The 211,354-nt window shown below is 36.5% G+C and overlaps 9 protein-coding genes, 2 long non-coding RNA genes and 1 pseudogene across 13 annotated transcripts; 9 read left to right on the forward strand and 3 right to left on the reverse strand.

The window, feature by feature from the left end:
• Window positions 1–8,453: 8,453 nt before the first annotated feature.
• On the reverse strand, window positions 8,454–35,873 carry LOC128009514 (substance-P receptor-like). The gene is made up of 5 exons (XM_052592955.1): window positions 35,146–35,873; window positions 27,539–27,733; window positions 15,667–15,817; window positions 9,116–9,312; window positions 8,454–8,796 (listed from the first exon to the last, which is right to left on the reverse strand). Exons 1-5 carry the CDS (start codon window positions 35,547–35,549, stop codon window positions 8,481–8,483), a joined length of 1,263 nt encoding a protein of 420 aa, XP_052448915.1. The 5' UTR covers window positions 35,550–35,873; the 3' UTR covers window positions 8,454–8,480.
• On the forward strand, window positions 11,550–12,795 carry LOC128009530 (uncharacterized). Its single transcript, XR_008181243.1, has 3 exons — window positions 11,550–11,788; window positions 12,279–12,533; window positions 12,696–12,795. It is a non-coding gene; the product is annotated as an uncharacterized LOC128009530 (long non-coding RNA).
• Window positions 12,867–14,731, forward strand: LOC128009541 (uncharacterized). Its single transcript, XR_008181254.1, has 3 exons — window positions 12,867–12,921; window positions 13,050–13,114; window positions 13,821–14,731. It is a non-coding gene; the product is annotated as an uncharacterized LOC128009541 (long non-coding RNA).
• Window positions 35,874–40,977: 5,104 nt separating the features above from the next.
• On the forward strand, window positions 40,978–48,725 carry LOC128009552 (tetraspanin-15). The gene is made up of 8 exons (XM_052592956.1): window positions 40,978–41,340; window positions 42,935–43,120; window positions 43,214–43,288; window positions 43,375–43,470; window positions 43,877–43,993; window positions 45,150–45,200; window positions 45,629–45,745; window positions 47,238–48,725. The coding sequence occupies exons 1-8, from the start codon at window positions 41,254–41,256 to the stop codon at window positions 47,550–47,552; spliced, it is 1,044 nt and encodes a 347-aa protein (XP_052448916.1). The 5' UTR covers window positions 40,978–41,253; the 3' UTR covers window positions 47,553–48,725.
• Window positions 48,726–58,626: 9,901 nt separating this feature from the next.
• Window positions 58,627–83,434, forward strand: LOC128009568 (electrogenic sodium bicarbonate cotransporter 4-like). Its single transcript, XM_052592957.1, has 23 exons — window positions 58,627–58,759; window positions 60,660–60,820; window positions 61,033–61,185; window positions 61,638–61,733; window positions 61,944–61,999; window positions 66,024–66,181; window positions 66,789–66,876; window positions 67,005–67,159; window positions 67,237–67,365; window positions 68,172–68,346; window positions 68,521–68,654; window positions 68,877–69,148; window positions 70,989–71,023; window positions 71,405–71,596; window positions 72,336–72,449; window positions 72,575–72,736; window positions 72,823–73,001; window positions 73,591–73,663; window positions 74,915–74,983; window positions 80,068–80,241; window positions 80,505–80,675; window positions 80,932–80,987; window positions 82,815–83,434. Exons 1-23 carry the CDS (start codon window positions 58,680–58,682, stop codon window positions 82,993–82,995), a joined length of 3,063 nt encoding a protein of 1,020 aa, XP_052448917.1. The 5' UTR covers window positions 58,627–58,679; the 3' UTR covers window positions 82,996–83,434.
• A 476-nt stretch (window positions 83,435–83,910) lies between these two features.
• ogfod2 (2-oxoglutarate and iron-dependent oxygenase domain containing 2) lies at window positions 83,911–86,682 on the reverse strand. 2 transcript variants are annotated; one of them, XM_052592960.1, is made up of 7 exons: window positions 86,202–86,682; window positions 86,059–86,107; window positions 85,867–85,977; window positions 85,686–85,785; window positions 85,478–85,602; window positions 85,102–85,359; window positions 83,911–84,474 (listed from the first exon to the last, which is right to left on the reverse strand). In XM_052592960.1, exons 1-7 carry the CDS (start codon window positions 86,246–86,248, stop codon window positions 84,205–84,207), a joined length of 960 nt encoding a protein of 319 aa, XP_052448920.1. In that variant the 5' UTR covers window positions 86,249–86,682; the 3' UTR covers window positions 83,911–84,204. The 2 variants fall into 2 exon arrangements, with proteins under 2 accessions (XP_052448920.1, XP_052448919.1); XM_052592959.1 differs by having other exon boundaries at window positions 86,059–86,115.
• zgc:113436 (uncharacterized protein LOC503528 homolog) lies at window positions 86,672–90,098 on the forward strand. Its single transcript, XM_052592958.1, has 8 exons — window positions 86,672–87,027; window positions 87,299–87,492; window positions 87,590–87,701; window positions 87,785–87,926; window positions 87,998–88,052; window positions 88,139–88,396; window positions 89,250–89,360; window positions 89,661–90,098. The coding sequence occupies exons 1-8, from the start codon at window positions 86,859–86,861 to the stop codon at window positions 89,910–89,912; spliced, it is 1,293 nt and encodes a 430-aa protein (XP_052448918.1). The 5' UTR covers window positions 86,672–86,858; the 3' UTR covers window positions 89,913–90,098.
• Window positions 90,099–91,023: 925 nt separating this feature from the next.
• LOC128014987 (ABC-type oligopeptide transporter ABCB9-like) lies at window positions 91,024–94,482 on the forward strand (annotated as a pseudogene).
• Window positions 94,483–95,478: 996 nt separating this feature from the next.
• LOC128009627 (vacuolar protein sorting-associated protein 37B-like) lies at window positions 95,479–111,497 on the forward strand. The gene is made up of 4 exons (XM_052592961.1): window positions 95,479–95,723; window positions 99,374–99,545; window positions 108,944–109,026; window positions 109,150–111,497. The coding sequence occupies exons 1-4, from the start codon at window positions 95,493–95,495 to the stop codon at window positions 109,657–109,659; spliced, it is 996 nt and encodes a 331-aa protein (XP_052448921.1). The 5' UTR covers window positions 95,479–95,492; the 3' UTR covers window positions 109,660–111,497.
• A 908-nt stretch (window positions 111,498–112,405) lies between these two features.
• On the forward strand, window positions 112,406–146,552 carry ppp3cca (protein phosphatase 3, catalytic subunit, gamma isozyme, a). 2 transcript variants are annotated; one of them, XM_052592962.1, is made up of 14 exons: window positions 112,406–113,205; window positions 119,133–119,330; window positions 121,624–121,748; window positions 129,230–129,341; window positions 134,650–134,795; window positions 134,902–135,041; window positions 135,926–136,003; window positions 136,260–136,354; window positions 136,898–137,023; window positions 137,896–137,973; window positions 139,550–139,634; window positions 140,085–140,182; window positions 142,362–142,388; window positions 144,062–146,552. In XM_052592962.1, exons 1-14 carry the CDS (start codon window positions 113,151–113,153, stop codon window positions 144,223–144,225), a joined length of 1,527 nt encoding a protein of 508 aa, XP_052448922.1. In that variant the 5' UTR covers window positions 112,406–113,150; the 3' UTR covers window positions 144,226–146,552. The 2 variants fall into 2 exon arrangements, with proteins under 2 accessions (XP_052448922.1, XP_052448923.1); XM_052592963.1 differs by lacking the exon at window positions 142,362–142,388 and having other exon boundaries at window positions 112,408–113,205.
• A 434-nt stretch (window positions 146,553–146,986) lies between these two features.
• LOC128009669 (zinc metalloproteinase-disintegrin-like batroxstatin-3) lies at window positions 146,987–170,335 on the reverse strand. The gene is made up of 22 exons (XM_052592964.1): window positions 170,169–170,335; window positions 164,261–164,349; window positions 164,109–164,182; window positions 163,818–163,896; window positions 163,622–163,698; window positions 163,062–163,257; window positions 162,684–162,746; window positions 162,193–162,264; window positions 161,066–161,235; window positions 159,193–159,274; window positions 152,146–152,276; window positions 151,824–152,001; window positions 151,566–151,655; window positions 150,956–151,151; window positions 150,749–150,851; window positions 150,480–150,636; window positions 150,228–150,308; window positions 150,033–150,123; window positions 149,826–149,934; window positions 149,662–149,743; window positions 149,474–149,563; window positions 146,987–148,516 (listed from the first exon to the last, which is right to left on the reverse strand). Exons 1-22 carry the CDS (start codon window positions 170,227–170,229, stop codon window positions 148,487–148,489), a joined length of 2,301 nt encoding a protein of 766 aa, XP_052448924.1. The 5' UTR covers window positions 170,230–170,335; the 3' UTR covers window positions 146,987–148,486.
• Window positions 170,336–179,949: 9,614 nt separating this feature from the next.
• Window positions 179,950–180,903, forward strand: tcima (transcriptional and immune response regulator a). The gene has a single exon (XM_052592965.1). The coding sequence runs from the start codon at window positions 180,050–180,052 to the stop codon at window positions 180,350–180,352; it is 303 nt and encodes a 100-aa protein (XP_052448925.1). The 5' UTR covers window positions 179,950–180,049; the 3' UTR covers window positions 180,353–180,903.
• The last annotated feature ends 30,451 nt before the right edge of the window (window positions 180,904–211,354 follow it).

Consider the following 211,354-nt stretch of genomic DNA (forward strand, 5'->3'; position numbering starts at 1 on the left):
GCTGTTTTCTGTATGCAGCGTCCAGCTGGCTGGGATCTAGCAATAGTCTTTTAATTCCATTAGTGAAGGAAGGGTGAAATGCACACAAAGATACAGGCCCTCCGTCAATGTGTCATACTGTTATATTAACAATCACTGGCTCGCTACATCCAATAGGACTCCAGCTGTCTTCAAGACCATAGATTAAGTCAGAGGAAACCACTCACTCAAGACAACAGTTTAACCTCGCCTTCACATTTGCTGTTAGATCACGTCTTCTATTATGACACTTACTGTATTATATTCTCGATATATACTCTAATAGTGGCAGAGATGCAACTAGTAATTCATCAGGCGTGTAGTAAAACTGATGTGCTAATGATAGAGTTTATGCAGTATTTGCAGCTTTTAGTTTCCATTATAACAGAGCATTTCAATGCGTAAAAGGTACTTGGTGCAGTTAATATGGTGTTTATATCTACAGCTGTGGAACAGGACATAATGCACCTGCACCCATCAGTGTGGTAGTTAAAACCATTACAGGCTCTCACCGTGTTTCAAGTAATGTATTGAAACAGAGGCTGGTGTATAATGCATAAGTTTTGGTGTCAAAATGTTTCTAAAAAAAAGTTGTTGTTTTTTTTTTGTATGGTACCCACCAAACTGCCTCGCTGGGAGATTTTGGCATGGTGGTTTCACCATGTTGAGAAATTATAATTGGCAGAGGAAGCAGGATGAGGCTAATGCGGGCGTTTCTCATCCTGTGCCCCTCTACTAAGGGTCATGGTCTCGGTGGGGGTTATCCCACCCTCCTCCATACTGGAATGTCAACATCCCCTCCTGCAGAGCAAATGAGAGATAGATAGAAGGGGACAGAAGGAGGATGAATGCGAGGAGAGAATGTCAATCCCTTACTGCTTCCCATTAGACTGAACAGAGAGGAAGGAGAGACCTTTAGTCTTTGTCATGAGCAGGTGAAATCTGTCTACACTGGCTAAGGCCGCCGCATTCACTCAAGTCTCAAATGAGATTGGACACGATAAGTGGTTCTTTTCCCAAAACACAGTGAGCACAAGATTTTACTCTTACATTTCATATGCTCACCCAGGCTGCATTCATTTATTCATTAAAATACAGTAGAATAGCAATACTGTGAAATGTTATTACAATTTAAAATAACCGTCTTCTAATTGAACACATTTCAATATGCAATTTATTCCAGTGATGACAAAGCTGAATTTTTAAGTAGCCTTTACTCAAGTCTTCAGTGTCACATGATCTGTCAGAAATCATTCTAATATACTGATTTGGTGCTCAAATAAATTTCTTATCAGAGTTATTAGAAAAGTTTATTATTATTTATTTTTGACTTATTATATATGAACAATAAAAAAAGTAAAAACCTAATTACGTGTATGTATGTTTAGATATATGTATGTATGTATGTATATTATAAATATATAAATGTATATACATACATACAGACAAACATAATGTTTTATTAAATATATTTGTATTTCTTATATTTCATAAATCCATATATTTGTAATTAGCATTATTTTCTGTTTTCAACAGACATTAATGCATTGCATTTTGGGATTGCCTTATTTTCTGAAGAATACACTCCCTGCTGCCTTAGATTTTGGCCAAACAAGCAGTCTGAGGGTAGATTACCATTCGGAGCATTCTTTTTGTCATTGCAGTGTACAGTATACGATGCCTATGGATGCAGCTCATTAGCTGTTCTAGAACATAAGTATGTGTGAAACTAGCTTTGAGCTTCAGCAGCTTCATGCTTTGGGATTGTCACATAATTTTAATGAAGTTCCCTTAAAATGGCAATACAGTCTTGGAACAACCCTTCAAAGTCTAAATATAAAATGATGCTGAATCTGAATCTATTTTGGATGATGTATTATATCTATTCATAAAATGCACTGAGGATGAAAAATAATTATTTCTTTTCTTTTCTAATGATGAGATTGATTACCAAGCTGCTGTTTGTTGCAGAATTTCAGATTGACCTTTAAGTTTCCCCACAACAGGATGTTAGCATTAGATTATATGTAGAAATGCTGTCTGAATCCAGATGAGTGAGAGATTAACGGTGCAATACCAAGGGCAGTGCAATGTGGGACATGAAATCTACTACAGATATGAAAGGAGGATGAAGAGGGATAGAGAAACAAATCCATAATATAAAACAGAGAAACGGCTATTCTTACGTCTACAACAGACAAATCACCAGCACACTCCTCCTTATTCCACATGCTCTGTCAACAAGAAGCAATTTAATTTGTCAAATCCAATGTGTTTGCTGCAGGCCAAGCACATCATTGTTGTTATTATTTAATCACGTGTGGAGAGCTTGATGGGAAACCGAAGAAAAAGGATGTCAGGAAGGAGAAACCAGAGGGGCAGCTCGAGTCTTTTGTGTTTTTTCTCCCTCCTGCCATTTCACTTCTGACAAACCCGGTGTCCGGAGGGTTTGAACCACGACTTAGAAGGTTGCTCTATAGCTCTGCTCTCTATTTTGGATTTATTTAGATAATAGTAGGCCTACCCTATATGAGATATAATAACTTAAATGCATGTTAAATATTTTGGAGTTATTATGAGTTAGTGGTTCAATATACGTTATATATGTTTAAAATGCAATTGCTCAATGTTTGGACGGTCTAATACGTGTTTTTAAACCTGATGCATGTTCACTCCTGAAATTGACACGGTCACTGGAGCCTCTGGCCTCAGCACTGATTTAGCCTGCTTTGATTTGTGAGGAGGAGAAGAGACAGAAGAGAAACATTTCAGTATACAAACAAAACACAGCACACATACATTCGTCTGATATTCGTTTCTAGGCATAACATACAAAAAAGAGGATGGTTTTATGATGACCAGTTTGGATCTCACTGCTCAGCACACTCTTAAATTGATTTAAAAACAAAACAAAACAAAACAATTAATAGTGAGTTTTGTTTATTCTTTAAATGCAGGTTACATATTTACACTTAGACTTACAATACAATTTCTATATGACTTGACTAAACAACTTAAAGGGACATAAGCGACTGGTTTTCCAATACAAACATTCTACTGAGGAAAATAATAACAGTATGAATTTAGTGATGAATTGTAACATCTTTTAAATTGAACAACTGCACATTTCACAATTTAACAACTAAGAAGACAGGCTCTAGAAAGACAGTTTGTATTCAGGCACTGATTTGAAAGTGTGAGTTCACAAACATTTCAAGAGCTCTTCTGTTTTAAGGGTCATTGTACACATTTTATCTTTATAAAAGAGACATTCACTCAAAATGAGACTCACTTTTTTTTTTTTTTTTTTTTTTGTGCGTGTGTGTGTGTCATCTTGAAAGATGTTGACATGCCAGAACTGTTCTGCGTAGATTTAGCATCTACAAGGCTGTGAGGGTTGGATAGAGGCACTGACAACCAAAAACTCAATTGGAAGACCACCGTCCTTGCTATTCCACAAATGGATCAGGTAAAAGAATGTAAACCATCCTTGAAGTGGAAACCTCAATGAATTGCAAGAAAAATCCTCATAGGAAGTCCCTGACTTGCTTCAAGATCCTCTGAAGTCTTTGAGTTCATTATTATTAGCAGAACATCACATGCATCATCTTGTAGTCTGGCTGTCAATCATACCCCTTGTACCTGTACTGCTTCCATAAGAAGTAAAGACCAGGCTTAATATTTAGACTTTCCTTCATCTTTGTAAAGTCTCAAGAGATCTATATTTCTATTTTATCTTTCTCCCTCACTCACTCAATGATTTGGTCCATTGATTGTTTCATTTAGTCTGTTTTTACCGTCTATCAAGTCTGAGCTATTTATTTGGTTTTGGTTTTCTCAGTCTCATTGCTTTTCCTCACATGCTAAAACTTTTTTACTCAACTAAGTAATAACATTTCTGTCGTCTCTAATAATTTCCAAGAAGTTCTTAGTTTAATGCATAAAATTAGTATGGATGCAGTGATATTAAAATACTAATAAAGAAAAGCCAATGATTACTTTATGTTATATGGCTAAAAACTGATAAATGACAGAACCTAGAAGTAGCCTACATATAAATTCCACAACATTATAATATATTCTTTGAAAAATCAATATTCATTTTGAAGTTTTCTAAAGATTACATTCAATTTCTTTTTATAAAATTATTAGTTTAAATGTAAATGTACTGTGCATCCCTAAAAACTGAATTAGAAATGTGATTTATTCAATAAACATGTAGAAACCATTTATTTTAAAATAATACAAATATAGTACTAAATAAAACCTTAAAACGTATATTTAAAATGAATAATTTTAGCATAACACAAAGTCAACTACAGCACTGAATACATAATGAATTCTCCAGACTCCAAAAACTTCTTAAGAAAGAGGGCGGCAAAACAGATTGTTTTAGACGAACTCTTTTTGACAGCTTTCATAGGAGCAACAAAGATCCACCCTGTTCTGAAGACGGGGCACAACTCAACATTTGACCAGACAAACTGAGTGGAATTTCAACAAGGCACTGATAGCTCTAACCTTTTACTCTGAGACACAGACTTTTGTCTTTCTCTCTGCTTATTAACTTCAATGGCTCATTTTGTGTCACAAATGATTAATGCAATCTCTCTTAACTAGCTGTACCTGCTTGATTTGCTCCATGACTTCTAATGCCATATAGAGATGTTCAAACTCAAAGCACACACAGGCCTGAATACAGATATTTTAGACAAAGTATACAGAAGCATATGCATACAAAATCATTCACAAAAACACACATAAGAGCAAACCCAGCTCAACACTGAAAGCAAAGGTGCATGGCTATTATTTTAGTTACAACTTGGCCTATACTGGCACTGAATGTTTGGTTTAGCCAATATCTGGTTTATTTTTTTGATGCATGTTCAGTCATACAACATAATAAAGTAACTCCTTTAGAATATAATAATAATAAAAAAAACACATATTTGAGAAACCACCGCCAAAAGCATATAGGAGATATTTACATATACTATTTAGCCTGGTAAACTCACTAATAGCCAACATAAGGTTAAAATTTCATGAATAAGTCATTAACAACTATATTCTTAAAAGATCCATTGATGTACTTTCAAACAGGAATAAGAATATATGAGTTAAAGTTTAATTACATTTTTAACTCTTTACATAACATAAAATAATGAGCTGTACCCCCTTTTGTTATATAATAATGTCTGATATAGGGGTCAAATTGTTCTTGATCTATTTAATTAAAACATTTGATGTTGAAAGTAACTAAAAGCATACAAAAATGAATGATAAAAGGCATAAACTGTATGATACAAGATGTGAGGTGGCATCTGAGATTCTGCATGGCCTTCTAAAGGAACTGAAGTTATATTTTACCAAGGTCCCAATCATTTCAGTATGACCTTACTTATAAGAGCGCAGATGTTGTTTTGCGAACCTGTCACATTGTAATGCAGGCTTTGCTAACAGAGTTTTACTGAAAAATGGAGACAACAAATCCCCAAGACACAAGTAAGCGCTGGTACTCTTTACACCAATAAAAAGAAGAAGAGGAATACACAGAAGCCCTTATACAGAAAACCTAAAGATACAGCTGCAAAATTGCTTGATAAATTCAAAACGTCATAGAGAAGGTAGAAGATGGTCTTAAGTAAATTATGACTGCGCTTGATGCAAGACACAAACAAACTATATATAAATATATATAAAATGATGTTATGACCCCATTAATGTAACTAGTGAAAGTGTTGCCAAGAGTTCTTGAGATCAGAGTCTTTTGGGACATTTCAAGTCAGTGAAACCAACAGCCCAGGCCTCCTGTGCTGGATGGAAATCAAAGCACTTTTTTTTCTGAATAACTGATGAACTATACCAGCTGGACTCATGTAGAGGTATGTTAAAACATGCACACACTTACTCACACTCACTATGTTTACATACGAACATGAATAATAACTTTGAGTGAAATTAAGTGGCCATGCAGAATGGCCTTGGGAGGGATGTAAGGAATGCTGGAGGGTGGATGAGTCTGTGTGTGAATGCATTCATACACAGCTGTTGTCCTCCCCTCTGTGTTCTCTTCTCTAGAGTAATTACTCTGATTATAGAGAGATAGAGCTGAAGAAAGCAAATCCTCTTGTGCTCACACTCACATAGATAAATATGGTCCATAGAAGTGTTACAAAACCCAGTCTGACAGATGAACAAAAATCTCTTTTTTTTTTGTATGCGATCATCAGACATTCTTCATGTTCATCTTACAGGGATCACTTACCAAAAATTACAAATCAATCTTCGTTTACTTGCCCTAATGCTGTTCCAAACCTTTATGACTTTTTATCTGGGGATCACAAACTAAAATATTCTAAAAAATGGGGTTCTAGTGTTGAGACATTTATTTGTATGGGCAAAAACAGCTGAAACATTCTTCAAAGTATCTTATTTTCCATTCAACAGAAGAAACCATAAAGGTTTCAATTTCATAAAGGTTTGGAATGACATAGACATCAACACTGACAAAATGTTCCCTTTTGGGTCCAGAAATGTATAGGCTATTACTGGTCACAATTAAAGAAAGATAGTGGAATAAAATATGTTCATGTTTTTGAAAGAAGTCTCTTATCCTCACCAAGGCTGCATGTGTTTTGATAAAACATATAATAAAACTATTATTACAATTTAAACAAACTGTTTAATATTTTTATATGCGATGGCAAAGCTGAATTTTCCTCCAGTCTTCAGTGTCAACTGATCCTTCAGAAATCTAAAATACTGATTTGGTGCAACTTTGGTGATCATAAGATAATTCTTAAAAAAAAAAAAAACATTAACTTGATAGTATATGAATATAGTGTGGCAAATGCAAGGAAGATCCAATTCAGCAGAAGCATCACAGGGTGTTCAGAATTTCTAAAAAGATCAGGAACAGAGCAGTGTGGTTCATTTATTCCCGGAATGAGCTGTCTGCACCTGCCAAACAGTGAGACACTTTCAGTTCACAGTCATTTACCGTCCAACATATTCTGAACATACTGCATCTTAACAAGCCTGCTGCTTGAAAAAATGAAAGCTCAGCTCACAAACATGCCAGTCGCATGGGCATTTGTTTTGGAAAATGGACACAACTGTCACAACCTCAGTCAAGAACAGCAGCAGGTGGTCACTTCAGCCCAACATCTCTCATCCTCCCCTTTTGTCCCATAATCCACTGTACCTCAGTATCATATTGCTGTGACTGTATCAAGGGAGGTGCCTGAAGAGCTAATTTTACTCTGGCCTTGTCCAGTACAAGGGGTGTGCACGAGTGAATGATTGTACAACAGAATAACTACAGAATTGGCACTTGACTAAGCCCCGCCTACTGACCATTCTCAGAAACGGTTGTGTCCATCTTAGAGACATAGGCTCGAAATGGGCCACCAAAACTACTACTGGTACCTGTAGGGCAGGGCTTAGTGAAGGGTCAATTATGAAAAAAAAACCTAATACAAAGAAAATGAAGGTAAGCAGACAGGGAGAAAAAAAAAAGAAGTCGAAGGAAACCTACAAAAATTCTCCGCACATCACATTTCCCCCCACAGCTATTCTTCAGAGCACACAAAATCAGGACAGGCATTCAAAGCTTTCACCACCATGCATTTGTATTTCCAGGTACACCTTGAAAAGTCATTTAATAACGTTCTTTATGTTTGCCTGTGTAGCTACAAGGTGTTGATATTGGCAACTGAATTTCACCGCCCGGATCGTGGCTCTAACTGACCGTGAAGATGCCGTAATCTCTGTTTTTGTTCAGTCTCAGCCAATTTAGAGATTTTAAAGGCAGTTTATGCTTACAGAAAAAAATCTGCTGCGAAGTCTGCAGTAATCTCCCACCTGCAGATGAAGCACTGAGGGAATCCCATGTGCTCAGGTATCATTTGACCCAAGTGAGCCATTGTTAGAGACTCCACGGATTAAGAGGGGCACTTTTATTGATATTTCTTAACTTATTCCTATTCCTATTATAGTCGGGTTGTTGCTAGCCAAATGAGAGACCAGTATAAGCGGTCATATTCAGTATTTACAGTATACTGACAGACTTTTCCACTGCATCACGTCCATTAATATAAACATTTAAAATGTCAATTTTTGATTGCAGGATCAATCAATCAGGCTCTCATTTAAGTCAGCACAATGCAATATGTCATTTACATCACTACGGTAAGGAAACCGTTCCCGAAGAATCAATGTAAATGTTCCTCTAATCATAATTATAAACCTCATGAATAGAACGAGGCATGCGTGAAAGATGAAGGATCGTTTGAAATTAAAAACACTTAGCGTGTGTGTACTCAACCAACTAAAAACACATCTGCACACACTCAAGGTATTCCTCAGGTTTTACACACTTGGGAGGGGGAGATGAGGATTCTTCAAACGATTACATCTCCGCAGAGGTAGTCTCCTTGAATCGAGCTTCTGCACTCTCATTCTTATAGGTTATTACTGGAGTAAAAGCTGGTGGTCTCTGACATGGTTTTGGAGATGCTGCGAGAGGACGAGCCATTGGAGGGGAACTCCCTGGAGGGGCTGTGAACTGCCGGTCTCCCTGCGGACCCCCTGATGCTCCCAAACATGACCTTTTGGCCATCCTGCATCACGCAGGACACGGCGGTCTCCATTCGACTGGCCCTGTACAAACTAGTTTGGGTTCGATGGTACCGGGTGGACTTGAGCTCTAGCCCCTCGTAGGATCCCTCAGGGATGCACGGACACCAGTGGAATGCTTGCTTAAATCCGGCACGGAACCTGAGGAAATGTTTCGAAATGTAAGAGATGAATAGACAGATAATGATTTGGGTTTAAAGTTGAAAACTGACTAGAGGATATTAAAGCTTTGTTGTCTTTCAAAGGCTTTTGTGATGGATTTTCAGTATCTGAGTGAGGCAGTAAAACCAGGATACATTAGAGGATAATACATCACAGCATTGGACTGTATTTATGGCACAAAAAGATGGATCATTTTGAACAATAATGATATTATAGCGAATATTACAGGGACTCTGGAAAGAGCTGGATGTTCCTGTGTGTGCATCAATTACTGTGTTTTCTCTCCAGGTGAAATTACCTGTCATTGAGGCAGCAGTAGATAATGGGGTTGTACATAGTGGAGCTCATTGCCAGCCACATGATAGTCAGATAGACCTGCTGAATGAAGGGATGCTCGAACAGGTGCGGGTAGAACTGGTAAATCAGGAAATAGACGTGATAGGGGAGCCAGCAAACAGCGAATGTACATACCACCACAATCATCATCTTCACCACCTGGAGGTCGAACAAAGAACAGAAAATTTAGGGATTGGTTATATGTTATTCTTATAAATTCAATATCTGTCCTTCAAACTGATTTCCTTGGCTTTGCATGCTGCCCACATTGTATGAAAACTTGCAGAATGCTGACAGACATAACGTTCCCTAATAGTTTTCTTGAAAGCTTTTAGGTGGTTCAATGGGCTTAATTTACCACCAGCAAATAGAAAGCAAGCGTGACATTGAAAATCACATTAAAACGTAATAAATATCCAAATCTATATTTCAAAAATAGCTTAAATTACATTAATTATATTTGAAGGTTTCTATGATACAATGTTCTTATATCCCAGCTTACTGTAATTTAGAGACAATTTAATTCCCCTTTAAAAAGTGTAATGATTTGTGTCAGCCCAACATAGACACGTTGGTTTAACCAATGCCTTTAGTAAGGAATACTCTGGAGTATAAGATTAACATGAGATTGGAAACTGTGTATGGTATGTGCCCTCTAACTGATTTCTTTCCCAAATTGCATTGACTACTCTAAAAACTTTCAGGTTTTTTTCCCCAAGGCATTGTTACCATATGATGCTGTCATCATAGCTTTTAAACTATTTATTGTTATGATTTTTAACTGTATTTAACCTCAGAATGATCTCAAAGTAAAAAGAGGTGCTAATGTCTGTGACTCTGTTCCTTGTTTTGTGTGTGTTTTGCTTCCCATGTGCTTCCATACCCTTATTTGGTCCTTCCTGTTTTGTCCTAATAGTTTACAATTTGTTACAGGTGTGTTTAGTTATTATTCTCATTTCGCTGTGTATTTAAAGGGGTCCTATTATGCACTTTTATAATGTTTTGATTTTGTTTTAGGGGTGTACTAGAACAGGCTCTCATACTAGGTTGTTCAAAAAACAAATTATTTGTCACATATTTTACATTATTAAAACAACTTGAGTAGTTCCTGTATCAAATGAAGCCCCGGCTTCTGAAATATGAAGTGTGCTTTGATTGGTTAGCTGGCCTAGTGTGTGTTGTGATTGGCAGCACTTGGCATGGTTGGGAAATGGCATGCCCTTACCATTGCCACCTGCGAGCTTTAGTGTAAATACTGCATCAAAGCAAATAAATTTGAGCATGATTTAAATCCAGATGATTTTAACCACTCTAAGTTCACCTGCCTTGGGAAAGCTAGCATGCTAGCTGCATAGTGATAACACTCATTGTCTTCTCTAGTGCAGCTCAACCAGGTCTCAGTATTTGTCAGTATTTCAGATATCACAAATACCAGAAAATATGAGTTGTAGTCCAAACAAGTCGTTCGTTGTAGTTTTTGAAAAGTGATTTTTGTTAATTAAAATATCTCCTTTTGAAGTGGACCATGAGCTTTGCAACTTTACAGATCTCTATTATGCTCAAACAGCAACATTACAGACTAACTAAAGTTGAAAAAGGGAAAAAGCATAATAGGACCCCTTTAAGTTCGAGTCTGTGTAGTCTTTGTTTGTCTGGAATTGATGGTCAACCCCTCGTCCTACGCACGTCCTGATTTTGCCAAGTCCGATGTGTTCCTAGGTCAACATATTTTGTTGACCCTGGAACAACATTTTGCTCCAAAAATATATTCTTAACCATATCCCTACACCTAAACCTAACCTTAACCATGAGTAATCCCTAAAATCAGAGGAAATGATAGATGAATGACACTGATGAACAAGCACCAAACACTGATTTTAAGCATAAACTTCACAAAATCTATAAACTGGTTGACTTTAAATCTGATTGGTTAATCACAATGTTGTTCCAGGGTCAACAACGATGTTGTCCCAGGAACATGTCTCACTTGGTAAAATCAGGTTAGGCTCGTCCTACAGTACATGTGAGTTCCTGTCTGTGTGTTCTTTATTGGAATAAATAAAGACTGTTTTCATGTTAATCTTCTTTGTCTCCACACTCCTTCATCTCCTCGTCTCCGCCACAGTAGGTGAACCCTGACAGTCTGATTTTGTGGCATCTGTGCTTTAAAATTAAATTATTAAAATCGTATTATAATTATTATAATCTTAATAAGTCAGGTCAACCCTGCATGTTTGAAACATTTGAAAAAATATATATATTAGAAATTTAGAAAGGTAATCAAAAGTAATCAAATGCAATTAGTAATCATTATGTAATTGCATTATTTATATATATATATATATATATATATATATATATATATATATATATATATATATATATATACACTCTAAAAAACGCTGGGTTGTTTTTTCAACCCAACTGCTGGGTTGAGGCCGTTGGATAGGACTTTGGGATGTTTTAACCCAAGTTTGGGTTGAAAATAACTATCTTTTTTAACCCAGCGGGGGTGGGTTGAGGACGCGGACGTGAAGGAGAGCACGCACGTCACGTCAAAATCGTACGTCTCTCCAGTGCGAGCAGCCGCCATTTTCTCAGCGTGATAGAAGCGAGAAGCGAGTGAAAGACTATGGTAAGTAACGTTAAATATTCAAAATGTAAAGTTATCTTTTATTGTTTACCCGGTTGTATGAAAGGCGGAAGGTTTTATGAAAGGCGGAAACAAAGGAGCTTAACGTTATATCTAACGTTATATAAAAAAAACGGACGCGGTTTTCGCCTCGGACACGGAGGTCTTAACTGCCTCATGTAACGTTACTGAACGGAGGATGTACTTTTAATATATCGTCTGTGAATGTATTTTGTCATATTTACATAAGATTTTACATTATCTGTTCTCTTTGAGGCGTTAACAGACGGTTATGGTCACGGTTACGCTCATGTGAATTTGTCTTTTTTTTTCGCGGTTAAACTGAATGTATGTTTGTCTCCTAAAGGAAACGGCATTGTGTAGTAAAGACTACAGAAGTACAGAAGTACTACTACGTAGTAAAGAAGCATAATTATTTAGAGGCTGTTGAAGTGGTAACTGTTAAAAGTATGTTTTACATGTAATGTTTCAGACTTGTCCAGCTCCTGTCTTCATTGTCCTCGCGCTGAGAGTTAAAGACACAGAAGCTGTTTGTGTGAGGAGTCACAGACCTGTGTGAGGATGAGGAGGAGGTGTTCTTCTGAAGAGAGGGACAGACGGTTTAAGGAGAGTAAACTTCAGAATAACATCAAGTTATCTTTATTTTTACTAAGACTAAAATAATGTGTGTGTTTTTTTTAGATGTTGAAATCCAGAGACAAGATAACTTCATTCTTTTGAGACTGATGTAAGTTAAATTATTATTACTTTTTTTTTTTTTTGAAAATTTATGTTTCTGTTGTGTCCTGCCTGTTAATTTCACATTTTGATGCAAAAACAGTGTGATTTTATATATGTATGTATGTATATGTTAATATTTTATTGAAGCCATTGATGTCCCTCTTTGCAGAACTCAAACTAACTGGAGTTAAGGACACACAAGTCTGCTTGTGTGAGGAGGTGGTTTTCTCAGCTTCTTCTGAAGAGAGGGAAAGATCGTTTAAGGCAAGTAAACTTCATAATTTCATGTTATCAGTTGTTGTTTTTTTACTAAGAGTAAAATAATGTTTGTTTTTTGTTTTTGTAGATGTTAAAAGCAAGAGACATGGGAGATCATCATTCCCTTGAGATTTTATGTAAGTTATTTTTAGAAAATAAATTTTTCTGTTGTCTCCTGCCAGTTTACTTCACATTTTGATGCAACAACAGTGTGATTACGTGCTCATTTCATTAAGACCATTGATGTCTGTGTTTTTCATTGCAGAACTCAAACCAACTTTGGAGTTGTCTGATTTGGAGAGTCATTATTCTTGGTCTGCGCTCTTAGAGGTAAAGTTCACACAAAAAATCATTTACTTGTCCTCAAGTCATTCCAAATCTATAAGACTTTTGTCTGTCTTTACAACATAAATTAATATATTTTTAGTTTTCTCATAATATTTGTTAATCCATTTATAGTTTAGATAATCAGTATTTTCAAGCTTCATAAATATAGAGTTATTGTAGAAGTAAATTCTGATATTTATATATGAATACATCTTAAATTATATGATAGCAAACATGTATGTTCAAAATAAAATATTGGTCTCCCAGACCAGCAATGGAGGACACAAAAAGAGAATATTAAATATATTCATATGTTTTCCAAAAAATGAACAGAGTTTGTATGAGTCTGGAAAAACATGGGGAGAGTAAATTATGAACATTTTAATTATTTGTTGAACTAACGGTTTGAAGAGCAGCCCTCCATGTACATGAATATTGTGAGGTATGTGAATGTCATGTCTGTTTTAATGTTTCAGTAAAGAAGCTTTCTGAAAGCAATATTTATTCAAACAATATCGCATGTCCTCACACTAGTGCTGCCATTATAGACTTCATGAGAGCTGTGGTGGACTGAGACATTAAACAACCACACAAAGTGTTGAAACTTTAAAACCAATTATTTACCTATCCTTACGGATGTGAATACACCTCTACCTGAAAATGGATAGTTGAATTAAATGTTTAATTTTTTCAAATTTGTTTCTCTTAGGCCACTGATGAAGAACAGGCGGTGACTGGAATGAATGCTGGTCAGAGAGGAGAATCTTCTTTCCCCTAAACTGCAGTGGTTTTAAAGGAGGACGCTGCCCTGGATGATGTAGAAGATGTCAGATGCTGTGCTGATGGGGTTTCTTCATGATTACATCAGTTATGCTAAAGAGATCATGAAAATTTACCGTGATGCATGATCTGTATTCATGGACTATGAAACAAACTGTAAGTGTATAATTTGTTAAAAAAAAAAAGTTAAATGCTTTTTCTGTGTTTAGTAGAAAAGTTTACACTCTGTCATTCATACACTTGCTCACATTCTTTCACACACAAACACACACACACATGCGTCTGTTAAATGTTATAATATCAAAGTTAATGTTGTGATTTATTTGTGTACTGTCATGCCAGAATAGTTGGAAAAAAAACTAACTAATTGTAAATTTATTGTATGTGTTTTCGTATATTTTTATACAATATATACAATTGAACAAAGTCCCATTTGATCTTAAGTTATATTCATCAAATGTTCAATGCTTTGTTTATGAACTCTGTAGCTGTTAATGCCATCCTTTTCTGCATTTCTTCTAACATGTTACTTTTTGACTTTTCTCTTGTTTTTAATAAATATTTTCCTTTTGGTAATTATTATTTGTGTGTAAAAGTGATATTTAAAATGAACAACATTTGTAGGTTTAATGCCTAGCTCAATTTGGGTTAATTTTAACGTAGAAATGCATTGTTTCCCCACATGGCTGCACTCTGCGAGTTTATTTTCTGCCAGCAGGAGGCGCTAAGAGCGGGAGAGGTAGGTTTCTCCGGTAACGGCTGCAGAGCGGTGCTGAGCTCACAAACGCTGCCTTATCAAGCACATTCGAAATGATATCGAACATTTTCTAAATACAGTAGTTTTCCTTCTGAAATACAGTGATAAAAAAAAAAAACCCGCTCTGTTTTTTTAAACCCTGCAATATAGTCATTTTAAACCATAAAAAAGGCAACCCAGCAGGCTGGGTTAAATATGATAACCCAACTGGTTGGGTTAAAACAACCCAGCGCTGGGTTCGTCCCTTTTTGACCCAGCGCTGGGTTGTCAAAATAACCCAAATTGGGTTGTTTTCAACCCAGCAGTTTTTAGAGTATATATATATATATATATATATATATATATATAAATACTTATTACATAAAAAAAAATACTGAGTGTATACTGGAGTATTTTTTATTTGTATGTGAAAGGTAGGTCAGTTGCCTTAACCTACTCTCATTCTACAACACTGGAGATTCCTGATCTACATTCAGCTTGAAGTGGGCATGAAATCAGCATGAAACCACAATGACACACTGCCAGAAGCCAGAGCATGTATTAGCAAATCCCTCAGTAACCAGCAGACTGTCAGAGGCTTATTGATGCTTATGAAGCTTAAACAGAAGACAGGGACATAAAGGCACTCAGAGGTAATAAGTCACATTGTGTCAACATAAGTACTAACGATGTGTGCTCAAAAAATAGATACAAATATTTTGTGTGAGGAAGAAGAGGAAGATGGTAAGATTATATTATAGCAGTGGTATGTCAAATAAATATGGGAGACTTCATATCCTTTAAGTGTGGTGAATTAGGCAGACTCACACACACAAGAAGCAGATGGACCTTCTCACTGCGGGTGAGTTTCATAGTGATTATTTCATGTGGCCTTGTCTGACCCTCCTCCCCTTGTGTGTGAACCCTGTCTGCTTGTTAACTCTGAGTTTGGTGTCTGACCCGGACTGTGTGTAGTCAAATGTCATGGGCTTAAATGATGATGAAAAAAAGAGGAGCAAGAGGATGGTGTGATGAAGACCTTGCGTTTGGCGGTCAGCTGCTCTTGGTAACGGTCTGATGAATCTCCTGGGATCTCACTGGCCCACAGAGTCAGTCCCACCACCAGGTAAGCACAGCCCATCACCAGCAGAGGGAGGAAGTAAATCAGCACTGCTACACACACAAAATACCTTCAAAAGGATAGATAGATAGATAAAGAAAGAATTTAGATTTTAACATTTTTGCAACTCAATAATTTTTTAAGAAGTATTAATAACTAAATGTGCATGTAAATTCAGCATTCTTAGTCACATCATTTGCTGTTTTAATTTCCTGGTTTTCATGCAAATATATAATATTTTATCCATCTATTTTATTATTTCATTTATTTATTGGTTTAATTTTTTAACTCTCATTCCCGATCTTTTGTTTATCTCATATTATAAGACTAAAGGTTATGACATAACATAAGCAGTAAAAAACAATATATTGTGGCCATGAATTAAGAATTTGTTACACAATTTTATTAAATTAAAATGAGTACAATCTCATTTTGAGTTCACTCAAAAATTCTGTCATTAATTAATGCGCACAAAAAGTATTCTTGTGGCTTCTTAAAATTAAGGCTGATCCGATGATGTCACGTGGACTTTTTTATCGATGTCCTTACTATGTTTCTGGGCCTTGAATGTGGTAGTTATGTTGCTGACTATACAAGGTCAGAAAGCTTTCAGATCTCATCAAAAATATCATAGTTTGTGTTCCGAAGATTGCAATGGTTGTACTGTTTGGAACGACACAAGGGTATGTAATTAATGAAAGGATTTTCATTTTTGAGGTTAAGTATCCTAACGAGGAAACTCTTTAATAAAACATGACTACAAGTCAGTATGTCCATTTGTTCCTGCCGAGGATCTCCATGAAATGGTTTATTTCAATTATTTAATCTCATAAATGCATTCATAGGAAGGGAGCAAAGAAACAATAGGTGAACTCCCCCACACTCTTCAGACTGTAATTTACAATTGCACCGATTTTTTATCTGTTCTTATAACATTTTAGCCTTGCCAAATCTCTGTCAGACTGTCAGTCTCAGAGTCAAATTGCCTGTCAATCTAGGCACAGCTCATTTCTTAAGCCTAATGCGCTGGATCTAGCAAAGAGCATGAATCAAACACAGTATTCCAGACATGCGAAGTCACATATCAAAGATGATACCAAAGATGATTATATAATCTCAAATTTATCTCTCAAAAGCAATTACAAAGTGAACTAGACCCTGTAATGTGTGAATTATTAAATAAACCTGTAACACAGGGAAACAAAGCAAACCAAATTGCATCACGGTCTCCTTTAGTTCACAGTCTTACTCTTTTAAAATGCACAGTGCTGACTGGAAATAGTGTGACAATAGTGTATGTTTTCTTAAAAGTAGCTCAATAATGTTGAGGTTTCCACATCCACAGATGAAAAATTACAAATATGAATGAACATTTGTGAATATTATGTGAATAATCTTATCATAAATATTGTAACACACATGAATATTAATTAGCTCTGTTTTAAAGTGATATTAAACCATCCATTCATGTTGTAATCGATATTCATCAGACAAACCAATTTCAGCTTGGGTTATGTGACTGCGCTTATTTAACTGCTTTTTCCATAAAATGAGGCCAGACTGAGAGATACTGATATCAGGAATGCAACCTGGCAATCTGAAGACAACACAGGGTTCTCTTTAATGTTGTTGATTCCAGTGATTCCCTCCGTGAAGGAGTTTTAAACAAAGCCATGATTAATTATACTTCCATTGTTTGGTATTCCTTAGTGACACAGATGGAATGCTGTCATCAGGAGTCTTGGACTTGGCTCCATTCACCTGACCCCTTCCTACGCTAACAGCTTCTCCATGGCTGATGTGAAAGAATGTGACCAGGAAAGATGATTGAACCAGGTACGGCACAAAGGAACTCTGATGAGGCAGTTAGTCGCCTCTCGCTGACCGCAGCTTATACCTCGCTCACCATTTGACTTGCAACTAACTGCAATCAGGAAAACAGATGTTGAGAGAAGCAAAAGAGAAGCCGAGAGATTGAGAAAGAAAGCTTAACATTTATTTTTCCAGTTTTTGATTCTGATGTTACTTTAAAGAGTTCAAATAAAAAATCTAATCACTCATTTCAGGAAACCAAATTCACATTTATAGCAATCAGTGCACTATTGACAGTTATTTTTACTTATTGCATCTTGATGTTAAATTGTTGACATTTTAGTTTTTAAAATGTAAAGAGATCAAATGTTCACGCAAAAAAATGTCATCAATTACTGCTATTCTCATCTTGTTCCAACCTCATATGAATTTCTTCTGTGGATCACAACAGTAGATATTTTGAAAAATTGTCTCTGTATTTTTTCTATAAACAATGACAGTGGGGTCTAATGTTATTTTGTACACCTTACACTTTCATTGTATGGACAAAAATAGTTTCAATACTCATCAGAATACTGTATAATCTTTATGAGAGAAGGTCAGCTAAATAAAATGTAATGTAAAATATCTGAGCAAACATAAAACTTGCTTCACATTACATCTCTGCATAGAACATTTACACACAAGGCCATACGACTGCAGCACATCTGCACAGAACATCGATTTCTGAAGAGAACAAAGGTTTGCTCATTAAGATCCATTACGTAATGTAGCTGGATGGTTTCAGATTACCAAACAACACAAAGCGTGAGCTAATTAATATCATTAAGCTCAGGTTGTGCCAAATAGCTTTACCACAACCCATCCATCTTGTCCCGACCCACTCTAAAACTCATTTGACGCCACGTACGCACTTGCATGCATTCCAGTACATTTAGACTAGCAAGGTAAAAATCCAGAAAGAAAGTGATTTTTCATCTGTGGATGTGGAAATTTCATCAACATTACTGAGAATTTCCCGTATGAAATATAATCGTAGTTAAGTGGCGAATCGCGGTCTTAATTCATTGAGTATATTAGAATGCCATATGTCAGAACAATCGGTCAATTCACAGTCACAGGTAATGAAGAGATGCAGCAAGATGCCAGCTAGACTTTCAGTGTCAAAGCCAAGACTTTCTACTTCCACTATGACAAAGTGCCTGACAGAACGGTGTTAAAAAATAAAGAAAGAAAGAAAAACCGGCTGCCAGTTAAAAGCGATGGCTCCGTATCACACTTCCAATTTGGTTTACACCTTTCAGATTTGTCTGTTTTTACCATGAGGAACTGTCATGCAGCAGTAACTCACTAATGATATCTAAAATGCTACTGTCACTGTTTTGTTCCAGCAGCAAATATAGGTAAAAGGAGCATAAAGAGCATCACAATACATGTTAGCAACTTAATTCTCACGCAAGAGTGATTAGAGTAATTAATGATACATACTAACAAAGTTTGCTTTTTCAACACCTTGCAGATAGGACTAATTCATTAATACTCAAGTTGGAACACATTAGGTACAACGTTTTATGGCTTTTGTCATACAAAAATTAAATAAAGTAAAATAAAATAAAAAACAGCCTCAGCTAATAGTGGAGGACATTTGCAATGGAGGGAGAAACTGGCAATTATTTAATTTGAATCCCAAGAATTTGCAAAAGTATGCATTGAATCTAGATTTAACGCTAATTATAAAATAAAGGTTGCTTTTCCTCATTCTCACCTCTGTATGTCCTCTAGCTTCTCCACTAAAACTTCCCTGGATCTCTGAGTTTGAGTCAAACATTTGCAAAAACAATCTGTGAATTTGTCCTTTCAGGATTTGGACACATCAGTCAAATATCGGAATAACAGGAAGTGAGAGAGACTGGAACATCTGATATGGTTTACAAGTTTTGGAGAGGGCAATTATCCCTTATTTAGCTTTACTTTACATCATATCGCTACCACCAAATGTTTGACCTATTATGGAAATGCTCAAATGACTTTGTAACAAAATGATGTGGCCAGTGGCATAGCTAACGGTGGAGAAATTATATGAGTACAAGAGTAAGGAAAAACTTAATTTAGATAAGTTGAAATTACTTTATTTTCTTTATATGGAAATTGTTGAATTGTTGAATACATTATTGCTGTACGTTCACTCCCCCCACCCACAATCCCTGCTGATACTGAGACTCAAACCCATGGCCTTTGATTATTAGTCAGGCCATGACTGCCTAACAAACAACTATTCATCCATGCATTGTGTTTTAAATTGATCATACGTGACAAAAACATTAATAATTTTACAAACGTTTTTCTATCATGTAAAAATTGGTATTTCTTATTTCAGAAGCACATATTTACATGTTATTGAAATGTTTGCTATTTGACTTTTTGCACACTTGGCACCTCAGCAGATCTCTTCTTTATACATTTCTATAACAGCTACCTGATGTGTCTTTTATTGTCTGCATGCATTGTTCAGTCTTTAGTCACCTCATTAGAATGAATAATTCATAATAGCTCATATTTGTGGAGTATTTTGTGTCTGTAATCTCTGGACAAAATCAAACTAGCTGCACTGCCAGTTCTTCTGGTTGAGTTTCATAGCAATTTGCAGAAATCAATGCCGCATGGAGTGCACCCTGTCAGATCCAAATTGAGGAAAGCTCAATTTCCCCCCTTTTCTCGCAAGAGCTGAGAAGGAAAGAGAGACGGAGGTAGAGAGAGATGAAGTCTGCAGCAAGCCTGTGGGTCGCCCAAAAAAGACATCTAAGTTCAAGGCTAGGCAAACTGAAACAGACTGACCACATGCTGTTAGTGAGCTGTCAGTTTTTAGGTAGGGATGGTAGAGTAATGTGTTATCTGTGAACCACTATCAAACAGAGCCAGAGAACATGATGAAAGGGTCAGATCAGTGGTGGGACGCTGAGATAACATCATACATTTCTGCACTTTTTGTAGTCACACAGAACTCAATTGTTAGAACTTTTTTTTTCTTGAGCAAATTAATATGCTATCTAGCTACTTTGTTGCTAGGTGGTGTTGGCGCAGTGGATAAGACACATGCCTTTGGTGTGAGAAACCTGGGTTTGAATCCACTGTGAGACACCAATGTGTCTGAGCAAGACACTTAACCCCTAGTTGCTCCAGAGGTGTGCAGCCTCTGACATATATAGCAATTGTAAGTTGCTTTGGATAAAAGCGTCAGCTTAATGTAATGTACTTTAGCTGGACTGCCTGTTGTACATTCATAATGTACACTGTGTTTACAAATGCTTCGTCAGGTTTGACTGTTTATTTAAATGATGAATAAAATAAAGGAGGCCTTCCACTCCCACATTTCTTCCCCTAATATTGGGCTTGCAATAGCCAGACAATGTTATATTGGAGGAATAATTTGAATTCTGAACTCCTTTGTTATGGGCCTACCTGGAAAAATCCTCAGCGAGCCTCTCTCTGCACTCTGTTATCTGCTCTCAGCTACCATTACCTGCCAACATTAGCTCAAATTTAGTAGTCTTGTCATCCTTTAATAATCTTTTAAAGAGATTTTTGACCTGCCTAATTTCCACTTATTTTGTTTCTATCAATAAGGCAATTTGTTCAAAAAATTATTCCCTAATTTCCTGAATCGCCCCCCTGAATCCCCATAGCATGAGTTCTTAAAGCTTGAACCACACTCAAAACATTGTACTTCTGTCATTTATAACTTGATTGATAATATTAATCCAGGCCCTACAAGTTGATGGGACTGGGAGAGGAACTTGGGATTTGAGTTATATGATGAACAAATCTGGGAACGTAATCTTGCTTTCATTCATACATCATATACCATCCATTTGTGCAAGACATATCTTGATACAGTGCAAGAGTTTACATAGGGTTTACTATACTGATGCTAAATTTGCTCAAATATATCCTTCTGTCAGTGATGCATGTAACCGGTGTAGGAATACGCCAGTGGATCTTATTCATATGCTGTGTATTTGATTAATGGACCGAAGTATTCTGAAGGAAGCCATAGATCTTGATCCAAGTCCACTCTTGGCCATTTTCAGCATGACCTTTCAGTGAGGGTTCAAAAGGCTATAACTTTTACTACTTTGTAAGCAATATATCTCATTCTTTTAAAATGGAAAAATGCCTCACCCCTACTTTGATACATGGCTGAAAGAGGTGTTTGCTTGCATTAAATTGGAAAAAATTAGACTGTCACTCATTGGTTCTTTTTGGACCTTTGATAAACTGTGATGCCCCTTTTTAGATTATGTGTTGAACTCTCTTTAAAGAAAGAAAGCCAAATAATATACTATAAAATACTACAATATTTTAAAACGGTCTTAATTTATTCATTTTCAAACATTAAGCCATCAAGATCTTGTTTTGTCAGAAAACTGCAGGGTGCCTTAGGGGCCGTTCACATATCGCGTCTTTTGTGCGCTCAAATTCGTTATTTCCAATGTAGGCGCGCGGTATGCGCGCTCTTAATGAAAGCGACATGGTTGCGACGCGCACGCGGTATGCGCGCTCATAATGGAAGCGACGTGGTCGCCATGCGCACGCGGTGCGACGCGCCCATTTTTTCCATGCGCGTCCTACGCATCGAGTTAAAGGGGGGGGGGTGAAGTGCTATTTCATGCATACTGAGTTTTTTACACTGTTAAAGAGTTGGATTCCCATGCTAAACATGGACAAAGTTTCAAAAATTAAGTTTTACGTTTGAAGGAGTATTTTTGTTCCCAAAATACTCCTTCCAGTTTGTCACAAGTTTCGGAAAGTTTTTTTCGAGTATGGCTCTGTGTGACGTTAGATGGAGCGGAATTTCCTTATATGGGTCCTTAGGGCACTTCTCCCGGAAGAGCGCGTGCTCTATCGTTTATTTCTTAAGGATGATGCAATCCCAAGGAAAAAGGGTCACGATCGTGTGTTGGAACCGCAGGCGGTGAGTAAAACTGCTTCAAATATCTCTGCCTCCTTGTTAGTGCGTCCCCTCCCATGCCAGAGACCCGGGTTCGAGCACCGCTCGGAGCGAGTCGTTGCTGCTGCTGCTTTCGTTCAGTTTCAGCCTCTGAAATCAGCATCTTATTCTGGATCATAAATAAACGGCTGAATCTGACTGTAAGCCATGGTTTGTTTTGGATGATGGGTTTTCCCTCATGGTAATGTCACAGCTTCCACATCCTCTCAACGCAAAAGCCTATTCGCGCTCGTGATTCTTTAGCTCCGCCCACACGTCACGCCTCCAGCCGGTCTTGTTTTTCCGGGAAAAATCGGTACAGACTATCTTTCTCTTATGAATATAATAAAACTAAAGACTTTTTGGATTTATGAAGGATGCAGTACTACTCTAGGTATTGAGTGAAAACGAGCATTTCAACCCCCCTTTAAATACATTTCAACTTTTCATAGAGCCGCAAGGGTCATGTGACAAGAACTAACCAATCAGCTTCATCCTTTCCAGTAACAACGTTGAAAGCTCAGCTAAGATGAAGGAACAGCTGATCATAGTTGTATATGGATTGCCATTTTGAAATAAATTTAGTAGCAGAGCTACTGCATTTATCCTTTGCTGAAATTTTCGCGTCTTCATGGAGAGAGCACGTCATGGTTGCTTAGCAAAGGCAGACGCCTCAGGAGCGCTTCTGCCCAAGCACTTTGGAAAGCAGGAGAAAGCGGTGCGCCTAGCGTTTTCCACGCGTTTTTAGGCGCGATATGTGAACGGCTCCTTAAGCATCTCTTTTGTTTATAAGTATGGGAAGATGGTTAGTGCATGTTGCATTTTCAATTGCACATTATAAACAACCCAGATTCAGAGCAAATTCAGAGATTAAATTGTGTGGAGCAGCATTTACTGTAAATCGAGATCCTGAAAACACTGAATCATGAGCTTCATGCATCTAAATGAGCATAGTGCCGAACTTCATTCTGAAACAAGCAACACATATTTAATTAAATCACAGCTTTTGTGATTTGATAATCACAACAACCCAAATCGCAATATTAAAATGAATCTTACAGGCTTTCTTCTTTTGTATTCTGAGAAGAAAGAAAATCAGGCTATTTGGGACCTGGGACATGAGGATGAGTAAATGAAAACAGATCTGTAATTTTTAGGTGAACTATTTCTTTAAATGAAACACAACCAAAAACTCTTTCTCTGAATAAAAAAAAAGAGGAAGAAGTAATCTGGGTGGTCTGAGTGTGTATGTGAGAGAAGTATTATATACGTAAACCTGTGTGAATGTTATCTGAGTAGCATACAGATAATTTGTCAGCACTCAAACATAAGCATGAGCTCATGTCAGGTATGTTGCATGTGAGCTTTCATAACACGGACTATTTATACTCTGGCATGTGTCTACAGTCTATTATAACACCCAGCATGGCAAAGCCATGAATAAGAGCCAGACAGTGTGCCGTGCAACACTTCTAACCCAGTTCATGTGGTATAAAACAGACCTAGTGTCATTTCTAATCAGAATCATCTATTATGTTAATGTGAGACCGGTCTCATCTCATTTTGGCTCTCTTAACCCATCTGTACAAGTCAGTACAGCTTCATTAGAAAAAAAAGTGCTACATACATTCAGATGTGGACGGTGCGATTGTTAAGGATGCTATCCGTTGCTGACTAGATGATAATAACACTCAAAAAGTGGATTTACAAAAGAGAATTTGAGGGGATTTCATTGAGTGAATTTGTTGTTTACAATATGTGCTAAGAGATTCACACAGGCTATTCACAGACTGTTATTGTTTCATGTTTGTGAAATTAGTTCAAAGCTCAGAACATGTTGAGATGTGATAAACTAAAATATCTCATTTAAGACAAACAAGATGACTGCCACAGTATGAATCTAATCTTTAAGCTGGTGTTGATGAACAGCTCACTGCTTACTGAAGACAGTTTGGTCTCCTGCTGAGCGCATCCAATCTCATGTGAAGCTGAAGATGTTTGAGCTCAGCTTTTACTTCCTGTGCATGCATGCTTGTCAGAATCAAGATGCTGTTAGACGTTACTGGAGTACAGTGCACAGCAAATCATTCTTACTCAGTATTTTTGGACTTCAAAATATCTGTCTTGCTTAAAGCAACATAAAAGTACTTGAGAAGCAAATTTGTGTATGGATAATAAACTTTAAAACCCTTTTTCTTCATTTCTAATTATATTTAGGATCCCTTACAATATGACATTTACTAAATAAGGCAGACCAGTTAGATCCTGGTACTAAGGTTTTTTTTTTTCTTATTTGCCTTTATTAATGATAAGTATATAAAATGATATATTAAATTAAAATAAAAAGATTAATAATAATTAAAACATTTCAGTTTGTCAGCCCGAGGAGTTAGGCTAGATTATATTTCCACAGAAAAATTATTTTTCCACATTTACTTTTTACATTTACTTCTATATTTTTTCTTCTTCTGCAAACTGTGATGAATATAAGCTATTAAGTTTTATTTATTTATCTATTTATTAAGTTATATTTGTTTCTTGCAGTGAACTTGAATTCTAAAGAAATAAACTGTGCAGTAGAAAAAAATTATGTGTTAGCTGGTAGAAACACCAGCAAAAAAGTTTTACATCACAGCTCAACCGTGGTGTGAAAGACACGGTAATGGAAGAGGGAGTTCGGGAAAAAATGTGAAATGAGTTAGTGAGTAAGAGAGAGACAGTGGGGTGCTTAAAAGGGAACACCTTGTGTGCCTTAGACAGCTGACTCCTTCACTAACATAAAAATAAAGACCAGCCCTTCTCACTCACAGCAGTAAAGACTGACAGAAAGAGGAATAGAACAAGTACACCAAAGTTGTACGAAACTGAATGAGAGGGAGAGGCAGAAACAGGGGATCGAAATATACAGAGGTCATCCAACAAAGAAAATAATACAGACAGAAGGGGTGTAGAGAGGCTTTTAAGGCACAGGGTGATAATTCATAGTAACACCACTTTTCTCTGGTGTCTTTCTCTACAAAGATAATAGCAGTGATACATCAAATCAAGAAGAAGAATCTTGTTAAGAAGAAGTTTTGTTTTAGGTTTAGTATGTTCAAGTGTGTTCATAAGTAATAAGTGTTTTCCAAAGTGCTTACTGTAATTGTTTATTAATTAGCAGTGGCAGCAATGTTCCCTTCAGCACACATTTCTCATGCTCACCAAAAATGCTACCATGTGTCTATTGCAATAATATATCAGAAGAGCTTTTGAACATTTCTAATCTTAATGTTAAGGTTTACATTTCTTTTTGCAACTTGGATATGAGCAAATACTCCACAATAGATACCTTATATCCGGATCAGTACGTCACATACACTTTTTGTCGAAACAGTTCACTGTTTAGCAGAGTTATTTGTGCAAAATCAGTTTTCAGGAGTTAAGCGGTTTTGTGACATCACAGCTGGAACATCTGTTCACCCCCTCCCCTGCAACTGGCCTCATCGTGTTTAAAAAAAAAGTGACGCCCATGAAAACTCTTTGCAGAATGATCTCGGCTTCTAATGGGCTCAATGTACTGAACCCTACTGGACGATGGCTTTGTACACCATTTTCACAGCACTTGACATTAGACCTCAGCCAACTTTTTGAGAGTTAATAACCACAGTACGGAGGAGTAGCCTAATAATTATTGGCGTCTGCTCTTGTAAAGCCATTGTATTTACCCTTGGGCAATATTTCCAATTATTGTTTGCTTTAATAGTCTTGCACTCTTGTCTTTTCTCTCTCTTAGGACCATGGCTTTCCTGTGTTTACTGTTTTCTTTGTAATGAAGCTCCTCTCTGTTATTACATAAGCCAGCATTTAAAGGGAAAAGGTAGCAATGGTTTTTGACTACAAGCAAGGGCATAAATTTCGTCTTACAGTAGTGGGGAACAATAAACATAACATTTCTGAAAAGCAATTTTTGAAGGAGACAATAAATGATACAACTAAAATTGTACTTGAAAGGAAAAGTTTACACAGAAGAAAGACTTACTACTATTAGTGTAACAGGGAGACTGTCAAATTAGACAACTTAAAGCTGTTTTGGTCGCGCCGTGAATGCCCTTGTGTCCGTTGGAAATGTTACTATCCATCAAGCAGGTAACATTATTATTTCTAACTTAGCAGACTCAACGAAAAAACACTACCATCATCTGTATTATAGAGAAAATAATCATTTAATCCGATATTTAAGTGAATAAAATAGTTTTGACAGCTTTGGAGTTCCATAGCTATTGACATTGTTCTCTCTCACCACACTGTGTGTGTGTGTAGGTGATGGAGTGTTGCCAGGTGTTTGCAACAAAACCTGCCCAGTTGCTATTCAAAACTATCCTAAAACTAGCCCAATCGCATTTTGAGGGGGGTTCCCTGGTAAAAAACAAAATCACGCTGTTGGGGTAAAAAAAAAAATTTTCAGCTGGGTTCCTCTGGTAAAATTCACATGTCTTATTGGGGTCGCGTCAACCTGCGGACAATAGGAAAACTTTGGAGTTGGCAACACTGAGGAGATGTAAAAATGGAAAACAAGCAAAATTGGACTAAAGCACTGTGGGGCAAGGGAGGGGAACCTCAAAATGTTTTCAAACTTAAAACGCATTTTTTTCCCCATTTGCGTTTGTGTTGTTTTACTACTTACAAAGTTAGTTAAAGTCTAACAACTTTATTCACAATACACAGTGTGGTTCTTAATCATATAATCATATTTTAGGGACACAACCCTCAGATGGGGTTACCCCCCACCACCACCACCACAGGATTTCTGCCTATGTTCAAGACTAATAAAGGTAATATTTTCAGTAATATCTGGAAACATTGGTGAAATTTAATCTGGAAAAGGAGTTCTCTGCACCTACAGCCATAAATCTACATTTATGAAGCAAATATTCAACCTAAACATTTTCCAATATCAGCAAATAGCGTCATGAGGTAGTATGCATGCTAATTAGTTAAAAGTGAGATGTTTACATGGTTTTGAAGTCCAGGACAGTGTACTCAGGCCAGTCGATGTAGCAGACCACCCTGCCAGGCAACTGGTCTGTGTCGGAATAATAGTATTGGGGGAAGGCCAGCAGGAGAGCCAGAACCCAGATGACCCCGATGACCAGCTTCGTCTGAGTTGCAGACATCCTCTGCTGCAGGGGATGAATGATGGCCATATATCTGTGGAAGAAAAAAGACTGATGTGCTGAAAGCTCCCCATCTGTTGTATACAGAGATATTTAAATAATTATTATTTTATTTATTTTTTTACTTTAACTTATTTCTGGTTGAACAAAAAATGAATAAAAATAAAATATAATTATTCAAAATTGAACAAAAAAATGTATTATTAAAACAATTAAAGCAATTGTCAAATAAAACTACCGTCAGGGCATCAAAGATGTAGATGAGTTTGTTTCTTCATACTCACAAACATGCAGCTTTTATTAATTGATGTACTGGATCGTGTGAATTACTTGTGCATTACTATGTTGTTTTTATCAGCTGTTTGAACTCTCATTCTGACGGCACCCATTCACTACAAAGGATCCATTGGTAAGCAAGTGATATAATGCTACATTTCTCCAAATCTGTTCGGATGAAGAAACAATGTCATCTACACTTGTGGCAGCAAATTTTCGTGTTTGGGTAAACTATTCTTTTAATGCACTTTTTTGGTTCAGTAAATATTGTCTGTACTAAATGTTTTCGTTCTGCATTATGTATTTTATGCCATCAAATATATTAAAGTCTGAAATGCATGCGTTAATTTGATGTTAATTGAATTCTTTCGAGTCTTAATTATTAAATAATTAATTATTAATTAAATAGCATTTGTTACATAAAATATGTCTGCTTGTGGATTTGACTCTCATTTCACACTCTTATTTCCCTGCTGTGATCTTCATTGATACTTTGCAGCTTAGGTTGTGCTTGAAAGCCTGAGATTGTACTGCTCTGCACTCTCAACTAGGTAAACTGTCACACCAAGTGACTTCATCACATCCACACACACACACACACACACACACTGTACAGCTCACAAAAATCTATCTCAGTGTTATCTAAAATAAATCCTCTTAAATCATTTGCTCCAATATGGAGCTTTATCATTATGAAACAGAATGAAAATTTCCAGAGAGTAAATCTCCTGAACACAGCTTACAAATCTACTGAGCGTATACAATAGTTGATTTGTGGAGTTTTTAGTTATGGGTTTCATGCTCTAATACAACAGGCTAGTGTATCATTGTGATAATATGAGCTCTGCAATAATAAAGAAGATCTGTTCCAGTTATCAGTTATATGGACAGTGAATACACTTGTGGCAGGATTTATTTAACTTATACTTTTTCAGTTGGAAGAAACCTCACAGAACTTCATGTACCACTTTCAGACTGTGAGATGGAATGAAAGGCCAGAATGTGTCAGCATTATATCTGAAGAGTATAAAATTGCTGTGTTTTCCTCAGAAGTTGTGTACAATGTGTGGTCTCTACTAGAGTTGAGAACCAAGATTTTCATGGTGTTCGGTTCTGTTACTGGTTCTCAACGTGAAACATACAGTGTGACCAGTGAAGTCTGATTCTTGTGCAAATGACTCTAACGAGATGTTTAATTTTAGTGAATCACAAACATTTATACATTCTGAACAGTTTCTCAATAAATCTGATTGATATACTAAACTGCAATTCAGTGGCGAGGCCAGAAATTTTAAGCAATAGGACCTTTGTGAAATTAGCTCGAGTACCTACTCTCAAAATAAAGTAAATTATTTTACATAAGATAAAAACAGGGATACAAATTTCGACAGTTGAAAGAGAAAAATATATGCCTAATCTGAAAATAAAAATGTGACTTTACTTGAAAATGTGATCTGTTATACACAACAGATGTATTGTGTCATAAATCTTTGAAAAGGTTAATTGTTTCTCATAGGCCAAACAACATCAATTACATGTAAACAGTATACACATGCGGCTTTTGGGCCACGTTTTGGTTTGTAGCTTCAGCAAACATTAGTAAACCCTAATACAGTAGGTCACATACATTTATGTAAAGTAGGTGTTCTCAATTCAAACAAGCCCAAACACAGCATAGCACACTGTTTAGATATTGAGATAATCATCATAGAGTGGCATTATATTCCACTTCACTAAAACCAAATGGCTTCCAAGATCCAAATGTGTGTCATTAATCATGATGCGTTTTTTTCTACACCATTTGAAAACGTTGGAAAGTTCAACCAATCCACCTGCATTTGAGATTATGGGAGGTACCTCTGGTCTGGGGAAATTTCACTAAAAAACACTGAAACAAATAATTTCAAATCATGAGGTTGTGCTACAAATAATCCTTATCTGTCAGTTTGATTGAATGAGCTGTACATTTTCCTTCATGTTCTATGTTCAGACGTCAGGAGAATAACGTAACACTTGGTATTTTGGTGACATGGTATAAGAATAGCTATGGCAAGAGCTCTTTTCAATCCACTGAATGCTTTTCCTTTTTTTTTCTTTGTATGAAATAAGACAACACTGTGCATTTAATGTCTGATCTCCCAATTTAATCACAACGAATCATTCATTGGAATGCTCTAAGAATCTCCAGAAGGTTCAAATCTCTAGGTGTATATATATTTTGTACTAGAGTGTTTCTAAATCAGGCAAATACAATATTTGTTATCAATCAAAGAGATGAAAATCACTCAATATTACCACTAAGTGTTCAGGTAATGAAAATTTCTATAGGTCTCCTCTGACTATAATCTGGTCTACTATATTAACTCCAGGCATGGCAGTTATGGTGGCTTCTGTGGCACCCTCCCTACAAGCAGAGCTCTTGAGTAGGTTCCCTTTTATTTCTTTTTTAGAATATTGACTCTGTGTCTCATTTAAAGTGACTACCGGCCTCTCTCAGTAACTTTATTAATAAGTCTCCTTATCCAGATTGTGCAGATAGGAACAAACTTTTCGTACAATTATACCCACAGGAAATTCCAACGTTTGGCTATTGTTTTGTACTTTTCTTTCCTTCTCCTGATTAAACTTGTTTTTAATTAGTCTCTAACTTCCTGCAATGTTCTAGTCTTAATATTCACAACTGTCCTTCAGATTCAAAACCTGAATAATGATCAATTTATTTTAATAAATAGGTTCAGGCCAATTGTTAGGCAGTTGTGTCCTTGTTAAGACAAATGTTTTTCTTCTGGGTAAATTTAGGGCCCCTGCATGGACTGAATACTTATGCATTATGAATCATTTCTGCCTTTTATCTTTTTTTTTTTTCTTTTTTTTTAAGAAAACCAATGTGACATTGAAATGAAAAGTCTGTCACCATTTACTACCTTTATTTTTGTTCTAAACCAATATGACAGACTTTCTTCTGTGGAACACATATGAATACAAATCTTTCCCCTTTCACCTTTAGTATGTGGGAAAGCGCAACAGAAAAGTGAAAGCAGAAAGATTGGCTTCAAATTACAAAAAAAAAACAAAAAAAAAAAACACGGTTTTATCATCATTAAAAATAACTTCTGAAGCAATATGACAGCTCTGTGTGAAGAACAGACTTTATAGTTCCACTGTAGCACTTGTCGCAAATATTGCACCACATGAAAAAACTAATGGCATCTGATAATTAATAGTTTTAAAACACCATTTTTGCAGTCCATAGCCCATGACTTCTGAAATACATTCTGTACAAAATACAAGTTTTGAAAGAAGGTATTAATAAATCATCTTTTATGGGTGTTTTATAGTGCATTCGCCATTTTGGAGTTTGACAGATCAATTCCCATTTTACATTATTTCTCCTCATATGGGTTTAGAAAAATAAGGTCCAGTAAATTATCATTTTGGTGTGAACTATTGCTTTGAATTTCTTTGAAATTCAGAGCCAGTATAAAAATAAAATATCAAAGAGAACAAAAAGTAATCTTAACATTTAATTTAGTAATATGAGAGAACTTCCACTCTGCTGATAATGGGGAAAACTTACAGTTAAACCACCAGCAGGCACCAACACACACACACACACACACACACATTTACTTAACTATCTAAATGCCATAGGCGTAAAAAAATTTTTACTGTTCAAACTGTATATTATATTGCCCTACACCAACCCTACACCTAAACCCCTCAGAGGAAACTTTCTGCATTTAAAAAAAAAAAAAACGTTGTTTATTTTTATACGAGTTTTACAAGTTAGAACATCCACAAATGGAGATTTTGGGAGATTTTGTCAGGTTTAGCTCACTTTCGGGTACACATTTTTACCCAATATATGTTTAAGTAGGTATACACCCACCCACACACACACACAAGCTTATAAGTGACGGACAGACAGATTTTTTTCCATGAATTTGTTTTCAGCCTCTCCAGTCATACTCAGTTAAAGTGATGTCCTGAAGGACAATATGATTACATACAGTGCCAGAAAAGATGAGTGAGCAATGAGGAACTGACAATAGACTCATGGAAGAGTCTCCTGTGGTTGAAGAGGTCAGACGCAGCACCAACATGCATTCAAGCACATCTGTTTGACATAAGTAGAGCTCAGGGCAACAGATCATCAGTCTGAACAGCGACAGGGCTAAATCAATAACGACAACATGCTATAGGGAGCAGAGATGGACAGTGCAGATACACAATTTGATGCTTGCACTGCTTTTCTTTCAAATTTAGCTTCTGTCTGATAATTTGATTAGGAATCTTATTCCTGCCACAAGAACCCCCGAGCTGTGTGTCGTTTCACCAGCACACACACTGCTCTTTAGCATGCCGTCACAACTCGGCTTTGAGGAGTGTGTGCTTGTCAGCATCTTTATATGTTTTTAAATGCAAGAAATTATACAAGGAAGTAAAAACAGCTGATAAGGGAGACAAGTGAGAATGTGAAATATTATATTTAGAAGCAATAATTTATTTCTACTAAAGCACTCAAGACAATTATGTCACACACAACAGCTCAACCTAAATGATCTGTCTGCACAGAGGTGACCGCCTTGCAGCTGTTTGTGATTGTACACCTGTCTGCATGTGTTAACAAAGCAACAATGACTCAAGCAGAACAACAGAGCTGAAATCTGGACAGGAAAAACACCTCAGCCAAAGTGCTTAGGAGAGTTTGTATTGGAATAATTAATTATCTTAATTATGCAATTATTAAACTGTACACAACAGCAAGTCAAAATAAAGATCAATATCCATCTAAATAAATGTTGAAATATAAATATTATAGTATACATGATTTAAATCATATATATAAAAAAAGTAATATCTAAAATATATAATAAATAATTTTATGATAATTAATTTGTTTTTGTGCTGGACCTTCTTAAAATATAAAGGGTATGGAGAGACAGATATATAGTGACATTAAATAGATTACAGAAAAAAAAAGTAGGGTGGATTTTTGCTTCTATCCAGCTATTGATTGGATGGAGGCGAATCTGAATGTGAGCTTACAGTCAATTGCAAGATAGGGGCAGGTTTAGACTAAACGACTGGAGAAGTATGTTTTTCACTAAAAGATAAAGCTACAATGTTTTAATTTTTCAGAAATTAAGGGCCAGAATTAAATGTATGGATGATTTGTACATTTACATCATACATTTATAAAATAGATATAGGGTGCATTTTCATTTCATACAGACTTTATTTAGAAAACAGGTATAGGGTTCATTTTCATACGGACTTTAACAGTTCCTTCTAAAACTATTTAAGGTTTGTCAGAAACCAAGTATTCTGATAATGCTAATTAAATGTTACTTCTACATTACATCTTTGAGCATAATTCAATTATCAATCCTCCTATTGCCCATTAGTTGATAGTAATCAAATCACTGCCTGACAGAAATCACTTAAAACTGACAGAAGATAAAACAGGCTAAAATTCTACTGAAACATTCTATTCACAGAAGTACCCAGAGTGCTTATTGAAAAGCTCTAGGCTCTGTAAATTTCTTCTTTACAAGAAAAATCAAGGCATTTGCTTTGTTTGTAAACTCATGATTAATTTGCTATGTATGATTACAAATATGTTTAGAGAGAATTTAATCATGGCTTGCTTTCTTCTTCTTCTTCTTCTTTTTTTCCAAAGAGTCTTCCTAGGATAAATAACCAATTACTTCTCCAACAAGTATTTCCTCTATAAGGACCTGAAAGCACAGCATGGTATTTCCCTGAAGCCCGCCCTCCATCTCCCCTATGGGTCTCTCAGGTAATAGAATTTTAAAGAAGTTCATGTTTCTGCATGTAGATAGATGAAAGCAGGCACTGTTTTTTTGAGCATTAGATGTGCTGTGTCAAAAGGTTGGAACAAATGACATCTTAGAATTAGAACAGGGTGATGAAAGGTCAGCTATTACCTGAAATCTGGACCCTCTTGTAAATAATCCCTCATATGCTACACATGGTAATTGAATGAAGAAACAAGGCAGACATAACACTCTTACAATTACCTCATCACCACTCAACCACACACACACACACTAAAGAAATTAAGGTTTCTAAACAATGACTATGGAAGGTTATGAGTGGGATGATAAATAACCATCATCTATCATATGACGTCACAGACAAATGACAGATAATTCCTAATATGGACTTGAAAAGAGCTACAACATTATGCTTGTGTTTGTATTGTGATGGCAGTACTAATCATTGCTAAACATTACACAATTATTACTAGCACATTACTAGACTTTTACACATCCATAATAACCATAGTTCTGTCAAGAGTAGAGTAAGATGCCCCCCCCCCCCCATCTTATTTTTTTTTCAAAATCACAATTAATTAATTTTGTAATTTTATGGGAATGCCAACTGATAAAACAGTGATCAGTGACATTGTATTATGTTGAATACCAAAGTTTTGTGTGGTGCGTGTGTCTTCTTAATGAGAGATCTTGGACACATTAATGTTTTTAAATTTGTAGAATGATATATATATATATATATATATATATATATATATATATATATATATATATATATATATATATATATATATATATATATATATATAATTGAAACAATACAATTAAACCCTTGGGGCAAGATGGCTTCTTTGAATAATTTTACATTTTGTGCTATGACAACTAATCAGCCTTTTTTTGTTATTTGTATTTTCTTTTAATAACACATTGGCTGATGCATCATCCTACTGGACATATGTCTAAATATGTTAAAATTTAAAAGTAAATATTCCTCCATTTTATCCTATCATACTGCTGTTACTGGTGTTAAACCATAATAAATTAGTATGGAAATTACTGATCAGTGAAAGAAGCATCAGAAAAGCACAATCTTTTCTATTTTTGACCAGGGATGGCTAATATCAAATTACAATTTATTTTCTACAGTCGTTAGGAAACCATGGCTATTTTTATAGGGGGCTGAGAACGAAACTAACTAATTATTTAAATGTTTTGCACTTTTATATTTTATATACAATAATGAAGTTTATATTTTGTTCATATTTAATAGCAAAACATGCAAAGAAACATAATGTCTCCCCACGCGCACTGCTGAGATCCGCGCGTATGGCGCGTGCCACGGTGCCACAATAGAAACGAACGAACTTACCTGTCGAGCGCAATCGCGGTCATTGAGTATATAGAAGCGAAGACGGCGGCTATGGGGAAGAAGTTGTGGAACCGGCAGTAATAGAGTCCGAAATACCACTCATTGTGCACCGAGTAGACAAAGTTTATAACGGTGTTGAATGCGGACATTGACGCTTCAGCGAAAGCCAAGTTGACGAGGAAATAATTCGTCACGGTCCTCATGCGTTTGTGCGCCAAAATGATCCATATCACCGTGATATTGCCCACAACGGAGACGATGACAATTGTGCTGTAAGCCACTGCCCAGAGCACTATTCTCCAAACCGGTTGCACAAACTGGTTCCAGTATATCTCGGTTTCATTCTGCGCCGTGGTGTTTGTCCAGTTACTTTGGAAGTCAATGGAAGTGATGGACGAATCCATACCTATTGGAGAAAAATGTGCAATGTTGTTAAAATGTTACGTTTTTTTTTCTTCTTGTTTGTTTGTTTTGTTTTTGGCTGGATGTTGTATTAATGTTCAATCGACCATGTCTCCTTGAGAAAAAGTCAAATTATTGAGTTTCATGACGCAAAAAGTGTTCCGATTCGTATCCCTCAAGTCAGTTGTATTCAGTGATATAAGGAATGATGATCCCTGTGTTTTTTTTTTTTTTCAAAGAAGACAATACAGATCGTAACGCCCTGTTCCTTCACTTTTCCTCACCACGAAACCAATTTTAGCTCTCGGTTCCACGCACCTCACTCCTCTGAGCGTCGCTGCCAAGTGCGCAGCGCGCGCGCACACCAGCAGATGCTGTGAACACGCTTCTGAGAGAGACTGAAGGGACGCGTCCTCTCACATACAGTTCTCTCCTTTTAATACGAGATTTGAGTAATCTGCATATGTGATTCACAGCTCGCCAGGTGTGCCACGCAGGTTGGAAAATTATGTTTGGTCGGGCTCAGATGCTGTGCGAGCACGAGATAATGAAACAAAGAAGAATAAACCAGTCATTGGATGTCGATTCAGAGCTCACCTTTTATTTAAATTGGAAGATGCTGTATGGTTCTTTCGGGGTGTACAGAAAAAGGCTAATATAGGTCTTCAAATTTTTGGAGAACGATGTAAATTATTTGGTATGATGCTTTTTGTCAGTTCCTTTCCACATTAAATCACTTATTTACTTATTAAATTCTAACTCATTTCAATTTGACACAAGTAATTCAGTAAAAGCTCACGGTCTCCACCTGGTGGATTCATCTCAGTTCGCGTTCAATTTAAACTCAATCTGGCAGGTGGTTAAGACAATGCATGATAGACAATGCTATAAAGTAAATACAGTTTGTATTATTTTTCTGATAAGTTGTATTTGGGCAGCCTCAGAATCACTTTGGAACACTGACTGCAAGCCAGCATTTTCCCGACGTTAGTGCCATGCCTCACTGATGCGTTGAATGGGCACAAATCCCAATCATGTTCCAACATTTAGTTGCAAGCCTTCCCAGAAGAGTGTAAGCTGTTATGGCTGCAAAGGAAGGGATTAATTTTTTTTATTTATTCATTTATTTATTTATTGGCATGTTTTATGTGTTCAAAATGAGAATCAGTAAGGCCAGGCACTGATGTTGTGTCATGCGATCTGAAAAGTTTCCTGGGGTTTTGGGGAAATGCTCTGTGCAGACTTTTCAAATTCTTCAGCATCAGACAAAGCAAATTATGGACATGCTTTGTCGAGGGTTTTCTCATTCTTTTGGCCATCATTTTACTGTCACCATTCACAATAGAGAATACACACATTATGTATGTTTCCATGTACTGCAACAAAGGATGTTTTTATGCTAGATGATTCAGAGTATCCAGGGAACTGCCCTTTACAAAGCAATTTTTTTTAGCATTTTAGTGAATCACTCTATCAACACAACACTACAAAGCTATGGGCAAAATTTTTATTGAATTATTTTTGGTACATTTTTATAAAATAGCATTATTATTATTATTATTATTATTATTATTATTAGATTTGTGATCATTTGTGATCATTTTCACTATGAGAGTTTGTTTGTTTTCTTTTTGAGTAAAATAAAAAAAAACTTCCATAATTCAACAAAGGGACTCCGCAAGCATGCAGATTATGTTGTTGTGGAGAAAGCACATCACATGCATTACCTGAATTGCAAATTCCTCGAAAGAACCTCTGTGGGAAGCATGTAATTGTGATGAGCTGTGGCAATTCTTCAGTGTTAATTAACCATGTATCATGAAAGCATCTGATTTGCAGACATCTAATTTCATATGGGCATATTTTCATTTCCTTAGTTTTTTATTATTATTTATTTATTTATTTATTTATGGTTGAATAAGATATTTTGTTTTATGAACCCATCAAGATTATCTTGATAAACTGGATCACTCAAAAGATTGTATGCAATGCAAAAAATGTAGCTTGACAATCCTTTTAATGCTCTTGTCTTTTTTTAAGTCTTGTATTTACTCTAACTTTTAAATATAATATCTTCTAGAAAGGAGCTCTGCTCAACAAATCAAGATTTACCATGGCTACTGGTTTTTGACAAGAACAAAATCAGAAATGTAATTTCACACATCAACTGTCATTCTCATGGGTCACATTTAATGTACCTTGAGAGACAAGATTTGGGTCACAATCTGGCCAACTCTGGAAGACCTTCATTCATCTAAAAAATATCCCAACCCTTATAAGCTCAGTGCCTCTCAATGCATCAGGACATGTGTGGAAGTGAATTCAGTACTTCAGATAAAAATGAAAAGTGGTTTATAATTGTCTATACAGTTTTGCAACAGTGAAATGAAGCTAAAAGAATGTGGAATAACAGCTTTGTTGAGCAGTAATTGGATAATAAAAAAACTGCTAACAGAGAGAGAAATAGACACTTTTCAGAGTTTTGAGTGTTAATGTTTTGCTTATTTTCTCAAACTATGAAACATTATTTTGTCAGTAGATCTCGCACAGGGTAGTGCCTTATTTTAGACAGTAATCAAAATGAGGCTGTGAGGGTTAGAGGTGAATGCATTCATTGGACTATACTGTTTAATATACCGATGGTTCAGTAGGCAAAAAGTCTTAAAAAACAAAAACAAAAAACCTTTTAGACAAAAATGTTCAATTCAGTATGTCATCTAACCTGACTGAGGTGTAAAGTTAAATTAAACCACTGTAAAAAAAAATATTGTCAAATTAACAGTAACTTACTGGCAACAATTATCCAGTAGATGGAGTATTTCATTCAACAGTAAAATTACTGTAAGACTAACTACAGTAGTGTTTACCTTACTGTAATATAGAATACATATCTACTGTATTTTGTACCATGTCAAAGTACAGTATCATACTGTTGATTTTCAATAATACTGTATAGTATTAAACAGTTTTTTATAATGCTACTGTATAATTTTAAGAATTTCGTTTTATTTCAACTGCTGATGGGAAATAGGAAAAATAACAATCGAAGCTTTAATTGCACTAAAACAGTTTATTTAAAAATAATGACATAATAAAAATCTAACTAACTAATTAAAAGACTAACAATTTATAATTAATCATTAAAATCACAGAACAATACAAAAGTAATAATAATAGCATATAATACAACAATAAAACATGTATTAAAAACTAGCAATTTATAATTAATAATTGAAATAATTATGACAATGCAAAAATAAGAATCTGTTTTTAAACACGACAAATTCATTTATAATTAATAATAAAAAATCATGCAAAAATGTATAGGTGAAATACAAACTTACACAACACAGTAGAACAAAGAAAGAAGTTGAACAAAGAAAGAAGGTGAGGATGAAGCCCAGATGAGGAGCGCTGGTGTCATGTGGGAAAAGTTGCACTTCTGATAAACCTGCAAAAAATGATAAGCACAAATCAATCATTGAGGCCAAACATACAACTAATCATCAAAAACCTCACATTATCAACACCATTAAATCAAGGAGAGAGGACTCTCACAGAATGCAGACCAAGTATTAACAGGTTAATTCACAAGCAACTGACAAAGCAGGAGGAGAGTGAACACAGCCCAAAAATAGTCTGGTAAGGCTCATTGACAGGCAGACTGAGAAAGTGGTTGCTTAGTCCAGACCAAGATGATAGCATTCAGGTCAGCAGTAAAGGCAAGGCAGAGCAAGACCAGTAGGTAGCAGCGAAGTTCTGAAAGAAACTCTAGCACAAGGGATAAGGGCCTGGACACATGCGGTAACTCAAGCACAGGACAGGTCTTGCTGCAAGGCAAGAACAGAGATCAGCCAGAGATGCTCAGCCTCCAGGACAGGGACAGAACAGAACCGACGCTGCAGACGAAACAGAAAGCAAAGACAAATGCACAACCAGCAATAGAGCTAAACTAAACTACAGAACTAGTAAGGGAAAAAAAGAAGCATAAAGCCAACTACAGTGGCAAAATAAAGAAAAAACTAAAAGAGAATAAAACCAAACAATGGAATGGATACTCTGGAACAAAAGACTGAACAAAACTAGATAAACTGGTAGAACAACAAGAAGCTGACTCTACAAACCAAAGCAACAGAGGGTGCACAGTAGCTCAAAGATAGTTAGTATGATGAACTATAACACATGACATGAGGAACAGGTGACAACACTCTGACAAACGAGGACCCAACAAGGACTAAACAAGGGGGGCTGGCAATGGGTAACAACGAGGCGGGACATGAGGAGCACATGGCACAACACAAACAAAGACAGAGCCATGTGCTCAAACACAACACAAACAGAGAAAGATTAAACAACAACAGAGCACTGACAATATATATTGATATATATTATGCTGCACAACGTGCTCCACAAACCTTTTAAAGGGCCAGCACAGATGACAGACAGACAGACAGACAGATAGAGAGATATATAGATAGATGGACAGATAGATAGATAGATAGATAGATAGATAGATAGATAGATAGATAGATAGATAGATAGATAGATAGATAGATAGATAGATAGATAGATAGATAGATAGATAGATAGCTTGAGTGCAATTAAGTTTACATACTTTCCATCTTGAGATTTTGACTACATTTAATAAGAGTGCAGATATATTCATTTAGGCATGAGTTAAGAAATATGCCAATATATGGTAGAGACTATTATTTTAAATGTATTGTAAAAAGACCATCTGATAGTTTGCCCTGAAGTGAAAAGCTGTAGTGCTGAAGCAGGACTGGGAAGAAAAAGACTTTTGAAAAATGTAATTACAACCACAAGCTACTTGGGAGATAATCAATGTTTGTGAGCATGAATGGAAGAAAATAGGATTTTCTGTGAACCACTGATATGATGCCAAAAGAAGTGAACAACAAGTAGCCTACTTCTGAAGATTAAAACTATTGTGACACATCTTAAAGAGATGTTTTCTTTCCTTGGCATATTTAAGAGGCTTTAGTTCTTCAAGACAAACACATCTTTTATAAATCAGATTATCAACTGGCTGGCATGGGCTTATAAAGTCAAAGGATATGACAAGAGGTTGCATGTTTGAGGGGATTCTCATTTATGTCAAAAATACTCCAGATGGAAAAAAATGTTAACAGAATTGCACTCAAGCATATTTAAATGTCTCTTTGTTAGTTTAGAGCATATCTATCTATCTATCTATCTATCTATCTATCTATCTATCTATCTATCTATCTATCTATCTATCTATCTATCTATCTATCTATCTATCTATCTATCTATCTATCTATCTATCTATCTATCTATCTATCTATCTACGCCTGTCTGTCTGTCTATATGTGTCTGTCTATGTATCTACTATCTCTCTATCTATGGTTGAATGTCACCTGTGCTGGCCCTTTAAGGTTTGTGCAGCAAGTTGTGTGGCGGGGCGGAAGTTGTTATTGGGATGAAAGTTACACCTTGCAGCTGCTGATGTGTGCTTATCCTTTCAAACTAATTCAGAGGAGTCTACAGCTAAGCGGAACACTTGATGGAAGTTCTCGTTATTCATTTAGACGGGTGTTAGGGTCTTTTAAACAGACTGCCGTCTCTATAAAGAACAAAGGCTCATTGAGTTTTAGCGGCATCGGCTAACATCTGAATTCATGGAAATCTCAGGCTAACTGACACTATTTAAAGGCTGTCACCATGCCGTCTTACGAAGAATGGAGAAAAACCAATCACTTCTATTATTTCGTTAAATTCTCTTTAAATGTCTATTCAATGCTGTTCTCGGTAAGTATACTTTTAAAACGAATGCTGTCCTATTGATTTGTTTCACCCTCACATGAACAGTAACGTTACACACACTCGCCCTGAATGAATAAGCTAAAGTGTCTGTGTTTTGAACGTATATAGGCAGTATAAATATCATGGTAACTTTAACCGTTTCTGCCAAGTCACTTTGAGATACTTGACAGTTTCACTTTAACATTTCACAGATGACCTCCGTGGCTCAGTAAAGACAATTGACAAGCGTCGCTGACAGATTTAAAGGCGCAGGACGTTGTTATCGTTTCTGTAAATGCGCCACTTTCTTACATACTTATTTGGTTCCTGTAAGTTGTTGGTAACTAATAATATTTAAATTATACGAAGACTTGGACATGATGTTTATTTTATTACTTCTTTATCGTCTCTATCTATATATAATATAGATCTAAATATTATATATATATATATATATATATATATATATATATATATATATATATATATATATATATATACTTTCATTCAAAAATTTAATATTTGTGCATTGTTACATGGGCACATAACATTCAAATACAGATATTGCTTTTACCTAATTAAACTATTTTAGTTTTATTTACTCTATTTTTTTTACTGTATTTATTGTATGATCGAATGTATGATTACAATTTGTAAGTTGCTAGACTCACGAGTCATTAGTGTTCAGTTTTTTCTTTGTTTTTTCACAGGAAATGCTATTTGTCAGTGCCTTATGGGAATATCTTGATTTGGGGTTTTTGGAACTTGATGATACAAGCATAAAAGCCTTTCAGAATACTCTTCAAATCTCTTTCCATCTTTTCTCTCCCCCTTTCAGTCTCTACTCTTAAAAGGAACAGTCTACTCAAAAATGACAATTTGCTCATCTCTTACTCGCCATCATGTCATTCCAAACCTGTATGTCTTTTTTTCTGTGGAATTCAGAAGAAGATAGTTTGAATAATGTTGGCGAACCGAAACTGTTTGGTCACCAACATTCTTCAAAATATATTATTTTGTGACAGTATTTTCATTTTGGGTTGCCTTATCCTTTAAGGTAGGCTCATAGCCATGACACTTATTTTATCAGGCATCACTAAAACAAAATAACTGAAGTAAATATCTGAAGATGTCATAATCTGAAATTGACAGATGACAAAATGAGTCATCCATCAAGATTTATTAAATTAACTTTCCAGGAAGAAGAGTCTGGGAAGAAAATTGAGAATGAAGTGGTTTTCAATTAGAACGCTAATAAATTCTTTTGTTAGGATACAAATTGATATTAGGATGGCTACATCAATCTTCTTTATGATTTGCGTCATTTCATTTACATTGCTTGTGCGTTTTAGCTCAGCACTCTTAAGAATTACATCGGTCTTCTTTTAGGGATTAATGTGAGGAACACAAATGATTCATTGTTTGGTTTTCCATCACATGACTAATGTGCATGACTTGGTTGTACATTAAAACATTGATTTCATCTTCATATCTGCTGTATGTCTGATTTAGTTATGTAAAGTGATGTTATGAAATGATGTAATCTGATGTGACTTGTAGAGATGTTTTACCAGACCTACCACTGCCCCTGTCCCCTCAGCTGCTCGGTCTGTGTGTGCTCTGTATCGGCGTGTATGCAGAAGTGGAGAGGCAGAAGAATCGCACCCTGGAGGGGATGTTTTTGGCTCCTGCTGTTGTTCTTATACTGCTGGGTCTCGTCATGTTCACTGTGTCTGTGATGGGTATGGTGGGATCCCTCAGGGACAACAAGACTCTGCTGCACATGGTGAGTGTTGCTTGTCTGGGCGCATGCGTGTATGTTCTACCATGTTACAGATGGATTTTTTGTTCTGTGACTTAAAATTGACTTTTTGTGCAGTTCCTGTGCGTGCTGTGTGTTCTGCTGGCTCTCCAGGCTCTTGCCCTCATCATTGCCCTGATTTTTGAAAAGACGGTAAGACTTGAAGAAACGTTAAGAGCAGAGGCAATGCTATGCTGAATGCTTTGTTGTCAATGAGGTTAATTTTCCTTTGTTTTTAGACAATCAAATTGTTTCAGAATAGTATACGAGAAGGAATTAAGCACTACTATGATGACCTGGACTTCAAGAACATATTGGACTACGTGCAAAAAAAGGTTGTTTAACTAGTTTATTAAAGCAAGCTTAGTGAATTATACACCGCTTAATACAAGTTCAGCCATAAATAATGTACACCTTTCAAGTGTAAATATAGAGTTTGTCAATTACAGTCCCATTCATACACCTAAAAATGACAATGGATACATTAAATTGACCCAAAGTAACAGTAAAGACAATAATGTCACATTTGCTGTCTGTTCTATCTATTCATCACAGAATGATGAAAAATGTAAATCACAGATGATTCAGACAATTGAGCAGTACAGCAGTTTTCGAAAAGAAATGTTTTTTCAGCATATTAGAATAATTTTTGGAGGATCATGTGACACTGAAGACTGAAGACTAATTAAGATTCCTCTTTTAGGCTGCTCTTTAATCTCAATCTCGTCTTTGTCTTTTCAGTTTTCTTGTTGTGGAGGCGATGAATACAAGGATTGGGAAGTAAACCAGTATCACTTCTGCAATGGCACGAGTGCGTTGGCCTGCGGTGTTCCCTACACCTGCTGCATCCGTCAAAGTGTTAGTCATTCCGTGCACTTCTCCCAGTCGTGATGCATTAATCAGTGCATATGTCATCCGGTGTTTTTCACGAATTCACCAGTAATCTTTTCTCGCTGAAGAGAATGTGTTTTTTTTTGCAATGGAAGCAGTCTGACACACAGGTCTGCGAGTACAGGGAGCTGATTTCTGATCTTTTTTTTCTGGTGGGTTTAGAGAGCTTTCTAGTAAATGCCGTTCTCCATGAGTCAGTGGAGAGTGCATCATGACGGAGAGAATTTAATTTGCCTGCCCTGTGCTGCATAGAATCTCCTCTACTGTTTATGAGTGCTTCTCTCTCTCTTTCTCTCTGAGTTAATAAATGTTGATTGGGCACTAATGCACTGCTCTTCTTTTGGTATGACAGCTCACTATGCAGTGAGCGAGCACAGGCTACACAAGCATGAGCAAGGCTTCAGATCCTTAATCTGAATTTCAGATACTTGTCTCCACATGTTCCCTTATCAAGTACAATCCTAATAGCAAAAATGTAAATATTAGTAAATAAAGGGAATTTAGTAAATGAACTAAGTGCAGACACTCAGTAATCTGCTGATTTTTGTAGCATTTTTTGCCCATGGTATGAGAGATAATCTTCATACAAGTAAAATGTGTTATAAGGGTGTACTGTACTCTTATTGGCTGCAGAAAGCATAATCAAGTTATCCAAATTATGCATGACGTAACCACGTCATCTCAAACATGGTATCTTATAGCTGATGCCTACTTGTTTTTTTTTTGTTTTGTTTTTTTAAGATGGGGTGAAGGGTCACATTAGTATGAATAGATTGTATAAGAGGAATTGGACCGGGCTTTTGGGAGCAGGCAGATTTATGATCTACTTGTAATCTGATTAGATGGGCTCCTTGCTCATTAGTCCTATTACAGATTCCATCACTGCACTGACCCTTTGCTTTAAAGATCACATCAGCATGGTTATAAATGCATGGTGGAATTCAGTATGGAATTCTGTAATATGAAATTCATTTCAAGGGTCAAAGGTCATCAAAACACAACATTTACAGTTAGCCAACATTCTTCTGCACCAACGGCATCACATTGACCAAAAGTCACTTGACATGGTTTACAAAAACTACAATTTTACTAATGAGTTGTCTTGTGTGTTTATTTCTATCAGGTTGGAGAAGTTGTGAACACACTCTGTGGCTACAAAACTCTCAACCAGCAGGTGAAATTGAGCTCTCTCTGAGGTTTTCAAGTCCACGTTCTTACAATGACCTGCCATCACTGACTGATATTAAATGACTTGCATCATTTTACGGAATACTCACTGTCATATCCAGTGATGCATTCGGAAAGAATTATTTACCAGACTTTGACACGTGAGATTATATTTAAAGGAGAAGCTGTGGCAGGAAAACAAAAACCTCCAATAACCATTTCAAATGCAATCATCTGTAATGGTGGCTTCATTCAGTTGTTTGTTCCATAGATGAAAACCCCACAAATCACATCAGAGCCATTACAAGCACCACCTCTATTATCCCATTACCATGGACACTCTTTGTGATATTTTAAGCTTGTTTCCGTCACAGAATCAGAGCTTTACCTACCACCTGTACCGAATTTGATTTCTTTCTCTCTTCTGTATTAAAGCGTGAAACTTTAGATGGAATAATTCATGTGCGTGGCTGTATCCATGCTGTGAACCTGTGGATGGGGGACAATATTGGAGCTACTATTGGAATTTGCTGTGCAGTTGGACTACCACAGGTTTTGTGATCATCCTTCCCTTCTTGTGCTTACTGTTTATTACTTATATATCATCCTATCCTGCAATGTTTGTATCTCTTCATCATGTAATTTTCTCTCTGCACGTTTTATATCCCCTGGCATTCCACATTTCAATTTTGATAGCCTACTACCTTTTCAGTTTGACTCTTCCCTCATTAGAGAATCTTCTGGCAAACAATACATTTTAGAAAACGAGGGGTGAATGACTCTCGGAGAAACTGCTGCCCAGTCTTGCTAAAGCACAAACTTGAAAACTTTTTTTCTAAAACAACTAGCCTGCTCATCTGTCTCTCTATTTTTCGGTCTCATCTGGCCCCTTGCCGAGGTGAGGGAAGAGGTCACATTAAATGCAGCCACACGGCCGTGCTGTCACATTCCTCCATTAATGAAATAATCCTCTAATTAGAACAGAGAGGAATAGTCCACTTGCACAGATATGATGGAGAGTGTGACAAGGCAGCTGTCTAGTAAATCACAGTATGTTTGGATTAATGATCTGCTCCTGTCTATGCACAGTATTACTGTATATTTTATCATATGCTGTGCATAAAAAAAAAAAGAAAAAAAGATTTGTCTAGATTGGATCTGCAACTCTTACTTTGAAAATAGTTCAGTTTAGAATTAGATTGAATATGTACTCTCAGTCCATATGTGAAGGTCTCTGAAAATACTAATTGCAGTAGTGTAATAGCTAATCTGTCCTGATGCACCTAGGACAGCGATATTAAGATTTAAAATTTAAGAAAAAGAAATTAAAATAGAAGATATTAACTTTCCAATATATAAAAAATGGATAATAATAATAATATGGTGCTCACTTATTGTGCTTCAGTTTAAACAAAATTAAAAGTATCTCTGGTAGAAGTTCTGTACAGATTTTATGTAAACTTTATGGACACTATTATTAGGGTCAGCATTTGAATTTTTTTTTTTTTTTTAAGAGAGTTTATTCCAAGGCTGCATTTATTTCATCAAAAAAATGTAAAACAATAATAGACAGAAATATTTTGACAATTGAAAACAAGTTACTGCTTTAATATATTTCCAAATGTAATTTATTCATGTGAAATCCAGCAGTATTTTGAGCAGCCATTGGTCCAGTCTTCAGCGTCACATGATCCTTCAGAAATTTGAAGTTTGAAGTTTGTTCTCCATAAAATGTGTTACTATTATCAGTGTTTATAACAGTTGCACTGCTTAATATTTTTTGGAAATCACAACTTGATATAAAGCAAAAATAAATACATGTTTAAAATATAAATATTTTTCAACATTATTTTAAATGTATGCTTGCTGAATAAGTATAAGAATTGCCAAGTTCTTAATTTAAGAGTATTTTTTATTTTTTTATTTAGGTGACTTTTTTTTGCACTTTCAGCATACAATTATAGCTCTAGGTGTAAAGAGTTCTTTATGATCCATATCCAAAAAACTATCTCTTGACACTTCACAACTTTAATGTTTCTTTTAGCTTCTTGGTATTCTCCTGAGCTGTGTCTTCTGGAATCTTTTGGTGGAGATGAGTGAGTCTCAAGACGTGGTGGACTTTAAGATCAGTTTTAAGTACAGTGAACTGGACCTCGTGGGAGCTGGATGGTGTATGTGTCTACCTCGTGACGGAGGCTACCTGCCGATTCCTGTAGAAGAGCCTGACACCTGGGCTCCAGACCCCATCCCTTTTGACCTGGAACAAGAACAGCCCAAATTAGCCCTTCCATTTTCCCAGCTGGAGAGCCAAGGAGCACTATCAGGTATGGGAATGGATGAAGTGGACAATCGAGCTTAAGAACCACAAAGAAAAAGAAGCAGCATCTTAAATATTTATTAATTTAACTGTGATTTTTGTATATAAAAAGTTTACCCTTTCACAATGTTTTAAGATAAAGCCTGTTGCACTACCTGTTGATACAAATGTTTTTACGCATGAAAAAAGGAGATGTTTTTATCAAATGTTTGGTTATATCAAGGGACAGTAGTAGATCTCCACATGCTTGTATTTATCAAACTTTTAATAACATATAACTTTAAATGCTGTTTACACAGTCCATCGTTTTTCACCATTTCATTCATTTTGTGTCTTATGGGATGAAGGGAGCTTGTTTTATCAGTCATTTTGTCATATGTAATAGTTCATGAGGTGCATAGAAATGATTTTATGAACTAATTGTTGGCAATCAGGTTTTTAAATGTTTTTTTATGATTTTAATATTTAATTAAGTTTATGTATTACAATGAGTTCAGGGAAATTCATAGCTTTGCAATTCGTCAAAGATTATCAATATTGTGACTGGCAAATTAAGCTGGGTATTCATATCTAGTATAGATTGTTTCTCAAAACTTTTTATGCACATTTTTAATTGTTTTATATTAAACTAATGTCATGAATGCAACTTTCAGAAGAAAAAAAATGAACACGTAGGATTATTTTTGGATCTGCTTTCTATTTTAAAAGGGCATGTGGATTTTGTAATGCTGATGTTCTTTCTTAACAGTAATACTGTAAGTACCAATGAAATGCCTTAAGTACAACAGAAGCTTTTTTTCCCCGGAGTACCTCAGGCTATTCTGGAATAGCCACACTCATTTGTAGGTAGGATTCTTTTAAAACGAAGGGATACATGGCCTTGTGTTTAACAGTACTTCAAGTTTCATTTGTCTTTAACATTTAGCTGTCATAAACTGCTGTTTTAAATGTGTAGTTCATGTTTCACCTTTATTACTGTTTGGAAAGATTGAAAAAAAAAAAGTTTAGCTTGAGAGTTGTCATAATTACCCTTTTCATAAACCCTTTTAGTTGTCAGCAGTCATTTTGAAATGCCTCACAATCACACCTCTTTGCTAATAGACCTTTTCAGGGTGTTGCTAAAGATGGACTGCTGCGCTCCATCAAATGTAGCTCTGGTTTTGTAGAAACATTAATGTGACTTGCAATAAAATTAGCTTGAATTAACCTTTTAAACATGTCTCTCAGGTTTATTCTGCATTGTTGAATAAAGCCCCAAATTCTCTCAAGCTTTTCCGTGGAGTGATGCATGGAGGTGTGAAAACTTCAAAGGAGCTGGGCTTGTGGATTCATGGAAGCTGGCCGTCTGAATTCTTGAATGCATAAGACGTTTTCTAGTGCATAATCACACCTTTTTAGTGGTTCTGGGTAGTAGATGTTGCATGATTTCCCCTTCATGATGATGGCTATCAAGAGGCTGCATGTGGAATAATTATAGCTGTTGTCTCAATAGGATTAAATGACCTTCAGCACTGAAAATAACACTTTGTGCACTTAGAGCAGGGAACAAAGTGCACTCACACTAGCGTAATTATGATAATAATAACAGCATTAATAACAGTAATTAACAATTGCTGACTTGATTGAGGCTGAAGGAGGGGTTCTCGGTTTTGTCAGATGAATGAGTGCATGAAAAGAGGATGAGGCAAGGAGACTGAGTGATGCACTGCAGATTAAAAGTCAATACTCGGGTAGATGTTTTTTTTTTGTTTGTTTGTTTTTTTTTTTGCCCCGTCTGGGATTCTGGAAAAGCTGATGGGGGATGGAATGAGGCAACTGAAATATATATATATTTTTTTGTGCTTTTGTTGCTTGCCACTGTTCTTGAGGTTTGTGTGTCAAGTATTGAGGCCTAGAGTATGTTGAACTTAAATCTAAATCCTGACTATCTTAGTCTTGTAAGATACTATACAAACAAAAACAAAGTTGTCCATTATGGTTTTTATAACATTTCAGTATGTTCTTGATACCATCATTATAATTTTACTGGAAAAGATGATAAAGGAGCAAGTCCATGTTTATCATTCGTAAATAGACATTTAAAGTGGTAATGGTTTTTTACACATTCTATTTTTTTCATCCAGGAAACAGAAAATAATACATTTGCTCAACAACAGTAATTGTTATTTCAGTTGCTGGGCAAGAATATGAAAAACAAAATAAGACAATTATCATTGCATGAACAAACAACTTTAGGTTGGCTAAAAGCATTATTGTTGAGACAATTTAAAAATCTTACTGCATTTTTGTAGTAATTTTGTTTTCAGTTTATTGTTTAGTGTAAAATCCAAAAATTTAAGTTCTTCAGGAGAATGTAAGAAAACCTCACTGGAATACTTTACCCCAAAATTCATATTAAATTCAAAGGCCATAAATTTGTTTCTTCATTTGGAGACATTTACATCAAATGGCTCTCATTCTGATGGCACCCATTCAAGGAGCTCATTGGTGAGCAATTGATGTAATGCTAAATTGTTTAAAATTGGTTCCAAACAAGAAACAAAGTCATCTACATTTTGGATGGCCAAAATTAAACTTTTAGTTTATTAGTTAAATAGAGGCACTGCAGTTTTATTCGCAATATGGAGGAAAAATATAGTTTTATCCCCTCTCCAAGATTCTGATGTGGTTAAAATTTACATTTAACTCTATTCAACTCCTTGAAAGTGAAATACAATATTAAAAGGCCAGAGCTGGTTGTTTGTGTCTAAGAGAGGGGGAATATGGCTCATTCCGGCTGCAGCTTAAAATGCTTTGTCTCTTATCTAAGTAATGAACCCAGCACATCTCTCTCACTGGGGATTGTGAATCACAGCAGGCAGTTCAAAGGAAAAAGTGTTTGCTCTACAATAGGGGTTTGGAGGTTTGGTTAAAATCTGGATGAAGATACATCAGTGTTGATCTGAGACCGGCGTCTTTGAAATAAACACCTTAAACATCAAGAGAGCATATTATACATTAAAAAGCCGCAGGGCATTCAGTTTGTTCTGTCATCAGTGAAATGACTAAAGGGTAGGGCCCAGGGTGATTGTAATGCGAATCACTTAAAAAAAAAAAAAAAAAAAAAAAAAAAAAAGGCCTGTACCCAGAAGGAACTTTTAATATGTGCAAGAGCAATGTGCAGCAAAAAGGGTATTTCTTTAATAAGATAATAAGGGTACTGTGTAAACTGTAAATTAAAGAAAATGGGTTCAAAATTACAGTGCTGGTTCTCTCAGTAAAATAGCCAATTTTCTTCCATTCTTGTTTTTGCATAACCTGCATCTTAAGGTCAAAATATTTGAATCAGTCATTGAAGAATTTATTGTTAGCTGGTGCAAACATCATCCAAAGTGTTAATATTTGGAGTTTTCATTTTACATTTCAGACTTTGTTTTTTCTGGCATTCATTCATTGGAGGTTTACTACACGTGGTAATGGCTATGCACTGTGCCTTGCCTTGCTATCATCCCTGAGGTAATGCACACCTACTCACCTCATCTCATCATCTTCTGACAAAAAACCCATATGGTGTTATCAACGAACAAATCAGACTGGGACTGCCATGCTCCAGACGGCAGAATCAATCCAATCTTGCCAATGAATATCATATTGAGTGTCCCTGATTACTCACACAAATGCAATGCAAGAAGTGGAGTGGATTCTGTCCAGTATGCCATATACGTAGAAAATGGCTTTTCATATGCGTCAACATGCCATTTCCTCTGGAAATATTCGGTTCGCACAAATGATTGAGTGCTGGCTGTTGGATGATGAGTGGGTTTCTGCTGGCAGTTATGGAATGTGTCCCTGATATAGAACCTTGTGTGGATGATGAAAGAGTGACCTTCCGGTCTCTCTCGTGAAACCAACACAGACGTGTCTAAAACTGCAATTCATTGACTGGCCGCTAGAGGCTGGCTCCAAAACGTATTATTAATTTTGTGTGTGTGTGTGTGTGTGTTTTGATGTACTCAGTTCAGCATCTGATATGAATTTGATTTTTCTTGGTAGTCAACATATGTCAAAAGCACATATCCTGATTATCCTGTCATTTGTGTTTGAAAAATAATATATTATTATTATTTATTTTATTTTATTTTTTGCTTAAGGCCAAAGAAGTGTGTATCCCAGCTGTAGGAGAGAAGTCACAGAGTGAAAAAGAAAAGCAACTGTGTAAGTATTGTCAGTTCTGAAATGTTTGTAGTCAACGTTAATTTGTTTGTTATGGCCGATTCAGACAAACGACTTCAAGTCAGTGAAAGACTTGACTTTTTTCCTGCATTCTGACACAACCAATTGAAAATGTTTTGGATTTAATGTAGGCACACCATAGTGAGTGAATAGTCTGGTGAAGTGAACAGATGTGGACAGGATGAGAGTGCACAGTGAGTCAGTATTGTCCCCTCAGTGGTCCATTTGCCTGAGACCCAGTTATCTACTTATCGACCTTGTCACCAGTCCATACATTGACGCACACTTTGTGGATGTGTTAGCATGAATGGGTGTGTCTGTGCATGTGAGGGTGATTATCTGGAAGAGGGTTACAGATTCATTCTGTCACATGCAGTTTTTGTTCTGTGTTCCATAGAGTTGTTCTCCTCAGTGATTTCCTGTATTGATGAGTCCTTTTGATTAGCTTCTCTCCTCTCCATCCGTGCACCGCTACTGAGATCAGGTAGGACTTTTTACCAAGCATGTATTTTTGAGTATGAAAACAAAACTTGCTTTGTGTAGTAATTCTTTTTTATAGCGGATAACGGGGTGATCCATTGAACAGCATGACATTTGGTGTTAGGGTCATGTGACACTGCTATAAATGTTTTTTGTTGGGGTTTTTTTTCCTTCTGCATTTTGGTTGTTTGAGTGTCTCTGCTGCCCGTGTAAAGTCTTTACACTTTTTGTGTTTTTGAGGTAGAATTACATCACAGAAATACCATTTTACAGATATTATTATGGCTCAAGGACGCTTCAAATGCAGTTTTTTTTTTTTTTTAGAATCTTTTTACAATGTTACAAAAGATGTATGTTCTATTTCAAATATGTTTTTGTTCATCAAAGAATCCTAAAAATGTATCAAAAATATACACAAAAATATAAAGCTGCACAACTGTTGTTATTAAGAACTGTTACTTGAGCACCAAAACAGCACATTAGAATGAAACTAGAAGCTGACACTGAAAACTGGAGGAATGGCTGCTAAAAATGTATCTTTGCAGGAAATAAATTACATTTTTAAATGCAGTTATTTTTAATCGGCTGTATTTTTGATCAAATAAACGCAGCCATGGTGACTCCTTTCAAAATCATAAAAAAATCTTACCAACCCCAAACTTTAAATGGTAGTGTGTGTAGGATAAACGTTAGAAGCAGAAGCAAACAATGAAAAATATCATGCAGTGATGAGCGATAAAATCTATGCACTCATTTTAATGCATGAGATAATCCACAGATTTGCTAAGATAAAAACGCTTATTATTTCTGAATTAGATTTAATTTAACATGATTAATATATTCATGTTTCTTGTTGATGGCTGTCACTGTATATCTTATTTAGGGGGTCCTAAGAACAAGACCTATTTCAAGTATTTTAATCGCTGATTGACACCGCAAGGTTCCATGAGATGTTTATTTTAATGTCTTCATCCCATGCTGGCAATAAAAAGTTAAATATTCATGGAGAATTAACACTGACAATACTATAAATCTGAGTGTTGCTCCTAAACTAATAAGCAACTGAAATAGTGTGAAGTAAAATTACCAACTATTTTTTGTCATTGTGAGTCGATATAGACAGAGTGCCTGGCGTAGGGAGGTTAGCAGAAGAGAGTAGAGCTACAATGCAGGAAGAGATAGAGGACACTGGGCCAGTGCTGGAAGTGGGTTGAGTACAAATGGGGACCCATTGATTGAGCCTGTGAGTGAGAATGGCCAACAGCATTTCTCTTTCTCCCTCTTTCCCCATTGTTCTTTCGCTCTTGCTCTGCTGGCCATTGAGTGTGAAGGACGCCAATGTGACAACTAGTTATCCCGTTTGGAACCCAGCAGAGCTAATCAGATGCAGCTCCAGGCATCCTCATTATCATCTACAAGTTCATGACTCCTCACCTGAGCTAGAACTATAGAGCAATCCTATGAATTAATGTTACAGAAGTAGGAACATTTGGAAGAAAAATTTATTTATGGGGAATACAGTAATATATTAACTGGATTGATTACTTTAGAGGACCTCGATCAATAGAAATTATCTTGTTGATTTTAATAGTGTATGCATTTATTTATACCATTCAAAATTTTGGGGTTGGTTATGTTTTTGTTGTTGTTTTTGTTTTTTAAGTCACTTATGCTGTATTTATTTGATCAAAACTACAGTAAAAACTGAAATATTGCGAAACATTATAACAATAAAAAAAAAAACGGTTTTCTATTTAATTAATTAATTAATGAGTTTTCAGCATCACACGATCCTTCAGAATCATTATAATATGTGGGTCACATAACATTATTTATTATTATCAATAATGAAAATGGTTGTGCTGCTTAATAATTTTTTTTTTTTTTTTTGCGGATTTCATGATTGTTCATTATGAAAACGAAGCTCAAAAGAACAGCATTTATTATAAATAAACCTTTTGTAACATTATAAATTTCTTCACTGTCACTTTTGATCAGTTTAATGCATTCTTTCTTTATAAAATTGTTAATTTCAATTTCTAGTGGCTTTATAGTGAAGCCTCTGGCCTTGTAGTCGGACTGCATGAGTTTTCCTCAGCTCGTGTAATTATGTATCTTTCCATCGGTCATTTGTTCTGTTAATTATTTCACTATTGATCTGCTGTTGGCAGAGATTCAGCAAACAGCTCAATGCCCAGTGTGTGCCATTGCCGCCAGTCATGCCCCTGACCTCCTGTCATGCAAGATCAAAACATCAAAACAAGAGATTCTGATATGACACATTTTCGAGAAACACACATTTAGTTGGCATACTTTTTCCATTCTTTCTTTGAAAAATTCATAAATATGAAATTATCTTCTTTTTTATCATCTCAGGATGGATCATGATCGAGTCATGGGAAACAGTCGTTACCGTTATGAGGAGGAGGAGGAGGGTGAGTAACCTTAGGCATGAAACCATGAATGGTTGAATGGTTAATCAGGTGATCAGGATGAGAGTAATTACATGTTGAGCTAATTTAGGACATGTTGTCCTAACACATAGAAGACAAACGTGAAGTGAAATGTTAAACCAATAAATGAATCAAATTAAAGCTATTATTAAAAAATTATATCTTTTAATGAACAGATTTTGCCACATTAGATAAAGTTACAAACAAAATGTGGTCATTAAATATTAAAGCAACTGTATGTAGTTTTGTGTGTTTTTGTCACTTTGGAGACCCCTACAGTTAGTTGAATAACTTATAACTTAAATTTATCAAGTGAAATTGCAGCAATAACAAATAACAGTGATCCACTGATTGACAAAATCAAGTCCCGCTCTCTATATTCTTTCATGTTCGAGAAGTCATTTCAGTGGAATATATATGTCAAAATAGGGAAGAAAAGACTATGGCAATAGCTTAGTTTATATAGGTTTGTGTTTTATGGTTACCCTTCAGCAGCTCCTAAATATGATTACAGCAAAATCTGAACCAGAAACAGGCTTTTTGCTTCACTCACCTGTTCTTTCCATTATCTTATCAAGATTTGACAGACCCAATTCAGAAAATAAAGTGTCACACACATCCTACTATTCTGCCATCTCAATGAGACAAAAAACTCAACATCACACAAAGCATTTTGTGTCCAAATGAGATAAGTTATTATTACTGTGCCAGCAGCTAAAAATGTTTTTCACATTTCTTCTCACTTTCACAATTAACCAGACAGTTTTTCCTCCTCCACTTCACATCTCATAAAACATAAAATAAGACGAGGGATAATAATAGTTATAGAAAGTAACAGTTCCATAAGGGGAAAAAATTTAAGTCTTTATGATTTTATTTTTTTTATTATTATGTTTTTGAGTACAACAATATTAATTAGTCTTCAGCGTCACAAGATCCTTCAGAAATCATTCTAATATGCTTAGTTGCTGCTCAAGAAACGTGTTTTTATCATTATCAGTGTTGAACAGTTACATGTGGAATGGGTGTTACCAACAATTGTTTGCTATAATAATTAGATGTATTATCAGTTAAGAGTGAATTTAAACAGTAAACGTACATTTTGCAAAGTCATTTGCCTTTATGTGATATTTATACTTTGACAGAACTGGAAACTTGACGATTTTATTGCAGACGAATATAGGCCATTTATTGATTCTGATACTGATTTATTGATTTGCTTGAGTGGGCAGAGCATTTTCTATGGAGCATGAAATTACTTTCCAAAATCAATGACATCTAAGATATCGAACCATATGTTATTAATCTTCATATTAAAACATGTTGCGCCTTCCACAGATCATCAGTCTGTCTACATTGGTGTGCCAGTGCCCCAAGGCTACCGTCGCAAACGCAGGAGGAGACGTTCGTCCATGTTGAGTCGTGATGCAGATGTCGAACGAAGACTTAGACATGATCATCAGAGACACGAACGCTATGACTGTGATGACAGAGACCGCTACGATCTCGAAGCAGAAGGCCTGGATCAGCCAGAACACAATCTGCCACCAGAAATCAACAGAACCAGTGAGTCCTTAACCAGTTCCCAAAAGAGCTTAAAGTCATTCATGTTAGTGATTTGTAAAGTGTGTATCATCATTGTATGATTATGTCTTGTGACTTAGGATATAAATGTAAAACTTTACTAGCACAGAACTTTCCACACACTTCTATATAGTCAACAGACTAGTGATAAAAAAGGCAATAGACTCAAGGTAATGTATATGAAAGTGAGAATGCAAATTCAAGGGAACTATAGGGAGCAAAACTGCCATACATTTCTTTGTTTGTGTGTGTGAAATAGAGTTGCGCTCGGTTTATCAGATACACCCCGCACCCTCACTCTCAATATCGTGATGTGCCGAGGGCAGGATAGAGCCGTCAATGCAGAAAAGAAGACCATGAAAAACAATTATGGTGATGCGTCTCTGAACGCTTGAGAATAAACTACTTGCGAGGCATCAAAGTTTGCAGTCAGCACTGAATAGAGAAATAAACACACGTTCAAAGAAAACAGTTTTCATCTGTCACTTTTATGCTAAATGATGGGCCAAATTTGTGTCAAAACAAAATCCCATGCTAAATAAGACTATTAATGAGTTCTGATTACATTCAGAATAGAATGATTTAGAAATAGCCATGGATTTTCTAGGGAATTTCGAATGGGTTTTTAGAGAGGTGGGATTTGATTTATGAAGAAAACTTTTTTTTTTTAGGATATACAATTACACCTCAAACATGTATTTTGAAGTGGCTGTGTTTTTTAGATGCTAACATGTGTTATTTTTTATATTATATTTATATACTATTATAGTAGTTAATTAGTGAATTAGCTTTCATTTGTATATTTCCAGTTTGCAATTTTCATGTGCTTTTTATTTTTAATATTTAATATTTAGCTTTCTTTTTTATATAATTTTAGTATTTTTATTACTTAAACTTATTTTATTTCAGTTAGTTGCTAAGACAATATTTATTTTATTTTTAGTTAACAATAGCAACACTGATGCTAACAAATTGTTAAAAAGGTGCAAAGAATTATATAATTTTTTTTAATGCTCTATAGCAGACAACTGTGTAAGTCTATGCTACTTGTTAGCAGCTTACGTTAAAAATCACACTTGATTAATTAAGATACGTAATTAAATTTCTTGTAACATAACATACATGTATTTTCAAATAAATTTGAGGATAGACCTTTTTTTATTATTCATTATTTAAAAAATTAAAATCCATTGGATATTAAGGGAACCCATGGCAAATTAGCCTTCCTGGTTGGACTAAAAATGAATATCATGACTGTCTGAGCAGTCTAAGCTCTGTGCCTGAAAACCTTTCAGTTTTTCAGCACTAATGCCAGGGACTAAAAAAAGGCCATAACCTCCTTTGCAGCTGACATGGAACTAAATGTTATTGATCTTCTTTCCCTTTCTCACTCTCAGCTGTGAGTAATTACACGTCATCGCACTTCAGCTTCAATAGACAGACCACCATTTGTAACAGTACATTTTTAAAAAGAAATCTTTCATTACTGAAAGCAATGCTGGATTCATGCGTTGATTAACTTTTTAATAGTTCTGCATTTGACTTCAATCTAATCAGCAGCTTCTTAATAATCACTTTCACATTTCATATTGCTGAATCATGGTTGTTGAAGCGTCCATGACAGCAGCACAATTAGAATTTTTGCCTCTTGCCCTTTTTATAAAGCTGTCAGTTTCTCTGTCAGTTGTGTTCTCAGTGTTTAATCTAACATGCTTCTCTTCACATATAATGGACTGGAGGTTTCAGGACCCTTCTCTCACTTGTGAATTTGTCTTACACACAGACACATCGGACACAAAACACTCTTTGTTGGCTCTTTAATATTCATGCATCTCATTCACAAATTGACATCTATGGGCTTCTATTCTCCACGTGTCTTCCTGAGCCATATCTTTAGTCCTCAGGAACCTTGTGTGTGGCCCATTTGGAGGGAGGATTAAACAGGCAGACTTGATCAAACCGTAGATGGGAATAAAGATGCACCTAACAGGTGTTAGAGCTGAGAAATAAGAACAAATAAAGAACAGTACGACCCAGACGCCGCCACAAACTTCCTGACATGGTCATGAAAAAAAAAAAAGCACAATGTGGCTTCACATCCAGGTTCAGTCACAGCTTTATTCCTCACACACAGAATTAATGAACAATGGCTTACACTGCCTCTGTGTTCCTCCAGGCACAGTCTGCCATCATAACACGGGATCAAACATACACAGTGGGTGTGCGCATTGTTTCTTCTCAACTTTTGGGCAAATACTTTCACTGTGTGTGGTGCTGCTGCATGCAGTGCACTTTTTATTTATAAAGGCCATCTCATTCTACTATCTGACTGAGTGAAATCCAAACAGGCAAGTTTTCAATCACTTCTCTTCCTGTTTATCTCAAAGTGTCCCCAGCAGCAGAGCGGCTGCGCTATATTTTGGGGGATGATGAGGAAACCATGCCCACACCCACACTCTTCACTGAGATGGACACACTGCAACACGAGGGCGATGAGCTGGAGTGGAGAGAATCAGCTAGGTATAAAAACATACACACCAATGCAAAACACAAATGGCATCAATAGTCTTATACCTATTGCAAATTCAAAATCACTGTAATGAAAAATTTGTAAGGCTGAAATACAAACCCGATTCCAAAAAAGTTGGGACACTTTACAAATTGTGAGTAAAAAAGGAATGGAACAATTTACAAATCTCATAAACGTATATTTTATTCACAATAGAATATAGATAACATATCAAATGTTGAAAGTGATACATTTTCGAATGTCATGCCAAATATTGGCTAGTTTTGAGTCAAAGCAGGCGTTTTCTATGGGCCAAGGCTCATTTAAAATGGACTGTGGCAAATTGGAAAACTCTTGTGTCAGACGAATCAAAATTTGAATATCATCCGGACTAAAGAGGACAAGGACAACCCAAGTTGTAATCAGCACTCCGTTCAGAAGCCTGCATCTCTGATGGTAAGGGGTTGCATAAGTGTGTGTGGCATGAGCAGCTTACACATCTGGAAAGGCACCATCAATGCTGAAAGGTATATCCAAGTTCTAGAACAATATATGCTCCCATCCAGATGCCGTCTTTCAGGGAAGACCTTGCATTTTCCAACATGACAATGCCAGACCACATACTGCATCAATTACAACATAATGGCTGCGTAGAAGAAGGATCCGGGTACTGAAATGGCCAGCCTGCAGTCCAGATCTTTCAACTATAGAAAACATTTGGCACATCATAAAGAGGAAGATGCGACAAAGAAGACCTAAGTCAGTTGAGCAACTAGAAGCCTGTATTAGACAAGAATGGGACAACATTCCTATTCCTAAACTTGAGCAAGTTGTCTCCTCAGTCCCCAGACGTTTGCAGGCTGTTATAAAAAGAAGAGGGGACACCACACAGTGATAAACATGACCTTGTCCCAACTTTTTTGAGATGTGATGATACCTTGAAATTTAAAATCAACTTATTTTTCCCTTAAAATGATACATTTTCTCAGTTTAAACATTTGATTTGTCATCTATGTTGTATTCTGAATAAAATATCGAAATCTGAAACTTCCACATCATTGCATTCGGTTTTTATTCACAATTTGTTCAGTGTCCCAACTTTTTTGGAATCGGGTTTGTATAATAAGATCTACTGTAAATATTAAATTTTTTTAATACATTTAAGTTGAATTATAATTGTAGTTGAATAGTTGAATTACACGTAACTTGAAACTAAATGGTAATAAAAATAAAAATGACACAAACAAATTGCAAAGAATTTAAATGCAATGAAAACTAAAAATAAAAAATAAACGCTAATTTTAAAATAGTAAAAATACAACATAAATAATACTAAAAGAACACTACTACTAATTAGTTCTAGTGAATATTCTGAGCTGTGTCAAATTAATCAGACAGTGAAGAATTTCATATGTATGTTGATGTTTAATTCATCAGAATATTTTGTTTTTTTTACAATATATAAATGGTAAATGCCAAAATTGATTTGGCCCATCATGTCATATCACAAGAGGGCAGAAAAACATGCCATTAAAGCATATTTACATTTCTACTTTATCTTAAACATTACAAAATGTACACATTTGCATTAAATTGTAGAAAATATAAATTAATTTCATATAAAAACATGTAATTTTTTAAATGTAATATGGCTGTATATAAGGCAACATTTATTTTCAGCCTGTGACCAAAAATCAGACTCATATCAAGTTTGATTTATGGCCCTTCAAGGTTTGGGCACTTCTGCTCTAGTGAGACAGACATTTCACATTTCATCTTAAAATAAACAGCATCTGGGCCAGAACAACATCAACATTAGAAATTTAATGTTCCCGTTCTCTGCTTGACTTCAAATTTGTGTGTATGTGTGTGTGCGTGTGTGTGCGTGCGTGTGACTGTGCATATCTGCAGGTGGGTGAAGTTTGAGGAAAAGGTTGAGGAAGGTGGTGAGAGATGGAGCAAACCCCACGTTTCTACGCTCTCCCTGCACAGCCTGTTTGAACTGCGGACATGCCTACAGACAGGCACCGTGCTGCTGGACCTGGAGGGATATTCACTACCACAGATAGTCGGTCAGCAACCGAGCGCTTTATTCTCGGCGCTTGTCATCTAACGGGGGGCTACTGATGTTTTCTGAACCATCAAAACCTTTGTACAACAGATATCGTCTTGCATACTGAAGTGTAGCTTAAAAAATGTTTTTTTTTTCATTACTTTTGTCATGCATTGTTAAGTTTTGTTATCATACCAGTGTACTTTCACAGCTAACTTTTGTCTCCTGTAGATGACATCATCGAGCGTCAGATAGAGGAAGGCTTGATTGGTCCTGAGCTGAGAGATAAAATCAGCTTTGTTCTGTTGAGAAAGCACAGACACCAGACAAAGAAACCCATCCATCGCTCCCTTGTAGATCTGGGCAAGTCTGGGTCTGGAGTCAGTGAGTGTTCAATCTTCATCTCCATCCATCCCTACTCATACTGTATTCTGCACAATAGGTTGAAAAATGAAGGAATAAATGAACAATGACTAAACCATTGCACCGCATTGGAATCGCACCATTCTCTTGTCAGTTTGTAGATTCCTTGTGTGAATCTTCAGGTACAATGCAGCCTAATTGCTTGTTTTCATAAAATGGTAGTTCATCCAGAAATGATCATATGTTGTTCAAACTCTTGCAAAAACAAGAATTGTTAAATTCGTCCTGAACATTACTGAATAAAATGATACTACGAGTGACTTTTTGATGAACAGTCCCCAATCCCATTTTACTTCTTTCCAGGGGTTATTTCATTGCTGTCCTTTTCCTGCAGTTCATTAGCATCAACTTATTAGAAAAACATTGTCTGCTTAATAGTTTGTTTAAAAAGTAATGTTGCTTGTGTCTCAAAGCTCGGAGCCCCGCCCGATCCCCTGCTGCTGGAGCAAATTTTAACCGCTCTACAGAAGATCTTCGAAGCAAACAAGCAGCCAACTATGGCCGGCTACGTAAGTCTATTTTAATTAGCAATTAGCAATTAATATAAAGCTTTTCCATTAAAGCTGCCTGGCAAGAGTTTTTAATTAGTTAGTTAGTGAGTGATGTCAGATTAGTTGTCAAATAGCTAGCTGATGGTATAAGGCTTAATTAATATTTATCATTCTGATTAAATATTTGTAATGACATTCCTGTGTTTATTTGTGCCTGTGTGTCTGCAGGCCTAGCTCAGAGCAGGAGTATGAATGACATTGCAGACACACCAAGCACAGACCAGGTGAGTCACAAATGTAGAAAACCACAATCTGTCCAGGCACAACAGCCTTTGTATAGTTCACAATAGCAGCTGCACAGATCTTTTGTATTTGCTTTGAAGCTATTTTTATCTGCCGTGAACAATTTTCCAGACTGACCCCACTGACAAATTCAAGCAAGAAAGATTCTAGACTTTTTAAACTAAATGTCTTTTCTCTAGCATCATTATATTGGAATTGGATGTATAACTAAAATAACTTTTTTTTCTTAATGCCCTTTTATAACATGGTCTATACAAACACAAAACTGACTTAATGGGAACATTAAAGAACTTTCTTTAAAAATACTAACTAAAAAGTTACTTTTAACAGTAATGCATTACATTTTGGTGTAAGTAATCAACAAAGTAATTTAGTTACTTTTTGAATGAAGTAACTAGTAACTGTAACTAGTTACTATTTCTATTTTTTTTATATTTATATATGTCGTTCCAAACCCATAAAACCATCGTTTGTCTTCTTAATCGCAATATGTTATGAAGTGGCAAAAATATTTTTTGTACACAAAGAAAACTAAAATAATGACTTTATTCAACAATTCGTCTCCTCTTTGTCTGTCGGCATTACCGTAGCACCATTTTGGAGAACATCCACTGAACGCAAGCAGCGTACGCTCTTCTGTGTCAGCCACACTGCACTGATGTGCTGTTTTTGTTACTATATGTAGAATACATACCCTTGTGTCATGGACACAGAAGCATACGCAGTTTGCACTCAGTGGATGTTCTCCGAAAGGGCGCTACAGTGATGTGGAGAGAGACAGAGGAGAGGAATTGTTGAATAAAGTTGTTATTTTTGTTTTCTTCGTGAACAAAAATGATTGTCGTCGCTTCATAACGTTACGGTTGAACCACTGATGACAGACGGACTATTCTGACGATGCTTTTCATACTTTTCTGGACCTTGAGTGTAACTTACTTGGCAGTCATGGGACAGTCACAAGCCTCCCGGTTTTCATCCAAAATATCTTAAATTGTGTTCAGAAGACGAACAAGGTTTTTTACGGGTTTGGAACAACATGGGAATAAGTAATTAATGACAGAACTATCATTTTGGGGTGGAGTAACACTTTTTAAATATATACTCTTAGCTACAGCTCCAAGAAGAGTGTTTTTGAGGTTACAAAAGAATCAACTGAAAATCACAGAAATAAGAAACTCCTGCCATTCCTTTTAATAAATAGATATTTTGCATTGTAAAATTTGTTCTATTAACATAATTGAATTGATGTATTTGATGGTATGTTGTTATGAGGAGCTTGCTGTGATTGTGTGTTGTTGTGCTGCTGATCTGATGTGCTATGCTTTGCCGTAGCCTGGTGTCTGGGTTGGTATTGATCTGCCATTGGGGAAATGGACCATCTGAGTGTGTGGTCCTCATGCTGAGCTCCCACATGCAGAGAGATACTCGGGATCTGAGGGCTGATCTCCCTGGAAAATGGTGTCACAAAGTTTGTCCAGGGGCACACAACATATATAGCCACCAGTCATGACACTCATGACACTTACTGTCCTGCTTTTCTTCATGAAGATATATTGTAACAGCAAAGTTTTCATAATTTATACCTTTAAATTGTTAGTCTTGTGTGCCTGAGCAAAAAAACACTTGATTTAAACATGTAGACTACTGCTGAAAAGTTTGAGGTTAGTAAGATTTCTTAAAAAGAAATGCATATTTTCATTAAGCAAGGATGCATTCAATGGATAGTAAGTGACATAGATTTATAATGATATATAAAAGATTTCCATTCCTAATATCTGCTGTTCTTTTTCTATTTTATAGAAAAATAGAAAAAGATCATTTTTCTATTTATCATAGAACCCTAAACGCATATATCATGACAATTATAAGATTTTTTTTTTCTTGAGCACCAAGTAATTAGTATCTTAGAATGTTTTTCTGAAGTATCATGTGACTCTAAAGACTGGAGTTCAGCTTTGTCATCACAGGAATAAAATACATTTTAAAATATAAAAAACTATTTTTTATTTTATTTTAATATTATATGACATTATTACTGTTTTTACCGTATTCTTCAATATTAATCAGCCTTGGTAAGCATAAGAGACGTCTTTCAAAGAAGACTTTATTCGAGACTTCTTTCATTAAAAACCAAAAGTTTTGAATGATGGTGAAAATCATTGAAAAAATAATTGAACATTTATATCTAGACTTCCCGTCAAAAGGCTCTCAGTATAAATTGTATAGGACTTCCAAAACCATTTTGTGTTGTCTATAGAGCTGGGAAAATGTAAAGCATTGTATGGAGGAACTCCAAACTGTTATCCAAAGAAGTGAGATATATTGGTTTTTAGAATAGGCCAACATAGAAACACATTGAGCTTCGTCTGCCAGATAATTCAGCGTAGCCTTTCTGAACTCCATTCTTACATCCCTGACACACAATGTGAAGTTGAGATATAATTCTTCTACATGAATGTCATAACGCCAGTGGATATATGCTTGGTTTATGATTCGTCAGAGAGGAAAAAAAAAGAGGAAAGCAGAGAGATTAATATAAATCCAGACTGCACTTTACTCAAAGGCTTCAGATGGAATTGTTGTCTTCAAAGTGAGAAAGGCTGCACACATTTTAGTAATAAAGTTTAAAATAGTACAAGCAAATGTATGTGAAAATTTTCACAGATGGTAAATAGCAATAAATCAACTTTTGTGTTTAAATGTGCAGTTTCAGATTATTGGCACATATAAAGAGCACAATATATATATAATTAAATAATATAACATTTTATTTATATAGAACCTTTCAATAATAAAAAGCAGCACACTGTTAAACGCCAACATAAGGGTCCTATGATAGAACAGAAGGGTTCGATGACAATATAAGGGTCCTGTGGTGGGACAGAAGGGTTAAATGACAATATAAAGGGGGTCGCACACCGGACGAGAAGCGCAGCGCCGCGTCGCGTCGCGCCACGTCTTTAAAATTCGAACACATTATTCTCTATGTGAGTACACACACCGGCGGCGCCATTCTGCGTCTGTCTGCGGCGCCCAGCTACGACTCAGAACGCTGTTCAAATTTCTGCCGCGCCACAGAGCGCCATCCGCATAGTTTTATATTAAAAAACCCAGATGTTATAAACTGAAACTGAAATTAAAGTACAGCACACTTGTTTCATTCAAATAAAACATTACAAAGTGTTTGGTTACGTTTTCAGCAGCACAGTTGCCTAGACAACAGATACAACAAAACAATAACAGACTTATTATAATAACACAGATTATTTTCATTAATTAACGTTAAAAACTCAGCTTTTATCAATTAAAATCATATATTTAAAATAAATAATATAAAATAATAGATGAAGTTAAAACTCTCCCATCTTGCTGCGAAATTGAGCTCACGCATTTAGAATGTGCGCGTCCAGTGTGCGATACCTCGAGTTGTCCTACATGTGGCGCGACGCGACGCGGCGCGTCTCGTCCGGTGTGCGACCGCCTTAAGGGTCCTGTGATGGAGCAAAAGGGTTAAATGACAACACAAGGGTCCTATAATTGAATAGAAGGGTTAAAACATATTGTAGACACTGTATATCCTGTACTTACTGCTTATTGCATTTAATTGCCTTGTACCATACATGTGCAATGATAATTAAGTTGAATCTAATCTAAATGACAAAGTAATGGATCTATGATGGAACTAAAGGGTTAAATGACAATGTAATCATCAGAAGTGGAACAAAATGATCAAATTACAACATAAGCAACCTGTGATGAAACTGAAGGTTTAAATGATAATATAAGGTTTCTGTGATGCAACAGAAGGGTTAAATTACATCATAAATGTCTTTTGATGGAACAGAAGGATTAAATTGAAACCTAAGGTTCCTGTGATGGAGCATAGGGGTTAAATAACAACATAAGGGTGCTATGATGGAAGAGAAGGGTAAAAGACAACATAAGGATCCTACTGTACCTATCAAATGTTTTTATTTTTATTTTCTTTGTTCACTTTTATTTCAGCTGAAGAACAAGTTTATGAAAAAAATCCCCAGAGATGCAGAGGCATCAAATGTTCTGGTTGGAGAAGTGGATTTCTTGGAAAAACCCTTTGTTGCCTTCGTTCGGCTGTCTCAGGCCACCACTCTTGGAGGTCTGACAGAAGTCCCAGTGCCCACCAGGTGACGGTTTTGCACATAAAAAACTCACAATATGTCTGCAGAAAAATGATGGAAGAAGTTTGATGAACTAAAATTAAAGCTGCAGTAGGTAACTTTTGACGCTTTAGTGGTTAATAAACAGAACTGCTTGCGTCTTGCGGAAGAACATTGTAGCCGGAACTACTTCTCTCTGTTTATGTCTATGAAGAATCACAAAGGTACTGGGTTACTCCGCTGCGGTACCCCCGAAGCAATCTAAAATAGTCTGAATATAAACACTTATTATAGGTGCACCCTAGTGATTCAGAACAAGCTAAAAACATGGTTTGGAAAACGGATTCATGGTGTACTCGCTTATTATAAATATTTATCTATATTTTGAACACAAACAAAGTTACGTATCGCAGCTCTGATTGGTTCTTTCTTACCGGGAGCGGATTAATTAGTGCAAATGGCAATAGGACCACTGGGAGGAGCCAGAGGAGCTTGATTTTTTTCACAGATTATCTGTCTCATATTTTGCTGTCAGGACATAATGACAGGTTTAACAAATATGTAAAAAATATATTTTTACAAAAGTTACCTACTGCAGCTTTAAGTTTTGAATATGTTTTGTCTTAATGGACAGATTCTTGTTTGTGCTACTTGGGCCTCCTGGCAAAGCCAAATCTTACAACGAGATTGGACGTGCCATCGCCACGCTCATGGTGGATGATGTAAGTATGATTGTTTTGTTTGTTTGTTATGCAATTCATATTTGTAATACAGTCTACAGTATTTCTTACCATTCTTAATGTGGGATACATCCAAATTATCCTGGGTAAAATCTCTTTTTTATCTATAGCTCTTCAGTGATGTAGCATATAAAGCCAGGGACCGAGAGGATCTGATTGCTGGCATTGATGAGTTTTTGGACGAGGTGATTGTGCTTCCACCTGGAGAATGGGACCCCAAAATTCGCATAGAACCCCCCAAAAAAATTCCCTCAGCAGACCAAAGGTAAAACTCATTCTTGTGTGGCTTTGGTTGGCCCATAAGTTTCCCATCTTGACATTCTCTTTGTTTTCTCTGAGAAGGAAGTCTGTGTTTTCCCTCAATGAGCTGGGTCAGATGAATGGGACAGCAGTCGGTGGAGGGCCTGTTAGTGAGGATGAGGAGATGCCTGTTCCACATGAGCTTGGCGAAGAGTTGGCATATACAGGGAGGTGGGTCCATTGTGTCATCCATCCATCCATCCATCCATCCATCCACCTAAAGTTATGTATTTCTTTTCTTCTATCCATAAGACATACAAACCAGACATTTATCCAGCTGCATTTACTCAGTGCAACTTGAAAGAATGCCATTCCAGACTTGAAGCTAATTTTCAGATTTTAATGTGGAGTAACTTGCACAGATTTCGATTTAATGCAGACTTTAAACATTTCTCCAAAAACGTTCAAACAATATTTTTACAAGACAACATTCAACGTTTCCTCTGCAAACTTTTTATTCATTTTAAATCTACTTTCTTGCGTTCAAATTTCAATTTTGCCTCCTGTTTGTCACCTCCATTAGTTCATGGGAATTGAAATTATATCTGCAATTAAGTTCTGAATGATTACAGCCCTGCTGACTGAGCATTCATCCGCTGATATTCAGGACATGAAGTTCTAGTACTTCAACCTTGCAAAGCCTCTAAAACACTTCGGCTGTAAATTTTTGGTCATAGCTTGAGTTTCAGGAGCTCGAAGTGTTCTTGCCTTATCTGCCTTTGCAAATAATTGAAAGATGCCTTAGAGCTCTGAGGTTCAGGAGAGTTCATATCTTGATCAGTATGTCAGAAAAGGAAAATTGAATGCACTTTTTGGCACTCTCGCTCAAGGGCTTTTGAGAACTTTAGAGATAGAAAATGGGTGCCAGTACTCAGTGCTAATAATCAAGATAGAGCTCACCTCTGTCTGTCTAACACAAGCTAAAGAGGACAAGTCTTTGTTGAATTATGAATTAAACATCTACGTTTACGGGACAGGTTCTGTGGCGGCCTTTTCCTTGACATAAAGAGGAAGCTCCCCTGGTACCCGAGCGACTTTTATGAAGGCTTCCACATTCAGTCCATCTCTGCAGTGCTCTTCATTTACCTGGGCTGCATTACCAATGCAATCACCTTTGGGGGCCTTCTAGGGGATGCCACAGACAATTACCAGGTACACCTTGCAGTTTTCTATACTTGACACAGAACATGATAGTTTGTTAAAAGTTGCATATCATCTTCTTTTCTTACGCTTGTGACAGTAGCTTCATCTATAGCTGTCTTCTTTTTGTCTCTCTCTTTTTTCAACTTGTTTCCATGTCTCTATCCCTGTTTAACTCTCTGTCAGGGGGTGATGGAGAGTTTTTTGGGCACCGCTCTAGCAGGAACAGTATTCTGCATGTTTGGCGGTCAACCGCTCATTATTCTCAGCTCAACGGGCCCCATCCTCATCTTTGAAAAACTGCTTTATGAATTCAGCAAGTGAGAGAGTCCTCTGCACCAATCCATCATAATTTCACAGTCGATTATTGTGGACAATACAGTAGAGCCTCGATTGCTCACTTTCATCAAACCCTTAAAAGACACTCATAAATCATCTCTCTTCACTGATGCAAATAAGTGACTTCTCTCTTGCTCTCGAGTGATCACTGCTTTTGTATTTATCTCTCTTTATTGTTTATTGTAAACTTTTTCCCCCCTCAGAAATAATGGGATTGATTACATGGAGCTTCGACTGTGGATCGGAATACATTCCTGCGTGCAGTGCATTTTCCTGGTCGCAGTGGATGCCAGCTACATCATAAAGTACATGACGCGTTTCACTGAGGAAGGCTTCTCTAGCCTCATCTCCTTCATCTTCATCTCCGATGCCATCAAGAAGATGGTGGGATCTTTCAAATACTATCCCATCAACACAGACTTCAAACCAGACTATGTTACGGCCTACAAGTGCGAGTGTTTGGCACCAGACACAAGTAAGTCCATTCTTGGCATAGAGCACATCAAATAAATTGTTTATTTTCAATTTTATTCTTTCACTTTGTTTAGGTTGTGTTTGCTTTAAATATTTTTTTAGTTCTCGTTTTCTAGTTTTCTTATTTGTTTTACTTAGAGCATTTAAGATTGATACCCTGCCTTTAAAGTCAACATGAATGAACTATGTGTATGTTTGATTTGCTTTTGTGTATTTATTTATTTATTTGACATTTTTATCAAAATGTCATATCTCTGTAAACTTCTACCCCAAAGCTGATAATTCAGCTTAATTTTAGTAATATTAAATTAGAATATTTTCACATATTTTGATCAAACAAATGCACCCTTTGTGAGCATAAAAGGCGACATAAAAAAAATCTTACCCTACATGCTGTAAAATGAACATTAATCTTGATGAATATGCTGTAGAAGTGTGATTTGTTGTTTTTTCATTAAACTTTAACTATTTACTTATGGTAATGAATCAAACCCTATTGTGCAGTGTTACAGAATACATTTCACTTTGGAGTCACTGCACCGTCAGTATGCATTAATTAACATGCCCAATATTCATTTCTTGATTAAACAAAGTTGCTTTGAGTGTTTGAAAAGAACTGGCTGAGTGCATGTGATTACTGTAACTTATTTGTGTTATGTTTGTTTTTGCTCCAAACCCCAAACGTGGCCTCCGATTGATGTGAGTACATTTCCATAAGCATGAGTTTAAACTGGACAAATAGCATGTTTTTTTTTTTATGAGTTTGTGTTTATCATATGGATTGCAGCAATGAATGTTAACTAGCAATGAGGTCTTTTAAAAGTAATTTAGGCATGCTGGATTGTTTCAAACACCAAATGAACATTTCAGTAGAGCTACACCGGGTTCTGTTTGAGGTGGGATGGCATCCCCCTGGTTGAAAAAAAAATTATGAAAGCACCCACTCAGTTGAACCACCATCCCTTCTTACCATCCCCTTTAGATTTTTACTGTTTATTATATAAAAAATGTTAAATTCTCTAGCCTTCTTATGATAATTCATGAAATAAATAACGGCGATTGCCAATCAGAACTTGTTTCTGTAACAAGCTGCGCACAAGAGGAAGTAAGTTTTCCAAATTTTTCACGCAAAATGGTGCAAGCGCAACTTTTGAAGTTCTTTTAAAAGAAGACGAAATAAAAGGTATGATTTTTAACACATTCCCTTGACAGCGATATCGAGCTGTATGTGTGACTTGGAGGGATTGAGAGAAGATAGGACTTAACAAAAACCAAACAAAAACATGCCTTGAGAGTCCTTTGAAAGCATTAACTGCATGATAAACCCTATTAGAATGCCCTTATAATTCATGAATGAATTATAAATTATAAGGATGCCTTATAGCACCCACCCATGTATGAGTTGTTATGTTTTTATATTTGTTGCACAAGCAGTGTACTTCTTTTGAATAACAGCACATGTGCTATTAATGTTGTACAACAGTTCATAACAACACGGTTTAGTTTTTGAATTAATTAGTTTTTGAACAAATCCAGTGAGCCATTCTGATGGATTAATCGTTTCTAATTGAATCGGCTGTTTTGTACGAATTGTTTGATCTCAATGTTTCAGTATTTAATTTATTAAAACAGGGAATTGCTTCCATCTACTGGCTTTTTATTTTTATTTTTTTCAATTCTACCACTGGCAATGCCTGCAGTCATTTACAAATGGCTTTGATCCTGGATAAATCCTTCTAACAAAGTTTCTTGAGATTTCCATTTGTTCTGCTCATTTTCCTCTCTGATTCTCCCTCTCTCTGTTTGCTCAGTGGCACCAATGATCTTCGATGTTACTGTAGTCCCAGTGCCAGATAATTCCTCTGCTCTCTTTGGTGTAAGTGCCTCATGTCTTCACCTCACTCACATCTGTGTTAGCATGAGCTCAGATTAGATTACAGCTTTTGAATCCACTGTATTTGCACGAACTATCACTGATTTGATAACCCACAATGATACTTTGTGTTTTTGTATTATTTCATTATGAAGGAAATATCAATCCAACATAAATCCAATTAATTTATAACAAATTGATTCTTACTGATCTAGGTCTGCTGTATCGCTGTATGTCTTTGGCCCTCTCCTGTTTTATTCTCTCTTTTTCTCTCTTTTTTTTTGTTTACGCACCACACAACCCTTCCATCCTTTGCCCTGTCTACAATCCTCCCTCCTGTCCCTGATTTCTACCTTTTCCTCTGTCTTTGTCCCATCTTCTCAGTTGAATATAACAGCTCTGGACTGGAGTCAGCTGAGTAAGAAGGAGTGTGTAAAGTACGGAGGCTCACTGGTAGGAAATTCCTGCAAGTATGTTCCAGATCTTGCTCTCATGTCCTTCATTTTGTTCTTCGGGACCTACACTATGACTGTAACCCTGAAGAAGTTCAAATTCAGTCGCTACTTTCCCACAAAGGTAAGTTTCTTTTTCCTTTTTCTCACCAAACTCCTGAAAAAAAAACTGATTTTCACACTAGCACTTTTCTGTCACTCACTTGGACCTTGTTAGTATCTTGGACATGTCCTTTCCTCCTTAAGTTTTTCTCTGCTATTGCAAAATCTGACTGACTATATCTTGTTTAAGATAAAAGTTGTCTCTATTCTTTAATTCTGCATGATCCTAATAGCTGATGGGATTTAGTAAGATCAGTAGGGTCTTTGATAGTGTTAGAGCTTTTGTACCTGTAAATTCAGGAAAGAAGGTGGAAAAATGAGAAAAATAAAAACAGAAAACTTTTTAAAAGACAATAATAAGAAACATTGCTTGAGCACCAAATCAGCATATTAGAATCATTTCTGAAGGATCATGTGACACTGAAGACTGCAATAATGGATGCTAAAAATGCATCTTTCCCATTACAGAAATAAATTACATTTTACAATATATTAAAGTAGAAAACATTGATTTGATTTGATTTGAAATTGTAATAACGGTTCAAATGTTTTAACTATATTTTCAATCAAATAAAAAGAAAAAACTCTGTATGCAATAATAATAATAATAGAATAATGAATAATGGCTAGTTTGCAGCTCAACATATTTTATGTAGCTTTGCGACAACACTGTGATTCTGCTTTTGCAACTACGTGTTTTATTCACTTCTTTTAAATATATGTATATATACAGTATATACATTTATTTTCTTTCTGTCTAGCTAAGGAAGTTGATTAGTGACTTCTCCATCTTCATGTCCATCATGACATTTGTGGGACTGGACATGCTAATGGGTTTGAAGACTCCCAAACTCATTGTTCCCACGGAGTTCAAGGTGCGAGGAAATGAAGTTCAGCTCACACGTGCTGGAGAATAAAACTGATCTTGACTTTTCAATAAAGGCTCTTCTTTAGTTTTTCCTCATTGTTTTATTGGGTATTTCCTCTTCAAATCACGTAGCCCACACGCGCCGACCGGGGTTGGTTTGTGATGCCATTTGGAAAGAATCCGTGGTGGGTTTACCTGGCAAGCTTCGTCCCTGCGCTCCTCGTCACCATCCTCATCTTCATGGACCAGCAGATCAGCGCTGTCATCGTCAACCGCAAGGAAAACAAGCTAAAGGTACCTGTGCAATGAGCAGATCTTTCACCACCCCTGTTCTTTTCATCGCCACTGATTTCCTCAAATTCTCGCTCTGTTTGTTACAGAAAGGTTGTGGGTATCACCTGGATCTAATGTGGGTGGGCTTTCTGATGGTAGCCTGCTCTTTTATGGGCCTGCCGTGGTACGTGGCAGCCACTGTCATTTCCATCGCTCACATTGACTCACTGAAGATGGAGAGCGAGTCTAGTGCTCCAGGGGAACAGCCGCAGTTTCTGGGTGTGAGGTGAGACAGACAGGGACAACTTGTTTAGCAACCATAGCAGGTGTTTTGTGGGCTCCCACTGATGGTGTTTCTGATTGGCTGTGTACAGAAAAAGAAAGGTGATTTTTAGCTTACCATGTTAATCATTTCCTTTAATAACAGCCATAAATTATAAAACGTTTACTGAGAGTGGGCTATTGAGACTTGAGACTACAAACTTGGTTGTCATAAAATCCAATTTATGTGAGGAGGCGGACCACATTTATATCCAAATGGTAATTAATCTACATGGAACAGATGCCAAGCCTCAAAATGTAGCTATAAACTGCTTAAATCTTCTGGATACAGCTGGAATGCTGAAATAAATGCATTTGTGCACTGTGTTTGGTGTGAGTCGGGCACTTGCTATCATGTTATGACAAATGCTATGTTTAAAAACATACACTAAGTCAAATATGGAAACAACACTAAAAAAGCTGCTTAGGTAATATATGTAATACGTTGCTTCTTTGTTGCATCATAGCTCAACACAAATTATACAAATACAAATAGTTCTCCATATTCTATTCTCTCTTTTCTCTCTCTCTTACTGCTCCTCTTCTGATTACAGAGAGCAAAGGCTGACAGGAATCCTGGTCTTTGTGCTGACAGGAGTGTCTATCTTCTTGGCCCCAATCCTGCAGGTGAGCTTGTTCAAATGACAGAGATAATTAATACTGACACTCACTTGTTATTTAGGGTAGATTAGCAATTATTATCATAAAAGAAAGTTCTTTGATGATGTCTGTATGATCTGATCTACTTTAGCTGTACTATTTCGAATGGTGAAAGAACAAACAGATGTTATGTACTGTACACTACTGATCAGAATCTGGGGTCAGGATTTTTTTTTTTTTTTTTTTTTTGGAAGAAGTTATGTTCAACAAGCCTGCATTTATTTGATTGAAAATACAATAAAAGTAATATTGTGAAATATAATCACAAAATTTAAATAACTGAATATAAATGAATACATTGTGCTCATTACTATCCAGCAGTAAACATTCTGTTATGCTGATTAGATACGAAGCAATTATTATTATTATTATATTTATGTGGAAATTGTGATACATTTTTAGGATGCTTCTAAAAGAAAGTTAAAAGAAAAAACATTTATTAGAAATAAATCTTTTGTAACATTATAAACTTCATTACTGTTTGCTTCACAGTTTAATGCATCCTTGGTGAATAAAAGTATTAATTTATTTTCCTTTCATTTCATTGTATTTTCCTTTTTAAAAATCTTGCTGACCCACAACTTGTGCACATTTAAATGTTATGTATTTACTAAACTGAATTTCTAAAACAGTTAAAGGAAACAAAGGATAGCAGCCTGAAAGTCATCTTCAATTGGTCAGATGCAATCATCTTAAAGCCATGACTTTCAAAAAGAAAATGTATTATTATTATTATTCATGGGACCTTAAATGCAGTTGAAATGTGTTTTTAAAGGTCAAACATTCTTAGAAAATCAAAAAAAAAAAAAAAAAAAAAAGGTGAAGAAGCACTTGCCTGATCTTTAAAAATAAAAAATAAATAATAATAATAATAAATAAATAAATAAAAAAAAAAAATATATATATATATAGTGTGCTGTTTTGTTTAAATTAAGGGAAAAAGCAAGATTCATGAGCACTTCCAGTTATATTTCTCTGAAAGTCACTTCACTTCCATGATCTGATTATTCTGAGAAGGGTAGGAGGTTTTATTCATCAGAAAAACTGAGTGGATGGTGGAAAGTGGGCGTTATACTTTATACCAGAATGGAGACTGAGAAAATGTGTTCATGTTTATTAAGAGAATGAAATAGCTTTGGTTTTGTCTTCATGTTGTCTTCAAATGTCACTGCTGTTGCCTTGGCAGCTGAAGTGTATGTATTTGTTTTCTGTTTGTAGTTCATTCCTATGCCGGTCTTGTATGGAGTCTTCCTCTACATGGGTGTTGCTTCTCTTAGTGGTATCCAAGTAAGTGCCTTTAGGGATCTAACCTTTTCCCCACCACTCCTCCTCCTCCTCCTCCTCACAGCCATTACCAAACTGCTTGGAACAGTTCTGATGGCTGGTGTACTTTTATTGTTTTTGACATTTCTATGTTTTAATTTCATAGAAAATTTTCAAACCATACAGGGAAAACCTTACAACTTGCACTTTGTGTGAGAGGGTAACACTCATTTGCATGCATGCTGCAACTGTGTTTAGTGATTAGAAATGAGTGATTTCTCCCCACTTTGACAGTGCAGGGATGGAAGAGCGTGGTGTTGTGGGAATGGATATTTGCATGCCGGTTGGGTTTACTGAGGCAATTTTGAGCTGCATTTTGATGAGGCTGTCAGACTGCAGTAAGAATCCACCCTCTTGTGTGCTAGCTTTCTGTGCTGCTCTAATAGTAGTCCACTTTAATGTCAGTTAGAGAATAAGAGGAGGACACTGGCAAAAAGATGGACCTCAAGCGGAGAGGTTTACAATATTCTGAAGGAATACAAATGCATTTTGGTTCACGCTTCTCTGAGGCTAAATGGTTAAAAGCTGAGTTTGATTCTAAATAGCAATGTTTTCTTTTATACAGGTGCTGGTCATATAATTTTGACTTATTTTTAATTTATTTAAAAAATTTGATTCAAAAAGTGAAACTTGTATATTACATTTGTGGGAAGTCGTGGCCTAATGGTTAGAGGGTTGGACTCCCAATCGAAGGGTTGTGAGTTCTAGTCTCGGGCCGGACGGAATTGTGGGTGGGGGGAGAGCATGTACAGTTCTCTCTCCACCTTCAATACCATGACTTAGGTGCCCTTGAGCAAGGCATCGAACCCCCAACTGCTCCCCGGGCGCCGCAGCATAAATGGCTGCCCACTGCTCCGGGTGTGTGCTCTAGAGGTCTTCACGGGTCCAAAAATTCTTGCCCGAACCCGACAGAGACCCGTAATGTACTACACCGAACCGACCCGGACCCGTCTTTTATTTCAAAAGCTGGACCCGGACCCGTGTAGATCCGAGAAATGCCTACCCGGACCCGTATATTACTTGAAATCTGGACCCGAACCCGCCGGGAAGACACAGACCCGACTGGACCCGACGTTGACATATTCTACCTTAAATTGCTATTACAAGTCAATAAAACTGTTGCGAAGAATACAGCTTTTTGTCTTACCTAATTTAAAGAGCCGTGATCTCTCTTCCTTGTACCTGACTGCCTGTGATGCATTACAATCCTCCATCAAAAAAGTTATTCATGTTATTCCTCTCGTTATTCCAAGTCCAAGCTGAATCCACTCATTATTTCAGCTTCAGCAGTCCACTTGATGTCACGGTGACGGATGACAAATGCTACTGTGCACATGTACATTCTGACTCGAGTTAATTCGCATAATAACTTGCACTGTTTGCCTTTTGAACTATAATAACGATCGCTCGTGCAATGCCATGGCCGCTGACATTATTTATTTACTATCATCTGATCTCTGTCTGTGCTCTCTGCTCAGCATCGAGTTTGAATCTGAACCACTAAAACTTTAAGATTAAACGGTTCATTTATAATATTATAAAAATGGGAGAAAATGTAAAACGCGGTTTGGCAGTCGAAGTGTCCCTCACTGCTTGCCATAGAAACATGACTGCACATGCGTGCTAGCTTTATCCAAGGGGCAAGGAACTCGATCGGAAGTTGAAGTCGGGTGGGGGCTGCCATCTTTTAGCAGAACTTCACTTGCGTTAGCATTCCCATTGACTCCCATTCATTTTGGCGTCACTTTGACAGCGAATAACTTTACATCTGAGGCGTTTAAAGACTCTGTTTGTCCATTATTTATTTCTAAAGATACACGACAATGTATAAAGGGCTCCATTACCTTCTATGTTACATTATGGCCCCGTATAAACAGTTTTTGTAAAAAATAGGCTAACGATTGCGTCATAACCACTCGGCTCTCTGTCGCATTACCGTACAGACAGGAGGAGAAGCTCGCAGGCAATTAACTTAATATGACGTACTGGCGTTACATTTTAAAATACTATACAAAATAATTAATCGGAATACTTACTCCTGCTCACTCACGACAAAGAACTCCCCGCTCAAGCTCGCCGTCTCTGCAAGATTAACGATGGCAGTTTGCACGCACAGCTACTAGAAGATTTACATCTGTCAGACAGGTTGCTGACGTCGTCAAGCCTCGTTTGAGTCTGCGCGTCAGAAACGGAAGTGCTAAAAAATGCTAAAACTGGGCTTCATTTGTCTCAATTGAGTTCCAATGGGGTCGCTGTGTCCATTTCTTTTACTGTCTATGGCTTTATCAACCTAAATGCCTTAACGCAATAGAAAGCATTCATGTGACCTTTCACCTCAGATTGTGTTGCTGATTTGAAATATATTAAACATGAGTGTGTCAAGTCTGCAAGCATTACCGTGTGTGCACTTGTATATTAACTCGAGTCTGCGAGCGAGAGAGAGAGAGAGATCACTTTTTTTTGGCTCACTCTTTTCTTTTCCTAATTTTACAAGTTGCAAGTTACAAAAAACACAAGCAGTCTTTGATAACGGCCGGATGTTCTATGAGTCCGATGACTCCGATCGGCGATCGCACGGGTATTACACACAATGTTAAACAGACCCAGGACCCGAGGTAATAGATTCGGATCCGACCCGGACCCGGCTGATGATTTAAAATATAGACCCGAACCCATACGGGTCCCGGGTCGGGTCCGGGGTCGACGGGTCTCGGGTGCACTGTGAAGACCTCTAGTGTGCTCACAGTGTGTGTGTTTGTGTTCACTGCATTTCGGATGGGTTAAATGCAGAGCACAAATTCTGAGTATGGGTCACCATACTTGGCTGAATGTCACTTCACTTTTCACTTTCACTTCATTCATTAAATTTGATTTATTTCACTAATTCCATTCAAAAAGTGAAACTTTATTACATTCATTCATTAAATTTGATTTATTTCACTAATTCCATTCAAAAAGTGAAACTTGTATATTATATTCATTCATTACACACAGACTGATATATTTCAGACGTTTTGATGATTATAACTGACATCTAAGGAAAATGCTAAATTCAGTATCTCAGAAAATTAGAATATAACTTAAAACCAATACCAAGAAAGGATTTTTTAGAAATCTTGGCCAAATAAAAAGTATAAAAATGAAAAGTATGAGCATGTACAGCACTCAATACTTAGTTGGGGCTCCTTTTGCCTGAATTACTCCAGCAATGCTGTGTAGCATGGATTCGATCAGTCTTAGGCACTGCTCAGGTGTTATGAGAGCCCAGGTTGCTCTGATAGTGGCCTTCAGCTCTTCTGCATTCTTGGGTCTGACATATCGCATCTTCCTCTTCACAATACCCCATAGATTTTCTACGGGGGTTAAGGTCAGGCGAGTTTGCTGGCCAATTAAGAACAGGGATACCATGGTCCTTAAACCAGTAAGTACTGGAAGCTTTAGCACTGTGTGCAGGTGCCAAGTCCTGTTGGAAAATGACATCTGCATCGCCATAAAGTTGGTCAGCAGCAGGAAGCTAAAGTGCTCTAAAACTTCCTGGTATATGGCTGCGTTGACCTTGGACCTCAGAAAACACAGTGGACCAACACCAGCAGATGATATGGCACCCCAAACCATCCCTTACTGTGGAAACTTTACACTGGACCTCAAGTAACATGGATTGTGTGCCCTCCTCTCTTCCTCCAGACTCTGGGACCCTGATTTCCAAAGGAAATGCAAAATTGACTTTCATCAGAGAACATAACTTTGGACCACTCAGCAGCAGTCCAGTCCTTTTTGAAGCGAGACGCTTCTGAGGCTGTCTGTTGTTCAAGAGTGGCTTGACACAAGGAATGCGACCGCTGAAACCCATGTCTTGCATATGTCTGTGCGGAGTGGTTCTTGAAGAACTGACTCCAGTTGCAGTCCACTCTTTGTGAATCTCCCCCACATTTTTGGATGGGTTTTGTTTCAGAATCCTCTCCAAGGTGCGGTTATCCCTATTGCTTGTACACTTTTTTTCTACCACATCTTTTCCTTCCCCTCACCTCTCTATTAATGTGCTTGGACACAGAGCTCTGTGAACAGTCAGCCTCTTTTGCAATGACCTTTTGTGTCTTGCCCTCCTTGTGCAAGGTGTCAGTGGTCGTCTTTTGGACAACTGTCAAGTCAGCAGTCTTCCCCATGATTGTGTAGCCTACAGAACTAGACTGAGAGACCATTTAAAGGTCTCTGCAGGTGTTTTGAGTTAATTAGCTGATTAGAGTGTGGCACCAGGTGTCTTCAAAATTGAACCTTTTCACAATATTCTAATATCTAAAATTTGGGATTTTCCTAAGTTGTCAGGTATAAACATCAAAATTAAAATAAATAAACATCTGAAATATATCAGTCTGTGTGTAATGAATGAATATAATATACAAGTTTCACTTTTTGAATGGGATTAGTGAAATAAATCATATTTTTGATGATATTCTAATTATATGACCAGCACCTGTATTTGTCAAGCTTGGGCATGTAGATTTGTGATTGTCTCATATAATTGAGGTAAAACAATAGAAAGTCAATTTTTAAGTCATTTCAAACTATTTCAAACAAAATGACTGTTGTGTCTGACTTTCTCACTCTCAAGCTTCAAAAAGTATGATAGCATTATAAAAACATCATACAAGTTGTCTACATGACTGTGGTGCCATAGATTTCAAGTTTTCTAAAGCCATCTGAAAGTTTTGAGTGAGGAAATGATCAAAATGGAAGTTGCCAATGGAAGTGATCACTGAGTAAATCGAGAACCTGATCAGTCCAATTTTTGAACAAATCATTCAGATCAAACCATTGAGACTGCACCATTTTGTAAAGTGAATCTGTTTATTCAAATCATTCAAACAACTGAATGATTTTGTGAAGTGAACCAGTGTATTCATCAAAAGGTCTGAAGTCTGCAAAAACCTGGTCCTGGTTCACTTTCATTAGATGGAAATGAGTCATTTGGGTTTGAAATTAAATGAGGGTGAGTAAATAATGACAGATTTTTCCCCTGAGTATCTAATTAGACGTTTTGTCCTTTATAGTTCTGGGACAGGATCAAACTGATTATGATGCCAGCGAAACACCAGCCAGATTTTTCATACCTGCGCCACGTACCGCTGAGAAGAGTCCACCTGTTCACACTGGTGCAGATTGTGTGCTTAGCTATTCTCTGGATCCTCAAATCCACATTCCTTGCTATCATTTTCCCAGTCATGGTATGAATATTTTATATTGCTACACACAAACAGCAATGTGTATCATGATTCATAACTATATTAGTTTCCATGTAATCTATTCGGTAAGGGATAATTGTACTTTAAAATGTTGTACGATTGTAATATGTAGATAAATCACCCTGTAAACATTGAGATGAATTTCCAGGAGTCTGGGATTTAGTATGTAATTCAAGGTTCCTAAAGATAATAAATATTAGGTATGTGTTAAGGAAACCAAAAAATAGTTTGTCTCGTTCCCTCAGATTCTTGGTCTCATGGTGATACGTAAGATGTTGGACATGGTCTTCTCTCAACATGACCTGGCATGGCTGGATGATATCCTGCCAGAGAAGGAAAAGAAGAAAAAGGAGGATGAAAAGAAGAATACCAAGAAGGACAAAAAGAAAGGCAAAGGAGGGAATGACAGTGAAGACGTAAGTATTTTAGTAGTCTGATTATTCAAAGACAGACGCAGACGGCTGGGATTTAAATGAGAGAAGTTTTATTTGACTTAACTTAAGTCATATAAAAATTCTCTCTCATTTTTGGCAAAGTTATTGTAATGTGCTTCTCCAGTGCCACCTTCTGGTGGAAAAGAGCCTCATGCTTATACCAATGAAGCCTCAAAAACAAACTTTGACCAATTCTATACATGCATAAACTCATCTTTATCTGTTCTTTGATCCACAGGACAAGTATAACCCTTATGCAAACTGCTCCCCCAGTGATTCGGACTTGGATCGCAGGTACTGTGTGCTCAAACTACACGTTCCCTACCGTGACCTCTTACGGGGGCCAGACTCCAACTCCGAGTGGGCAGCCCGATGCCAACCAGGCAGTTACTACCACTGATACTGACTTTATTCTTTTTTTTAAATGCGAGAGCATTTCCTCTTGAATACACATCCACTCTACATTTAATAATACTAAAGACTGCATTAATACTTACAGCAGAACTAGATGACATAGTTGAGAGGTAGTTCTGCATATTAAATGTATAACTGCTAAGGTCATGCAAGACCTCGTATAGAGTATTTTGCTATATTCTCATTGCCCTTTGAACCAATGCAGATAGAATTGTTTTCATGCAACCACAAGTATTTTACTCTGCATGCTATTATAGAAAATGTGTAATTTATTATATTGTGCATATTATATATATATATATATATATATATATATATATTCTTTTGCTTACATTTTCACACCTAAAGAAACAACACACACGTATGAACGTCCATAATTAGATGTAAGTACAGTTTCTGTTTATTTCGTTGAATTACTGGAAAAGATGGCAGTGAGAAAGGTTTTAAAATATATATATATTTTAGTAGATATAAAGTGTGTCATGTAATTTTGGTTGTTTCTTTCCCTGTATAATTGTGATTCCAATAAGAGTGCTTATCCAGAATACCCCCCCCCCCCCAACCCCCCTACACAATATATCCGCAACCCATACTTATTCAAATGTGTGCCTCTGTATCACTCTGATGTAGAAATGATGTAAAGTCTGCTGGGTTTCATGTCTGCATTGCTGTTCAGGGGGCATGGTTTGGATGAAGTGTTCACTTCAACAAAGGTTCGATTTGTTAACATTAGTTATTGCATTTGGCATCATACTGGACTATTATCATAATAGATATGATAGCATTTCTTAATTTTTTACATATACTATATGTTAATGTTGATATATAAATATTCAACATTTTATAATAAAACTATTACTTTGTTATATTTTATATTTTCTGTATACAGAAAATATATATAGGGTCAGTAGGATTTCATACTTAAGAGAAATTTAATTTTTTGAGCAACAACAAATTGAATTGATCAAAAGTGAAAGTAAAGTTTCACATTGTAACAAAAAAATACTTTTCTTTTGAACTTTAAATTGATCATAGATACTTTATAAATATCTATCTATGTATATTTTCCTAAAACATTCAGCAGCACAACTGTTTAATATGTAAATAAATAAGCTAATATGATTTCTGAAGGCTCAAGGCTGCTGAAAGAAACAAAACAGCTTTTCCATCACAGGAATAAATTATATTTGAACTATATTTTGAAATAGAAAACAGTTATTTTAAGTTGTAATAATATTTCACACTATTAGTCTTTACTATATTTTGATCAAATAAAATCAACCTTGGTGCACATTAACTTTTTTTAAATTCCTGTTAAGTATGTAATATATTACATTATATATTCTGTATATTTCTTAACAGGAATGTTTAAAATATATATTATAATAGAGGTCTGATCTAGAAATGAACATTAACCCAAAACCAAAATTATTTCATGATTCCTAATGCATTAACTAATGTTAATGCAGAAACTTCTTGTTAAGGTATACAATAGTTGCCCTAGTATTTATCACATTTAAATACTTGAATTAATCTGCTTAACCTAGGACAAGCATACTGAGCCTTCTTCCTGATTTAGGTGTCCTCATTCACATTCTTTCCCCTGGAACACTAACATCTTAATACAGCCTGCTGTTCCTCCTTCCTGTCATTGCCCTCGCCTCTTACTCCTCCTCACTCTTGTAACTGGAAGTTGCCATTCCACAGCATCACTCTGCATCTGAAGATCTCCTGTCCACCATCCCCGGCGATGCCAATGGCCAGAGGGATGTCCTGCCCCATGCCCCAGGTGAAGATTGAGATGGAATCGGACTATGACGACACAGATATTAACCCTAGAAGCAGACACCGAGATCACAGGGACATGAGCAGCGAAACAACGCTATAATGTCGGATCTGCAGTTGTGCAGTGTGGAACATTGCACACTCCGTCTCAGCATGTCTGAAGATCCTGTGTCGCTAACACACACTTTCATGTTCACTTATGATATACAGAATGGATCAGACAACATTTTATGAATAGACATAATGGTTACGTGGCATAAAGTTGAGTTATTTTGAAGAGCAAACATTGAGCCGAAATGTATGAGATATGCTATGAATACATTAAACACCATATTACGGTTTCTTATTTTAAAAACCAAAACAGCTGCAAGTACAGTACATTTTATTAATTGGAGTCAATATAAAACCATATATAATGTGAAAGCAGAAATATTATTTTCTTACTATAAATGAGAATATATTTTAGACAAAATCTATATATATATATATATATATATATGCAGTCAAAACCTTTTGTATTTTCATTTTAGAAAACCAGGTCAACTTTATGTTCAAGATTCAAGTTCCCTAAATATGAAGTCTCTGAACACTCATGCTTTTCCTTCCTTTCCCTATCTTTTCCTGCTTATAACACTCAGAAATTAAAGTTAAAGGGGAAAAGAAACAACCAAAAAACAAGCTCTGAAACAGCAAACAAAACAGATTTTTGTCTTTAATTTTATTTACTTGAAGGTTTCAGAATATTTATGTGACTTGTGGTCAGTGTGCATTGGATGTTTTTTTCTGTATATGAATACGTGTAAATGGAAAGGTTGCAAATGATGGATATTGGCCAACATGAATTTAACCTCTGTAGGAAAAAAAAAAACTTTTTAAAATAATAATTCTGTTAGTATTGCTATAAGCAACAATTTTCTTTTTTTTTGCAACTTGAATTTTGGTAAAGCAAATGAGGTGGCAGATTAAAAATATTTACTGAAATGTTTTTTTTTTTTTTTACATATAAACCATACACCAATTATTATTCTTATTTTTTGTTTGTTTGTCTATTTATTTTATTGTACATCTCAAATTCCTTGTATATATTAACAGTTCATCCTAAGATAAGAAATTGACGGACATCAATAGCAGGTTTAAAACCACTACATTTACAATCATCAGGTCATTTACAGTCAAAATTACCCATAAACAAAAACCCTTATACCCCTTTAGTACTGATTTTGAAGAAGGCACCAAAATCATTTTACCCTGATTGCTGTACAATAAATTTGATGGAAATCTTTAGAACAGCACCCATATGCATTGAACAACATCATGTTAAAGAACATGAGAATGTACTACTAGTGTTGTCAGGGTCCATGGTGAAGCCATCACTGAATCCGTCACTCTCCACTAGTGTGGGTCTCTTACCACACATAGGGCAGAGTTTGTTCCTCTCACGTGAAGCTCGCATCCATATGATCAGGTTCCAGCGTGTGCCTGAGGAGATGGGTAGAGCTCCGTGCATGTGCTGGCCTCTGTGAAGCAGACCTTCAGTAACGTGATGCTCCACCTCCACACACTCCGTCTCACTCAGAGGCACCTAAAACAAACGTACATGATCAGGACATTGTAAATACACCTTTAACATGTATAACTAGGCTGCATGCTTGTAAAGTGAACTAAAGTGTTGTATAATTATGAAATAAAATCTCTTCTTGAAGAAAGTGTTCACTTGTGCTTTTAGGGGGGTTAAATGGTGAATGTGATAATATTTAATCTTATTTTATTCTACTGATTGTACTGTACGCATTAAGGAGAAGATTATACATTAAATCGGTTTTTCCCAAACTTCTTGATGCAAAGGCCCTTTAGTAAGGACTCCCCCTTTTAAAAATAATATTATCTACACTGAAGAAATGTATAAAAATGCAACACTTTTGTTTTTGCCCCCATTTTTCATGAGCTGAACTCAAAGATCTAAGACTTTTTCTATCTACACAAAAGGCCTATTTCTCTCAAATATGGTTCACAAATCTGTCTAAATCTGTGTTAGTGAGCACTTCTCCTTTGCCGAGATAATCCATCCACCTCACAGGTGTGGCATATTAAGATGCAGATTAGACAGCATGATTATTGCACATGTGTGTCTTAGGGTGGCCACAATAAAAGGCCACTCTATTATATTATTATTTTATAGCTTTATTATAAACTATAAATCACTCCATACCTGTCTCATGTCTCCAAAGAACAGGTTTCCTTCTGTGAAATCTTTCCCAAATGACACATTGAGCGTGACTTCAGCGTTGTCATAATGATAGCTAAGGTCCAAGTCTTCACGCATAGCATACTTGACGACGAAAGCCTTGTGACTGTCCAGACAGCTTCCTCCACAGTCACTGTAGAGCAGAGCCGTGAGTGGATGCAGATAGACCTCCCTCAGTGGGGTGATGAAACTCTCATCAAAGCCCAGTTCATTGAGGAGAATCTGTATTCATTGAGAGAGATTTCAAATTATTATTAAACAAAGAACAATTTTAGTAAGCCTTTTGAATGCAATATCAATCACACAATCTGGATTAAGTGTGTATGATAAAAATGTGTACTCCATAATTGTTCATGGTGTTCGGTCGGCCCTTTGGTGCGTCCGACTGTTCAAAATGCTCCAGCTCTTCTATAAAGTCCTTGCAGAATTCCTTTCGAAACACCGGGAATCGGAAGACCCTTGGTGCTTCAAAATAAACAGTTTGTTGGCATAATTTATCTTCCAGAATAATTTCCATAATTTGGAAACTGTGGAAAGAAGCAGCTCACCTGCCTCTGTCTGGATGAGATTCATCAGTCCTTCCATGGTTGCATCAGTAGAAGTACAGTATTTTACCAACTGTAAAAACTCTGGGGCCAGGAATGACTCCTTGCATGGGATAGATGATATTATATTATATCAGTGAACGATCCTGAATCATAGACTACCTGCACTGCCGAATATAATTACCTGCAAATAATAAACATGTTGATGTAGAGGTGTATAAATCTCCTTGATGGTAGCTGCTCTCTCTGCCGATTTCAATGTATAATGCTGGCGTCTCTCGATTTCTGCATGTATCTATAAATAAACGACTGAGTAAATAACCACTCACAGACCTGATGTCCATCGTTCCCACAAGAATGATTTCTGCTCTCTCACCTTTCCAAGCACGTCTCTGAACTGAGATTCAGACACACAACCCAGGGATCTGAGGATCTTAAGCAAATGTCACTGGTGTTCAGACACAAATGGCTAAGTATTTTACGTTAAGCCAATAGACATTGTTGTTGTAGATCACTTACATTTTGATAGTCCTTCCTGAACTGGTTCTCAGAGACGAAACGCACATGAAGCTTGTATTCTTCAAGAAAAATATTATCACTGAAAAAACAACTGCACGTGTAAAATCTCTCCATAGTTTTTTTCTGATTTGACTAATACAGATTTAGTATTTCTAACTACATACTGATATATATTTATACAGGTCCAACCGCTATTTATAAAACTCTCGTAGATCAAAACTGTCAATCTCTCCAGAACTCCGCCCACTCAGTGAATGTTTTGGAACAACCAGAAATATGTCCGTAAAGAAACAAACTGCGTCGCTAAAATAAATACATAATTAAAATAATCAGATTTATGCTATGCTATGCTAATTTTTTCTGTGTATATGAGTAAAAATATTCAAGACACTTCTTGCACTAGTGCCTATCTAAAAAGAGCAATAAATACCGACTGATAAAGGTAACGTTTACATCCTGGTACGTCTCTTAATTCCTTCCGTCCGACTATTATTGTGTGTGAGCGTGCAAGTTCAAGGCAAAACTCGAGTTGTTCAGAAACACGTTTTACTTCCCCCTAAATCGGTGTGCTTGCAGTTTTCAATTTAAAATCGGATGGTTATTTAGCGGTGTCACCTGTTATGTATTTAAAGCCTGGGAGCTTATATTGGCAGCAGAATGCTGAGTGTGGACTCGTTGCCAGTCGCGGAGGAGGAGGTGGTGGAGTCAGGCTCGAACAGACTCGGGGATATCTTCACGTTTGTTGCCGAAGGCTGTTATCCTCAAACCATGAATCCTATTCGCAAGAAAAACCTTAAAAGATATGCTCAGAAATTTATGATTGAGGGTAAGAGCTCATCTCAAAATCGTTATAATGTCAGTAATCTCTCTTGTATTTCCTGAAAACATTGTTTAAAGACATAAAGCTTTTTATTTTCATTTCTCATGTTACTATGTTAACTTTGACAGGCCGAACAATAAAACTGTTATTGTGTATATGTAGGTTTGAACATTACAAATGAACAATAACTTAGATTTGTTAATTTAATTATCTGTTTCTTTATTTATTATTGCTTTATTTTACTATCTCTTACCTTTCTCTATGATAAATACTATAGATGGCCGGTTGTATTATGTGGGCCCGAAGAAAGAAGAAAAGCGAGAGGTAGTGATTGAGGCAGAGCGGAAGAGACGGATTTTCCTGGAGTGTCACCTCAATGACATCGGGCATCACCTGGGACAGAAGAAGACCGTCCACAGGATTCAGAGTAAATACTACTGGCTTGGCATTGTCAAGGATGTTGTGGATTGGGTATGCAGTGGATGTCATCAATCTGACACTTTTAGGAATGGAGAGGTTTGGTATCGTCATGTAAGTCATCTACAAGTCACTGTATCATCTGTTTCAGATTAAAGTGTGCGAAACGTGTCAACACGCAGAGCAGAATAAAAACCAGGCTAGAACGGTACGACCCATCAAAGTGGACGGTCCTTGGGACATTTTGGCGGTTGAAATAATTGGTAAAATTTCGTATGGGTCTTTTTAAGCAGCCTAATCTGTAACACATTTCTAAGGAGTAACCAAATCTTGTCTTCACAAACAGGTCCATTCCCAGGCACTGTACATGGAGGGAACACACACATTGTTATTATTACAGATTACTACACTAAATGGGTAGAGGCCTTTCCTGTACAAAAGAAAGATGGTCTCTGTGTTGCACGGTGCATTTCATCATCTGTTTGCAGGTGAGATAATATTGCACCATTAATAAAGAATAAATATGCTGATTATTGCTAAAATGCTTTTTTTTTTTCAGATTTGGCCCTGCAAAGACCATATTTTGCTCTCAAAGTGCTGACTTCTGTGAGGAGGTAAAATGTTTTTGTCAAAATACCAACCTTTCATGCAAACGCTATTGATTGTATTATTATTAATGCATTATTATTGATTGTTATAGGTTACAAAGCACCTGTGTGACCGGTGGAACATAGTGCATAGAGTGTTGTCCGTAGACCAGCCGCAGCGGAACGCACTGTATGACCGCAGCAGTAATCTGCTCAGAGAAGCCATAAAACAGATGGTGGTGGAGAAACAGGTGGAATGGGATGATTTTCTCGATTCAGTTTTGGCCACCTTCAGGACATCAGTCAACCCTACAACAAAATTTACACCACACTTTTTAATGTTTAACCGAAAAGCCTGCATATCTAGTGAGGTAAGACGATGAACTTTTAAAATATGATCATTTTGTTATATGAATTAATGTTTTTAACTGTAAACATTAGAATTTAATCATAAATATATTTTCACATTTCAATGGAGAAACAGTATATTTTAAATTTGTTTATTGGCATCTTGGCATATGCTCTCCTGTAAACACTATGAATGAAGGCAAGTATCAATGATTCCAAAACTGGTACTGATATCTCTGTTAGATGGATACATTTTCTAATTGCGTAAATACAGCCATTCAGCATTACAGTAAAATATGTGCCATTATTTTAACATGCAATAAGCTTAAACCGTTACAGAACATTACAAAAAATTATACCTTTTAATTAAAGTCAACTTAAAACAGTCTTCACATAAACCTATTATAGTAAATGCCACATTTAGCTGTGCCTTTAATTTAGTGTGTTGTATATAGGGACTGTCAGTGCTAGCTCCCTTTGTTTTAATAAGAGCTGTCAATTTCATTTTACCCCCACTAAGTTTATTATGCGCATTCATTTTTACAGTAAATAAGAAAATCTGTAGTCACAAATTTGGTATCAATATTTTTATGTGAGAATTATCATTGAGACAAGCACGTTGCTGACCGGATGAAAAACAGGTAGCCAGACAAAGCTTGAAACACACAAGTGTTCTGTGGGTTCTATGTGTCCTCACAAAAATGAGTGAGGGGAGGTGATCATAAGATAGTTCTATATGCAGACTATCCTTGATTGAATGCACTCTCTCTCTCTGTTCAGAGCTGATGCATGTCACACAGAAGATAATAAGCAAGAAGTTACACTGACTGAATTGCTATTAATAATCAATTTCTTGTTGTTGTTTTTTAAACACAGTTTGATCCTCTTAGTTGCTATCAAGACCAGGAGGATGAGACCGTTAATGAAGAAGACACAAACGCTTTTCTTTGCTCCATGCACGAGCAACAGAATAACATCAGACAGATGGTAAAGTCTGCGCATTTGTTTTAGTTAAATTTTTCTTAGTCCTGTTATTTACTTATACATTCATTCTCAATACTCTGCTCTTTTTGTATGTATAAGAGATACAACAGAACAACTGTACTAATAGATCAGTTAATCAGATTAGCGATCCATTGTACATGTTTAACAACAATCATATATTCAAAATGCATGTCTAAAAAAAACACAGATTTTAGTGCAAACAAGCTTAGAAACACTGATTTTAGTGCTTTGAAATTGTTATTCCCTACCATTCTCCTGATAGTGTTCTTTTTTCTATAACAGGTTGTTACAAATATGAATGTCGCATACAGACAAGAAAAGAAAAATGCAAAACGCAAGGCTAGAAATATGCCTTCCATCACTCTCACTGTGACGGACCCATTGTTCACAGCGGAAACACCCACAGCAAAAAAGCTTAAGGAAAGCCTCTACCTGTCTTACCCAGTGGAGACAGTCTTAACCACAGTCCAGAATGTACCTGAAGCCAAGAAGAACGGCCTAGAATATCCTCTAACAGACTCTGATGTGCACTAAAAATCTTTTTTTGATTTGACTAATCATAAAGCACTATCCTCAAAGTGTATTAGCATAGACTACAGCTTGAAGACTTGATATCTGCAGTAAGTGGTCCACAGAGAGCAGGTCAAGCAGATGAACTTATGTTCACTTTCTGTTTCAGCATGCAATGTAGCAAGATTAAAAGATTGTATTTTACCTCAAGGCGTTCACTGACACTGATTTTTTTTATTTAGTGACTGAACTACATCTACTAAAGATGTAGACGTCTGCTTTGCTTGGTTGAATAATGTCCCAAAAGACATTTTTTATCTGGATTTGTTTGAGATTAGTCATCTGACGACCACAGATTCAATATTATCTGAAAGAATGTTGTGTAAACATTAATTATGAAGATTGTAATATTCAGTGTTCATTATCACAGAAAATAGATGTATATAGATAGATTACTGAGTTTTTTCCAACAACAATTTCCAAACGACATTAAAAGTGCTTCGTTGTTTACTTAATCAGTAATTCATCCATGTGCGTGGAAAGGAAACTTTAAAGTTCTATATGTCATTAAATAGTTATAAAGTTTCAGACTTTATGTCGTAAATACTTTTTGCTCCATTAGGTTTCAAATTATGATAAATGCTATCCAACAATTGACACTTTTCATTTGTAATAAATGGATCTGTTGATCAGTTTAAATCAGTTACTCTGTGGCCAATGTGACGCATCCAGTATCTTCCTGTTTGCCTTTGAAATAACTAGTTAAAAAAAAAAAAAGGTGCAAGAATGTGACCACAGATAGCAACAATAAGATTGACGTCACCTTGTTACTTGTGTCATCATTTGGACAGCATACCATGTGGCAACATGCCTGAAATAAACCGTCTAGTGTTGAAATGTCATGTTAAATTCATATTTTATAATTCCTATAACTTTTGTTTGTTTATATATATATATATATATATATATATATATATATATATATATATAACACCAACCTATTAGCTGCCAACGCCTATTTTAAACTTTAGACCGCACTGATAACAACACCACAATAGAAATCCATTTGGTCATTAAAAGTTCTTCAAAGCCTCAAGTGTGGTTATTAATAAAATAAGGACAACATAGTGTTACTATGTTACATGCCCATTCAGGGGCCACTATTGGCTGTCTCTTTTTGTACTGTACGAAGGACTCTGGTTTGCTGGCCATTGCTTTCTCCTCCTCTCTGCCGTGTCTAAGTTCACTCTCATAGTTATGGCTTAAATATTCTAAGAGTAAACATCTTAAGTGGAATTTCATGAGTTAATCTTTTATTTATCTATCATTTGTGACAGTAAGTAATGCTAATGTTGGCCCATTAGTCATTCTTAATAAACAATCTAATGGAATGTATTGTAAATGTACATTATGATTTTATACATTAGCATCAATAAATAATATACAATAATCAACATAAACCAACAATGCTTTTAATGGACTAACAATTAACACTTACATGTACTTACAGCTAACTGAAGCATGATACATGATGCATTAAATATTGTTACTGCATAAGTGCTATGAAATGTATTTAACATTTAATGTCAATAGATTTTGAGAGTTTGGACTGGACTTTTTTTCTTTTTCTTTCTTTCTTTTTTTTAAACATAGTTATCAAAACACAATCTCTCACTCTGTTTTGTTACATAAAGTATCTTATGCCCATCAAGGCATTAATTTGATTTTTTTTAATGAAGGAAAACAATTATATTGTTATGTATTATTACAACTTAAAAATAATGGTTTCTATTTTAAAATGATATAATTTGAATAATAATGAATAATTTTTTGCTGTGATGGCAAAGCTGATTTGTTTGCATAATTTCTCCAGTCTTCAGTGTCATATGATCCTTCAGAAATCGTTCTAATATGCTGATTTGATGAAAGCCATTTTTTATTATTATATGAATGATGAAAACATTGCTTAATATTTTTGTGGAAACCGTGCTACATCTTTTCAAGATTCTTTGAATATAATGCAAAAGAAAAGCATTTTTTTTCTTCAAACTTTTGAACAGAAGTGTGAATAAAAGTTACATGTTAATCATATTGACAACAGAAGTTGTGTATTTCCAAACCTAACGGTCTAATTGCAGTTTGCAAATCGTTGCAGTGTTATGATTGAGCTAATCTTTACTCTAGTTATTACATATGTGAATGCTTTGATTTGTCATACTTGGATGGTAGCACATCTAGCGCATTATATTGTTTAACATATTGTTCTCATCTATAGCGTTTATCAGCTCATAGTGTTAATGTTTAATTTTCCTATAGGTGAGGCATTTATACCTTATTACACGGGCAAGCGATAGATGGCATTGTTATCCAGAAAAGCATGGATCATTTTGCCTAGCCAATGATTAGTCTCACTGGTTTGGCTTTGGTTAGGTGAGCAGTTAAAATCATGTTTTTTATAGACCCTACATAGTGTGAATAATCATTTTTTTGGGGTTTCTTTTTTTTTTTTTTTTTGGTAGTCCATAGCCACTGGATTTCGTGGAGGTGTCTTTTCTGTTACGTTTGCCAGGATGAACATTAGACTTCGAAACTTTCTCTTCAGATCACTAATGCATCAGGAGATGGGGTTCTTTTATGCCAACTATACAGGTAAAGTTATGGCTCCAATTAAAACCTAATACTTTAATACTATTATTTTCTGCCTTCAGGAAATTCAAATCAAGTGGTATTTTAACAATACTGTTTCAAAGACTTCTCTGGACCGGCGGAGGTACAGAAGACATTAATGATTCAGCTCTTAATGGTTTGCATTACAGGTGACATCACCTCTAGACTTACCTCAGACACTAGTCAGAGACCTCATCTCACAGAATGTCAACCTGTTCCTGCGCAGCTTGGTGAAAGCTGTGGGCATCTTGATATTCATGTTTGGGATGTCATGGAAGCTGTCTGTAGTCACCATTACGGGTTTCCCATATATAGCTGTGGTCTCCAAGCTGTATGGAGAGTATTACAAGGCAAGTTATGCATATACAAATACTTATGCAAATGCATTGCATAAAAAACATTGGCGAGTGGTGTATTATAGTTCATAGCAGCACATATTGTTTTATATTTCACATTATAATAGCATTTTAATGCATTGATACAAAAGATACAACACATTTTTGATGTTTAACAGAAATTAACCATAGAAGTTCAGACAGCACTGGCTCAGGCCAATTAAGTGGCAGAGGAAAGAATATCAGTCATGAGAACGGTGTGAAGTTCAGGAAGGAGGATCAGAAAGGAGACTCTTACTACAGCAGACTTCAGGAGCTGTTCATTCTTAATAAGAAGCAAGCAGTTGCCTATGCCTGCTTTATGTGGTCCAGCTATGTAGGTATCTTGAAAGCTTTATGAAGCTTTTAATATTTGTACTCCAAATTCTCAGTTATATAATCACATTTTTCTAATACATAAATACATTTCTCTTTTGGGGCATTTAAAACATCTTATAGATCAAAAAATAAATAAAGAAAATAAATCAGCAGTGTCAGTCTGAACATTTATACTATTTTGGGGAGGTAACATTTTTATCTTTAGGTCTCTGAGTTGGCCTTGCAAGTAGCAATCCTATTTTATTGAGGCCACCTAGTGGTGACAAATCAGATGAGCGAAGGGACCCTTATTTCCTTTATCATCTATGAGCTGGAGCTCAGAGAGGCCCTGGAAGTATGGTGTTTTTCCTCTAATATGTGTGTGCGTGATACTCATGATGAATCTGACATACAAAGTCTTACTCTCTGTTCTTTTTACAGAGTATATCGTCTGTTCCAAGGCTTTGGCACTGCAGAGAAAGTGTTTGAATATATTGACAGGAAACCTAAACATACCCTTGATGGTCAAGAAACTCCAGAGACATTTGAAGGGCAGGTGGAATTAAAAAATGTATATATTAAATGTATTCTTTACTGAAGGTAGACTTTAGATAGAAGGTTACTGACTAATAGCAAATGCATAATGCACATTTTTGTTAGTGTCTGAGCATATAAGATATGTTCTGATTCATTGGCTGTGATGTTTTCACATTCCGCCACACTTTCACACTCAGCTTGGACAGATAAATAGCTTGTTGCTGAAATCCTATTGCATTGCACCTATGTGTAAGGGCTGAATAATGTTAATGATTTGGGCTAAAAGCACAAAGGTTAAACACCTGATTAACGTCGGGTAGAAGAACCGGGGTAACATAAGAACCACAGAATTATTGAGATACTTAATGACAGTTGTGCTATGGTTGATCTTAGTGGGAAGCAGCGATGCAATTAGTGTATTGCAAGTGCATTTGAATGCTCTGTTTATTTGTTTTCTCTCTGATAATGCCAGTGAAGCTGTAACAGAATTCCTAGACACAAGAAGAAAAACTAAACCCACATTTACTTCTCAGAATGTATACTTCAGTCTTCGCCCATGGCAAGCAAGTGCACTGGTTGGGCCCTCTGGTGGTGGAAAAAGCCCCCGTGTGTGTTTTCTGGAGAACATCTATGCCCCTCAGCAAGGCCAAGTGCTAGTGAATGGCCGAGCTGTGAAAAAAAGGTGGAAAATGTGCTGAGGCTGATCTGTCATACTGCATTTCGAATAGATACATTATTTTGTAAATACACTTTTAGAATTTCAGTTTGTTTTATCTGTACTTGTATTGTTTTCAATCAGGACATTTTGTGACCTTAATAGGGCAGTAGTTCCTGATAATGCGAGCAGTGGTTAAGTGGTCTAACCAAAAGCAAATTATAGATGAAAGTTCTTTGTGTTTTAATGGGTAGCACTGGTGAGTCAGGAGCCTTTTCTGTTTGCCTCCACTGTTCAGTTGAATATATCCTATGGTGTACCTGAAACTCCATGGAAGCGGTTTTAGAGCTGCCATTAATTGCCAATGCACATGACATTTGATTTGAGCTATATTAATTATATTATTTTTATTTGACATGATATGTGTACTAACACAGAAAAAGAGTTTGTAACAGAGCTTGGCTGATAATTCATCTTGCTGCTCTGTCTTTTGTCTGCTGTAGGGGTTGGAGAGAAGGGCACTCAGCTGTCTGGTGGGCAGAAACAGAGAGTTGTCATTGCTCAGGCTCTCATCACAAACCTTTGCATTCTCATTTTTCAGTCTTGCATTAGACTTCATTTGTGTTGTTACTTTGTTTTTAGGTTCAGAAGGCTCTGAACAACGTTTTAGTGATGGCCCACAGAGTGTGCACAGTGGAAAGAAATGTTATTGTCCCATACACTACTAATACAGTTAATAGTATATAGTTTATATTATGTATTAATATTTCTATCACTTTTTTATATTTTTTTTATCAGTTTATTTACTTAAACTGATTTAATTTCTTCTTTCTCATTTCTAAGTTTTGGTTATTTTTTTCCCTTCATCTGTACTATTATTTTATTTTAGCTTTTTATAAAAAAAATATATTTTAGATTTCATAAAAAAAGTATGTTAGCAGTGTTATGCAGTGTGACGCACAAACGTATGTTTTACAAATTTTGAAAGACATTAGAAATGTAATCATCATTTTGGAGAAAGTTTGTAAGCATCAAATGAAAGACCTTACGTTGATGTGCAGGTTGACGTCACGCATCTTCTGTCGTCTTCCGGCTGAAAATAACAACAGCTTTGCCCACTGCCCCGGACCTACCGCGATCCACGGAGCTCGAAGTGAGAAAGACACCGCTGTGCCGGACATGGCTGGATTTGTGAATAAGTTGAGTTCTTACACCTTAACTCAGTTAAACGAACTGCTCGAAGATGACGAAAAACTCAACAAATTTATCGACGAGTCGGAAGAGGTAAGTTTCTTTTTCTCGTGAAGAGCGTCGCGAAGTTACCGTGGCGAGTGGATTTGCATTTGAAAAAGCACAATTTTAAACGGATGTAGGCCGTGTTTATTTATTTATTTATTTTAAATGGGTTGTTTTAAAAATACATTTTAATGGGAACGGTTTAAATTTGAACGTTTCTGTGCGTGACTTCAGTTTGGTGTGTTTTTGACGTCGCGGATATGACTAACTTAAGTGTTATGATGTAATTTGTTGAACAACACATTTTCAGTTAACTTACTTAAGCCAGGGTGACCTTATCACTGAAGCAGAAACTGGAATATGAAATATTAGGAATGTGCATTTGTCCCATCAGTGATGCAAGTCATTTTGTTGTGATCCTCTTTTGCAGAAATCATTACTGACGTTGGTCATGTGCAATTAATTTTTTTTTATTAGTAATTAATGTTTTTGTAGAGCTTCACTTTTTGTTACTTTTATGAAAACATATTTCGCTGTCATTTCTTGGAGGAATCAGAGCATTAGCTTTTTTTATCTTTATTTCTAAGATGCCAGGCACTAACAATGTTTTCTGGAAACATTTATTGATTATTTACCTTTTACCGATTTTCAATCAAAGATACATGTGAATTATAATTGCCGATGCATAAACATATTCACATCTCATGAAACAACATGCTGAGACTTGACAATGCACACAATATCAGTACCTTTCTGACTTACTGTGCAAGTTCAAAGTTTGCTCAGTTGTGTTTGCATATCACCAATTAGATAGTATTCCCAAGCATTTTCACAGTTTTGAGTTGATTTGACCTCCAAATTCATCGAAAAATGTTAGCCTTGAATCAGTATCAGTGTCGTGGAAGCATGTTTGATCTGGCAGTATTCAAATTGAGTGCTATAAAAGGTGATTTTTATTTACCAGGCCAAATAATTTATTTATAAGGAGCTTTCTTAACTGCTTATCTGTGGCTGTTTAAATAAAAATCTTTTTTAAAAGTTCACATTCTTAACTATTGATTTTCACTGAAATGGGTTAGTGCTGGAATGGTGCTACTGAAGCCATATATATATATATATATATATATATTAGTAAAATTTGATATGTAGACTGTAATTATCTGCCACATAAAACAATGATTTACACATGTTTACTGGTCTACATGTCTTTTAAAAAGCATTGTGAATGTTAAATGATGAATGGACCTATCCTTTTTAGTCAAATTTGGAGAGAACTAGGCTTGTGTAATCAGTGATGAGCTATGATTTGCTTTTCGCAAGCAATGTTGGTGTATTACTAAGAGAACTGGATTCAGTAGTGTCTGTCAACGTTAATGTGATATGACTGGTGATTTCAGCGTTCTTTGTGTTAGACACTGACTTGTATATTTTGAGTGCTTGTTGTGGGTATTTATTTTGACCCAGTTTAATATGCAGGACATCCCAGCACAGGCTGTGTAAAAGCTCAGAAGAACAAATGCTTCCTGACCTGCCAGCTGACATAGGCAGGCGTTTGAGAAACATGTGAAATCTCCCACCTCTTTCTGTTATGCACCCTGACACATGATCTCTGAACTGAAACTGCAAAAGTGCACCTGTTGAAAGAGGAGGACCATTAAATACTGTTCAGTGTTCCTCATGGCAGTCATAGGTTATTGAGTCACTAGAGGTAGCTTGTTGCAATGTATTGTTTTTTTATATGAGCTTCCTGGAAATAGGATGTGATTTCTGAAGAGTTTTTTTGTGATGTGTGACTGCATTGTGTACAGCCTGAAACCTTTACCATTGAGCACTCTGGTTATTAATAATTCCTTCTTTGGGGTTGTAACGTGCCTCTGCGGCAGCAGTAAGTACATTGTGATCATCTGGTACAAGGAGAGGCTTAAGGTAGAGTGACCTATATATCAAAGGCCAGCTGATTCAAATCAGTCTGGGTATAACTAGCTTTAAGCCTCTTAACTGATTCTCAATGGTGAATCCTTTTTATATGTATATTAGGACTGCACAATTAATCAAATGTGATTGTCATGGGCATCTCGTCAGTAGAGTCGATTCTGTGATTAGTAGTAAAATTCCAGCACATGATTTACTTAAGCGTGATTAGAAGCATACACTATACAGAGCCGTAGTTCACTGACAATGAATTACGCGTTCATAATCGCAGATGATATAATTGCGCGATTATGAAATCAAAGAAATCGTTCTGTGATTATGAAAGCTGTAAAGTATGTAGTAAATGCTGCTCCATCTTAAAGCACATTTTACTCCATTTACTTTTATGGTAAATCTCCATCTGAAGGCCAGAGGATGCTCTCACGCTGAAACTCCAAATACGCCTCACAGAAGAAACCATATAGCGGAGGAAGTTTTTTATGAACCTGCTTTACGAACAAGACACGCATGACACGCATGACAATCGCATGCTATTAATCATGCAGCCCTATTTGGGATGATGTAAACTGTGAACCGGAACCCATCACCTACCATTAGCGCCTGTGTTCACTGATCCTGATAGGAGAAAATCCCTCGATCCATGTTTCAACATCTACTGGAAAATCTACCAGCAAGTGGGAATTTTTATTGCTGCAAATGGAGGACCAACTCCCTATTAATTGTTGTGGATTTGGATTTAAATGAATGATTACATATGAGTGCGAATTTTGGGTTTATTCATCTTTTTGGTTCTGTGGTGTTTTTGGATTCAATGCTTTTAACTTTTGTAATGATATGAGGGAAAAGTCAGGTACCCGCAATAGCTGATGATAATTTAATCTTTGAGAGGGTTTACAAAACTTAGTTATTTTGACATTTTAAAACTTTAGAAATGGGCTGTACAAACATATATCAGTTTTTTTCCCTACATAAGCTGGTGTAGCAATTAGCTTAGTGTAAAAAGCTAAAAAAAAAAAATTTCAACAACATTACTCAATATCCACCTTATGTTACCTGTAAGAGCGGCTGCGGCCTTTTGTAAATTTAATGGGTCTGTCATTAACTTCCAGCCATTTTTTAGCTGTACAAAACAGCTTGGTACAAAAACGGTGGTCTTACTATATTATTTTAATGACACTGGAAATTCTCCTTCTGAAATTTTTTTGATTGTTAATTTACACTACCGTTGGGGTCAGTATGCTTTTTTTATTAGAAGTCTCATATGTTCATCAAGTCTGCATTTATTGGATCAAAAATACACTAAAATCTGAAATATGGTAAAATAATATTACTATTTAAAATAAAAACTGTATTTAAATATAAATTATTCTTGTGATGCCGAAGCTCTTCAGTGTCAGATGCCCCTCCAAAAATCATTCTAATATGCTGTTTGGTGCTCAAGAAACTTTTTTATTATTATTATTATTATTATTATTATTATTATAGCAATGCTGAAAACTTGCTTAATATTTTTTTTGTGAAAACCGTGACAGTTTTTTATTCTTTCAAGATTTTCAAGAACAGCATTTATTTGTACAAAATGTAAAAGTCTTAACTGTAATTTTTTATCAATGAAATGAGTCCTTGGGAAATGAAGGTTAAAAAAAAATCTTAATCAAAACCTTTGAAATGGTTATCTATCTATCTATCTATCTATCTATCTATCTATCTATCTATCTATCTATCCACACTGTTTATTGGGTAACAATTTCATTGTGTGTTCTTAGATTAAAGGACTACAGCAGAACAAGGAGATGACCCTGGCTAGTAACCGTCATCTTGCTGAGCAGAACCTTAAACTCCAACCCAGACTTGACCACCAAAAGAATGAACTGACCAGGCGGTCCCGGAGCCTACAGGGGCTGTTTGAGGCCTATCAACTGCGCAAGTCCACTCTAGGTAAAATACTTACTTAATACTAAGATTAAAATTTCTCAGCCTTTCTGTATAGTATATGTCCCTTACAATAGCTCTTACAAACTTGTTTTGTATATTGTGGTTATGTCCTTTATTTATGTGACTGGGACTATTTCTACCATATTTAACTTTGATAAGCTGCAGTTGAAGCAATTAGGGCTGTCACTTTTAGTTCGAAAATCGATTGCACAACCAACCAAAAAAAGTTTCAAAAATGAAAATAGCGAATCGATTTTAACCAAATACAGTGGGGATCTAAAGTTTTGGCACCTTTGCAGAATCTGTGAAAATGCGAGTAATTTTCAAAAAATAAGAGAGGTCATACTAAATGCATGTTATTTTTTATTTAGTACTGTCCTGAGTAAGAAATTGTATATAAAAGATATTAACATTTAGTCCACAAGACAAAAAAATTGCTGAAATTATTAAAATAACCCCACTCAAAAGTTTGGGAAACCTTGGTTCTTAATACTGTGTTCTGTTACCTGATGATCCTCGACTGTCTTTCTGTTTTGTGATGGTTGTGCAGGAGTCCCTTGTTTGTTCTGAACAGTTAAACTGAGCAGCGTTCTTCAGAAAAATCTTTAAGGTCCTGCAGATTCTTCAGTTTTCCAGCATCTTTGCATGTTTGAACCCTTTCCAGCAGTGACTGTATGATTTTGAGATGCATCTTATCACACTGAGGACATTTGAGGGACTCAAACACAACCATTTAAAAAGATTCAAACATTCACTGATGCTCCAGAAGGAAACAAGATGCATTAAGAGCTGGGGGTGAAAACTTTTGAACACGATGAAGATGGCCAAATTTGTCTTATTTTGTTGAAATATAATTTTTTTCTATTTAGTTCTGCCCTTCGTAAGCAACAGAAGATACTTGTATGTTTCCCAGAACACAAATAAAGTACAATTTACCTTGATCTTCAAATTCCAAAAGTTTTCACCCCCCAGCTCTTAATGTATCTTGTTTCCTTCTGGAGCATCAGTGGATGTTTGAATCTTTTAAAATAGTTGTGTTTGAGTCCATCAAATGTCCTCAGTCTGAAAAGATGCATCTCAAAATCATATTTTCACAGATTCTGCAAGGGGTGCCCAAACTTTCGAGCCCCACTGTATGTACACTATTAATTTTAAAATAATTAAACAATTAAAAAATGTAGCTGTAACAAAACTCACAAACAAGCAGAAAAAAAAAATAAAGAATTCCGAAAGTGCAGTATGCCTCGCAAAAACTAGACCAGCAGAAAATACCAGCAATTTTACACGCCTATAAGACCCAGTGATGTCGAAAGCAACCTCTTATGCTGCGTTCACACCAAATGCGAATAGAGCATCTGCAGAGCTTGCAGACTGCCTGCATGAGACGCGCGGAAAACGCGTGCATGCTAGAAATAGAACTGACGCCTTTTTTTCACGCGACACGCAAGCGTGTAGGAAGCGTTTCCAGGCAAAATAGAATAGGAAAATATGTTTGTCATTTTGTACACAAATACGTATTAATTCATGACATTTTGATGTTTGAAAGTCTATAGGTTGACACAAATTCAGATATAAATGTAATAAAAAAAAAAAAAATCGATTTTCAAATATTGCACCTGTCAAACATAGCCTATTTTGCCGTCAATACTGTTGACGGTGTTCTTTATCAGTAGGCTTTATATTTATGCTCAACATGAAATTTAGATATTGTTGTCGTGAAGACGAGAGCCTGGTCTTTCGGCGGCCTCCTTTTATGTCACCTACAGCAGCAGCAGCGCACCAGCGCCGTGTCAGGCACGGTTCTGGTGTGTAAAGACACAGAAAACGCGAGGCAGCCGCCACGCTCCTGACACGCAGCAGAAACGCCACGCAGCCAGTGTGTCACCGGCCTAAGTCAATGTAAAGATGTGTTTACGCCCGTCTGGAGGTCTCGCGGCGCAGTAGACGCGAATTCGCCTCATTCGCGCATCTAGTTACAGGAGATTCTGAGATATGAAAAGAACCATTGCAAGCTGACAGAGACTGGCTTTTGTGGTGGAAAATTGGCAGTAATACCCCCACCTTGCGGAGCTGTACCTGAGTGTCCCTGGGACATCAGTGCGGTCGTAGCACGTCTTCTCAACAACTGGACATATAATGAATAAAAAACACTCTGCTCTGGACCCTGAAAATGTTGATCGACTTGTTTTCCTGTCCAATAAATTTGTAATGGCCCTAGCCTTTTTGCGCATTTCATTATGCCTGCCTAGTGCCGTCTAGCCTAAGTGTCGGTTATGTTCAATAAAAAAACACACATGGCCTGTTCTCAAGTCAGTTTAAAGTTACATTTTTTTTAACAGTTGTTTGAAATGGATTGAATCATTATTTAAAATAATCTTGGAGATTTTTGAATTGCCTTAATCACAAATGCAGCTGGGTTGAAGCCTGCACTGATGTTTTTCTTTTGTTATGGCAGCCGTCCCCTCTGCATATATATTTTTTTGAGAATGTTGCACTCCTGTTGCTGTTTGTTATTCTGCACAAAACTTCATGCCAATGAATAAGAAATATTGCTAACTTGTGTGTTTCCAGCACTCTGTTTACTTCGTCCGTTATTTGACGTTGAAAAAGGAAATGTCTTTTTTTTTTTTTATATGGAAAATTGATTTTACAATCGATTCAATGAACACTTATGTCTTAAATTTTATTTTATTTTTTTCTTCACAAAAGTGACAGCCCTAGAAGCAATGTAAATGTGTAGTGGAAGCAATGTAAATGTGTGAAGCATTCTTCTAGGCTTTAACATGTTTATGATATTGTGGCGTGTGAACTTAGTCATCTGTTCCAGCTATAAGATAACTCCCTGAAGGGCCTGTTTGTCAGGTTTCACATGTAATTTTCAAAAATTCTTAGGCTTAGTGCACCACTTCCCCCTATATGTCTCTCTCTTTTCATGGAAACAGAAGGCAGAACTAAATGATTGCAGATGATTGTCAGAGCTGAAAAGGATCTGTGACTTTAAAGAGAACAGGGAATGGTATTCAGTGTCCATCCATGCCTCTCTGCATTGTGTGTTCGGATATCATGAATAAAACGCTGTCACTGATTACCCTTTGTGACACGGTGGTTGCCTGGAAGCCGATTCCAAACAGCGGACTAACACTTGTTTCATTTTACCATCTGTACACTCGGTGTCACCTGGCTTACGCTTTGACTTATGGTGTATGACGCAACTGAAGAAGTACATGTTGGAAGCTTTGCTTTCTCCCACTCTCTCTGAGCTGGATCTTGTATTTGATCTGTGATGTAGAGCAAGACTGGGTGATTAATTTAGTATCCATTGTATATAAAATGTGAGGATTTTGTCCATTTTAAGTTTTCTGAAGTGTCATTAGCCTAGTTTTGGAATCCCTTCTTTGTTTACACACTTGTGTGGCATCAGCAAAAAAAAAAATCTAATACCATAAAATTTTTATCTTGTATGTATTTATTTATTTATTTATTTTTAAGAAATGATTCTTAATATTCAGGGGTCTAGACTAACTGGTTGCACTGATGTGCCTAACTTTTTTCTAAGGTGTACCAGCACAAAAGTTAGGTGCACCCAAATTTTCGGCTGCATCACATTTAACAGTGCAGTTTTACAAGTTAACTTTTTTTTCTATTTTTATTGCTGTCCATATCGGCAATATTGACTTGTAAATGTTAAACTAACAATCTGGTCAAAAAAACAAGGGAAGTGACATCGGCCAAGTATGGTGACCCATACTCAGAATTTGTGCTCTGCATTTAACCCATCCAAAGTGCACACACAGCAGTGAACACACACAAACTGTGGACACACACCTGGAGCAGTGGGCAGCCATTTATGCTGCGGCAACCGGGGAGCAGTTGAGGGTTCGGTGCCTTGCTCACATCTCAAGATAAATGAAATAAAAAGAAAATCTAAATTGAGTGTTTTAAGGGCTTTAAACTGAACATCTCATGGCTCAATGTCTTATGGACTATCAGTCTCATGCCCCTCGGATGGCCAACTCCTGTAGTTTGTCCTTCTTGATCTTTGGCCTTGGCTAAACCAGCTGGCCACACACTCTCTATCATCAAAATCCTCCAGACTTGGCCCTTCTACACTAATTCTGATCAGATCTTCCACTGTGTCTGAATGAAGGGATGTTCTAGTGTCTGATTTGAAGAGCTAAACGGTCCCTAAGCAGCTTATACTACTGTTTCAGCTATTAAAATAGTTCAGTTTTTTATGTAATAGCAAAGTTATTGTATTTCGTTCATTTTTCTATTAATTTAATTTAGAAGAATGTTTGGAACATTTTTTGTTTGTTAAATATAAGTTTTAGTTAAAGTAATGACCAAGCGGCCAGCCAGTGAGCAGACATGTTTGATCAATTTAGCCTTTTCAAATCATGACGACTTGCCTAAAATAAAATCTATAGATATAAAACAGTTCAAGGATATAACAATTTTTAAACGTTAAACCTAGATAAATGTGTGCTATATCCAGTAGTGTGCTAAGACGCTTCAAGACATGTAGGCGACAGCGTGATCACTTGCATTTTTTTTTCAGTGGATACGCCGTGATTTTTGCTCCTAAAGATAAGAGTAATACATCATTCATAACTGCAAAGGGTCTACTTTTATTTATTTGTATGTCAACAAAACGTTGTGCTTTTATAAAATAAAGAAAACAAACGCGCTTATGTCATCTCGCCTTAAACAGGGGTACAAAAATGAAACTAAACTCAGTGAAAACATGCCTCACAGACATGATAAATATATCTATAGAAAGCTTTAAATGAATACTTAGTGAAAGTAAACAAAAACAAAAACTCTTTAATAATAATCATCATCCGAAAAGAGATACTTCTCTCTAAAGGCACATCTGAGGAGATGGCAAGTCAGGATTGGCAACTTCATCATTGCCACACAGACTCAGAAAACACTAGTTTATTAGTAAATAATTAAAATATCTTCCTATTATTTCCCCGTCAAATTTATGGTAATTACTTTTGCCGGTGCTTTGCGGCAAGCTTGAGCCAATTGTGTGTATTTGAATGCAGAACTGTTAAGCTGCACTGATGGCACGCACCTTACTGCTGCTGGCGGGACAATAAACACAGTCGAGTTGCTCTTGACAGTCGCGGTAGCAGGGTCTTATGATGGATGTCTAAAATATACAATTAAATAAAACAGGCAGGAGGCCCGGCCCGCGTCTGAACAATGAATTGAAAATTGGGTCGAAGACCGACTCGAGAGATGTAAAGAAGTTGGGGCCTGTTATGAGGCCTGTTCTCGTACAATAAACCTTGACAGGGTGATCAGGACTTGATCAGCCTGAAGGGGTTTATTTTGCGAGAACAAAATAGACTCAGTACGTTGAAAATCGCTGCACTGCTGCATACACACTGCAGATTGAGTATGTGTGAAACAGGCGTTATAACGTAACACCAGAGCACAGCACCTGCTGTGTTTACCCTCAGCACGCCTCGCAGTCGCTGCTTAGAAGTGCAACATTGTGAAGGGTCCGTCTGAAACAGTGTCGCGCGGCAGCTCTATGATTTCCGCGATGCAGAAATCGCGGAGGGAATCGCGGAATCCAGTCATAAAAACGGAATTTACAGTTTAACGCAGAATGGCACGGAATTTGCCAAATTTTGAATGAATTAATAAAAAATAGGTAATTGCACTTGCATCAAATAACGATATGGACAAATAGGTGTAAATATTTAACCGAAACAGTCTATTTAAATATGAATCCTGCATGTTCTGTGTGTCTCTGTTAATAAATGGAGCAGAAGCCGTCTTTATCACACACACTGAAGTGCGTGTGATGCTCGCGGTAATTTCGGCGTCTGCTGTCTCACTAATTAAGGATGTGAACACATGAACAACATCTCCAGAACTTCTCTGACAGTCACTTAATGAGTATTTGACCGTTTGATTTGAGTAAAACTAGCGTCACATACACAGAACTGTAAAGGTACGTCAACCCGTCAAAATAAAAGTCCTGTTTAGTTTAAAGAAAAGTATTTGCAAGATATGTATTACTGTTGTTCAGCAGAATGTACATAGCCTACTACTAAAAAAATCTAACATTATTTTTAATGTTTAATCACACAACATTTTTTCCATGTTTTATTTTTAATAGTAAATCCCCTTTGTATACCAAAAAGTTAAGTTTGCTTAATTTTCAATAATTAAAAGATAAATTAAATTAATGTTTTGTGTGTTTAATGTTTAATGTGCATCTCAGAAAATGCTTTATTTAAAACCCCAATTGAATGGGACTTAAATGCACTTGATTCATTTGTCAACTTTATTGTAAAGTACAGACAGAGAATCAATGGGTAATAATTAAATGTTTATTTTTTATGTATGCATTGCATTCTATACATTTAAAAAATGTAAAATATTTTTTTCTAAAAAAGGAAACTTGTTCATTTTTAAGAGACCCAGGAGTCTTATTCTCACTTGAATAATTAATATTGCACTTTAATTAAGCAAAAACACATTTTATCCGATTACTCGATTAATCTATGGAATTTTTGGTAGAATACTCGATTACTAAAATTTTCGATAGCTACAGCCCTAATTTGAATTTAAATAGTAGTCCTTCGAATGTGGGCATTTTTGTGTAAATAAATACAAAGTTGAATATAGAATGTTGTCAAAAGGCTAAAAAAAAATATTTTACACAATAGATAAATAAATATTTGTATTTAAAAGATGTGGCTGTGCCTTATAGTGTAGGAGTATTACATTTCAGATTGAGATGAGTTAAGATAAGTTTTCTTTGAAACTGACTTTTGTTTACATTTATCTGTCACTTTTCACTTCCAATCCCACCCCCCTTGAGGTCTAGTCTCTTTTTGTTATTTTTGTGTAGATTAAATAAACGTGATGTGCTGACGTCTGTGTACAAATGAAAAGAAAGATAGTGGCTTTGTTGAAATGTAGGTTAACCACTTTCCCAGGCTGGGGTGGTTAACTGTCCCAGATAAGTATTTACTGAATCTGAGCAGCAATAGCAGTCACAGCAGCAGTGTCAGTGCATCTAGGCAGGGTTGCCGGCAGGCTGGCCAGTCAGCCATTCACTTGATGCAGATAAAACAAAAGCCCTAGTATTCAGGCTAAATTGTGTGGTGAGAATCCTGTGTGTACATTAACCCACATCACCCCCATTCCCAAAGCTGAGCCATAACAACAGCGTGACGGTTCATTCTGATGCTGCTGTGGAGCTGATCTCTGGAGTAACAGTGTGGCTTTGTGCCCTGAGTAATGTCAGAAACAGCTCTTGGAGAGGGGGTATGCCCACACAAACACGGACACACAAATTCAGTATTTTCTCTTTGTCTGCTCTCTCACACACACACTTGCATGGAGCACAAAGTAAGCCTGGCTGGCTGTAAACCGATAGCAGTCTCATGATATACGGGATGTTTGCAATGAAGTTCAAGCATTGCATCGTGGGATACAGTACTTCTGCAGTATGCTTTGTTGTATAATGTTTATTTAGGCAAATATAATAGGTCATTTAGGCAAATATAATAGGAAAATTTGCATATGGTGCCCATTTTAGAAAGTAGTATGTTGTAGTATGGTATTATGTGCATGTGCACTTCGCCAAAGTCTGATTGGGAAATCCAAGAGAACAGGCAAACTGATGATTCATTATGCATAAAAACGGCAGTTAAAAACGGTTATAAAGTGGGTACTTGTTGGAAAAACAGATCTCATTCAGGTGGCCACACCTTCCTATCTCTAAATTAAATCTAGAAACTGTTTCATCCGGAGTTTAGTGTGTTAGGTTATCCCACAGTAATAGGACATTAGTGATTGCATTGGTGTATTAAACACAAACAATTTTTTTAAAGGCCTTGCCCTCGCTTTGTTTCCTGCTCCACTTTCATCTGTCATCATAAGTGGAACAGTCGTGTTTACTGTCAATCTCAGTTTGTTGTCAAAGCATGCAGATCTCTGTTCGAGTACATTGATTCATACAGTTGATAAGTATGTAACTGATTCTGTTGTGTTGTGTTCAAAGACCAGTTATTGTCCAAGAGACAATAAAACAACTTTTAATTCCATTCTAAACAATTTTACTTGGATTGTGGTGAGAAGTGAAGTTCAAAAAGTAGAAGACTTTTCTTTGAATGTCATCTGCATGTAGAATAATATTAGTTATTCAAGTCCCACGGAGGAGATTGGAAGGATACAAAAAAAGGAGCGACGACAGTGAAGGACGAGAGAGGACCAGGCCTAGGCTTTATTTTGTGTTTTGTTTTTATTTGTGCGTTACAGTCGTCCGCGAGGGGCTGACGCGCTGTTTTGTTAATTTTGTAATTAAAGTTCATTTTGATTGTCCTCTGGTTCCCGCCTCCTCCTTCCCGTGGATATGAAGTTTGTACATTGTTACAGTCTAATACAACAACAACAATACATAATGACACTTTAGTAAGTTGCCTCTGCCAGGAAAATAAATGTAAATCAGTAAAGGGAGTGGCCATAGGTTATGAATTACAAGCTATCAAAGTGCTGTGTGAGATGTCCGACAGTCTCAATCTATGATTGAATCAAAGCTTATATTGATTTTCATTCTGCAGACTTACTACTTGTGTGTATTTATGCATTCCATTATAGATATACAATATTGGTTTATGATCTAAATTCTATTTTTGTCCTCAAATTATTTTTCCTCCTTGTTTCCTCCTTTGTTGTTGTGGTTTTAGATCATCCATAATTCTACATGTCACCCAACCACTTAACAGGCTGCTTTTAACATGTTTACCACATTACAACTGAACTACAACACTGCACACGGCTCAGTAATGCTGTTTTTTTTTTTTACAAATCTGTTAGGTGTAGAATATTAAACATTCCTCTCTTGATAATAAATGGCTGTAATGTAAGAAGTTGTGTAATTTAAGCATACATAAAAAAAAAATTCTGACGCAAGTGTCTGTTGACCTCTGAGAATTTCTGACAGGCGTGTCCAGTTGTACAGTGAAATCTGAAGCCACGGCTTCTGAACTGAAAGGTGAAACACACCCTGTAGATGCCTTGGCAAATTTACTTAAGGCATGCACATGGAGTTGGCACATTTATATTGCTGCCTTTCATGTTGCCCTGTGGCTAAGGCCAAATGATGCCACTTTCCTTAATCCCCGACATGTTATATACCTTTTCAGACTAAAACTAGTTTCCTGAATTGCTACATTATCATTTCAATATCAGATAATATCTTGTTTACATGTACTGTAATGCATTTGGCAAACGCATTTATCCAAAGCGAACTGCATTGAAAACACCATGCACTACTGCTTTAGATACTGGAAGGCAGTGATCAAATGTGATAATTTTTCTTAATCTTAATTATAACACATTTCACTTTTCTTTCTGTCCCATCACAGACGACAGATCTGGAAACACTCCCTTGGACACATTGCTCGCACTCCTACAAGCAGAAGGGGCCAAAATCGAGGAAGAAACTGAGGTACCTCCATTATCATAAAGCCTCATCACTTTTTCAGAGTTGCACTAGATATCTGCTGAGGATTGTTCAACATCTGATTTTACTCATTAGTCAATTATATTATTTCTCTCCTTTTCAAATCAGAACATGGCCGAATCACTCCTCGATGGTGCGACCCCCCTGGACACATTCATTGATGAGTATCTGAGTAAGAGGAAGCTGGCGCACATAAGGAGAGTCAAGATAGAGAAGCTCCAGGAAGTGGTGCTGAAAGGACACCACATGGCCCCGGTTGCACCTCAGCCCTCTCGCTCTCAGGACCTTCCTTCCAGGCCAGCCGCTCTCCATATAGAGGTCAATGCTTCCCCCGTGCCGATGCCCCGGCGGGCTCCTCCTCTTCCCCCTGTTAAAGTCTCCCAAACTCCTCCTGCTCAGCCCACCGCAGACGTCTCCTACACTCCTACCTCTCCATTCACTCCGGCCTCTCCATTCACTGCCACTTCTCCATGCCCCCCTATTCCCCCTAGAGTAGGAAACATGCCACCCATTCTTAACCAGGGATACCCCAACATGTACATGCAGCAATATGCCCCACCTGTGCCCCAGAGACCCCCTCCACGTATGGCACCCCAGCCAGGCTTCATCATTCAGTGAGCAAGGGACATTACGCTCTATGGAGAAAAAGCACAGTGCAGACTGAACATTCATTCAAGCCTTTTGTAGGTCCTTCAAGCTGCATGTTATAAAATTTTGTGTGCCAAGTTGAAGTCTTGTCATGTGTAAAATAACAAGACATTTCTGCAATCAAAGGGGCATCTGCAACAGGATCTTCAATTTGCACTTTAGACTACTTTTGTATTTGATCAGTCATGACTGGTTATGGAGTCATGCTGTTACCGTTCTGCCCTTCTCAGTGGTGTTAGAGCAAGTAAAAAAGTTTGACATGAGCCTCAGGAGCCTCCATACTTAATTAAGATATCAGAGTTCAAGAATAGGCGTTCTGTGAGGCCATCTAGACATATATGAAGAGTTAAGATGTAATGTTTTCATTTCTGTTTGACTTCATGCTAGCATGTCCGTTCAACCACTTTAATATCTTTTGACATTTCATACCAGAAAAAGCTGCTTTAACAAAAAAAAGTAGTGCCTATGCAAAGAGAGTGAGACCGAACTGTGCTGAGCTTTTTTTGGGGGAAGAAACAAAACCATTTTTTGCTCTTCAGGTTTTCTCAAACCTGCAGCCAAAGATGCTATTTGTTTTACCAGTGGATCCAGTTTTGTGCTAGTAGCAGTAAAACATATTTAATACAAATCTGAGTTAAATGTGGGTGAAGTCATTTAGTACTGATGTGGTGAATGAGACTGGGTTATGAAGAGGGGCTTTATGTCTCAGATACGAGCTAATACGCACTAACGGATGGATCTTATTGGCTAGAATTTGAAAGGCGTGAAAGTGAATGGTAGTATGTGTGGAAAAAATGTGCAAATCTCTTTTTTTAAGCTTGAATGTGAACATTTGTGAAGCATACGTGCTTATGCTGTCATTACCATGCATGCTTAAACTGTCGCTGATGCATAATTGACCATTTTAATGTATATTACTAACACCATAATCTTCCTTGTGTTTATTTTTGCCATCTGGCGTGAAGATGTTAATTGGACATGTGTTTCCTTTCCATAAGCTCACACATTTTAAATGATATTTATTGTATTCAAACTAATATAGCCATACCATATTACTTTTTCCCCTCATAAGTTTAGTGGTCAAATTGGACTTACCTACACCATCTGGTCTGTTACATATCACATCTCTATCCTTAATATGTAGTATAACCTTTTATCCGTGCCTTTTGTTTTCACCCTGGATCTGTTTTCAGTGTCTGTTCAAGTGCCCTTTACCTAAATATCAGTTGTTCATGATTAACTAGTTAGAGCCATAATTAGGTTTCCTCAAATTCAGGAAGTTGACATGATAGAAACATTGTTTGGATGAAGTCCTCTCTTTAATCACTGGTTCTACTACATTTAATGAGCTGAACCCAGATGATGTTAATATGCAGGCTCTGTTTGAATTAAATCACTCAATGTTTGGATATCTGCTTTATTATGTTGATGCTTATGAGCACCAGATCGAGAGGTGGAATTATCTGGGTTCCTTGTGAATCAGGCTGTATTATGTTTAGACATTTACTAAATACCTGTGAAAACTATTATGTACTAGGCAGGAATGCACACAATCTGGAAAAACAAGCGTGCACCCTTAAAAATTGTTTATGTATCAACATGGTCTTTCTTTTCTTAGAAATGAGACTGATCGCTGGGCTTGTAAAAGTTAACTCGGCTGTATGCGTTTGCTGGAAATAAAACAATGCTTTTTACTTTCCTAATATAAAATATGCAGACTAAGTGCTAGGTAATGTCTTCCGAAAGTGGTAGACATGGTAAATGGAACTGAAATCTCTATTTTAAAAATAATAAACGATATCCCATCACTTTGTTGTGAGTTCAACCTCCTTATCTTTTATTCAGGAATGAGGGTTATGTTCTTTTTAATTTTTAGTTCCACGTATAAATCTAACAAAGAATTTGACTCCCCCTAGTGGATGCAAGTGAGTACACAAAGTAGTGTCATCCTCTCTGAACCTTTTCGACTTTCCTTGCTGTAATTATGACAAAGCTGCTTGTTTTCTTACCTTTTTATTATCAGAAGAGATAGATTATCTGAGAATATTAATAATAATTTAATAATTTGTCCTCATTCATTATACAGCACAAAGGTTGCTGAGGCCCTCAAAATTTTGCAGTTAATGTGAATCTTACCATTTTATGAATATTTTAATGCTCTTAGGATAGAGGAAACGGTGCTGAAATATTGATTACCAGTTAAATAGCTGATTTTTGCACACATTGAGAGTTTATAATCAATTATAACTAATTAATTCTACAACTAACAAGTGTTTATACAATAAATGTAGTGGTTTTGCATTATATTTAGTAACCACGATGCATATACAGTAGATAAATGATTTTATCATTTACAGCTTTTGCTAACGCTGAAACCTAATTCTCTAAAATATTATGTGGAAAATATTAGGAGACTAACAATTTCCTATATTTTTTTTTATAAACATGACAAAAAAAAATGTGTTAAAAATAAAAACACATAATTAATGCACTTGACCAGTTTAGCTAGGCTAACTTTAGAAAAGAAAAGGGTGCTCCTTAAAAGTGTATCCTTTGTGGCAACAGGCCTACAGTGTGGGTTTAAAACAGTCTCGTCACATTAACTTTAACGGACTACTTTCTCTTTGCAGTATTTCTGCTTTCCTCACCAGAGCACCGCCGAGGGACCTCCAGCACGACCCACTTATGCGTCTGTTTTACGTGCTACGTCACGCCAACGCCAGCGCGTCGAGAGCCACAGCTCCGCCATATTGCAGGAAATCCGTCTGAGGTTTAGAGATTAGCGTTTAATCTGAGGAGCTGGGAACGAAAGTATGATTGGAAGGTACTGCTAGCCATATGGTTAGCTCGAGTGGGCGGGTGGATCGCGCAATCGCTGTTCTCACACGACAGGACATATGTTTATGAAGACAAATCGGCGCTTTTCGGCACGTTATTATTTTGCCGAACTCTCTTATGAGTGTCTAGCTAAACTGACGAGTTGACATTCTGACTCTGAAAAGTGGAAAATCGGATTAACGTTGAAGATTGCGCACCAAACCCTAATCATCTTGTGTCGCTGGCTCCCGCTGCCACGAGCCCAAGATATCTGGAAGAGAAAGGCTGATCGCTTGATAGATAGATCAATGTCAGCAGGAAAACACCAAGACCTGGCTCGATTCTACTAACATTAGCTTGTCAACGACGATCGGTGGTTGTGTTTCTGTCAGCGAGGGCAAGCTGGCGATGTTATTATGCTACCCTGTTACCCTGTGACCCGTGTACCCAACTGTTGTTCAGCGTTGACTAAATTAGCTGTGTTAGAGTGTTAAAGCTGCCTGCTGGTCTGAATTTGAACTGTTCTCGGACCCTCTGGAATCCCTGGCCACTTTGCGATCTCTTGTTTCTCGGACTGGCCCCAGCAAACAGGGAGGATATCTTTGGTTATTTACTGGCTAATAAATCCCGACTGAACTGAGAAGATGTCGACCAAAGAGCCGAAAGAAAAGCTGTCGACCACTGAACGAATTATTAAAAGTAAGTTCACTTCGGTTTGTATTTCATGCAGTGTCTAGACAGGCAATTACTACTGATTCTAATGGATTCCCACTCTGGTATTTTGGTCAATCATTTGATTAATTGAATAATTTCCAGGTTTTGTTGATTGCCTGCACTGTAAATCACAAGAATAACATCTTGGAGATTGCAGGTTTATTCTGACATCCAGTTAATGCAACTAACGTTATGCAATTAAATTGAATAAAGATTATTTTGTAATCTTGGCACAAGTCCTTTTGAATTGACAACAAATGATCCCATTACTCTTTCACCATGTGCACCCATTTCAACTCAAAATAGGGCATAATTTTATCTACCTGCACACCTAATTTATATTGTAAATATTAATATACAACGGATTACTTTTAAACGGTTAATTGATCAAATTGTTCAGCCATACCTGTGACTATGAAGGCGGGAGTGACCCTTGATTCTGGCTCATGTTATGTTAAATATGAAATATGAATATTTCTGTCTACACACCTGGTGTATGAGGTCATAATCATTGCATTGTTATCAGTGGTTATAGTGGGGTTTTTTTTTCCAGCATTGTGCTCCTGTCAGCCATTCTTTGCAGGGTCCTAGCATTATTTGTGGTATAAGTAATATGGGGTAAATTGAAACACACATGCTTCACATTACCTGCTTGGATCAGCTTTGAGAACTTTCCTGGAGAGAACTATGTGAATTAGCATGCAGTGGTGCTTTTTAAAAGGGGTTCAAGGCACAAACCTCCTGTAGCTCTTAATATCAGATAATGTTTCACAAGCAGGGTTATTTAACTGATTTAATATAAATATTTATTAAATATTTCATATTTTCTTATCTTATGTAATGTGTAATATTAAATCTTTTTATATAGTTTATATATTTGAATGAAAATGAGGCAGTGTGGGATAGACTTATATTCTAAGCAATACTTTATAGTTTTCACAACACATATTTCTAGAGGTTTGTCACCAGGAATTTTTGGAAAGAAAATTTCAATTCCATTTGAATGAGCAACAGTGAGGTTCAAATCTTTACTGGAATCTTTATCTGTCACTCCCAATTATTTTTAAATTTTTTGTGAAAAATTAAATCCTGTTTCATCTAACGTAGGTTATGACATGTTAGTTATACTAAACACTTTTTTTTAATGTGAAACAGATTTCAGACAGTGTTTTCGGTTAGATCCATCTGTGATGACATACATTTCTGGCTTTGTGAGAGAAAAATAGTTTCAGACTCACTGTATGCATGCTTCATTTGGACTAGGTAACCATTTTACCCAATAAGGTCAAACCAAGTAAACTTAGCCTAATGACATCTGATAATGCTCACTAACATCAGAACTGTACACTTTCTGTTGGCATTTCTCATATTTGAGTCATTGATCCCCAGATGTTACCCAAGACTAGTGTTACAGAAGCTAAAAAATTGTGACCAGTTTCTATTCTCTGTTTTTTTTCTTCTGTTTTACTTGTAGCCTGCCTAGTGTCTAGTTGTATGCAGGGCTGAAAAAGGCAGAGCCTGTCTTTGGTAACACTGAAATGCAAAGCGTTTGGTTCAGAACTGTCATATGCAAATGTGTAAACTTAGATTGAGCATCTGTGTGTCTAACCCTTCTAGCCACATATCTGTCTTTCTCAGTATGTTTTATGCCACTATGAAGGTTTAAAGCATCCTACAGAATTTTGTAGATGATGTTTCTTCACACTGGCCTTAACCCTCCACCCTCTCTTTTGAACTTTAGGGTCAGGATCTTGTTTGCAGTAGGAGGAGTCCCTAAATAAACAGCCTCTGAACCTGGAATCCCTGGCTAATTAAGGCTTTGCCTAATCTGTTCTTAGTGCTCGTACCCAGCTTACCGTCACTATTCCCAGGCTGTGTTGTGGACCTAGGGCTGCTTACGGTTTATTTATATACTCCTCAGTAGTCAGAGTATAGATAATGTTCATTTATGTCCTTATGAGAGTGAGCTCGTATTGTACAAATCCTTAACTCGGGTCAGGGGGAGTCTTCCGCTCTCACCCCTCTCTCCGTGTTATCTCCTTACTGCTTACAGTATTTTATTTAGATGTGTGACCTAATGAACATGAGCTGAAAAATGTTTTTTGACTGTAAATCTGCTGTGTTCTGCTAAGTTCAGCCTTGCGTCATGATGGCACAACTTTCTTTTTTTTTTATGGCTGTGGGAGCCATCATGCTTACTCCTGACAGAGAATATCATAATGATTTTAATGTTTGGGTTATGTCTTCATGCCAGAAGCGGAAGTGTTAGATTTTCTTCTACCATAGTCTTTAGTTATCATTTCTTCTTAAGTCACAATAAATGCTTTTGACAGACATTTCTATCCAAAGTAAAAAAAAAATGCATTTGAAGTAAATGAGATCCCATTAATTTAGTATATTTTGGCTCAATTATTTAAGTGAAAAACGTTCACTTCTGTGGTATCATCTTTTCATGCAGGAGTTTTCAAAAGTTGATTATTACTTTCTTGTTCTTGTTTCTTGCTCGCAGTTTCTGCAAAAATATTAGTCAACATAGTCATTACATGTTTTCAGCATTGATAATAACACATTTTGAGCACCAGATCAGAATATTAGAATGGTTTCTGAAGGATCATGTGACGCTGAACTGAAGACTGGACAAAGCCTAATTAAAATGTCTTCGAATTGATTGATTTGTCATTGATTCAGTTTGAACTGAAATACTTCATGAATATTGACACATCCCTAGGGTGTGGCCACCATAGATCGTATAAAAACAGTTTCTGAAGAGCATTTCTAAAGCCCAAAGTGGGTGGAACCGGTGGTCGCCTTATTTGCAGCACGTCAATCCTGGATAATCGGAAATGGGCAAAGAGGTGGGAAGTGGGTGGAGCTGGTCACTGAAACCACGCCCACCTAGATCGACAGTGGTGACAGCTGTGCCAATCCACCTGTCAAACAAAAGTGAGCACATCCTTAATTATGCAGAACTTTAAGGCTTAATATAATTTAAACGGATGAGTTATTAAAAAAGATTCACCCCCCCCCCCCCCCTCACAGTTGTCATGAAAGGAAAAATTAGCTATATAACCATTTTTTGTACCAGGCTGTAATTTTTTTTCTACTGTAAATTTGGGCATTTTAACATGGGGTCTGTGGAATTGACTTCCTTTTGGGGCCAGTCTATGAATTGCAGCCTACGTCACTTCCATGTTGGTTTCAAGAGAAAGACTGGAAAGTTGCCGCTTGGTGGCCACATAATAGAGATAGAGGCTGAACTGTGGCCATATGAAGAGATCCTTCATAAACGGTTTTGGAATGCTGGGAATTTTCGTCTGTGAACAGGAAAAGTTTGAAACCACGACATCTGTTTTAATGAGACATTTCAGTGTCGTACAGATACGCTACTGATTGGTTGTGGGATCCAGTGGCTTGATTTGAATCCCTAATGGTTGAGGGCTCAGACATTTGCTCTGGCATTCCGGGCACGTTTAATAGAACCGCCAGATTAATGGGAGCGTTGTCAAAGTCTGACTCGGTGCACCTTGCGCTTCCGCCAGACAGCTACTTGTTCCCTCTGAATGCTTTGCAGATGTCTTAAGTTACATATCCTTCAGCGTCACCAGTCACACCACAGTTTTAAAACCCACTTTCCATAAAATTAAGTTTAGCTCTGACTTCTTTTGAAACATATGGGCTCTCACTGGCTATCGATCAAGCAGACATTTGGAGCCGGAGGCTGAGCAGCCAAAATACACTATGACAGTTGCATGCAAATGAGGTCGTGGTGGAACCAGCAGCATCAACCGTAGCTTTTGTGACAGACTTGGGGGGGAAAGACTGTGCCAGTGACCCTGGCTGTTCACACAGCTTCCTGTTTTCTCTTCATGGTGTTTGAGAACTTCAACACATTCCTCACTTCATTCAGTAATTAACTCTTCAGAGGGAGCAGAGACAGAAAAGACAGATATTAGCAGCATGCTGTATTCTTGATAAATCTCTGCTATTTATTTCTAAAAACTTCTGTATACATCATCTAGAAGTTCTTAAGCTTCTAAGGAACCTTGAATCATCCAGAATTCTCATTATTGAACACATCTTGAGCCACAGCCCTTCTCTATGACAACTTCTGCACTTTTGCTGAGGGATTTGGTGAAGTTAGATTACCTGGCAGTTCAGCACAGGTGAGGGATTACTGCGAGACATCTCAGGATCCTCTCACGTCTGTGAAGGTTAAACCTGAGAGCTGAATCAATAGAATCCTCATGATACCATAACTTGTCTTATTAGCCCCAGCAGCAGCAAATGTCATGATGCTCCAGAGAGCAGGTCAAACTAATAAAGAACAGATATGAAATACACTAAGTCCTCCCCCTCCCTTAAAGGTGCATCCTTTGGAGCAAGAGTCATTAGTCTCAAGAGTCAAGAGTCATATTTGTTTTCATCAACAAACATGTGCAGTGGTTTTAGGAAATAACTTATTATTACTTTCTTGTTATGACTAATAACTTCTAAATGGCTAATAATGTACCATTTTGTATAACTTGTAAAGTTTTTTGTATTTTTTATAAATTAATTAAAATTTAATACTATGTTTTAAAATGCAGTTAGTCACAATAAAACGACAGATTGTTTTTGTATTGTGATATACATGCAAGTGTGATGAATTAATGGAGAGTAATGGACAGTAATGGAAGGAAGTTAAAACCATTTTCTGGGGTGAAAATACTAATGTGCCTAAGACTGCACTTTACAAACGACATTGTTGCTACTTTATAAAGAATGAGCATACAGTCATTCACAGAACTGATTAAAGACAGGGACAGACAACACTTATTTTAACTAAATATCAGAGTTATTGACAGAGATACAGTAGAAACATTATGTGTGGTTTTGTATTAAACAATGACCCAAATCGCGAACTACATTTATTAGCCTTAAGCCCCTTTCACACTGCACGCCCGACCCGGCATATTGCCGGAACATTGCCGGGTTGCCTTCTGTGTGAATGCAACCATGTCCTGGGATTGATTCTGGCATTGAACCCAGGTCGGGGACCTAGTAACATTGCCGGGTTCAACCCGGGACAAGTGCTGTGTGAACAAAAGCCAGATCTAATGCCGTGTAGAAGTGATGACGCGTGTTATTGCGCGACTCTTTTACCGGCTGTTTTGAAGGAAGATCAACGTTCGCGACGAAAATATATGTGCAAACTCTAATGAAGCAGAGATCAGTTTGTTCCTCAATTTCCGCGCTGACGCAGAGATCGTCTGCTTGCTTCAGTGAAAGTATAACGTGCCTAACGTTTTCGACTCGTACATTACACGTCACGCCCTAATGTCATGTGTCGTTACGGGATCTTTACGGGTTGTGTGTGAAAGCACACACATATCCCGGGTAATCACTGGCAGTGTGAAAGTGCAAAACCTAGCGACCCGGGAACAATTGCCGGAACACTTTACCTGTGTATTTGCCGGAATGGCAGTGTGAAAGGGCCTTTAGAGTAAGGGAAGCACAACTCGGGAAATGAGAGCATCCAAGGAGTGTGTGAAAGCTATGGATTTATTTTAAATCTTTTTAATGTTCTTTAATGTTATCCTCTTTAGGATTTTATTTATTTATTTATTTTTATAGAAGTATCAGTTTAGGCACCAGTATCATATAAAACCCAGTTGATACCCAACCCTACCCCGAACTTGTTAAATGGGGTGTATGCCTATTAATTTCTCCATTTAAAAAGTGATTTATTAATATCGTTTGAATAATTAAATTACCTTTTATTAACCTTAACTCTTTTATATTGGCTCTTTATCACTCGTAGTGGGCTTTTGCACTATGACTGAAGCTTGTTTTCCATACTTGCAGTTGCCTTGTTAATTTTGTAAAAATGACACATATTGTCAACTGATATTTTGCTCTTATTGTACCTACAGCAGTCCCACTGCCCCCTCACCAGCGGCTGACAGTGAAGGACCTATTTGTGGATGGTAAACCCAATGCTGAGATACTGAAGAACCATTTGATCAAAGAGGGACGAGTGGAGGAGGACGTTGCACTGCGCATCATAAACGAGGGTGCCAACATCCTTAGGCAGGAGAAGTGCATGCTAGAGGTGGAGGCACCAATCACTGGTAAGAAAGCAAGAGCATCTTTAGTAGGGCTTGAGGGAGATGACCATCTGTCTTTATTAAAATGCTAGGGGTGCTCCGATCACGATCGGCTGATCGTTATGCGCATCTCGTCAGTAAAGCCGGTTCTCTAATCAGCGGTAAATTCCATCAGGTGCGTGATTTCACATAGAGCAGCTGTTACTACGCAGAGCCGTTGTTAACTGAGAAGATGTGCCAATAAACGCTGAAAATTAACGTGATTTGCGCATCTTCTCTATTAACAACGGCTCTGTGTAGTAACAGCTGCTCTATGTGAAATCACGCACCTGATGGAATTAACGGCTGATTAGAAAACCGGCTTTACTGACGAGATGCGTATAACGATCGGCCGATCGTGATCGGAACACCCCTATAAAATGCATTTTGTTCTGACTTTGGTTTTGTTTTGCTAAGATTCCTAAGAAAAAATGCTCCAAAAAAGAAGGTGTTTTTCCTCTTGGAAACTTCATGCAACATTTCAGATATTCATTTATTACACTTCATTGGCATCAGTGTGTGAACCTTTAGCCAACAATAAAATAATAAATCATAAAACGATTGGTTTGGTTGATAAGTAACTTTCAAGTAGGCCCGTACTCCATCTGTGAAGAGTTTTCATCAGGCACACTATATTGGCATTGCTGTTGAGTTCTTTGCAGAGAATACCTGATTTAGTGTTACAAACAGTCACTGTGGAGAATCAGCTGTGGCAAACTTATTTGGAGATACTGTCTGCAGATCAGTGGAGCGCAACACAGGAAACAGTCTAGGATTCTGCAGCAGAATGTGGTCAGTGATTCTTCAGTGGACTCTAGAGGGATGTGCAAAAACTCTAAAGGAAGACTTTCATATTATGTTTGGTTTTGAGTGCACCTGCCACTTTACTTTTTACATTCAACTTTACTATTAAAAATTAAGGATGAATGATTTAAGGGTTGCAGCTTTTAAATAGATTTTTAATTGATCGATTGGTTTTCTATCAGTTGGGCAATATAAGATATTTAGTTGTGCATGCTCATTCCCCCTATTTACTTTTGTTGTCATCTAAAGTTAACTTTTTTAAAAACACTACTGATATAAGAACACTGTTAAATGTAATTTTAACAGATCTTAAAATGAATTTCAGTTTTTTTCTAGTGTTGTCAAATCGATTATTTGCATCCGGAATAAAAGTGTGTGTTTACATAATATGTCTGCGTGTACGGTGTATATGTGCCTATTTAAGAAATATATGTAATATATATTATTTACGTATAATAAACCTGTATAATATTATATTACAGTATGTATAATGTGCATTTATTTTATATAGAATAAACTTATATTTCTTAAATATATACATGTATGTGTATGTGTATTTAAATATACACAGTACACACACATATATATATATATATATATATATAATGTAAATAACACAAACTTTTATTTTGGATGCTATTAATCGATTTGACAGTACTAGTTACTTTACTGTAAATTTGTATTGCCTAAATTCACCTCTAGCTTTAGTTTTGCTTTAGTTTTAAATTTACTTGAAAATAATTTGTGATATCTCCTATAATCTCCTATAATCTGACCAATCTGGTCACTCTGGTTTATGAGAAATTGCATAATAGTAAATTAGTTAGCTTTTGCGTCTTTTATTTGACAGATAGATAGAAGAGAGTGACAGGAAATCGTATAATGGGAATTTACTGATTATACGCAAGAATCTGCATCGCATCTGGGTAATCTAAAATTCAGATGGGTCTTATCAGTGACAAACAGAGCCTGTTAAACGTACTCAATTATTTGATGAAGATGTTGTGCTTCAAGGTTTAATTCTTCGAGATGTTGTGTGTGTCATGTCACAGTATTTAATGATGCTGATAAATTAGAGCTCATCTGTCCTCTACAGATATTGCTGCCTTTGGAAACAAATGAATAGATGTCACAAACCCCTCTGGCTCTAGATACAGCCTGTTTTATAAATGGATCCAGCCTCTGTATTTTCAGATATAGTGTCGGTGTTGCTAAGTGACAGTGTAGGCTTGTACATGTGGCCGTTGCTGGCTAGATGATGCAGGTAGGATGGATTTAAGTGAAGTGTTTGGTCTCCGTCCAGTCCATTATCTCCATGGCATTTGCTTTTAATATGACGTGATACAAAAAACCTTTTATCGTTTCACTTTGCTTACAGTTGCCATTGATTTCAGTCTGAGGCAGGCATTGAGTATCACTCACTGAAAGTGATGTATCATGTTATGCTTTTGTTGTGCTTCCCTTTTTCCTGTAGTATGTGGTGATGTTCACGGACAGTTCTTCGACCTCATGAAGCTCTTTGAAGTTGGTGGCTCCCCCGACAACACGCGCTATCTCTTCCTGGGCGATTATGTGGACAGAGGATACTTCAGTATTGAGGTGAGTGCGTGTTCTTAAATGATCTACAATAAGAGGCCCACATGGAATCTGCACCTGCAGAAATCCGCTTCACAGATTCCCTCTGGACAGTGAAACCCTGTTATTTAAAGATTTCTACATGTCCACAGTCCAATTATTTGTTTTATTTTTTTATATTTAGGCTAATATGTTGATGTATTTAGCCTCTAAGCGCCTAAGTGTGTAGTACCCACAGCTTTAAACACATTTTTTTCTTTTTTCTTGCCAATATACTGCCATTGAAAAGCTTTTTGAATGATTTTGAAAGAAATCTCTTATGCTCACCAAGGCTGCACTTATTTGCTCAAAAATACAGTAAAAATTTGATTTGGTGCTCAAGAAACATTTCTTATTATTATCATCAAAATTGACAACAGTTGTGTTGCTTAAAAAGATGTTGATATTTGAAAGCACCAAAACAAACATGCCCATGGCCCAACAGGACCTCGCCCCTTTTGTGATAACTCCGCCCCACATTTACAACTCTGGCAGCGACAACGGCTGAATTTCCTATGCCTGCCAGCCAAGCATATTCAAGCAAAAGCCAACACAGAATATTTGAATATAATAAATCATCATAACTCACCTACAAAGAATAAACAAAGCAACATCTGCATCCAAATCCAGGTCTTCCTGCTCCTTGAGTCCTTTCAACCACCTGAAGCTGCTCCAGTATTTATATGGGTCCTACCTCTTGCCTGATCGTAACCCTTCTTTTAAATGTTTTGTTCCTCTGAAATTTTCCTCTTTTTTTTTTTTTTGTTTTTTTTTTGTTTTGTTTTTATCTGCCATCTCTCGCTATCTTAGTCAATCTGCTAATATCTGTCCTGTGCACTCACTGAGCTCTCTCTTCTCCTTATCATTTCTAGACACACCGCTTACTGCTGATTGGCTGCGAGTTTGTTTTGGGGCTTGGTCCGACACTAGTCGAAAGTGTTTTTCAAAAATCGCTTAGTGCACCTTTAATATTTTTGTTGAAACTGTGATGAGTTTTTGTCACGATTGCTTGATGAACAAAGTTAAAAACGAGCAGCATTGGTTTAAAATAAAAATCCTTTGTAACCTTATTAAATAAATGCCTTTACGATCACTTTTGATTTCATGTGTCATTGCTGAATAATTTCTTAAAAAAAAACACTTACTGACCTCAAACTTTTGAAAGCTAGTGTATCAGTGCATATTCTATCTAGGCCGCTAAGTAAGAGTATTATTTTTGTTCAGTCTATGCACAGTTTAACAATATCCTTACCCTAACACCAGTGTTTTTCCTAATACTTGAGTATTATATTTTTTCACTGTTTGTGATAGTTCCAATGGGGATATGTATTTGCATGCAAGGCTGGGTTCATTCTTACTTGGCTGAGAATCTGACATCTTCTCTGAACCATCTGTTAAGGCATTATCACTGGCTACACTGCCACATTACCAACAGTGCATCAACTGCCACACATAAGCACAAAAGAGAGGTAAAGCAGATTATACCATAATATCTCCAGTAAAGATTTGCTGGTCAACAATTGCATTTAGTCGTGTAGTTTCTAGACTTTTCTTTGGAGAAACTGTCATTTTTACCATAGTTACAGCGGCTGGTCAGAAAGGATGAGGTATTATGATTTGCTTTGCCTTTGTAACATTGAGCAGATCAAGGGAAAAAGCTGAGTTGTAGGGCTGTTCGATTCCATATTTTTTAATCGACTCCTTGATTCCTGGTTCTAGCATTAACCCTGGAGTCAATTCTTTAGTGTTGTTTTCGATTATTTTTCTATTTTTAAAGATTGGAGAAATATGTTCACTTCACACTGTGGCTTCATGATATGAAGGCTTACTTAGTATTCAGTATTTATTATAAACACATATTATGTCTATTGTGTAGTCCAGAGCTTAAAATGTTCCCTTGTGAACAGCAGAGCATGGTTTATTCTTTTTATATACTTTGGACATCCAGAACAAATTCGTGTTTGTAAACTATGGTTATTGTCAGTGGTGGAAATGGCCAAAAATCACTGGGGGAGCTCAAAGTTGGGGTAACTTTTAGACGACCTTTCAGATTAATTTCATGATTAAAAACCTTTATAATCTATAACATTAAACTTATTTCATGTTTGCTCTAAACCATATACTTTTTAGGTATCAAGATCAAAGGCACCCTGTGTAGTTATAATTAGAACATTTTCTTTTGCTTTTAATTATAGCAATACTTTCAATTAGTATAATAAGACACAATCAGGAAGCATAAGGTACCAAATAAATGAAATCAGTATAAAAAACAATTTCTTTGCGCTACAGAGGTGGCACAGAAGAACACAAAAGTGGTATTTAGGTATATCCACAGACTGTTTAATGAGGCTTCGAGGTGTCATGAAAGCATTTAAATTTATAATAACAATGTTATGTGATGAATGTTTTATCATAATCATAGGTCTTCAACCCTACTCCTGGGGACCTACTGTCCTGCAGAGTTCAAGTCAAGGTCTTCAAGATCACTTGAAAAGTCCCAGGCCAGATGTGCTGAAGCAGGTTGGAAATAAACTTTGCAGGCCAGTGGGTCCCCAGGAACAGAGTTGACCTATATTTTAAATAAATGTATGAATATAGAGATTGAATTATTTAAATGGGTGGCGACAAGTCACTGTCTTTGTCACTGAATCATTAATTCAGTCGATTTGTTCAAACAGCTGATTCATTCAGGCAAGAAGCAAGTGACAATAAGTGTTCAAAAAAAAAAAAAAGTGTTCAAAAAGATTCATTCAAAAATTATTGTTATATGTTTTGCTACGTTTATGTGAGACTCCTTTGCCCGCAGCCCCCCCCCCCCCCTTAATTTCCAGCCCTGGGTAGTGTAGCAAAACCATGGATAATTTGTGGTTACCATGGATTTACTTTAGTAACAATAGTTTTTTTTTCCCTTCCGTTTTCTTCAAAATGGTTTAAAGGCTGAAACGTGAAGGTCATGATCATTAAACTTTGTGTTTTTGTGAAAACCTGTATTTGAACTGTAAATCATGCTTTTTACAATACTTTTACACTTTAATGTTACCATAGATAATGCCCTTCCCTGCTTATATTGTATTAATTTTATTTGTGCAGGTTTTAAAAAAGGTCTTAAGTCTTACGTTTGAACTTTAAAATCCTGCAAAAACCCTGTGTAAGCTAATATAAATTTGTCGTATACTATTCTACATGCAGGATCACAGAAAGAAATGGAGACAATTAACCTCTCTAACTTAAGTGAATAAAAGGTAATAGTCAGCAATATTGAATGTTTCAGTGTGACAACCTATCACACTGAGTTGTAGAAACGATAACATAAAAGAATGTCTACTATATATGTGTGTATATTACCAATTTATTTAAACAATCTGAAAGAAACGTTTTGCAGATAGACTTCCCATCACTATTAGCCTTAGAATTCTGAGATTCTAAGCTTTGCAATGCATTCTTCAATTCTGTTCAAGTTTATTTGTATAGCACTTATCACGGTTCAAATTGTTTCGAAGCAACTTTACAGAAAATGTAGTTTCTACAATATTTAATAGGAGCTTATGAGTGGTGACTGTCAGTTAATGTACATATGGCAGAAATGTACGGAAGAATCAATTAAAGGGTTAATTCACCCAAAAATGAAAATAAGCTTGTTTTACTCACCCTCGAGGCATTCTAGGTGTATCTCTCTCGCGCTCTCTCTCACGCGCTCTCTGCGAATCACGTTCGTCAAGGGCCGGGGAGCAGCTGGCCCATACAGTTAATGAATAACGGATCAACTACAACAGCCTACATCGCACATCATGCGATGTGACTATCGTACATCGCGATATCGATGCTTAAACGACACATTGTCCAGCCCTAATATCTGCAAAGTTACAGAGCTGAAAGTTCAGTGCAAACAGAGATATCTGTCTTTTAAAATTCTGGAAAATTCCTACAAAAATGGCCGGTAGGGACTACAACAAGTTAAGGCTTTGGCCACACCTTACTATATAGCAAACCAAAACTGGAGAGTCCTGCGATAGTCAAACGCAAGAACAAAAGCGACTTGAGCACGTATTTACCACGGTAAAACACAGTAAGTGAAACTGCTGAAGGAAACAACTCTTTCAGTAATTTAGTGGGTACAGGATCTAGCAGGCATGCTGTTTGTTTAGATGCAGTTTTAAGTTTATTTAGCTCTTGCTGTCCTATAGTTGTTAAGCATTGCAGTTTGTCTTTGGGTGCGATGAATGATTCCTAATACCTCTGGATCATCAAATCATTTCCCAGCCCTATTGAGTTGAAGTGAAGGAGTGTGGCAGCTGGGGATTTATCTTTATATGTGTGCATATGATATTGTTGTTATATAATAATAATAATAATAATAATAATAATAAAGTAATATTCTGATTAACTAACCAAAAAAATTTGCATTGCATAATGTGAAACGGTCCATTTTGAATCTCCCAATTTACTCAAGCTGCTACTTTTCATGTGATTGGTTGGCTTTGGTAAATGTAGGCTCTGCAAGTTCACTAAATGTTACTCTTAAAAGAGAAAACATGAAATTGCAGGAGCTGTGGATGCTTAATTATGGAGAACAGAGGTATCCGAGACCTTGTTAAGCTGTATGGTAAATGACCTCTCTTTCTCAGTCTGTCTCATTTGGATGTGTCACTAGAGGAGTTGTCTGACTGGAGCTATTTGATAACTTGCCAGACACTGTACCCTTTCAAAAGAGATGAGTCATAGAGCATTAAAGCGTGGAACACTTCGCTTGTTGCGAGTCTCTGCTGACATGACTGATGTCACTGACCACTCACACTTGGATCCTGGGAGGGGTTTATTAGTTGGACATTAAGGGTCATTCATGCAGTGACTTGCATGCAGTTATTTATTTTCATTAACACATTTAAGAGCCGTTGTTAACTGAGAAGACACGCCAATAAATGCTGAAAATGAAGTGGATTTGTGCATTTTCTCTATTAACAATGGCTCTGTGTAGTAACAGCTGCTCTATGTGAAATCACGCACCTGATGGAATTAACCGCTGATTAGAGACCCGGCTTTACTGACGCGATGCGCATAACGATTGGCCGATCGTGATCGGAGCACCCCTACTGTGTGTGTGTGTGTGTGTGTGTGTGTGTGTGTGTGTAATGTGTGTAGTAACATTCAAAATATGGGTCGATAAGGTTTTTTAAAAATGGTTAAATCTAAAATACAGTAAAAACTGAAACATTTTTTGCAATTTAGCTATTAAATATATTAAATATATGAAAATAGAAAACTGTTTCTATTCAGGTTGTTTAAAGTCTGAATTGTCTTGGGTAGCTAAATCATTCAAGTTCACACAGACTTTCTTTCTAAATCGTTTAATACTGTTTATGCATCAGTGAATCAAGCCAGTGACTAAACGATCAACTTCACGTTGTTTCTCTTAGTAGCATGAAACAAATCTGTTATTTAAATTGTGATTTAACTACAGAGAGCGATCAAAGAACGCTCGCTTTTTTCCGGAGCTGTTACACATCGCGAGTATATCTGCACACTTGCCCAAACTGCCGTTACAATGAATGACGCCGTTATGCTGCACAACGGAGCTCTTACTGTATTCATGTGTTTGCTGTTAGCTGTGGTGAAAGCATTTTGTGCGATAAAAAATATATATATATATATATATATATAAAATTTGAGAGGGGTTCCACATGAACGCATTTCGTATGCAAAGATGTCAGCCAATCACAACAGTTGTGGTTTACTCGGAGTCTCACAGCAGACACGCCCCTTCAAACAGAGCATTCAAGCCAGAGGGCTAATGTCAGGATCTAAAAATGCTTTTTATTTCTAAATTTTAAATGCAAAAATCATACTAACAATATAAGTACACCTAAGGAAACATTAAAAAGCATTTAAAGAAAAGGAAATAATCCATGTCATCTAAGTTTTGACTCCTGCTCAAAATAATGAACTAATATAACAACATTGACCAAAAAAGCCACAAAAATCCCGTGGACACTTCTGGAATCCCGGAAAATAAAAAGATGCACTCTGAACAATCAAAGGAGAGTTCACTCGCATGTGACTTGTATTAACAAAGTTTGGTCTGTTTTTGTAAATATGGCCTTGTGAATGTGAATGGAACCAAGATGAAATTGCAACATTGTAGCGATTTAACCCCCGGTTTCGAAACAAAGCAATCGATCTATCCAGGTGTAAAACCCCCCTCAGAATTCATTCAGGAACTGAAAGTCTCAGAATTCTGTGAATTCCTCTCATTTGAAACGACATAGCAAAAAATGTTATCTGCTATTCAGCAATGATAGCCTTTGTTCAGGTCCTCTTCTCATAGCCACTATTACCTGCAATTTTCAGCACATTATTCCTCTTGCGTAGGCTCTGGTTCCAGCTCTCGGCACTGTTGCATCCCACTTCCCGCTCGCACCCTCCTCCGTGTCTATTATTTCACATGTCATTTAAATGCACACCTGTCGTCCTTGGTTACCTTGGTGTCCTGTTCTCCCCACATTGAGTGGTGTCTGGGATTTTGCATGCAAATGAAAAGGAAGGGGGTGGGGGGATTAAGATAAATAGATTTTAATGAGGCTGAAAAGAGTGTGTGCATGTACTCTGTACTGTACTTAGACGATCAGGCATCTCACTTAAACGATGAGTGTATTGCCAAGGTTTTTTTGTTGTTTGCTGCCAAGCACGTTCTATACTTTAGTGTGAATTTTAGATGTGTAAATGAACCAAACAAACCTGTTGTTTAGAATAATGTGTCATTTGGAATAATTACCATGTGACCACTCACTCCCAATTACGCAGTCCCTCGTGCACCCAGTTGGCCATCTGTTGAGCACCAAACATTGAAAGGACAGTGATTGTGCTATAATCTTGCCTTTGGGCATTGAAAACAGTCAGATTACCTTAATATGCAATAGAAAAAGTGTCTTTCTTCTACAATAAAGGAAGATTTACAAGAATTACATCTGATTATTTTTTTCTGCTTCCTGTGGCTCAGTTGTAGATCATTACATTAGCAGCACAAAAGGTTGTGGGTTTAATTCCCAGGGGGAACACATGCTAATTAAAAAAATGTGTAGCCTGAATACACTAAGTATCTCTGGATAAAAGTGTCTGCTAAATGCATGAATGTAAATTTCTTAAAGTGTTTTGCTATATATTATATAAGGATAATTAGGATATATAATTTTTACTCAGAAATTACACTAATAAAAATTTTTTTTTAGTTTTCTCTTGGGGAAACATTATTATTATTATTATTATTTTTTTTTTTATCAAATAAGAAAATGAAAGATTGTATAGAATCGATATTTTCATGTATCTGTTTTTATTTCATTTAAATGGGATGTTTTCCATAGTTTGTTGATGTAAAAGACCGGTCTTCATTTTCCTCTCATAGCTGTGGCAACTGACATTAATAATCAAGTATCTTAAGGATTATAACTGTCTCTCTCTCTGTGTTTCTGTAGTGTGTGCTGTTCCTGTGGACTCTGAAGATCAACCACCCCAACACCCTCTTCCTCCTCAGAGGCAACCATGAGTGTCGGCACCTCACAGAATACTTCACCTTCAAACAGGAATGTGAGTGCTGTGGGAATGAAGCATCTAGTGGTGCTGAGAGCTAAGTGATGTGTTGCCTAGCCTTAGCCTTAGGCTTCTTTGATGTCTGGAAAGCTGCATTTTCAGCCAGCTGTCACCAGCTAGCACTTTTGTTTACTGTGCAAACAGTATAAAATTACTCCAGCAGTTAAGCGGTCAAAATTGATTTGCTTTATTAGAGTGGACTCCGTACTGCAGTGTTTCTTAAAGCATATTTGCTTGATATAACTGCAGCAGATTTGTATACTGGGCCAGCTGCTCGTGATGACTGTAACTTCTGTTTACTGCTTTGCCTATGGCTGACATCACATCAGTTTTGTTGGAGTTGGAGGGCCTGTATGGTCTCATTTATCTTGATGCTTGAGAGAACCACTTCAGCAAAATAGCAATAGTTGATTAAATGATTTGAATAGTTATTTTTCACTTAATGTGGGTTAAAACTACACAAGGCAGCTGCTCACGCTGTGAAATGTATTATTACATCAAGTTTGGCTGGAACATATTTACTGTTTCAATTTCCCAGCATGCCAGAATCACACAATATGGTCACTGCCTGGTGGCGCCATTGCTGACAGTTTTGGATTGAATTTAGCAATCTTCCAAGAAGATAAAAAAATTCTGAATAAAAAATTGCAATTTAAAATGCAGTTTACAAATTCCAGGTTTGCTATGCTTGTTTGTAGGGCGGCATAATTTGCCCACAGGTTTTGTGATTTTATATATCAAGGACTATAATAATAATAATTATAATAAATATAATTATCATTATTTGTATTATAAATATTATTATTACTAAAATAAATATTTGAAACAAAATAAATATAATTGGCTTTACTGCAATTTTTTTTAAAGAAATTACAATACTAAGATGTATAGTCTCGATTTATTTATTTTCAAATGTTAAACCATCACTTTGTTTTGTTTTGCTTCTTTTTTGTTTATAAGCACTTCATGTTTTGGAAGATTGGCTCATGTTGTGTTCGCAGAACACATTTATGTTTATGTAATTAAATCACGGGCTTTGTGGTTTTAGTAATACTTTAATATTCCTTATTGTATTATTTTAATAAATTTAGTTTCCATTATTATTTTACAATTGTATCTAATCTAATATTTTATTTCAGCTTTATTTCAATTCAGCCAATAAAAAAAAAAATATCTGTTCACATATTTCCAGTGGATGTCAATGGTTTGGGAAAATTAGACACTTTTAGGACCTTACTGTCTGAAATTGGTCTCTACTCTCCCTAAGATCTAGAGCAATGTTTTAAAGACCAAATGAATATTCCCACTTCTGTGAAAGGCAGTTCATAAAGAGGTCCTGTCTTTGTTTTACGGGCTTTACGTGCTCTGTTTTCTGCAAACAGCACTTTGTCCCTCTGAGAAAACGGGCCAGCAGACGGCTCTATTAGAGTTAGGTTTGTAGAGCACCATGTCTGCTGCCAGAAAGTGTCCAGGTGTGCGTTATTAGTATGCTGCATAGTGAAGTGGCTGGGGCAAATCTGGCTCACAAAGAGACAAACCCGATGATCCGCTGTACACTACATGCAGCATTAATCTCTCATAAATCAGGAGAGGTAATGTCTTTTCATTGTGAAGCCTCTCATTAGCATTCTTTTACAATAATTTATTTAAAGCCTTAATTCAATGCAGCATGACCAGCCAGGATCTCGAATGGAGGCACAAGAAGCTGTTTTGCTTCTTTTCAGGCTTGGATTTATTTACGCTGCAGTTGCTTGCAAAGACGTATTTGTTATCTGAAAGAATACTCCTACATAAAGAATTTCTTCTCTCTCATATGATATAGTAGAACCAGGTTTGCATCTGCTGAGCCCAGAACCCATCTGCCAGGAGGTTATGACAGGACTCCTAAAGCCACTGTTATGAGATCACATGACCAACCTGGACTTATTTTCAGCTGTTGACACCTGAAGTATTCATGCCCTTACATTTTGTCATAGCAGCGGCAGCCACTTTTTTAATTTCATTTTGAACAGCTTGTCACCTGGAATACATAGCCAGTGTGCTACCATTAACTAGTGTGACATAGTGTTTAGTTTATAGGTTTGTATTTGGTTAAATACATGGTCTTAGTCACAGATTGTGCAGTGCACAACTTTAACAAACTACAACAGGTAAAGATATCAGCTGTGTAGATATTAGCATTATCATTAAGAGTTCTCATTTATAATCGATACTAATATTGCTTCTTGTTATCAAAATATTTAGTTTATATGATGTGATCTGTTAATGCGTGAACTTTATATTATTTGTACCACACATGCCATTAAAAAAAATCACTATAAGCTTTGTGCTCTTTTAACTTTTAATAAGCAAAGTATCAGTTCAAGCGGCACATAAACCTGTCGTTTTTTCTCTTTACGACTATAGTACAAATTAAAGCTGAATGGACATCAAATGATATATTATAAGTTAGCCTGCGGTACAGCTTACTGAAATGTCTCATGTAATCGATCATTAAGTGTTTTAAACTTCAGAAAATGAGTAAAACTTGTAAACAATGCCACAAACCATTTACCTCAGAATAACCATTCGCCGTTCCAGAACCATAAGCTCATCTAGAAATAACTATAAATGGGAGCATCTGCTAAATTTATGCACGGTATATTTGTACTTTAACCTGTTGTCGACGTAAGAAAGAATGCAAGAAGCTAAAGATAAGATTTAACACCTCCTATATAATTGGATGTTACTAATGAAGGAAAACAGACTGGATGTGTTGAGCTCAAACTACACTCAATGGCCAAGTGATGCTGATTTAGTTATGGTCTGTGATATTGGCACAGATTTTGTACAATACACCATTCTTTGTGATTGTATATTGTTCTCATGTTGGAAAAGACGTTTAGTTCCCACTTTACGTGAACCTTAGTTCCCAGGGCATCTACAAGATGGGTTAAAATGCCGATAAAGACTAGAAAAGATGAGGCATAAACGCATGACAGTATGACTGAAATGTTAAAGTGATAAAAAAGTAAATAAAACATGTTTATTTTGTGGCACTTAAAAAATAATCGGGTTCCTTTTATCTATTTTGTTTGTCTGGGGTCCTGTTATAAAAGAATACTGAAGTGCAAACTTGAATGCTTTAATGCTTTCACATGCAGAGTGAGAGTGCTTTAGAGTGCTTATTCTGACCCTCTTAAATTTCTTTGTAATTTCATGATTGCTTCTATTGTTTTTATTTATTTATTTTTTCAAGTGTTCAGTGTTTTGAGAAGCATTTGTGGTATACTTTTAGTGTTTCTTTAATATCTGTTCTAAACTTGGATGTCATATTTAAGTACATTTAAAATGCATTACATTTTAAAATGCAGTTTTGCAAAGCACACCAGGGGTGGCATGTTTCGGCAAAAACTGTTCGGCAGACCATGCCACCCCTTAAGCACACGGTTATAAATACATTATATTTTAAGATTATCAAAACAATAATTTAAATTTGATTTCATTAATAGATTACTTGCAACTGCTACCAGAAGCACATTCAATGTTTGTTTGTTTTTGTTTTTTGCAAGCTTATACCAGCCTTTTTTAAAAAAAAATCTTTGTTAATATAATAGAAGTTCATATTATATTACGCTAGATTGTTTTATACTTATGCTTCTTGGTAAAATCCCGATTAAATTAAAATGAAGGTTCTTTTGAAGGTCTGATTAAATCCCTGATTTAAGTGGTACCACTCCAATCTGTTGTGCTTGAAATGAGCACTGTTTGCTCTTAAGCTCATAATAGCATTGCTATTGTGCTCTGCATAACAAAGATGGAGGTGGTTTCATGGCTGAATGTTCAGTGGAAGCCCAAGTGCTCTCCATGTGACCTCGTTCGAAGAGCGAATGTGTAATATGGTTTGTTGAATAACCCAGCTGTATTTAGTGGAAACCAGAAGACAAGACTAATGAGACTACTTCAGTCCAGATACTGAAGTATTAATAAGCTTAATCAGCAGCTGAATTAAGGATTCACATTGCACTAATTAGGCTCATTTGAATTAAATTGAATAGTCCCTGCTTCTTTTGTGTCTGCTGGCAGGCAGGATTTGTCGCTTTAGGTGTAGTTATTACTGTGTAGTTATGACTACATGTGACATCATGGAATATTATTATACACAAGTAATTTAACATGGTCTTGATAATGAAACTTTGTATTGACTTTGATATTGTAAAACAGAATTGTAAATAATACAATTGAGAAATGTACAAAACTCATTTAAACAGCAGCACATGGAGTTGTTTTGATAAATTCATCAATAACACACATTTTTTTTGTAAGCAATATAATGGAATAATTTTTAAGGTTTTGTTTTGTTTTTGTTTTTTTGTATTCCAAGTACTGTTCTGAGGTTGGGAGCAGTAAATTGTTTTTTAAAGAAAATAATTTTTATTTGGAGCATGGATGAATTAGAGTTTTTCTTTAATGATCTTACAAAACATGTCTTTTTCAAATAAATACTGCTCTTTTGAACTTTATGATCATCATCTGAAAAACGGTTCTGAAAAAAAAAAGATGTTTTCAACATTAAAATAAGAAATATTTGTTGAGCTGTCACAATAATAAATTACGTTTGCAAATAAATAAAAATAGACAACAGTTATTTTAAATTGTAAAAATATTTCATAGTGTTCCTGTTTTACTGTATTTTTACTATACTTTCAGATAAATAGCCTTTGTGAGCACAAGATTATTTTGAAAAAATGCATTTATTTGTGCTTGATAGTGTGTGGAAATCAAACTGAATCGTTCTGCTTTTGTACTGGATCAAAAACCAGTGAATTGAACTTTCAACTCAAATATTCACACTTTTAATTTAGATGTATTTGGACACATCCTTTATTAGGTTATTTCATAAAGTGGTTGGGACAAAATCAGTCATGGCAAAAAATGCTGACGATATGTCCCACCTATCATAAACAGCCTATGATCATTATCTGTTTTCCTTACATTAATTGCTTGTGTAAATGTCAAGGTCAACCTATGATAAAAATTACTGGATGATCGACATACTGCCCATATAACGGACGATGTAATATGTTGTAATATCGATTGCTTCATGTTCAAGCTGTGTATTATTATTATTATTATTATTATTATTATTATTATATGTAGTATTATTTATTTAATGAAATAAAAGCAACTGTACAGCTCAGTGTATCATATATGTTCTTCAGCGATACGCTGAGGGAAGGAGAAATTGATCTCCCCGGGGTTTTCTTGACTTCTGTGCTCTGAACTCTTAATGTAGTCATACTTGTCTGTCTTTGTTTCCCTACAGGTAAAATCAAGTATTCCGAGAGGGTTTATGACGCATGTATGGAGGCCTTTGACTGCTTGCCTCTTGCAGCTCTTCTAAACCAGCAGTTCCTCTGTGTACATGGTGGCCTCTCACCAGAAATCAACTGCTTAGATGACATCAGAAAAGTAAGCAGCTGTTTATGTTCTCTCCTTTTCCTTCCAGCCTTTTTTTTTAATAAGAAAACAAGATGTGTTCATGCCTCTTTCTTTCTTTGTCTGCTGTGTTTTGCAGTTAGACAGGTTTAAGGAGCCCCCGGCATTTGGGCCTATGTGTGATTTGATCTGGGCCGACCCGGGAGAGGACTACGGCAGTGAGAAGACGGCAGAGCATTTTAACCACAACTCAGTCAGAGGCTGCTCCTATTTCTTCAGGTACAGGAGCTGAGCTTTGTTCACTGGGTTAGATCTCCCGGAGTTTGGAGAAAATTACAGATTTATTCAACATCTGTTTCTGTTTAATTACTGTTTCATGATACATTTTGTTTATCCCTTTTTTTCTATACATAAAAGACAATTGAAAAGTATGAAAAATATTGAAGGCATAATAATAATAATAATAATAATAATAATAAAAGTTATCTTCATATAAAAACAAAATAGAAGTTTGTAATGCAAATTATATTTTCATTAATACATAGTTGTAATTTATGCAAAGAAAAATCATTGGTTGAAGATAGCTTATTTTGAAACAATTATTAGTTATGTAACGTTTACATGAGCAATCAATTACTTTATTAATTAATTTTTTAACAACCATAAAAAATAAAACTCAAGCCCTTACTGTATTGAGGAAAAAAGATGCATGGAATATTACTGTAAAACCTTTTTCTTTTGCGTTTTTCTTCGACCAGATTCTTTGTACGTGCCTCATAAACGTGTAACTGAGTCATTCAGGAATCTGTGAGTCGGTGCAGAAACTCCTGGAAATAACCTGATCGGTGTCACCCAGCTGGTTTCGTTCTGGGTGTATATATATAAGTGTGTTTATTCACTGTTTGCTTGTCCAGCTGGCATTTGTTTGTGCCACGCCAGCTGAATGCTAACAAAGTGCAGGTGGTGGTCTGTTAGTTTGAGAGTTCACTGTGTTGAGACTTGAAGAGAACCCCAACAAGCCGTATTCAGAAAATAATCCAGTACATTGGCCTGTGCTCCGTTAAGTATGAGCAAGAGGGGTTGAGATGTTTAAAGGGCTGGAAGCTTGCTTGTGGCCTGTCATTATGAGACCCTCAGAAGTTTGTCTTTCTCTTGTTTGACAGTTATGCAGCAGTCTGTGACTTTCTGACAAACAACAACCTGTTGTCAGTGATTAGAGCACATGAAGCACAGGACGCAGGGTAAGTATTGATTATGATGTTTCATGAACGTGAGATTGAAAATGTTTGGTTGTTCTGTGATAATTTGATCTTTTGCCAATTTAATTTAAATCCATCTGTGTCTGCCAGTTAAAGAAAAAACCATCTGCAACAGATTATAAGAGCAGATTATCTAACAGTGACTGAGAGCACTTCCTGGATTGATCTACACTAGATGCATTTTTGGCACGCTGAGCTAATATACATCTTAAGAGGTTTGTGTGTGTTTCTGTTTCAGGTACAGGATGTACAGAAAAAGTCAGACAACAGGCTTCCCTTCATTAATTACCATTTTCTCAGCACCAAATTACCTAGATGTCTATAACAACAAAGGTATGTTATGTTATGTTTAAGTGTGTTTGCCATATATTTCGTTCAGGTTTTCGCAAACTTTTTTTTTTTTTTTTTTTTTCATAACCTCAAACTGTTCTCAGACCCTCATTTTTACTCTGGAAACTTAAATCGTAGCACCTTTGATAAATCATTATGAGTGATCTCATTGAATGCACAATCAATTTAGCAGTCCCGTAATCTCAGCTAATAAGAATGAGTTTTATTTATACATGTAAATAATTTATGATAAACTACTGATTTCATATATTTATTGTTGGACTGTGACCGCTGATATCATATATTTATTGTTGGACTTTGACCGCTGATATCATATATTTATTGTAGGACTGTTGGATTGCTGAAGGATAATGCAACAATTGCCAGCAGTGCAAAGAAAAAATATACACTGCAACTCTGCAGTAATTGTTGCCATATACTGACTCTAAATTGTCTAAAAATGTAGACAGTTCGTGAACCTTTCTTTTTTGTTTTCTGTTGGTTTAAATGACTGTGCATGACTTCTCCCCATGTTTTCCTCCTCAGCGGCTGTATTGAAATATGAAAACAATGTCATGAACATTAGGCAGTTCAACTGCTCTCCTCACCCGTACTGGTTACCCAACTTTATGGATGTGTTTACGTGGTCGCTGCCCTTTGTGGGCGAGAAAGGTAGGTGTCCAAACTCAGACCTGAAGCCAGGATTGTGATTTTTAGGGACTGTGAGAATTGGGATGGGTATCGTTAAGGTTTTAACGGTATTACTACTCTTACCGATACTGCTTAACGGTCCGGTACTTTAACGGTATTCTTATCGGTACTTTGTGTTGTTATTTTGTGTTGTGTTAGGCAGTCGAAAACTTAGCATTTTTCTGTCTGCACATAATGCACTTTTGAAAGATGCTTTGACAGATTGCTTGAAAAAACGGGCTTGTCGCACCACTTGCATGTGTTTGGTGAGAGAAAATGTGCACGATAACATTATTAAGCAAAAATACATAGTACATTAATTTTTTCCCCTCCAGTATCGAAAGCAGAACCGATACCGTCAGATCTTACGGATACTACGTTCTTTCATAAGTTAGCCCCAGGGCCATTTTAATAACAGGTTTCGGTACCCATCCCTATGTGAGACTGAGGTGGTTTGTAGTATTTGACAGGCTATGTAGAGGATAGGCAAAAACGACCTTGTTGATGGTGTGTCTTTGGTGGCTGACTGTGTCCTCTCAGTGGGAAGAATACAGAAAAACTCGAACCTGAAATGTCATATTTGTGCGAGCGTGTTCAAGGTCACCTTTTACAAAATTATTTGAAACCTTTTGAGCCTTTCCATCTTTTTTTTTTTTTTTTGCTTTGTTTAAAGTGTAAATGGCTGTAAAGCACACATATTTTGTTATAGAACTTCGAATGGAATTTTAAAGAGAAGCTCTAGGAACATTGGACCACTAGATAAAGAACTCTACGGACAATGTCTTGTAAAATATCAGCTTATATTGCTGATCTAACAATGTTTTATTTTTTTTTATTTTTTTATTTTTTTACAGTGACTGAGATGTTGGTGAATGTCTTAAACATCTGCTCTGATGATGAACTCATGTCAGAGGGAGACGACTTATGTGAAGGTAAGGTTGTTCACAAATGCATGTATAATATAATTGAGATTACTTAAAGTTTGGTAAGCTGACAACCACTTTATTTGCTTATTATTTGCCCTTGCTTCACAATCAGTGACAATTGAATGCAGAACAGCTTGAATGTGCTTGCCTGAGTGTGTGTGTGAGTGCATCTGTCTGTCTGGTCATCATCAGTGTAGACAGCAGGTCCACAGAAGTGTCCAACTGTCATTCTGGCTGTCTAAGATGCTTTCCCCGGAGGTCTGATGTCTGCTTATGTTGTCCCTTGATACTTCCTGCTTAGTCTGTTGTTGAGAGGAGAATTCGCATGATGGTGCACTCTTATATAAAAGCATTAGTTATTAGTATTCTTCCAATATTTCACAATACTAAACTATGTTCTATTTTAATGTATTTTTAGATGTATTGAATAGACTATGCAGGATTGTGGTTTTCACCTTGTGTAATTATTGTACACGGAAACAGATCTGCTTAAATAATTAGAGCGAGGGTGTGACACCCTTCTGCAAATATTCCCAAGCCCACGCAAGGCTTACAAAATGCTCTCCAAGCTCCCCTGTTTTCTCATATGAGTAATTCCTAACATTTAGACCAATAAAAGTTATTGTACAAATCTACTAATGCAAGATTGCGAGTTTTAAAAAAGGTGATATCAGCATTTCCTCATATTTGGAATATTTAATTTAGTTTTCTGATTAATAAAAGCTAAAATAATAATAAATATGATTGAATTATTGTTAAAAAAAAATAATGGTAACAAAATATATTTTGCAGAAAATTTTATCCAAAGCAACTTATTATTAATTATTGTCCTCATCATTATTATTAGTAATATATTTCTGTCACAATGTCTTTATTTTTGCATAGCATTTTCCAGCATTCTGATTAAAATCAAGCTACTGTGGCTGAAGACTAAAGACATGGCAACATATATATATATATATATATATATATATATATATATATACACACACACACACACACACACACACACACTTGTATCGTAAAATAATAATAATACTTTTTAGAGTAACGGTTTCAAATGCGGTTTAAAATGCAGTTGTCATAACTGTCAAAATAAACACAGTTGACCTATCGTAAGCCCCTCCCCTCAAACTCAGATGAGCCAATGGCAGTTGAGTATCAGCTGCATGGGGACGGGACTCAGACGCTTTAAGTTTCAGCACCATAGAGAAACATTGGAAGATCCAAAGCTTTCATTGGTTTGATGGTGTTTACAAGATGGGAAAAATTAAAAAATGTTGTGCCTGGGGTACTTGTAACGCTGATTCCAGGTATCCTGAGAGGATGGGCATTCTGTGTCCAAAATTCCAAAACATCCTGGGACAAGGTTCTCACACTGTCATTGTAAGACTCTGTTTGTTTGTCTGAGTTAGCAACAGTAACTAAGGGGAGCAGGGCTTACCGGTTGGTCAGTTATTGCTCAGGATGTCAGTCTGATTCTTAGCGTCTCCACGTTTTTGGTTCTTCCCTCCTTGACTTTTTGTGGGTCAAAGGTAATAAGGTTTAACAGTGTTTTGATGCTGGTTTTGTGTTGGTGCAGGTGGAACTCCAGCTGTCCGTAAGGAAGTGATCAGAAATAAGATTCGTGCCATTGGGAAAATGGCCAGAGTCTTTTCTGTTCTCAGGTCAGTCTGCAAGCAATTTTGTGTTTGTGTGTGTGTGTGTGTGTGCATGTGTATATATATATTCCCTGTGCGGCTTGGTAATTATCATTACAGTTTATCAAAAAGAAAAAAAAATTGTGTAAAATGCTGGGAAAACCTTCCATGTACAATGAAGTTTTGTTTTAACACCGACCACACGCTCACACCCTTTCCTCCATTAGGATTAATGAGCTGGCATCAGTGAGTCATCATGTGGAGTAGCGATCTAATTATATTACACATTATTCCAGATGAACAATGCCATAGATAATGGAGGAACAGAGGACAGCTTGAAGTCTTTTGTCTTTGGTTTTCAAATTACCATATATTTCCTCTTTCTCCCCCACCACAACCTAATTGATTATGTTCCATTTGGTTCTTTGAACACAACTGTAATACTGTGTATGTGTGTGTGTGTGTGTTATGTTTCAGGGAAGAGAGCGAGAGTGTACTGACCCTCAAAGGGCTCACCCCAACCGGAACGCTACCTCTAGGAGTGTTGTCTGGAGGCAAGCAGACCCTACAGAATGGTAAGTGAGCATGTTTGTGGTTTTGTAATGGTAAGTTTGTAAAGTGGGTTTGCAGGCCTCTCGCATCCAACCACGGAAGCCGTACTGGATCATCATCATCGCCACATGTGACCCAGCACTGCTCTCATCACCCTCTTACAGAAGCAGAAAGTACCAGTATGCAGCAGCTAGAACAAGCTTTGGCATGTGAGATGCTAATGATAATGATGATCTGCCTCACCTCCTCGTGCTGAAAGGCATCAGGGCTCATAGTGGCATACTGGTGAGGGCTGTGCTCTCCATTTCCATCGCGTGAGCTTTCCTGGGCTGTATCCAGCTGCTTAATTCACTTCTTAGCAACTTTGCGGCACTAGCTGCAAAATCACTGCCCAGACCCCCAGCTGCACAGATCCACATTGCTGGTCTTTTAAACGAGTAAATCTCATGAATTCGTCTGGGTCAAAAACCATCCAAATGCAAATATATATATATATTTGCATTTGGACCTTATTTGGACATCACAACTATTAACTTTCTCCCAAAAATGAAAATCTGTATTGTTTTGCTTTTGCTCATATCGGTCTCAAAATGTGGTTTATTGTCTGGAAAATAGTGTCTCAAATTCAATTTGAATTTGATTCAATATTATCACAATTATACAAACAGCACAGTAGAGCTTTTATCTGCACTATGAACACCTGTTATATCCTGTCTTCCACCTATGAACTAATGTAATGTTTACACTGATTATTTGCCTGTGTGCTGTGTAAAGCCCTTCCTTTGTAGACTCATGTTAAACCATGTGATTTAGCCACCTGCGCTACAGAGACTCAGAGAGGCAATCAGAGGCTGATTGTCATGAGAGCCGCATCAAGACTCTCTGGATTGACCTGTAGGCGAATCTGTTGGCGAGGTGTCCAGGACTAAAGGTCATTAAAGGCCAGTAGCGTAGGGAACTTTGTACAAGTGAGCAGTGATGGAGTGAGAAAGGGCAATCAAAGGGAGACAGTGGGTGGATGTCACTATTCCAAGTACATATAGAAAATTCAGTGACCTTTAAGAGGCTGGCTTCATTGTCTGTATGGGTCAGACATCAAGCCAGCTAGACCTGCAGAACAGAGAGGAGTATTAAAGAAACTAAGAGGTTAGCCTGATCTTACTACAAGACCTTAGGACAATAAGACATTTCCAGCTATAAGCATATAGTTATGTTATATAGAAAATAATATGTTAGGAGATGGTTTGGTTTTCTGACTACCACGCTCTCACTTCAGCCGACACAGCATTGAATAGTTGTGTCTGCCTGAATTTCTTACCTCTAGAAAACCTCCAAATCAGAGATCAATTCACATATATTTAATATATAAATATTTTGTATACAAGATCTCTGTATTTATTGTTAAAATTAATATTAAGATTAAAATACTTCAAAGTTGAAATATTGAAATATTTATATTTAAATGTTTAGTCTTGTGTTATTAACACATTTTATAAATAAAATAAAAATAAACCGTGGGCCTACTTTTTGTCAAGAATGTCAGATATTTAAAAAGCAGCATTTATATTTTTGTTTGTTTGTTTTTTTAAGTTTAATATATACATAGCAATATAGTGTAATTCATTATTTTTGATTGTGCTCACAGGCATAATGTGTCAACTTGTCTATGTCGAAATGATAAAGAAATTGTATGAGATCTAAAGCTAATTTCATTAAATGTCTACTGCATTTAAGGTTCTCTTTGTGAAAGTGATGATAATTCAAAAGATTGCGCTATAAATTAATTTGAGTCCAATCCTGTAGTCTCAGTTTAATTAAACAATGTTCAATTCATTGACTCCTATGTGTCAGTATTTATAATATTCAACACATTATTTGAGTATTGTAATTCATGTAATAACATCTGAACATGTATTTCAGTGATACATAAACTTTGATTTATTTCGTTTTGTAGCCTGTTTTGCCCTACTACTGAACAATACTGCTGAACAGTCACTCTGGTTGTAAAGAACTAACTGCCTTTTCTCTCACTAACTGCTCTTTGCACTGTTTATATTACTGTTGGGTTCTTTAAAACTACAAATATAACTGCATTACTGTGGTGTGTGGGGTTTAACATGCTTGGGGTGTAATGTAATCACACTGATATAACTTCTCTCTCCATTCATTTTGGGCTACTTCCTGCTGCTCTTGCTAATGCAGCAGCCATAGAAGCAAAGGAGGGTCGAGGTACGCTGGCAGTACTGTGTCATATCCTGCCCCTACATGCTGTGCTTTCTTCTTTCTCCTTTGTGTCTTTCTGTGCCTTGCCGTTCACCTCAGCGTCTGTCTGTGTGTCTCAAACGAATCATGGAAAATCTGTATTCTTGCACCACCATATTTTTGTGAATAAAATCGAAAGCAGCCTAACAAAGCGGTTCTCGTTCCATAAAGGCACTTCTTTCCCATATGAGAATCAGATTTTACCAAAGAGCCAGAAATTACTCCGGGTCGACATTTGTAATGATAAATGATGGATGCGGACACTTGAAGTGAGGGAATGAGGCTTTTAGTCCCAGCTCTGCTTCACCTCATTAATTTGCTGTTTCCTGTTGACCAGATGAGTTTACTGGTTAGTTCCGGGCCCTGGCTAGAGCGTGCTAATTCCCATCCTGCCATGCGATTGGCGGGGAGGCCAAGACCTCCCTCCACCAAGCATTTTCAGATTCTAATCTCGTTACGACTCTGCGCTCCTAAGACTGTCTCTTCCTGTTCACGCGTAACACTCTTGCCTAAGGCCTCTCGCCCGCTGCTGTAATGTACAGAGGCTCTAAGCTATTGTGCAAGCAAGCACAAATAAACACAATGGCATGAAATGTTTTTACTGGTGTTGAGTAGGTATCTTGTGTTTGCATTGTCAACTGGAACCAGTCATGATTCACCTTGGCAGTGTTTTCAAAAATGCTATAGGACATAATGTGCCTGTTAGTTGTGCAAGAATCAGCTTTCCTGTTCGTGCATGTTGGTTGGTTGGATACGTGTTCAGCTCTTTTTGTGGTTTAAAGTATGAGTGATACGAGACGTCATATTCCATCAGAATATTCAAATGAATTGGCACACAATCCCCATTTTTTTGTGTGCCGTAAATAATACACTCAGTCTTTTTTTCTCTCTGTATTTGCACAATATAAAATGTCTACAATGTTACATATGACCTGATTTTATTTATGTAAAAATATATTTGTAATATATTTTACTGCATCTCATAATTGTAAAACTGCAGTTGTTGCCACCATTTTTTACTAAGACTTTGTTTTAAAAAAAAAAAAAAAAAAATCTATATTATGGTCTTTTTCCTGTAGCTGAAACATCGCTATACTAATTTACTAGACATACTGTACACTACTGTTGAAAAGTTTGGCATTTGTAAAAAAAAAAATAATAATAGTAATAATTAATTAATACTTTAACAAAGATGCATTAAATTGATCAAAAGTGGCAGTAAAGACATTAATGTTGAAGTAAAGAAGTTTATAAAGATTTTTATTTCAAATAAATGCTGTACGTTTGACAAATGCTTGCCAGTCCCAAACCTTTGAACTGTAGTGTACACAGAAAAATAAATGAGGTAGACACTTGGTGTTGTGTATCATGTGACATGTATTGTATGTGACATATGAAATTTAAAATTGAGTTCAATTCCACAGTTGCATATACTTGGTTAAATCATTCTAGGAATAGACTTTTTGGTCACTGCAAATGCCTAAAGGTTAAATTCTTTCTGTAATTGGCATATCGTATGCTAGCACTGCTGGATCACTGTCTCAATTTAATTTAAATTTTTTATTAACACTGAAGTTATCAATAATCTTCATGCACATTTTCCTAACTACCTCATTTTCATTGATTTTTTTTCCTGGTAGCCATCCAAGGCTTCTCTCCTACAAGGAAAATCCGCAACTTCGAAGAAGCCCGTGGCCTGGACCGAATAAACGAACGGATGCCTCCTCGGCGGGACGGCCAGCAACCTGACGGTACCACAGTTAACGCCACCAACGAGAAAAACGGCACTGATGGCAATGTGTAAAGAGGAGATTTTGCACTCTTCCTCTGCTCCATAGCATTTTCTCTTTCTCTGCCACGTTCTCCACAAGATAGAGCCCTCAACTGCCGGATCCTGCAGAGGAGGGCCTGAGATGTGGAGAGGAATCATTCCACAAGACAGAGAGAGAAATCACTTACAACTAAGTACAAACATGAGATTTTATTTATTGAATGAAATGTATTAGATGTACTAGATAGCAACATTTTAAAGATGAGTGAACATTTGAAAGTGTGCAAAAAAACAGGTATACAGTCACAATGTGTCAACCTTTAAAGTTCAACTACAGTTTTGCAACTCGAGAACAGAGATATGGGTTCAAGATGGTGTACAGATCGGAAGATCTAGTTAATCCCAGTTTTATAATATTTTATGTCACAATGTATTTGGCAAGGGATGGTTTGAATATACTAATGTATGTTATCAAGAAATGTCTGTAAGGGATCTATTAAGACAAAACAAACTTAAAGGAAATAAGTTCTACTGGAAAATATTTTATATACCTGTTCAAGTAAGATTCAGACTAAATGAACATATTAGCTGCTTTGGGTTCCACATGTCTATTTCTACATGGAAAAACTAGCATTTATATAAATTCTTGTCCGATTACAGCCAGATGACACACCACATGTAAGTAGCCATAACATTGATCTTCAATAGGAGTTGTTTGATTTTACTTGCATGAGTGAAAAAAGCAAAAGCAAAGCATGTCTTTTGAAAGCACTGTCACAATCACATAATCAAACTTCTGCATCTTTTTGTCTCTTATGAAACGATCATTGGGCTAACTTTCAGACAAGACTTACTTTTCCTTATTTCATGTCTGCAACACTTATCTTATTACTGTTTCTTAAAAAAGATTATAGTTGAGATTGCCACGCAACAAACCAGTTTTAATATACAGTGAAATTTGTTAGCATGCCTATAAGCTCATGTACACGTATAACAGCCAACGTGGGACGTGTGAAGTTGCTTTGATCGACTCAAAAGCCAAAGTCTTTTTTTGTGCTGTGATGAGTTCGCTGCCAGAGCTCTATCCAACCCCATTTGAGGGAATGATGATGAGGTAATGGGGACAGTCTGAAGAATATTGCACTAAATGCAAGTCATTGTAAATAGAGAACACCTAAACGTAACAGGTAAAAAGCAGGAAGTCCTGTTCTCTCTTTAAAGAATGTCCTCCAGGCTTAATGCAAAGTATTCATCTTTCACTGAGAGACTGCTCGTACAGACTCGATTTCATCCCGTTTTTGCTCGAGACATTAACAAAGCATGTTGAGTTTGATAAATGTGTCACAAACTGACTTGGTGGTTTGAGCTGTAACACTATGTGAGGTATTGTGGTAAGGTTTTTTTTTTTTTTTTTTTACGCTGCTTTTTTTAACAGGTTTAGGGAAAATTGTGGTGTGTTTCCACCTACTGTTGAGATACAGAACTTTTAAGAGACTATGGAGGAAGAGCATTAAGCCTTTTAATGCATGTTTTATTCATTTGAACAGGAGCAGAAGGTTCATCTGGTTTTAAAGCAGGTTTTTAGTTTTTGATTTTGCGATGGGGTTAAATGTCTGATGCTATGCACGAGCAATGCACCCCATTTTCTGAAAGCATTTGAAATGTACGTTTTAGACAACAGTTAATTTTGTAAAATGTATTTGCGTGTGTGGATTTTATTTTTTAAATACAGAACCAGTTCTTCACATGAGACTGATTTAAAAAGAGTTAATTTTTTCATCCCAAAAGCATTCAAATCTTATAATACTGACTAATATGTCAAGCTCATCTTTAGGTGTATGAATTCAGCTTTAATGAGAAATAAATATGTGATTGCAGTGCGACCTTCCAGCATACAGCATTTCTTGAAGTGTGTATGTGTGTTTTGCATGATCAAATTAGTGCAGTATGTCTGTGGACTCCAAAGGGAAAATTTGCTACATTTATTTGCATGTATTTCGAATGATACCAATGGAAGTACTGAGATTATCAGGTATACAGTTTACCTTGAAAGTTTAAACGGTGTGTGGGCTGGTCTTGGTGTACTGGCAACCTGAATTTCTTTAGTGGAAGAAAGAAGAAGTTTGAATCTCTTAAGTTTCTGTTTGCAATGAAATGTTGAGTATTAGGCCTTCACAGGCTCAGAGATTCAATGAAGTCCCTGAAACACATCTGTGGGAATGTGTAGAAATGTTTATGCACAACTATAGCATAATTAAAAATACTATGTGGGGATTTCATTGAACAACCATTTTATCAAGTGCTTGATATTATGTAGATGTATCAGTTACGACGACAAATAAAAACTGAAATACTGTGGACCTCATGTTTGGTCGTATTTTCTTTTAAAAGCAGTCGCCTGAATGTGATTCAACATTAAAATATATGACATTCATACACTGTAAATGCTATAGATACTTTTTATGTTAGTAAACATTGTGACATTTTTCTGTGGGCGGAGCTTAGGTGGTGGCAAAAACTAAGATCTCTCTGACTGCTCCACTAACGCTAGCTCTGAAGTCTGTTAGCTTGTTTGTTTTTTTGTTTTTTTAATCAATAACTGGAGAAATTCCGATTTTACCTGCATATGTAAGGTCACTCAATGTCCGGGACCGCGATTGTTATTTGAAAAGGTTAACTTTAATGGACAAAACCAGATTGGCCGACCCGCACACGCTTTTACTCAAAGGATAGACGATCTGACAGGATTCCCTTCAATTGACATCTAACATGTCTAGTAAAGACAAATTCAGTGTTTAGTCATTTAGTCATATTTTAATTTCAGCAACCGTTTTTGCAGCTACTATTCCAGCCACAATAACTCATAACAATGTAATTACATATGATTAAGTATATAAATCATCAGTTTGTTGTTTTACACACATGCACACAGACATTGTTTCACACATTCATAAGAAATCTTTAGAAACGCCCATAACAACAAAAACATTACTTTATTGAACCTTTTCTGATAAGAATTGTGCGCTGAAAACACGAGCATTTTTGACGATCATTTCTGTCCTTTCCGCTCTGTTTATCTATTTTAACAACATCTGGTGTCTTTTTTATATATATATATATATATATATATATATATATATATATATATATATATATATTTATTGTGTGGCAGTGGCAGCAATGTTAACATTTTCAATATTTCAAAATTCTGACTTTATTCTCGCAATTTTGAGATTATATCTCACAATACTGATAAGAAAAATCAACTCTCTTTTGTCATTCTTTTGAGTGAAGGCCTATATCCAGTATTATCTGTCTGCAATATCGGAGGCCGCACTTTCAGAAACGTATTTCTAGGACCCTTGATTTGGAGGACCGAAAAAAGTGCCACCAAGGCAGTATTTTCACCCAGTTTTAACTACTTTTTACGTTTTTTTTTTTTGTTTTTTTTCACACCCACTACTACTTTCCTTATTGCAATTAAAAAAAACTCACCTTCCCTATTGTGTTTCTCGACATGAATCCATGTAAGGACTCCAGGCAGCTGCATTATCTCAAAATGGCGATGATTTCTTTGTATTTTGCAGTCTCTGTGTATCGCCACTCGTCCCCAACATATAACTTACAAACATTAGTTAAATTAACTCTTACAAGCCAGACAAAACTAGTCAAGACAACGTATTACTTTGTTTAATTTTCAATAACATATAAACTTCAGTTCTATATCCAAAACTTAAAATAACAAATTGAGTTTTCTTGAACTGATAATGTAACATAGTAAGTTTTTTTTTAACTCAGAGCATCAAGTTGACCCAACAAATGAACATTTGTTTAATAAACTTTAAAATGTAACTTCTTGAGTTGGAACAAAGAGTAACTCACATTTTTTAGGCAGCAGGTGAACTTTTGTTTTTAAGTTTAAACAGCTTGAAATATCTTACAGTGTAAATTTACATCAAAATGTTCATTAATACAAAACTAAATGGTAAACACAAAAATTATATTTTCTAAGCATTTTTGTTTGACATATCTTGAAAGTGCATTGCAACAATTTACATGTGTGTGTGTGTGTGTGTGTTTGTGTGTGTGTGTTAAAAAAAACCTTAGCTGACATTGCAATGAAGAAATCGCTATCTCATATTTATGCTAAGCATGTGGCTTATTTTCACAGACATTTGATTATTCTTGAAGATTTTACTAAGCCTCAGTCTTCTAACACACTTGCAACCCTTCTGCAGGTTCTGGAGTGACTGACCATTCCAGTCTGCTGCATGGTTCCACTTCTTGCTAGACATCACACCCTTGGAGGAGGTGGTCTAAGAGCCTATGAGGGGGAGAATTATAAACTTGTCAGAATCTTTTTATCAAAATCTTCTTAGGCTCAGTGACTGGGAGCGTGAAGGTATAGTAGCTACACCCAAAATTCTGTCCGTATTTATTCAGTTCTTCCTAGTTTTTATAGCAGAATATAATACAGAGAATGGTGACCAATACTGTTGAGCAACATTTTTAAGGCAAAAATTTAAGTCAAAAATAATTTGTAAATAAAACGGATTACTAAAGTACACATTTAATTTAATCAAAGACTATAGAATACCAAAGACATGTCACTCATATAGTTTTGAATGGGAAAAAATGGCTGCTCAATCACAGGAAGCCCCGCCCTCTGAATGAAAGAGCCAATCACTAATCGGTAAAGTCATCGCGTCACTGTAGCAGCCATTAGAAGTCCCAGTAGCAACAGAAATAGTCAGAAATCAGAGATGTGCTTAGGCCTGAGCATGCACACTGGCTGATCTAGCCTGGAAAATAAGCATTTTATAATGCTATTTGAGCAAAAGTAACAACATTTATGACACCGTTGTTGTTAGATTTCTTAGGTCATTTCAAATATGAAATGTAATCGTAAGCTTAGTGAACAGTTTTGGAGAATTTGATGTTTCCAAATTCAAAGATATAGTAGTTGCACTTGCATGCCCGAGAGGTGATTCAAAGATGGCCGCCGAGTGACATGACTTAAAAGGACTTTTAAAAGGAGAATATTTCTGTCTTTTTTTTTTTCATTCACACACAGATATCACACTTCTTCAGTCGATGTTTAATATTACAAGAGCAGCACAAGTGCTAAATATTTGGATTCTGCAGAGGTAAGTCATAATTGGTTTGAAACAACATGAGAGTGAGTAAATGATGACAGAATTTTCATTTTGGGTTGAGCTATTCCTTTAAATACTGTTGTGAACATCAGTCATTACACACTATATAGAGCAAGCTTTGCTACCTGCTGTGCATTATTATGCTGTGCATGATGTTGAACTCTGGACTGGACTGATGAAGGTGGAGGTGGAGGAGGTCCTTTAGGCCTTATTGCCTAAAATGAAGAGATCACAAAGTCCTGATCACGCTTTCACCATTCGCTAGGTAAAGAAATTAAATGATGGAATTAAGACAGATGTGACTACAAGTTACCGGAGATGGCTTCTGATTTGGTGTCGCGTGAAATCTGTGGTCAGGGATATCGACTACATGAACTTCCTGCCGCCTTGGATGGCTATTGAGAAAACGGCAGTATTAAATACACTTGTTTTATTGACTTTCCCAAGTGTTTAAGTGTTGGTTTCCTATTCTCTTACCGGAATGAATATGGTACGCTCTTTCTGTGCTTGTAAAAGGAGATGGCCAGTCCAGATACAAGTATCCCAAACAGGACAAAGACAAACATAGTGATGGATGTTTTCACACCTTGAAATGCAAAGGCAAAAGAAAAAAAAAATCACATTAATGATCCTCAAAACTAAAAGAATATGAAACTATTTTGAGTGCAATATCTGTGGTACTACCTTTAGAGAATCCATAACTTGCTGTTGGTGTTTCACAATCTGGCGGCAGCCATCCAGGCTCACATCTGCACTCCATTCTGTGGTCACAAACCTATAACATATACACTTACATTAATTCTTCAAAATAAAGTTACAAATTCTGATGTACGTATAACTTGTGAAGGACCTGAAATGGTCAAAGATTTTGGGTCATACCGCATGGCCTTGGCACTTGGCTGAGCAGTTTGCTGCTTTATAAACTGTCTCTAGGTCAACACACTCATTCTGGTAACAAACCTGAAAAAAACAAACACGTCGTTCGTAAATGAATTGAATGTCACAACTGTTGCAAACCTACAATGTTTTCATTTTTCTTTCATTAGAGGTGATTAAAGGAGTATATGGTTATTAAACTACAAGGAAGTTTGTGTATACTGTAACTGGCGTGTATCGAGAGACCAGTCTTACCATCCCTTCCCCACATTTGGTGCCAGTTTCAACTTGGCCATGATCATTTTCAGGATGGCTATAGAATGTGGCTTTACATTCAAGGAATTGTACCAGCCGTCCATAATTGGGATGTCCATTGCCATTGTAACAGAACAGTTTTCCACACAGCACATCTCTGTAGACAGACAGATAAGATTGGTGTTTGATCAGCTGGGACAAAAATAGTAACTGAAACAGTATGATATTAGAAGAGATTAATGAATGGACAGATTGATGAAAAAACGTACTTTCCATGGCATGCAATATATTTATCGCCGCTACGTTTGCAGTGGGCGTATGATTCTGATTTTGTGTTGTGTTGGTAGCAATATTCTTGAGCCACCACAGCATCTTTATTTATTTTAATAAAAAGAAAAAATTGGCACAGTCATATGGGTTCAATACAGATTATTTTTCACTATTATTGTGTTGCTACAATATATTATTGTACTCACTTGCACCCCACATTTTAATGCACTGCTGCTCTTTCTGTGGGCACTGGCCATTGTAGCAATAGCCTTTACCATTCTCACAAGGGATTCCATTGACTGTAAAGACATCTTCAGGACACCAGGCTGAATTTCCAGTACATGACTCGGGCAAATCACATTCATCATTTTTTGGACGACACACATGTGCGGCTGACATGATCTGATGGGGAGGAATGAAAAACATGGCTGCATACTTTAGAGGTTAGAAGCTTGTTGGTAGTTTCCAGTATAAATGAATGGAACCAAATGATAAAATACATTTTTTGAGATGTTGACATATCGCATTCAAATTCTTGAAAACAATTATTTTGAATTAAGGGGATATATTTTGAACTATTTCGTTTCATCCCGTGCAAACAGAGGTTTAATTTTATTCTAATCAATATACATGAGAGGGAACACCCCTGGATTCATCAGTTATAAAGAGTTTGTACAAATATATGGGCTTTAATGGTTTAAAAAATGTTGAAAAAATGAGTGTGAGTGTATGCAGTAGTAGGCTATCATAAAGTGGCTGTGTTAATCTGATACTTTCATGATCTGATTAAAATGCCCCAGACTCTTCGAATCTTACCTTACAATTCTCACAACATTCTCCTGTTGCACATTGTGAGCCCTCTGTCAGCTTGCATGTGATTGCATTGCAGCATGGGTTTATACACTCCTATGTAGAAACAGGTTTTGAAATAATAGAATAGAAAGCTCTACTTCTTCAAGCAATGAATGAATGAACATCCAAGTAAAGGTCTTTGCTTTTATATTTCTTGAAAAAAAAAAACACTTTTTTTCAGATCATTGAATTGTCACAATTAGTAAACCCTAGTCTGCTTACCTGTACCGTTCCACAGTCACATTCTTCTCCCATCTCCAAAAATCCATTTCCACATATAGGTGGCTGAATCAGTTCTTTTGGTTTGGGCCTATTCAGAAGACATTTTGGGTTTTGGGTGTCCAGGTAGTTCACATAGCTATTAGTACTGCAGCTGCTGAAGTGGTGTGGGATGAAATAGCTGGAGAGACATGGAGCAGTGATATTTGTTCAGAACCATTGTTTTAGGCTCTCCGTAAGCTTAAAAATAAAACTTTACAGTAGAAATGTCAGATTTCACATTTTAATAAACTAATCGAGTTCAACAATTATAAGCATTAAGTACCTGAGGGCAGCTGTCATAATGCAAGCCTCATCAGAACAAACACATGTGTTGCTGTCATGACCCATGCCCAGATTGTGCCCCATCTCATGGGCCATTGTAGCCCCCACCACTATAGCCTTAGTGTTGTGATCCTTTGAATTGGAAAAATCAGTTAGTACTTATACTATAGGTGCAGTCTTAACAAAGATTAAAAAAATAATAATTTAAATGTTTATTTAGTCTATATTATGATTAAGTATTAAGATGATTTGGCAGAAAGAACTAGGCTGTAATTGCTGCCTCATAGTTGTGAAGTTTCTGTTTCCTGTCACAAAGGGAGTTGATATATTTCCTCTAGATGGCGCTTGTGTACTTCAGCACTCATTTATTTAATATACTTTTGATTAGTTAAATTTGTATAATTTTATATTTTGTTTTATTTTATCATAATTATTGTGATTTCTGTACTCAAGTGTTGTTTATTTAAGATTGAATCTTTCTAAGTGTTTCTTGATTATATTTTATTTTATACCCAATGTGCTTTTGTATGTCACTTCCTGTTTTGTCATCCGCACGAAGAGATGGGACGATGTAATTAATCATCGCAAAATCAAAAGGTGTTTTTCTCTATAATCATAAGTCATCCAATCAAGAAACTTCAAGATATTATCCCTTTTCTTAGCTCACAAGTAGGTTTGGGATCGAAAACCGGTTCTAAATTTCGAGGAACCGGGTATTTGAAGACGCCTGCATTTCGATTCTTCTTATACCTGCATTCGCATTTCAATTTGAATAAAAAGATTAAGTGCAGGAACAGAAAGAATTTGCGCCCTGTTTGTGTGCAGCGCACATGAAGCGCAAATGCTTGTGCAGATAGCAGCGGTCGCTCACGCGCTGTGGCTTCCTGGTTTGTGTCAGTTCTCAGAGTATTCCGTGTATTTCTACTGTAGAAAATGATTTATCTCATATTTGTCGACCAATTCACAGAAAAAGCCAGACAAATAAGACAATGGGCTAGTTGCATGTCTCCGCCATCTTGGATTTCCGGTCTTGCGAGTGTGTGCAAAGATAACTTTCTTTTTCTGTCTATGAAAGATACTTCTGGTTGTGCTAAACGTCAGTGCAGAGAACGTCTCCGGTTACTGTCCTAACCTCGGTTCCCTGAGAGACGGGAACGAGACATGGCGTTAACGCCTTGGGGACTCCCTTCCTTCCTAACCTACCTGAAATCCTATTGTAAAACACCAGTGAAGTTGCAACTCTCACTGGCCAATGCCAGCAACGGGGGCGGGGCCTCGCCACTATATATTGTGCTGTGTTGGCAGCATAACCTCAGAATCAGCCTACGCCATGTCTCGTTCCCGTCTCTCAGGGAACGAAGGTTAAGACAGTAACCGGAGACATTCCCTCTCGAGAACGGTCTCTTGACATGGAGTTATCACCTTGGGGACTGTATAGAACAATGTCGTGGGAACAGCAAATAAAAAGGCTCAGCCTCGGTGGAGCAACTATAAATAATTCATGTATACACTTAAATTAATCCCCAGCCAATCAGATACGAGTCTGCGACATGCCTCGAAGGGATTGGATGTAGATTCCCATGTGGGGATCCAATCAGGTTACTTAAAAATCATGTCTGACGACAGATGTCTGAGAGAGATGCAGCCCCATCGCTATACAAATATGACACAGTCCTGTGAACTCACATACAAGTGTATAGCAAAACAGTGCAACAACCATTAGAAAGGAAATGCCAGGCACACATAGGGAATGACCGTATGAGGCGTTACAGTCTGAACCTCTTCCTACAGGACCTGGTCGAAACCACCAGCACCGTCAAACGGCTAGTGGTTGCAGGAGGAACCATGGGTCGTACTCACCGATAGGACCTGTGAGGCTAAATGACTGCATGTCCAAGTTGTAGAATCTGGCGAAGGTATTCTGCGAAGACCATCCAGCCGCCATACAAATATCTTTGATAGAAACTCCCTTAGTCCACACCCACGAGGAGGCGACAGCCCTCGTCGAATGGGCTCGAACACCAATAGGACATTCCATACCACAGCTAGAATATGCCAAGACAGCTGTTGTTTAGAGACAGGCTGTCCTCTGGTGCTGCCTCCGAAGCATACAAACAGCTCCTCGGATTGCCGAAATGCAGCCGTGCTGTTGATATAGATTCGTAAAGCCCTCACCGGACACAACACCTGACTCAGGGTGTCTTCCAATGAAGTCTCCGATTCTGGGGAGAAAGCAGAAAGAGCCACCACTTGCGCTCTAAATGGTGTCGAGAGCTATGGGGTGCCATATTGAGCCGTTTGCCTGAGACAGGAGATCTCGTCTCAGCGGGATCGGCCACAGGGGAGCCGTTAGTATTTCTAGAAGATCGGGAAACCAAGGCCTGTTCGGCCAGTACGGAGCGACTAATAACACTGACGCCTTCTCCTCTCTGATTTTGTGCAGCACTTGTGATAAAATCTTTAGTGGGGGGAATGCATACAGACGGGCATTCGGGCACTGTATTGTAAGTGAATCCCCGCCCAGGGGAGAGCGTGATAGTGAGAAGAACAGAGGGCAATGCTTGTTCTCCTCTATGGCGAACAGTTCAACCTCCGCTTTCCCAAACTGTTCCCAGATCAGCCTCACTGTCCCAGGGTTCAGTCTCCATTCTCCATGAGGAGTCCCGTTCCTTGAAAGCATATCCGCGCCACTGTTCAGGCATCCCAGAAAGTGCGCTGCTCGAATGGAGAGCAGATGGTGATCGGCCCACAGCAAAAGGCGTGCTGCCTGACTGTAAAGGGCTTTCGAGTTTACTCCGCCCTGGCGGTTTTTGTACAATACCACCGTCATGTTGTCTGTGCGAATCAAGACGTTGTGCCCCCTGATTTGCAGAGTTTAAAACTCTGAAGGGCCAAATAAACCACTCTCAGCTCAAGGCGATTTATGTACCACATTCTCTCCGACTCTGTCCAGTGGTCCGAGGCCGGTAAGCCATTGCAGTGAACTCCCCAGCCCGTCGTCGACGCGTCCATCGTGACCATTTTCTACCGTGTGACCAGACCCATCTGGACGCCGCGCTGATACAAGTCGGGGTTCTGCCATGGTTTAAGCGCACTTAAGCACCTGCGAGTAACCACAATGCGGGCACGGCCCAATTTCCACGCCCTTCTCGGTACTTGAGTTTTCAGCCATAACTGGAGTGGGTGCATATAGAGTAGACCGAGGTGACAGTCCATCGCGGCCGCCGCCATCCACCCCAAGAGCCTCTGATATTCCTTAAGTGCTACGGGACGGCCCAGTCTGAATGCGTTCAGAGCGGACATTAAATCTTGTACCCGCTCCTGGCTCAGATGTGCCCTCATTGTTATCGAGCCCAACTCCACCCCTAGATACATGATTGTTTGGCTGGGGCATAACACACATTTTGGTACGTCCACACAGAGACCCAAACTCTCCAGGTGACGTAACAGAGCGCATTTGTGGATGTTGAGCACATCTTCTGAATGTGCCAAGATCAGCCAATCGTTCAAATAGTTCAATATACGCATTCCGCTCGCTCTCAGAGGGGAAAGTGCTGCATCCACACATTTCATAAACGTACGAAGTGCAAGTCCTAGCCCGAACGGCATCACCATGAACTGATACGCTATGCCTTCGAACGCAAATCTCAGAAAGCGCCTGTGACGAGGGGCGATCTGGATATGAAAATATGCGTCTTTCAGGTCCATCGAAACAAACCAATCTCCAGGTTGAATCTGTGCCAGTATCTGCTTTAGCATTGTCATTTTGAAAGCACATTTGTACAACGCACGGTTGATGGGTCTCAGGTCTAATATTGGACGGAGACCACCACCTTTCTTGGGAATGACAAAGTACCGGCTGTAAAACCCGCTCTCTCTCTCGCTCGGCGGGACCACTTCTATCGTGTGTTTCGCGAGGAGATTTCCTGCCTCAGAACCAGCTTGTTGTGAGCCGGAACCATTGATATGACCACACCCTCTGCATTTTGAAAGACGCTGCTGTGTACCGGGGTTTTATTTAGAAAACTCACAGGACGAGTGGGAGGGCTGTGTGTTAGGGAGGGTCGTGCTTTGCCGATCAGCGGGGTGCGCGAGCCTCCTGTTGAATGATTGGATGACACGCATGTGCGTGTGTGCGAGATGTCGAGAGCAAGCCGCGGCTGCGGAGGTCCGACACCTGACACCGGGGCATGAGCCTTGCCAGATACACGGGGAAGATGCGAGCCCGATTCTATTGATGGTTTCACGCTGTTTGTAAGGCCGTTGTGACTGGAGGAGGAGAAAAATGCTCTTTTTGTGAGGGTGTCTTTATTGACTTTATTGCATTTTGAACACACACAACACAGACATTCTCGTAGTCGCCTGCAACCGCCAAGGGGACTTCGTAAGAATATCTTATAATATCTCTCCTCTTCTGCACCAGGAACAAGGTTTTTGATCCAACGGAGGAGCTCCCCCGGGACGGTTCCTGCCTTTGTTGAAACCGTGATGCCTTTCCTTTGGTGTCCTCTGCCACAGAGTTTTGGCGCAAACAGACGGCTCCATGGTGCTGATGCAGTGGCAGCAGCGGGGGTCGCTTCGACGGCCCGTTGGAAGCAGATGAGGATCTACCGCGTGCAGAAGGCTGTGCTGCAGGAAGTGACTCATCACTCTAGAGTGTTTCTGTGCCTCTGAGAAACGATCCGCGATAGCCTCGACTGCATCTCCAAATAGGCCAGATGGAGATACAGGAGCGTTGAGCAGCGCCCTCCTGTCCGCATCCTTCAGCTCAGTGAGAGTCAGCCACAGGTGTCGGTGGAGCACAACCATGTAGTCCATGCTCTGCCGGATCGCCTGGGCCGTCTTCTTTGTGGCTTTGAGCGCGAAATCCGTTGCTGCGCGTAGATCTTTAAACGCCTCTGGATCCGCCCTGCCCTCATCCAGGGATTTCAGAAGCTGTGCCTGAAAAACTTGGAGCACTGCCATTGTGTGCAGAGCAGAAATTGCTTCTCCCGAGGCCATTTACGCTTTGTCCGTGACATGTGCGGTCAAAGGGCAGGGCCTTGACGGTAGCGTAGCACCTGTCTTCAGAGAAGCAGAGGAGGGACAGAGGTGCGCAGCGATGGATTCATTGACGGGCAGAATGCATATCCACGGGCTTCCGCTCCCTCGACTTTTGTGAAATTTCCGACCCACCAGTGTGAGTGCTCTCAGCTGGTTCGTCGGGGGATTCCCACTCTAAGCCTAGACCACTCACGGCCTTAGTGAGAATTCGGACGAGTTCATCCTGGAATGCAGCCGTTCTCGAGAGGGAACCGGAGAAATCCAAATATTACCTTCTATATATAGGATTAAAAATATCATTTCAAATGCAAATAAGATATACACTGCTACTGTAAATGTTAACTGAGCCAGTTCATTTGAAACATGTTTGGGTCCGGTGAATGATACTGTTCACAAAATGAAAGTTGAACTCATTGTGTGTATACACAGCTACAAAATGTATTTTTATCTTACCAATTATGTAAATGTACAAATAACTAATTTCTCGAAAATCTTTGTATTACATCAAATTTACCTCGTGGGCTGTGAATTATCTTCATAAGTATCCATTTCTCAATTGTGCACACATCAGTTTGTTTCATCATTTTCACAACATATTTTATTATTTTACACAGTAAAGTAATACATGACTAATTTTAATATCTGTTTTATCTGATAATTATTGCAAAAGAATAACAATATACATGCACTGTTCATAGACAGATGATTCATGCTGCAGATCTTTCACAAAACAAATAAACATTGATAAAAACACATGAATGCAAACAGCGATCTTTTAATTAATGCAAACCTACTATAATTACATTAAGTTTAATTGTACAGTTACAGTTATAAAATATATGTTATCAAATAAAGTTAATAAAACAAGCTTTTATCAGAAATCTCTGTGTTTGTCAGAACAGTCAGAACAAAATCAGCTCTTCAAAAATGTAAAGTATCAAACATATTTGAGTGGTTTGTGTTTGAAAGAAGAAATCCCTGTGGACTGATTAACCTGACGCTGACGCTGATTCGTATAATCAACAGAAAAATAAAGCAATCTCCGCGTTGTATCTTGATGAATTTCCACACGGAGGTACGCAAAAATGTAGGGAGGATGTTTCCCCTTGTCTTTGATATACCACTATCCGCTGTTAAATTTGAAAATTATTAATTATATACATCTAGCCAAGTTTCGTATGTAAGTTTCCCTTACAGTAAATGCAGCATCGCAAGACCGGAAGTAGGTATGCACACACTCGCATCGCAGAAGCTCACCGGGGCCATTTTGTGCACCGAGCCCTAGCCTAATAAACGCGCTGCCTGTCATTAATGTTAATCAAAGAACAAAAGAAAATCATTCACTGACCTTGACTCAATATTTAATAACTTTAATTGGTTAATCTGTATTTTATTTATAAACAGAAAACTATGCAGTGTTTTAAAACTTTGTATTAGTTTATGCACCTTAAATTTTGTTCAGTATTTATTTATGATATTACTAATTGATTTGTTTGTTCCTATCTTATTACTTACTGTTTACTTGTCTTTAACACTTTGATATTTTACATTTATATTAATCTAGTTGTTTTTGCTATGGTATTTTTTTAAATGTTGATGTTGCTGTCTATGTTTGGCATCTATATCGATGTGTGCATTAAACATCTGTGAAAAAGGAACCTCAGCCTTCACATTGTGACTAAGGGCGGAATAAAGGCATTGCAACAATAAGCAAAACACCACAGTCAAGACCATGGTGAATCATCGTATGCTGTAATGGAAAATATTTCCTCTTCATCCATTATTGTGAAATTATTCTCTTCAAGGTTTTTTGCAAAAACATGCTAATGTATTTGTTCGTAATTTTACTGCAGTGGATGAATGAATTAATAAAACACCCCTAAACCATGCCCATACTAGCTTTCTACATCTGATCATATTAGATCATTTATTTTCATTCATGTTAGTTTCATTACATATTTTTGGTCAAATATGTTTGAGACTTTTTATGAGAGAATATTAGTACCTGCACAATCCCTGTTGAAAGACCAAAACACATGTCTCCAATGTTAGCCAGACCTACAGTTGATCCATCAAAGTCAATTGCACTGAGAGAATGACAAAAATCAATGTTTAATCCAAATTCAACAAAACCTGCGCGATTACATTCAGTTAGTGGTTAAAGTCTGTCTCCTTCCTGTTTCAGTTCCTTAACCATTTCAAAGCAGAACACAAAATAACGCAACTTGGAGCAGACAAAGTATTGATTATATACTATATACAAAACCCGATTCCAAAAAAGTTGGGGCACTGTACAAACTTGTGAGTAAAAAAGGAATGGAATAATTTACAGATCACATAAACTTATATTTTATTCACAATAGAATATAGATATCATAGCAAATGCTAAACGTGAGACATTTTGAAATGTCATGCCAAATATTGGGTCATTTTGAATTTCGTGAGAGCTAGACATTCCAAAAAAGTTGGGACAAGTAGCAATAAGAGGCCGGAAAAGCTAAAAAAAAAAAAAAAAAAGTTCAAATAAGAAACAGCTGGAGGATCAATTTGAAACTTATTAGGTCAATTGGCAACATAATTTGAGTATAAAAAGAGCATCTCAGAGTGGCAGTGTCTCTCAGAAGTCAAGATTGGCAGAGGATCACCAATTCCCCCAATTCTGCGGCGAAAAATATTGGAGAAATATCAGAAAGGAGTTACTCAGAGAAAAATTGCAAAGAGTTTGAAGGTGTCATCATCTACAGTGCATAATATCATCCAAACATTCAGAGAATCTGGAACAATCTCTGTACGTAAGGGTCAAGGCCGGAAAACTATACTGGATGCCCGTTATCTTCGGGCCCTTAGATGGAACTGCATCACATACAGGAATGTTACTGTAATGGAAATCACAACATGGGCTCAGGAATACTTCCAGAAAACATTGTCAGTGAACACAATCCACCGTGCCATTCGCCGTTTCCAGCTAAAACTCTATGGGTCAAAAAAGAAGCCATATCTAAACAGGATGTGCAGGCTTTTTATCTGGGCCAAGGCACATTTAACATGGACTGTGGCAAAGTGGAAAACTGTTCTGTGGTCAGACAAATACAAATTTGAAGTTATTTTTGGAAAACTGGGACGCCATGTCATCCGGACTAAAGAGGACAAGGACAACCCAAGTTGTAATCAGCGCTCAGTTCAGAAGCCTGCATCTCTGATGGTAAGGGGTTGCATGAGTGAGTGTAGCATGGGCAGCTTACACATCTGGAAAGGCACCATCAATGCTGAAAGGTATATCCAAGTTCTAGAACAACATCCAGACGTCGTCTTTCAGGGAAGATCTTGCATTTTCCAACCTGACAATGCCAGACCACATACTGCATCAATTACAACATCATGGCTGCGTAGAAGAAGGATCCGGGTACTGAAATGGACAGCCTGCAGTCCAGATCTTTCAACTATAGAAAACATTTGGCACATCATAAAGAGGAAGATGTGACAAAGAAGACCTAAGTCAGTTGAGCAACTAGAAGCCTGTATTAGACAAGAATGGGACAACATTCCTATTCCTAAACTTGAGCAACTTGTCTCCTCAGTCCCCAGACGTTTGCAGACTGTTATAAAAAGAAGAGGGGACACCACACAGTGATAAACATGGCCTTGTCCCAACTTTTTTGATACGTGTTGATGCCATGAAATTTAAAATCAACTTATTTTTCCCTTAAAATGATATATTTTCTCAGTTTAAACATTTGATATGTCATCTATGTTGTATTGTGAATAAAATATTGAAATTTGAAACTTCCACATCATTGCATTTTTTTATTCACAATTTGTATAGCTTGCCAACTTTTTTGGAATTGGGTTTGTCATTTTTTCCCCACATGTGAGCTGACCTGAGGAGATGGGCACTGTCATGTTTCTGTCTTTCGATGAGATCGCTGTAGCTCCAATGGGAAAATGCGTTCAAGGTATCTTTAGCAACAGAAGACACTGTTATCTTATCACTATCTGTCCAGACTTCAAATCCAGTTAGAGCTACAAATGTGTTGATTTCTTTATATACCTGCACAGCAAAAAATAAAAATAAATAAATAAAAGGATGAGTATTGTATGTTACTGTATATTGTGTACATTGGTGTCCAAAAGTCTGAAACCATTTGCAATTTTTTTTTTCTGATTGAATACCTTTTAAATATATATATATATATACACATACATACATATTGAGGAAATAATAATAATAATAATAAGTGCTTAATTATATAAGCGCTTAATAATAATTATATATATATATATATATATATATATATATATATATATATATATATATATATATATATATATATATATATATATAATTTCCTCAAATACAGAATTAGTAAATCTATGCATTTAGTACACTTATTCTTCTTTCAACTGACAAATGACCTACAGTACACTATTCATCAAAGGTTATTACAGTTAGTATTAGTATATCCATTTACAATTATAAATTTCCCCTTTTGGCTGAAACTGACTCACAAGCTTGTGGGACAATATGAGCAATGTTATTCAAGATGATTTGCATCTTGTGTGCTTTCGTGGAAGCAGGGATGTCATGGGCCTTGTCACAAAAAAAAAAAAAAAAAAAAAAAAAAAAACCTATATATAGACATGCAGAATCTTAAATGTTTTTACTAATTTTATGCTATTAGGTTCCTTTGTTTTAAATCACTCTTGAATCAACCTTTTAAATGGAGTTTAAATCACAGGTATTACGATTTTTGGATTCCACTGTATATGTGTTTCTTGTTCTAGTGTGACAAAAACATATTTGGTCACCATAAATAGTTTAACTAAAGTACTAAACCAGTATTCAACAGAAGATCTGTAGATGGCATAGATCTGTATCTATTCATATGATTAATTAACACACTCAAGGATCCTTGTAATCACAGGTCCTAGTTGTAATATCCTGTATGATCCATAAACGTTGGCATGCTAGAACTTTTGAATAAAATATACGTCATCATTGACTCACATTATTTATGTAATTGATGATCTCAAATATTCTCTTTCTCAGCTTCTCATGGCTGCTGTCTAACTTCTTGTACTGAGGGGGAAACAAACAAAAAAATGAATCATGAATCAAAGCATTTTGTCACTAATTAGTCACACTGGTATTTGGAAACACTTTCTGAAATCTGTTAGCATCAGTGATTTTAAATTTACTGAGAACAGTTCGATTCTATTAAAACAGAAATGCTGAATAAGCACAAACTCCCACATATTGCTCTAACCCAGTAAGGGTTTAGTGTTAGAGCATCAGATATCAACTATATATATATATATATATATATATATATATATATATATATATATATATATATATATATATATATATATATATATATATATATATATATATATATATATATATATATATATAATGAAAAAAGTCTCTTTATTTATTTCTTAGATCTGTTATGCTTTATCTTTATTAATGTTTTAGATCTGTTACTTCACTCATACTTCACTGTTGTCTGCCACAACGAAGAACTCAATGTATTTTTGTTGCTGGAAAAAAGTTGGCCCCTGATCAAGACAAAAAGAAATAGGCTGAAATTACAGAACTGCCAATAGAATAATTCTTCAGTGAAATCATTTTGAAAACAATATTATCTAGCCTACATTACAACGTACAGGATAAGGTTAATCAGGGACATGTTTTTTGTGTGGTTTTTTTTTTTGCAATTTGGACTTCTGCAATTTATTGTGATGGTTGTCGTGACATTGCAGAACAGCACATAAGACTTTAAGACAACCAAGCCAGAATATGCTTAATTCTTAACAATATTGTGATTTGCTGTTTTTTTTTAATGCTAACTTAAAATGAATAGACAGTCTTACTGAGGAACGAGAACGACTTTTGACAATGCGTGGAGGAGCACTTTTCTCACTCTCGTCCCAGCTAGTGGTGTTGACTCCACACATCCTAGGCGTCTCTTCATTTACATCTTCATACTTAAAGACAGCATGGTCACCATCACCATCCTCAGACAACGGCTCAATCAGAAATCTCTGCTCCTCTGTTTGGAAATAGCCTCTGTGAAGACATTTCACGTAATAGGCACAATGTCATTTGTAGGGTCTTTCGGCCTGGTTGCAAAGAAATAAAGGCACCTGGCATGAGATCAAGGGTGATTGGAAAACCATGTGTAATTTATGTATCTCATTTATCTAAGTAGAAATCACAAGTCACACTGTAGCTTCCTTTAATTGCATGAAAGTGTAGAACACACTTTAGGCAACAAACTTGCATTGCAGTATGCAGCAATAGTTAGTGTAAAAACAGCAGTAGAGATTGTGTGTGTGTTTGGAGGGGGGGGGATAATATGTTATGTGTATATGTTATATATGCATTGTGAAAAAGTTCAAAAGAAACCTCTTTAAAAATTGTGTTTCCCTACCGTAAACCATCACAGGTGCTCATGCTAACCGACGATTTACTGTCATTGACTATTTTCCCATGATAATAGCATAAATCCTGTGGAAGAAAAGGGTATTTCACTTTATGGATCACTACACAATAATAATTTATAGTTGATTAGCTTGTAACATGTATGTTATATATGTCATATGTTAGTAATACTAGTTGTAGCACACCAGATCCTTAGGTGAAGTTGTGACAAGCATCCCATCTTTTGTGTAGTAAGTTTCGCTATAGTCTTTAGTCAGCATGCCACTGTTGATCAACACACATTTCTCAGATCAGTCACAAAAAAGGGACAAACTGACAAATCAAAATGCGTACTGTGGGAACTGCAGTTTTAATACGAACAGATGTTTGTCTATGAGGAACTTTACAAAATTGCAACATGCTGATTTTACGTATCCCGAGATACCCACACACACACACAAAATGATGACAAAGGAGTAACTGACAGACAAGCTTACGCATTTTTCTGGAGATGCATTTTAATGTCTCGACCACCTAGTTTCATAGCGTATTTCACTGTGTCAGGTCTTGACTGCAAGGAAATAAATTATTTATTGTTTGATGAAAATATTTACAAATGACATTTAGTGGTAGGTAGACGAGAACTGACCTTTAAATCTCTTTTTTGTAGGGCATGTAATCTGACTGGTCGAACAATCTCATAAACCTTTTTTCCATCTAGTTCAGGAATGTGACCAACTATAGCAGATTGACAAACAGAGGGAATTACAGACACTGAAGCACAGATTAGTCAGAAAGTACAGAAATACAGTAATGATTATTATAATTTTTTTAATATAGTCTTTAGTTATGTTAGTTTCTTTGTTAGTTTTTTTTTTTTTTTTTTACCCAAATGCTGGATTTATTTTAGTTTTTTACTGGTTTTGTCATGCTGAACAACAATTACTGTATTTGCATCATTGTAAGGGGTAGGTTTAGGTTTGGGATAGGTGTAAACGTTAAGAAATCTAATAGGTACAAAATTTTAATGAATTGTTTTAACTTGCGTTGTTATGGGGAATTCTGCACCCCTGGCAGATTATGCACCCCCTCATTTTAAACCGTTACCTGATTGTCTAATCTTAAAGGCAGGGTAGGTAAAACATTTATAAACAACTTTCTTCCAAATTCGTTTAAACTTTCTATATATATATCAATGCATAATTAAAATGTAAGTACTCTGATAAAAAGAGTATAAAAATCGAGTGACTCTAGACCGTTTAATCTGTATTAAACACAGCTCATTATTTCCATTCGGGACGAAACATAGGATTGGCTTAGGCGACTGTCACTCTCTCGCGACCATGGCAACCACACTTTTGCCACACATGACCTGCCCACTTGCGCGGGTACGTTTGATTTGAGGAATTCAAGAGGCACGGATCCTAGGAATACCAAAACAATTGTAGAGAAGCAGCAAGCAAAATTCACAGTACCGGCCTATGCAGTTAGTGAAGGCAAACCAGGCAAAAAAAAGGAAGACAGTAACAGTACAAGAAAAGGCAATGAACAAAAAGTCTTTGGATAAACAAAGAAATAAAACGTGAGTTAATATCGGCGTGGCTTTCCAGCGATGCGAGAACTGAGGGAACTCAAGGGGCTGAAAAGTGACTCCTTGATGGCTTTATTTCTGCTGGACAGGTAAATCTTTATTTTTGTATTTTGATCATACATATTTTTTTGTTTATTTTTTCATAAAGCATGTGTCATTAGCACACGTAGCTGCATAATATAGCTAACATAACATTACTTAGCGAGCCGTAGTAGAGACGATAAATAATCTATAGGCCTAGCTCAAGATGATAGCTATAGCGTGGCTTTGGAAGGAGCCCAGAAGGGAGGGGGTGGAGTGAATGGAAATAATGAGCTGTCTTTAAAACAGTCGTGAGAGGTCTACGGACACTCGATTTTTATACTTTCTTTTTCAGAGTACTTACATTTTAATTATGTATTGATATATAAATAAAGTTTAAACAAATTTGGAAAAAAAGTTTTTTATATATTTTTTACCTACCCTGCCTTTAACGCCCCCTCCACCCCCAAATAAAAGCTGTAAATGGGGCGATATCTTTTCAAAGGGAAACAATCATGGACCAAACTAATATGTAAATTTTAGGTACTAATGTGTATACCTTTAAAAACCTTTACAAAGGTGTACTTAACCTGTTAACTGTCACTCACCTTTTTGAACATAGACTTGAAAGTGCATAATCCAACGAAAAATTTTATCATTCATGACTGAAACCATTCTGTAACGTGATTTTAATGTAAAATTTTCATGGTAATGCAATGTTTGAAAGGTTTCAAAGGATGAATTTTTAAGATTTCAAGTTTTCAAGTGATATATAATTTCTGGTGATTTCTAAAGTGTGATAGAGAAAAAGGCAACAAAGAAGACTTTTTTTTGACAAAGGTCAGAACTCCCGTTATGATGTAGGTTTTTGAGGTGCACTCTTGCCATAAATTAATCTATTACTTTTCCTACATAATTTTTTTTACAGAAAAGATTGGTAAAATATCTATTAAGGAGTCTTAGACCTTTCCAACGATATATAGTTGGTCATGATTAGATTAGGATTTAATTGTAATATAGTGAAGTAAACGTAGGGGCCCACCGAGGGGGCAGGTGACAGTTAACAGGTAAAAAAATAAAAAATAAAATAAAAAGATACTACCTCAGTGACCGCTTTTGTACCTTATTTTTTTTCTCTAAAAGTGTGGTGCATCCCTTTTTTTCCGGACTATAAGTCTCACTTTTTTTCTGATTTGGCTGGTCCTGCGACTTATAGTCAGGTGCGAATTATTTATCAAAATTAATTTGACATGAACCGAGAGAAATGAACTAAGAGAAAACATTACTGTCTCCAGCCGCTAGAGGGCGCTCTAATTCTGCTCAGTGTTCTTGTAGTCTACTACTGAAGACGTAGAACACCCTCTCGCGGCTGTAGAAGGTAATGTTTTCTCTTTTTGTTTGGTTCTAAATAAATGTGACTTAGGCCCCATTTACACTGCATGGTTCAAGTGACCCAAATCCGATTTTTTGCTCTCATGTGGCACAGATCGGATATGACCGGTGTACGTGTGTAAGCAGGAAAAAACTGCATGGATTCCGATGTTCTCAGATCGGATTCAGGCCTCCTTCATTTGTGGTAATAAATCGGATATGAATCTGATACGTGCCTTTGCGTGTGCCATGTAAGCAGACAAATCGGATATTAAATCCCCAGTAAATGCGAGCCGTACGTCATTAAAAAAGTGACGTCAACTCAGGTCGACACCGCCAACTGAGATCACATGACTTATTATAGGCGTGATGGAGGACGAAGGATACACATAGTGGAGCAATGCCGAGGTTTCATGTCTTTTCAGTCTTTGGGGCGAAGAGATGGGGCAAAAATGCAGGGTTGTTACAGAAATAAAGGGCTCTCCTTTTTTTTCCTCCGCCATACGAGACCAATGTTTTGCTGATTTTTTTTTTCTGCTGCCCAGCCCTTGAATGTAAATCGGGGATTAATCGCACAGCTCAAAAAAGTTTTGACAGGTCAGCGAGAGAGAGAGTGCGAGCGAGAGAGCGCGAGAGAGAGAGCGCGAGAGAGAGATAGTGCGCGTGAGAGACAGCGAGAGAGAGAGAGAGAGAGAGAGAGAGAGTGTGTGTCTGTGAGAGTGTGTCAGTGTCTGACCCTATTGTGCACCACAGTGACCCTTAGTATGTTTGTGTATTTCTATGTAAGTTTAAGACTGTGGAATCAAACGTTCACAAACGTTCACACAAATGTTATAATTTGTTAGTTTAATATTATAAGATGTTATTATAATCAGTTCCATTACTGTGATGTCCATTTTTTTGTTATAATTTATTCTATTTCTTCTATATATGTACACTAAGCTTTGGCAATATTGTATAATTTACATTCATGCCAATAAAGCAATATTGAATTGAATTGAGAGAGAGAGTGAGCCCCGGCTGCACGCTCACAGTCTTCAAACAACACGAGTGCGGTCCTGCTCTCTCTCCCTCGCGCATATTAATCAATTGACAAGATGGTGTCATAATCATTTAAAATGAGAATGTACAGTATTGTTCAAAATAATAGCAGTACAATGTGACTAACCAGAATAATCAAGGTTTTTCGTATATTTTTTTATTGCTACGTGGCAAACAAGTTACCAGTAGGTTCAGTAGATTCTCAGAAAACAAATGAGACCCAGCATTCATGATATGCACGCTCTTAAGGCTGTGCAATTGGGCAATTAGTTGAATTAGTTGAAAGGGGTGTGTTCAAAAAAATAGCAGTGTGGCATTCAATCATTGAGGTCATCAATTTTGTGAAGAAACAGGTGTGAATCAGGTGGCCCCTATTTAAGGATGAAGCCAACACTTGTTGAACATGCATTTGAAAGCTGAGGAAAATGGGTCGTTCAAGACATTGTTCAGAAGAACAGCGTACTTTGATTAAAAAGTTGATTAGAGAGGGGAAAACCTATAAAGAGGTGCAAAAAATGATAGGCTGTTCAGCTAAAATGATCTCCAATGCCTTAAAATGGAGAGCAAAACCAGAGAGACGTGGAAGAAAACGGAAGACAACCATCAAAATGGATAGAAGAATAACCAGAATGGCAAAGGCTCAGCCAATGATCAGCTCCTGGATGATCAAAGACAGTCTGGAGTTACCTGTAAGTACTGTGACAGTTAGAAGACGTCTGTGTGAAGCTAATCTATTTTCAAGAATCCCCCGCAAAGTCCCTCTGTTAAAAAAAAGGCATGTGCAGAAGAGGTTACAATTTGCCAAAGAACACATCAACTGGCCTAAAGAGAAATGGAGGAACATTTTGTGGACTGATGAGAGTAAAATTGTTCTTTTTGGGTCCAAGGGCCACAGGCAGTTTGTGAGACGACCCCCAAACTCTGAATTCAAGCCACAGTACACAGTGAAGACAGTGAAGCATGGAGGTGCAAGCATCATGATATGGGCATGTTTCTCCTACTATGGTGTTGGGCCTATTTATCGCATACCAGGGATCATGGATCAGTTTGCATATGTTAAAATACTTGAAGAGGTCATGTTGCCCTATGCTGAAGAGGACATGCCCTTGAAATGGTTGTTTCAACAAGACAATGACCCAAAACACACTAGTAAACGGGCAAAGTCTTGGTTCCAAACCAACAAAATTAATGTTATGGAGTGGCCAGCCCAATCTCCAGACCTTAATCCAATTGAGAACTTGTGGGGTGATATCAGAAATGCTGTTTCTGAAGCAAAACCAAGAAATGTGAATGAATTGTGGAATGTTGTTAAAGAATCATGGAGTGGAATAACAGCTGAGAGGTGCCACAAGTTGGTTGACTCCATGCCACACAGATGTCAAGCAGTTTTAAAAAACTGTGGTCATACAACTAAATATTAGTTCACAGGATTGCTAAATCCCAGAAAAAAAAAATGTTTGTACAAAATAGTTTTGAGTTTGTACAGTCAAAGGTAGACACTGCTATTTTTTTGAACACACCCCTTTCAACTAATTGCCCAATTGCACAGCCTTAAGAGCGTGCATATCATGAATGCTGGGTCTTGTTTGTTTTCTGACAATCTACTGAACCTACTGGTAACTTGTTTGCCACGTAGCAATAAAAAATATACTAAAAACCTTGATTATTCTGGTTAGTCACATTGTACTGCTATTATTTTGAACAATACTGTAAATCTGCTCTCCCCATTTTTGTTTGTAAGAAAAAGTTTGATTAGATTTCATATCGCAATATATATCGTAGAAAAATAAAATATTGCAATGTCATTTTGTTCCCAATATCGTGCAGCCCTACTGTATAATTTTATTTACATCTGCATCCATTGTATTTTGTGCTGTTTTACTTCTTTTTCCGGGTCAGAACGTCTACGTTTGGTAGTTTCAGTAGTGTATAGTGTAAATGCAAAAATCGGATATGGGACACTTTTAAAAGATGATGTAAGCAGGTCGTCAAAAAAATCGGATATAGTCAGAAAATCGGCTTTGGGCATCAAGACCTGCAGTGTAAATGCAGCCTTATAGTCCAGTGCGACTTATATATGTTTTTTTCCTCGTCATGATGTATTTTTGGACTGATGCGACTTATACTAAGGTGCAACTTATAGTCCGAAAATCAAATAATATAATATGCACAATGCTATTGACCAAAATTTATTTACAGTCATATTTTGATACATTTACATTTAATACACTACAACCTAATCTGTTACCATTGGTTTCATACAAATTATGATTTGAAATTATATAAAACATTATTCAACATATAATACAATAAAATAATACAAACAGTACATTTGTTGTAAATTTTCCCTGACCCTTAGTAAATCTAGGATCTGTACAAATAAAAATATCTCATACTTTTATTCTAAAATCAGACACCCATCATTACGTGAACTCTTGCAGTGCAGCCGGTGTAGTATTAAAGTCCACAGCAGTGCAGAGATAAGTTAAACAGTCGTTGTGAAGCAGAGGCACTAGTGTATCCAGTATCTTACCTGAGGGATTGAGTGAAACACACAGAGCGAAGATCCACAACATCAGATGTCTTTTGGCCATTGTCAGTGTACAGAACAACTGAAACAGGACCGTCTGGCTGAGCAACGTTTTATAGTTCAGCTGAAGTGTTGTTTTGGCTCTACATCTGCACTTTCAGGAAGTGACACAGAGTTTACTGACATGATTGCACACACCCTTAAAAGTGCCAAATAAGTTCAGGAAACATACAAGACAGGCCGTGATGTTACGATACTCGCACTTCGTGAGAACAAGCACTAGAGGTGTCACTTATGAGTGTTCAGTGGCCTTAACTGCTGCAAAAAAGTGATTAATATAAATTGATCATGATCACTCTAAGCAAATCTTCACTTATGTGTTCTTAAAAGCCTTTTAACATCTGTTGGTCAAAAACACACACACACAGACACACATAAAAAAAAAATGCAATCATCCATACAAACAATGAGGTAAATGTTGATGTTTAAACTTCCTGAGCAAGGCGGTCACTTGGTTGTTATCTCACAAAACTGAACACGATTCAAGCACAATCTAATTCTATGCTTCCTTTTTCAAAATTTTTGTTACTATGATATGTAAATAGTTTGCCATCCTAATAACAGTCAGAAAATCTAACCACTTTCTTTCACGTATAACATTTATGTTACCAAGTTATATCATATTATTTTGACCTTTTATTTCAAAATAGTTTTTTTTTTTTTACATGATTTATTCAAGTACACCTTAAATTGGCAAAGAATGCTTTGGACAGATATACATTGGTTGAAATGTAATGATTAAATTTAAAAATGTCACTGGATGAATATAGAAAGTGTATTGCCTGCATTTTTAGATAAAAGGGTAGACAAAATACATAAAGCCTATACAGTCCTCATAGGATGACTAAAAATACATTGCCTTACCTTCACTTTGCTGATGACTTTTTTAGGTTTAGTGTGAATATTTTTAGAGAGAGATCTTGTGAGTGTAATTATAATTTCTGACCACTTGGTGTCAATGTCCCCAACCTGCTCAGAGCCAAGTTGTAAGCATAATAGTCCTTTTTGAGATTTATTTAAAATAAAATTTCTCATCACAAAGATGTATCTCCCTTTTCATTGTTATGATTTTTTTTCATAAGTGTTTACATTACTGTTTTTAAGGGTGCCTGGGTACCACTGAATGATGTGTTTTGTTGTTAAATCCTGAAAACAGAAACAGCTGCGGCCACAAGAGGGCTTTCTATGACCACTGAGTGAATGCTAAATTTGATGCTAAACTGTAGATGCTATTTCAACATATAAAATAATTCTCTTACATCATGGGAAATCTATGAAATTCACTTCTCAATTCTCCTGCGGAAACATTTGTGTTTAATTTCTTAATCTGTTTTAGTCATTCTGCGTCACCCTCCATTGTCACTGATGAAAACACTTAGCCTATATAAAGAGAAAAAGAGACTGGCAGATTTTGTATGTGATTTGTTTAGCCTTTTCTCTTTTAAATTTTATAGAGATTAAGTGATGGAGATCTCATCTCTCAGATGTCAGCTTTTGGATGATGTAATTGCTTTTAAATGTATTAATATGATGTCTGCGGCTGGTTTTATTCATAATGCAGTCCAAATGTCTCATTCACTGTCTATGTGGGGAAAGTGTTGTTATTGTTTGTTAAATCTGTGCAATATGATGTGCTGTATTTCACTTTATGTTAAAGGATTTTCCATATGTTTCTGTTTTAGGAAAAATGGTCATATTTTGATATATAATGCAGTCCATGTTCAGTGTTTTATTCTGTTCCCGTCTGTAAGGAAAACGAGTTGTCATTCAAGTGTGGCACACTGTGCACACATAAGAACATTTTTGTACTAGGGATAAATGATCAGCTCCAGCCACAGAAGATGCTATGATTGACTGATGTGACTCTTTATACCTCGAGTTTGTATGTAGTAGGTCGTGCTTTGGTTGTGGATTTGGGTTTAATTAAGTTTGAATTACTTTGTTGTGGGTATTTCTTACATTGCAGTTCTGATATTACCTCAGTGGTTACGTTCTGCTTCCCCCATTATCTGTGCTTCTGATGAGTATCCAATGCTTTTCTGGTGAGTTAAACCATCCACAAGTCTGATTGCTTTCTTGGTGACTGGTTTAAGGCTGCTGACATTCTTACCAGGCCTTGTTTGCCTCTCGCTGCACAGTGCCTGTTCCAGGCGTTCATATTAAACCCAATTAAACCATGCTTTCTCAAACTAAGTTGAGAAGGGTTATTGGATGTTGCAGTAGTGGAGTGGAGGGAATAGGGGTTAATTACAGCTCATTTTTTAGTCCTTTTTTTGGGGTTGAGTGAAACTTAAGCAACATTTTTCTTTTTTGTCCACCTGTTTACTTATTTATGTATATATATATATATATATATATATATATATATATATATATAGAGAGAGAGAGAGAGAGAGAGAGAGAGAGAGAGAGAGAGAGAGAGAGAGAGCTGATCTGTTAAATTCCTTTCTATACACTTTTCTTTATTATTATTATTATTAAATATTGAACTGGTTACATGTAAATAAATCCCTTCTGCCAGCTTTTGACCTGGTCAGGTCTGTAATTTTTGATGAGCATTAAAACAAAGGGCTTTTAACCGTTTGACAAAGGCCCTATTGTCTGTTTATCCAAACTAGTGTTTTGGCATGGGCCTGTTATTATTAAGTAACATAGGAAACGTCTGAGGGGGTGTGGATTGTTGGTCAAAGCTTTTTGGCAGGCAGGGAATTGCAGCCTTCCTCGACCTTGTTCCCTGGCCAGGATGAACAATAACATGCCGGTATGCAGGCTCCAGACTCTTCTTTCTCTTTCTTTTTTGGCTGATGTCCTCCAAAGAGATTCTGTCCGTCATGGTCAGGTCATGGGAGAGACAGACAGAGAGCGAGACAGGCTGACAGGTTTTGGGATATTAGCCTTGAACCACTTAAGAATACTAATGAACTATAAAGTCTATTATACTGTAGGTTTTCATGTTCGGTTTTTATTTTTTATTTAACGCTTTACCTTTAAGTTTTTAGTTGAAACTTTAATTATGATTTTATTTATATTATAGCTTTTATACATTTTAGTTTCAGTTTTAGTAATTATAGTTAAAGAATCTGTTGAGGAATCAACAGAACAACAGTTTAGATTTCCAAGCAAGACTTGTGTTCACACAGGAATCAGATTCTCGGGAAACACTGTATTAGCTCAATGTGTTTGCCTCTAGTTGGTTCTCGTAAGCAGATGAAAACAGATACTGTAAACTCTACCACAAGGTTTGAAAAGAAATCCTCTTTCCTGTTTGGACAACCATTTGAAGACAAACACGACAAGGCCCTCAGCGATGGGCTAGCGCTAATCTTAGTTTAGCTAACGTGGCTTCACGAAGGAGTCATGGTTTACTCATTGCTAATGGGTCATTTGGAGAATGTTTGTCATAGTGGCCGTGCGATGACGCAGTTTGCTTTCAAAGCACGCTCTGCTTAAGTTTGTTACTGTGATTAACTGTTACGTTCATGTGAGTTTCCCATTTGTAATTTGAGAGCACAGATTCAGAATTATTTTTTTAAGAGTGCACCAAATTGTTTTCAAAGTCAACACATGCTTTAGCTCAGTTGTATTTGGGCAATGCTTCCGCTCTCCCACTTTTACACTGTCATGGGGACAATATCTTACTCAGACCAGACACCATGGCAACGCTCTTCGGTAACCATATACATTGTAAACACTCCTGGTAATGTTTACAACTGAATGAGTCTCCAAAGCAGTGATAAGAAACAGCAGTGGTTACGATGCACCACAGAAGGTTTATATACAGTATATATATATATATATATATATATATATATATAAACAATAATGAAATATCTCATACCACCATTTCTAAATTAAAACATATTTTTACAAAAAATTGCATAATTAAAAACAAAAGTTAAAAAAATAATATTAGATTTCATTCAACAATTTGGAGGTCAGCTAATTTTTTTTTTAAAAGAAATACATTTTTATTAATTATTAAAGAAACTTTTATTCAGCAAGGACACTTTAAATTGTTTAAAAGTGACAGTAAAGACGTGTATAATGTTAAGATTTCTATTTCAGATAAATGTTGTTATGTTTATGATGAGAACTTTCTTGTCAAAGAATCCTAAAATCCTAAACATCAATGTATCAAGCTTTCCACAAACATGCACAAAGCAACAAAACTATTTTTAACATTGATAATAATAAAAATGTATTAAAATAAATACATCTAAATTTCAATATTTCTCAGTATTACTATTTTTACTATATTTTTGGTCAAATAAATGCAGCCTAGATAACGACAAGAGATGTCATTTAAAAAAATTCAAACAATTATGATTTTTAACTCTATCCTAGAGATGCACAACATATTGGTACCATATCAGTTATGTGGCAAATATCTGAGTTTTTATAATGTATTTACTTATATTTTAAGATTGAAATAATAAAGCACCAATTTAAAGAGGCAGTGTAAAATTAGTTTTTGAGCTGTTATTCTTTAATTGGTTTTTGTTGAAAATAATTATCAGCTTATTGGTATCCCTAGTTTATTCTTTTATAATGACTGTCCTACAAACACTACACTAATTGGAACACTGACTGGTGATGTTGAAATGATTGTCCATGGGAATTGATAATGATATCACAGATGCTGTAAATGGAGCTTAACCTAAAATATTCCTGTGAGTTTTATTGTTATTTGTGAGTACGAACAATTAGATTAGAACAATTTGCTCCAGGACAGGGTGATGTAATAAACATATATTGTACTATGTTAACATTGTTGTCCTGAACCACTTCATGATCCAGAGTAATTAGAAAGGCGTTCAGAACGGTCAGTACAGAGCAAGCGGCTTGTGGAGTGAAATATTAAGCAAGTTCGGGGCTTTGTGGAATAGGACACTGAAAGCTCTCAGGGAGAAAGAGAGAGAGTTGTCTGTGCCAGTCACTGAGACCTTAGTAAAGCTTTGGCTCACGGTGCTACTGTAACTCAGATCGGCTTGTGAGGACATGGGGTCTGGTTTTCATATGATTTTGAGATATCACGCTTAATGAAAAGAGAAGTTGAAAGAATGAAAGAGATATGGAAACAGAAAACGAGGGCAAGGCGCTGTCAGATAGGGAATGGGTGGTGCTTTATCTGGTTCTGGCTAGTTTAGTGCGTAATGCTGCCTGGGTGTTTGCGTGGAAGCAGTGCTTGATGACTCATGTAATCCACATGCTTGGGCTTGTCCCTGGATGCTGAGCGTATGTGAGGAAGTATGGGAAAACACAAGCTGTCAGTCTTGAAAGTGTGCCAGTGTCCACTCTAGTGTGTTCTGTGCCCTGGTTGACCAATTATATTGACAATTAAACCCTTTCTAGTTATGACTGGGTTATGCAAAACTCTGAGAATAGAGGATTATTTAGTTATTATTGTAGTTTTTATTAATATAATTACTTTTTTTGTCTAAAAATCATTATGGATTATTCCAGAAACATTTGAAGCTTTCTCCAACATATTATGGCTGCCCCTCTGATATTAACTTGGTTCTCTCATAAATCACCATGATATCAAAATTGACCCTGCTTGCATACATAATGTGTATGGTTTAATTTTCATTCATTTTAACGAATGCATTTAATGATTAAATCAATTGCCAAGAGATAGAAAAATCTAAATATGAAATAAAATTCAAATGAGTTAAAATTATAATGTAAAAGGTCAAATTTATGAGATATAAAGTTTAAATTATGTATAATTGACATGACAGGCTGAAATATGAAAAGTCCGATTTTTTTTTTTTTTTACTTTTTATGGCAGTTTTGATTTTTATTAAAAGTATAATTATTATTTATCTCATAATAGTGTATTTTAAAGTAATAATTATGATTTACAAAATCAAGATTTTTTTTTCTTATGAGATGGAAATAGGCGTACATTTCTCTTATCTAAGGGGCACTTTGTACATATTGTTTCTGTAGTCATAGTTATAATCATAATAATTATTTTTAATTATTATTATTATATTAACCATTAAAGTCAAATATAAACAAAATGTACATCACATAAAATAGTTTAGAATTGTCAACTCATTGTTCATGTTTGAGTAACATCATCTGATGTGGCTTTTCTCTCCTAATATGGACAGAATACTTCCTTCCGTAGTGATTTTGGCCTGAATCTCAGCCAGGCAATGGCAACAGTGGAATGGGAATAGTATTTGGGCCAAGATTGAGCAGAACTGGCAGACTGCCAGCCATAGTGCCTTTGGTGTTTGATTAATTGCTATTTCTTAAGAAGCTGCTCTTCCATGCAGATCTAACTCTGGTTTTACTGTTAATGATGGTTCAGGTTCAGGCCAAGACATGAATAGAAGTATATGGCTGTTTTAAAAACTGTTAGACGCCAACTCTTTTATTGTGAATACATAAAGCTCAGTGCCAAAACTGTGATTGCAAAGCACAGGACTTGAGTCCCGGAATCGGGCTGTCATAAAAGATGATTACCGTTAACCTCCCATCTTCCAGTTAGTGGCCTGCAGCAGACATGATTAAATGGTGCTATTTGTGAGTGTGTGAACTAACAAATGCTGAGTTATTATCTGAAGCTGCACAGCTGTGGGTTTGGATGACTGAGGCCTGTGATTAGAATGGTGGTAAGTTCAATAAATAAATTCAGTTGTAGTGGTTGTATAATATGAGCTGAAATCTGAAATTTAATTTTAAATAATACCTCTTAAAGTTTGTCACTGTGGATGAAAGTCCTTGGGAAAAAATCAATGCTCTGACTTTGACAGTATGTTCAAATATTTAATCTCTATACTCCGATGCAAATGATACTATAAAATCAAGTGGAGTAATTAAACTGGAATCTCCTGCCATGGGCAGATTTGACTGCAGTGCCCTGATGTCATTATAGCTACAGTGCTTATTCTTCTGAGAATTGTGTTAAATGTTTCTTCAGAATGTGCGCACGCTGCTGAGTATCTATGTTTATGTGTTATATTATAGTTTATTCGGTTACAATTTGCACAATACATAAACACAGTTTGATAAATGATGAAACATTGATTTTAAAATAAACAGACTTATCAAATTAAAATGCAAGAATATGGCATTATTGCTAATTTCCACTGTTTATTTTGCAAATAGGTCTTTACTCACTATAAATTAAAAAAGTCCATGCCATTTGTTTGTCTTATGTCAAAGGGTTTTCTTGTTTCAGAATTATTTCCATTGGCAAAAATAAAATGATGATGACAGCATTACAACATTTGATCAATAATTCATTGTCAGAGTACACATTTTTATGAAGTTTGGTCATTTTCTATGTAGGTCTACTGCAGCAGATGGAGTCATTTGCTAGGGACGAATGTTGTCATCTGACAAGCTGAAGACTCTGGTCCCCTATGGTGCTTAGTTCAGCAAAGCATGCAGGAAGGGACGAAAAACAAAGAACAACATTCTCTACTTCATGCAGCACACTGAGGTAAATGCTATTTTTTAAAACATCTTCACAGCTGCTTCCTTCGATTTTTACTGTGCAGCAATAATTACATAGAGTGAACATTGTGTCACAGTTTGTTTTGTTGCATGACGCCATTCTCTCAGAAATGAAAGCGGAAAGGTGGTTTTATAAAATAGTAAATAATGAAGTCATGATTCTATAGACAATTGCATTTGAGCCAGAATGAATGTTATTACCTGTGAACATGGCAATCCTAATCACATTTATTGTATTGGTCTGCAAATTGCATAACGTTAGTGGAAACAGCAAAGTAAATGAAATGTGTAAAACTACTTCATTTTCAACTTCTTTATTGCTCACAGTGTTTGCTTGCTTCTCTTCTGCTTTGAAGTTTTATGGGCTTGAATATGGACAGCCGATAACAGACTGCAGTATAATCAGAAACTGATGGACGTTCATCTCTATGGATTATATTTAAAAAGTTTACTTATTTATTTACATTTTTACTTATTTATATATTAGTATTGTTATTTAAAATCGATTTAATTTAAATTGAATTTATTTTCATTAAAAACATGCCCTTTATAATCATACAAATCTGTATATTGTTTGTTACAACATTGAATTAAAACTTTAAAATATTGTTTTATTTATATTTACTGTATCATGTGCACAAAATCAAGTACGGGTCCTCAATGTTAGTGAGAATTGGGTTTATTCTTTTGATTAGCTACTGGCTCCAGGCGTGTGCAGGGGAGGGAACTATACCTTCATGCAGACCAGCTGATGTGACCTTTGACCCACGTTAAATTTGACCCACGTTAAATTTAGTTTTCCCATTGTTAGGATTGATGAAGTACACTAAGATTGTGTTTGAGAGGGCAGGACCAGGCTCTCAATCCAATGTTTCCTTTACCGTGTCAAAAGGTCATATTGTGCTCTGTGTGCAAGACTCCAGAAAAGTCTCTTATGTTAATGACATGTTCCTGGCGTCATTTTCTGCATATTTCCCATCCTCCTTGACTCCATTCATAACTTATGCCAACCTGAGTATCCTGTTTCGCAACGGACTCACAATAGATGCCAACTAACGGGCATTCCACAAGATTATTGCAACAATGGCACATTTTTTAGCAGTCTTTGGAGGCCAAATAAAATGTAGCTGCAGAACCTTTGAAAAATTCCTTTGTGACTTGCTTGTTTTCCACCAAGACTGCGATGAAGGTTCAAAGAGAATTGCTCTAAAAGAAACCAGACAGAGAATAAACACGTGGATGTCTGTGTGTTGAGTTTTGTTTATAGGGAGTTGCTCACAGCATGCAAAATGAGTTCCTAGCTGTGTTATCTGAAATGTCTCCATGCAGCAATTTAGCAATTATCAAAAAAGTAGAATGTTGCTATTTGTTGTCAGCTATATTCACTCAAATTATTTTTTATTTTTAAAGCTCCCAGCTAGTTTAAACTTATCTTGCAATCATATCAAGTAAAGCAGTTTTGAAGGGCACTACTATAGAAAAGTCAAGTTGGGTTCTGCTGTCCATTTTCAAGCTTAATGGTTGTATAACTACACCATAGACAACATATTAATATTGATGTTTGTTTCAGAGACTTGCATCAGTCTTTCAAACCTACAAATCAATATGACATCATCCATGACATAATTAGTAAAGAATTGGCTATACAGGTTAATATAGTTAATGACACCAAAATAGAACACCAATGTGATGACAATATAATTATTCAGAATGCTATGATGACAGTCAAGTGAGTTCTTGTCACGAAGATACATTACAGTAGGCTAGTTTGGAATTTTTTGCAGAGAACACTATTTATCAAATGACTAGTCCTTGCTGATACATAAAATGTCTTAAAAAACAAACCAACAAAAAAACTTACTGACCCCAAAACTTTTGAATGGTGGTGTATGTTTTTTTTTAGGTCACTTCATCTTGCATAGAGCGCATTAATTTTACACTGGATATTAGGGTTCTCACATCTCCAAAATCCCACATTCCTACAAAACGTGCTTTATGGGTTCAAATCTAAATTAACAGCTGTTATCTAATATTTCTTATAGTTAAGATCAATAGAAAAATTCTATGGGTTGCAAATGCACCCTCTATGTGGAGCACTCATGTTGTCAGCGCTTTGACCCATAATTATTGCCATTTGCAAAGCTCGAGGCATGTTGGCAAACTGAAGTTAGAGAAGTTGGCTGGAAACGGGAAGGCGTTCCCGGGCAGTCGGATGTTGTCATCTCCGTAAGCGAGAGCTATAAAGAGCTAGCAGTCACTGTAAAATCCTCACTCGTCTCACAGCCACCAAAGAGGCTTAGCTCGATCGCGTTGGCTACTTCAACGCTGCTAAACAACACGAAAGCTGCAGGATGTCGACCGACATGTACTCAGAATCTCGCCGGGTCTGCCCTTCTATCCACGGCAACAAGTTTGACACGGCGAACCGCAAGCGGGCGGTTGCGAACATCTTCGAGAGCGTCAACCAGGACGCGCTTATGAGACTCTTCCAGAAAACTGGTGACATGAAAGCCGAGGAGAGAGTGAGAAGCATCTTCTCCTTCACGCACGACCCCGAAGAGACGGCCAAAGCTCTGATGGCCCTCAAGCAGAGGAAGAAAGACAAGTTCCTGCGGATCGCCGGGATGGTGCGACACTTTCTGAAGCTGCGTTGAGCGTTTTCACGCAATGACCAGCGGCTGCATGGTCGTTCGTTTCAGACTGCCGGTGACATTTACAACCTGGCGATAACGGACATGTCCAAAGGGTCTAAAAGGAACACCAAGATGAAGGAAAGTCTCGTAACTGACACGAGCCCTTTGATACAAGACATGAAGCTCGGGACGCACCGTATCTGTAGCTGTTGAGGCGCTCAGTGTGAAGGAATCCCGCGGCACACGCACGCGGAGCCCCTGGTGCATCACAACATGAAGACGCGCGGAAATGTGTCTCGTGAACTCTATGCATTTTAAAAATGGACTTTATCACAATCTGCTGCACCTTATAGGTGTATTTGTTGGTGCACAAAGAACTATGACTGGAGACAGAAATTAAATTGCCTGAAAACTGCCTAAACATAAAGCATTGTCTCTGTGCCTGTTTAATATTGTGATATGTGTTGTAACACATATTGGCCACCTATTTATCTGTCACAATGTTATGACACCATTTATGCATTTTTCACAATATTATTTTTCATTCTTTGTATAATAAATTATTAACTAAACATTCAGACTCTTTTCTCTTTCTTTATCTTATATTTGTATAAATATAAAAATGACTGGGATGGAGTTGGGTGATACAGTTCGGACTATGGCTGCTTAATTGAACAATTGTTTTGGCCACCTCCTATTTTTAAAAATAAAATGTAGATATTGTGGGTTCTCCTGGACCCATGGGTCCCTAGAATTGATTCCACCTTTCTAAGGAAAAAAAGTGTACTATTTAGTTACCAATATTTACTTTTAAGGAACCAGTATGTACCCTTTTGGGCTAAATAAGGTACAAAGATGTCTTTTGACAACTTTAGTACCTTTTTTTCTGAGAGTGCCTTGTTCACACTAGAAATGTTAAGGTCCTATCTCAGTCTAAACAAGTGTGACATTGCTGTTGTGTTTAATCTACAAAACTAGCTACAGTTAAGTGTAACCCACAAACCCATCATTTCAGCAGTCATACTGAGAGTTTATTTCATCATCTCAGGGGTATTTGTTTTTTTATCTTTCACTTTTTGTGCTGTTTGCAGGATGGTCCCACCTGTCGCTCACCATGTGGTCTGGTTAACTTTCATTCAGGCTTGTCAGATTACCAGACTGGCATGAACCAGTTTCTGGTTGATTCAGCCATGTTTGTTAAATGTATTATATTACTGTGGTGCGTAGATAAGAAGCTGTACCAAGTGCTCATCTCTATAGATCCTGCTCTGAGTCAGTTTTATAGCGATAAGTAATTTTGTGCATTCTGATGTTTTGACAGTTTTTTTGGCATGGTTTAGGATTAGGTCTGGCAGAGAAGAAGATCAGTGAATGCCTGTTAATCTCAATGCTCTGATTGGTCACTGTACTGGCTCAAACCAGTTCTGATGGACTGGGAATGCGTCATCTGACATCTAACTACCTGGTGGTCAGAGCCCAATTCTTCATCGCTGCCAAGAGGGAATTTACTATGTAAACATTCACCTGCCAAATTGACTATGGTGGACACACACACACAAATGCACACACACACTTAAATGTGGAGTGTGAGCTATTATCAAAACCTTTGAACTAGAGTAGCTGTGGGAGCTTAGTAACATAAAGACATGCAACATGATAATTGTTAAAAGACAGACACTGCAGTATAATGTTTGAGTCATTTGCTGTCAGTTTGTATCCAACTTTCCGTTTAAGCAAGCCACAATTTTTTTTTTTTTTTTTTTTTGCCTGTCAGCTTTCATTTCCATGTTGTTTTCCCTTTTACAGTAACATGCTTATTTAGGTCTACTATGGCTAAAATATTTAAGTCAATTGTGCTGCCTGTCTTGTGAGCTGTATGATATGCTTGACTCAGGATTGTCTTCTCTCTCCCACCCATTTCCTGTCTTTCACTGTGTTCAGGACAGGGAACTTTGAAGTGAACAGATTGTGTTGAAGCAATGTGTGTGTGTGTCTGTGTGTGTGTTTCTATAGTGACAGACAGAGCAAAGTAGAACTGACAGCAAAGCTGCTTTTATCAGTTTACACAGGACTCAGGCCATTCTGGTACAAACCAGTTCAGAGACTGAAAACTGATAAAGGAACTAAAACTGCTGGTGGTGTTGCATCGGAGTTAGCGAGGAACAAAAGTTAATTTATGTGAACAAGAGAATAAATTCTAGTGGCATGTGGAACATAGTTTCCAGATTAAAGGAATGTGGAACTATTTTCATATTAGCATATTATGTATTTAAACCTAATTTTCAAACATTTGTTTTTTAAACAAGCTGATTGTTCATTCATTGTAATTTAATTACCGTATTTTCCGCACTATAAGGCGCATCGGATTATAAGGCGCACCGGATAATGAATGGCCTATTTTAGAACTGTTTTCATATATAGGGCGCACCGGATTATAAGGCGCATAGAAAAGAAGACACTGCAGTCAAACGTTTGACTGGGTTTGCGTTATGGATCCAGTAGATGGAGCTGTGCTAAAGGGAATGTCAACATTTTGACAGAGCGCCTTGATCCATTTATAAGGCGCTCCGGATTATAAGGCGCACTGTCATTTTTTGAGAAAATTAAAGGCTTTTAAGTGCGCCTTATAGTGCGGAAAATACGGTAGTCTGCACAATTCCCACCAGTTTTACCCATATTATACATTTTGTGGACAGTGTGATCATAAGGCGTTTATTGTCCTCCAGGGTTCAGTGGTTTTCTGCACATATCATTTTGGAAATTGGAGAAATTAGTGTATCACTAAAATTATTTCTTAGCTTGACATGCTAACAACCATATTTTTCATTTTACATTGAAAAATAAATGTGTAAAAATGTTTCCCTCATATTAGTACATTTCACACTTAATAACAAATAAATGGCAAGGATCTCATTGAATTAAAAGTTTTTTGTTTTTTTTTGTGCAATGTAGAAAAAGCAATATAAAAGTGATTTATGTCTTCTGAAGCAAGTGTAGTTGTCACAAAAGCAGAACCAGAAAGCTTTTCAACGTCATCACTCTGTGATCACATAGATGCTTCCGTAAACAAGTTTTCCTCAGCTGACTAGTTAGAAGTCATATCACCATTCCAACTCAGCTGCTGACAGACTAAATTCTCTACAAACGAGTGCTCATTCATACCCACTGTGACCAGGTTCCTCTATTCTCATCGGATAACCTATAATGACAGTGATGGTGGTGATTGGGAAATTTCCACCACACTACAGCCGTCCAACAAACATCAGGCAGGATGAGAAATGTCTGCTTTACAGGAAAGGAATTAGAAGTGTGACAGGTGTTAAGTGGTGTGTTCAGACAGCTTTCCGCTACGCATGCAGACATAACTTTCTGTTTCCTTAAATCACATACTTTATTTGTAAGTCACTTCAAGCCTTGATGGCACTGGGTGAGAAATGGCTCACAATGGTGATGAAAAGCCCATTGTTACCAATGGATGAATCAGTTCTTTATTTTGTTTGTTTGTGTATATCTGCATGTGTGTGTATCTGTGGTGTGTCAGTATTGTACATTGCATCTGACCCCTACAGACGGACGTCACTCGAGACCAGCTATGCTGACTCTTTGACCCAAAGTTCACATACCAAGCAAAATATTTCAGACATATTTCTGCAATTTCCTGTGCACATATCTCCATTACTACTGATTATTTTATATTTCCTGTGGATAAATAAAAATGTAAGATTGAAAATAACAAGTTTTTGTACAAGTTTATGTACAAGTTTTTTTTTAAGAAAGAAAGACACAATTTAAGTGACACGCATATTTTAACTTCACAGAGTTCATTATTAATCAGTCTGAATCCTATCTATGCATCTACATCAGGGGTCACCAAACTCGGTCCTCGGGGGCCGGTCTCTTACAGAGTTTTCAACTTGCCTCAACACACCTGCCTGGAGGTTTCAAGTATAGTTTCAAGCACCTGGTTCAGGTGAGTTTGATTAGGATTAAAGGCTGTCTCTGCAGGACACTGGCCCTCCAGGACCGAGTTTGGTGACCCCTGATCTACACTATATCATTCGAGAGTCTGGGATGAGTAAGGGAAATTATTGAGATTGCACAAAAAAAAAAAAAATTCCAACACTGTAAATAATAATAGTTTCTTCAGCACAATTTTTGTCTCTCAAATTATTATTATTATTATTATTTTTTTCTGTTAAAGGCACTGGAGAAAACCTCCATGTCACAGTCATACAAAATGCCTCACAACATTCTATCACAGAAACATTGTTCTCCAGTCTTGACTCTTGTATATTATGCTCCTATAATTTAAGTACAAGTTCATTGTTATATCTTCAGATTTAGAAAATAAAATCAGTGTGGAACATTGAAATTCATTCTTATCCTACAATGCAGTTTTCATTTTTCTTTTAAGCAATATGAAATATAAAAAGGATTTGACTAAACAATATGAAAGAAATGAATGACTACTGTGACGAAAAATTATTGAAAATAATCTTCAGATTGTGCTTAAGCACAAAATATATATATTTGATTAGAAATCTAAGTTTAGAAAAAAAAAAAAATTAACATGGGAAGAAAGTAATTTAATATGTTCTAGGTAAATCTGAAATAAGGCCATTATTTGCAGCATGCAATTAAATTCATTGGCCTGTATTGCACTTTGACCTTGTGTTCCTGTGTGACCTTGGATAGACTCAGTCATCACGTGTTCTCTCTGGAGGGAATCTCCTCTCTATTGTTCTTTCACTGTCGTATATATGTTCTGGGGAGAGGAGTGAATCCTCTTCCTGTGTGGCTCTTTCGGCTGCCCCGGGGCAGGGCGGCTGTCGCAGCCTACAGACTCTCTGTCTCGTTGCAGTTCCACTGACCGGCCTTGCCATTGTTCAAACCCTCCTCTCCTTTGTCCTGCTCCCCTCTCCACCTCTCTCCCCACTCCCTATGTCCTACTTTTTCTCTGCAGGTGTTGAGAAGGAAGCCCTCTCGATACCACACAATGGCAGAACAGCTTTCCTATTTATATATCCATTTCTCTGCTCATTATTTATTCTCGTGGGTATTTTTGGAGTGCTGTTGACTGTGACTTAATAATAATTTGCTAAACTTTATTTATTTAATATAGAGTGACTGGCATCTTTTTATATACAGTTGGTCATATGTTGCCAATTTACAGATGTATTGCCATTTGCACAGATGCATCACAGTACAGGTAAATTGGAATTCTTGTGCGTTTCTCAGAATCAGCTTTTTTTAAAGAAAAACAAAGAGTTACACAATATATTGACTGTCATATAGACACATTTCATACCAATAAATGTTACTTTTTAATGTTAATGGTATTGGTCCACTAAATAAAATAGGCTATATTTAAACAAATGCATTTATTTCTAGTCAGTTAGCCTTATTATTTATTAATTCAATTGTTAATTAACTTAATTGATATATGTGTGTGTGTGTGTGTGTGTGTGTGTGTGCGTGTGTGTGTGTGTGTGTATACATATATATGTGTGTAAAATTTCCATATTGGTACATCCCTAAATGTTTCTTTTAACTAAGGAAGTTTTTTTTTTTTCTACAGGAAGACATTATGAGCTAATCTTTTCTGACTCTTTAAATCTTTTCAATTTCTCTCCCTTTACCTATTTGATGGTTTAGTCACTCTTCGTGAAGACCTGAAGAAATCACCTGTGATGTAAGAGCTATTGATAATATTATTCATATGGGCTTTACCCTTATTACACAGAATGAGTGAGTGTAGTTAACTACTTCACAGAGTGTTTCAGTGTTTCATCAAGGGCGAATGAGGTAACAGTCTGTTGAAAACTGATGACAGGCGAAATGTCGTCAGACTGTTGTTGTGTTAATCTTTTAAAGACTTTTAAGCTTTGGTTGTTAGCAAAGTGCACTGTGTCAACCACACGGATATAAAGATGTGTGAACTCTTTGAGTCGTCACTAAGTCTATGTTCTGTTGACAGACAGACTAGTTAGAAGGTGTGGATGGTATTCAATGTGATGGATGGTTTAATTGTTTGACTGACATTTTTGGGAATTTCAGAGCCTCTGAGAGATCTCAGTAACTTGCAATACTATAGAATCCTGGTTAAATCACAGATGTCATCATTTACATAGCATCAACATTATACAAATCAGAGAGGCTGTACTTTGGTGCTTGTTGCGTGGCGGTGTTCAATGATTCGAGCGTTGTCTGGGGACCCTGGTACATAGTACATAGTACATCTGGCTTCACACTACAGTCATCTATATGTCTGAGGATGCAGCTTCAGAAATCACACTTATTCAGGTGACTTATCGTGACCCTATCATTTATGATATGGCATGTCTACATTGCATAACATCTTGTGCAAGCTTTAGTGGAAACCTTGAGAAAGTTACCTGCAATTATTTGAGTCATTTTTAACTTTTTTTTTCTTTTCTGTAGAGCCTTTTGTTGTGTGTCCAACAAAATAAGAAAACAACCATTACAAAATGAAGTTTTTGTAAAATAATTTTTATAAGTTTCCATTTGTTAACTTATATTTACTAATACATAATTATAATCAAAAGTTGTATCTATAGACCTGAGCTAACTAACAATGAACAGTTACAACTAACTTACAAAAATTACTGTATAATGTAACAAATGCGTTGCTTATTGTTATTTAATGTTAGTTAATGGATTAATTGGCCTTTTAAAATAAAATATATATCTGATATATTTTTTTAAAGAGGTTCCTCAGAAAACAAAACAAAAAAAGACACCTCTTATTTATACATAATGACTCCAACCTGTATTGATATCGGCACACATCATTTTAGTATTGGTGTGTTTCAATGTTATATCTGGGTGCAACATTCAACACTTAACCTGAAATATGTTAATGTGAAAAATATAAATGATTTCCAGTAGCAGTTATTTTTATGTGTACTTCAGAATCAAGATCTTGGCTAATACAAAGTTTTCTCATTATTTATGGTGGGACTTCTGTAAAACTACAAACAATAACTGCTCTCTGTAGAGTTTAAGACAGGATGATGATAAGAGAAGCAGAAGCTGATAAGATCCTAATTTACAGTGTTTGAACCTTCCAACGACTGGGTAGGAAGTGTAAGGAGCCTGGCGTTGTCACCTTATTCCAGTTTAATCTTGCGACACTCTGAGGCCCTGCAAATGCTCTTAACTTCCTATACATGATGTTATCGCACAGTCATGGGGAGGACTCATTGTTGCAGACTCAGGTGAAGCCATTATGATAACATCACGAAAAAAATCTTTCATAAATTGTCAGCTATTGTGAGCCTGCCTTTGTGAAGTGCTCAGCCGTTTCCTCAGCGTCTCGTCGCAAAGATCTAATCTGTGTTGATACTGGTTCTGATTGACTCTTCTCTATAAACTCTCACTCCCCTCACTTTCCGGAATCTTCTGTCTGTTTTTGCAAGTTGTTTTTTTTTATTTCAATTTATATAAATTGTGATATTTTAAGAAACATTATGGGGTCTTTTAGGGATTCTTTGACTATTTAGCTCATTGTATCCATTTGGGCTTTTTATCACTGTTTCTGTGTTTATTCTCAGAAAGAAAAAGCAGTCCAAAGAGAGAGGGGGGAGGGAGAAGAGAAACAAGTAAGAGAAGGGGAATGAATGCAAAAGATGAGATGGGTAGTAGTTTGGGTGATGATTGTGACACCTGGCAGGACAAGGAGGCCACTCGATGGAAGCATGACCACTGCAGTGGGGAGGGTTAGATTGGGTAACCAATGGGAAGTGAACCAGGTCACATCAGGGGCACAGATAAAACAATGTGACCTAAATTGGCACCAGCTGACCAAATTCTTGTATTTATTACTGGAATAGAACATCTTGAAGCCATGACTCAGACAGGTCAAACTAGATTACATTATCAACCAAACAGAGCCACTGTTTGAAAATTAATGTGAAGGTTAAGTTCTGCGGGAAATACACATTTGATTTCTTCATTTTGCTTTACTGTACCTCAAACAGAAGAGCAGTGCACTATACCAAAGTCATGGGTTCAGTTCCCATGGAATGAGAGAACTTATAAAATGTATATTTTGAATGCAGTCTAAGTTGCATTGGTTTACAGTCAATCGGTCTGTGCAAGAAACCTAAACAGTATTTATATATATATTTTTTTTTTAAGTCTGATAGACTGCAACAGTTTGAGTTAAAAAATCTCAGTTTGTGTTCTACTGAAGAAACAAAATCACGTACATCTTGGATGCCCTGGGGGTAAGCAGATAAACTTACATAAATTTACATTTTTGGGTATCCCTTTAAGGAAAGTCTGTTATTTTCCTTTTTTTTTTCATTGCTTTGTCTTTTCAGTGTATTTAGAATTATACATTTTGTGCTGTGCTTTTAGGGTTAAAGTATTTGTCCATAAACTTAGCAGATAATGTCCTGGACGAAAACTTCCAGTACCTTCCTTTTTTTTTCATTAGTATGTGAAATGTGTAAAAGATTTTTTCAGATAAGTTTTTCCATTACTTGAGATGTGCACAGCAATGGACACGAAAAAAAAAAATTAAAATATCAAACTTCTGTTTATATATATATATATATATATATATATATATATATATATATATATATATATATATATATATATATATATATATATATATATATATATATATATATATATATGATAAATTAAAAGAAAATTAGAAATGTTGAATTACTAAAATTACAACTGAAATAAAAGCAAAACTGAATGAACACAAAAATAAAAATTAATTTTAAGAATTAAAAATAATAAAAATGACAAAAGCACACAACAAATTTCCTAAAAATTTAACATTTAAAATAAAAAATATGAAAAATAAAAGCAAATTCAAAACATGAATACAAATTATAATAGTAAATAAATAATACTAAAATAACTGGATGATATTATTAGTTAAAAAAATTTGTACATGCACTAAAAGTCATAAATTATATGAAGATTTCACACGTCGTGTGTCAAATAAACCTTTTTTTTTTTTTTTTTGGGCTATGTTTTTTGTTTTTGTTTTTTTATAAACAGAACTTTTCATAAACAGAACTTAACTTCACTATCATTTAACATTACTGGTTGCATAAGTCTGCAGTGCCTTTTTCTTTAGTACTTGGGAAGGGTTCCAGCATAACAAAACCTTGTGCTGACTTCAAGACCACACTGAAATGATCAAGTGTCAAAACAGCAGACGCAGCCCTAACCACCTAATAACACTTTTAGAGCCATCTGAGATCCAAGACATCTGGCTGTGTTTTTCTGGGCAGCAGCACCCATAGTATAAGTGAGTGCATGTGCTCTGGGCCTGTGAAATAACCGGTCTCAAACCTGTTCAGCTTAAGCCACGTCAGGCCGGCAAGAGTAGGGGAGAGCACACGGGCTTAATTCTGCTGCCTGGTATCTAAAGCTAATAAGCAGCTCAGCTATCCAAGCAGTGCACTGTCAACTCCACTTCACACCAAACCTGTGCTGCGCTGAGCATGTTAAATACAGCAGCACACAAACAAACTGCTTTTGATACTTTTTTGACTCTTTGATGTAACCCCTGAATAAGAAACATCATGGAATCTGTTATATAGGTGTAAATTGGGATACAGTCCAGCTTGTAGATTTCTTCCAATCTTCTCTATGCTTGTGTAATCTGCTCGTGACTGAAGCTTTAGGTCAACTAAACACTCATCCTTACTTCAGCCTTTCTCTGCATTCCTACTGGAATCTGATTTAGCTGGTTTGGAATAACCTCTGACTTTAAAAGTCATTGTTCAGTAGTATTATTAATTATCGGATGAGAACAAAACTTCAATTAAATCAAGCTTGTATGAATATGAATTGACTTGATCAGACGAAATCAACACAGCTGAGTCAAGTTGAGTATCGACAGTCTTCAGTAGAGCTGTTTACAGCTGAACTGAACTTGTTTCATAATTGATTAAATGTACAGAGTAACTGAACTGATCAAAAGGGCAAAATAATTTAAGATCATGACTATCCATTACAAAAACAACAATAACAACAAGTTCATGTGCTAAACTGAACTCCACACAAACCAAACAAACAAAGTCACCTCAAGTCCTTAAGAGAGTGTGTAAAGAAAGATTGTTTACCGAAAGTGAGTGGCTTTGATATAGTAAAAGCCAAAAATAGGATATTCAGATTATTTATTGACTATTCACCTGTTTTGATTTAGCCTATCCAAATAAGTGTGCCAAAATTACAAGTGCTATTTGTTTATGTAGACTGCTTGTAGAAGGCCAGCCAGGCACGTGGCGTCTGCTAAGAGCATCCAGTTTGTTTGAAAATACATGTCTGTGTTTGTCTGTGTGTGTGTGTGTGTGTGTGTGTGTGTGTGTGTGTGTGTGTGTGTGTGTGTGAAGAGAAAGAAAGAATAAGCACTTAGCTCAGGTTAGGCTTGTGCTTTCTAAATGTGTTTTGTTGACCTGTATATGTGTGTACACAAACAGAAAAGAAAACCCAGGGAAGTTGTTTATTTTGCATGCCGTCCAAAATAAGGCTGATCTTTCATTTTATTGTCATGAATCCTATGGTACTGAATGCTGATGAGTGTTTTTGTGTCATTGTCAGTCAGTGTAGCATTCTGTTCTTTTGTTCTGCTGTACTGTGCAGACTTACTTATTCTGACTGCAAACAAATGAAAGAACAGTAGTTGCTTCTTGACTCCTTTTGGGAAATGGTCAGGGGAGCCATCTAGTGGATGATCAGCAAAACAGACCAATTTTGCATCAATATGTAAAGTATATTATATGAAAAATGTTTGCCCATTTTGTATTCTTGTACACTTTTTTTTTCTTTTTTTAAAGAAATATTTTTTATAAAAATGATAACTGATAAAATTGCTGCAGTACTGTAACTGTATCCTCAGTTTTCATCTTTTTGAAGCTCTCTTATTGTATAAATTAGAGTAAGTTTTTTTGGGTAATTTTTTTTTTTGTTTGGTTGTAAAATAATAATAACAAATATTCTGAAGGAATATAACGTTCTCTTTCACAAAATAACTGACTAGAATTGAAATCCATGCACTTAAACGGCATAATCAAACAGCTGTTGATTATGTTTTATGATACTACTATCTTTTGGTGAAGCGGTGTCAGATCAAGGGGTCAGGGTTTGGCAGGTAACGCTCCTGTTAGATGAAGCTTTGACATTTCAGTTTGACTGTGCAGTATTTATCCCAGATGTCATACAAATTAATCAGTCCTTTCAGGAGTTATAGCCATTTAAATGAATCTGGCTGAAAATCGGTAAAAATATTGGTAAAAAACAATAATAAAAGAATAATGAAATTGTTGCCTGTAGACCTATATATATATATATATATGAAGAGTTCAGATGCAAAAGCCTCTAAGTGCCATCTGAAATTTTCATATAAAATTATTTTTATCAAGCTCCTGAGTCATTTTACTTTAATGACAATGTGCAGGTCCTTTTCCAGGCTATTAAAGTGAAATAACTGAACATAAATATAGGAGCCTGATAAAAATCCCAATTTTAGATGAACATTTCAGATGGCATTTAGAGGCTTTTGCATCTGAACTCTTCATATATATCATATATATAATGTGCACATGTGCACATCAATATATCTTTTTTTTTCACATTGTACAATAATTACTATTTTTTGCATTATTATATGGAGTAGATTTAGGGTTATGGTATGTGTAGACGTTAATAAAACACAATCTAATAGTTAGAAAGTTCAATTTATTGTTAACGTAGGGGTTTTGCTGTATCCCTTCTAGACACAGTCGTGGAAATATAATTTTGCGTTTATAGCGTCTCCTAGTGTCTGGAGAATGTGAATGCACCCACTCGTTATCAAAGTAGTACATTGGATTTTGGACCACCCTACCCAGTTTGCTTCTCTGTGCTTTACATGCTGTGACACCCTGAGATGTTTTTAGGGCAGAAAAAGAAGAAGGAGATGAAGGTCACTTAACATTTAATGTCAAAAATCCAGTCCACACATCATAGTAACATAAACAGAAGTTTTATCCATCTTTCAGTTTGACCTCAGCTCACTTCCAGCACTTCAGTAATGCAGCTCTTCAACCCCCAGTCCATCTGTCTCCTACCATTAACCTCAGCTTCATTTGCCCTCAGCAACGAGACATAATTGTACATCCTCCCCCAGGTCCGGGTCACCTAATCAGGCCAGCACTCTAAAACCTCCCACATCTTCACATCTCGCTTCCACTTACATCCTCTCTCTGCTCAAATCTAGTAAGATAACATGACTGCATAAGTGGCCAAATGACAACAATCAATGACTGAACAGCAATGGAAGAATAATGCTGTGACTTTAAGGGTTGTCTTTTTGATGCGCCTAGCTCAGACAACCAAAGCCAATGACTCTCGACAGTTTTGCTTCAGGACCCAGATTTTATATTTAACAAAAAAATTGTATCCTTGTTGCAAGCGAACCAGAATTTAATAATCTAGGTTATGTTTTCTTTTTCTTTTTTACCTTGCTTATTTTTTATGTTTTTTAAGGATCAAGAGGATGACTAGTTTCTACAAAGTGAAGAATTAGTTTTTTATGCCTATATACATTTAAATTTGCATGACTGCTATATACCGTGCACAATTTTATATACTACATTTTATGTTGTAATAATGTTTCAAAGTAGTTTTCTTTTTAATATATTACTAAATAAATAAATGCAGCCTGGGTGCAAGTAAGAGACTTATTTCTAAAACATAAAAAATACTGTATTTTATACTGTAATTGCAGTGTATTTCTTGTGGGGAGAGCTTGCTCTAAAACATGAAACTCAATCAGACCACACACAGGGATGTGGGGTGAATATAAAATGGCTATCTGTTTATTTATCTATTCACCTGTTCATTAGCATAACTTCCTGATTTTTCCTGATCGTCACTTCTGCAGGTAAAAAGTGGCTATAGATGGGTAGAAGAATGTAGTTTGCACATAGTGTAGAGGGATATAGTAATGTTTCAGATAATAATCTAGTCTCCTGTTGATTAATTATAACAGTAATCATTAATTAATCTGTACATTAGTTTAACTTTCTGATTTTCCCTCTTGACTATTAAAAAATCATCACCAGGGAGGCAGATGAACACTTGGTTCAGTTTGCATAGAGCTTGGGGAATAATGTCTCAGATAATAATCTAGTCCCCTGTTGATTAATTATAAAAATAAGAGTACCAGGATAAGATCAAAAGGAAGTCTCAAGATCTTTCTCTGTTAATGCTGGGAATAGTTTTTCTTTTTTCTTCTTTTCCTGAGGTTAGGCTTAAGCTTGTGGTATCATGCCTGAAATTTCTGTTTAACAGTAATAATTGAACGAGAATGTTTGATTTGTATTTTTGCCCAAAACAAGTCGAAATTTAGATTATTTACGTATAACCTCAGAAACAGGATGGGCTATATTGGATTTCTGAAAGCTAAAAAAAAGTCAGGTCGGTGCATAGTTACTATAGCAGTGTGTAACACTGTAGTTGTCTTCTCATTTTCAGTTGCACCATCTCACTGTGTATTTCCAAAATGTCTGTGACAGTAGCTGTGTTAGGTCTACAGTAAGTCATCATCCCATGAGTAGCAAAAAAGCGTAAACACTAAATCATTATAGAAACACTGTTTGCTTGTACTTCTCCTGTGTATCAGTTCGTGGTAAAACATTTCAGGCAGCCCAGAGGCAACAAAACAAAAAAAAATTGTCAAGACAGCAAATCTCAGCGGAAAAGAAAGTAGTTCACTCTAAATGTCTAAAATCCTCACCTTTTGCTTGCACACTACTTTCATTAACTGTGTGACATGTTGTTGAATTTCATCTGCAAGTCCTGTGCAATATATTATTCACAATCTGTCTGTTTTGTGAGTTTTGTGTGGTATTCATAGCTGTAGAGGAACAAACAGAACCCGAAGATCCTGTGGTGCTTTGGAAAAAAACTTAGATTTTCTGTGGTAAAACAAGCATTAGCATGTAGTTTTTTTAAACCTCTTGACTCAGTTTTTTGACCTCTTGACTGACAGCAGATCAAGTGTTCACAGGAGATCAATACTTTGTCATTGTATTTATCCTCGTCACTGCAGAAAAAAAAAAAATTGTTGCTGTGATGCAGTATATGAGTCAGTGACCCACATTTGTATTCAAGAGAATGAAGTGCACATTATGGCCAATTCAGAATGTTATTAGATAGAAATGAATTTGAGCATCTATATAAGGATCATAAACTGTGGCACAGAGAAGAAAGTAATTCAAATAGATTTGAAGTCAAAATGTATCTGAATAAATGAGCTTACTGAAGATACTGAAACCGTCTGTATGAGAAAAAGAGTTACTGCCAAACTGGTGATAGTTCACCTGAAAGCCTGCATGAATATCTTGCTTCTTTCTTCTGCTGAACAGACACAAAAATATATTTTAGAGAATTTGGGTAACTAAACAGTTTCTGGTCCTCTCTGGTCCCTCTTTCTGGTATCTCATTCCAATTATTTCATTCCTTTCCATTTTATTTTATTCAGTCATCCAAGCAAAATCATATCATAATGCATCATAATGCATCATAATGCATCATAATGCATCATCGCTGCATGGAAAGAACAACATGTTGTTCCATGGGTAAATGTCATATGAATTGAGGGTGTCAGACAATGGGAACTTTTTTATTTTATGGTATTAGCGACTGATCAAATTTAGACACCCCCCCCCCTTCATTTTTATAACAACAACAACATTTCATTACATTACATTTGTTTCCATTTATTCCATTTGATTTGATTTCATTTAATTCTATTTCATATTATACATTCTATTATCCACTATATTCTATTTTATTTAATTGTATTCAATAATCAAAGCAAAATTCTAACTAAACTTGACAGCCAAAGATTATAATGGATTCTTGTTACATGGAAGGAGCAGCATTGACTTTTGTCTTTTTTTTTCTTCACAAGCTTAAAAACATATGAAATGAATGTGACATGAATGTGGGTGGGTGATAACAGAATATTTAGTACAAAAATGTTAGTCAAATTTAGACTTCTTTCTCTTTCTCCCTTACCATTTAATTCCATTCCATTTTAGTTTATTTTGCTTTATTTCATTATATTATGTTTTACTCCATTCACTTTTATTCAATATTTCAAGCAGAACTGCATGTAAACCATGGGCAAAAAGTCAAGATTGAGGGTGACATGAGGGTGTGTAGATGAATTTTTAGTGTAAAATATGACTGACCGACACATATATACACTTTGATTTTGATACTAATAATAAATAATAAATAATGTTGTAATAATATAATAATATTACAATAATCATTCAACCTAACTTAGAATTTTTTTGGGAAGTTGCATTTAAAATCCACTTGGCTCAAAAGTCAGTTTGAATGGGCATGATGTTCTGGCCCTGCTGGCACTTTTAGAGTTAGTGTAAAATTCTCTGTTCGGTTGGTTCCACTGAGAATAATGTGCAGAGCAGCCAGATGGGCCCCTTCAGCACATAAATCAAGATTAATGGCCATGCACTGTTGACTGCCAGATCCATCCATTATTCAAATTTTGAAAAGCCACAAATCAATTGTCTCTATGTAGGGGGAGGGAAGATGCTAACACACCACACACATTTTTATTCCTTTTGGATGCTTAACTTTCAAAAAGATTTATTTACAGGATGCATAACATGACAGGAATTTTGCTACTATGCAGTAGAAAAATAGAAAGGAAACACTTTTCCCTGCTTGTTAAAATGTACATCTCCCTCAAACTGTGCAATTGTTCAGGAGCTTTTTCTAACCAGTCTAACCATTAGAAAGGACTTTCATGAGTGTGGATTATTGTAATTGGGTTAATCTGGTCATATTAAAGAATTTTAACATACGCGAAATGTGAAAAACTATTTTTATTAGTTATTTTTATAGAACTGTACATGCCTGCTTGAAATATTGACAAGTATCATATTGTGTGTATGTGCACCTGTAAATCTCTAATATGGTGCATGGAACATGTTAATGAATGATTTCAATATCACTGGTCCTGTATCATGGATTTTATAGCCCAGCAAACTACATTTATTCTCTCTTACGGTCATTGAGATGGGAATTTGCTGTGTAAAACAAAACCAACTGAAAAGAGAATGTGTCTATCATGCATTTAAAAGCAGAAGACGTTATTCCCAGAACTATGAGTCAAGCAATGATGAAATAGTGTAGACCAACACTTGTGTTTTTACTCTTTGCTGCTAGATTATGCTGAATCTTCAAAACTTGATTAGGATGCATGTGACACAACATTTCTCATCTTGATCTGCACAACAGTTTCCCTGCCTTTCTTCTTCTCTCTCACTGCTATTATTAATTTCACAGTCCGAGTAAGAACCCCAGTACCCACCCAATCATTATTCTTGTGAAGTACTATTTTTGGGATGCTACAAAAAATGAAATGCCCAAAACAAGCAAATTAAATGGAGTATCTCTTCACTACTAAGTAATGTATATGACTAGTAAGTGATCAAACACAGAGTCTTGAAAGGAAACTGGACTGTTCCTCATTGAATATGCTGTCCTCAGGAATATATAATCAGGGGGGCTACTGGCATCAAAAGGGGTCTGACTGAACATTCTCTTTAATGTCTGTTTATAATTCACTCACATGGACTTAATGTTATTAGCTGATGCATATTTCTCTTTTTTCTATTGGTGCATGTGGTTTCATCTACATTAATCAAGAACAGGGTGGATTCTCCACCCCAAGATGAAATTTCTGTTATGAATCACTTACCCATGTCGTTCCAAACCCTTAAAAGCTTGGTTCATCTTCAGAACACAATTTAAGATATTTTGGATGGAAACACGGAGGCTTGTGACTGTCCCATAGACTGCCAAGGGAAATACACTGTCCATGTCCAGAGAAGTATGAAAATCATTGTCAGAAAAGTCCATCTGCCATCAGTGGTTCAACTGTAACGTTATGAAGCAACGACAATACTTTTTGTTTGTGAAAATTGCATAGTGCCATTTTGGTGAATCTGAGCTGTACGCAGGAAAAGTACGCTCCTCTGTGTCAGACAACATTTTCATTTTGGGTTGGAGTATCCCTTTAAGAAGTGCACTCTCTTCAACCTCCTATTTATACTGGAGATAATATTAACAATTAAACAGCAAGTCAGAAGTTTGAAGAATCTTATTGAAAAGACCAGTCTAGACCAGGCTGGTTTGTGCTAGTTAATATTGGTGTTGTGTTGGTCAAGTCATAGCCATGGAGTTCAGTCAGTCAGTCTTTCTTTGGGTCTGAAGATGATTTTTGTCAGGGTCGGCAGTCTTCTTTCCCGTCATGTTCTCAGAGAGTGCATTTAAATGCTGTTTCCTTTATTAATTTCCCCCTCAGCATGTATAATTGTATTTTAATTTCTTTGGCCTTGAGATCAATGGAAAGGTGTTTAAGTTGCAGCCTTTGAAGTGAAAGCTCTGATATGTGGGTATCATTCACAGCCCTGTTAGAATTTAATAACCCCACTCCTTCCTCTCCCATACTGGAAGAGAGAAATGAAAGAAACATCGGCCTGGAATAATAGAGCACTACTTTAGGGGTCTTGCATTTTATTTTTGCTTTTGTTTTAAAAGCATTTCATTTAAATCTGATTTAGGCTATTTTTATTTCAGTCTGCACACACTTACTGTTTCTCGTGGATCACACACTTAAACTTCCCTGCTTTGTAAAACTTGATTGTCAGCTCTGAAAAGGTAATCCTAAATTGTAGAACAGTAGCACCATATTGAACTACTTTAAAATTAATTGTATGTGTACTCATGTTTTTTTTATGTAGTATAAATTAGGTGAATTAAAGTTTTAAGACTAAAACTGGATGAGGAAATGAGGGCTTGTACTGTAGGTAATGGAAACAGTCCTTAAACAGGACTTCTTCAGCCGTGACTTTTTAAAGGTCAGTGCAGGTGCACTGTAAAGTCCCAGAGGATTTTCAGTACTCAGAGACATCTTTGGTCTTGCCTTCTATACGAAGATATTCAGGCATTAATATATCTATAAAGTACAGTACAATTGTAAGAGCATAAGCTTACCTGTATCAGCTGATCTTGCTGCATGTATAGCCTACTGTAATTTCAGCAGTCCTTCAAAACTATTTCTAAATTAATCTCCCAGTGTTGATGTCAGTGATCCCAGCAGCAAAATGCTCCCAAGTTAGAGAAAACCCTGCTTGCTCTTAAACAGATCACAAAAACAGATCACTGCTCCACATCACCTATTCACGTTTTCCACAGTTCAGGTTTTCAAGATATTGCCCACAGTTCTCAAAAAAACCTGCATTTAAACCAGCAGGGGGATAGTTTTTTGTCACAGCAAAGAAACAGCTAACTAATTTAGGACTAATTTAGAAGTTGTAATTACTGATTTTCTCTGTGTTCTCCACTTAATTAAAAATGCAAAAGCCTTTCTGCTTGATTAGCACAATATTTGCCATTGAGATCACACGGAGAGATTTATATTCAGATGAGCTTTTTTTGCACAATGAAAGAGATTATAGATTATATCACTAACACCTGACAGTTCTGACAGTGAGCCATTTCTTCCGTTATAGTCGGCTTATTAAATTTGTAGAAAAAACAATAGGTTTTGTTTCTCCATGGTGCATAATTTAACAGCACATATTCATAATTGCTATATAGAAAATATAGTGTACTGCATTTATTTTATTTTTCACTGTAAAATTACATCATTTTTATTGTAAAGATATTTTTCATCCTTGAAAAAAAAAATCTTGAGCTATAACAACATATTGTTAGTTTTTGAGGTAATCCATTGTGGTCCAGACTCATAGTGTGATATCAATAACAAAAGCATCAGTGGGCCAAACTTTCCCTAGTTTGTGGTTCCAGCATGAGCAGTCTGCATGCTCTGTATATGAATCCATCCCAGTTACCGCTCAGAGTGAAGCTGAAGTGTGTGGATCATGCCCTCAATGCAGCCTGCTTGTATAGGTCATCATGAATGTTTGATGCAATTATCTGCCAGCAGGAAGGAATTGGGTGCAGGGAATGATCAAATCCCAAATGTCAAGTGATTCCACTATGAGCCTGGAAAGAGAAGCAAAACCTCCCCTACAAGGCCACTTGACAGAACTTGTTACTGAGGCTTGGAAAAGCAAAACTAAGAAGGAAAGAGGTTTGACTATTTAAATCGTCTTATTTTTTTTTAAATTTTTTTTTTTGTAATATTCTGTGCCACATGCTGCCAGTCAGTGAAATCTAGTGCTCAGACAAGATAAGAAACATCCAATTTGTTTCATAATGTGTTTTAAAGGGTAATTTATACTGTAGTAATTGCTGAATCATTCAGCTGCTGTCATCTGATCGGTCTGTGTTCAGCACTGATTGATCTCAGATTTGATTCATGGAATTGTCTGCTTCCAAATGAAGTGTCTCTCTAGCTTCGTCTCATTTATTATCACTCTGCACTGCTTCTTCTAAGCTGCCAGAAGCAGAGAAAAGTGTCTGCGAACCCTCCGTCATAAATCAGTTTGTGTTTACATTGGCCAGATGAGTCATTTTAAATAAGTAGAGATTTACTGGAAAATTAATTGGTCTCAGTTACATAATCATTAAGTTAAAAAAAAAAAACTTCACAGTGGCACTTGTCTTAATCGCTGACAATAAATTTAGTACATGCACTCATGGAGCAATTACAGTTTAGCATGCCACAACCCTGAAAGAATTCCCATTATGGCCCCACTGTTTGATTGCGTATTAATTAATTAATAAAAATAATTTTAATAATAATAATGTAAAAATTGTATAATAATTTTGTTATGTTGCGATATTTTCTTTTTCTCGAAAATGCTAGTTGATGTCACATTTGACTGAAACCTACACACAGTGTATAACTTTTTTATTTCTCAACAAACTCTCTCTCTTTCACACACTTTATACTTTCATCTTCATGTCAAACTGACTTTTCTCTGGTGATATGCAGGAGGAACATAAGAAAGTGAAAGTCCATATTTGACTCTTTCTTCACCTCTGTCTCATCATCACACATAGAAAAGCTTCACTTCCCCCTCTATGAGCACGTCTTTTGTACTGCAGTCCGGGGGGAAAAACCCACCTATGTCATATTACCACCACAATGGCACATCCTAGCTTCCTGGAATTATAGCTCATTTTAACAATCTTTTCCTGGCACAAAGCTGCCTGTTCGGCTGTGTAAAGAAAAGGCTGACATAAATGTCATTGTAAACAATTACTGAAACAACCTTCATCTCAAATAATGCTAGGAGTGGCTGAGTGGCCCTGACCAGCTACTGTGTGACCCATTGCATAACAGCATCCCTAGGGCCAGCAGCTCTTTTATTGTTATGAGAAGACCGAAGGAAAGATAAGGAACTGATGAATCTACCAGATTTTTTGATGGAAGCTTTTTAAATTTTCTCTTCAGGAAAATTTATATAAGCTTATAATCATTATAACTCTGTTATGTTTCTTTGTCTGAAAGCATGCCAATGGCAGATATTAAAGGTGGACAGATGGAAGTGACGTGGAATTTGGACCCACTTTATATTAAGTGGCCTTAACTACTATGTACTTACATTTTAATTAATAATTTAGTACAATGTACTTATTGTGTACATACATGTTTTTACATTGTACTTATATTTAAAAAAAACGACATGTAATTACATCTGTATTTAATTTCTGTAATTACATTTATAATTACACTGTTGACCCATACTTTACACCTTAACCCACCCTTAAACTTAGCCATACCTCCAACCCTCTTCCTAACCTTACCCCATCCCACCTCAATAGCAGCAAAAGTGTTTTACAATACAATATGAACACAGTAAGTACATTGTACTTATTTTTTTTATGTAAGTACATAGTAGTTAAGGCCACCTAATATAAAGTGGGACCTGGAATTTTAGTTTGGAGGATAATAAAAATAATAATACTGATGATTGTTTGACTGATGGATGTTTGAAACCAGCATAGATAAACCACAGCTAGACAAATCAAATATTTGTGCAGTGGTATTTTTAGTGAGGTATGTTTGAATGAGAAATGCACGCCTTCACGGAGTGGACCAGAATAATAATCTGGATAATGTTTTCAGTGATTAATAATTTAAATTCTGATTTACTCCTCATCCTTGCTTTTGGTACACCTTTTGACATTTATGCATTAAGTAAATTATTGTGTTTGCACTTATCTGTCTGTCATGTTTGTCTTTATACTGTACATATTTTTAAGAAATAGTCATGGTTTGGTTTAGAGGTAGGAGTGGGATTAGAGACTATAAAAAATATTTTTAATGCTATATTGTTACTAAAATGGTAATTTTTTTATCTCTAAATAAAAAGCGTTATGTTTTTTTTTTTAAATGTTGCAATACATACAAATTGTATCTTTCAATCATAGACTGTGGAAGAAAAAAAAAGCATCACTAAAAATGTACAAAATTGTACTTTTTTTGCTTGTAAACTTTACATACCAACGAGACCAGGCTTTGAAATCAATGGTCAGAAGTGTGTGGCTGTCTGTAACTGATACAGTAGTACTGGGTTTAACCTTTTATTACATCTACAATCAATGAATATAATATTTAAACATTTTATAAAAAAAAACATTTCTATAATACCACACTCACATTTTTGTCACATATGTGCTGCTTTTATATTTTAGTACATGCCTTCTTTATTTAAGGATACTTGGCATCAAAACATTTGAAAACCCCTGGCCTAATTGTGTCTGATCTGTTCAAGTTCAAGTTAGTTCAAGTTGAGCTTTGTTGTCATTCCCCTACATGTGTTGACATACAGTGTAATGAAACGCCATGCCTCACAGGACCACAGTGCTACAATACAGACATATAACAATGAAGTGAAAAAATATAAACCTATATACAGCTAACCTACTGACAGTTTTTGACTATAATATATATAGAGACTATACGAATGCTTCACATAGTACCGTACATGTGTAAAGAGAAACATCGTAAGTCAAGCAGCTGGCTGAAGAACAGTGCAAGATGATTTGTAGTGCATCAGCATGCATGAGTCTATTGTGGGATTATCAAATAATACTATAATTATACTATTATTTGAGTTCTTAAACAAGTTCTTGTTTTTGAAAACAGCAAGAATAATGTACATTTATGATACATTGTAACTTGACACTGCCTGAACATTCAACTGAATCTGATATTTAGTTTCACCTGCGATTAGATCCAGCAAGTTCTGTTTGAACCTGGGCCTCATCCTTGCAATGTAACAAAGCTAATAAGGGTTTGTGCTTGTCTTGTCTCCTCACGTCTAAAGAGCACCTGATACTTGACAGAGCCAGTTTAAAGGGTCTGATAGCTCATATCAGCTATCAAGCTTGAGAGCAATGCCAGCCGGTCTTCTAGAAGGATGTCGACATGTTCCTTCCACATCACTGCTGGGGACACTAACACTGCACCCATGGTGAGAGGAATAACTGGGCTCTGGAGCCTTTGTTCTGTATTATCCAGAGGTTATGACCTCCCTTTCTTTGAAATCACAACTTTAATATGCCTATGAGAAGAGCGAAAAAGAAACAGTTGTAAATGGCACAAAAACGTTTAAAATGCTTAAGACAGACCTGTTCATTTGGATTCTCTTGATTAAAACCTTAAGAAAGATTTTAGGTTCAAAGGTGTATTTGTTGTAGCTTCTTTTGTTTCTGGCTCCTCACAAGTAAAAAGAGTTAACGTTTAAAATGGCCCTGCCTCACTGTAAAAAATTAAGTTACGGGCAGAAAACGAACTATAGTGATAAGCAGTCTGACCACATTTGACAGTATTCTCCTGGACTGTGATACATTTATTTAATGTTTACTATGCAGAAAAAGAATAATCAAATATTTTTAGCCGCAGACTGAATCAATCACAGCTCTAAGTGAAACAAGTCATTTTAATAGCCTCCGTTATTTGAACAGATATAAGCTCCTTTCCCATAATGATTCAATATTGTGGGGGGGGGGGGGGGGGGGGGTAGTAGTAGTATGGTAAAGAAAGTTGCAGGGAGGACTAAAGTGAGACATGAATGGGAATGGATGTGAACAAAATCCATTACAATAACACACTGTAATATCTATCTGTATCTCAGAACTGTTTTTATGTATATCATAATGTTGCTCCTTAATGGCCCATGTTCTCTCCCTATTGCTGATGCTAGATCCACTGAAAAAACCCTTTTGCTTCACATTGAAAGAGACTACCTCACTGTTGAGTGGAAAAGTAACAACATTCGAGAGTAATCCCAGCCAGATGCTACCATCCTGTTTTATGCATCATAATGCAATTAGAGGAGATTTATTTAATGTTTGATATAAAACATGTTATTGGAGCCAGTATTTGTTATGCATCAGATAAATGGCTTTTAATAACTGAAGCATGAGCATATGGCATCTTAATTTGAGTGAAATTCAGTTTGTGGAATTTATAATTATCCTACCATCATGACAGACTGAAAACTTATTTTTGTGTGACCATATACAAGTACAGTATCTGCAGAGTAGTGGAGAGAAACCAGACATAAATGAGGGCCTGAGAACCAGTGCATTAATCTTGGAGAGCATCTGTCTCTGCAGGGTTATAAATTAAAGGTGGATTTCATATTAATGAAGATAATTTCCTCTTTCTCAGGAGAGGCATGTAAAGCTTGCCCAGATGTGATGAGGTGCAGGTTTGTTCATAGAATATTATATCCTAGGAATGAAATTACAGCAGGTCAGGTGCAGCTGATGTTAAACTTGTTCTTCTATTTATGAAGATGATCAAATTTGAGCATTTGAGTGTCCAGCAGGGATCATTTACAATGAACTGCAAATGTCCCTCAGCTGTGATAGAGGGTCAAAGGCCCTTTATGAAGAGCACTAAGACAAAGATCCTTTTACATTATTCATTTACTGTATATATGTGCATGATATGCCTATTCTATTATACCCTATGTATGTTAAAAAACATCCTTCACAAATGTACATAGCTAGGTCTGGGCCGCCTACAACCAACCTTTCCAGAGGAGCTCTTTCACACACTCTATTTAATTAGTCGGTTTCCAGTAAAAAAATAAATAAATATAAAATCCACACTCTGCTGTCCTCTGCATTGTAAATCCACTGACATATTTTTTTTTAGAACTGTTTTGGTTTGTTTTAGTATTTTAGCCAGAATTAACAATTAACAATTTTTTTTTGGTGAACTGTTCCTTTAAGAATTGATTGGCTGGATATGTGTGCATGAGAGATTGGCTGGATATGTGTGCAGTTTTTGCAACGTACAATGTACTAGCATTTGTCTGATGTAAGTAGACCTTCACTTTGCTTGTGAAAGAATGATTCATTGTGTCTCAGAAATGCATGATTTAAGGCATATGAGTGAATTGTTGAAAAGTTGTTGAAAGTCTAGAGAACATACATAAAACATTTGTTACTCTATGCAATATGTTCATCTAAACACATGGTGGATGGATTAAAGTAGAGAAGAAAATACAGTTAAAGGGGAAGAAAAAATATAAGCTACACATTTAGATGTTCTCAACACTAACATGGTACAAGCAGCTCGAGCTGACAGATGAAACTTGCACAGTAGACACTGATGCAGTGCAGAATTATGGCCTTCATAAGTAGAAAAATTAAAGATTGTGATTCCATTTACTTTTAGGTGAATCTGTTCTTGAATGCTAACAATGGAATACTTAAGCAGACAGATTGACCTTGATTCGAAAGACTCTAGTCCTCTTTTCAGAACTCTCGTTATTATATTTCTGCAATAACAGCTTGCGAGATGTCTTGTGTTCTTCTTCAGTTAGACCTGAAATGAACTGGGATATATTATACAGGAGACCCACTGCAGCTTGAGTTCGTGTAAGACTGATCCAACAGGGATGATGGAAAGGGGATTGAGGAGAAGGAAGAGCAGCTGCACACTGGAGTAGCTGCTGGCCTTTGAACAAATGAATAATGGATGAATGGATATTTATTCCCTGAAGCTTGAAAAAAAGTTTCATAGACTAAGCTGAATGTTTTTCACTTATGATTATGAACGAGTAATGTGAGCTATGAAGTCAGTAAAAAGAAAAGAACTTGGGAACGTTTTGGGTTTTGCACCCATTTCTAATAAGTAATGTTCTTATTTATAAAGTTAATTAGTAGTAAACCTAATTAGTAGTGAAATTTTGTGGACAGCCAACATAGTTTGGTTTGTACAGCAACATTTTTGAACCAGTTATTACTACCGTATGCTAAAATTATAAAGATGAAACCATGTTGACCAAGTTGAAAACTATTTATTTAAAAAATATTTTCACATACAACAATAGTTTAAAGTAAGAAGAATCAACAAAAATAAGCAATTTCAGTTAGCTATAGTGGTTTATTCCAGAATTTGTGTTTTGTGCAAATCCATGCCGTGTTGTTGTAACCCACACAAAGCCATTTGTCTTTTAATTGTGATTAGCTCTGGTCATTTTGATTAGTTCAGCATGAAAAGCACTTTCCTGGAGAATTTCAGTCCTTGGTAGTGGACCTGAAGCAAGCAATCAACTAAGGGTGGCAAGACACTGTCAAAAGATCTCTGGGATAAAGTTGTGGACAGGCACAAGTCAGGGGATGGATAGAATTTTTTTCAAAAGCTTTATCAATGCCTAGAAGCACAGTGGATACTGTTTGGTACAACACAGACCCTCCCTGGATCAGGACTTTACTCTGAACTGGATGAAAGAGCAGGAGGTCAGAGAGGCGACTAAGAGTCCAACAGCAACTCTGAAGCAGATGCAGGAGTTTATTATAAAGAGCAGTCATTGTGTGCATGTAACAAGAAGGTCACAAATTCTCCACATGTGGCTTGTATGGGATGTAGGGCTGGATGATATGGCAAAACAAATTAAATTGATTTTTATTTTTATTTTCAGAACATTTGACTGATTTCCAATCAACTTGAACATGTAACTACAACATGATCAGGTGACACTCCTCCTTTTATCCTTCCGGAGCTCCTCCGTGGGATTCGAGACTGGGGAGTGGCGCAGGTGTCGCACATTCTCATTAAACTCCACCGTGACTAATCACGTGCCATGATTGGTCAATTATGTACAATGCCTGCACGTTATTGGGCAAGCTACTTTTCAGTCATTACCTTCAGCAACTTTGAAAACAGGAAAACAAAGCCAAATACTGTATAGAAATCCTGGCCAGGATGTGTCCCGTAAATATTGCACGAACGGCCACCAGTAGCTAGTCAAAGCCCAGACTTAAACCCCAGTGAAAATCTGTGGAATGACTTGAAGACTACAGTTCACAAACGCTCACTTAACTGAACTTGAGCATTTCTGCAAAGAAAAGTGGGCAAATATTGGTGGTTCAACTCAACTTCAATAGTGACACAAGGGGGTGATCTTTTTTCCAACTAAATGATTATTTTTCTGACATATTGGTGTTATAGATTTTACTTGGATGATATAAGTTGCACCAAGTAAATACAGCTAGATAAATCAAAAATGGTTTTCGTCTTCATTTAAGGCTGCAAAATTATTTTCTATACCAACTGTATTTAGGACTGAAACTAATTTATTTATACTGTGTCATTTTAATTATTGTATCAAAACAAACACATTTGAAATGCAAACATTTCAAATTTGAAAAGCAAATATTGTAGAAAGTCTTGTAGCAAGTGAACACATGACCAGTTCTTCAGTTGCCTAATTTAATAATTCTGTTTAAACCAGCTTCATAATGTTGCCATGTAGAGCATTTCATCCTGAATAAATTGTGATCTGGTGGAGCATTAAAAAGATTATTAATGCATGTTAGAAAGCCACAGCACCTAATATATGTTACTAAAGACAAATTTAGGTCCCTGTACTTCCTTGCATTAGGAAATTGATGGGGTTAGGAGTCACAGAAAACCTTAGGGGAGGAGGGGTTATATTAAGCTGAGGATATGCCTCTCTGGAGATGTGTGATGCTGACTAGCACAACAGCGGCAGAAAACAGTGCTCCTGTTTAGCCTCTGACTGCAGGTCCTGACTGGTGGCGAACTAACACACACTGACAGACATTCCGCCCCCTGTGCTCACAGCATAGAAATGTCAGAGCAAGACACACACACACACACACACACACACAGACAGAGAGAGAGAGAGAGAGATGGAGCTGTTTACATACACATATTCTAAAAGCAAGTGACACTACCGCAACGGATAGACACGCACAGGGGCAATGTGGGAGACAGTCCAGATGGATGTACCTTGACAACCTGGGTGTCTCCCACTGGCTAAAACCAGGGCTTCAGTCATGCTAGAGCTAACTGAAACAGACTGCAGCTAATCTATTCCACTCTCTTCATTCATAAAGCTACTCTATATGACTCATTCCACTTATGTTCTGTGACTGTGTATGGGCATTAGGGGTTAGCTGTTAATTATGATTTGTTGCTGCTTCTGTGTAGGAACAATCAAAACCAGTTTCTCTGGATGAGATGTGGATGTGGGTAAGTTTGAGTCTTCATCTATTTCTTACTATGTAGGCGATTATCCAAAACTATGTTTCTTCCTGTACAGTGAAATGCCTCAGAGCAGGGATTTCCAAACTCCAAACTGTTCCATGCTCACATATTATTTTCACATGACGTGGTAAATTTTTTAATTATATTGAATAATATTTAATCATTTTAATAATTGTTTTATTTTGAATGATTTTAAAATGCTTTATTTCAATTTGACATTTTTACGATTTCATTAATTATTAGCTTTTCATCTGTTCAAACCCTGCAGTTCCTCACAAGCACCCACCCCCACCACACCAGAATTTATGCAGAAAGAAGAAAAAAAACGTTAATGCATAATTAAAAACGGATTCATGTTAATTTCCGATGGCTTGTAATGTAATACTCAAAATCTGTTTAAAACAGGGAATTATAATAGCATAACATATTTAAATGGAAAATGAAATTTACAGTGGAGACAATATTTAGCAAGTATTATTTATGTATGCATGTATTTATATTTCCTGCTAACCAGTTGAGCCAGTAATTCCTAATTTTCACTTGCCCTATATGACAAATGAATAATCTATATTTATTTTTTTTGCAATATATATATATTGTGTTGTGGAAAGTACAAAGCTGTAATGTAACTCCATGAATTCATAATCACACGTGACTATTCCATCAGGCCATTCTTATTGTTGAGCTTTGCCCCAGGAAGACACTTTCGGTCATGTTTTCATACTGCATGCTCATATGCAGTTATTAAGTAGTGAAAAACCATGCTATGGTTTTGGACAATTTTTCATGTTATGTACTGTACATCCACTGTTGGCTTGCTTTGACTTCCTGATCTTTGTAGCTCTCCACAAAGTGGATATCCTTTGCAAACACTAATGTGGAAAAACAGATACCCCTGACTGTTACAGGCCTCCCACAGATATGCTTTTTCACTGCAAGGACACACAACAGAGGCTTAGAGGAATGGATTATTTATGGTTCGGGTGAGCTGTGGGCTATTGGCCCTAAAAGGCACTTACCTGTATACCAAAAATAACAATCAGGCAGACGTAGATAGCTCTGCTATTCTATAAGAACACCTGTGAGACTAAAAGCACATCAAAGCTTTCACAATGAACTTAGGGATGAGTTATATCTTTTTTTCAGGCCAGTCATTGGACTTGTTTGAGATGGACAGAGCTGCTTTATTACACACTGTCATTTGCCCACATTAACATCTCCACACAGTCAGCTCGCTTTTGGGAGAACTCCCCATTTACATTCCATTATTTAAATTTCCTCATGAACAGAATTAATGACTCAAGCCTTCTGATGAGGTGCCGCCATTGCCGGCATCACTTAATTAGAATAATCTATCTCTATGGGTCAGAATGCATGAAAGGGGGCACAGCATTGGAACGTTTCATTAGAAAAGTTCATTACGAAATAAATAGCTTTGACTCGCAGAGAGACTGAATGTGGAGAGGTGCTTGGAATGAACATGGTTGTCTGAATATTGGTCCTTTGAGAGGAAAAGGAGGATAGTGTATATTTTTTATAATCTAAGGTGAAGTATTGGAAGCATAGTGGGATTCTGGCAGGCAATTTTATGTCATTCTGCAACTTAATTAGTGTCAGAAATGGAATGTCTGAATGTTAATTATATTTGATGAAGACTTGTACTCCCTGCAGAGTGAATTACAAACCTGTGCCACTCCTTGCAGCTCAAATTAGGAAATTATGTCCCACAGAGAAATTACCACTGAGCATATCTACCAATGGTGTAGCCACGGGTGTGCCAGTGCCACACACAGCTGGCATACCTAAAAATAAATGCAGAATATTTTTTTATAGTCTTAATAAAAAAATGTTTTTCTAAACTTGATCTATTGTTGTTTACTTATGTAATTCAATATTTAAATGATTTTCATTTTTAAAAATAATTTGCCAACATTTGGACTGCCAACCAATCCAATGCTGGGAGACGTTTGCCACACATTCTGATAGATAGAGACTAAATGTTTGACTAAACTTTGCTAGATAGCAATATATCGCAGAACTCCCTGCTTAAATTCTATAATAAAAAATCTACTTGATAGACAGCCGGACAGAAGCAATATTGTTTACATAGTTTTATGGTTATGTGGCGAGCCCAAGTATAGTTTTACACATCAGCCCAGTCTATTCTGTATCATTAGTGACACGCAGAGTCAGTTTTTTTTTTTTTTTTTTTTCAAATTAATCCGTCAATAAATGTGGCACACCCAGTTTTTCAGAGTCTGGCTTCTCTAGTGATATCTACTGTAAAAGCATATCTACTGTAAACACCCTAATGAAGGTAGAAATCAAGACAATGCAAATGTGATAATTTGAAGTGCCTTTTATTTTGTTTCAGACACAGTTGATCACATGACCCAGAGCACAAAGCACTCTCTTAAAGGGAACACACATAAGTTCCAATGAAACAATGCATAAATGGATACTTCCATCTTTGTGACAGAGCTCTGGTGATTACTTGTGCACTGAATTGTGATTTGTATATATTAAAATCATCCTACTAAATATGTTCCGTTCTGATCTGGAGATCTGACTTTGATTAACTGTTTCTTCACATTATGATTAATTAAACATTTTTCTATTTCTTGCTTGTATGAAGGAATAAACATTGACATCTTTCTATAAAGAGTAAAACAAGGAAGGGATAATGTGCAATCAACATTTATCAAGAAAAATGTAACCCTGTCTTTGTGTCACTTTAAAGCAGACATCGGATTTTTCACAAGTAAGTTTAATTATTTAGGGTCTCCATGAAATGTCTGTAACATATTTTCGTTAAAAAATTCCTCAGTGGTCATTTAAAATGACACTCTTTTTACCTTTTGTGTTTTCATTTCAGCCTTTCTAACTGGCAGACATGTCAGAAACCTAAATAAATTCAAAAAAATAAATAAATATCTAAATAAGCACTAAAAAAGTGACAATTACATCCGATGTCCCCTTAAAAGGAGCTTGTTTTGAGATGATGATGTAACTGTACTTACATTAACATACATATTTTTTAGTTGATCTGGGTTGAAATGACTCTATTAGCTCACTTGTAGAGACAACAGAGAAATAGATCAGGATCACAGAGCAAAGAAAACCTGGATGAGTAGACAATGGGTAGTATGCAGAAATATTTGACATTGGAATCCAAACATTGACCAATCAGAATGAAGTATTTCAAAGAGCTGTGCAATCAAAATTCATAAATTCAATTTTAAAGTAAACCTTCAAATTGGTACTTTTTAAACAAATTTAACTACATGTAGTGTAAATGAATAATGACCACTCAATAACTATATTATCTTTTAAAATACCCTTTTAAATAATAATATTTTTAAAGTATTTTTAGAATATTATCGAAAAACATTATTACAGTAAATTTGTACACACCTTCTAATTTTCACTGTGACATGTAAAAGGAAACAGGCATATAAAATAACCGATGAACAACTGTGTGGCGAGTGGGG

Source organism: Carassius gibelio, chromosome A5 (assembly GCF_023724105.1).
Source record: "Carassius gibelio isolate Cgi1373 ecotype wild population from Czech Republic chromosome A5, carGib1.2-hapl.c, whole genome shotgun sequence".
NCBI lineage: Eukaryota > Metazoa > Chordata > Actinopteri > Cypriniformes > Cyprinidae > Carassius > Carassius gibelio.

Coding starts and splice junctions, on each gene's coding strand:
- LOC128009514 (XM_052592955.1), bottom strand. CDS start 35,549: ATGGATTCGTCCATCACTTCCATTGACTTCCAAAGTAACTGGACAAAC. Junction 15,818..27,538: donor GTCCTGGACTTCAAAACCAT/GTAAACATCTCA, acceptor ATCCTTTTGAAG/GTATTTTGTGTGTGTAGCAG. Junction 9,313..15,666: donor AGCTGACCGCCAAACGCAAG/GTCTTCATCACA, acceptor TTCGACCTCCAG/GTGGTGAAGATGATGATTGT.
- LOC128009552 (XM_052592956.1), top strand. CDS start 41,254: ATGCCGTCTTACGAAGAATGGAGAAAAACCAATCACTTCTATTATTTC. Junction 43,994..45,149: donor CCTGCTGCATCCGTCAAAGT/GTTAGTCATTCC, acceptor TATTTCTATCAG/GTTGGAGAAGTTGTGAACAC. Junction 45,746..47,237: donor GTGCAGTTGGACTACCACAG/GTTTTGTGATCA, acceptor TGTTTCTTTTAG/CTTCTTGGTATTCTCCTGAG.
- LOC128009568 (XM_052592957.1), top strand. CDS start 58,680: ATGCCCACACCCACACTCTTCACTGAGATGGACACACTGCAACACGAG. Junction 58,760..60,659: donor GAGTGGAGAGAATCAGCTAG/GTATAAAAACAT, acceptor GCATATCTGCAG/GTGGGTGAAGTTTGAGGAAA. Junction 71,597..72,335: donor GTCGCTACTTTCCCACAAAG/GTAAGTTTCTTT, acceptor CTTTCTGTCTAG/CTAAGGAAGTTGATTAGTGA.
- ogfod2 (XM_052592959.1), bottom strand. CDS start 86,315: ATGGAGAGATTTTACACGTGCAGTTGTTTTTTCAGTGATAATATTTTT. Junction 85,978..86,058: donor TCAGAGACGTGCTTGGAAAG/GTGAGAGAGCAG, acceptor GTTTATTTATAG/ATACATGCAGAAATCGAGAG. Junction 85,786..85,866: donor AACATGTTTATTATTTGCAG/GTAATTATATTC, acceptor ATCCCATGCAAG/GAGTCATTCCTGGCCCCAGA.
- zgc:113436 (XM_052592958.1), top strand. CDS start 86,859: ATGCTGAGTGTGGACTCGTTGCCAGTCGCGGAGGAGGAGGTGGTGGAG. Junction 87,028..87,298: donor TCAGAAATTTATGATTGAGG/GTAAGAGCTCAT, acceptor TAAATACTATAG/ATGGCCGGTTGTATTATGTG. Junction 88,053..88,138: donor GTGCTGACTTCTGTGAGGAG/GTAAAATGTTTT, acceptor TGATTGTTATAG/GTTACAAAGCACCTGTGTGA.
- LOC128009627 (XM_052592961.1), top strand. CDS start 95,493: ATGTGCAGGTTGACGTCACGCATCTTCTGTCGTCTTCCGGCTGAAAAT. Junction 95,724..99,373: donor TTATCGACGAGTCGGAAGAG/GTAAGTTTCTTT, acceptor GTGTGTTCTTAG/ATTAAAGGACTACAGCAGAA. Junction 99,546..108,943: donor ACTGCGCAAGTCCACTCTAG/GTAAAATACTTA, acceptor GTCCCATCACAG/ACGACAGATCTGGAAACACT.
- ppp3cca (XM_052592962.1), top strand. CDS start 113,151: ATGTCGACCAAAGAGCCGAAAGAAAAGCTGTCGACCACTGAACGAATT. Junction 121,749..129,229: donor GAGGATACTTCAGTATTGAG/GTGAGTGCGTGT, acceptor GTGTTTCTGTAG/TGTGTGCTGTTCCTGTGGAC. Junction 135,042..135,925: donor GGCTGCTCCTATTTCTTCAG/GTACAGGAGCTG, acceptor CTTGTTTGACAG/TTATGCAGCAGTCTGTGACT.
- LOC128009669 (XM_052592964.1), bottom strand. CDS start 170,229: ATGGCCAAAAGACATCTGATGTTGTGGATCTTCGCTCTGTGTGTTTCA. Junction 150,309..150,479: donor CCAAATGTGGGGAAGGGATG/GTAAGACTGGTC, acceptor TGTTTTTTTCAG/GTTTGTTACCAGAATGAGTG. Junction 150,124..150,227: donor CCAAGTGCCAAGGCCATGCG/GTATGACCCAAA, acceptor TATATGTTATAG/GTTTGTGACCACAGAATGGA.
- tcima (XM_052592965.1), top strand. CDS start 180,050: ATGTCGACCGACATGTACTCAGAATCTCGCCGGGTCTGCCCTTCTATC.